Below are 242,500 nucleotides of genomic sequence, written 5' to 3'. Positions count from 1 at the left end.
TCTCTGTTACAGTGTGAGAGTGTGGGTTTCATTCTGTATCTGTCAGTCTCTGTTACAGTGTGAGAGTGTGGGTTTCATTCTGTATCTGTCAGTCTCTGTTACAGTGTGAGAGTGTGGGTTTCATTCTGTATCTGTCAGTCTCTGTTACAGTGTGAGAGTGTGGGTTTCATTCTGTATCTGTCAGTCTCTGTTACAGTGTGAGAGTGTGGGTTTCATTCTGTATCTGTCAGTCTCCGTTACAGTGTGAGAGTGTGGGTTTCATTCTGTATCTGTCAGTCTCCGTTACAGTGTGAGAGTGTGGGTTTCATTCTGTATCGGTCAGTCTCTGTTATAGTGTGAGAGTGTGGGTTTCATTCTGTATCTGTCAGTCTCTGCTACAGTGTGAGAGTGTGGGTTTCATTCTGTATCTGTCAGTCTCTGTTACAGTGTGAGAGTGTGGGTTTCATTCTGTATCTGTCAGTCTCTGTTACAGTGTGAGAGTGTGGGTTTCATTCTGTATCTGTCAGTCTCTGTTACAGTGTGAGAGTGTGGGTTTCATTCTGTATCTGTCAGTCTCTGTTACAGTGTGAGAGTGTGGGTTTCATTCTGTATCGGTCAGTCTCTGTTACAGTGTGAGAGTGTGGGTTTCATTCTGTATCTGTCAGTCTCTGTTACAGTGTGAGAGTGTGGGTTTCATTCTGTATCCGTCAGTCTCTGTTACAGTGTGAGAGTGTGGGTTTCATTCTGTATCCGTCAGTCTCTGTTACAGTGTGAGAGTGTGGGTTTCATTCTGTATCGGTCAGTCTCTGTTACAGTGTGAGAGTGTGGGTTTCATTCTGTATCTGTCAGTCTCTGCTACAGTGTGAGAGTGTGGGTTTCCTTTTGTATTTGTCTACCTCGGCTCCACTGTTAAGTGCGTCGTCTCTGTCCTGTACCTCTGAGACCTGAGTCCGTGTGAGCGAAGTACCTTTTCTCCTTCTTTCCCGCTGTTTCTCAAACCTTGTAAACAATCTTAAAATAGATTCTGTATTTTCTGCGCTATTTTTGGAATAAGAGTCTCCTGCAGTTGGTTTATGTTATGATTGTGAGACGGATAGTACACCGATGAGTGATGACGGCTGGATCGAGCAGGACATTCAGCGTCTTAGAGTCATATGGCAAACAGAGCATTCGGCCCGGCATCATTCTATATGCTATTCGTTAGTCAACCACATAGAGCAAATTGAGCAACACGTGATCTGTAACTTCTTGTGGTTTGAAAACCAGCTCTTAAATGTTGAATGAAAATAATCAAATTAAATAAATTCATTAATTAATATAAATAAGTGAGTAATTAAATGTATAATTTGATCGAAGTAAAACCAACCGAGGCAGCGCGTTTCCTGTTCCAGCATCGTTTATATGAATAGATTTCCTCTCAGCCATTCTAAGTTGCTACCTTCACCGCGTACCTGCTCTCTCATGCTTGCCGACTCTGTCATATATTTCTTAATGTGTACTACACTATGAATCTATTCGAGTTATGTCCCACTCATAAATAATATAATATTCATGTCGAGTTTCTCATGATAACTTCAGTCTTGTGTCTATATTGCTCTGTGCAGCACTGAGCGAGTTTGTGAATGGGAATGCGAGGGAAGGTCAAGGTTCACATTTGGAATAATCCAAGTTCCACATTGCAGCATCCGGGTGATTGATGACTTCCCGGGAATTTGGCGTCACTGCTTACGTCACAGCTCAGCCGGGAATGTTCCGCTCGTCAGGGACAGGGTGGACGGAAGAGTTTGCTCCTGTGTTGCAAGATACCGTGTCCTATATTGCACTCGTCAGTGCTGAAGACCGAGATGAATGGAGGAGAATGGGCAGCTGATGATTAATAGCTTGATATTACACTCTGAACACATCAGTTGGAGATGTTGGGATCCTGGGAACAGTAGCGTACAGTAACAAGCCCTTTACTCACTACTTCTGCGTTGAACAAGATACCGAATGAGATTAAACTCTGATGACTGTACATGACCTATCTCCCTTCATTCACTGCATACGCGTGTGCTTTGATTCAATATTAACCGTTAAAGGTGAAGGTTCAGTTACAGATTCTCCCGGAAGGGAGCAGGAAAGCTGGTGTGTTGGCCAAAGTAGAATCAGGCTGGGTGGTGAAAGGGAATCCAGATGTAGAGGTAGGGATGACAGAGAAACCATCAAACTGTATACCTATAGACATAGTCATGACACAGCAAAAGGTTCAGGATTTGGCAAAGGTAAAAGGAAGAGAGGAATCTGAAGAGTTTTAGAAATATCGAGGAATACAGGCACGGAATCGGATTGTACTTAATAATGGTAAATTTGTGGTGCCAGAATGGGAAATAAACCAGGTGATGTATTGGCACCATCACATTGTTGGGCATCAAATAAGATAGAGCTATGGAACAGTTGTAGAACGTGTGTTGGTGGCCGAAATTGCGAGGAGATGTACCACATAATTATAATAATTGTTTGATTTGTGCCCGGTAATAACCCAGGTAAATCGGCTGGAGAAGCATTTTTAAGGCCCGCCGAGTAGAAGGACCATGTGTTAATTTGTAGGTTTATTTTGTTGGATCTTCACCTCCATCCCCTGGAGGACTGAAATATATCCTCGAGGTAGTGGATGCGTTCACCAAGTGGATCGATGCTTTCACAACTAGACAATGAAAACCGCTGGCGTTACAGCCAGGATTTTGTCCGAGAGAGTCGTTACCCCATGGGGATTGCCAAGGACTCTAGAATCAGATCATAGTCCCCGCTACAGCGCACAGGTGACACAAAATCTAATGAAACTGTTTGGGTAAAACAGAGGCTCTTTTTCCCCAATCGACCACAACACTGCGATTGTTGAACGGATGAACTGGACTTTAAAGACAATGTTTTCTAAAATGACTAAACGGCTCATGGGTCACTGTCTTACCCTCTGTTCTTATGATAGTCCTCAGCACAGAAGCATCCTCTCCTGCATTTACACGTTTTAAGTTGACGATCAGGAGAATAAATAAAAGGGGTAGTTTTCCTGCTTGGTTAGATTTATCACAGACCGAGTACGATAGCGTTGGAAAGGACAAATTCAAGCAGCAATTAATTGACTCTATTAAGGAGGCCCATTATGATGCCGCCCATAATACGTGACGGAAGAAACGGCAGAGCGAAGCTTGTTTCCAGGTGCGAACAAAACCGGGGGCGTTTGAAATAGGACAGAAGGTTATGATATCACTACATCAGCTGAGCCCCTTTACACCTTCGCGATTTGTTGAGATAGAGCCAGTCCATCAGTATATCGAATCCAGACTTCTCCATATAAATTGGGTTGGTATCATATTAACCAACTCAAATCCCTTGGAGATAGTCAATGTCCTCTAGTAGCCGAGTCCAGAAAACATGTTGTCAATGGGATGTTGTGGACCGATATGAGATGATCCTCTTAGATTTATGTTTCAGGCAATCGACGGTGATGGGGGTGAAGGAGGAGTTGTCCTCTCAGTGAGTTGGGCAACCACTTCCAGATTGTACCCGGAGGATAAGGACAGTTCACATCTTTGCACTCGCCCAAGCCAAGGCAGAGACTGTGGGAGAGAGAAACAGACGTGAGAGCGCGTTTACTATGTGGTCTTCTGCAAATAATCTGGGGGATAATTGGTCTGTTATAAATAGATTTTAATAAGGCCTTATTGTTAGCCATGGTAGGACCATTCATAACGTCAGAAGGTTTGGTATCCAGGGAAAGCTGGTTGGTGGATTCAGAACTGACTCTCACAGAAGGCAGAGGATAGTTGTGGATGGAGCGTGTTCTCTCTGGATGTCGGTGACCAGTGGAGTCCTGCAGGGATCTGTTCTGAGACCCCCGCTTTTTGTGTATCTATGAATGATTTGGATGAGGAGGTGGGCGGGTGGTTTATTGTATTTGCAATGATGTGGAGGGAGGTTGGTGGAATTATGAAGAGTATAGAAGTTTGTCACAGATTACAACAGGACAGTGACAGGACGCAGAGCAGCGCTGAGAAGTTACAGATGGAGTTCAACCCGGAACGTTTGAAGTGATTCACTTTGGAAGGATGAATTTGAAGAGAGAGGTGATACTTTCTCGAGACGCCGAGGGCCACACAATAGTACGAGTTCCACAATGGAAACAGAGTGATGAGACTCTCTCCAATAAGGGGAGGGCCGCTCATCGGTACGCATTCGGTACAATAGGCACGGAGCGGTGCACTGCAAGAGCAGAAGGAAGGGTGATTGACAAGTGAGCTTGACCACATCCGCTGTTCTGCACTTTCTTATAGTGACGCTCGAAAGGTAATATACCTGACAGTAAATCAGGAGAAAAAAAAAGAAAACTTAATGGTAAATAGTAGAACAGCCTGGGAACCTGCGGATTGTTCAGAGATTGTACTTGCTATATTTGTTCAAACAGAGAATGGATAGAGAAACAGTGGTAGAATTCTGGCAGGTTTGAGAATATCTTTAAAGTTAAATAGACTGCATCGCACATCACGGGTGTGGCAGGTCAAGTCATTGACTGGCAGAGATCAGGTTGCTGCCGAACGGCCCATGTGTGCGCTGGAAAACATTGCTCTTCAAACTGTCCACAGCCCTCGCTAACTTCCCGAAGACACGCTCCCTTTTTGATCGCAGGTCTCTGGAATATCGCTGCGGATCTTTTAAATTGTTTGGAGGAGTATAAGTGCAGTGTATTTTATTGTAACACATATCAGCTGTCACTGTGATTTCCATCATTCAAACCACAGAAATGACTGGAACGAGCGAAAGAAAAGAATGAGGGAATGTTTCCCTGTAATAAAGGCGCGTTCTCCATTTCACCTGCCAGAACAAACACCTTCCCTCAATTTCAGAAGCGAATGTGCTTTGTCAAATGTTACAAAATAAATGACTTCATGATAAATGCTTACCTTAAAAGCAACACAGATGTAAAAATACCCCATGTAAATAACTGAACCCAGGTCTCATGGAAAGTAACTTTGTAAACCTGCATCATATTTTGTTTTGAAGTAAAGAGTTTGCAATATCCCTTAAAGAATCAAATTCATGACACGGGGACAGTGAGTAAAAATACTTTAACGTAAGTGTTTGTGCAGTTGGTTGTCACTAATGTCCCTGACGTGATAGCCACGCTAATTGCCTCAGTGGAATTGCTCTCACCTCAATAAAAGTCTGCTAAATCGATCCCCAGTCCATCTGAGCAGCTGAAACGTTCCGTACAACTGAACGCTGCTTTTGACGGAATATGGGATATCCGGCGATTTACCACATCGCGGCCATTTTCTATCCCACACTTGTAGCGGTTGGTGTCCCCGGTAAGATGCCGGAGCTGGTTACTTTATGTACGGTGCCGTCGTCTTGCTGTTACTCTGGTGCGGGATCCGCACTGTTACTGAGCACAGATGCTACCGTCGGCTGAAACGTGTTTCCAGAATGGAGGATTCAGGCATTTGATTGTTTTATTTTCATTTTCCATACTTCGATCGCAGTGTTTTCTTCCTTTGTCAATTAAGTCGGTGTAAATATTGTCACTGTTTCACAATTTCACAATTTCACCTCGCTAGGCTTTCTGAAGTGATGCTGGTCTCTGGTTTTCTAGGTCCGAGTCTCTATCAGTGCAGACACTGCGACCTTATAACAACATGGCAGCTTATTTAAATGACAGTCCAGTCGGTGTTCGACACGTAGGTCTGTTCTTCTGTAAGTCAGTAAATGAGAAGTCGTGCTTCATATCTCCTTGACTCCACTTTGACACCGCTCCAAACAACCCCTTCAGCTATTTCACCTCTAATAATGGAAATGGTGTTGTTTACAGGAGCGATCGACTGCTCACCGGTACGTGAGTCGCGGAACTCGGATGCCTCGCTCTAAACTGTCGGAAGGTCGCCAATCCACCGACACTCACATCCGTCATTGTCCTCCAGCCGGAGTGCAGCGATCGAGCCCGTACACACTGGATTCCCGCTTTCTATTTCCAAACAGACCATATCCTGCGTAGCATCGGTAGAATAGGGGCATTCAGGGAACTGACCATATTTCTATTTTGTTTCCAAATTTCTTGCAGTTAACTTAACAGCGATTGTGATCCTTTCTCGGGGAAAATGCGGACTCTCCAAATGCATCACCCGTTACCTGGTTGGAATGGCAACAGCGGATCTGATGGTGGTTATCGTTGTTGCTTTAGTGGAACAGACCAACAATATCTACATTTATTCCAGATCCCTGCTCATCACTCCTGTATGCGCTCTGACACTTGTATTTCGGCTCATAATGACGGACTGTTCTGTTTGGTTCACGGTCAGTTTTACCTTCGATCGCTTCATCGCAATATGTTGCCGAAAGCTACGGGAACGATACTGTCCTGAGAGAACAGCAACGGTGGTTATCGTGACCGTGGTTATAGTGAGCTGCGGGAGATGTGTCCCGGCTTACTTTGTCGTTGAACCTTACGTCATCATTGACAACATGCCGTGGCGGTGCACCGGCACATCTGAATACGCTACTTCACCCGTGTGGAGAGCATACGAATTACTGGACAGTATTTTAAAACCGTTGCTACCAATCGGCTTAATGCTGGTGTTTAACGGGTTAACCGTAAGACATATCGTTGTGGCAAATCGAGTCCGCAGAAGGCTTCGGCACAGCAGCGACAATCAGAAAGATGCCGAGGTGGAAAAACGCAGAAAATCGATGATTTTGTTGTTTTCTATATCAGCTAATTTCATATTATTTTGGATGCCCTATGTAGCCCATTCCCTGAAATGGCAACTGCAAAACTATTTTTACCAGGACAGATATTTGAGTTCCCCGGTATACATCCTACAGCAATTTGGGTTAATGTTGGTAATACTCAGCATGTGCACCAATACTTGTATCTACACACTGACACAGAGGAAATTCAGAGAAGAGCTGAGGAATGGAATGGTGTATGTGTTTACATTAAATGGCCATCTGTGTAGATAACGCGCGCCTCCAATGACAATTCAGCGGAGTTTTCAAATAAAGCCGTTTCACAATGAACAGGGTTGGCAAGCATGTCATACATTTAAACAATCATATGCCTAGACATCAGCAAATTGCAGAAATGGCGGAAGACCGCTAACTTCAAACAAGTATGCTGCAATGCAAGTGTTCAATACTGCTGGCGTGATTGTTACAATGGTTGAAATATGTTCCAAACTGTCACAGACACTCAACTGTCACAAAGGCAGGAATGGCTTCAGAACGTTCTCGGTTTTAGATGTTTCAAAATGGACACAGCTGGCTATTTCGTAGGTAAAATATGATGGCAGAATATAGTATTAATATTAAGACGCTTGGCAGTGTGGAGGATCAGAGGAATCTTGGAGTCCGAGTCCATAGGACGCTCAAAGCAGCTGCGCAGGTTGACTATGTGGTTAAGAAAGCATACGGTGTATTGGCCTTCATCAATCGTGGAATTGAATTTAGGAGCCGAGGGATAATGTTGCAGCTATGTAGGTCCCTGCTCAGACCCCACTTGGAGTACTGTGCTCAGTTCTGGTCGCATCACTACAGGAAGAATGAGGAAACCATAGAAAGGGTTCAGAGGAGATTTACAAGGATGTTGTCTGGATTAGGGAGCATGCCATTTGAAAAAGGGTTGATTGAACTCGTCCTTTTCTCCTTGGAGTGACGGAGGATGAGAGGTGACCTGACAGAGGTGTAGAAGATGATGAGAGGCATTGATCGTTTGGATAGTCAGGGGCTTTTTCACAGGGCAAAAATCTCTGCCGCTAGAGGGCACAGGATTAAGGTGCTTGGGAGTAGGTACAGAGGAGGTAGGGATTTTTTTACGCCGAGAGTGGTGAGTGCGTGGAATGGTCTGCCAGCAGCGGTGGTGGAGGCTGATACGATGGGTCTGTAAAAAGACTTTTGGATAGGTACAGGCAGCTTAGAAAAACAGGGAGCTATGGGTAACCCTAGTAATTTTTAAGGTAGGGACATGTTCGGCACAACTTTGTGGGCCGAGGAGACTGTATTGTGCTGTAGGTTTTCCATGTTTCTAAAAGAGCGCAAAAGGAGTGCGATGGCAAACCGGGGTAGCTATCGCAGCTGCAGAAAGGGAGCGTTAGTAGACTGTGAGATGAACACAGAAACATGAAGGGCGCGATCACCCCATTTGGAGTATCCTGTACAGCCGTCCAACAGGCTAGCAAAAGGAAACGCAACGGGAACAGTGAGGAACCGATCGGGAAGCAGAATGTGGACATGTGCCATGTTATTGGCACGGGTGACTGAAACATCCGTAATACTCTTTGGCACCTGCCCAGCGTGAAAGGTTTTAGGTATGACAGAATTCGGCAATTGTGTGCAGGAAGGATTCACGTCACTATAAAAAGAAAAACAGACTAGCGAACAGTCCAAACCGGATCTAATATTAGAAAAGGAAACGGGTCAGGTGACAGATCTTTCCGTGGGTTAGCATTTCAGAGCGATAGGGCAGAACTTCCCGACATTTACCTTGCACGGGATGTATTGAATTGGGGGTCTGCGATTATGGTGCGACCTGGCAGGAACTTGGGAACGTACACTGGGAAATGATGCACTCAGGGAAATGAGCAACAAATAAGTGGAGACTGTTTGGGGTTCCGAAGAGGCTTGTCTCATTGACGCAGGGGAAGAATAATAGCGTAAAGTAACTCTGGAAGACAAGAAATTTGGAACACCTCATCAAGAGGGAGAAAGAAAGATACTTACGTTTTGGAAAAAAGGATCAGGTCGGGTCATGGCGAGTCACAATGTAGAGAGGAAAAGAATAACAATCGACTTAGAAGAGTTAGAACGGGACTCGAGAAGTCCTTGGCGAGTTGCACTGTGAAGAACAGGAGGAGACTGGAGAGAGTGTGGGCAGATCAGACGGAAAGGAGGAAGACTTGCGTCTGGAGTCCAAGGAGGCAGTGAAGCTCCTTACTGAACACATTGATGAATGTGAACACAGCGTCAAAAGACAGATACGCCAAACATGCCGAAGCTCAGAAAGATACTGCGCTGGGAACTTGGAATACATTATGATAGTTGATTCCCCGGTGCCGGAGGGATATAGTCCAGGTAATTTGAGAAAGCGAGCAAAGATGTTGTTTAGCTTTGGGACGGAATATTTGTATCTTCTCTGGCCACGGAGGGAGAACTAGAAGACTTGGCGGGGGGGGGGGGCAGGGATGTTATTCCTTTGTTGACGAAAGATAATAGGGATACTCCTTGGAATTATAGACCAGCGAGTCTTACATCAGTAGTGGGTAAACTTTTGGAGCGGATTACTGAAGAGAGAATTTACGAGCATTTGTAGAAATAATTTTGGTCAGGCATTTGACCTGTTCCCCTAGTGGACTCGTTCAGAAACTCAGGAGGCATGGGATCCAGGGAAACCTGGCTGGTTGACTCACAGAAGGTAGATGATTAGTGTGAACTCTGGCTGGAAGACAGCGGGCAGCCGTGTGCCGCAAGGAGAGTAGAAATTTCGGTACACTTTACTGGAACTCGGTACACTCGGTACTGAAATTTCGGTACACTTTACTGGAACTCTGCAGTTACAGTGCTCCGAGAAATAGGACTGAGGGAAATAACTGATTTAATCTGACCACCCAGCAGCAGCTGGATAATTTACGGAATTAGGGCTGACGATGTAAGCAGATCGCTGAGCTATTGACTGCACTGCCACGTTATCTAAACTGACCTCCCACTTACATGTTATAGGGCCGATGCTGCAATGACTTCAAAGCATCTTTTCCATGGAGCCCTACAACTTAAAACCAGCATTTCAAAGTGTTCAGCAGCAGCTTCTGCTGCTCATTAAAATAACTAGCCTTCCAAAATGTCAATTCTAGTACACACCAATTTATCATAATGCTAATTGACCTCTGAATCGCGGTTTTATCGTATCGGGTGTAGATACGGTCATATTTCGATCCAGCTAACTCTCAATCCACATGGGCGGCGTGAAATACGTGTCTCCCTGTGAAATCAATAATAAATGAAACATACAGAACAATACAAACTAAAAACGCCGCGAGGGCAAAGCCAACATCCGGGCTCAAACTTGTCGTCCTTCCAAACCATCGCAGGCAATTGGAGAATACAGAATAAACAACTTCCAAAGCAACAGGCCTCAGCACGTCTTCTAAAGAGTTTAGGAGAGTGAGATGTGGAGAGCTGAGGCTCACATACACTTAAACTTCAGAGAATTTCGGAAAGATATGCAGCCCGCGAATTTCGCATCAGTTCCTGGAAATCACTTCTCAGAAAGTGACACAATTTTTTGTCACGTGTATGGTGAAAAGGAAAATTAATTTAATCATTCCGCCCCCAACACAAACTAAAGTAACACTCTTCTCACATAAAGCTATTCATGGCCGTAACCTCTCTCTCTCTTTCAATTGAACTCACTTATGTCCAAACCTCGCGCTATATTTTAAATACGCAATGCATCCATATTTTCAAAATATCGCAGAAAATGTCATGCTCTTATGTGTTCAATAGTTAATAAGCATCTGTAATTGCAATCATGCAACATTTAATAAAGCCTTTCGATTCCAAGACAAAGAGACGCAGAAAGTTATGCATCGTCCACTAGTTAATATTCAATACAATTAAAATATGATGTCTTCACAACGCCAATCCTCTAAAGATTGCCATGGTTTCTCACCTCCAGTCTCTGACTGAGGATAGGATTCGGATTAATTGACCCCTTTGTTGTATAGTATCGGAGTTAATGATCCCCATTACCACGGATGAAACAACAGATTTGTTCACTGAACAAGGACAACTGTCACACCCACCTCCAGCCCGGAACTACCGTCTTTACCTCCTTACTGAAGGAGTGAAGGTATATTCCTGTAGTGTGATACTCCCTTTATCATCTCACACCTCCACTTCCATCTTCTCATTCTGTAACCATCCATTTCACTCAGTCTTCAAGCTTCAGTGTGTGCAAGGACGGAGGCTTCGAACAGTATCAACGACCCTCTAGACTGGCCGGTGCTGTGAGACACTAAGGTTCTAACACAGACATACAGTCAGACAACCACAGTGAACCACTGCACAGAAACAGGGTCTCCAGTCCGCCAGTTCCGTGAGGAATTATTTAAACTGCCTACTGCTATCGACCTGCACCTGGACCGTGGGCATCCATCTCCATCTCATCCGTGTACATATCCAATCATCTCTTAAAGGTTGAAACCGAAATCTCAATTAGCGTTTGCGTTGGCAGCACTGTCTACACTCTGACGACCCTCTGGGTGAAGACGTTTCCCCTCATGTTTCCCTTAAACATTTCACATTTCGCCCTTCACCTCTAATCTCTCGCTGTATTCTCGCCCAACATCAGTGGAGAAAGCCTGCTTGCATTTACACTCTCCATTCGCCTTGTCATTTGGTATATACAAAATGCCGATGGAACACAGCAGGCCAGGAAACACCTATAGGAAGAGGTACAGTCAACGTTCCGGGCCGAGACCCTTCGTCAGGACTAATTTTTTTCATGTTTGTCATTTGGTATATCTCTGTCAAATCTCCCCTCAGACATCTACTTGTATTTCATCTGCCACTTCATCGCCTGTTCTCCAAATCCCTCCGAGTACTTCTGCAGACACCTGCTTTGCTCTAACCTACCTTCATATCAACTGCAAAGTTGGTCACCAAACTATCCATTCTTTCATCCAAATCGTTGATTTCAATGCCGACCCCAGCGGAACACCTTTATTTACTGACAGCAAACAGAATAGGCTCACATTATTCTGAATGCTGCTTTCCTCCGGGCATCCATCTCCCTGTTCCTGAACCTCCTGCACATCATGCGCACGATATTCCTGATGACCCGGACACTCATCCTGTACAAGTTGGCACAGGGATATGGCTACGGGTAAAGCGGAGACCCGTTGAGGATTAAACTGTGAACGGGCATTATATATAGAATAACAGACATCCATGTCTGCGTTTTAAAAAGAAATCTATTCTCGGGGATCAAGCAGGATGTATCCCCAGAATATCAGACTCAGAAATGTCAGATCATTGGGAATGAGTTTCACCGTGGAGTTCGGACAGGGAAGGCCATGTATCGATTAACAGCATGGAAACGAACTACCCGTGATTAGTTTCAGCGTGGCCTAGCTTACAGAAAGAATAACAGGTTCTCGGCTGGAATCTGATCGAGGCGGCCCACGGGGTGTGGTGAATGGATAATATGCAGAATATCAGATAGCGGAAGTTGAGCTGTCGTCCGGAATCCAACAGATATGTTCGAAAGGTGACAACATAAATTAACAGGAACTAGGGTTGAGTTACAGGCTGACCGCCGATCGTGCGATTTGCATGATTCATGTATACAATAACAGCTACCATGCAGTGAATTGAAGGGTGAATTTTCGACACAATATAAAGGTTTATACATGTGAAAAGTTTACATTCAAGTTCAGTTTATTGTCATTCAGCGGTAGACGTGTATGCCACCGAAAGAAACAACCTTCCTCCTGACAAAAGCGCACAGCACAGTGCACGTAATTCACACATATTACACATCAAGTTACCACTAGAGAATTAACAAATAGTAAGGTGCATTTGCAACACAAGTTATAAAAACAATATAGTATGCGCTACTGGTGCTTCATGCGTGATGATAAATCGATGGTGACAGAGTGTTCAATCTCCTTAAGGCTGGGGGAATGAAGCTGTTTCCTATTGTAACAGTCCTTGGACTGATGCTGCGGTACCTCCTGCCTGGTGGTGCGAGTTTAAAGGGCGGACGACAGGGATCATTTACAGGCCTTGCATACGCAGCTCTCCTCTCAGCTCTCTTGGCAATCCTTGGTACTGACTTGCGGTTAGATGCTTTGCAATGCCTGTACCAGATGGTGATGCAGCTGGTATAGAGACACGTTATGGTGCTCGTACGAACATTGGTAAGAATGGGGGAAGGTGAGCCTCAATAGTCTCAGACCCCCGAGGGAAATGACGTTGCTGCGCTTTCGTGACCAAAGACGTGGTGTTGAGATCGTCCGTACGTGTTCACCCAGAAACCCGATACTCCGAACTCTCTCCACGGCCGAGTCGTGTATGTGCAGTGCAACGCGGTCAGCCTGCATTTTCTTAAAGGCCAGAATCATCTCTTTGGACGTCCGCCTTGAGACTCAAGTCTTCCTGTCCATCAGCCGCTCTCCCTCCTCCCTGTACGCCGTGTCGTTGTCGTAGTTGATGTGGCCAAGTATGGCGAGCTAGGTGATTCGGATAGAACTCGATCTTGCAATGCAGTTATGCGCCAGCAACGTGAACATCAGCGAGCTGAGCGCGCAGTCCTGGGGGAGCCGGTACTCAGCGTAATGGTGCTGGAGATGTATCTGCCTACACGGACTGACTGTGGCTCTCATGTCAAGAAGTCAAGGATCCAGTTGCTCAGAGATGTGTCAAGCCTCAACATTGACAGATTACCCACGAGCATCTGAGGGAAGATCGTATTGAAGTCCGAGCTGAAGGCGATAAACAGCATCCTGGACGGAATGGAGTGCGGAGACTACGGGAATATCCGCGGACCGTGTTCAGAGACAGGAAAAGTGGGAAGGACCCGTTGTAGTAGGAATTTCTCAGCTGTGCCCGACTTCTGCTGTCAGCCATGGCTTCCGTTTCGCCCTCAAATATTTGTGCTTAATAACCGTGATGTCCTCAATGCACGGCCCTGCGTATACAGTCACAGATCTAACACATCCATTGATGTTAGTGTGATGCTCATAGATAGTTGCTTCCCAGAACACGTCGCAGTCCTTGTATTCAAGACTACAACAATGCCGAGGTTGCTCCTTCGCGCAGGGTCTTGATTTCCCTTTGAACTGGTTTAACTCGTTTAATCCGCAGTCGGTAGGCAGGAATTAGTATAACAGACAAGTAGTCAGAAAATCCGACGTAAAGCCGGTTGGCAGATTTTTCTGGCACCAGGGTTGTTGGTATAAGTCAGTGCTGATGTGTTTTCACCTCTCGTGGCAATTTCAACAAGCTGACAGAATTTAAGCAGGAAAGCCCTTAACTTGGTAAGCACAAAATAATCTGCAGATGCTGGGGTCAAAGCAGCACTCAGAACACACTGGAGGAACTCAGCAGGTCGGGCACCTGGTTAAAGTCGCTAGCAACATCGGACTGTGTGGTTTACAAATGACTGATGGCGCCTGCGGCCACACTCAGGACATCCCCAGCATTAGCATAGGGAGGATGCATATCGCCAGAATCACAATGCCTATGGCATCTGAGGATAATTGGGAGGGAATTAGAGACCTGGGTTGAATTGAAGTGTTCAGGAAATTTACTTGTGGAATAACGGATATCCAGGAGTTGATTTCCAGGGTGCAATGTACACACGAATGATTTGCGAATCAGTTGTCATCGGATGAGGTTATAAAAAATGTACCTTGTGCATTACAGCAAATTCTAGACGGGCATTGATTGGGTTTTGACTGACTTTTTTATTCGGCGCAGGTTACACTACTCTTCAGAAATAGTGTGCTTCTCAGTACACTGTCGTATCCCACAGTAAACACCCTGGAGTTAGTTCTGCCATTCCGTATGTCTTAATGCCGTGGCCTAGGGCGATTTGTGAGATATTTTAATTGTTCGAGCTCTCCCGTGAACAGCGCCCAGCCCAGCGGAAGTGCTCCACCGGGTAACAGCCGGAACCGGAAGTCGGAGCATGATGGAGACGGAAGGAGATAGAAGGAAAACTGAGGGACGAAAGACGGGAGGAGACACCGGATATAAAGTTGAAGAGGTGGACGTAGGATAGAGGATGGAGTCCCAAAAGAGGCATGGAAAGAGCGGTGGAGTTGGTATTTGGAATACCCGGTCCATGAGGACACAAGGTAAGAAGCTGCTAAAACAGATTCCATTTCACTTCCACTCCCCTCTGACCAGCTTTATGCCGTTCTTCGTTCGATCCCTCTCTTTCTATTTTATGGTCTTTCTTACTTTCTCACCTTCTCCTCTGTGTCACGCTGAATCTTCGGACTCAATTGCAGGATCACACGGAGATACGGAAGGGTTAAACAAAACTAAGCATTTTGATAACAAGAGAGACGAAACCAAACAGTAGAACATACAAGGTCCGGGATAACTGGGAATAACTCGGCTTTAACTTCACTGGACAAAGATGAGGATTCCCGAGCCCGGGCAGGTTAGCACGGCTCCCTTAAATACGCTCCAGGTCACCAAGGAATCCGGCCCAGCTAATTAAAATCCCCGACTTCTGAAAAGCTTACAAGTTATCATTCTGATAAGAAACACTCGTCCAAGGATACTAAATTGGATACCTGCAAGGTCTCGAGGAGGATTAATGGGAAGTACCCGATGACAATTCAACTTTAATATAAACTAGAGAAGAGCCAACTCTAACACATAAAACTCCGAAGTGTTACAATGCATTTTAGTGATAGTTAATAAAACGAAGGGGATACAAAAAGCAGCAAGAAAGCAGAGCCGGCTGAATACTCCATAGAAGTGCGCATCGTCTGACGATGGTATTCCGAAATAACGCCACGATCCACAATATCCCTGGAATGAACACAACATTGTTCCTCCTGGCCGTAAACCTTCCAGTCTCAACTATGTTAGATATCCCCTTAATGTCCGTGAAGCAAGCAGTCTATGGAATCTCCGTCTACGATCCTTGGTCGGGCGTGGGAATTGGGCCAAGGGGATAAATGAAAGGTGGGATGAAGTCGCATAGAACGAGGAATTTGTAACCTGCATGTTACCAGGTTAATTTTCCGAAGACTTTGATGGGACCCATAAAGAGAGTAGCTATTTTGCACCATGCTAGTTGGAGTAGAGGATGTTTAGTTTGAAGGCCAGACCCGCTGACTCATATAGAAAGAGGGACCCAGACGTCTCTTCCGGTTGCCGCTGGCTTGTTTCCGGGCGGAACAGAAAACTCTGGAACGTTTTAGGTCTTATTTGCACTTCTGAACAAATTGTTCTGCTGCCGGAACATTAACCACGACCTCCTGATCAGAGTGGGGTGAAAATCAAATTTGACATTTGAACGGAGTCATACCCAATGACGGAAGGTGAAGGAAATTATGGGAGAACGCGGCTCAGATTAAATGGTCATTACAAGAGGCAGCCAATGGTTCGCTCTGAATGGTTCATTCTCATAGTCTGTCCATTAGTCGGAGTATGGGACCCCGATGAAAGGTCGCACCAATCAACTTGGAAACAGCTTGGGAGAACGTGGAGGTGAATGGGCGACCTCTGTTCGAAACAATATCAGTGGAAAACCACATATACGGATTTTGTGCACCCTCTCGTGCTGATGGTAGATTGTTGAGAGTAATGAATCGGTCTGCCATGGAAAACCTATCGAACACAGCTAAAATATTGGCCAAGGAATGTGATGGGGCGGACCACTAACAAAATCTAGAGAAAGATTCAAGATACAAGATTCAAGTACATTTATTGTGATTGCACATTGCACATTTAGATGGCGATGTAACGTAAAGATTTTTATTCCTTATGTATGTGAAGGATCTAAGACATAAAGTTAATTCAATTGAATTCATTTCAATGAATGTATACATTGTACAGCCTTGAGATTTGCTTGCTCACAGGTCGTCACAAAGTAAGAAACTCGAAAGAACCCAATTAAAGACAAATAAAGATCAAAGATAACAATCAAAGGAAAACGCTCAATGTGCAAGAGGAAAACATAAAAATCATACAAACAATTGAAACGAGCAACAGGGTTTCGAACCATTAAGAGCAAGAGGAACGCATGGCCAGTGTAAGACCCCGTTCCAGCTTATTCCTCTTTAAAGGAAGAGGATGGCAACAGTGATAGGAGACTCTACAGTTAGGGGGTCAGACCGGCAATTATGTGGACGCAGGAAAGAAACTCGGATCGTGGTTTGCCTCCCAGGGGCCAGGGTCCGGGATGTTTCTGATTGTGTCCACAATACTCTGAAGTGGGGAGGTGAACAGCCGGAGGCCGTGGTACATATTGGTACCAATGACATAGGTAGGAAAAAGGAGGAGGTCCTGAGCACTGATTACAGGGAGTTAGGAAGGAAGTTGAGAAGTAGGACCTCAAAGGTAGAATTCTCGGGATTACCGTCCGTGCCACACGACGGTGAGTATTAGAATAGAATGAGGTGGAGGATAAATGCGTGGCTGAGGGATTGGGGCAGGGGGCAGGGATTCAGATTTCTGGATCATTGGGACCTCTTCTGGGGCAGGAGTGACCTGTACAAAGGGACGGGTTGCACTTGAATCCCAGAGGGGACCAATATCCTAGCGGCGAGGTTTGCTAAGGGTATTCCGGAGAGCTTAAACTAGAATTTCTGGGGGTGGGAACCGAAATGAAGAGACAGAGGGAGAAGCGGTTGGCTCACAAGTAGAGTAAGATTGTATACAGTGCGAGAAGGAGCGTAGGCAGGTGATAGAGAAGGGACGCGCTCAGACCGATGGTTTTAAATGTGTCTATTTTAATGCAAGGACTATTATGAACAAAGTCATAACGACATCCTCATCTTTGGATCCTGTGCGCTATTACTCCAAGTGTCGTGGAGAGAAGAGGATACAGACACCAGGAAACTTGTGTGGTAATATTCCCGGTGTCGGTGCAGAGACCCGACACCGTGCGCGGTAAAACTCTCGGTGTGGAGACAGAGATCGGGAACCGTGTCTGGCAAAATTCCCAGTTTGGGATATGGAGACCGGGAACCGTGTCCTGTATAACTTCCTGTGTGCTATGTGGACACCGGGAACCGGGAGCAATGAATCACCCGGCGTGGGGACAAGAAAACTATAAACCTCTCTCACAGCCCCCCCCCCCCCCGACCATGCCATGTTCAGGAAGGAGTGTCGAAGGTCCTTCAGTCTGATCGTATCCACTGTCTCCGACTAGAGATAAATCATCGTCAGTGTTACAAAGCCGCCAACATTCACACGACCCTGGACTTTCCGTGTAACAAATAAACCCATAGGCGTTCTCGTCAAATTTCGTAAACCTCGTGACGAGTTCAGTCAAATACAGAATTCAGGCGTTCCCGAGGATTTTCAAGACCCCATTCCGGCTGGAAATGAACTGGAAGGGTCCCATTGGGAGGCAGATGGTGGGAGTGAATGGGAAGGGCTGGGTCCCATTGGGAGTGAATGGGAAGGGGTGGCGTCTATTGCGAGTGCGAATGGTGGGAATGAATAGGAAAAGGTGGCGTTTGGTTGACAGCGAGGTCTGTGTGAGTGAACGGTAAGAGATGGGTCCCGTTAGGAGTGGCGACAGCGAGAGAGGACGGTAAGGGGTGTGGTCTCGTTTTTGCAAAATTATCCTCATCTTCAATTTCATCCTGGGCTACTGCTCCACCGCAGAGAGTGAGATTGGACAGTTCGGAGAGAGCTTCACTCCGTGCCTGACCCCGGGAGTGTGGGATGGACAGTGTGGAGGGATCTTCACTCCGTGTTTAACGTTGTTATCCATCCCTTATCCCTCTCGTACTCGCGACCTCTGTAGATTAACGTTGATATTATCGTCAATTTTAACTGTCTGCGGGGTGGCAAGAGGGGATCAGTTAGCCAGGATGGAGATTAGGTGGAGATGCGATCCTTGCCACCCAGACTCTGCCAGTCCGACCTCCCTCTGCCTGGAGCTGAGATGCTACTGTGTTAGTGTGAGGAGCTCCGACACACTGTTGCAGTGCACAGGGCAGAAACCTCAAATAAAACTCAAGTCCGACACCAAGACAGGAAGTGACAGCGGTTTATTGATTTCATCATGACAAATGTAAATTAAACAATGTGTGAGCTGCTGATGTGCGGGGATAAATAAACTGCTCCCGACTCACTCACAGTCACACACAATTAACTGACCGGCGACAACGAGTGACCGGTTGAATAACCAGTCCCGTTTCTCACTGTCACTCTGCATTGGGGAACCGATGATTATAAAATCACACTTCAGGGCTGTGTCCGGGATCGCTGCAGATCCAGGGTCACTGCCGAGGTATTTGTCAATTTAACATCATTACATCGGCCAGACTGCCGAATGCACCGTCCTCAGCAAAGGGAGCAAAAGGATTCTCTCCCGGGATAATTCCACCTCGGGACACTGGTGTCCCAGACTGCGCCCCGTCCCCCGGGCTGTTCCTATTTGTGCAATTCTCCGGCGTCTCACGTGGCTGGGGGGGAGGGAGGTGGGCTTGAACCAGCACATCCGGCGGAAGCTGTGCCGCTGTACAACAGGCAGAAATACATCACTGCGGCAGTGCTTCTGATGTCACAGAGCGTGAGACTGGAGCCAGTTCCGTTAGAACTGTTGGGAATTAAACCTGGCAGTGGACATTAAAGGTAAGGGGAGGGCGGAAGTTAAAGGGGAGGGCGGACAATCGGCTAAAATGATCCCATTCCGCGGGCGGGGATCTTCACACATTCAGATGTTCACACGGTCACTGTCAGTCCGGGTCTGGTTTCCTGCAGAGATCTCAGTTCCTTCCTCCCGGTCTCACTGAACAGATTGTTAACCAGCCTGAAATAGATGGAAGAATAAAATTGAAATAAACAGATTACACAACAGTGTCAGTCGCAGGGGACTGGGGTTAATGTTTCAACAACATTCACAGACAAATACCACCAGAAAACCCGCAGATCCGCTGATATTTTATCACATTGAACATTGACACAAACACTCACTCGATTTGCTCCAGATTCGGGACGGTCAGTATGAGGTGGCGGAGAGCGGGGACAGATCGATCTGTGAGTGAGTTTGGTCCCAGGTCCAGTACTGTCAGTGATGGGTTTGTACTGAGAGCGCAGACGAGATCCTCGACACCAGAATCTGTCAGACCGACGTTGAACAGCCTGGAGATGAGAGAGAGTGAGGGTGAAGGACACAGAGAGACTGGAGACGGTACAAATCCCCAGTGTTTATCAGTAACACAATTACTGATCACATTAATGTTCAGTGTCAGACACCCAGTGACTGTAAACACAATCTCCCACAGTCTGGTACTTACACCAGTTTCTGTATTTTACACTCCGGGTTCCTTAAAGCCGCAGACACCAATTTCACTCCTGAATCTCCCAGTTTATTACCACTCATGTTCAGCTCCGTCAGTGATGGGTTTGTACTGAGAGCGGAGGCGAGATCCTCGGCACCAGAATCTGTGAGACCGACCTTGAACAGCCTGGAGATGAGAGAGAGTGAGGGTGAAGGACACAGAGAGACAGGAGACGGCAGAAATCCCCAGTGTTTATCAGTAACACAATTACTGATCACATTAATATTCAGTGTCAGACACCCAGTGACTGTAAACACAATCTCCCACAGTCTGGTACTTACACCAGTTTCTGTATTTTACACTCCGGGTTCCTCAGAGCCGCAGACACCAGTTTCACTCCTGAATCTCCCAGTTTATTACCACTCAGGTCCAGCTCCGTCAGTGATGGGTTTGTACTGAGAGCGGAGGCGAGATCCTCGGCACCAGAATCTGTGAGACCGACCTTGAACAGCCTGGAGATGAGAGAGAGTGAGGGTGAAGGACACAGAGACAGGAGACGGTACAAATCCCCAGTGTTCATCATAACACAATTGCTGATCACATTAATGTTCAGTGTCAGATACCCGGTGACTGTAAACACAATCTCCCACAGTCTGGTACTTACCGGAGTTTCTGTATTTTACACTCCGGGTTCCTCAGAGCCGCAGACACCAGTTTCACTCCTGAATTTCCCAGTTTATTCCTCCCAAGTCTAAACACAAACAGGCAAATTGATGAACAAAGTGATTCAAACCGCGGGTCTGAGGGAATTTCTCTCTCTCGGATATTTCAGGAAAGACTAAACCCTTCAGTAAATCTCTGATCGGAGTTCCCATCACTGTCAATGTCCCTCATTGCCCAGCTCCAGTGTATTGACCGAATGTCAGTAATTTAGTCTGTCGGTGTGACCCTGTAAACTCCACATATTCTGTCTCATTCCCCGATGGTTAGAAAAGTGTTACTGATGTGAGAGGGTCGGGAGGGGCAGGGATGAAGGATGGGAGAAAGTCCCACAGTGAGGAAGATTTGTAAATGGAAGTCCCACCTGAGGGAAAGGGATAGGAAAACCGAACCTGCAGGAAGAAGTGGGATGAGAGAGGGAGATCCCACATGAGGAAGGGGGAAGGGGAAGAGAGATCGGACAGGAGAAAAGGGGATGGGGAACAGGGATCCACAAGGCGGAAGGGTGATGAAGAGAGAAACCGAAGAAAGGAAGGGTTATAGGGATGAGAGAGCCCGCAGGAGGAATGGGTATGGGGAAGAGATCCCCAAGAAAGGAAGGGGAATGTGGATGAGAGGTCCCACAGGAGGGCCCGAGGGGGAAACGATGATCCTACAAGAGGAGAGGATGCAGCAATAGATTGTACAGGAGGGATGGGTCTGAACCTAGGATCATAATTAGGAGAGGAGATGTGCCCATGCAGTCTGGGTATCTGGGAGTAAACAAAGTCATTCAGGTGGGCTGATGGTGATAGTCACACACGGGGAAGGGCAGGGTAGGACAATCTCACAATGGTATTTCTTTCATTCTCACTGGACAGTCTGCTGACGGTCTCTTATCCCTCACTGGGAAGGGGGTGTGAATCTCTGACCCACCTTTTGCTGTCAATGTTGGTCTGGGTGTCAGTAACAGTGATCAGGAACATTGTCAATGGATGTGTCAGAGGCAGGGAGAAACACAGCCATTCCTGTGATTTACTACCATTAAACCAATGGCCGTTGTTCACTGATCTGATGAAGTTTCCAACATCCCTTCACAAGGAACCGCAGAACCCTCCTGTCCTTGGGGAATTACTGACGATTCCCTGGCATTTATCACAATTCTTCACAGTCTAATTTATCGCAGTTTAACCCAAAACACTTTGCATTGAAACAACACAATGGAACAATTTCACAGTTCAGAGTTACCTCAAATCCTGGCACTTGTGCAGCCCGGGTCCCAGCCGCTGGATTCCTTCACACTGAATGTGGCAGTTCCCCAGGTTGAGGTGTTTTATTGTATCACAGGGTACGATGACATGAGACAGGACCGTGCAGTCAATCGGAGTCAGTGTCATTCCACTGAATGAAAGTGTTTCCACTGATCCCAGTGCGGCCTGAGCCAGTCCACGATTCTGAGACTCAAACAGGTAGTGCAATGTGTTCAGGAGGCTCCTTCTACCAACTCCACTCCATGTGTTTCCACTCTGGCGTGTAACCTCCTCCTTCACCCAGTCAATCACCTGGCAGGTTGTTTGATGAGGAAATGGGCCCAGAAACTCCTCCAGGCCCCTAGCTGTCATTGGGGAGGAGAGACCAGCAATAAAACGGAGAAATATATCAAATCGACCGTCTGTCGTATTGTGGGCTTCAGTGAGGAATTTCAGGATATTCCCGGGATGTAGAGTCAGGAATTGTGCGACTGCAGCTACAAACTCTTGGATGGTGAGGTGTGGGAATGTGTACACCACGCTCCGGGCAGAATTCTCTCTCTCCAAAAGCTCCATCAGGAACCCGGACAGGAACTGGGAAGGCTGCAGATTGTTCTTGATCAAATCTCCATCTGTAAACACAATCTTCCTCTGGGACACTCCTCTGAAGGCCATCTGACCAACCCTGAGTAACACATCACGGGGGTTCTCAATCTCACGGCCGTGGTTTTTCAGGATGTTGTAAATATAGTAGCAATATAGTTGGGTGATGGTCTTGGGAACTCGCTGCGGGTCCCTGACTCTTTGTGTGAAGAAGGGGCCGAGCGCCAGAGCAAGGATCCAGCAGTAAGAGGGGTTGTAGCTCATGGTGTACAGGATCTCGTTCTCCTCCACGTGTTTGAAAACAGCTGCTGCCACTGTCTGATCTTCAAAATGTCTGATGAAATATTCCTTCCGTTCCTCACCAACAAATCCCAGGATTTCAGCCCGGACATTGATATCCGCCTTTTCCAATAAATGTAACGCTGTGGGACGTGTGGTCACCAGCACTGAACACCCTGGGAGCAGCTTGCCCTGGATTAAACTGCACACAATGTCAGACACTTCACACCACCACTCAGGATCTGGGCAGTGGTGTTTGGGTTCTGTATCTCTGCGACTGTCAGCAAAATCGATTCTGTGTTTGAATTCATCCAAACCATCGAATATAAACAGCAATCCCTCTGGGTTCTTCCAGACCTCTCTCAGTAAATTCCCAAAGTATGGATACTGATCCAGAATCAGTTCTCTCAGGTTTATCTTACAGTTAATGGAGTTTAAATCCCGGAATTTGAAACTGAAGACAAACTGGAATTGTTGGTAGATTTTCCCTGTGGCCCAGTCATAAACAATCTTTTGTACCATTGTTGTTTTCCCGATTCCCGGGACTCCGGCCACTGCTGCGAACATACCTGTTTTGTTTCCAAAGACAGATTTTTTAAAGTTTTGAACAAAACTCCTCTGGAACAACTGGTCAGTCCGGATTTTTTCCAGCTCTCTGCGGAAATGTTTTTCTCTCCACTCCTCGTGGTCTCTGCCTCTTGCCAGCAGCTCATGTTCCACAAGTCTCCGATCTCGAACAGTAGAAATGACCGTGAGCTCAGCGTATCGATCAACCAGCTGGAAAACCTTCTCCTTCTCCCTCATCAGGATTGTGTTCACTCTCAGTGTTTCAGTTTGTGCCCGCAGAGTCTCCTTGTGTTTCTGTCGAACATCTTAGGAGAGATAGAAATAGGTTATCAATGCCTGGTCTGATGAACATGGAGAGTACTACATATATTCTTTAATAAAAAAAAAACTTGTTAAAGACATTGTTTGGGTGAAATCCGGAGATCAGAGACAGAGTGTCTGAAAATGAACGATGGCCCAGAAACATTTCTGATCTGATTCTGATTCGCTGTTAAGGCTCCACTCTGCACTGCAGAGGGTAACACTGGTGGGGGGTGGGGGGGCAATTTACTTGCTCTACTGACATTTACTTTTCTCACAACGGACCCCATGTTCTTGACACTCCTTTAGGATTAAACTGTCAGCACTAAGCCACAGAAAAGTAACATAATTTCTGTTTCCCTTTCCAGGCTGAACCAGTCATGATGTAACACGCCCCACACTAGTCTACAGTCTCTTCATCTCCGAGGAGCTGGTACATGAACTCAGGCAATTCCTCAGTGATGCGCGGAACAGCCGGAAGCTGAAGAGAATGGCAGCGGTAATAAGGGAGTCTATAGGTAGGCGATTCTGTGGACACAAAAAAAGGAAACACCGATGGTCTTCGCCTCTCAGGTGCCATTGTCCGAAATGTTTCTGGACACGTCCACAATATCCCGAGAAAGGATGTTGAGCAGCCAGAGGTCGGGGCAAACGTTCGTACCGACGACATAGGAAGAGAAAAGGGAGGAGGTCTGGAAAACAGAACATATGGAGCTAGAAAAAAAAAGCTGAGAAGCAGGACCTCAAAAGTAGTAATCTCAGGACAGCTGCCTGTGCCACCCGACAGTGGCAATAGCAATAGAATGAGGTGGCAGAGAAATTGTGGTTGAGGTTTTGGAGCAGGGGGCAGAGATTCAGATTTCTGGATAATTGGGACCACTTCTGGGGCAGGTAAGACCTGTACAAAAGGGACGCGTTGCACGTGAATCCGATAGGGACCAATATTCTTACGGGCAGATTTACTGGAGCTGTTGGGAGTGTTTTAAGCTAAAATGTCAGGGGGATTGGAACTCGGACGATAGAGCTGTGTGGATGAACCAGCAGGTTTACAAGTAGACGATGGGTGTAACATGAATGTAAGGAAGGACAAGCCAATGACTGGGTTCAGATACAGACAGAGCAAAGTGTTAAATTGTACCACATAGACAAAATTCAAAAGGGCGCAGATGCAGGACTGAACGCATTGTATTTAAATGCGCGCAGCGTTCGGAGTAAGGTGGACGAACGCTTGGCACAATTAGAGATTGGTTAGCGTGATGCTGTGGGCATCACTGAGTCGTGGCTGAAAGGAGACCACAGTTGGGAGCTTAACGGTACAGGATGTACGTCTTGTCGAAAGGACAGGCAGGAAGGCATAGGCGGTGGTATTGTAGCTGTGTTGGTTCGAGATAGAATCACATCTTTAGAAAAGTGATGGCATAGGGTCAGAGAATGTTGAATCTTTGTGGGTGGACATAAGAATCCGCAACGGTTAAAAAAAAAAGATTTATGGGAATCCTTTATTGCCCTGCAAATAGTAGCGAAGGTGTGGGGTTGAGATTGCAAAGGGAGCTGGAAAAGGCATGTAATAAATGTGATGACGCAATTGTAATGGGGGACTTCAATATGCACGCGGAATAAGAAAATCAAACAAACTTCAGGAGTTGGATCGCAAGAGAGGGATTTTACTGAATACCGATGAGTTAGCGTTTTAGAGCAGTTTGTGCTTAGGAATACTCAGGGAAGGGCTATCTTTGATTGGGTGTTGTGCAATAACCCTGATCCTATGAGGGAGCTTAATGTAAAAGAACCCTTAAGAGGTAGTGATCATCATTTGAATGAATTGATTCTGCAGTTTGAGAGGGAGAAGCATAACTTACAGTATCAGTATCGCAATGGAATAAAGGGAATTACAGAGGCACGAGAGAGAAACTTACCCAGGTAGATTGGAGAAGGATACCAGTGGAGATGACGGCAGAGCTGAGATGGCTGAAGCTTCCAGGAACAGGTCACAAGTTGCAGGATAGATATGGGCTACGGAGGCAGAGGTTCTCAAGTGGCACGTATAGGCCACCATAGTTGACAAAGGAATTTAAAGACTACATAAAAGCCAAGGAAAGGGCATACAAGACAACAAACATGAGGGAAAGTTGGATGAATAGAAAACTTTTAAAATCCAACAAAAGGCAACTAAAAAAGCTATAAGAAGGGGAAAGATGAAATATGAGGGCAGAAAAGCCAATAATATAAAGCAGGATAATAAACACTAAACACTTTTTTTCAGTTATATAAACAGCAAGAAGGAAGTGAGAGTTGATACTGGAACACTGGAAAATGATGTTGGTGACATAGTAATGGTGGACAAACAAATGGCAGAATAACTTAATGTGTACTTTACATATATCTTCACTGTGCAAGACGCTAGCAGCGTGAAGTGGTCTGCGAGTGACAGGCAGTAGGAGTGAGTGCCATTCTATTACAAATTAAAAAGTTCTCGCATACTGAAAGCTTTTAAGGTGCAAAGTCACCTGTGCCAGATGGACTACATCCCACAGTCATGAGAGAGGATGCTGAAGAGTTGACGGATGCATTGGTCATGAACTTTGAAGAATCACTTGATTCGGGCATGGTCCTGGAGGACTGGAAGATTGCAATTGTACCTCTACTCTTTAAGAAGGGAAGAGGGCAAAAGAAAGAAAATTATAGGCCAGTTAGCCAAACCTCAGTGATTGGGAAAGAGTTGGAGTCTCCTATTAAGGTTGAGATTTCAAGGTACTTGGAGACTAATGACAAAGTAAGTTAGCGTGGGTTTTGTTAGAATTCATCGAGGAAGTCAGAAGCAGGGTGGACAAAGGAGTCAGTGGATGGCATTTACTTGGAATTTCAGAAGGCATTTGATAGGGTGCTGCACATGAGTCTGCTTAACCAGATAAAAATCTATGGTGTCACAGGAAAGATACTGGCATGTGTCGCGGAATTACTGACAGGCAGCGAGTGGGAATAAAAGGGGCCTTTTCTGGTCGGCTGCCAGTGACTGGTGCTGTTCCGCAGGGATCAGTATTGGGACCACTGGCTTTCAGATTGTTTGTCAATGATGTAGACGATGGAATGAAAGTTTGAGGATGATACAGAGATAGGTGCAGGGGTAGGTAGTGCGATTGCAACAGGACTGAGACAAATTGGAAGAATGGGCAAAAAGTGGCAGATGGAATAGAGTGTTGTAAATGTTCGATGATGCATCTAATATAAATGCTGAGCCTTTACAAGACGGTATTCAGGCCGCAGTTGGAGTATTGTCAACAGTTTTGTGCCTCATACCTCTGAAAAGATGTGTTGTCATTAGAGAGGGTCCAGAGGAGATTCAAGAGGATGATTCTGGGAATGAAGGGGTTAACATATGAGGTGTGTTTTGGCAACTTTGGGCCTATACTCACTGGAATTTTGAGGAATACGAGAGAATGTGTTTGAAACCTACCAAATGTTGAAAGGACCAGACAGGGTGGATGTCCAGAACTAGAGGGCACAGCCTCAAAATTGAGGGGCGATGCTTTAAAACAGGTAAGGAGGATTTCGTTTTAGCTAGAGAGTACTGAATCTGTGGAATGCTCTGTCACAGACTGCAGTGGAGGCCGAGTCCATGGGTATATTTAAGGCAGAAGTTCCTGATCGGTCAGGGCATCAAAGGATATGGCGAGAGGGCAGGTGTATGGGGCTGACTGGGATCTGGGATTAGCCATGATGCAATGGCGGAGCAGACTGATGGGCTGAATGGCCTAATTCTGCTGCTATGTCTTGTGGGCTTTGGAGGAATAACAACAACTCTCGGCTCCGCTTTGGATCGGAGGTATGGGATTTCCCTTGCTGAAGTTGGATGTTCCAATGGGAATGGTTTGCCTTCAGTTTTGTCAGATCCCAGGATACTCGGCCCTACAGAAAGGGGAACGCCGTGGTTTCATCTCTGACTGACTGGAATGTCTGTTTATCAAACTCGTAGAGGCCTCTGGGTGCACAGCCTGAGACCCGGAAGGTGTCGGGTGTTGTGACAAATGAAAATCGCTTTCTGTCCTTCAGCCACAGCAACAAAAACCTGTCTTCCCGACTCTGGCAGTCTCTAAACCGGCCTCTAAATACAGGTATTCAGACTGTCAGAGTGAAATAAAGACTTTGAGATTTCCGTTCCATCTCTTACCCTTCAGATGCGCCGGCACTTCAGATACACCCCGCTCAGTGTCCATGTAGGCGAACTGGCTGTCACCTGTTCAACAGATTAACCTGCATGAAGTCTGTTCTGTGTAATACTGTAAATTCATCAGCATTTACATCTGTGACACACAGTGTATTGTTCACCGTACCACGTTCCCGTATTTCATTCAATATTCTGCTCAGCTTCGGTAAATGGTGGTGTAGTTTCACAAAGGATTCCCACATCACCCTCCGGGCCCCGGAGCCCTTCTCCATCACCAGATCCAGGAGGAGTTTGGAAGCGCCCGCTCGGTTTCCCTTCTCCGCCAGCTCAGTCACGCTCTGTAATGAACAATGGGGAATATATTGAGGAGCGGAGGGATGGGTGCAAATCTACCCTGAACATGGACTGACCCAGTGCATTCTGCTCGCCGCAAATCACTAACAGCCATTGAAGTGTTCATAGTGGGGGAAAGAATTTAAAAGAAGTGAGCGGGGTCAGTCATGTCCTTCTCAACGCCACAGATTGTCGGGAAACATCCGCTTGGCAAGTTTTAAGTGGAGTAGACACAGTGTGAGTGAGCCAGGGATAGAGTGGGGAGTTGAGGCTTTGTGTCAGAGAAGGTTCAGTGAGGCGAGGTGGAGGCTTTAGGTAGATTTTGGATAGTATTTTCCCTTCCTTTTCACGGTTAGAACAGTGAGAATACCAGGCAGGATAGTGGAATGCTCTTCATACTGCGTGTAGCAAGGCAGGGAGACCGCCAGTGTCCCAGATAACTACACCTTCAGGAATTGCATCCAGCTGCAGCTTCTTACAGACTGTGATCAGGAATTGGAACTGGAGCTGGTTGAACACAGGATCATTCAAGAGGATGAGAGGTTGACTGACAGGCTATACAGGGATGGAGCTATACCCAAAGCGCAGGACACAGGTAACTGAGAGGCAGCCACTGCAGGAAACTCCTCTGTAACAGGTATACAGATTTCTGTTTCGGGGTATGACCTAGCAGAGGAAAGCCACGGTCATTAAGCCTCTGATACCGAGTTTGGTTTTGTGACTCAGAACGAGTGAGAAGCGTGAGCTGAACTAACAGGGGGAATTCCGCGGTTAGGAAAACAGACTGGAGATTCTGTTGACGAGAACAATATTTCTGGATGGTGTATCAGGGATATCTCGGTTCGAGTCTGAAACTTTCTTAAGGGCAGTGTGAGCAGCCAGAGGTCATGGTCCACGTTGGTACCAATGACAAGAGTAGTAAGTGTGATGAGGTCCTGCAAAGTGAGTTCATGGAGTTAGATGCTAAACTGAAGTGCAGGAACTCCAGGGTTGTGTTCTTAAGATTGCTACCCGTGCCCCATGCTGGGGAGGACTGAAATAGGACGATAATACAGTTTAACGTCTGGCTGATGAGATGGTGCATGACCGAGGGCTTCAGATGTTTGGATGTTTGGGCTCTCTTCCAAGGAAGTTGTGGCCTGGACACCCGTGATCGTTTTACACCCGAACTGGAGGCGGACTGATACCCCTGTGGGAAGGGTTGTTAGCGCTGCATGGGGAGGGGGAGGTGTTAAATTTGAGTTGCAGGGGGTGAGGAACCAGCATGGATGGTGGAGTGGTTGTGTGGGAAAGATGTTGTTAAGCCAACATACAAAGTCGGGAAACTAAAGGATGAGAATCGTTTTTCCCAAAATACGTATTATTTCAATGCAAGGAGTACTGTATGAAAGACAGATCAGCCTAGCATGAGGATCAGCACATTGAATTACAGCATTGTAACCATTGTTGTGATTTGGTTGGAGGAGGCGCAGGATTAACAGCTCAGCATTCCAGTGTTCCGTTGCATTAGACACGATTCGATAGAGTGGGAGGGATTACAGAGGGACGAGTGGCATAACTAGTCAGAGAAAATGTCACTGCATTGCTCAGACAGGACAAACTGGATAGCTGGTCCAATGAGACTACATAGGTGAAACTACGGAATAAGAAAGGGATGACCATGTTAGTTGGATTATATTATAGAGCACCCAATAATCAATGGGGTTTAGAAGAACAAACGTGCAGGGAGATCACAGAAACAAGAAACATAAGATTCTGATGGTAGACAATTGACTTTCCATTTATTGACTGACTCACTGGGTTAAAGGGCTGGATGGGATAGTGCAGGTCAAACGTGTCCAGGGAAGTTTCTGTAATCAATATACTCAGGTCACAACTGGAGAGAGCGCATTCTGGAATTACTATTAGGGAACAAGACAGGGCAAGCGGCAGAGGTGTGTGCAGGAGAACACTTTGGATCTGGTGATCATAATGCCATTAGTTTAAATATCATTATGGAAAAGGATAGGTTTGGTCCTCGGGTTAAGATTCTAATTTGGAGAAAGGCCAATTTTAATGGTACCAGAAAGGATCTGATGAAAGTGGATTGGGACTGGTTGTCTTCTGGTACAGATGTGCTTGGTAAGTGTGAACCCTCCAAAACTGATATTTTGAGAGTACAGAGTTCAAATGCATAAATGACCACAAGTACAGAGTTTGAAAGTTCCTGACAGAATAAAAGGCAGGGGTACCTTCGTTTAGAGAACATTGCTTTTTTTAGAGCTATCAAGGCCCTGAGCACATCACAAGTATAGGCTCGAAGGATCAAATGAGGTACTTGATGAGTACAAGAAATGCAAGAGTTACTAAAGTAGGAAATCAAGAGGGTGAAAGTACGGCATGAGTTTGCTCTAGCAGACAAGGGAAAACAGATCCCCAAATCCTTCATTAAATATATTTGGAACAAAAATATACCAACGGACTAAATTGGTCCTCTTGAAGTTCAGAGTGGGCATTTGTGCATGAAGCCGAAGTGGGTGGGGGAGATTTAAAATTGATTTTTTGCAATTATATTTACTCAGGAGACATACCAGCGTCTTTAGAGTGAGGCAAAACAGCAGTGAGATCATGGACTCTATACAGATTACAGAGGAGGAGGTGGTTTCTGTCTTGAGTCAGATTAGGGGGGGTAAATCCCCAAGGTTTTCCTTCGTAATTGTCTGAGGTGAGTGCAGAGATTGCAGGTGCTCCAGTAAAGATATTTAGAACGTCAGATGTGGAAGTATTGGAGGGTAGATAATGTTGTTCTGGTGTTTGAAAAGGCTGTAAGAAAAAGCCAGGGAATTACAGGTTGATGAGCCTAACACTAGTGATGGTAAAGTTATTGGCAGGTATTCTGAAGGACTGGATATGAGTATTTGGATGGACAAGGATTCATTAGGGATAGTCAACACTGATTTGTACCTGGTATATCCTGTCTAACCAGTCTTATGGTTTCTCGATGACGTTACCAAACGAGTAATGAAGGCAAGTGAGTGTATGTTGTATACATGGACTTCAGCGAGGCCTTTGACAAGGTCCTTCATGGCAGCCTGGTCAATAAGATTAAATTGCTTGGCATTCATGACATGGTAGTAAGTTAGTTTAGATATTGGATTCGTGTAGAAATTTGCTTGACTTACTGGCGGTCTTAGACCAGTGGTGTGCTTCAGGGATCTGTACTGGACCTGGTGTTGTATGTCATATACTGTATATAAATGCTCTGGATGACAATGTGGTACACAGAGTCAGCAAATCTGTGGATGACATCAACGTATTAAGGGCGAGGAAGTTTATCAGAGCTTGCAGCGGGACCTGGAACAGCTGGAAAGAAGTGGAATGGAGTTCGGCAGATAGAATTTAATGAAGACAAGTGTGAAGTGTGCACTATTTGAGGCCAAGCCACGATAACATTAAGACATTGACTGGTTGGGCATTGAGCGGTGCGGTAAAAACAAGGTATCAGGGAATACCGATCCAAAATTTCTTAAAAGTTTTGTCAAAGGTAGATGTCCTGCTAAAAACTTTAGAATATGGGATTTCATAAATCAAAGTATTGAAGACAGAAGTTGGAATACTATGTCAAATTTGATCTTGCAGGGACTAATTGGGAGCAATGGGAGCACCTACCTCTCGGAACGATATCAATGTGATTGAACGAGTGCAGAAAAACAATACAAGGTTTTGTCAGGACTTGAGGGCCTGAGATATAGGGAAAGTTTGAATAGGTTAGGACTGTCATAGAGTGTAGGAGGACCAGAAGAGATGTGATAGAGGGAAAAAAGTTTATAAATTGTACAGATAAAGTAGATGCAAACAGGCATCTGTTACTGAGGTTGGGTGAGACCGGAATTAGAGGTCATGGATCAAGGAGGAAAGATGAAAGAAAATTTGAGGGAGAACTTCTTCCTCTGAAGCTGGTGAGAGTCCGGAACGAGCTGCCGTCGGAAGTGGTATATTTGCATTCGATTTGAACATTTAAAAACAAGTTGGATAAGTACATGAATGAGAGGGGTATGGATGTATCTAGTCGGTGTGCAGATCAATGCGACTTGACATATAATAGGTCAGTGTGGACTTGATGGGCCGAAGAGCCTGTTGTTGTACTGTAGAGTTCGATGACTATGGCTAAGTCAAACTATGACAAGCTGTCTCATGTGGAATGTTAGGGATAGGAATAACGTGTGGCTCTTCACTAAAATTCAGTCTGGTAAGCATATAACCATATAACAATTACAGCAAGGAAACAGGTCATCTCGTACCTTCTAGTCCGTGCCGAACTCTTACTCTCACCTAGTCCCACCGACCTGCACTCAGTCCATTATCCTCCATTCTTTTCCTCTCCGAATAGCTATCCAATTTAACTTTAAATGACAACCACTTCTGCTGGAAGCTCGTTCCACACAGCTACCACTCTCTGAGTAAAGAAGTTCCCCCTCCTGTTACTCCTAAACTTTTGCCCTTTAACTCTCAACTCATGTCCTCTTGTTTGACTCTCCTCCACTCTCAATGGAAAAAAAGCCTATCCACGTCAACTCTATCTATCGCCCTCATAATTTTAAATACCTCTATCACGTCCCCCCTCAACCTTCTACGCTCCAAAGAATAAAGACCCAACTTGTTCAACCTTTCTCTGTAACCTAGGAGATGAAACCCAGGCAACATTCTAGTACTCTTTCAATTTTGTTGAGATAATTCGGTGACCAGAACTGTACACAATACTCCAAATTTGGCCTTACCAATGCCTTGTACAATTTCAACATTACATCCCGACTCCTATACTCAATGCTCTGATTTACAAAGGCCAGCATACCAAAAGTTTTCTTCACCACCCTATCAACATGAGATTCCAACTTCAGGAAACTATGCACCATTATTCATAGATCCCTCTGTTCTACTGCATTCTTCAATGCCCTATCATTTACCATGTATGTCCTATTTTGATTAGTCCTACCAAAATGTAGCACCTCACATTTATCAGCATTAAACTCCATCTGCCAGCTTTCAGCCCAATCTTCTAACTGGCCCAAATCTCTCTGCAAACTTTGAAAACCTACTTCATTATCTACTGCTCCACCAATCTTAGTATCATCTGCATACTTACTGATCCAATTTACCACCCCATCATCCAGATCATTAATATATATGACAAACAACATTGGGCCTAGTACAGATCCCTGAGGCACACCACTGGACACCAGCCTCCAATCTGACAAATAGCTATCCACCACTGCTCTCTGGCATCTCCCATCTAGCCACTGCTGAATCTATTTTACTACTTAGATATTAATACCTGCCGATTGAACCTTCCTAACTAACCTTCCGTGTGGAACTTTGTCAAAGGCCTAACTGAAGTCCATATAGACAATATCCACCGCTTTACCCCATCAACTTTCCTAGCAACCTCTTCAAAAAATTCAGTAAGATTTGTCAAACATGACCTTCCACGCACAAATCCATGTTGACTGTCCCTAATCATACCCTGTCTATCCAGATAATTATAAATACAAAGCTATAGGTGAATGCACCCCAGTAACACGAGGACCATTAGAAAGGAGTTTCTTGGTAATTCCGTGTTAGCTGCAGTTCTTGGACTATTTTCAATCGTATTATTTTGCAGTTCCCAGTGTTAACAGTATATGCTGTAGCAATTAGAGACTCCAAATGGAACAGTGACAAGAAACAGAAGGTAACTGAACCATAAGGCATGTTGGGATATTGATCGAAAGCAAGAGCGTCAGTTGTTGAAAAGAGAGACGATATTCAGCACTGCCTGTTCAATTGACGATGGGTTGAAGGTTGACTCGAGAATGATCTGAGAAATAAATCAGTATATATTAGATTTGTGGGAAGCCCGCGGGTAATGAAAAGATTCTGGTGAATGGCCATTAAGGTCGAGCATTGGGAACATGATGTGATGTCAGACTGAATGGTGTAAAGTGGTTCTCTGTCTACTTGCAATGTCCGTCAAGTATCACAGCACTAAAATCAGCTCTCAATCATTGTCTGTATCCTAACCTGTCTAAAAGTGAATGTGTTCAGAAAATTGGACAGAGGCTTATATTGGTAAATGAAGGTTCAGTGTTTCTGAAAACCAACATTCTTTTCCTGATGCTCACCACAAGCATTGCAGGATTTTAATATCCCAGAGGTGCCGTTGCGCCGGTGCTGTCGGTCCGTGATTGATTCAGTAGAATCTACAGTTAGTCTATATCCCTCCCACTTAAGTGATAGTCTCGCCCGGTGAAGTGATCCTCGGCCATTAACATGAAGCCGACTCCCTCCACACCCTCCTCAATCGCCTGCTCCAGTCGCTCCATGTAGAATCTCGTCAACAGGAACAGTTGGTGATCCTCACAATTTGACAGGAAGGCGGAGATTGCGGAGTTCAGATCTGTAGTCAGTCACAGAGCATAAAATAGTAGAGTGTACCATGTGTATGCGGACACGATGCCAATTTAAACCAATCCCATCTTCAGGAACATGGTCAATATCCCTCCGTTCCCGGCCTACTCATGAGTTCAAACGCCTCTCAGATGCTGCTGAGTATCTGTTTCCAGTCCCTCCCTCGGCAGCTCATTCCAGACACCGATCACACTCTGTGGAAAACATGCGTCCTAAATCTCCTTTAAACTTTACCCCCTCACCTTAAACCTATTCACTCCAGTGCTTGATATTTGCACTGAGTTACAGACTATCGAAGTGTGCTGTGCCTCTCGTAAATTTATGAAATTCTCTGAGATAAGGCCTCAGACTCCGACACTCCAAAAAAGCAATCCAGGTTTGTTCGACCTCTCCTGGCAGCCAATATCCTGTAATCTGGGTAACTGATTATATTCTGTAATCGTGATGAAACTCATCTGCACCCTCGCCAGACCCTCCACATTATTCTCATGATATGGCTACCATATTTGTGCACATTACCGAGACTGTCTCTTAACCAAAGTTTATCCAGTTACAGAACAACTTTAAAAAATACATACTCACACCTCAACCCGTCCTTAGCACGCTGCCAGTTATGTTGTCACTTTCAGGAAGCTATGCACATCCATCACAAGACCGGTCCATACATCAGCCTTCCTAATCGCCCCAGCATTCACTGCACACTTCGTTCGGGAACTTGACCTCCCAAGGTTCAAATCCTCGCATTTGCCCGAACTATCTGTACTTGGTGTCTCTCCGTTCATATTTCTAATTGGATGCTGAACATTTTGACAACAGTCCCAATTTACACAACTCCGCCGAGTCTGTAAATCAACGAATCAGTCCGCCTATGTGTTTCTATATATAGAATTATTTTGAGTAATAAGTTACTTACATCACATATGACGCATAGCGAGCCAGTGATCCTTGCGGAGACTACTGGTCACAGACCTTCGCCCAGAAGAATGCTCCTCCAGTCCTTCTCTATTTTATGTGTCCAAGACAACACTGAACTCAATGTACAAAGTCTCCGCTGAAGATTCCTCAACCCAGAACGTCTATTGTTCATTTCCCTCTATAGGTGCTGCCTGACCTGTGAGCTCCTCCATCATTGCGTGCGTTGCCCTCTCTACTTACCCTCTTGATTTACTTTAACCTTATTCACCAAGGACATTCATTGCCTCGGTAGTCTCTCCCAGATTCCCTGTTTAAAATTTCTCCTGTTCATTGCCCCCCGCACCCAGCCTGTTCTCCCACAATATAACATTCTTTAACTCGACAACAGAAAACAGACACCGGGAAACTTCCCTCATCTCCTTTGAGCAACAACCTGAAAATCCGGGAAGAATTCAGCATTGCCCTTCCTAAAGAAACATCTGTTTCTCTCACCGGCTGTCTGCTGCCTGGACTGTTACATTGCCCGCTGTTGTATTCCTCTCTGAGTTTCACCCACACCGACTGTATTTTCAGGAGCTCCTTCCCCTTCACTCAGGTGAAGATTTGCACAGAGTGATTCCCCACGCTGGGCCTGGTGAATTGTTCCAGTGCTCAAGGTCGCTTTACCAGCAGGATCAATGATGACAGTTTTTCTGCGCCCATTTAGCGCCTACGTTTATTCCTCTGAACTATTGATCATTTGACTACGCGTGTACCATGATGACAGAGTTTTAATGAGAAAGAGTCCAGTGAACATACCTGTGTACATTCTGACTCTGACTGAGTTGGTTGATTGTCGGCTGCTTGTCTGCCGTCCGGGTGGAAGAAAGCACCACCTGCTGGCGATGATCTGAATTACACAAATAAAACACAGTGAGTCAGTTACTCTGCCCTTCAAATTTAAAACACTTTGTGAGGTCGCTGCTCAGTCTCCTACATTCCAGGGAGTAAAGTCATAGAGTGGCCATCCTCCCTCCAGCACTGAGGACTGGGACAGCACACTCGCAAGTCTTCTCTGTACTCTTTCCACTTTAACCAAGCCTTTTCAAACATATAGCGGCTAGAACTATACTTCATACTGCAAACACAGTCTCACCAATGAATTATACAACGGCCCCATAGTGGTAACACAAGTCGTTACAGTTCGAACGACCCAGTTGCAATTCCCGCCGCTGCCAATCAGAGTTTGCAGGTTCTCGCCGTGATCGCATGGGTTTCCTCCAGGTGATCCGGCTACCCCAACCCCCAACCGTCTTAATGGTTAGTTGGTCATTGTAAATTGCCCTGTAACAAGACTAGGATCAAATTGGGGGACTAAATGAGCAGCGTGTCTCACTGTATCTCAATAAACAAAATAAATTAAATAATGTCCTAACTCCTGCACTCAGCACCCTAACTGTTGAAGGACGGCGTGGTAAACATCTCTTCACCACCCCGTGTCACCGCCTTGAGCGAACTGTGCACTTAGACTCCTCGGTCCCTGTGTCCTACGACAATCTCAGACCATTAGCTGCAATATTGCAATATTCAGAATGAAACTGAAGAGTGCCAGGAAAACCAACGTACCAGCAAAGTTTGATGGTGATAGCATCCCTCAAAAATAAGCAGTGGAGGTGAAGAACAGATTCATGGATTAAAGCCGGTAGAGGGAAAACCAGAAGAGCTATGGAGAGAAGCAAGGAGCATTTCACAAGAGGTGCCAACAAAAAGTATTGCAAACAAAAAAAAGATCAGGAAAGCAAAATAGATTCCTGTGGAAGCTGAGCAGCGAAAAGAAAAGAAGTGAAGGACAATGGAGATTGAAACAAACACCTCCAAATAAACACAACGTTCAATAAGATAGAAAGGAGAAGTAAGGAAACATACTTAAAGGAGCAATGCAAAGAAGCTGAAGAATCCAACAGAATTGGAAAAAGAAAAACAAGAGATCTATTCAAGACGATTAGAGAAATCAAAGGAACATTTCATGCAAAAATAACTATAGTAAAAGACAAAGAAGCCCTTACAGCAGAAGACATCAAAAAGAGATGGCAGAAATATACTGAAGAATTGTACAGGAAATATCCCAACAGGAAGACACCTGCCGTGACTCCCTCGACGATATAGGGCCGGACATTCTGGAAAGTGAAGTCGAATGGGCGATAGAAAACGTTGCTAATAATAAGGCTACAGGATGTGACAGGAGTCCAGTTGAATTGTTTAAAACTTTCAAAGGTGATGATGTAAAAGTGTTGCATGCAATTTGCCAGCAGATCTGGAAAACCTAGCAGTGGCCTTTAGACTGTAAAAAAGAAAACGGTTTATGTCCCAATTCCCAAGGACCAGCAGGCTCCGGGACAGCTTCTTCTACCAGGCCATCAGACTAATTAATTCACGCTGATTTGAGTATACTCTATATTGTATGGACTGTTCAATTTACTACAAATTATTATAAATTAATTTGATTGCACGTTGCACATTTCGACCGAGACATAATGTAAAGATTTTTAATCCTCAAGTATGTGAAGGATGTAAGAAGTCAATTCTATTTAGTTCAATTCAATTCAAACTTGCTAATCGTGCCATACATACAAATCAATGGCATGAATAATGAATTTTAGAGGTCTCTACACTGACACACACATCCCACTCGTCACAGGCCTCCATTCGCTAAAACCAGCTTCAATCATCTCCCTCTGCTTCCTGTTCTCGAGCCCAGTGTGAATCCACCTCGCCAGCTCCCCGTGAATCCAACGTGACCGAACCTTCCAGATCAGCTGCCATGTGGGATCTTGCTACGGACTTTACCAAAGTTCAGAAGAACAACATCACTGGCCTAATTCACCAAACTCCCTAGTTAACTCTTAAATAATCTCCAAAAATACTTGATAGATATGTTGTCCTGTTGGGCAGTGGAGACGGTGATTTCCCCATAACCCATGTCCAACCGCCCGAGACTTCAGGTTCACTGCGGACTGAGAAAATTCCGATCCCGGCTGTCGAATTACCAACCTGGACTGAAGCCCGTATACTGCCAGTTCCATATCATCAGAGTCACCAGCCCAATATTATCACCCATACAAAGACGCTTTGATGCCGGCGATTTGCTGTGGGTGTTCCTGCCATTTCCGATTCACAAACTAAGGTGGAACTGGAACCTCATGACCCTCTGCCGGGGCCGGGGCTCCGGCTGGTTCCCCGGTCTGTATGGAGGATGCGGATACACTTCAACCTGTCCCCAGCAGCTAAACCAAACACATTTGATTACAATCTTCTTGCTGTGTGGGATCTCGCCCGGCATAGCTGGCTGCCATGTTTCCTGCAGTGTAGCAGGAATAAAATGTAAAATTATAAAGTAGAAAATGCTGGGAACTCAGTACATCAGACTACATCTCTGAAAGGACAAATGGTGGGAGACCCAGTTTCAGAAATGAGACTGTTCGAGATGCTGCCTATCTGCTGAGCGTTTCCAGTATTTTCTCCTCCTTACTTTAAATTTCCTGCAACTGTAGTATTTTTCCCCTCGTCATTTTAATGCACAGATAGTAACTGATTGTAAAATATCAACAACACCCTAAACTGTAAATGCCACCCCACCCCAACCCATTTGCTAGTTCTGAGTTCATTCTGACCCTGGTGTGACATATTTCATCCAGCCAATGCTCACAGCATCCTTTCCTCCCACTGTCACTCTGTTACATTTGCTCCTGAGGCCACTGTCTCTACGCTGAGAGCCGGTGACCACAGAGCGATAAAAAGTACAACACTTGCTGCAGCTCTGACGGGCTGTTACCCTGGAAACGGATGACGTGGCTCACTGCAAAAAAAACAGAAAAAGAAAATAATAAACCCAACATCAGATTCTATGAGTTCCATTCTGTCAAAGATTAACACGGCATCCAGTTTGTAACAGTGAATCTAAAATTGAAATGGCTGCTTTTACCCTGCCACGTGCTGTGTTGAATTAAACCTCTGGTAGTCCGAACTATCAAAAAAAAAAATCCTGGAAAAGATGCCAAAAAAAACTTCACAATGATGGCAAAGTTTGAAAGAGAGATTCCTGAAATGTATCATTGCGACAATGGGATACAGGCTGGGCAGATGTTGAACAAGATGGTAGATATTTATCATTGATGTGGTAGGGTACAGGCTGGACAGAGATTGAACAAGAAGGTTGATATTTTTTCACTCAGGTTGTAGGACACAGGCTGGACAGAGGTGGAACAAAATGGTTGATATATATCACTGAGGTGGTGGGATACAGGCTGGAGAGAGGTTGAACAAGATTGTTGATAAATGTCACTGAGGTGATGGGATGCAGGCTGGGCAGAGATTGAGCAAGACGGTCGATATATATCATTGAGGTTGTAGGATACAGGCTGGACAGCGGTTGAACAAGATGGTTGATATATGTCACTGAGGTGATGGGATGCAGGCTGGACAGAGGTTGAACCAGTTGGGCAGGGGGTGAGTAGATAGAGCCGGATGGGAGAAGGGTATCATGGCCGATCTCTGATGGTCCTCCAGCAATACGCAGATCCTGAAATAATAGTACGCACTAGTAGATAACAGATTCCAATATAACAAAGCCAGAACAAACAATAAGAACTTTGGTGTATGCCCTTTTCTACTTCACACACTTTATCAATTCACCGCAGAAAGTATCCCATCCCGGTACTTCACATCTTCACATGGCTACTGCTCTTCCTTTAACGGAATGAAGTAGCGGAGAACTGTGGACACAGCTGAGCACATCACAGAAACCAACCTCCCCTCCATGGACTCAGTCTACACTTCCCACCGCCTCAGTAAAGCAGCCAACATAATGAAAGATCACCACAACCCCGAACATTCTCACTTCTCACCCTCCCATCAGGGCGAAGATAAAGTAAAACAGAAACATACCACCAGGCTCAGGGATGGTGTCCATTCGGCTGTGATAAGCGAACTGAATGTTCCCCAGGGGGATGAGATGGACTCCTGACCTCACAGTCTAAATCGATGTGACCTTGTACTACATATCTACCTGCACTGTACTTCCTCTGTAACCAGAATGAGTTGTCACACTCTGGTATCGTTTTACCTCAATGTACTGCTGTAATGTATTGATCTGTGTAGATAATACCGAAGAAACGATTTTCACTCTATCTCTGTACATGTAAAACAAAATAAAGATTCCCCATTTTATTCATGTGGGAATATTAGACAGCTCGGGTTGCTCCTTCGGAAATTCTGGAGGGAATGTACACAATTCCGAGAAACCCGGATAAATGAACAAGACATAATTCTCTCATTACTAGGGACACTTATCGGAAAACACTGTCAGCATTTTGGCAAGATGTAGTCATGGAAAGAGATGGAAATAAACTTCCCAGTCCCCCGAGAGGACGTGAGAGATCTGGATCTCACTGTCCTGTCTGAACGGGGAAAGATGAAACTACTCATACACGTGATTCAGTGTCCCGAGGGTGCGATTTCTCTGTTTAACCCTCGTGTCTGCAAGAACACAACAGACCGAACGGCCGCTTCCGGTGGGCTGGAGTTATGTAAAACTACTATCGACACCAGGCATCGATCATGGTGAAGTTTGGATCCGATTCCGGGCCGGGTGACGGAGGTAAAATCTGAACAAAGCCTACATAATTGTTACGGTAATTACCATATTTAAACGCGAGAAAGCTTGCAAACGCTGGAAATCCAAACAATACACACAAAATGCTGGAGGAACTCAGCATAACAGGCAGTATCTATGGAAAAGAGTAAACAGTCAACATTTTGGGCCACGAGCCTTTTTTCATTCCTGAGGAGGAGGGGAAGTGATCTGAATAAAAAGGTCGGGGAGGGGAACGAGGCGAGCTGGAAGGTGATCGGTGAGGTCAAGTGATGGACAGGTCAAGGGCTGGAGAATAAAGAATAGGAGATTTGGCAATGGGAAAAAGGGAAAGAGGGGACCCAGGGGGAAGTAATAGGCTGGTGAGCAGAAATGAAAGTTCAGAGTGGGGAATAGAGAAGTGGGTGGGGGGTATTTGTTTACTGGAAGGATAATTCAGTCGGGTTGGAGGGAACCCAGACTGAATATAAGGTGCTGCTCCTCCACCCCGAGGACGGTCTCATCTCGGCACAAGAGGAGGCCACCGATCGAGACGTCGGAATGGGAATCGGAATTAAAATGTTCGGCCACTGCGAAGTCCCCCTTGTGGCAGATGATACAGAGATGCTCAACAAAACGGTCTCCCAATTTGTGGCGGGTCTCACCAATGTAAATAAGGCCGCATCGGGAGCACGGGACACAATAGGTGACCCCAGCAGATTCACAGGTGAAGTGTTGCCTCACCTGGAAGGACTGTTTTGTGTCTGAATGGAGGTGAGGGAGGAGGTGTCCGGGTAGGTGCAGGACTCAGGCCGCTTGCAGGGATCAGTGACTGGAGGGAGATTAGAGAGGAGGGATGAATGAACAAGGGAATTGTTGAGAGAGTGGTCCCTGTTGAAAGAAGAAGGCGGGGTGCGAGCGAGGAAGGTAAAGATATGTTTAGTTGTAATATCTCTGTGGAGAACAGTACCAGTTCCGTAATCCTGGAGTCCCATTCTAGGATTATAGCCCAAGCAACAACACTCCCAGGACTCTTTCCTGCTGGTAATATTCAGCAGTGTCTCGTCTAATCCCAGTTCTGAAACTCACACTCCCCTCCATCCCATAACAGAACTGGAATCTGATGATGCTTTAACCGGGCGGGGAACCCGGGCCGTGGGTCAGCAGCGCCTGGCAATATATCTTAACTTGTCTCCAGCAGGTACGTTGAGCACATATGTTTATTATCTTATTGCGGAGCGCGACCTGGATCAGTGCAATTCGCCGCCACATCTCCCATGGTGAAACAATAAGAAAATTCCTTTAATATAAAAATGAAAATAAATCACTGGAAACTCAGTACAGGTTGTTGTGTTTTTGATGCACAAACATTACTGACTGCAAGTTGTTTGTGGCATCCGGAAGAGATTTGCATAAATGCAATCCCTACATTCATTTGTTATCTCTTTATTGCAATATAAACTCCAGACAGTGAATGCTCAAGGCATCCTTGCATCCACTCGGACTCCTGAGGTCACTGTCTCTCCGCTGAGGGGCGGTGACCAGAGAGTGATAAAAATGTTCAACACCCCTTGCAGTTCTGGTGGGTGTTGCCCTGGTGATGGGGGAAGTGGTTCAGCAGAACTAACTGAAAATAGGAAATAAGGAACAACTCACATGCTCCAAGTTTCATTATGACAAAGATGAATACTGAGCTCTCAGTCATTTTGTAATGGGGAAGCTGAAATTCCAGTGGCTGTTTTAACCCTATCTCGAGGTGCATCCAGTAAATCTGTTGGTATTTCCACCTCTACAAAACTTCCAGCAGTACAGAAGCTAGTTCCAAAATCAAAACACATTGTAGGATGCGGCCTATCTGCTCCACATGGCAACTATGGGATATTTACAAAAGATATCACAGAATACATTGTGGTGATAACCATAAAGTTTACTTCTTTGTTCCATCAAGTGGTTAAAATTCCATCACATTCTTGTGTCTGCAAATAGCTTATATCTATGATCAACCCCAGACATTGATACAGGTTCAATTCAGATGCTGCTATTGGACAGAATGATGGAAAGGAAGGTACCCAGATACAATTGAATAGATTGAGATTGTGACATCAGTTACAAGACTCCCTTACTGTTGAATACATCTTGTCCCTATCCACTCTATCTAGACCTCAGGATTTCATTGAGGTTCCTGTTCCGAGAGTCACCACCCCTCCATTGAGAACAGGCCCAGAAACACCAAGTGCTCCTCATACATAAAACTTTTCATTCCAGAATCACTCTTGTGAACTTTGTAAACAACAACTGTAATGGGCACTTTTCCACGGATACAGACAATTTGGTGGCGGAATAATTTATTGAGCCAAATATTTCTCACTGCCGAATTAACTGTTAGAAAAGATCAGCGTGGTATCTAGACAAGGAACCGAAGGGGATGGAGTAGATATTCAATGACTTTTGTATGTCTGTATTTACTTGGGAGAGAGATACAGAGAATATAGAAATCCAGAAAAGTTAGTCTTTTTGTAGATTATATACGGATTACAGAACAGATTACAGAGGTGAACGCTGTGCCAGTTCCCATCCCAGGCTTATAGCCCAAGCACCAACACTCCCAAGACGTCTAATCCCAGTTCTAAACTTAACACTCCTCTCCATCCCATAATAGACCTAGAAGCTGATGATGCTTTAACTGGGCGGGGAACCCGGACCATGGGTCACCAGTGGGTGGGAACATATTTTAACTTGTCTTCAGCAGGTGAGTTGAGCACATATGTTTATTGTCCTATTGCGGAGCGGGACCTGGATCAATGCAATTCGCCGCCACATCTCCCATAGTGAAACAATAAGAAAATGCTTTTAATATAAAATTGAAAATAAATCACTGGAAACTCAGTACGGGTTTTTGTCATTGTGAATCACAAATATTGCTGACTGCAAGATGTTTGTGACATTCTGAAGATATTTGCATAAATGCAATCCCTGCATTAATTCTTTATCTCTTTATTGCAATAGAAACATCATATATTCCGTACAGTGAATGCTCAAGGCATCCAGACATCCACCCCGGTTTCTGAGGTCACTGAGGGGCGGTGACCAGAGAGTGATAAAAATGCTCAACACTCCTTGCAGCTCTGGCGGGTGTTACCCTGGTGATGGGGGAAGTGGATCAGCAGAACTAACTGAAAATAGGAAATAAGGAACAACTCACATGCTCTGAGTTTCATGATGACAAAGATGAATATTGAACCCTCAGCCATTTTGTAATGGGGAAGCTAAAATTTCAGTGGCTGTTTTAACCCTATCTCGAGGCGTATCCAGTAAATCTGTTGGTATTTCCATCCCTACAGAACTTCCTGCAGTGCAGAAGCTGTTCCAAAATCAAAACATGTTATTTGATGCGACCTATCCGGTCCAAATGGCAACTACGGGATATTTTAAAAAAAATATCACAGAATAGATTGTGGTGATAACCATAAAGTTTACTTCTTTGTTTGATTAAGTGGTTAAAGTTCCATCATATTCTTGTGTCTGCAAATAGCTTATATCTATGATCAACCCCAGGCATTGATAAAGGTTCAATTCAGATACTGCTACTGGACAGAATGATGGAAGGGAAGGTACACAGATACAATTGAATAGATTGAAATTGTGACCTTAGTTACTAGACTCCCCTACTGTTGAATACTGTTGACCCTATTCACTCTATCTAGACCTCAGGATTTCATTGAGGTTCCTGTTCCGAGAGTCACCACCCCTCCATTGAGAACAGGCCCAGAGACACCAATTGCTCCTCATACATAAAGGTTTTCATTCCAGAATCACTTTTCTCAACTTTGTAAATAACAACTGTAATGGGCACATTTCCATGGATACAGACAATTTGGTGGCGGAATAGTTTATTGAGCCAAATGTATTGTTTCTTACTGCCCAATTAACTGTCAAAAAAGATTAGCGTGCTATCTAGCCAAGGAACCGAATGGGATAGGGTAGATCTTCAATGTTTTTGTTTGCCTGTATTTACTTCGGAGACAGATACAGAGACTATAGAAATCTGGAAATGTTAGCCTTGTTATGGATTGTATACAGATTACAGAACAAGTGCTTGCTGAATTAGAATGGATAAATCCCCAGGGCCTGACAAGGTGTTCCCTCAGACCCTGTGGGAGGTCAGTGCAGAAACTGCTCGAAATCTGGCAGAGACATGTAAAATGCACAGAGCTGTGGGTGATATGCCAGAAGATGGGAGGAGAGCTGGTTTTCCACAATTGTGTTAGAAAGGCTCGAAGGGATACAATATGCACGCGATCCTGACATCAGTCTTGGGTATGTCCTTGGAAGGTATTTTACGAAATGGAATTGATAGTATTTCGAAAGACTGGGCTTATTGATCAGACTGGCAGGTCATGTCTAATCAAATTATTCTGCATGGAAGGCTGGTCCAAAAGGGAAAGGTGCGTAGGGTCAGGTAGAAGACAGAGATTGCAGATGGTTGTCTCTCTGAATATAGGCTGAGACTCGCCAGGTGCTGCAGGGAAAGTGACTGGGTGCTTGGCACTGATAGTAATGATAGAGAATACCGATGAAAATATGGCAAACGAGAGCAGCAAATAAGTGGATTATACCGAGATGGGATGTAATAGACAGTGAAGAAATTGTCTGTAAAATAATAATACATTTCCCAGTTTAGTTGTGTGGAGATAATGGACAAGCTGGGCCAAAAATAATTTTAAAAAGGTGCAAGGAGACTTGGGAGAGTTTGTGTAGTTTCCTACATATTAATATACAGGCTGAGCCGGTGGTGAAGAAAGCAAATGCGATCTCTGCATTCATTTCAAGAGGACTGTAATATAAAAGGAATGATGAACTCTTGAGAATTTATGAAGTCCTGATTATGCAACATATAGAATCATAGAAAACATACAGCACAGTACAGGCCCTTTGGCCCACCAAGCTCTGCCGAACATATACCTTGGAACTACCTCGGCTTTGCCCAAAGCCCTCTATTTTTCTAAGCTCCATGTAGCCATCCAGGAATCTCTTAAAAGACCCTATCGTTTCTGCGACCACCACCGCTGCCGGCAGCCCATTCCACGTACTCACCACTCTCTACGTAAAAACCTTACCCGTGACATCTCCTCTGTATGTGCTTCCAAGCACCTTGAAATAAGCCCTCTCGTGCGAGCCCTTTCAGCCCTGGGGAAAAGCCTCTGACTATCCACACGATCAATGCCTCTCATTATCTTATACACCTCTATCAGGTCACCGCTCAACCGCTGTCGCTCCAAGGAGAAAAGGCCGAGTTCACTCCACCTATTCTCACAAAGTGTGCTCCCAAATCCAGGCAACATCCCTGTAATTCTCTTCTGCATCCTTTCTATGATATCCACGTCCTTCCCATAGTAAGGCGACTAAAATTGAACACAGTACTTCAAGTGGGGTCTGACAAGGGTCCAGTATATCTGCAACATTACCTCTCGGCTCTTAAACTCAATCCCGTGATTGATGTAGACCAATGCATGGTATGCCTTCTTAACCACAGAGTCAACCTGCGTCGGAGTTTTGAGTGACCTATGGACTCCAGACCCCAAGATCACTCTGATCCTCCACACTGCCGGAGTCTTAACATTAATGCAATATTCTTCCATTATATTTGACCTACCAAAATGAACCACCTCACACTTATTGGGTTGAACTATATCTGCCACTTCTCAGCCCAGTTTTGCATCCTATCACTGTCCCGCTCTAACCTCTGACAGTCCTCCACACTATCCACAGCACCACCAACCTTTGTGTCATCAGCAAATTTATCATCCCTCCACTTCCTCATGCAGGTCATTCATTAAAATCGCACAGAGTAGGTGTCCCAGAACAGATCCCTGAGGCACATCACAGGTCACCGGCCTTCATGTAGAATATGACCGTCTACAATCACCCTTTGCCTTCTGTGGACAAACCAGTTCTGGATCCACAAAGCAATGTCCCCGTGGTTCTCATGTCTCGTTACTTTCTCAATAAGCCTTGCATGGGGTACCTCATCAAATGCCTTGCTAAAATCCATGTACAATACATCTGCTGCTCTACCTTAATCAATGTGTTTAGTCACACCCTCAGGAAATTCAATCAGGCTCCGAAGGCACGATCTGCCTTTGACAAAGCCATGCTGACTATTCTTAAACATATTATGCCTCTCCAAATGTTCATAAATCCTGCCTCTCAGGATCTTCTCCATCAACTTACCAACCACTGAGGTAAGACTCACTGGTGTATAATTTCCTGGTCTATCTCTACTCCCTTTCTTGAATAAAGGAACAACATCCGCAACCCTCCAACCTCCGGAACCTCTCCCGTCTTCGTTGATGATGCAAAGACCATTTCAAGAGGCTGAGCAATCCATTCCCTCGCTTCAAACAGTAGCCTGGGATACATCCCGTCCGGACCCGGTGACTTATCCAAGTTGATGCTTTCTAAAAGCTCCAGCACATCCCCTTTCTTAATATCTATATTCTCAGGCTTTTCAGTCCACTGCAAGTCATACGTATAATCTCCAAGATCTTTTTCCACAGTGAATACTGAAGCAAAGAATTCATTAATTACCTCTGCTATTTCCTCCGGTTCCATACACACATTTCTATTGTCACAATTGATTGGTCCTATTCTCTCACATCTTATCCTCTTGCTCTTCACATACTTGTAGAATGCCTTGGGGTTTTTCTTAATCCTGTCTGCCAAGGCCTTCTCATAGCCCTTCTAGCTCTTCGAATTTCATTCTTCAGCTCATACCTGCTAGCCTTATAATCTTCCATATTCATATCATGACCAAGTTTATTGAACCTTTCATAAGCTCTTCTTTTCTTCTTGACTCGATTTACAACAGCCTTTGTACACTACGCACCTTGTCCCCTACCATTCTTTCCATGTCTCATTGGAATGTACCTACTCAGAACCCCACGCAAATATCCCCTGAACATTTGCCACATTTCTTCGGTACATTTCACTGAGAACATCTGTTTCCAATTTATGCTTCCAAGTTTTGCCTGATAGCCTCGTTTTTCCCCTTACTCCAATTAAACTTTTCTCTAACATTATCTGTTCCCAACCCTCTCCAATGCTGTGGTAAAGGAGATAGAACTGTGATCACTATCTCCAAAGTGCTCTCCCACTGAGACACCCAACACCAGACCATTTCCCAATTCCAGATCAAGTACAGCCCCTCCTCGTGTAGGCTTATCTACATACTGTGTCAAGAAACCCTCCTGGACACACAGATCAAACTCTACCCCATCTAAACCCCTCACTCTAGGGAGATGCCAATCAATATTTGGGAAATTAAAATCTCCCACAACAACCCTGTTATTATTTTTGCTTTCCAGAATCTGCCTCCCTATCTGCTCCTCCATTTCCCTGTTATTATTGGGTGGTCTATAAAAACACCCAGTAGAGTTATTGTCCCCTTCCTATTCCTAAGTTCCTCCCACAGAGACTCTGTAGACAACCCTTCATGACTTCGTCCTTTTCTGCAGCCGTGACCCTCTCTCTGATCTGCAGTTCCGCGCCCCCACCTCTTTTGTCTCCCTCCCTATCCTTTCTGAAACATGTAAATTCACGCCCTTGAGGTAGCCATCCCTGCCCCTGCACCATCCACGTCTCTGTAATAGCCATAACATCATAGCTCCAAATGTTAATCCATGTACTAAGCTCATCCGCTTTATTCATGATACTCCTCGCATTAAAATAGACACAACTCAAACCATCGGACTGAGCGTGTCCCTTGTCTATCACCTGCCTATCCTCCCTTTCTCACTGTCTCCAAGCTTTTTCTATTGTGCGCCAACCTCCCTTTCCTCCGTCACTTAGAGTATTGTGCGCAGGTTTGGGCCCCTAACATGAGAAAGGATGCGTTAGAAATAGAGAGGATTAAAAGGAGGTTCAGGAAAATGTTTCAACATTTGATTCCAAAGAGCAAGATCCCGTGATGTTATGTTCTATCTCCCTTCGTCCATACGATGTCGGAGGAGAATTAGGCCATTTGGCCTTTCGAGTCTGCTCCGCACTTTCTTCATTGCTGATCCAATTTTCCTGACATTCCCAATCTCCTGCCTTCTCAGCACATAGTTTCATACCCTGACCAATAAAGAACCTAATAACCTCCGTCTTAAATATACACAAAGATTTGGCCTCCACAGCTACCTGTGGCAAAGAAAGAAACTTCCACAGATTCAATGTTCCCTCGCAAAATACATTCCTGCTCACCCCGTTCTGAAAGGACGCCCCTCTATGCTGAGGGAGTGTTATCTGCTCGTAGACTATCCCAGCAGAGGAACCATCATTTCCACATCGACTCTACCAAGTCTTTTCACCATTCGATCGGTTTCAGTCAGGTCACTCTTCATTCTTCTGAATTCCAGTGAATACTGGCCCAGAGGTATCAAACGCTGTTCATATGACAAGCCTTTCAGTCGTGGAGTCAATTCCGTGAACAACCTTTGAACCCTATACAGCTTCTGCACAATCCTTTCGAAGTTAAGAGGCCTAAACCTGTTCACAATGCTCCAAGTGCGGCCTCACCAGTGCTTTATCAAGTTTCAACAATCGATCCTTGGTTTTATATTCTATTCTTTTTCAGATGGATGCTAATATCGCATTTGCCTTTCTCACGATAGGCTCAACCTGCAAATTAATCTTTAGGGATTCTTGCACTAGGACCCCCATGTCTGTTTGCACTTCAGTTTTCTTTTGTATTTTGAAAGTAACTAACCTTTTCATTTTGTCTACCAAAGTGCATGAACATACACTTCTCAACACTGTATTCCATTTTTCTGCCCAGTTTCCTAATCTGTGGCCATTCTAATTCCTCAAAACCACATCCCCCTCCACCTATCCTCATTCCGTCTGCAAACTTTGCAACAAAGCCATCAATTCCATCGTCCAAATCATTGACAAACGACGGAAAAGAATCTGTTCCAACACAGACCCCTGTGGAATATCACTGGTACCCGGGAGCAATCTGGAAAAGGTTCCTTTTATTCCCACGCTTTGTCCCTTTACAATCAACCACGGCTTTATACAGGTCAGAATTTTTCTTGTAATACCATGAATCGTAGCTTGTTAAGCAACCTTATGTGTGGCAGCGTTACAAAGACCTTCTGAAAATCCAAATACACAGCATCAACCGGTTCTCCTTTGTCTATCACGCTTGTTATTTCCTCACGGAACTCCGTCAGATTTGTCCGGCAAGATCATGACCTATTTTATGACGGGTCTCCCAGTCCTTTGAGACCACATCCTTAATAATCGACTGCAATATCTTCCCAAATACTGAGCTCAGACAAGTTGGCATATTGGCACCCTTCTGCCCCATTCCTTTCTTGAAGAGTGAAGTGACATCTGCAATTTTCCACTCTTCCGGAACCATTTCAAAAGCTAGTGATTCTTGAAATAAATTTATTAATGTCTCACGATGTCTTCAGCCACCGCTTTTAGAATTCTGGGGTACACGCCATCTCGTCCAGGTGATATATCTAACCTCAGACCTTTCAGTTTCCCAAGAGACCTCTCTCTAGTTATGGTAATTTCACACACGTCATGCCCCCTGACACCTGGAACTTCCAGTTTACTGCTAGTGTCTTCCTCCATGAAGACTGGTGTAAAATACTTATTCAGTTCGTCCGCCATGACGTGTCCCCCTTTACTACCTCTCCAGTATCGTTTTCCAGCGTTGTGATATCAATTCGTGTCTCTGTTTCACAGTTTATGTATCTGAATAAACGTTTAGTAACCTCTTTAATATTATTAGCTTTTTTACTTTAGTATTCCTCCTTTACCTTCTTAACAACTTTTGTTGCCTTCTGTTTGTTTTTATAGCCTTACCGACCCTTTAACTTCCCACAAATTGATGCTCTGCTGTAAGTGATCAATTCCAAACAATTCGGTCCAATTCCTCTCTCAGGCCTCTGTAATTCCATTTACACCACTGTAATATGGATACTTCTGAGTTTAGCTTCTCCTTCTCGAGTTTCTATTTGACTCTCACTAGCTGACAGACAGGGGACAGTGTGAGGGACTTTCCAAACTTGGATTGAACACTAAACCCCGGACCAACGTTTACTGCTGCAAACACGGAACAGCCCATTAACTCACAGCCACTCACTGTGGTGGAGGGAATGGCAACTCATTCTCTTCTTTGCTTCTAAATGAGCCACAGACCCAAACATCTGAGCAGAGAACATAAATACTAATTCATCACCTGATACGCCCGGGCAGCTTGATCGATGTGTCCATTATATATGTGTCTACACTTGTGTGGTATCCCAGGACCCGTCCTCACGGGATCCCATCCCACCCCCAAGAGATTCGCACATCTTCCCCACGTCTCACACAGGATGGTGTAATCAGAGATTCCCCGCAACCCGTACCCATCTGTCCGAAACTTCTGCTACCTTGCGGAAGGTGAAATCTCCAGCACCATCAGTAGAAGCAATAAACTCGGGCGAAGCTTGGAAGGGACAGATAAGGTAGAAGTAGGAAAGTTGTTTCCATTGGTAGGTGAAACTAGAACTAGGGACATTGTCTCAAGATTCAGGGGAAGATTCAGAACGAAGATGAGGAGAAACTGTTTTTTTTTCCCACAGAGTGGTGAATCTGTGGAATTCTCCGCCAGGGAAGCAGTTGAGGCTTCTTCACTAAATATGTATAATATACAGTTAGATAGATTTAACATTGTAAGAATTAAGGGTTATGGGGAAAAGGCAGGTAGATGGAGTTGAGTTTACGGACAAATCAGCCACGATTTTATTGAATAGCGGGGTAGGCCGGATGGGCCGGATGGCCTACTACTGCTCCTATTTCTTATGTTTTTATGTTTTAAACTCAAACACTGCAAATTCCATATTCTTGGCATCCCCATCCCAGGATTACAACCATGGCCTAGCACTCCCAGAATTCTTTGTTACAGGCAATGTGCTGCAGTGTCTCAGCTGTTCCCGGTTGACAAACTAACACTCCTGAAAAACTCATGTCTGAACTGGACCCTGAACAACCTTTGCCCGGACGGAGATTGTGGTTGAACTCCAGGCCTTGGGTCACAACGTGGACGTGGATACGTTTCAACTTGTCTCCACAGCTGAATTGAACATACGTGTTGATTATTCTATTGGTAAGTGAGATCTAGACCAGGTTAGTTAGCCGCCACATTTCCCGTTGTGGAACAGGAAGAACATGTTTTAACAGTTAATAGTAAATATAGCCCTGGAAGCTCAGTAGAGCAGATTTGTCTTTTCTTTTGATTCACAGCTATTGACCGATTGCAGGATGTTTGTGACATCCTGAAAAGATTTGACCAAATGCAATCTCAATATTCATTAGTCATCTCTGTATTTCAACACAGACATCGTATATTCCATACAGAAAATTCTCAAAGCTTCCTCGAATCCACACTGAATCCTGAGGCCATTGTCTCTCCGTTAAACGGCTCTGACTACAGAGTGATAAAAATCTTCAACACTCCTTGTAGTTCTGGTGGGCTGTTACCCTGGTGATTGAGGAAGAGGCCCACCAGAAGTAAACGAAAAAGGAAGTAACATTCAACCTCATATGCTCTGAATTTCCTTATGACCACAACGAACACTGAACACTCTGCTATTTTGTAATGGTGAAACTAAAATGCCAGTTGTTGTTTTAACCCTGTCGAGGTGCATCCAGTAAATCTGCTGTTAACTGCAGCTCCACAGAACTTTCAGCAGTGCAGAAGCTGGTCCAAAATAAAGCACTTTGTTGAATATGACCAGTCTGCTTCAAACGTCGGTAATGTATTATTCTGAAAAGGCATTACATTGTGGTGATACTTATGAGGTTTCTGTCTTTGCTTAGTTAAGCGACTCAAAATGCTGTCAAATTTCTGTACCTTCAAATAACATAAAACTGCAGTTGACAATACAGCCAGGTTCGGACCCTGCTACTGGATAAAATGTTGGAGGAGTAGATTTACAGATAAAACTGAATGGCTTGTGGGGTTATCCTCTCAGTTCCTACACTCCACTGCTGATGAAAACTTTTTCATCCGTCCACCCCATTGAGATTTCAGTATCTGCTATGTTTCAATGAGGTTCCTACTACCAGCGCCCCATGCCTGCTTGAGAACAGCCCCAGAGACAGCAAAGGCACTACATACATAAAGCTTTTAATTCCACAAATCATTCTTGTAAACTTTGTAAACAACCAGAGTAATAAGCACATTTCCACGAATAACAAACTATTTATTGGCCGTATAATTAAATGAGAAAATCTGTTGTTTCCTTACAAGATGGGGGAATTCTTGAAGGATTTATCTGAGTCTGCACGTACTTGGGAGAAAGATATAAAGACGATAGAAGTGAGGAAACATGAGTCAAGTCATAGATTGTATCCAGTTTACAGAACAGGTGCTTGCTCTCCTGAGGTGAATTTGCATAGGTAAATGTCTAGAGCATGACAACTTGTTTGCCATGTGCATTTGGAACGCTAGTGATGAAACTGCGCGAATGCTGGCAGAGATATATAAAATGCCCACAGGCACAGGAGATGGCCTTAATAAGAGGATTTGGGATGTTAACGTTAAAGTTGTAAAAGACACTGTGTATCCGAATTTGCAGAATTCTGTGGAGTTCCGATCAGTTACTTGAAAAAAAAAACTCAATAATCGTGAAAGAGTCCAGGGGAAATTACACAGATGTTGCTGCTAGTTAAGGAAATGATGGCATGGGTTGGTTGAACAGTTTAGAACTTGATTTCCTGGAGCACAGGAAAATGAGCGGAGATTCCAGCTGTGGTACCCGCCTTTTTAATATCATACAACACTACCATTAACGAGGGGTCCATGGAAACATCTCCCAGCAGAAGTGGTCGGTGCAGATCAGTATTTAAGAATAGTTATTTACATCTATATGGATGAAAGAGCTATGGAAGAGTATGGTATGGAGGCATGTGGATGGGACCATGCTGGGAATGGCACGGACGAATGGGCTGAAAGACGTCTTTCTGCGCTGTAAGAGAATGAATCTAAATTGAACGTTCTACACAAGTCCATTTCCAAGAAGAATTTAATCATTCCAGAGTATTATCATAAGAAGCTACAAATGCAAGAAACACCCAAAAGTTAAAGAACTGAAAATAACCGAAAAGGGAAATAACAAACTCAACATCACATGCTGTGAGTTTCATTATGGCAAGAATTATCACTGCAGCCAATTTGTAACGGTGAAACTAAAAATTGCAATGACTGCTTTTACCCTGCCTTGAGCTGCGTTCAATTAACCCTCCGGTAGCTCTAGTTAAAAAAAAAAGTTCCTGGAAGATTCTGTGAGGTAAAAGTGGCAAGAAAATACATCACAATGAAAGCAAATGTTAGAAGAAATATTACAGATATATATCATTGAGGTGATGGGATACAGTATGGACAGTGATTGAACAAGATGGTTGATATATATCATTGAGGTGATGGAATACAGTATGGACAGTGATTGAACAAGATGGTTGATATATATCATGGAGGTGGTGGGATACAGACTGGACAGAGGTTGAACAAGATGGTTGATATATATCATTGAGGTGATGGGATACAGACTGGACAGAGATTGAACAAGATGGTTGATATAGATCATTGAGGTGATGGGATACAGTATGGATAGTGATTGAACAAGATGGTTGATATATATCATTGAGGTGATGGGATACAGACTGGACAGAGATTGAACAAGATGGTTGATATAGATCATTGAGGTGATGGAATACAGTATGGATAGTGATTGAACAAGATGGTTGATATATATCATTGAGGTGATGGGATACAGTATGGACAGTGATTGAACAAGATGGTTGATATATATCATTGAGGTGATGGGATACAGTATGGACAGAGATTGAACAAGATGGTTGATATATATCATTGAGGTGATGGGATACAGACTGGACAGTGATTGAACAAGATGGTTGATATATATCATTGAGGTGGTGGGATACAGACTGGACAGTGATTGAACAAGATGGTTGATATATATCATTGAGATAGTGGGATACAGACTGGACAGAGATTGAACAAGATGGTTGATATATATCATTGAGGTGATGGGATACAGTATGGACAGAGATTGAACAAGATGGTTGATATAGATCATTGAGGTGGTGGGATACAGGCTGGACAGAGATTGAACAAGATGGTTGATATATATCATTGAGATAGCGGGATACAGACTGGACAGTGATTGAACAAGATAGTTGATATATATCATTGAGGTGATGGGATACAGTATGGATAGAGATTGAACAAGATGGTTGATATATATCATGGAGGTGGTGGGATACAGACTGGACAGAGATTGAACAAGATGGTTGATATATATCATTGAGATAGCGGGATACAGACTGGACAGAGGTTGAACAAGATGGTTGATATATATCATTGAGGTGGTGGGATACAGACTGGACAGAGATTGAACAAGATGGTTGATATATTTCATTGAGATAGTGTGATACAGACTGGACAGAGATTGAACAAGATGGGTGATATATATCATGGAGGTGGTGGGATACAGACTGGACAGAGATTGAACAAGATGGTTGATATATTTCATTGAGATAGTGTGATACAGACTGGACAGAGATTGAACAAGATGGGTGATATATATCATTGAGATAGTGGGATACAGACTGGACAGAGGTTGAACAAGATGGTTGATATATATCATTGAGGTGATGGGATACAGACTGGACAGAGGTTGAACAAGATGGTTGATATATATCATTGAGGTGGTGGGATACAGACTGGACAGAGATTGAACAAGATGGTTGATATATTTCATTGAGATAGTGTGATACAGACTGGACAGAGATTGAACAAGATGGGTGATATATATCATGGAGGTGGTGGGATACAGACTGGACAGAGATTGAACAAGATGGTTGATATATTTCATTGAGATAGTGTGATACAGACTGGACAGAGATTGAACAAGATGGGTGATATATATCATTGAGATAGTGGGATACAGACTGGACAGAGGTTGAACAAGATGGTTGATATATATCATTGAGGTGATGGGATACAGACTGGACAGAGATTGAACAAGATGGTTGATATAGATCATTGAGGTGATGGGATACAGTATGGATAGTGATTGAACAAGATGGTTGATATATATCATTGAGGTGATGGGATACAGTATGGACAGAGATTGAACAAGATGGTTGATATATATCATTGAGGTGATGGGATACAGTATGGATAGAGATTGAACAAGATGGTTGATATATATCATGGAGGTGGTGGGATACAGACTGGACAGAGGTTGAACAAGATGGTTGATATATATCATTGAGGTGATGGGATACAGACTGGACAGAGATTGAACAAGATGGTTGATATAGATCATTGAGGTGATGGAATACAGTATGGATAGTGATTGAACAAGATGGTTGATATATATCATTGAGGTGATGGGATACAGTATGGACAGTGATTGAACAAGATGGTTGATATATATCATTGAGGTGATGGGATACAGTATGGACAGAGATTGAACAAGATGGTTGATATATATCATTGAGGTGATGGGATACAGACTGGACAGTGATTGAACAAGATGGTTGATATATATCATTGAGGTGGTGGGATACAGACTGGACAGTGATTGAACAAGATGGTTGATATATATCATTGAGGTGGTGGGATACAGACTGGACAGTGATTGAACAAGATGGTTGATATATATCATTGAGGTGATGGGATACAGTATGGATAGAGATTGAACAAGATGGTTGATATATATCATGGAGGTGGTGGGATACAGACTGGACAGAGATTGAACAAGATGGTTGATATATATCATTGAGATAGCGGGATACAGACTGGACAGAGGTTGAACAAGATGGTTGATATATATCATTGAGGTGGTGGGATACAGACTGGACAGAGATTGAACAAGATGGTTGATATATTTCATTGGGATAGTGTGATACAGACTGGACAGAGATTGAACAAGATGGGTGATATATATCATGGAGGTGGTGGGATACAGACTGGACAGAGATTGAACAAGATGGTTGATATATTTCATTGAGATAGTGTGATACAGACTGGACAGAGATTGAACAAGATGGGTGATATATATCATTGAGATAGTGGGATACAGACTGGACAGAGGTTGAACAAGATGGTTGATATATATCATTGAGGTGATGGGATACAGTCTGGACAGAGATTGAACAAGATGGTTGATATATATCATTGAGATAGTGGGATACAGACTGGACAGAGATTGAACAAGATGGTTGATATATATCATTGAGATAGTGGGATACAGACTGGACAGTGATTGAACAAGATGGTTGATATAGATCATTGAGGTAGTGGGATACAGGCTGGACAGAGATTGAACAAGATGGTTGATATAGTTCATTGAGGTAGTGGGATAAAGACTGGACAGTGATTGAACAAGATGGTTGATATAGATCATTGAGGTGGTGGGATACAGACTGGACAGAGATTGAACAAGATGGTTGATATAGATCATTGAGGTGGTGGGATACAGACTGGACAGCGATTGAACAAGATGGTTGATATATATCATTGAGATAGTGGGATACAGACTGGACAGTGATTGAACAAGATGGTTGATATTAAGGTGGAGGGACAGTGGCTTGACAGATGTTGAACAAGTTGGGAGTGAATGAGAAGATGGAAACAAGGGGTAAAGGGATCAAGGGCAATCACTGTTATTCCTCCAGCAATACACGGATACTGAATTAATAGTTCATAGTAATGCATGAAAGATCCTAAAATGACGAAGATAGAAGAAATAATAGGAACTTTGGTTTATGACCTTTGCCCCTCACCAACTTTCATCAAGGTACCATAAGAAGATACTTCACGTCTTCATTTGGCTACTGCTCTGCCTATGGCTGCGAAGAACTGCAGAGAACTGTGGACAGAGCTGAGCATATCACAGAAACAAACCTCCCTGCATGGACTCTGTCTGTACTTCCCGCTGATTCAGCAAAGCAGCCAGCATAACCTCACAGCCCTGGACAATCTCGCTTCTCAGGGATTGGTGCAGAAAGTTAGATAGGGGTTCCAAAACCTTTTGTTTACGCCAAGGTCCCCCTCCATTAATCGAGTGGTCCTTTGTCGTCAGGTTGGGAGCCCCTGATAGAGGTATACCGTATTATAACGGTCTATATAGAGTGAATGCATGAAGGTATTTTCCCCTTAGTTTTGGTAAGGTCATGAATTTAGGGTGACAATTGAAATATTTAAGGGGAATCAGATCAGAGCTACTTCATTCAGAAGGTGTTGCGAATGTGGAATCAGCTCCCAGCGGAACTGGTAGATGCAGGTTCATTTGCAGCATTTCAGTGCAGTTTGCGCGGGTACATCGATGAGAGAAGTATTGAGGGCTGTGATTTGGGTGCAAGTGGATGGCCCAAGCAGAAAACTTAACGGTCTAGATGGGCTGAGAGACCTGTTTCTGCGCTGTAGGGGAATAAATCACAACTGAGCATTCTACCGAAGTCCATTTCAAAACAATGTTTTCAAAAGCTACAAATGCAAGAAACATATTCAAGATAATGAACCGAAAATAACCCTAAATGGAAATAACAAATAATCTCACATGCTGCGAGGGTCGTTGGGACAAATAATAACGCTGCAGCAATTTTGTAAAAGTAAATCTCTAGAACAGTAATAGTTGCTTTTACACTGTAAGAGCATCGATATAGGAGCAGATTTAGGCCATTTGGAACATCTAGTCTGCTCCTACCATTTACTCCCAGCTGATCAATTTTTCTTCAGCCCCAATCTTCTACCTTCCTCCATTTAATCCCTGGCCAATGAAGAATCCTTCGATCACTATTTCAAATATTCATATAAACGGCCCCCGCAGCTGCCTACGGCAAAGGGTGCCACAGATTCACCACTCTCTCGCTAAAGAGATTCCGGCTCATCCCCGTTCTAACAGGGCGGCCCTCCATTCTGAAGCTGTGACGTCAGGCCTTAGTCTACTCCGGCAGAGGAAACGTCCTGTCCGCAGCCAATCTATCACTCGATATGTTTTTCCTTAGGTCACCCCTCAGTCTTCTGGGTTCCAGTGAATATTGGCCCAGAGTCATCAAACGCTCCGCATTTAACAAGCCACTGAATCCTGGATCATTTTTGTGAACCTCCTTTGAACCACCTCCTGTTTCAGCACATCCAATATAAGATAAGCCGCCCAAAACTGTTCGTAATACTCCAAGTGAGGCCCCGCCAGTGCTTTATGAAGTCTCAACGTTATATTCTTGCTTTTATATTCAAGTCCTCTTGAAATGAGTGTTAACATTGCATTTGTCTTCCTCACCACAGACCCAATCTGCAAATTAACCTTTAGGGAATGCTGTACAAGGTCTTTCAAGTTCCCCTTTGCGTCTCAGTTATTTGTATTTTCTCTCCATTTAAAAAAAAAGGAAACCATTTCATTTCTTCTACCAGAGTGCATGACCATGCCCTTCCCGACACTATATTTCACTCGTCACGTCATTGCGAATTCTGCTAATCTTCTTAAGTCCTTCTGTAACCTCTCTACATCCTCAAAAATACCTGCCCCTCCACTTCTCTCCATATCGTCTGCAAACATTGCAACAATCTTCAATCCAATCATCCAGATCATTGACATACAAGCTAAAAAGAATCGGTCCTGTCTCAGACCCTTGCAAAACACAACTTGTCACCCGCAGCCAAAGAGTAAAGGCTCGCTTTATTCCCACTCCTTGTCTCCTGCCTATCAACTACTGCTTTACCCATGCTGGAATGTTTTCTGTCATACCCTGGGCTTGTAGCTTGTAGCTCTTACCCTACCAGGTGCGGCAATCAATTAAACCTCTGGTAGTTCCAGCTAACAAAAAACGATTCCTGGGAAGCTCAACGAGATAAACGGTGCAAGGTAAGAGAAAGGATAGAGGAGTCATTGCTGATATGACATTGAGGAAGGTAGTCACGGGCTGGATAGAATTTGCACAAGATGTGTATGAATGAGGAGATGAAACAACGTGTGTGAGGGATCAAGGACAATCACTGGTGGTCATTCAGCAATACACAGATACTAAATAGTAGCTCATAATACGATATAAAAACACGAAAATGACAAAACTACGTTTGTAGATCAAATAACAATAACTTTGGCTTATCCTTTTTACCCCTCCTCAAACCTTATTAACACCCCATAAAAAGTATCCCATCGGGATACATAACGACTTCATATGGCTACTGCTCTACACTTGACTACTAGAAACTGTAGAAAGCTGTGGGCACAGCTGAGGACATGGCAGAAGCCAGACTCCCCTCCCTGAACTGTGCGTGCACTTCCTTTGGCATCGATAAAGCAGACAGCATTATCTAAGATCCTTATAACCCTGGGCATTCTCGCCTTTCACCCACATTGAAGACTTGAAAACATGGAAAACACATCGACCAGATCTCAGGGACCGCTTCCACGCTGCTGTTAGAAGCAAACTGAATTGATCCCACTACGACAAGGTAGTCTCCTGACTTCAGAATATAACTCCATTTGATCTTGCACCGTATGCCGAACTACACTGCACTTTCTCTGCAGCAAAAGTGCTTTATAATACCCTATTATTGCCTCGAAGAGCTGTTGTAATGTGTTGATCTGAATGAATGGTATTTAAGACAGGATTTTGACTGTATCTCCGTACATGATAATAATAAACGGATTCTGAAGTGATGTTTAACTGAAGTTTACAAATTATTCAGAAACCCAGAAAAATGGAAAAGGCTTATTTCCCTTATTATTTGGGTTATAGATATTGGCTGCGATTCGGCATGTCGTAACAGTGGAAAAGATTCAACAACAAAAACAAAACGATGTCATCCCACAACGAAAGGTCGCGACAGACCTCGATCTCACTGTCTTGTCTGAACGGGATAAAGGTGAAACGTATACGTGGAACAGTGTCCCGAAGGTGCAATTACTCTGCTTAAGCAACACTGACAGCAAAAACACAACAAGCCGAAGGGACGCTTCCTAAGCCCTGTAATTAAGTGAAAGAGTTATCGATCCATATGAACGTTGGATCCGATACCGAGGCGAGTAATGGAAGTAAAATTCCCGGAATATATCACAACGGATGGGTTTAATCCCGGCATCACCACCTCATTCCGCTGCTAGGACCAGAGCAATAGGGGTTGAGCGGCGGCTCACCTCATGCGGCTCGGTGTGAAAGTCCGACTTCGCGGGCCGACCCCGGTATGTTCTCACCAGCAAGCGTGGAGAGGCCGCCAGAACGGAGAAATGAATGGGAATCACTACCCGATAACAGGCGAGCACGCTGAGACCAGTTTCAATACTCACCAATGAGAACTTGATGCCTTCACGGTCGGAGAATGGATCCTTTCCCGGATTCCCGACCCTTGGGGTAATGGTCCTCTCCCAATCCCGACCCCGCAGACGATCCGCCGCCGCCGACCTGCTTCCACACAGAACTGAAGGAAAGCCGGGACTGTAGTTGATACGTCACCAGAGCTGGGGGCGGGGCCTCGGAAACAAACCCGCAGAGTCTGCAGAGCTGCGGTAAAATGGGAGCGGGAAAAGGGCTCACGGGATGTACACATACATATAGGTTTATGACATTTTACAAGTATTTGCAATTTTCGCCGTCAGCTGTGATTCTACCAATAAAAGTACATAAGCACATGCGAATATATCAACAGATGTTGTGGCTATGTTTAGATACACATACACAGACATGACAGATTGTGCAGCATTCGACTGAACACACATCGTTCTGGTGTGCTTGGGTTAAGTCTCAGCGAGGAAGAACGTTTGTACTGATCTGCATTGACTGTGTTCTCCCGCTAAGGAAACTAAGGATCTAGTTGCAGAGAGACGTGCAGAGCCCAAGTCTGAAGCTTGTTGATTCGTACTGAGAGGATGATGGTGTTAAACGCAATTTCTCTCAACAACAGCAACTTCGGATGTGCTTCTTTTTCTTTTTTTTTTGTTTTATGCGCGAGGTTATTTCGTTGCTCCCAAGTAGAATAAAAAGCCAGTGAAAGTGTACTGCTGAGATTCTAATATCTGTCCAGAAGTACTTAAATACGAATCATCGGGACTGCCGTGATTTTCACATTCCTGCAAGCATTCGCTATTTCCAGCAACTACTCTATTTGATCCTGTCTCCACTGCTCAGGGAAATTGCCAGCATGTCCTGCTTCTCTGTTCCAGCTAATTCTGTCCTTCTCAAATCTGTCTGCCCTTAAACATTCATGTTCCCATGTAACAAACCTGCAGAAAGCATGAGAGCGGATAGCGTGCAACAGGGAGGAGATGCGGAAGTGCGCACAGAAAATGCGCAGACTCCTCTGTGACACCAGGGCCACGCGGAGCACGTGACAAGGTACACACACCAGAACAGATTACCCGTGAACCCTACAGGTCAATAACTGCGTCGCCTCCATTTCTGGTAGGCTGAGTGCACGTTTCAATGCACGATTTGACCAATTGAACAATGAAAGAAAAGCCTCCTTTTGTCCAGAGGAACAGGGACTCTGTCTGGCCGCAGCCGAGGTGAGGAGGACACTACCGAGGGAAATACAAAGCAAATCCGCAGAGTCGGACAATTTACCCAGTTAGTGGCCAATGGGCCATGTGGCCCAGGAAAGAGAAGACTTAACAGACAACTTTTATATCTCTCCGAAAGAGTCCACTGTCTCTTCAAGCTTCAAGGCAGCCGCCATGATTCCGGTGCCCAGGAGAACAACGATAACTGGGCTAAATGATAACGCCCAGTGGCTCTGAATTCAACAGTAATTCTGTGCTTTGAGCGGGTGGTAATGGGTCGTATAAAATATCGCGCGGTTACATGGGATCATTTCCAGTTCGCCTTCCGCTCAAACGGTTCCATTGATGCTGTCATGATCTTGCCCTTCTACCCAATTCGTCACACCGAGAAGACGATGCCTCGTACGCTAGGATGTTGTTCACATGTCTCAGCTCGGCGTTAACACGATCATCCCTCAAAGGCTGGTGGGTGAACTACCCTCGCTGAGATTCAACACTCCTCTCTGTAACTGGAGCTTAAACTTCTTGACCGAAAGCCCCACCCAGTCCGTGTTGGCAGAAACATCACAAGCTCCATTACGCTGAGAGCTGATCACCCCTCTCCAAACCCACTCAGGGTTTTGTACTCAGACCGCTGCTCTCCAAATTGTTGAATGACGTCTGCACTGCCATATTCTACAGTGCTTGGTATCATCAGCAACAATGACGAAATATTACCAAGAAGCAACGAATGTAAGAAGCAATCAGTGCAAGAAGCAATGAGCGTGTTAAGCTGCACCGGGCTTAGTGAGTTTGTGCAGCCGAGAAACCTTTTCCAACGTGCGGGATAAATTGGGTAAATTACACAGCGTCCTGAACCTTCCACAGATTCCACAATATACAGATCAGAACACCGAAGTTCGTCCTTATCTGAACCTGGTTGGGACCAAAAGTGGAAAACTTGCCCCGTAAGGTCGGACAGGTCTTCGCACCAGAGGGGCTGCTCCTCCCTGAAACCCCGTACACCCCGGTTATGTAGCGCGTTACCTGCAGCTATGGGCAGAGAAATGGCAGATGGATTTAAATTAGGTTAGGAGGTGAGGTATTGCACTTGGGAGTTCTAATATTAATTGAAGGCCTGCAGTAAACAGTTGTATCATTTACGAACAGGGGCATCTCGTGGTGCAAATGTATCGCTCTCTGAAATGACAATCCAAGTAAATGAGGAGCCAAACAAGGCATAAGGCGTTTTTCTGGTCAGATGTCGAGTTGTTGACCTTAAACGGCGGACTGCAGTTGCAGATGGACATGGAGGCCCTGACGAGGGAGCAGAGGAGTTTCATCAATATGCTGTCCGAGCGGTTTGCTGTATTTTGTTACCTCTGTCAAGCCCTTCGAGGGCTTATTTTACAGATTGTGTCAAGGTGGTGTTTCGCTGGTCTAGTGCCCTCACTTTCGAGGTGAGGGTAGCCAGTCGGTGCTCTGCTTCTGATACCTGTTGTAACTAATTTTCAACAGCATGTCCAATAAGGCCGTATCCTTGCTCGTCTCCTGATCAGAAAACCGATTATTATTTAACACAGTGGAGACTATACCCTGATATTGATATTACTGCACTTTAACTCACGGGAAGGCAACTTACGGGCAATATGTTGGCCGGTTCTCCCAATCCATGACTGCTGTCCGTCCACTCCACTACGTTAAACTCAGTCTTCCCTTCGGTTACGTCATGCTATTTCTGGAACATTGTGGTCAACCCTGCCGACTAGACCAATGCGTGACGAAAATATTTTAAAATTCGTCCCTTGTGCATTTTTGTTTCAGCAGCAAAGGTACCGCAAAGCAGGCACGGTACACGTAGTACAGGTTAAAAGATATTGCTTCAGCGGATTCATATTATGAATAAGCTAAAAAATAACGATACATATAAAAAAGAGACAAAACAATATTCCCAACCAATCACTGTGCAAACACGAAAAATCTGCAGATGCTGGAATATCAAGCAACACACATCAAAGTTGCTGGTGAACGCAGCAGGCCAGGCAGCATCTCTAGGAAGAGGTACAGTCGAAACATATGTGTCGCAATCACTGTGCAACTCTATACAACACAGTGCTGCATAGAAACGCAGATGCCAACGGTATTTTTTCCTCTCTCTCCATGTCCTTGTCTCTATCTTCAAATCTTATGTTGTAACCCAGCATAAGAGACCTTGCCCAACTACAGAAGAAAAAAAAATGCCCGATTTATACCTTTCAAGATCTCAGTACTTTTCCAGACAAATATCATCTTCTATTCTCTAGGCTGTAGACTTCTAATTACCCGAAGTTCTTACACATTCCGATAGACCAGTTCCGTTGCAGCTCTCAAAAAATTCCCTTGACAAAACCGTTTTGTCTTACAACTTTCCATTTTCTGTTACGTATTTTCTGTGACCTGATCCAGGTGTGTAAGGTGATGAGAGACATTGATCATATTGATAACCAGAATCTTTTTCTCTGGGCTGAAATGGCTAATACGAGGGGAGGGCATAGTTTTAAGATCCCATCCCCCCCCTCATCCCATCCCCCCTCCCCCCTTATCGCATCCCCCTCTCATCCCATCCCCCCCCCTTCATCCCATCCCCCTCCCTCCCCTCTCTCATCCCTCCACCTCTCTCTCCCCCCTCTCAGGTTTTATCCCTCTCTGTCCCTCCTCCCTTCATTCACACTCTCTCATTCCTCTCCATTTTCACCTTTCTCCCCCTCTCCCTTCCAATTTCTCTCTCTCTCTCTCTCTCTCTCTCCCTTGTTCCCATCCGCTCTTCCTTTCGTTTTCCTGCCTTCCTCTCGCCGCTCTCCTCCTTTCCAGTCTCTCTCTCTCTCTCCGTCCATCCCCCCCCCGTCCGTTATCTCTCTCTGTCCCATCACTGTCCCTCCCCACCCCCTTCTCTCTGTCGTTCTCAGTCTATCTCTCTCTCTCTCTCTCTCTCTCTCTCTCTCTCTCTCTCTCTCTCTGCGACAGACCATCGCCTGCCTGGTCGCGAATGTGATCTGCGCTCTCGCCTGCACTCCCGCCGTCATCCTGTACTCGCTGACCGTCCGGGTCTTCCCCTGCATCGGGTACTGCTACACCGGGTGCCGGATGGTGAGTGTTCCGCACCCCGACACCCCCGCACACCCAACACACTGGCGAACCAGCCCTCAACACCCCCTCAACCCCCGGAGATCTCCACTCGGCCTTCCCCTCTCCCGCGACGCTTTCCTCCCTCCCGGTAGCGCTCCCTCCCTCCACGCCAAGCTCCCTCAGAACCCCCCCTCCCCTCGGTTGTAGCGTCCCCTCCCCCGGCAGCTCCTTCCACAGACGGGCCACCCTCTGGGTGAAACAGTTTCCCCTCGGAGTCCCCTATTAAATCTCTAAAACCTGCGCCCTCTGGTTCTCGATTCCCCGACCCTGGGGAAATGTCTGTGTTCGTTCACCCTGTCTGTGCCCCTGGTGGTTTTACACACCCCTGTCAGGTCACCCCGACACTCCCGGGAATAAATTCCCAACCCGCCCGACCTCTCTCCGTAACTCAGTCCCTCCAGTCCCGGCGACATCCCCGTAAATCCCCAGGATCTCCGGTCTCCTGTTCCCGGTGTCCGATCCGACGATGGCGGGGATGCCGAACGCCGCCTTCACCGCCCCGTCTCCCCGTCACCCCACTTTCAAGGAACCGTCACCCGAAACCTGGTGTGTTCCATCACCACTGTCACCCCCTCTCCGTCACCCAAAACCTGTCACCCCTGTCACCCCCTCTCCGTCTCCCCACTTTCAGGGAACCGTCACCCGAAACCTGATGTGTTCCGTGAAGAGAAAGCTACATTCCCGAGACAGGAGTTACCAGAGATTTCTCTCCACTCCCCCCAACACTTGTAAACACATCTCCCTCTCCCACACTCCCCCTCTCTCCCCACCCAACGCGCTCCTTCCCTCTCCCCCGACTTTACCCCCATACCCAAACAACTCTTCCCCTCCTCCTTCTTACCGGCCATCTCTCCCTCTTCACTCCCCCCCTCACTATCTCTTCCCCTCTCACCCCTCCCTCGGAACTACCCCTCTTCTCTCTCACACTCTCAACTCTCCCACACTCTATCTCTCCTCTCTGCTCAACTTTGTCTTTCACCCCCCTTTCCCCCTTTCCGTCTCTCACCCCCTCTCTCCCCTCTGCCTCGTTCACCCCTCTCTGTCCCTCATCCCCTCTCCGTCTCTCCCCCCTCTGTTCTCCACCTTTCTCTCCCTCCCTGTCCGACCTCTCTCATCTCCAGCCTCTCACATTTCCCTCCCACCTCTCTCTACCCTCTGACTTCCACCACTCTCTCCCCCCCGTCTGACTCTCCCTTTATCAACTATTCTCTGCCGCCTCTCCTCTTTCTCCCCATCTCTCTCCCACCCACCCCCTCTCTTCCTCACCCATCGCCCCCCAGTCTCTTCCTCCCCGTCTGGGTCTCCCACCTCCGCCTACCCCAAACTCCCGCTCCCGACCCTACCCTCTCTCCCCCCTCTTCTGTCTCTCTCTTCCCCGGCCCGAGCCCTTCTCTCTCCCTCTCTCACCCCATGTCTCCCTCTCTCCGTCTGGCAGAGGTCTGTGAGCGGGGTGACGGTGATTTTGCTGGTGAACTGCCTGGTCTCCCTGGTGATGTCCGTCCTCACGGCCATCGTCAACTGCAGGAACCTCGAGTGCTGCGCCGTGCGGCCTCCGGTGGTGAGTGGGATCTTCCTGTGCACCTGGGGGGGGTGGGCGGCGGGGGATGGGACGTGGGTGGGAGAGATGGGGGGAGATGGAAAGAGGGTGGGGAGAGATGGGAGGGAGCAAGAGAGAGAGATGGGGGCAGAAAGGGAATGAAAGGGGTGGGGAGAGGAGGATAGGGAGGGGGAGAGAGAGGTGGGAGGAAGAGATGGAGGGACAGAGGGGGTGGAGAGAGGGACGGAGGGAGAGAGAGGCTGTGGGAGTGGGTAGTGGATCCTGTCTCCTCTCCTCACCTTCTCTTTCTCCCGTCCCCTCCTCAATCTGATCCCTCCCTCTCCCCCACCCACAGAGAATGGTGGTGATCCACGCTAACCAGCTCGCACCGCCGGACCTCGCCTCCATCTTCTCCAGCGAACCGGCGCCCACCCCGGCCTCTGACGGGCCCCAGTGACGACACGTTCCCCGCTCCACGGGACAGCCCAAAGGATTCGGGCCGAGCGGCCTGAAAGGAAAATCAAGGCCGGATTTTGGAGACGGAGTTGGGGGTGGGGGTTGGTGGGTAACATTCCCGTGGTCACATTCCTCCCCGTGGGAACCCCCCAGTTCAAGCTCCCTTGTTACGAGTCGCCCTGTCCCACCCGCGGCATCCGGTCACTCCTGACACACTCCGCTCTCTGTCCCCTCTATCACCGCCCCTCTCACCCTGGCTGGTGGCCATTTTGTGATGGTTATCATTGAAACCGCTCTCCCAGCATCGTAGAAATAGTCACACCCTTTTCCTCACCTCCCACTCACTTCCCTCCCTGTTTATTCAATCTCAACTCCTCATCGCCCTCTCTTTCAGTTACCCTGTGAGTCTCTCCACTACTCACTCCATCACTCCTGACACCCTCCCCTCTCCGTCCCCTTGTCCTTTCTCCTGCCATCCAACACATTCTGGGTGGTGAACGTTGTCCGATGGGAAATTTCGCTCCCTCACCCGATCCCTTCCCTCTCTCGTTGAGTGAGTCTCTCCCCTCTCCCTCCGTTCAGACACTCAACTCTCCGTCCCATCAGCCCAGATCGCGTCTCGACCTCTCGCTCCCCATTTCCCCTGTCCGCGCTCTCCTTCTTGCTGTCCATCTTATTTGCGAAGGATCGAAATCACCCACCCTTCCCCCACACGCCCCATCCTGTTCCTGCCCACCCTCTCCTTTCAGACCCCTCTTTCCTGGTCCTGCAACTTCCCCTCCCTTCCCGTCCCATCAGATCCCCTCCCACCTCGTCCCATTACTTTCCCTCCTTCCTGGTCAGATCACTCCCGCTCCCTTCCTGTCGTTTCACTCCTCCTCACCCCGACTCTATCTTATCCACGTCACCACCAGTTTGTGACAGGAACTTTCGCCTCCCCTTTTCGTCCCCTATTGAGTCAATGACTTCGCCACGGTCACCGTCTCATCAGTCCACTCCTCGTCCCGTCACTCCTCTTCCTCCCAAACCCCTCACCCCTCCTCCCCAAAACCCACATGTATATGTGTATGTGTGAATATCTGAGATATATACATTAGTTTATTCAATGACAAAATTATTAGAATTAAAACATACATGAAATACCCAAGACTATATAAAACACAAATTAAAATACTGTTATTATAACCAATAAGACACTCGATCCCGGGATTGTATCCACGGGCACCGCATGTTCCTTCGCCATAGATTCTGTGTGCGACTGTGACCATTGTAAGTCAGTGTCTCACTCCATCCCTGGCGGCCACATTAACCAAGGAACACACACAAAAATTCTGGTGAACACAGCAGGCCAGGCAGCATCTCTAGGAAGAGGTACAGTCGACGTTTCGGGTCGAGACCCTTCGTCAGGACTAATTTAAAGAAGAGATAGTCAGAGATTGGAAAGTGGGAGGGGGAGGGGGAGATCAGAAATGACAGGAGAAGACAGGAGGGGGAGGGATGGGGCCAAGAGCTGGACAGTTAATTGGCAAACGGTATACAGAGTTGGAGAAGGGGGGGGGGGTCATGGGACAGGAGGCCTAGGGAAAAAGAAAGGGGAGGTGAACCCACTATAGTGAGAGGGACAGAGGGAGAAAAAAGGGAGAGAAAAAATGGGGAAAAATAATAATGATAAATAATAAATAAGGGATGGGGTACAAGGGGGAGGTGGGGCATTAACTGAAGTTAGAGAAGTCAATGTTCATGCCATCAGGTTGGAGGCTACCCAGACGGAATATAAGGTGTTGTTCCTCCAATCTGAGTGTGGCTTCATCTTTACAGTAGAGGAGGCCGTGGAAAGACATGTCAGAATGGGAATGGGACGTGGAATTAAAATGTGTGGCCACTGGGAGATCCTGCTTTCTCTGGTGGACAGGGCTTAGTTGTTCAGCAAAGCGGTCTCCCAGTCTGCGTCGGGTCTCGCCAATATATAGAAGGCCACATCGGGAGCACCGGACGCAGTATATCACCCCAGCCGACTCACAGGTGAAGTCTCGCCTCACCTGGAAGGACTGTCTGGGGCCCTGAATGGTGGTGAGGGAGGAAGTGTAAGGGCATGTGTAGCACTTGTTCCGCTTACAAGGATTAGTGCTGGGTGGGAGATAGGTGGGAAGGGATGTGGGGGGGACGAATGGACAAGGGAGTCACTGGGATTGTGTGATGGAACGGCGTGGAGGGAGCTTCACGCTGTGTCTGACCCCGGGAGTGTGTGATGGGATGGTGTGGTGGGAGATTCACGCTGTGTCTGACCCCGGGAGTGTGTGATGGGACGGTGTGGAGGGAGCTTCACGCTGTGTCTGACCCCGGGAGTGTGTGATGGGACGGTGTGGTGGGAGATTCACGCTGTGTCTGACCCCGGGAGTGTGTGATGGGACGGTGTGGTGGGAGATTCACGCTGTGTCTGACCCCGGGAGTGTGTGATGGGACGGTGTGGTGGGAGATTCACTCTGTGTCTGACCTCGAGAGTGTGTGATGGGACGGTGTGGTGGGAGATTCACTCTGTGTTTGACCCCGGGAGTGTGTGATGGGATGGTGTGGTGGGAGATTCACTCTGTGTCTGACCCCGGGAGTGTGTGATGGGACGGTGTGGTGGGAGATTCACGCTGTGTCTGACCCCGGGAGTGTGTGATGGGACGGTGTGGTGGGAGATTCACGCTGTGTCTGACCCCGGGAGTGTGTGATGGGACGGTGTGGTGGGAGATTCACTCTGTGTTTGACCCCGGGAGTGTGTGATGGGATGGTATAGAGGGAGTTTCATGCTGTGTTTGACCCCGGGAGTGTGTGATGGGACTTTATTTATCATTTCCCTTTTTTGTCCCCTTGCCCATCCTCTGGGTTCCCCCTCCTCACCCTTTTCCTTCTCCCTGGACCTCCTGTCCCATGATCCTCTCATGCCCCTTTGCCAATCACCTGTCCAGCTCTTGGCTCCATCCCTCCCCCTCCTGTCTTCTCCTATCATTTTGGATCTCCCCCTCCCCCTCCCACTTTCAAATCCCTTACTCACTCTTCCCTCAGTTAGTCCTGACGAAGGGTCTCGACTGCACCTCTTCCTAGAGATGCTGCCTGGCCTGCTGCGTTCACCAGCAACTTTGATGCGTGTTGTTTATTATCAAAGTTCTTATTTGTCACCATATACTACCCCGAGATTCATTTTATTGCAGTCATTTACAGGACAATAAATCAATATAGCAGAATTTATGAAAAACTATACAAAAACAAAGACTAACCAACAAGCAACGTGCAAAGGAAGGGAAATTTGTGCAAATAAAATATTAAATAATAATGACACGAGTTGTAAATTATTTGAAAGTGAGTCCGTAGGTTGTGGAATCAGTTCAGAGTTGATGTGAGTGAAGTTATCCACGCCGGTGTCTCAGAAAAAACCCGCCATCATCGGGCCCTTCCTGTCTGTGTAATTCCCCGGCATGAAACGTAAAAGTTGCCCGTGAACGCAGCTGGCCAGCCAGCATTACGTACTCCCGGGATAATCCCACCCCGGGACACCGGTGTCCCAGACTGAGCCCCGGCCCCCGGGCTCTTCCTGTCTGTGTCATTCCCCGGGGTCCCGAACGCGCACATCCGGCAGAAGCAGCGCCGCTGGACAGGAGGCGGAAATACGTCACCACGGGAGAACAGCGAGCGACGCACAGCGCGAGCCTAAAGCTAGTTCCGTTAAAAACGGTTGGGAATTAAACCTGGCGCGCGGCCATTAAAGGTAAGGGGAAGGTGGGGGGCGGGAGTTAAAGGGGAGGGCGGGGAATCGGCTAAACTGTCGGCATCCCGCGGGCGGGGATGTTCACACATTCAGATGTTCACACGGTCACTGTCAGTCCGGGTCTGGGTTCCTGCAGAGATCTCAGTTCCTTCCTCCCGGTCCCACTGAACCGATTGTCCTCCAGACTGAAACAGATGGGAGAATAAAGATGAAATAAACAGATCACACAACAGTGTCAGTAACAGGGGACAACACTCACAAACAAATATCACCAGAAAACCCGCGGATCCGCTGATATTTTATCACATTGAACATTAACACAAACACTCACCAGATCCGCTTCAGACTCGGGAGGGTCAGTATGAGGCGGCGGAGAGCGGGGACAGATCGGTCTGTCAGCGAGTTTGTTCCCAGGTCCAGCTCCGTCAGTGATGGGTTTGTACTGAGAGAGGAGACGAGATCCTCGGCACCAGAATCTGTGAGACCGACACCCCTCAGCCTGGAGATGAGAGAGAGTGAGGGTGAAGGACACAGAGAGACAGGAGACGGTACAAATCCCCAGTGTTTATCAGTAACACAATTACTGATCACATTAATGTTCAGTGTCAGACACCCAGTGACTGTAAACACAATCTCCCACAGTCTGGTACTTACCACAGTTTCTGTATTTTACACTCCGGGTTCCTCAGAGCCGCAGACACCAGTTTCACTCCTGAATCTCCCAGTTTATTAACACTCAGTCTAAACACAAACAGACAAATTGATGAACAAAGTGATTCAAACCGCGGGTCTGAGGGAATTTCTCTCACTCGGATATTTCAGGAAACATTAAACCCTTCAGTAAACCACTGATCGGAGTTCCCATCACTGTCAATGTCCCTCACTGCCCAGCTCCAGGGTATTCACCGAATGTCAGTAATTTAGTCTGTCGGTGTGACCCTGCAAACTCCACATAGTCTGTCTCATTCCCCGATGGTCAGAAACGTGTTCCTGATGTGAGAGGGTCGGGAGGGGCAGGGATGAAGGAGGAACGGGGATGGGGAAGAGAGATCCCACAGGACGAAGGGTGATGGCATTTGTCACAATTCTTCACAATCGTATTTATCACAGTTTTACCAAAATCCCTTTACACTGAAACAACACAATGGGAGAGTTTCACAGTTCAGAGTGAGAGATAAATCAAGTTACCCCAACTCCCGGCACTTGTGCAGCCCGGGTCCCAGCCGCTGGATTCCTTCACACTGAATGTTGCAGTTCACCAGGTTGAGGTGTTTTATTGTATCACAGTGTCCGATGACATGAGACAGGACCGCGCAGTCAATCGGGGTCAGTGTCATTCCACGGAATGAAAGTGTTTTCACAGATCCCAGTGCGGCCTGAGCCAGTCCACGATTCTGAGACTCAAACAGGTAGTGCAATGTGTTCAGGAGACTCCTTTTACCAGCTTCACTCCCCGTGTTTCCACTCTGGCGTTTAACCTCCTCCTTCACCCAGTCAATCACCCGGCAGGTTGTTTGATGAGGAAACGGACCCAGAAACTCCTCCAGGCCCCGAGCTGTCATTGGGTTGGAGAGACCAGCAACAAAACGGAGAAATACCTCAAATCGACCATCTGTCGTGCTGTGGGCTTCAGTGAGGAATTTCAGGATATCTCCGGGATGTGGATTCAGGAATTGTGCGACTGCAGCTGCAAACTCCTGGATGGTGAGGTGTGGGAATGTGTACACCACGCTCCGGGCAGAATCCTCTCTCTCCAAAAGCTCCATCAGGAACCCGGACAGGAACTGGGAAGGCTGCAGATTGTAGTTGATTAAATCTCCATCTGTAAACACAATCTTCTTCTCGAACACTCCTCTGAAGGCCATCTGACCAACCCTGAGTAACACATCACGGGGGTTCTCTATCTCACGGCCGTGGTTTTTCAGGATGTTGTAAATATAGTAGGAATACAGTTGGGTGATGGTCTTGGGAACTCGCTGCGGGTCCCTGACTCTTTGTGTGAAGAAGGGGCCCAGTGCCAGAGCGAGGATCCAGCAGTAGGAGGGGTTGTAGCTCATGGTGTACAGGATCTCGTTCTCCTTCACGTGTTTGAAAACAGCTGCTGCCACTGTCTGATCTTCAAAATGCCTGATGAAATACTCCTTCCGTTCCTTCCCAACAAATCCCAGGATTTCAGCCATGACACCGATCTCTGCCTTTTCCAATAAATGTAACGCAGTGGGGCGGGTGGTCACCAGCACTGAACACCCTGGGAGCAGCTTGTGCTGGATTAAACTGTACACAATGTCAGACACCTTGCACTTGAATTCAGGATCTGTGCATGTGGACCGAGGTTCTGTGTTTCTCTGACTGTCAGCAAAATCAATTTTGTCATTGAATTCATCCAAACCATCAAATATAAACAGCAATCCCTCTGGGTTCTTCCAGACCTCTCTCAGGATATTCCCAAAGTAAGGATACTGATCCAGAATCAGTTCCTTCAGGTTTATTCGACAGTCAATGGTGTTTAAATCCCGGAATTTGAAACTGAAGACAAACTGGAATTGTTGGTATATTTTCCCTGTGGCCCAGTCATAAACAATCTTTTGTACCAGTGTTGTTTTCCCGATTCCCGGGACTCCGGCCACTGTTGCCGAACTCCCAGATTTGGATTTACTCCAGGAAAAGCTGCTCTGGAACAGCTGATCAGTGCGGATTTTTTCCAGCTCTCTGCGGAGATGTTCCTCTCTCCACTCCTCGTGGTCTCTGCCTCTTGCCAGCAGCTCATGTTCCACCAGTCTCCGATCTCGGACAGTAGAAATGACTGTGAGCTCAGCGTATCGATCAACCAGCTGGAAAACCTTCACCTTCTCCCTCATCAGGATCGTGTTCACTCTCAGTGTTTCAGTTTGTGCCCGCAGAGTCTCCTTGTGTTTCTGTTGAACATCTTCCATGGGAACAGACAGTGAACAAACTGTTAGATGCCTCAACTCAGAACTCGGTATTTAAATACACAAGAGTTAGCTCAAAGCTATTGCATTAATTGGGGTCTCACAGTGTGTCAGGAACCTTTTGGGGCCTGTGGGGTCTCACAGTGTGTCAGGTCCCTCTCAGGGGTGTGTGGGGTCTCACAGTGTGTCAGGTCCCTCTCAGGGGTGTGTGGGGTCTTACAGTGTGTCAGGACACTGTTAGGGGTGTGTGGGGTTTCACAGTGTATCAAGAGCCTGTCAGGGGTGTGTGGGGTCTCAGAGTGTGTCAGGACCCTCTCAGGGTTGTTTGAGGGATCATAGTGTGTCAGGACCCACAATGTGTCAGTGTTTCACCGTGCGTCGGGACACTATCAGGGGTGTGTGCGGTCTCACAGTGTGTCAGGACCCTGTCAGGGGTGTGTGCGGTCTCACAGTGTGTCAGGACCCTGTCAGGGGTGTGTGGGGTCTCACAGTCTGTCAGGACGCTGTCACGGGTTTCTGGGGTTTTGCAGTGTGTCAGGACCCTGTTACTGGTTTGCGGGGTTTCACAGTGTGTCAGGACCCTTTTCTTGGGGTGGGGGGTCTCAGAGTGTGTCAGGACCCTGCCAGGGTTGTGTGGGGTCTCACAGTGTGTCAGGTCCCTGTCAGGGGTGTGTGGGGTCTCACAGTGTGTCAGGTCCCTGTCAGGGGTGTGTGGGGTCTCACAGTGTGTCAGGACCCTGTCAGGGGTGTGTGGGGTCTCACAGTGTGTCAGGACCCTGCCAGGGTTGTGTGGGGTCTCGCAGTGTGTCAGGCCCTTGTCAGGGGTGTGTGGTCTCACAGTGTGTCAGGACCCCTCTGGGGTGTGTGGGGTCTCACAGTGTTTCTGAACCCTGTCACGGGTGTGTGGGGTCTCACAGTGTGTCAGGTCCCTGTCAGGGGTGTGTGGGGTTTCACTGTGTGTCAGGGCACTGTGAGTGGTTTGTGCGGTTTCACAGTGTGTCAGGATCTTGTGGTGGTTGTGGGGGGTCTCACAGTGTGTCAGGATGCTGTTGTGGGGGATCTAACAGTGAGTCAGAACCCTCTCAGGTGTGTATGGGATCGCAATGTGTGTCAGGACCCTGTCAGGGCTGTGTGGCGTCTCACAGTGCGTCAGGTCACTGTCAGGGGTGTGTTGGATCTCACAGTGTGTCAGGACCATTTTGGGGTGTGTCGGGTCTCACAGTGCGTCAGGAGCCCTTTCAGGTGTGTGTGGGGTCTCACAGTGTGTCAGGTCCCTGTCAGGAGTGTGTGGGGTCTCACAGTGTAACAGGACACTGTCTGTCAGTTGTGTGTGGGGTCTCACAGCGTGTTTGAACCATACCAGGGGTGTGTGGGTTCTCACAGTCTGTCAGGACGCTGTCACGGGTTTGTGGGGTTTCACTGTGTGTCAGGACCCAGTGATTTGTTTGGGGGTCTCACAGTGTGTTGGGACCCTTTTCTGGGGGTGGGGGGAATCTCACAGTGTGTCAGGATCCTTTTGGGGTGTGTGGGGTCTCACAGTGCTTCTGAACCCTGTCAGGGGTGTGTGGGATCGCACCGTGTGTCAGGACCCTCTCAGGGGTGTATGCGGTCTTACAGTGTGTCAGGACCCTACCTAGGTTGTGTGAGGTCTCACAGTGTGTCTGGACCCTGTCTGTCAGTTGTGTGTGTGGTCTTAAAGTGTGTCAGGTCCCTGTCAGTGGTGTGTGGGGTGTGACAGTGTGTCAGGACCTTTTCAGGTGTGTGTGGGGTCTCACAGAGTGTCAGGACCGTGTGAATAGTGTGTGGGATATCAATGTGTGTCAGGACCCTGTCAGGGGTGTGTGGCGTCTCACAATGTGTCAGGTCCCTGTCAGAGTGTGTGGGGTCTCACACTGTGTCAGGACCCTGTCGGGTTGTGTGAGGTCTCACAGTGTGTCAGGGCCCTGTCGGGTTGTGTGAGGTCTCACAGTGTGTCAGGTCCCTGTCAGGGGTGTGTGGGGTCTCACAGTGTGTCAGGACCCTGTCAGGGGTGTGTGGGGTCTCACAGTGTGTCAGGACCCTGCCAGGGTTGTGTGGGGTCTCGCAGTGTGTCAGGCCCTTGTCAGGGGTGTGTGGTCTCACAGTGTGTCAGGACCCCTCTGGGGTGTGTGGGGTCTCACAGTGTTTCTGAACCCTGTCACGGGTGTGTGGGGTCTCACAGTGTGTCAGGTCCCTGTCAGGGGTGTGTGGGGTTTCACTGTGTGTCAGGGCACTGTGAGTGGTTTGTGCGGTTTCACAGTGTGTCAGGATCTTGTGGTGGTTGTGGGGGGTCTCACAGTGTGTCAGGATGCTGTTGTGGGGGATCTAACAGTGAGTCAGAACCCTCTCAGGTGTGTATGGGATCGCAATGTGTGTCAGGACCCTGTCAGGGCTGTGTGGCGTCTCACAGTGCGTCAGGTCACTGTCAGGGGTGTGTTGGATCTCACAGTGTGTCAGGACCATTTTGGGGTGTGTCGGGTCTCACAGTGCGTCAGGAGCCCTTTCAGGTGTGTGTGGGGTCTCACAGTGTGTCAGGTCCCTGTCAGGAGTGTGTGGGGTCTCACAGTGTAACAGGACACTGTCTGTCAGTTGTGTGTGGGGTCTCACAGCGTGTTTGAACCATACCAGGGGTGTGTGGGTTCTCACAGTCTGTCAGGACGCTGTCACGGGTTTGTGGGGTTTCACTGTGTGTCAGGACCCAGTGATTTGTTTGGGGGTCTCACAGTGTGTTGGGACCCTTTTCTGGGGGTGGGGGGAATCTCACAGTGTGTCAGGATCCTTTTGGGGTGTGTGGGGTCTCACAGTGCTTCTGAACCCTGTCAGGGGTGTGTGGGATCGCACCGTGTGTCAGGACCCTCTCAGGGGTGTATGCGGTCTTACAGTGTGTCAGGACCCTACCTAGGTTGTGTGAGGTCTCACAGTGTGTCTGGACCCTGTCTGTCAGTTGTGTGTGTGGTCTTAAAGTGTGTCAGGTCCCTGTCAGTGGTGTGTGGGGTGTGACAGTGTGTCAGGACCTTTTCAGGTGTGTGTGGGGTCTCACAGAGTGTCAGGACCGTGTGAATAGTGTGTGGGATATCAATGTGTGTCAGGACCCTGTCAGGGGTGTGTGGCGTCTCACAATGTGTCAGGTCCCTGTCAGAGTGTGTGGGGTCTCACACTGTGTCAGGACCCTGTCGGGTTGTGTGAGGTCTCACAGTGTGTCAGGGCCCTGTCGGGTTGTGTGAGGTCTCACAGTGTGTCAGGTCCCTGTCAGGGGTGTGTGGGGTCTCACAGTGTGTCAGGACCCTGTCAGGGGTGTGTGGGGTCTCACAGTGTGTCAGGACCCTGCCAGGGTTGTGTGGGGTCTCGCAGTGTGTCAGGCCCTTGTCAGGGGTGTGTGGTCTCACAGTGTGTCAGGACCCCTCTGGGGTGTGTGGGGTCTCACAGTGTTTCTGAACCCTGTCACGGGTGTGTGGGGTCTCACACTGTGTCAGGACCCTGTCGGGTTGTGTGAGGTCTCACAGTGTGTCAGGGCCCTGTCGGGTTGTGTGAGGTCTCACAGTGTGTCAGGGCCCTCTCAGGCGTGTGTGGCATCTCACAGCATTTCCTGAGCCTGTCAGGGGTGTGTGCAGTCTCACAGTGTGACAGGACGCTGTCATGGGGGTGTGGGGTCTTACAGTTTGACTGGACAGTGCCAGGGGTGTGTGGGGTTTCACAGTATGTCAGGACCCTGTCAGGGGTGTGTGGGGTCTCACAGTGTGTCAGGACCCTGCCAGGGGTGTGTGGGGTCTCACAGTGTGTCAGGACCTTTTCAGGTGTGTGTGAGGTCTCACAGTGTGTCAGGGCCCTGTCGGGTTGTGTGAGGTCTCACAGTGTGTCAGGGCCCTCTCAGGCGTGTGTGGCATCTCACAGCATTTCCTGAGCCTGTCAGGGGTGTGTGCAGTCTCACAGTGTGACAGGACGCTGTCATGGGGGTGTGGGGTCTTACAGTTTGACTGGACAGTGCCAGGGGTGTGTGGGGTTTCACAGTATGTCAGGACCCTGTCAGGGGTGTGTGGGGTCTCACAGTGTGTCAGGACCCTGCCAGGGGTGTGTGGGGTCTCACAGTGTGTCAGGATCCTGTCAGGGGTGTGTGGGGTCGCACAGTGTGTCAGGACCCTGCCAGGGGTGTGTGGGGTCGCACAGTGTGTCAGGATCCTGTCAGGGGTGTGTGGGGTCGCACAGTGTGTCAGGACCCTGCCAGGGGTGTGTGCAGTGTCTCACAGTGTGTCAGGTCCTTGTCAGAGGTGTGTGGGGTCTCACAGTGTGTCAGGACCCTGCCAGGGTTGTGTGGTGTTTCACAGTGTGTCAGAACACTGTGAGTGGTTTGTGGGGTCTCACAGTGTGCCAGAACCCTCTCAGATGTGTGTGGGATCGCACTGTGTGTCAGCACCCTGTCAGGTGTGTGTGGGGTCTCACAGTGTGTCTGGACTGTGTCAATAGTGTCTGGGGTCTCACAGTTTGTCAGGACCCTGTCAGGGGTGTGTGGGGTCTCACAGTGTGTCAGGACCCTGTCAGGGGTGTGTGGGGTCTCACAGTGTGTCAGATAACTGTCAGGGGTGGTCTCACAGTGTGTCAGGAGCCTCTCAGATGTGTGTGGGATCTCAATCTGTGTCAGGACCCTCTCACGTGAGTGTGGCATCTCACAATGTGTCAGGTTGCTGTCAGGGGTGTGTGGGGTCTCGTAGTGTGTCAGGACCCTGCCAGGGGTGTGCGCAGTGTCTCACAGTGTGTCAGGTCCTTGTCAGAGGTGTGTGGGGTCTCAGTGTGTCAGGACCCTGCCAGGGTTGTGTGGTGTTTCACAGTGTGTCAGAACACTCTGAGTGGTGTGTGGGGTCTCACAGTGTGCCAGAACCCTCTCAGATGTGTGTGGGATCGCACTGTGTGTCAGCACCCTGTCAGGTGTGTGTGGGGTCTCACAGTGTGTCTGGACTGTGTCAATAGTATCTGGGGTCTCACAGTGTGTCAGGACCCTGTCGGGAGTGTGTGGGGTCTCACAGTGCGTCATCACCCTCTCGGGTGTGTGTGAGGTATCACAGTGTGTCAGGACCCTCTCACGTGTGTGTGGCATCTCACAATGTGTCAGGTTGCTGTCAGGGGTGTGTGGGGTCTCACAGTGTGTCAGGACCCTGTCAGGGGTGTGTGGGGTCTCACAGTGTGTCAGGACCCTGTCAGGGGTGTGTGGGGTCTCACAGTGTGTCAGGGTCCTGTCAGGGGTGTGTGGGGTCTCACAGTGTATCAGGGTCCTGTAAGGGGTGTGTGGGGTCTCACAGAGTGTCATCAGTGTGAAAGTAAGCATGCAAGTACAGCAGGCAGCGAAGCAAGCTAATGGCATGCTGGCCTTCATAACAAGGGGAATTGAGTATTAGAGCAAAGAAGTCCTTCTGCAGTTGTACAGGGCCCTGGTGAGACCACACCTGGAGTACTGTGTGCAGTTTTGGTCTCCAAATTTGAGGAAGGACATTCTTGCTATTGAGGGAGTGCAGCGTAGGTTCACAAGGTTAATTCCCGGGATGGCGGGACTGTCATATGTCGAAAGATTGGAGCGACTGGGCCTGTATACTCTGGAATTTAGAAGCCTGAGAGGGGATCTTATTGAAACATATAAGATTATTAAGGGATTGGACATGCTGGAGGCAGGAAACATGTTCCTGCTGATGGGTGAGTCCAGAACCAGAGGCCACAGTTTAAGAATAAGGGATAGGCCATTTAGAACGGAGTTGAGGAAAAACTTTTTCACCCAGAGAGTGGCGGATATATTGAACGCTCTGCACCGGAAGGCTGTGGAGGCAAAGTCTCTGGATGCTTTCAAGAAAGAGATGGATAGAGCTCTTAAAGATAGTGGAATCAAAGGTTACGTGATAAGGCAGGAACTGGATTCTGATTGTGGATGATCAGCCATGATCACAGTGAATGGTGGTTCAGGCTCGAAGGGTCGAATGGCCTACTCCTGCATCTAATGTCTCTTGTCTATTTTCTATAGGACCCTGTCCGGGGTATGTGGGGTCTCACAGTTTGTCAGGACCATTACAGGAGTGTGTGGGGTCTCACAGTGTGTCCGGACCCTGTCAGGGGTGTGTAGGGTCTCATAGTGTGTCAGGTCCCCGTCAGGGGTGTGTGTGGTCTCACAGTGTGTCAGGAACCTGTCTGTCAGTTGTGTGTGTGGTCTCACAGTGTGTCAGGACCGTGCCAGGAATGTGTGGGGTCTCACAGTGCGTCATGTCCCTGTCAGGGATGTGTGGCGTCTCACAGTGCGTCAGGACCCTGTCAGGTGTGTGTGGCGTCCACAATGTGTCAGGACCCCTCTGGGGTGTGTGGGGTCCCACAGTGTTTCTCAACCCTGTCAGGCATGTGTGCTGTCTCACAATGTGTCAGGACCCTTTTGGGGCCTGTGGGGTCTCACAGTGTGTCAGAACCCTCTCAGGGGTGTGTCTATTCTCACAGTCTGTCAGGAACCTATCTAGGGTATGTGGGGTCTCACAGTGTGTCAGGACCCTGTCTGGTGTGTGTGGAGTCTCACAGTGCGTCAGGTCCCTGTCAGGTGTCTGCGGGGTCCACAGTGTGACAGGACACTGTCAATAGTGTGTGGGGTCTCACACTGTGTCTGGACCCTGCCAGGTGTGTGTGGGGTCTCACAGTGTGTGAGGACCCTGTCGGGGGTGGGGGGGCGGTCTCACAGTGTGTCAGGATCCTCCTAAGTGTGTGTGGGATCTCAATGTGTGTCAGGACCCTGTCAGTTGTGTGTAGCGTCTCACAGTGTGTCAGGTCGCCGTCAGGGTTGTTTGAGGTCTCACAGTGTGTCAGGACCCTGCCAGGATTGTGTGGGATCGCAATGTGTATCAGGACCCTGTCAGGTGTGTGTGGCGTCCACCGTGGGTCAGGTCGCTGTCAGGGGTGTGTGGGGTCCCACAGTGTTTCTGAACCCTGTCAGGCATGTGTGCCATCTCACAATGTGTCAGAACACATTTGGGGTCTGTGGGGTCTCACAGTGTGTCAGGACCATGTCAGCGGTGTGTAGGGTCTCGCTGTGTGTCAGCACCCTGTCAGGGGTGTGTAGGGTCTCACAGTGTGTCAGGTCCTCGTCAGAGGTGCGTGGGGTCTGACAATGCGTCAGGGCCCTGTCAGGGGTGTGTAGGGTCTCACAGTGTGTCAGGTCCTCGTCAGAGGTGGTGGTGTCTGACAATGCGTCAGGGCCCTGTCAGGGGAGTGTAGGGTCTCACAGTGTGTCAGGACCCCTCAGGGGTGAGTGGGGTCCCACAGTGTTTCTGAACCCTGTCAGGCGTGTGTGCCGTTTCACAATGTGTCAGGAGCCTTTTGGGGCCTTTGGGGTCTCACAGTGTGTCAGGACCATGTCAGGAGTGTGCGGGATCCCACAGTGTGTCCGGACCCTGTCAGGGGTGTGTGGGGTCTCACAGTGTGTCAGGGCCCTGTCAGGGGTGTGCAGGGTCTCGCTGTGTGTCAGCACCCTGTCAGGGGTGTGTAGGGTCTCACAGTGTGTCAGGTCACCGTCAGAGGTGTGTGGGGTCTGACAGTGTGTCAGAACCCTTTCATGTGTGTGTGGTGTCGTGTGGTGTGTCACGATCCTATCAGGGGTGTGTGTGGTCTCACAGTGTGTCAGGACCCTGTCGGTGGTTTGTGGGGTCTCACAGTGTGACAGGTCCCTGTTAGGGGCCTGTGGGGTCTCACAGTGTGTCAGAACCCTGCCTGGGTTGTTTGGGGTCTCACAGTGTGTCAGGAACCTATCCAGAGTGTGTGGGGTCTCACAGTGCGTCAGGACCCTGCCAGGGGTATGTGGGATTGCAATATGTGTCAGGACCCTGTCAGGTGTGTGTGCGGTCTCGTAGTGTGTCAGGACCCTATCCAGGGTGTGTGGGGTCTCAGAGTGCGTCAGGAACCTGCTAGGGTTGTGTGGGATCGCAATTTGTATCAGGACCCTGCCAGGTGTGTGTGGGATCGCAATCTGTGTCAGGACCCTGTCAGTTGTGTGGGGGGTCTCACAGTGTGTCAGAACCCTGTCAGTAGTGTGTGGGGTCTGACAATGTGACAGGGCATTGTCAGGGGTGTGTGGAGTCTCACAGTGTGCCAGGACCCTGTGAGCGGTGTGTGTGTATCACAGTTCGTCAGGACCCTGTCAGGGTGTTTGGGGTCTCACAGTGTTTCTGTACCCCGTCAGGGGTGTCTGGGGTCTCACAGTGTGTCAGTGTCCTGTCAGGTGTGTGTGAGGTCTCACAGTGTGTCAGTGTCCTGTCAGGTGTGTGTGGAGTCTCACAGTGTGTCAGTGTCCTGTCAGGTGTGTGTGGGGCGTCACAGCTTGTCCTGACCCTGTCAGGGGTGTGGGGGGTCTCACAGCGTTTCTGAACCCTGTCAGGGGTGTGTGCGGTCTCACATGTGTCAGGACCTTTTTGGGGCCTGTGGGGTCTCACAGTGTGTCAGGACCCTTTTGGGGTGTGTGGTGTCTCACAGTGTGTCAGGACCCCTCTGGGGTGAGTGGGGTCCCACAGTGTTTCTGAACCCTGTCAGGCATGTGTGCCGTCTCACAATGTGTCAGGACCCTTTTGGGGCCTGTGGGGTCTCACAGTGTGTCAGGACCATGTCAGGAGTGTGTGGGGTCCCACAGTGTGTCCGGACACTGTGAGGGGTGCGTGGAATCTCACAGTGTGTCAGGTCCCCGTCAGAGGTGTGTGGGGTCTGACAATGTGTCGGGGCCCTGTCAGGGGTACGTGGGATCTCACAGAGTGTCAGGACCCTCTCAGGAGTGTGTTGGATCTCACAGTCTGTCAGGACCATATCCAGGGTGTGTGGGTCTCACAGTGTGTCAGGAACCTGTCTGTCAGTTGTGTGTGTGGTCTCACAGTGTGTCAGGATCCTGTCAGGGGTGTGTGGGGTCTCACAGTGTGTCAGGGTCCTGTAAGGGGTGTGTGGGGTCTCACAGTGTATCAGGGTCCTGTAAGGGGTGTGTGGGGTCTCACAGTGTATCAGGGTCCTGTAAGGGGTGTGTGGGGTCTCACAGAGTGTCATCAGTGTGAAAGTAAGCATGCAAGTACAGCAGGCAGCGAAGCAAGCTAATGGCATGCTGGCCTTCATAACAAGGGGAATTGAGTATTAGAGCAAAGAAGTCCTTCTGCAGTTGTACAGGGCCCTGGTGAGACCACACCTGGAGTACTGTGTGCAGTTTTGGTCTCCAAATTTGAGGAAGGACATTCTTGCTATTGAGGGAGTGCAGCGTAGGTTCACAAGGTTAATTCCCGGGATGGCGGGACTGTCATATGTCGAAAGATTGGAGCGACTGGGCCTGTATACTCTGGAATTTAGAAGCCTGAGAGGGGATCTTATTGAAACATATAAGATTATTAAGGGATTGGACATGCTGGAGGCAGGAAACATGTTCCTGCTGATGGGTGAGTCCAGAACCAGAGGCCACAGTTTAAGAATAAGGGATAGGCCATTTAGAACGGAGTTGAGGAAAAACTTTTTCACCCAGAGAGTGGCGGATATATTGAACGCTCTGCACCGGAAGGCTGTGGAGGCAAAGTCTCTGGATGCTTTCAAGAAAGAGATGGATAGAGCTCTTAAAGATAGTGGAATCAAAGGTTACGTGATAAGGCAGGAACTGGATTCTGATTGTGGATGATCAGCCATGATCACAGTGAATGGTGGTTCAGGCTCGAAGGGTCGAATGGCCTACTCCTACACCTAATGTCTCTTGTCTATTTTCTATAGGACCCTGTCCGGGGTATGTGGGGTCTCACAGTTTGTCAGGACCATTACAGGAGTGTGTGGGGTCTCACAGTGTGTCCGGACCCTGTCAGGGGTGTGTAGGGTCTCATAGTGTGTCAGGTCCCCGTCAGGGGTGTGTGTGGTCTCACAGTGTGTCAGGAACCTGTCTGTCAGTTGTGTGTGTGGTCTCACAGTGTGTCAGGACCGTGCCAGGAATGTGTGGGGTCTCACAGTGCGTCATGTCCCTGTCAGGGATGTGTGGCGTCTCACAGTGCGTCAGGACCCTGTCAGCTGTGTGTGGCGTCCACAATGTGTCAGGACCCCTCTGGGGTGTGTGGGGTCCCACAGTGTTTCTCAACCCTGTCAGGCATGTGTGCTGTCTCACAATGTGTCAGGACCCTTTTGGGGCCTGTGGGGTCTCACAGTGTGTCAGAACCCTCTCAGGGGTGTGTCTATTCTCACAGTCTGTCAGGAACCTATCTAGGGTATGTGGGGTCTCACAGTGTGTCAGGACCCTGTCTGGTGTGTGTGGAGTCTCACAGTGCGTCAGGTCCCTGTCAGGTGTCTGCGGGGTCCACAGTGTGACAGGACACTGTCAATAGTGTGTGGGGTCTCACACTGTGTCTGGACCCTGTCTGGTGTGTGTGGGTCTCACAGTGTGTGAGGACCCTGTCGGGGGTGGGGGGGCGGTCTCACAGTGTGTCAGGAGACTCCTAAGTGTGTGTGGGATCTCAATGTGTGTCAGGACCCTGTCAGTTGTGTGTAGCGTCTCACAGTGTGTCAGGTCGCCGTCAGGGTTGTTTGAGGTCTCACAGTGTGTCAGGACCCTGCCAGGATTGTGTGGGATCGCAATGTGTATCAGGACCCTGTCAGGTGTGTGTGGCGTCCACAGTGGGTCAGGTCGCTGTCAGGGGTGTGTGGGGTCCCACAGTGTTTCTGAACCCTGTCAGGCATGTGTGCCATCTCACAATGTGTCAGAACACATTTGGGGTCTGTGGGGTCTCACAGTGTGTCAGGACCATGTCAGCGGTGTGTAGGGTCTCGCTGTGTGTCAGCACCCTGTCAGGGGTGTGTAGGGTCTCACAGTGTGTCAGGTCCTCGTCAGAGGTGTGTGGGGTCTGACAATGCGTCAGGGCCCTGTCAGGGGTGTGTAGGGTCTCACAGTGTGTCAGGTCCTCGTCAGAGGTGGTGGTGTCTGACAATGCGTCAGGGCCCTGTCAGGGGAGTGTAGGGTCTCACAGTGTGTCAGGACCCCTCAGGGGTGAGTGGGGTCCCACAGTGTTTCTGAACCCTGTCAGGCGTGTGTGCCGTTTCACAATGTGTCAGGAGCCTTTTGGGGCCTTTGGGGTCTCACAGTGTGTCAGGACCATGTCAGGAGTGTGCGGGATCCCACAGTGTGTCCGGACCCTGTCAGGGGTGTGTGGGGTCTCACAGTGTGTCAGGGCCCTGTCAGGGGTGTGTAGGGTCTCGCTGTGTGTCAGCACCCTGTCAGGGGTGTGTAGGGTCTCACAGTGTGTCAGGTCACCGTCAGAGGTGTGTGGGGTCTGACAGTGTGTCAGAACCCTTTCATGTGTGTGTGGTGTCGTGTGGTGTGTCACGATCCTATCAGGGGTGTGTGTGGTCTCACAGTGTGTCAGGACCCTGTCGGTGGTTTGTGGGGTCTCACAGTGTGACAGGTCCCTGTTAGGGGCCTGTGGGGTCTCACAGTGTGTCAGAACCCTGCCTGGGTTGTTTGGGGTCTCACAGTGTGTCAGGAACCTATCCAGAGTGTGTGGGGTCTCACAGTGCGTCAGGACCCTGCCAGGGGTATGTGGGATTGCAATATGTGTCAGGACCCTGTCAGGTGTGTGTGCGGTCTCGTAGTGTGTCAGGACCCTATCCAGGGTGTGTGGGGTCTCAGAGTGCGTCAGGAACCTGCTAGGGTTGTGTGGGATCGCAATTTGTATCAGGACCCTGCCAGGTGTGTGTGGGATCGCAATCTGTGTCAGGACCCTGTCAGTTGTGTGGGGGGTCTCACAGTGTGTCAGAACCCTGTCAGTAGTGTGTGGGGTCTGACAATGTGACAGGGCATTGTCAGGGGTGTGTGGAGTCTCACAGTGTGCCAGGACCCTGTGAGCGGTGTGTGTGTATCACAGTTCGTCAGGACCCTGTCAGGGTGTTTGGGGTCTCACAGTGTTTCTGTACCCCGTCAGGGGTGTCTGGGGTCTCACAGTGTGTCAGTGTCCTGTCAGGTGTGTGTGAGGTCTCACAGTGTGTCAGTGTCCTGTCAGGTGTGTGTGGAGTCTCACAGTGTGTCAGTGTCCTGTCAGGTGTGTGTGGGGCGTCACAGCTTGTCCTGACCCTGTCAGGGGTATGTCAGGTCTCACCGTGTGTCAAGATCCTTTCAAGGGTGTGGGGATCTCACAGAGTGCTTGGACCCTGTCAGGGGTGTGTGGGGTCTCACAGTGTGTTAGGACCCTGTCAGGGGTATGTGGGGTCTCACAGTGTGTCAGGATCCTGTCAGGGGTGTGTGGGGTCTCACAGTGTGTCAGGACCCTGTCAGGGGTGTGTGGGGTCTCACAGTGTGTCAGGACCCTGTCAGGGGTGTGTGGGGTCTCACAGTGTGTCAGGTCCCTGTCAGGGGTGTGTGGGGTCTCACAGTGTGTCAGGGTCCTGTCAGGGGTGTGTGGGGTCTCACAGTGTATCAGGGTCCTGTAAGGGGTGTGTGGGGTCTCACAGAGTGTCATCAGTGTGAAAGTAAGCATGCAAGTACAGCAGGCAGTGAAGAAAGCTAATGGCATGCTGGCCTTCATAACAAGGGGAATTGAGTATTAGAGCAAAGAAGTCCTTCTGCAGCTGTACAGGGCCCTGGTGAGACCACACCTGGAGTACTGTGTGCCGTTTTGGTCTCCAAATTTGAGGAAGGACATTCTTGCTATTGAGGGAGTGCAGCGTAGGTTCACAAGGTTAATTCCCGGGATGGCGGGACTGTCATATGTCGAAAGATTGGAGCGACTGGGCCTGTATACTCTGGAATTTAGAAGCCTGAGAGGGGATCTTATTGAAACATATAAGATTATTAAGGGATTGAACATGCTGGAGGCAGGAAGCATGTTCCCGCTGATGGGTGAGTCCGGAACCAAAGGCCAGAGTTTAAGAATAAAGGGTAGGCCATTTAGAATGGAGTTGAGGAAAAACTTTTTCACTCAGAGAGTGGCGGATATATTGAATGCTCTGCCCCAGAAGGCAGTGGAGGCCAAGTCTCTGGATGTTTTTTAGAAAGAGATGGATAGAGCTCTTAAAGATAGTGGAATCAAAGGTTACGTGATAAGGCAGGAACTGGATTCTGATTGTGGATGATCAGCCATGATCACAGTGAATGGCGGTTCAGGCTCGAAGGGTCGAATGGCCTACTCCTGCATCTAATGTCTCTTGTCTATTTTCTATAGGACCCTGTCCGGGGTATGTGGGGTCTCACAGTTTGTCAGGACCATGTCAGGAGTGTGTGGGGTCTCACAGTGTGTCCGGACCCTGTCAGGAGTGTGTAGGGTCTCGCTGTGTATCAGCACCCTGTCAGGGGTGTGTAGGGTCTCACAGTGTGTCAGGTCCCCGTCAGAGGTGTGTGGGGTCTGACAATGTGTCAGGGCCCTGTCAAGGGTGCGTGGGGTCGCACAGTGTGTCAGGACCGTGCCAGGGGTGTGTGGGGTCTCACAGTGTGTCCGGACTCTTTCATGTGTGTGTGGTGTCGCGTAGTGTGTCACGATCCTGTGAGGGGTGTGTGTGGTCTCACAGTGTGTCAGGACTGTGTCAGGGTTGTGTGGGGTCTCACAGTTTTCAGGAGCCTGTCAGGGGTGGGAGGGGTCTCACAGTGTGTCAGGAGCTGTGCCGGGGTGTGTGGGGTCTCACTGGTTGTCTGGACACTGATGTGTGTGGGATCACAATGTGTGTCAGGACCCTGTCAGGGTTATGTGGCGTCTCACAGTGCGTCATGTCCCTGTCAGGGGTGTGTGGCGTCTGACAGTGCGTCATGTCCCTTCTGGGGTGTGGGGGGTCTCACAGCGTTTCTGAACCCTGTCAGGGGTGTGTGCGGTCTCACATGTGTCAGGACCTTTTTGGGGCCTGTGGGGTCTCACAGTGTGTCAGGACCCTTTTGGGGTGTGTGGTGTCTCACAGTGTGTCAGGACCCCTCTGGGGTGAGTGGGGTCCCACAGTGTTTCTGAACCCTGTCAGGCATGTGTGCCGTCTCACAATGTGTCAGGACCCTTTTGGGGCCTGTGGGGTCTCACAGTGTGTCAGGACCATGTCAGGAGTGTGTGGGGTCCCACAGTGTGTCCGGACACTGTGAGGGGTGCGTGGAATCTCACAGTGTCTCAGGTCCCCGTCAGAGGTGTGTGGGGTCTGACAATGTGTCGGGGCCCTGTCAGGGGTACGTGGGATCTCACAGAGTGTCAGGACCCTCTCAGGAGTGTGTTGGATCTCACAGTCTGTCAGGACCATATCCAGGGTGTGTGGGTCTCACAGTGTGTCAGGAACCTGTCTGTCAGTTGTGTGTGTGGTCTCACAATGTGTCAGGACCGTGCCAGGGATGTCTGGGGTCTCACAGTGCGTCACGTCCCTGTCAGGGATGTGTGGCGTCTCACAGTGCGTCAGGACCCTGTCAGGTGTGTGTGGCGTCCACAATGTGTCAGGACCCCTCTGGGGTGTGTTGGGTCCCACAGTGTTTCTCAACCCTGTCAGGCATGTGTGCTGTCTCACAATGTGTCAGGACCCTTTTGGGGCCTGTGGGGTCTCACAGTATGTTTGGACCCCCTCAGGGGTGTGTCGGATCTCATAGTCTGTCAGGACCCTATCCTGGGTGTGTGGTGTCTCACAATGTGTCAGGAACCTTTTGGGGTGTGTGGGGTCTCACAGTGTGTCAGGACCCTGTCAGGGGTGTATGGGGTCTCATAGTGCGTCAGGACCCTGCCAGGGGTATGTGGGATCGCAGTGTGTGTCAGGACCCTGTCAGGTGTGTGTGGCGTCTACAGTGGGTCAGGACCCTGCCAGGGTTGTGTGGGGTTTCACAGTGTGTCAGGACACCGTGAGTGGTTTGTGGGGTTTCATTGTGTGTCAGAATCTGGTCGTGGGTGTGTGGGGCCTCACTGTGTGTCAGAACACTCTCAGATGTGTGTCGGATCGCATTGTGTGTCAGGACGCTGTCAGGAGTGTGTGGCGTCTCACAGTGTGTCAAGTCCCTGTCAGGTGTGTGTGGGGTCTTACAGTGTGTCAGGACTCTTTTGGGGCCTGTGGGGTCTCACAGTGTGTCAGAACCCTCTCAGGGGTGTGTCTATTCTCACAGTCTGTCAGGAACCTATCCAGGGTATGTGGGGTCTCACAGTGTGTCCGCACCCTGTCTGGTGTGTGTGGAGTCTCACAGTGTGTGAGGACCCTGTCGGGGGTGGGGGGGCGGTCTCACAGTGTGTCAGGAGACTCCTAAGTGTGTGTGGGATCTCAATGTGTGTCAGGACCCTGTCAGTTGTGTGTAGCGTCTCACAGTGTGTCAGGACGCTGTCAGGGTTGTTTGAGGTCTCACAGTGTGTCAGGACCCTGCCAGGGTTGTGTGGGATCGCAATGTGTATCAGGACCCTGTCAGGTGTGTGTGGCGTCCACCGTGGGTCAGGTCGCTGTCAGGGGTGTGTGGGGTCCCACAGTGTTTCTGAACCCTGTCAGGCATGTGTGCCATCTCACAATGTGTCAGAACACATTTGGAGTCTGTGGGGTCTCACAGTGTGTCAGGACCATGTCAGCGGTGTGTAGGGTCTCGCTGTGTGTCAGCACCCTGTCAGGGGTGTGTAGGGTCTCACAGTGTGTCAGGTCCTCGTCAGAGGTGTGTGGGGTCTGACAATGCGTCAGGGCCCTGTCAGGGGTGTGTAGGGTCTCACAGTGTGTCAGGTCCTCGTCAGAGGTGGTGGGGTCTGACAATGCGTCAGGGCCCTGTCAGGGGTGTGTGCAGTCTCACAGTGTGTCAGGACCGTGCCAGGGGTGTGTGGGGTCTCACAGCGTGTCAGGACCCTTTCATGTGTGTGTGGTGTCGTGTGGTGGGTCACGATCCTATCGGAGGTGTGTGTGGTCTCACAGTGGGTCAGGACCCTGTCAGTGGTGTGTAGGGTCTCGCTGTGTGTCAGCACCCTGTCAGGGGTGTGTAGGGTCTCACAGTGTGTCAGGTCCTCGTCAGAGGTGCGTGGGGTCTGACAATGCGTCAGGGCCCTGTCAGGGGTGTGTAGGGTCTCACAGTGTGTCAGGTCCTCGTCAGAGGTGGTGGTGTCTGACAATGCGTCAGGGCCCTGTCAGGGGAGTGTAGGGTCTCACAGTGTGTCAGGACCCCTCAGGGGTGAGTGGGGTCCCACAGTGTTTCTGAACCCTGTCAGGCGTGTGTGCCGTTTCACAATGTGTCAGGAGCCTTTTGGGGCCTTTGGGGTCTCACAGTGTGTCAGGACCATGTCAGGAGTGTGCGGGATCCCACAGTGTGTCCGGACCCTGTCAGGGGTGTGTGGGGTCTCACAGTGTGTCAGGGCCCTGTCAGGGGTGTGTAGGGTCTCGCTGTGTGTCAGCACCCTGTCAGGGGTGTGTAGGGTCTCACAGTGTGTCAGGTCACCGTCAGAGGTGTGTGGGGTCTGACAGTGTGTCAGAACCCTTTCATGTGTGTGTGGTGTCGTGTGGTGTGTCACGATCCTATCAGGGGTGTGTGTGGTCTCACAGTGTGTCAGGACCCTGTCGGTGGTTTGTGGGGTCTCACAGTGTGACAGGTCCCTGTTAGGGGCCTGTGGGGTCTCACAGTGTGTCAGAACCCTGCCTGGGTTGTTTGGGGTCTCACAGTGTGTCAGGAACCTATCCAGAGTGTGTGGGGTCTCACAGTGCGTCAGGACCCTGCCAGGGGTATGTGGGATTGCAATATGTGTCAGGACCCTGTCAGGTGTGTGTGCGGTCTCGTAGTGTGTCAGGACCCTATCCAGGGTGTGTGGGGTCTCAGAGTGCGTCAGGAACCTGCTAGGGTTGTGTGGGATCGCAATTTGTATCAGGACCCTGCCAGGTGTGTGTGGGATCGCAATCTGTGTCAGGACCCTGTCAGTTGTGTGGGGGGTCTCACAGTGTGTCAGAACCCTGTCAGTAGTGTGTGGGGTCTGACAATGTGACAGGGCATTGTCAGGGGTGTGTGGAGTCTCACAGTGTGCCAGGACCCTGTGAGCGGTGTGTGTGTATCACAGTTCGTCAGGACCCTGTCAGGGTGTTTGGGGTCTCACAGTGTTTCTGTACCCTGTCAGGGGTGTCTGGGGTCTCACAGTGTGTCAGTGTCCTGTCAGGTGTGTGTGAGGTCTCACAGTGTGTCAGTGTCCTGTCAGGTGTGTGTGGAGTCTCACAGTGTGTCAGTGTCCTGTCAGGTGTGTGTGGGGCGTCACAGCTTGTCCTGACCCTGTCAGGGGTGTGTGGGGTCTCACAGTGTGTCAGGACCCTGTCTCGGGTGTGTGGGGTCTCACAGTTTGTCAGGAACCTGTCGGGTGTGTTTGGGGTCTCACAGTGTGTCACGACACTGTCAGGGGTATGTCAGGTCTCACCGTGTGTCAAGATCCTTTCAAGGGTGTGGGGATCTCACAGAGTGCTTGGACCCTGTCAGGGGTGTGTGGGGTCTCACAGTGTGTTAGGACCCTGTCAGGGGTATGTGGGGTCTCACAGTGTGTCAGGATCCTGTCAGGGGTGTGTGGGGTCTCACAGTGTGTCAGGACCCTGTCAGGGGTGTGTGGGGTCTCACAGTGTGTCAGGACCCTGTCAGGGGTGTGTGGGGTCTCACAGTGTGTCAGGTCCCTGTCAGGGGTGTGTGGGGTCTCACAGTGTGTCAGGGTCCTGTCAGGGGTGTGTGGGGTCTCACAGTGTATCAGGGTCCTGTAAGGGGTGTGTGGGGTCTCACAGAGTGTCATCAGTGTGAAAGTAAGCATGCAAGTACAGCAGGCAGTGAAGAAAGCTAATGGCATGCTGGCCTTCATAACAAGGGGAATTGAGTATTAGAGCAAAGAAGTCCTTCTGCAGCTGTACAGGGCCCTGGTGAGACCACACCTGGAGTACTGTGTGCCGTTTTGGTCTCCAAATTTGAGGAAGGACATTCTTGCTATTGAGGGAGTGCAGCGTAGGTTCACAAGGTTAATTCCCGGGATGGCGGGACTGTCATATGTCGAAAGATTGGAGCGACTGGGCCTGTATACTCTGGAATTTAGAAGCCTGAGAGGGGATCTTATTGAAACATATAAGATTATTAAGGGATTGAACATGCTGGAGGCAGGAAGCATGTTCCCGCTGATGGGTGAGTCCGGAACCAAAGGCCAGAGTTTAAGAATAAAGGGTAGGCCATTTAGAATGGAGTTGAGGAAAAACTTTTTCACTCAGAGAGTGGCGGATATATTGAATGCTCTGCCCCAGAAGGCAGTGGAGGCCAAGTCTCTGGATGTTTTTTAGAAAGAGATGGATAGAGCTCTTAAAGATAGTGGAATCAAAGGTTACGTGATAAGGCAGGAACTGGATTCTGATTGTGGATGATCAGCCATGATCACAGTGAATGGCGGTTCAGGCTCGAAGGGTCGAATGGCCTACTCCTGCATCTAATGTCTCTTGTCTATTTTCTATAGGACCCTGTCCGGGGTATGTGGGGTCTCACAGTTTGTCAGGACCATGTCAGGAGTGTGTGGGGTCTCACAGTGTGTCCGGACCCTGTCAGGAGTGTGTAGGGTCTCGCTGTGTATCAGCACCCTGTCAGGGGTGTGTAGGGTCTCACAGTGTGTCAGGTCCCCGTCAGAGGTGTGTGGGGTCTGACAATGTGTCAGGGCCCTGTCAAGGGTGCGTGGGGTCGCACAGTGTGTCAGGACCGTGCCAGGGGTGTGTGGGGTCTCACAGTGTGTCCGGACTCTTTCATGTGTGTGTGGTGTCGCGTAGTGTGTCACGATCCTGTGAGGGGTGTGTGTGGTCTCACAGTGTGTCAGGACTGTGTCAGGGTTGTGTGGGGTCTCACAGTTTTCAGGAGCCTGTCAGGGGTGGGAGGGGTCTCACAGTGTGTCAGGAGCTGTGCCGGGGTGTGTGGGGTCTCACTGGTTGTCTGGACACTGATGTGTGTGGGATCACAATGTGTGTCAGGACCCTGTCAGGGTTATGTGGCGTCTCACAGTGCGTCATGTCCCTGTCAGGGGTGTGTGGCGTCTGACAGTGCGTCATGTCCCTTCTGGGGTGAGTGGGGTCCCACAGTGTTTCTGAACCCTGTCAGGCATGTGTGCCGTCTCACAATGTGTCAGGACCCTTTTGGGGCCTGTGGGGTCTCACAGTGTGTCAGGACCATGTCAGGAGTGTGTGGGGTCCCACAGTGTGTCCGGACACTGTGAGGGGTGCGTGGAATCTCACAGTGTCTCAGGTCCCCGTCAGAGGTGTGTGGGGTCTGACAATGTGTCGGGGCCCTGTCAGGGGTACGTGGGATCTCACAGAGTGTCAGGACCCTCTCAGGAGTGTGTTGGATCTCACAGTCTGTCAGGACCATATCCAGGGTGTGTGGGTCTCACAGTGTGTCAGGAACCTGTCTGTCAGTTGTGTGTGTGGTCTCACAATGTGTCAGGACCGTGCCAGGGATGTCTGGGGTCTCACAGTGCGTCACGTCCCTGTCAGGGATGTGTGGCGTCTCACAGTGCGTCAGGACCCTGTCAGGTGTGTGTGGCGTCCACAATGTGTCAGGACCCCTCTGGGGTGTGTTGGGTCCCACAGTGTTTCTCAACCCTGTCAGGCATGTGTGCTGTCTCACAATGTGTCAGGACCCTTTTGGGGCCTGTGGGGTCTCACAGTATGTTTGGACCCCCTCAGGGGTGTGTCGGATCTCATAGTCTGTCAGGACCCTATCCTGGGTGTGTGGTGTCTCACAATGTGTCAGGAACCTTTTGGGGTGTGTGGGGTCTCACAGTGTGTCAGGACCCTGTCAGGGGTGTATGGGGTCTCATAGTGCGTCAGGACCCTGCCAGGGGTATGTGGGATCGCAGTGTGTGTCAGGACCCTGTCAGGTGTGTGTGGCGTCTACAGTGGGTCAGGACCCTGCCAGGGTTGTGTGGGGTTTCACAGTGTGTCAGGACACCGTGAGTGGTTTGTGGGGTTTCATTGTGTGTCAGAATCTGGTCGTGGGTGTGTGGGGCCTCACTGTGTGTCAGAACACTCTCAGATGTGTGTCGGATCGCATTGTGTGTCAGGACGCTGTCAGGAGTGTGTGGCGTCTCACAGTGTGTCAAGTCCCTGTCAGGTGTGTGTGGGGTCTTACAGTGTGTCAGGACTCTTTTGGGGCCTGTGGGGTCTCACAGTGTGTCAGAACCCTCTCAGGGGTGTGTCTATTCTCACAGTCTGTCAGGAACCTATCCAGGGTATGTGGGGTCTCACAGTGTGTCCGCACCCTGTCTGGTGTGTGTGGAGTCTCACAGTGTGTGAGGACCCTGTCGGGGGTGGGGGGGCGGTCTCACAGTGTGTCAGGAGACTCCTAAGTGTGTGTGGGATCTCAATGTGTGTCAGGACCCTGTCAGTTGTGTGTAGCGTCTCACAGTGTGTCAGGACGCTGTCAGGGTTGTTTGAGGTCTCACAGTGTGTCAGGACCCTGCCAGGGTTGTGTGGGATCGCAATGTGTATCAGGACCCTGTCAGGTGTGTGTGGCGTCCACTGTGGGTCAGGTCGCTGTCAGGGGTGTGTGGGGTCCCACAGTGTTTCTGAACCCTGTCAGGCATGTGTGCCATCTCACAATGTGTCAGAACACATTTGGAGTCTGTGGGGTCTCACAGTGTGTCAGGACCATGTCAGCGGTGTGTAGGGTCTCGCTGTGTGTCAGCACCCTGTCAGGGGTGTGTAGGGTCTCACAGTGTGTCAGGTCCTCGTCAGAGGTGTGTGGGGTCTGACAATGCGTCAGGGCCCTGTCAGGGGTGTGTAGGGTCTCACAGTGTGTCAGGTCCTCGTCAGAGGTGGTGGGGTCTGACAATGCGTCAGGGCCCTGTCAGGGGTGTGTGCAGTCTCACAGTGTGTCAGGACCGTGCCAGGGGTGTGTGGGGTCTCACAGCGTGTCAGGACCCTTTCATGTGTGTGTGGTGTCGTGTGGTGGGTCACGATCCTATCGGAGGTGTGTGTGGTCTCACAGTGGGTCAGGACCCTGTCAGTGGTTTGTGGGGTCTCACAGTATGACAGGACCTTGTCAGAGGTATATGGGGTTTCACAGTGTGTCAGGACCGTGTCAATAGTGTGTGGGGTCTCACAGGGTGTCAGGACCCTGTTAGGGGTGTGTGGGGTCTCACAGTGTCTCTGGACCCTGTCAGGTGTGTGTGGCGTCTCACAGTGTGTCAGGACCCCTCATGTGTGAGTGGGGTCCCACAGTTTTTCTGAACCCTGTCAGGCATGTGTGCCATCTCACAATGTGTCAGGACCCTTTTGGGGCCTGTGGGGTCTCACAGTGTGTCAGGACCATGTCAGGAGTGTGTGGGATCCCACAGAGTGTCCGGACCCTGTCATGTGTGTGTAGGGTGTCGCTGTGTGTCAGGACCCTGTCAGGGGTGTGTGGCATCTCACAGTGTGTCAGGACCCCTCAGGTGTGAGTGGGGTCCCACAGTGTTTCTGAACCCTGTCAGGCGTGTGTGCCGTCTCACAATGTGAAGGACCCTTTTGGGGCCTGTGGGGTCTCAGAGTGTGTCAGCACCCTGTCAGGGGTGTGTAGGGTCTCACAGTGTGTCAGGTCACCGTCAGAGGTGTCTGGGGTCTGACAGTGTGTCAGGGCCCTGTCAGGCGTGTGTGCCATCTCACAATGTGTCAGGACCCTTTTGGGGGGTGTGGGGTCTCACAGTGTGTCAGGACTATGTCAGGAGTGTGCGGGATCCCACAGTGTGTCCGGACCCTGTCAGGGGTGTGTAGGGTCTCGCTGTGTGTCAGCACCCTGTCACGGGTGTGTAGGGTCTCACAGTGTGTCAGGTCCCCGTCAGAGGTGTGTGGGGTCTGACAGTGTGTCAGGGCCCTGTCAGGGGTGTGTGGGGTCTGACAGTGTGTCAGGGCCCTGTCAGGGGTGTGTGCAGTCTCACAGTGTGTCAGGACCGTTCCATGGATGTGTGGGGTCTCACAGTTTGTCAGGACCCTTTCATGTGTGTGTGGTGTCGTGTGGTGTGTCACGATCCTATCAGGGGTGTGTGTGGTGTCACAGTGTGTCAGGACCCTGTCAGTGGTTTGTGGGGTCTCACAGTGTGACAGGTCCCTGTTAGGGGCCTGTGGGGTCTCACAGTGTGTCAGAACCCTGCCTGGGTTGTTTGGGGTCTCACAGTGTGTCAGGAACCTATCCAGAGTGTGTGGGGTCTCACAGTGCGTCAGGAACCTGCCAGGGGTATGTGGGATTGCAATATGTGTCAGGACCCTGTCAGGTGTGTGTTCGGTCTCGTAGTGTGTCAGGACCCTATCCAGGGTGTGTGGGGTCTCACAGTGCGTCAGGACCCTGCTAGGGTTGTGTGGGATCGCAATTTGTGTCAGGACCCTGCCAGGCGTGTGTGGGATCGCAATGTGTGTCAGGACCCTGTCAGGTGTGTGTGGCGTCCACAGTGGGTCAGGTCGCTGTCAGGGGTGTGTTAGGTTTCACGGTGTGTCTGGACCCTCTCAGGTGTGTGTGGGATCTTAATGCATGCCAGGACACCGTGAGTGGTTTGTGGGGTTTCACAGTGTTTCAGGATCTGGTCGTGGGTGTGTGGGGTCTCACTGTGTGTCAGAACACTCTGAGATGTGTGTGGGATCGCAATGTGTGCCAGGACGCTGTCAGGAGTGTGTGGCGTCTCACAGTACGTCACGTCCCTGTCAGGGGTGTGTGGGGTCTTACAGTGTGTCAGGACCCTGTCTGGTGTGTGTGGAGTCTCACACTGTGTCATAAACCTGTCAGGGGTGTGTGGGGTCTCACAGTGTGTCAGGACCCTTTTGGGGTGTCTCGGGTCTCACAGTGTGTCAGGACCCTATCCAGGGTGTGTACGGTCTCACAGCGTGTCCCGACCCTGTCAGGGCTGTGCGGCGTCTCACACTGTGTCAGGTACCTGTCAAAGGTTTGTTTGGGTCTCACACTGTGTCAGGGTCCTGTTAGGGGTGTGTGGGGTCTCACAGTGTGTCAGGGTCCTGTTAGGGGTGTGTGGGGTATCACAGTGTGTCAGTGTCCTGTTAGGGGTGTGTGGCGTCTCATAGTGTGTCAGGGTCCTGTTAGGGGTGTGTGGGGTATCACAGTGTGTCAGTGTCCTGTTACAGGTGTGTGGGATCGCAATGTTTGTCAGGACCCTGTCAGGGGTGTGTGGGGTCTCACAGTGTGTCAGGTCCCCGTCAGAGGTGTGTGGCGTCTGACAATGTGTCAGGGCTTTGTCAGGGGTGCGTGGCGTCTCACAGCGCGTCATGACCCTGTCAGTTGTCTGTGGGGTCTCACAATGTGTCAGGACCCTGCCTGGGCTGTGTGGGGTCTCACAGTGTGCCTGGACCCTGCCAGGTGTGTGTGGGGTCTCACTGGTTGTCTGGACACAGATGGGTCTGGGATCGCAATGTGTGTCAGGACCCTGTCAGGGGTGTGTGGCGTCTCACAGTGTGTCAGGACCCCTCAGGTGTGAGTGGGGTCCCACAGTGTTTCTGAACCCTGTCAGGTGTGTGTGCCGTCTCACAATGTGTCAGGACCCTTTTGGGGCCTGTGGGGTCTCACAGTGTGTTAGGACCCTCTCAGGGGTGTGTCGGATCTCACAGTCTCTCAGGACCCTATCCTGGGTGTGTGGGGTCTCACAATGTGTCAGGATCCTTTTGGAGCCTGTGGGGTCTCACAGTGTGTCAGGACCATGTCAGGAGTGTGTGGGATCCCACAGTGTGTCCGGACCCTGTCATGGGTGTGTAGGGTCTCGCTGTGTGTCAGCACTCTGTCAGGTGTGTGTAGGGTCTCACAGTGTGTCAGGTCACCGTCAGAGGTGTGTGGGGTCTGACAGTGTGTCAGGGCCCAGTCAGGGGAGTGTGCAGTCTCACAGTGTGTCAGGACCCTTTTGGGGCCTGTGGGGTCTCACAGTGTGTCAGGACCCTTTCATGTGTGTGTGGTGTCGTGTGGTGTGTCACGATCCTGTCAGGGGTGTGTGTGGTCTCACAGTGTGTCAGGACCCTGTCAGGGGTGTGTGGGGTCTCACAGTATGTTAGGACCCTGTCAGGGGTGTGTGTGGTCTCACAGTGTGTCAGGACCCTGTCAGTGGTTTGTGGGTTCTCACAGTGTGACAGGTCCCTTTTAGTGGTGTGTGGGGTCTCACAGTGTGTCAGGACCCTGTCATGGTTGTTTGAGGTCTCACAGTGTGTCAGGATCCTGTCGGGGGTGTGTGGGGTCTCACAGTGTGTCAGAACCCTCTCAGATGTGTGTGGGATCGCAATGTGTGTCTGGACCTTGTCAGGGGTGTGTGTGGTCTCGTAGTGTGTCAGGACCCTGTCAGGGGTGTGTCGAGTCTCACAGTGTGTCATGTCCTCTCAGGTGTGTGTGGGGTCTCACAGTGTCTCTGGACCCTGTCAGGTGTGTGTGGCGTCTCACAGTGTGTCAGGACCCCTCATGTGTGAGTGGGGTCCCACAGTTTTTCTGAACCCTGTCAGGCATGTGTGCCATCTCACAATGTGTCAGGACCCTTTTGGGGCCTGTGGGGTCTCACAGTGTGTCAGGACCATGTCAGGAGTGTGTGGGATCCCACAGAGTGTCCGGACCCTGTCATGTGTGTGTAGGGTGTCGCTGTGTGTCAGGACCCTGTCAGGGGTGTGTGGCATCTCACAGTGTGTCAGGACCCCTCAGGTGTGAGTGGGGTCCCACAGTGTTTCTGAACCCTGTCAGGCGTGTGTGCCGTCTCACAATGTGAAGGACCCTTTTGGGGCCTGTGGGGTCTCAGAGTGTGTCAGCACCCTGTCAGGGGTGTGTAGGGTCTCACAGTGTGTCAGGTCACCGTCAGAGGTGTCTGGGGTCTGACAGTGTGTCAGGGCCCTGTCAGGCGTGTGTGCCATCTCACAATGTGTCAGGACCCTTTTGGGGGGTGTGGGGTCTCACAGTGTGTCAGGACTATGTCAGGAGTGTGCGGGATCCCACAGTGTGTCCGGACCCTGTCAGGGGTGTGTAGGGTCTCGCTGTGTGTCAGCACCCTGTCACGGGTGTGTAGGGTCTCACAGTGTGTCAGGTCCCCGTCAGAGGTGTGTGGGGTCTGACAGTGTGTCAGGGCCCTGTCAGGGGTGTGTGGGGTCTGACAGTGTGTCAGGGCCCTGTCAGGGGTGTGTGCAGTCTCACAGTGTGTCAGGACCGTTCCATGGATGTGTGGGGTCTCACAGTTTGTCAGGACCCTTTCATGTGTGTGTGGTGTCGTGTGGTGTGTCACGATCCTATCAGGGGTGTGTGTGGTGTCACAGTGTGTCAGGACCCTGTCAGTGGTTTGTGGGGTCTCACAGTGTGACAGGTCCCTGTTAGGGGCCTGTGGGGTCTCACAGTGTGTCAGAACCCTGCCTGGGTTGTTTGGGGTCTCACAGTGTGTCAGGAACCTATCCAGAGTGTGTGGGGTCTCACAGTGCGTCAGGAACCTGCCAGGGGTATGTGGGATTGCAATATGTGTCAGGACCCTGTCAGGTGTGTGTTCGGTCTCGTAGTGTGTCAGGACCCTATCCAGGGTGTGTGGGGTCTCACAGTGCGTCAGGACCCTGCTAGGGTTGTGTGGGATCGCAATTTGTGTCAGGACCCTGCCAGGCGTGTGTGGGATCGCAATGTGTGTCAGGACCCTGTCAGGTGTGTGTGGCGTCCACAGTGGGTCAGGTCGCTGTCAGGGGTGTGTTAGGTTTCACGGTGTGTCTGGACCCTTTCAGGTGTGTGTGGGATCTTAATGCATGCCAGGACACCGTGAGTGGTTTGTGGGGTTTCACAGTGTTTCAGGATCTGGTCGTGGGTGTGTGGGGTCTCACTGTGTGTCAGAACACTCTGAGATGTGTGTGGGATCGCAATGTGTGCCAGGACGCTGTCAGGAGTGTGTGGCGTCTCACAGTACGTCACGTCCCTGTCAGGGGTGTGTGGGGTCTTACAGTGTGTCAGGACCCTGTCTGGTGTGTGTGGAGTCTCACACTGTGTCATAAACCTGTCAGGGGTGTGTGGGGTCTCACAGTGTGTCAGGACCCTTTTGGGGTGTCTCGGGTCTCACAGTGTGTCAGGACCCTATCCAGGGTGTGTACGGTCTCACAGCGTGTCCCGACCCTGTCAGGGCTGTGCGGCGTCTCACACTGTGTCAGGTACCTGTCAAAGGTTTGTTTGGGTCTCACACTGTGTCAGGGTCCTGTTAGGGGTGTGTGGGGTCTCACAGTGTGTCAGGGTCCTGTTAGGGGTGTGTGGGGTATCACAGTGTGTCAGTGTCCTGTTAGGGGTGTGTGGCGTCTCATAGTGTGTCAGGGTCCTGTTAGGGGTGTGTGGGGTATCACAGTGTGTCAGTGTCCTGTTACAGGTGTGTGGGATCGCAATGTGTGTCAGGACCCTGTCAGGGGTATGTGGGGTCTCACAGTGTGTCAGGTCCCCGTCAGAGGTGTGTGGCGTCTGACAATGTGTCAGGGCTTTGTCAGGGGTGCGTGGCGTCTCACAGCGCGTCATGACCCTGTCAGTTGTCTGTGGGGTCTCACAATGTGTCAGGACCCTGCCTGGGCTGTGTGGGGTCTCACAGTGTGCCTGGACCCTGCCAGGTGTGTGTGGGGTCTCACTGGTTGTCTGGACACAGATGGGTCTGGGATCGCAATGTGTGTCAGGACCCTGTCAGGGGTGTGTGGCGTCTCACAGTGTGTCAGGACCCCTCAGGTGTGAGTGGGGTCCCACAGTGTTTCTGAACCCTGTCAGGTGTGTGTGCCGTCTCACAATGTGTCAGGACCCTTTTGGGGCCTGTGGGGTCTCACAGTGTGTTAGGACCCTCTCAGGGGTGTGTCGGATCTCACAGTCTCTCAGGACCCTATCCTGGGTGTGTGGGGTCTCACAATGTGTCAGGATCCTTTTGGAGCCTGTGGGGTCTCACAGTGTGTCAGGACCATGTCAGGAGTGTGTGGGATCCCACAGTGTGTCCGGACCCTGTCATGGGTGTGTAGGGTCTCGCTGTGTGTCAGCACTCTGTCAGGTGTGTGTAGGGTCTCACAGTGTGTCAGGTCACCGTCAGAGGTGTGTGGGGTCTGACAGTGTGTCAGGGCCCAGTCAGGGGAGTGTGCAGTCTCACAGTGTGTCAGGACCCTTTTGGGGCCTGTGGGGTCTCACAGTGTGTCAGGACCCTTTCATGTGTGTGTGGTGTCGTGTGGTGTGTCACGATCCTGTCAGGGGTGTGTGTGGTCTCACAGTGTGTCAGGACCCTGTCAGGGGTGTGTGGGGTCTCACAGTATGTTAGGACCCTGGCAGGGGTGTGTGGGGTCTCACAGTGTGTTAGGACCCTGTCAGGGGTGTGTGTGGTCTCACAGTGTGTCAGGACCCTGTCAGTGGTTTGTGGGTTCTCACAGTGTGACAGGTCCCTTTTAGTGGTGTGTGGGGTCTCACAGTGTGTCAGGACCCTGTCATGGTTGTTTGAGGTCTCACAGTGTGTCAGGATCCTGTCGGGGGTGTGTGGGGTCTCACAGTGTGTCAGAACCCTCTCAGATGTGTGTGGGATCGCAATGTGTGTCTGGACCTTGTCAGGGGTGTGTGTGGTCTCGTAGTGTGTCAGGACCCTGTCAGGGGTGTGTCGAGTCTCACAGTGTGTCATGTCCTCTCAGGTGTGTGTGGGGTCTCACAGTTTGTCAGGTCCCTGCTAGTGGTGTGTGGGGTCTCACAGAGTGTCGGACCCTGCCAGGCTTGTGTGGGGTCTCACAGTGTGTCAGGCCCCGGTCCGGGATGTGTGGGGTCTCACAGGGTGTCAGGGCCCTGTCAGGGGTGTGTGCGGTCTCACAGCGTTTCCAGAGCCTGCCAGGCATGTGTGCGGTCTCACAGTGTGTCAGGTCCTGTCAGGGGTGTGTGGTGTCTCACAGTGTGTCAGGTCCGTGTCAGGGCTGTGTGGCGTCTTCCAGTGTGTCAGGACCCTGTCAGGTGTGCGTGCCGTCTCACAGTGTGTCAGGACCCTGTCAGGTGTGTGGGGGGTCTCACAGTGTGTCAGAACCCTGTCAGTAGTGTGTGGGGTCTGACAATGTGACAGGACATTGTCAGGGGTGTGTGGAGTCTCACAGTGTGCCAGGACCCTGTGAGCGGTGTGTGTGTATCACAGTTTGTCATGACCCTGTCAGGGTGTTCGGGGTCTCACAGTGTTTCTGTACCCTGTCAGGGGTGTCTGGGGTCTCACAGTGTGTCAGTGTCCTGTCAGGGGTGTGTGGTGTCTCACAGTGTGTCAGGTCCGTGTCAGGGCTGTGTGGCGTCTTCCAGTGTGTCAGGACCCTGTCAGGTGTGTGGGGGGTCTCACAGTGTGTCAGGACCCTGTCAGGTGTGTGGGGGGTCTCACAGTGTGTCAGAACCCTGTCAGTAGTGTGTGGGGTCTGACAATGTGACAGGACATTGTCAGGGGTGTGTGGAGTCTCACAGTGTGCCAGGACCCTGTGAGTGGTGTGTGTGTATCACAGTTTGTCAGGACCCTGTCAGGGTGTTCGGGGTCTCACAGTGTTTCTGTACCCTGTCAGGGGTGTCTGGGGTCTCAGTGTGTCAGTGTCCTGTCAGGTGTGTGTGGGGTCTCACAGTGTGTCAGTGTCCTGTCAGGTGTGTGTGGAGTCTCACAGTGTGTCAGTGTCCTGTCAGGTGTGTGTGGGGCGTCACAGCTTGTCCTGACCCTGTCAGGGGTGTGTGGGGTCTCACAGTGTGTCAGGACCCTGTCACGGGTGTGTGGGGTCTCACAGTTTGTCAGGAACCTGTCAGGTGTGTTTGGGGTCTCACAGTGTGTCACGACACTGTCAAGGGTATGTCAGGTCTCACCGTGTGTCAAGATCCTTTCAAGGGTGTGGGGATCTCACAGAGTGCTTGGACCCTGTCAGGGGTGTGTGGGGTCTCACAGTGTGTTAGGACCCTGTCAGGGGTATGTGGGGTCTCACAGTGTGTCAGGATCCTGTCAGGGGTGTGTGGGGTCTCACAGTGTGTCAGGACTGCTCACAGTGTGTCAGGAGCCGGGCAGGGGTTTGTGGGGTCTCACAATGTGTCAGGACCCTGCCTGGGTTGTGTGGGGTCTCACAGTGTGCCTGGACCCTGCCAGGTGTGTGTGGGGTCTCAGTGGTTGTCTGGACACAGATGGGTGTGGGATCGCAATGTGTGTCAGGACCCTGTCAGGGGTTTGTGGCGTCTCACAGTGTGTCAAGTCCCTGTCAGGGGTGTGTGGGTCTTAGTGTGTCAGGACCCTTTTGGGGCCTGTGGGGTCTCACAGTGTGTCTGGACCCTGTCTGGTGTGTGTGGAGTCTCACAGTGCGTCAGGTCCCTGCCAGGTCCCTTTGGGGTCTCACAGTGTGTCAGGACCGTGTCAATAGTGTGTGGGGTCTCACAGTGTGACAGGACCCTGTTAGAGGAGTGCGGGGTCTCATAGTGTGTCAGGCCCCGGTCCGGGATGTGTGGGGTCTCACAGTGTGTCAGGTACTGTCAGGGGTGTGTGGTGTCTCACAGTGTGTCACGTCCGTGTCAGGGCTGTGTGGCGTCTTCCAGTGTGTCAGGACCCTGTCAGGTGTGTGGGGGGTCTCACAGTGTGTCAGGACCCTGTCAGGTGTGTGGGGGGTCTCACAGTGTGTCAGAACCCTGTCAGTAGTGTGTGGGGTCTGACAATGTGACAGGACATTGTCAGGGGTGTGTGGAGTCTCACAGTGTGCCAGGACCCTGTGAGCGGTGTGTGTGTATTACAGTTTGTCAGGACCCTGTCAGGGTGTTCGGAGTCTCACAGTGTTTCTGTACCCTGTCAGGGGTGTCTGGGGTCTCACAGTGTGTCAGTGTCCTGTCAGGTGTGTGTGGAGTCTCACAGTGTGTCAGTGTCCTGTCAGGTGTGTGTGGGGCGTCACAGCTTGTCCTGACCCTGTCAGGGGTGTGTGGGGTCTCACAGTGCGTCAGGACCCTGTCACGGGTGTGTGGGGTCTCACAGTTTGTCAGGAACCTGTCAGGTGTGTTTGGGGTCTCACAGTGTGTCACGACACTGTCAGGGGTATGTCAGGTCTCACCGTGTGTCAAGATCCTTTCAAGGGTGTGGGGATCTCACAGAGTGCTTGGACCCTGTCAGGGGTGTGTGGGGTCTCACAGTGTGTTAGGAGCCTGTCAGGGGTATGTGGGGTCTCACAGTGTGTCAGGTCCCTGTCAGGGGTGTGTGGGGTCTCATAGTGTGTCAGGGTCCTGTTAGGGGTGTGTGGGGTATCACAGTGTGTCAGTGTCCTGTTACAGGTGTGTGGGATCGCAATGTGTGTCAGGACCCTGTCAGGGGTGTGTGGGGTCTCACAGTGTGTTAGGACCCTGTCAGGGGTATGTGGGGTCTCACAGTGTGTCAGGTCCCCGTCAGAGGTGTGTGGCGTCTGACAATGTGTCAGGGCTTTGTCAGGGGTGCGTGGCGTCTCACAGCGCGTCATGACCCTGTCAGTTGTCTGTGGGGTCTCACAATGTGTCAGGACCCTGCCTGGGCTGTGTGGGGTCTCACAGTGTGCCTGGACCCTGCCAGGTGTGTGTGGGGTCTCACTGGTTGTCTGGACACAGATGGGTCTGGGATCGCAATGTGTGTCAGGACCCTGTCAGGGGTGTGTGGCGTCTCACAGTGTGTCAGGACCCCTCAGGTGTGAGTGGGGTCCCACAGTGTTTCTGAACCCTGTCAGGTGTGTGTGCCGTCTCACAATGTGTCAGGACCCTTTTGGGGCCTGTGGGGTCTCACAGTGTGTTAGGACCCTCTCAGGGGTGTGTCGGATCTCACAGTCTCTCAGGACCCTATCCTGGGTGTGTGGGGTCTCACAATGTGTCAGGATCCTTTTGGAGCCTGTGGGGTCTCACAGTGTGTCAGGACCATGTCAGGAGTGTGTGGGATCCCACAGTGTGTCCGGACCCTGTCATGGGTGTGTAGGGTCTCGCTGTGTGTCAGCACTCTGTCAGGTGTGTGTAGGGTCTCACAGTGTGTCAGGTCACCGTCAGAGGTGTGTGGGGTCTGACAGTGTGTCAGGGCCCAGTCAGGGGAGTGTGCAGTCTCACAGTGTGTCAGGACCCTTTTGGGGCCTGTGGGGTCTCACAGTGTGTCAGGACCCTTTCATGTGTGTGTGGTGTCGTGTGGTGTGTCACGATCCTGTCAGGGGTGTGTGTGGTCTCACAGTGTGTCAGGACCCTGTCAGGGGTGTGTGGGGTCTCACAGTATGTTAGGACCCTGGCAGGGGTGTGTGGGGTCTCACAGTGTGTTAGGACCCTGTCAGGGGTGTGTGTGGTCTCACAGTGTGTCAGGACCCTGTCAGTGGTTTGTGGGTTCTCACAGTGTGACAGGTCCCTTTTAGTGGTGTGTGGGGTCTCACAGTGTGTCAGGACCCTGTCATGGTTGTTTGAGGTCTCACAGTGTGTCAGGATCCTGTCGGGGGTGTGTGGGGTCTCACAGTGTGTCAGAACCCTCTCAGATGTGTGTGGGATCGCAATGTGTGTCTGGACCTTGTCAGGGGTGTGTGTGGTCTCGTAGTGTGTCAGGACCCTGTCAGGGGTGTGTCGAGTCTCACAGTGTGTCATGTCCTCTCAGGTGTGTGTGGGGTCTCACAGTTTGTCAGGTCCCTGCTAGTGGTGTGTGGGGTCTCACAGAGTGTCGGACCCTGCCAGGGTTGTGTGGGGTCTCACAGTGTGTCAGGCCCCGGTCCGGGATGTGTGGGGTCTCACAGGGTGTCAGGGCCCTGTCAGGGGTGTGTGCGGTCTCACAGCGTTTCCAGAGCCTGCCAGGCATGTGTGCGGTCTCACAGTGTGTCAGGTCCTGTCAGGGGTGTGTGGTGTCTCACAGTGTGTCAGGTCCGTGTCAGGGCTGTGTGGCGTCTTCCAGTGTGTCAGGACCCTGTCAGGTGTGCGTGCCGTCTCACAGTGTGTCAGGACCCTGTCAGGTGTGTGGGGGGTCTCACAGTGTGTCAGAACCCTGTCAGTAGTGTGTGGGGTCTGACAATGTGACAGGACATTGTCAGGGGTGTGTGGAGTCTCACAGTGTGCCAGGACCCTGTGAGCGGTATGTGTGTATCACAGTTTGTCATGACCCTGTCAGGGTGTTCGGGGTCTCACAGTGTTTCTGTACCCTGTCAGGGGTGTCTGGGGTCTCACAGTGTGTCAGTGTCCTGTCAGGGGTGTGTGGTGTCTCACAGTGTGTCAGGTCCGTGTCAGGGCTGTGTGGCGTCTTCCAGTGTGTCAGGACCCTGTCAGGTGTGTGGGGGGTCTCACAGTGTGTCAGGACCCTGTCAGGTGTGTGGGGGGTCTCACAGTGTGTCAGAACCCTGTCAGTAGTGTGTGGGGTCTGACAATGTGACAGGACATTGTCAGGGGTGTGTGGAGTCTCACAGTGTGCCAGGACCCTGTGAGTGGTGTGTGTGTATCACAGTTTGTCAGGACCCTGTCAGGGTGTTCGGGGTCTCACAGTGTTTCTGTACCCTGTCAGGGGTGTCTGGGGTCTCAGTGTGTCAGTGTCCTGTCAGGTGTGTGTGGGGTCTCACAGTGTGTCAGTGTCCTGTCAGGTGTGTGTGGAGTCTCACAGTGTGTCAGTGTCCTGTCAGGTGTGTGTGGGGCGTCACAGCTTGTCCTGACCCTGTCAGGGGTGTGTGGGGTCTCACAGTGTGTCAGGACCCTGTCACGGGTGTGTGGGGTCTCACAGTTTGTCAGGAACCTGTCAGGTGTGTTTGGGGTCTCACAGTGTGTCACGACACTGTCAGGGGTATGTCAGGTCTCACCGTGTGTCAAGATCCTTTCAAGGGTGTGGGGATCTCACAGAGTGCTTGGACCCTGTCAGGGGTGTGTGGGGTCTCACAGTGTGTTAGGACCCTGTCAGGGGTATGTGGGGTCTCACAGTGTGTCAGGACTCTGTCACGGGTGTGTGGGGTCTCACAGTTTGTCAGGAACCTGTCAGGTGTGTTTGGGGTCTCACAGTGTGTCACGACACTGTCAGGGGTATGTCAGGTCTCACCGTGTGTCAAGATCCTTTCAAGGGTGTGGGGATCTCACAGAGTGCTTGGACCCTGTCAGGGGTGTGTGGGGTCTCACAGTGTGTTAGGACCCTGTCAGGGGTATGTGGGGTCTCACAGTGTGTCAGGATCCTGTCAGGGGTGTGTGGGGTCTCACAGTGTGTCAGGACTGTGTCAGGGTTGTGTGGGGTCTCACAGTGTGTCAGGAGCCGGGCAGGGGTTTGTGGGGTCTCACAATGTGTCAGGACCCTGCCTGGGTTGTGTGGGGTCTCACAGTGTGCCTGGACCCTGCCAGGTGTGTGTGGGGTCTCAGTGGTTGTCTGGACACAGATGGGTGTGGGATCGCAATGTGTGTCAGGACCCTGTCAGGGGTTTGTGGCGTCTCACAGTGTGTCAAGTCCCTGTCAGGGGTGTGTGGGTCTTAGTGTGTCAGGACCCTTTTGGGGCCTGTGGGGTCTCACAGTGTGTCTGGACCCTGTCTGGTGTGTGTGGAGTCTCACAGTGCGTCAGGTCCCTGCCAGGTCCCTTTGGGGTCTCACAGTGTGTCAGGACCGTGTCAATAGTGTGTGGGGTCTCACAGTGTGACAGGACCCTGTTAGAGGAGTGCGGGGTCTCATAGTGTGTCAGGCCCCGGTCCGGGATGTGTGGGGTCTCACAGTGTGTCAGGTACTGTCAGGGGTGTGTGGTGTCTCACAGTGTGTCACGTCCGTGTCAGGGCTGTGTGGCGTCTTCCAGTGTGTCAGGACCCTGTCAGGTGTGTGGGGGGTCTCACAGTGTGTCAGGACCCTGTCAGGTGTGTGGGGGGTCTCACAGTGTGTCAGAACCCTGTCAGTAGTGTGTGGGGTCTGACAATGTGACAGGACATTGTCAGGGGTGTGTGGAGTCTCACAGTGTGCCAGGACCCTGTGAGCGGTGTGTGTGTATTACAGTTTGTCAGGACCCTGTCAGGGTGTTCGGAGTCTCACAGTGTTTCTGTACCCTGTCAGGGGTGTCTGGGGTCTCACAGTGTGTCAGTGTCCTGTCAGGTGTGTGTGGAGTCTCACAGTGTGTCAGTGTCCTGTCAGGTGTGTGTGGGGCGTCACAGCTTGTCCTGACCCTGTCAGGGGTGTGTGGGGTCTCACAGTGCGTCAGGACCCTGTCACGGGTGTGTGGGGTCTCACAGTTTGTCAGGAACCTGTCAGGTGTGTTTGGGGTCTCACAGTGTGTCACGACACTGTCAGGGGTATGTCAGGTCTCACCGTGTGTCAAGATCCTTTCAAGGGTGTGGGGATCTCACAGAGTGCTTGGACCCTGTCAGGGGTGTGTGGGGTCTCACAGTGTGTTAGGAGCCTGTCAGGGGTATGTGGGGTCTCACAGTGTGTCAGGTCCCTGTCAGGGGTGTGTGGGGTCTCATAGTGTGTCAGGATCCTGTCAGGGGTGTGTGGGGTATCACAGTGTGTCAGTGTCCTGTTACAGGTGTGTGGGATCGCAATGTGTGTCAGGACCCTGTCAGGGGTGTGTGGGGTCTCAGTGTGTCAGGTCCCTGTCAGGGGTGTGTGGCGTCTCATAGTGTGTCAGGGTCCTGTTAGGGGTGTGTGGGGTATCACAGTGTGTCATTGTCCTGTTACAGGTGTGTGGGATCGCAATGTGTGTCAGGACCCTGTCAGGGGTGTGTGGGGTCTCACAGTGTGTTAGGACCCTGTCAGGGGTATGTGGGGTCTCACAGTGTGTCAGGTCCCTGTCAGGGGTGTGTGGGGTCTCATAGTGTGTCAGGGTCCTGTTAGGGGTGTGTGGGGTATCACAGTGTGTCAGTGTCCTGTTACAGGTGTGTGGGATCGCAATGTGTGTCAGGACCCTGTCAGGGGTGTGTGGGGTCTCACAGTGTGTCAGGTACCTGTCAAGGGTTTGTTTGGGTCTCACACTGTGTCAGGTCCCTGTCAGGGGTGTGTAGGGTCTCGCTGTGTGTCAGGTCCCCGTCAGAGGTGTGTGGCGTCTGACAATGTGTCAGGGCTTTGTCAGGGGTGCGTGGCGTCTCACAGCGTGTCAGGACCCTGTCAGTTGTCTGTGGGGCCTCACAGTGTGTCAGGACCGTGCCAGGGGTGTGTGTGGTCTCACAGTGTATCAGGACCCTTTGATGTGTGTGTGGTGTCGTGTGGTGTGTCACGATACTGTCAGGGGTCTGTGTGGTCTCACAGTGTGTCAGGACCCTGTCAGTGGTTTGTGGGGTCTCACAGTGTGACAGATCCCTTTTAGTGGTGTGTGGGGTCTCACAGTGTGTCAGGACCCTGTCATGGTTGTTTGAGGTCTCACAGTGTGTCAGGATCCTGTCGGGGGTGTGTGGGGTCTCACAGTGTGTCAGAACCCTCTCAGATGTGTGTGAGATCGCAATGTGTGTCTGGACCCTGTCAGGGGTGTGTGTGGTCTCGTAGTGTGTCAGGACCCTATCCAGGGTGTGTGGGGTCTCAGAGTGCGTCAGGAACCTGCTAGGGTTGTGTGGGATCGCAATTTGTATCAGGACCCTGCCAGGTGTGTGTGGGATCGCAATGTGTGTCAGGACCCTGTCAGGTGTGCGTGGTGTCCACAGTGTGTCAGGACCCTGTCAGGGGTGTGTCGAGTCTCACAGTGTGTCGTGTCCTCTCAGGTGTGTGGGGGTCTCACAGTTTGTCAGGTCCCTGCCAGTGGTGTGTGGGGTCTCACAGAGTGTCAGGACCCTATCCAGGGTGTGTGGGGTCTCAGAGTGCGTCAGGAACCTGCTAGGGTTGTGTGGGATCGCAATTTGTATCAGGACCCTGCCAGGTGTGTGTGGGATCGCAATGTGTGTCAGGACCCTGTCAGGTGTGCGTGGCGTCCACAGTGTGTCAGGACCCTGTCAGGGGTGTGTCGAGTCTCACAGTGTGTCATGTCCTCTCAGGTGTGTGTGGGGTCTCACAGTTTGTCAGGTCCCTGCTAGTGGTGTGTGGGGTCTCACAGAGTGTCAGGACCCTGCCAGGGTTGTGTGGGGTCTCACAGTGTGTCAGGCCCCGGTCCGGGATGTGTGGGGTCTCACAGGGTGTCAGGGCCCTGTCAGGGGTTTGTGCGGTCTCACAGCGTTTCCAGAGCCTGCCAGGCATGTGTGCGGTCTCACAGTGTGTCAGGTCCTGTCAGGGGTGTGTGGTGTCTCACAGTGTGTCAGGTCCGTGTCAGGGCTGTGTGGCGTCTTCCAGTGTGTCAGGACCCTGTCAGGGGTGTGTGGTGTCTCACAGTGTGTCAGGTCCGTGTGGCGTCTTCCAGTGTGTCAGGACCCTGTCAGGTGTGCGTGCCGTCTCACAGTGTGTCAGGACCCTGTCAGGTGTGTGGGGGGTCTCACAGTGTGTCAGGTCCTGTCAGGGGTGTGTGGTGTCTCACAGTGTGTCAGGTCCGTGTGGCGTCTTCCAGTGTGTCAGGACCCTGTCAGGTGTGCGTGCCGTCTCACAGTGTGTCAGGACCCTGTCAGGTGTGTGGGGGGTCTCACAGTGTGTCAGAACCCTGTCAGTAGTGTGTGGGGTCTGACAATGTGACAGGACATTGTCAGGGGTGTGTGGAGTCTCACAGTGTGCCAGGACCCTGTGAGCGGTGTGTGTGTATCACAGTTTGTCAGGACCCTGTCAGGGTGTTCGGGGTCTCACAGTGTTTCTGTACCCTGTCAGGGGTGTCTAGGGTCTCACAGTGTGTCAGTGTCCTGTCAGGGGTGTGTGGTGTCTCACAGTGTGTCAGGTCCGTGTCAGGGCTGTGTGGCGTCTTCCAGTGTGACAGGACATTGTCAGGGGTGTGTGGAGTCTCACAGTGTGCCAGGACCCTGTGAGTGGTGTGTGTGTATCACAGTTTGTCAGGACCCTGTCAGGGTGTTCGGGGTCTCACAGTGTTTCTGTACCCTGTCAGGGGTGTCTGGGGTCTCACAGTGTGTCAGTGTCCTGTCAGGTGTGTGTGGGGTCTCACAGTGTGTCAGTGCCCTGTCAGGTGTGTGTGGAGTCTCACAGTGTGTCAGTGTCCTGTCAGGTGTGTGTGGGGCGTCACAGCTTGTCCTGACCCTGTCAGGGGTGTGTGGGGTCTCACAGTGTGTCAGGACCCTGTCACGGGTGTGTGGGGTCTCACAGTTTGTCAGGAACCTGTCAGGTGTGTTTGGGGTCTCACAGTGTGTCACGACACTGTCAGGGGTATGTCAGGTCTCAACGTGTGTCAAGATCCTTTCAAGGGTGTGGGGATCTCACAGAGTGCTTGGACCCTGTCAGGGGTGTGTGGGGTCTCACAGTGTGTTAGGACCCTGTCAGGGGTATGTGGGGTCTCACAGTGTGTCAGGACCCTGTCACGGGTGTGTGGGGTCTCACAGTTTGTCAGGAACCTGTCAGGTGTGTTTGGGGTCTCACAGTGTGTCACGACACTGTCAGGGGTATGTCAGGTCTCACCGTGTGTCAAGATCCTTTCAAGGGTGTGGGGATCTCACAGAGTGCTTGGACCCTGTCAGGGGTGTGTGGGGTCTCACAGTGTGTCAGGATCCTGTCAGGGGTGTGTGGGGTCTCACAGTGTGTCAGGACCCTGTCAGGGGTGTGTGGGGTCTCACAGTGTGACAGGACCTTGTCAGGGTTGTGTGGGGTCTCACAGTGTGTCAGGAGCCGGGCAGGGGTTTGTGGGGTCTCACAATGTGTCAGGACCCTGCCTGGGTTGTGTGGGGTCTCACAGTGTGCCTGGACCCTGCCAGGTGTGTGTGGGGTCTCACTGGTTGTCTGGACACAGATGGGTGTGGGATCGCAATGTGTGTCAGGACCCTGTCAGGGGCTTGTGGCGTCTCACAGTGTGTCAAGTCCCTGTCAGGGGTGTGTGGGTCTTACAGTGTGTCAGGACCCTTTTGGGGCCTGTGGGGTCTCACAGTGTGTCTGGACCCTGTCTGGTGTGTGTGGAGTCTCACAGTGCGTCAGGTCCCTGCCAGGTCCCTTTGGGGTCTCACAGTGTGTCAGGACCGTGTCAATAGTGTGTGGGGTCTCACAGTGTGACAGGACCCTGTTAGAGGAGTGCGGGGTCTCACAGTGTGTTAGGACCCTGTCAGGGGTTTGTGGCGTCTCACAGTGTGTCAAGTCCCTGTCAGGGGTGTGTGGGTCTTACAGTGTGTCAGGACCCTTTTGGGGCCTGTGGGGTCTCACAGTGTGTCTGGACCCTGTCTGGTGTGTGTGGAGTCTCACAGTGCGTCAGGTCCCTGCCAGATCCCTTTGGGGTCTCACAGTGTGTCAGGACCGTGTCAATAGCGTGTGGGGTCTCACAGTGTGTCAGGACCCTGTCAGGGGTGTCTGGGGTCTCACAGTGTGTCAGGACCCTGTCAGGGGTGTGTGGGGTCTCACAGTGTGTCAGTGTCCTGTCAGGTGTGTGTGGGGTCTCACAGTGTGTCAGTGTCCTGTCAGGTGTGTGTGGAGTCTCACAGTGTGTCAGTGTCCTGTCAGGTGTGTGTGGGGCGTCACAGCTTGTCCTGATCCTGTCAGGGGTGTGTGGGGTCTCACAGTGTGTCAGGACCCTGTCACGGGTGTGTGGGGTCTCACAGTTTGTCAGGAACCTGTCAGGTGTGTTTGGGGTCTCACAGTGTGTCACGACACTGTCAGCAGTATGTCAGGTCTCACCGTGTGTCAAGATCCTTTCAAGGGTGTGGGGATCTCACAGAGTGCTTGGACCCTGTTAGGGGTGTGTGGCGTCTCATAGTGTGTCAGTGTCCTGTTAGGGGTGTGTGGGGTATCACAGTGTGTCATTGTCCTGTTACAGGTGTGTGGGATCGCAATGTGTGTCAGGACCCTGTCAGGGGTGCGTGGCGTCTCACAGCGTGTCAGGACCCTGTCAGTTGTCTGTGGCGTCTCACAGTGTGTCAGGTCGCTGTCAGGGGTGTGTGTGGTCTCACAGTGTGTCAGGACCCTGTCAGTGGTTTGTGGGGCCTCACAGTGTATCAGGACCGTGCCAGGGGTGTGTGTGGTCTCACAGTGTATCAGGACCTTTTGATGTGTGTGTGGTGTTGTGTGGTGTGTCACGATACTGTCAGGGGTCTGTGTGGTCTCACAGTGTGTCAGGATCCTGTCAGGGGTCTGTGTGGTCTCACAGTGTGTCAGGACCCTGTTAGTGGTTTGTGGGGTCTCACAGTGTGTCAGGACTGTGTGAGGGTTGTGTGGGGTCTCACAGTGTGTCAGGAGCCGGGCAGGGGTTTGTGGGGTCTCACAATGTGTCAGGACCCTGCCTGGGTTGTGTGGGGTCTCACAGTGTGCCTGGACCCTGCCAGGTGTGTGTGGGGTCTCACTGGTTGTCTGGACACAGATGGGTGTGGGATCGCAATGTGTGTCAGGACCCTGTCAGGGGTTTGTGGCGTCTCACAGTGTGTCAAGTCCCTGTCAGGGGTGTGTGGGTCTTACAGTGTGTCAGGACCCTTTTGGGGCCTGTGGGGTCTCACAGTGTGTCCGGACCCTGTCTGGTGTGTGTGGAGTCTCACAGTGCGTCAGGTCCCTGCCAGGTCCCTTTGGGGTCTCACAGTGTGTCAGGACCGTGTCAATAGTGTGTGGGGTCTCACAGTGTGACAGGACCCTGTTAGAGGAGTGCGGGGTCTCACAGTGGGTCTGGACCCTGTCAGATGTGTGTCGGATCTCAAGGTCTCTCAGGACCCTATCCTGGGTGTGTGAGGTCTCACAATGTATCAGGAACCTTTTGGGGTGTGTGGTGTCTCACAATGTGTCAGGAGCCTTTTGGGGTGTGTGGCATCTCACAGTGTATCAGGACCCCTCTGGGGTGAGTGGGGTCCCACAGTGTTTCTGAACCCTGTCAGGCGTGTGTGCCATCTCACAATGTGTCAGGACCCTTTTGGGGCCTGTAGGGTGTCACAGTGTGTCAGGACCATGTCAGGAGTGTGTGGGATCCCACAGTGTGTCCAGAACCTGTCAGGGGTGTGTGGGGTCTCACAGTGTGTCAGAACCCTCTCAGATGTGTGTGGGATCACAATGTGTGTCAGAACCCTGCCAGGGGTGTGTGGGGTCTCACAGTGAGTCATGACCCTGCCAGGGTTGTGTGGGGTTTCACAGTGTGTCAGGACACCGTGAGTGGTTTGTGGGGTTTCACGGTGTGTCAGGATCTGGTCGTGGGTGTGTGGGGTCTGACTGTGTGTCAGAACACTCTCAGATGTGTGTGGGATCGCAATGTGTGTCAGGACGCTGTCAGGAGTGTGTGGCGTCTCACAGTGCGTCATGTCCCTGTCAGGGTTGTGTGGGGTCTTACAGTGTGTCAGGACCCTTTTGGGGCCTGTGGGGTCTCACAGTGTGTCCGGACCCTGTCTGTGTGTGTGGAGTCTCACAGTGCGTCAGGTCCCTGTGGGGTCTCACAGTGTGTCAGGACCGTGTCAATAGTGTGTGGGGTCTCACAGTGTGTCAGGACCCTGTTACGGGGAGTGCGGGGTCTCACAGTGTGTCTGGACCCTGTCAGGTGTGTGTGGCGTCTCACAATGTGTCAGGACCCTTTTGGGACCTGTGTGGTCTCACAGTGTGTTAGGACCCTCTCAGGGTGTGTCGGATCTCACAGTCTCTCAGGACCCTATCCTGGGTGTTTGAGGTCTCACAATGTGTCAGGAACCTTTTGGGGTGTGTGGTGTCTCACAATGTGTCAGGACCCTTTTGGGGCCTGTGGGGTCTCACAGTGTGTCCGGACCCTGTCAGTGGTGTGTAGGGTCTCGCTGTGTGTCAGGTCACCGTCAGAAGTGTATGGGGTCTGACAGTGTGTCAGGGCCCTGTCAGGGGTGTGTGCAGTCTCACAGTGTGTCAGGACCGTGCCAGGGTGTGTGAGGTCTCACAGTTTGTAAGGACCCTTTCATGTATGTGTGGTGTCGTGTGGCGTGTCACGATCTTATCGGGGGTGTGTGTGGTCTCATAGTGTGTCAGGACCCTGTCAGTGGTTTGTGGGGTCTCACAGTGTGACAGGTCCCTGTTAGTGGTGTGTGGGGTCTCACAGTGTGTCAGCACCCTGCCTGGGTTGTCTGGGGTCTCACAGTGTGTCAGGACTGTGTCAGGGTTGTGTGGTGTCTCACAGTGTGTCAGGACTCTCTCAGTGGTGTGTCGGATCTTACAGTCTGTCAGGACCCTATCCAGGGTGTGTGGGGTCTCACAGTGTGTCAGGACCCCTCAGGTGTGAGTGGGGTCCCACAGTGTTTCTGAACCCTGTCAGGCGTGTGTGCCGTTTCACAATGTGTCAGGACCCATTTGGGGCCTGTGGGGTCTCACAGTGTGTCAGGACCATGTCAGGAGTGTGTGGGATCCCACAGTGTGTGCGGACCCTGTCAGGGGTATGTAGGGTCTCGCTGTGTGTCAGCACCCTGTCAGGGGTGTGTAGGGTCTGACAGTGTGTCAGGGCCCTGTCAGGGGTGTGTGCAGTCTCAGTGTGACAGGACCGTTCCAGGGATGTGTGGGGTCTCACAGTGTGTCAGGACCCTTTCATGTGTGTGTGGTGTCGTGTGGTGCGTCACGATCCTATCAGGGGTGTGTGTGGTCTCACAGTGTGTCAGGACCCTGTCAGGGGTGTGTGGGGTCTCACAGTGTGTTAGGACCCTGGCAGGGGTGTGTGGGGTCTCACAGTGTGTTAGGACCCTGTCAGGGGCGTGTGTGGTCTCACAGTGTGTCAGGACCCTGTCAGTGGTTTGTGGGGTCTCACAGTGTGACAGATCCCTTTTAGTGGTGTGTGGGGTCTCACAGTGTGTCAGGACCCTGTCATGGTTGTTTGAGGTCTCACAGTGTGTCAGGATCCTGTCGGGGGTGTGTGGGGTCTCACAGTGTGTCAGAACCCTCTCAGATGTGTGTGAGATCGCAATGTGTGTCTGGACCCTGTCAGGGGTGTGTGTGGTCTCGTAGTGTGTCAGGACCCTATCCAGGGTGTGTGGGGTCTCAGAGTGCGTCAGGAACCTGCTAGGGTTGTGTGGGATCGCAATTTGTATCAGGACCCTGCCAGGTGTGTGTGGGATCGCAATGTGTGTCAGGACCCTGTCAGGTGTGCGTGGTGTCCACAGTGTGTCAGGACCCTGTCAGGGGTGTGTCGAGTCTCACAGTGTGTCGTGTCCTCTCAGGTGTGTGGGGGTCTCACAGTTTGTCAGGTCCCTGCCAGTGGTGTGTGGGGTCTCACAGAGTGTCAGGACCCTGCCAGGGTTGTGTGGGGTCTCATAGTGTGTCAGGCCCCGGTCCGGGATGTGTGGGGTCTCACAGAGTGTCAGGTACTGTCAGGGGTGTGTGGTGTCTCACAGTGTGTCACGTCCGTGTCAGGGCTGTGTGGCGTCTTCCAGTGTGTCAGGACCCTGTCAGGTGTGTGGGGGGTCTCACAGTGTATCAGGACCCTGTCAGGTGTGTGGGGGGTCTCACAGTGTGTCGTGTCCTCTCAGGTGTGTGGGGGTCTCACAGTTTGTCAGGTCCCTGCCAGTGATGTGTGGGGTCTCACAGAGTGTCAGGACCCTGCCAGGGTTGTGTGGGGTCTCATAGTGTGTCAGGCCCCGGTCCGGGATGTGTGGGGTCTCACAGTGTGTCAGGTACTGTCAGGGGTGTGTGGTGTCTCACAGTGTGTCACGTCCGTGTCAGGGCTGTGTGGCGTCTTCCAGTGTGTCAGGACCCTGTCAGGTGTGTGGGGGGTCTCACAGTGTATCAGGACCCTGTCAGGTGTGTGGGGGGTCTCACAGTGTATCAGGACCCTGTCAGGTGTGTGGGGGGTCTCACAGTGTGTCAGAACCCTGTCAGTAGTGTGTGGGGTCTGACAATGTGACAGGACATTGTCAGGGGTGTGTGGAGTCTCACAGTGTGCCAGGACCCTGTGAGCGGTGTGTGTGTATTACAGTTTGTCAGGACCCTGTCAGGGTGTTCGGGGTCTCACAGTGTTTCTGTACCCTGTCAGGGGTGTCTGGGGTCTCACAGTGTGTCAGTGTCCTGTCAGGTGTGTGTGGGGTCTGACAGTGTGTCAGTGTCCTGTCAGGTGTGTGTGGGGCGTCACAGCTTGTCCTGACCCTGTCAGGGGTGTGTGGGGTCTCACAGTGCGTCAGGACCCTGTCACGGGTGTGTGGGGTCTCACAGTTTGTCAGGAACCTGTCAGGTGTGTTTGGGGTCTCACAGTGTGTCACGACACTGTCAGGGGTATGTCAGGTCTCACCGTGTGTCAAGATCCTTTCAAGGGTGTGGGGATCTCACAGAGTGCTTGGACCCTGTCAGGGGTGTGTGGGGTCTCACAGTGTGTTAGGACCCTGTCAGGGGTATGTGGGGTCTCACAGTGTGTCAGGTCCCTGTCAGGGGTGTGTGGGGTCTCAGTGTGTCAGGGTCCTGTTACAGGTGTGTGGGATCGCAATGTGTGTCAGGACCCTGTCAGGGATGTGTGGGGTCTCACAGTGTGTCAGGTACCTGTCAAGGGTTTGTTTGGGTCTCACACTGTGTCAGGTCCCTGTCAGGGGTGTGTAGGGTCTCGCTGTGTGTCAGGTCCCCGTCAGAGGTGTGTGGCGTCTGACAATGTGTCAGGGCTTTGTCAGGGGTGCGTGGCGTCTCACAGCGTGTCAGGACCCTGTCAGTTGTCTGTGGCGTCTCACAGTGTGTCAGGTCGCTGTCAGGGGTGTGTGTGGTCTCACAGTGTGTCAGGACCCTGTCAGTGGTTTGTGGGGCCTCACAGTGTGTCAGGACCGTGCCAGGGGTGTGTGTGGTCTCACAGTGTATCAGGACCCTTTGATGTGTGTGTGGTGTCGTGTGGTGTGTCATGATACTGTCAGGGGTCTGTGTGGTCTCACAGTGTGTCAGGACCCTGTCAGTGGTTTGTGGGGTCTCACAGTGTGACAGGACCTTGTCAGGGGTGTGTGGGGTCTCACAGTGTGTCAGGAGCCGGGCAGGGGTTTGTGGGGTCTCACAATGTGTCAGGACCCTGCCTGGGTTGTGTGGGGTCTCACAGTGTGCCTGGACCCTGCCAGGTGTGTGTGGGGTCTCACTGGTTGTCTGGACACAGATGGGTGTGGGATCGCAATGTGTGTCAGGACCCTGTCAGGGGTTTGTGGCGTCTCACAGTGCGTCATGTCCCTGTCAGGGGTGTGTGGGGTCTCACAGTGTGTCAGGACCCTTCTGGGGTGTGTGGGGTCTCACAGCGTTTCTGAACCCTGTCAGGGGAGTGTGTGGTCTCACAGTGTGTCAGGACCCTTCTGGGGCCTGTGGGGTCTCACAGTGTGTCAGGGCCCTCTCAGGGCTGTGTCGGATCTCACAGTCTGTCAGGACCCTGCCCAGGGTGTGTGGGTCTCACAGTGTGTCAGGAACTTGGCTGTCAGGTGTGTGTGTGGTCTCACAGTGGATCAGGACCCTGTCAGGGGTGTGTCGGGTCTCACAGTGCGTCAGGTCCCCGTCAGGGATGTGTGGGGTCTGACAGTGTGTCAGGGCCCAATCAGGGGAGTGTGCAGTCTCACAGTGTGTCAGGACCGTTCCAGGGGTGTGTGGGGTCTCACAGTGTGTCAGGACCCTTTCATGTGTGTGTGGTGTCGTGTGGTGTGTCACGATCCTGTCAGGGGTGTGTGTGGTCTCACAGTGTGTCAGGACCCTGTCAGGGGTGTGTGGGGTCTCACAGTGTGTTAGGACCCTGGCAGGGGTGTGTGGGGTCTCACAGTGTGTTAGGACCCTGTCAGGGGTGTGTGGGGTCTCACAGTGTGTCAGAACCCTCTCAGGTGTGTGTGGGATCGGAATATGTGTCGGGACGCTGTCAGGAGTGTGTGGCGTCTCACAGTGCGTCATGTCCCTGTCAGGGTTGTGTGGGGTCTTACAGTGTGTCAGGACCCTTTTGGGGCCTGTGGGGTCTCACAGTGTGTCCGGACCCTGTCTGGTGTGTGTGGAGTCTCACAGTGCATCAGGACCCTGTTAGGGGAGTGCGGGGTCTCACAGTGTGTCTGGACCCTGTCAGGTGTGTGTGGCGTCTCACAATGTGTCAGGACCCTTTTGGGACCTGTGTGGTCTCACAGTGTGTTAGGACCCTCTCAGGGTGTGTCGGATCTCACAGTCTCTCAGGACCCCATCCTGGGTGTGTGAGGTCTCACAATGTGTCAGGAACCTTTTGGGGTGTGTGGTGTCTCACAATGTGTCAGGACCCTTTTGGGGCCTGTGGGGTCTCACAGTGTGTCCGGACCCTGTCAGGGATGTGTAGGGTCTCGCTGTGTGTCAGGTCACCGTCAGAAGTGTATGGGGTCTGACAGTGTGTCAGGGCCCTGTCAGGGGTGTGTGCAGTCTCACAGTGTGTCAGGACCGTGCCAGGGGTGTGTGCAGTCTCACAGTGTGTCAGGACCGTACAAGGGGTGTGTGAGGTCTCACAGTTTGTCAGGACCCTTTCATGTGTGTGGTGTCGTGTCGTGTGTTACGATCCTATCGGGGGTGTGTGTGGTCTCATAGTGTGTCAGGACCCTGTCAGTGGTTTGTGGGGTCTCACAGTGTGACAGGTCCCTGTTAGTGGTGTGTGGGGTCTCACAGTGTGTCAGCACCCTGCCTGGGTTGTTTGGGGTCTCACAGTGTGTCAGGACTGTGTCAGGGTTGTGTGGTGTCTCACAGTGTGTCAGGACTCTCTCAGTGGTGTGTCGGATCTTACAGTCTATCAGGACCCTATCCAGGGTGTGTGGGGTCTCACAGTGTGTCAGGACCCCTCAGGTGTGAGTGGGGTCCCACAGTGTTTCTGAACCCTGTCAGGCGTGTGTGCCGTTTCACAATGTGTCAGGACCCATTTGGGGCCTGTGGGGTCTCACAGTGTGTCAGGACCATGTCAGGAGTGTGTGGGATCCCACAGTGTGTGCGGACCCTGTCAGGGGTATGTAGGGTCTCGCTGTGTGTCAGCACCCTGTCAGGGGTGTGTAGGGTCTGACAGTGTGTCAGGGCCCTGTCAGGGGTGTGTGCAGTCTCAGTGTGTCAGGACCGTTCCAGGGATGTGTGGGGTCTCACAGTGTGTCAGGACCCTTTCATGTGTGTGTGGTGTCGTGTGGTGCGTCACGATCCTATCAGGGGTGTGTGTGGTCTCACAGTGTGTCAGGACCCTGTCACTGGTTTGTGGGGTCTCACAGTGTGACAGGTCCCTGTTACGGGTGTGTGGGGTCTCACAGTGTGTCAGAACCCTGCCTGGGTTGTTTGGGGTCTCACAGTGCGTCAGGACCCTGCCAGGGATGTGTGGGATCGCAGTGTGTGTCAGGACCCTGTCAGGTGTGTGTGGCATCCGCAGTGGGTCAGGTCGCTGGCAGGGGTGTGTGGGGTCCGACAGTGTTTCTGAACCCTGTCAGGCATGTGTGCCGTCTCACAATGTGTCAGGACCCTTTTGGGGCCTGTGGGGTTTCACAGTGTTTTAGGACCCTCTCAGGGGTGTGTCGGATCTCACAGTCTCTCAGGACCCTATCCTGGGTGTGTGGGGTCTCACAATGTGTCAGGAACATTCTGGGGTGTGTGGGGTCTCACAATGTGTCAGGAACATTCTGGGGTGTGTGGGGTCTCACAATGTGTCAGGACCCTTTTGGGGTGTGTGGGGTCTCGCAGTGTGTCTGGACGCTGCCAGGGGTGTATGGGGTCTCACAGTATGTCAGAACCCTTTCAATGTGTGTGGGATCGCAATGTGTGTCAGATCGCTGTCAGGGGTGTGTTAGGTCTCACGGTGTGTCTGGACCCTCTCAGGTATGTGTGGGATCTTAATGCGTGTCAGGACCCAGTCAGTGGTGTGTGGGGTCTCACAGTGTGTTAGGACCCTGCCAGGGTTGTGTGGGGTTTCACAGTGTGTCAGGACACCGTGAGTGGTTTGCCGGATTTTACAGTGTGTCAGGATCTGGTCGTGGGTGTGTGGGGTCTCACTGTGTGTCAGAACACTCTCAGATGTGTGTGGGATCGCAATGTGTGTCAGGACGCTGTCAGGAGTGTGTGGCGTCTCACAGTGCGTCAAGTCCCTGTCAGGGGTGTGTAGGGTCTTACAGTGTGTCAGGATCCTTTTGGGTCCTGTGCGGTCTCACAGTGCGTCAGGACTCTCTCAGGGGTGTGTCGGATCTCACAATCTGTCAGGACACTATCTAGGGTGTGTGGGGTCTCACAGTTGTCCGGACCCTGTCTGGTGTGTGTGGAGTCTCACAGTGCGTCAGGTCCCTGTCAGGTCCCTGTGGGGTCTCACAGTGTGTCAGGACCGTGTCAATAGTGTGTGGGGTCTCACAGAGTGTCACGACCCTGTTAGGGGAGTGCGGGGTCTCACAGTGTGTCTGGACCCTGTCAGGTATGTGTGGCATCTCACAATGTGTCAGGACCCTTTTGGGGCCTGTGGGGTCCCACAGTGTGTTAGGACCCTCTCAGGGGTGTGTCGGATCTCACAGTCTCTCAGGACCCTATCCTGGGTGTGTGGGGTCTCACAATGTGTCAGGATCCTTTTGGGGTGTGTGGCGTCTCACAGTGTGTCAGGACCCTTTTGGGGCCTGTGGGGTCTCACAGTGTGTCAGGACCATGTCAGGAGTGTGTGGGATCCCACAGTGTGTCCGGACCCTGTCAGGGGTGTGTAGGGTCTCGCTGTGTGTCAGCACCCTGTCAGGGGTGTGTGGGGTCTCACAGTTTGTCAGGTCACCGTCAGAGGTGTGAGTGGTCTGACAGTGTGTCAGGGCCCTGTCAGGGGTGTGTGGGGTCTCACAGTGTGTCAGGACCGTTCCAGGGGTGTGTGGGCTCTCACAGTGTGTTTGGACCCTGCCAGGGTTGTGTGGGGTTTCACAGTGTGTCAGGACACCGTGAGTGGTTTGTGGGGTTTCACACTGTGTCAGGATCTGGTCGTGGGTGTGTGGGGTCTCACTGTGTGTCAGAACACTCTCAGATGTGTGTGGGATCGCAATGTGTGTCAGGATGCTGTCAGGAGTGTGTGGCGTCTCACAGTGCGTCAAGTCCCTGCCCGGAGTGTGTGGGGTCTCACACTGTGTTAGGACCCTGTCAGGGGTATGTGGGGTCTCACAGTGTGTCAGTGTCCTGTCAGGTGTGTGTGGGGTCTCACAGTCTGTCAGTGTCCTGTCAGGTGTGTGTGGAGTCTCACAGTGTGTCAGTGTCCTGTCAGGTGTGTGTGGGGCGTCACAGCTTGTCCTGACCCTGTCAGGGGTGTGTGGGGTCTCACAGTGTGTCAGGACCCTGTCAGGGGTGTGTGGGGTCTCACAGTGTGTCAGGACCCTGTCACGGGTGTGTGGGGTCTCACAGTTTGTCAGGAACCTGTCAGGTGTGTTTGGGGTCTCACAGTGTGTCACGACACTGTCAGGGGTATGTCAGGTCTCACCGTGTGTCAAGATCCTTTCAAGGGTGTGCGGATCTCACAGAGTGCTTGGACCCTGTCAGGTGTGTGTGGGGTCTCACAGTGTGTCAGTGTCCTGTCAGGTGTGTGTGGAGTCTCACAGTGTGTCAGTGTCCTGTCAGGTGTGTGTGGGGCGTCACAGCTTGTCCTGACCCTGTCAGGGGTGTGTGGGGTCTCACAGTGTGTCAGGACCCTGTCAGGGGTGTGTGGGGTCTCACAGTGTGTCAGGACCCTGTCACGGGTGTGTGGGGTCTCACAGTTTGTCAGGAACCTGTCAGGTGTGTTTGGGGTCTCACAGTGTGTCACGACACTGTCAGGGGTATGTCAGGTCTCACCGTGTGTCAAAATCCTTTCAAGGGTGTGGGGATCTCACAGAGTGCTTGGACCCTGTCAGGGGTGTGTGGCGTCTCATAGTGTGTCAGGGTCCTGTTAGGGGTATGTGGGGTATCACAGTGTGTCATTGTCCTGTTACAGGTGTGTGGGATCGCAATGTGTGTCAGGACCGTGTCAGGGGTGTGTGGGGTCTCATAGTGTGTCAGGGTCCTGTTAGGGGTGTGTGGGGTATCACAGTGTGTCAGTGTCCTGTTACAGGTGTGTGGGATCGCAATGTGTGTCAGGACCGTGTCAGGGGTGTGTGGGGTCTCACAGTGTGTCAGGGTCCTGTTAGGGGTGTGTGGGGTATCACAGTGTGTCAGTGTCCTGTTACAGGTGTGTGGGATCGCAATGTGTGTCAGGACCCTGTCAGGGGTGTGTGGGGTCTCACAGTGTGTCAGGTACCTGTCAAGGGTTTGTTTGGGTCTCACACTGTGTCAGGTCCCTGTCAGGGGTGTGTGGGGTCTCACACTGTGTCAGGTCCCTGTCAGGGGTGTGTAGGGTCTCGCTGTGTGTCAGGTCCCCGTCAGAGGTGTGTGGCGTCTGACAATGTGTCAGGGCTTTGTCAGGGGTGTGTGTGGTCTCACAGTGTATCAGGACCCTTTGATGTGTGCGTGGTGTCGTGTGGTGTGTCACGATACTGTCAGAGGTCTGTGTGGTCTCACAGTGTGTCAGGACCTTGTCAGGGGTGTGTGGGGTCTCACAGTGTGTCAGGAGCCGGGCAGGGGTTTGTGGGGTCTCACGTGTCAGGACCCTGCCTGGGTTGTGTGGGGTCTCACAGTGTGCCTGGACCCTGCCAGGTGTGTGTGGGGTCTCACTGGTTGTCTGGACACAGATGGGTCTGGGTTCGCAATGTGTGTCAGGACCCTGTCAGGGGTTTGTGGCGTCTCACAGTGCGTCATGTCCCTGTCAGGGGTGTGTGGGGTCTCACAGTGTGTCAGGACCCTTCTGGGGTGTGTGGGGTCTCACAGCGTTTCTGAACCCTGTCAGGGGAGTGTGTGGTCTCACAGTGTGTCAGGACCCTTCTGGGGCCTGTGGGGTCTCACAGTGTGTCAGGGCCCTCTCAGGGCTGTGTCGGATCTCACAGTCTGTCAGGACCCTGTCCAGGGTGTGTGGGTCTCACAGTGTGTCAGGAACTTGGCTGTCAGGTGTGTGTGTGGTCTCACAGTGGGTCAGGACCCTGTCAGGGGTGTGTCGGGTCTCACAGTGCGTCAGGTCCCCGTCAGGGATGTGTGGGGTCTGACAGTGTGTCAGGGCCCAGTCAGGGGAGTGTGCAGTCTCACAGTGTGTCAGGACCGTTCCAGGGGTGTGTGGGGTCTCACAGTGTGTCAGGACCCTTTCATGTGTGTGTGGTGTCGTGTGGTGTGTCACGATCCTGTCAGGGGTGTGTGTGGTCTCACAGTGTGTCAGGACCCTGTCAGGGGTGTGTGGGGTCTCACAGTGTGTTAGGACCCTTGCAGGGGTGTGTGGGGTCTCACAGTGTGTTAGGACCCTGTCAGGGGTGTGTGGGGTCTCACAGTGTGTCAGAACCCTCTCAGATGTGTGTGGGATCGCAATGTGTGTCAGAACCCTGCCAGGGGTGTGTGGGGGGTATGTGGGATCGCAGTGTGAGTCAGGACCCTGTCAGGTGTGTGTGGCGTCCACAGTGGGTCAGGACGCTGTCAGTGGTGTGTGGGCTCTCACAGTGTGTTAGGACCCTGCCAGGGTTGTGTGGGGTTTCACAGTGTGTCAGGACACCGTGAGTGGTTTGTGGGGTTTCACGGTGTGTCAGGATCTGGTCGTGGGTGTGTGGGGTCTGACTGTGTGTCAGAACACTCTCAGATGTGTGTGGGATCGCAATGTGTGTCAGGACGCTGTCAGGAGTGTGTGGCGTCTCACAGTGCGTCATGTCCCTGTCAGGGTTGTGTGGGGTCTTACAGTGTGTCAGGACCCTTTTGGGGCCTGTGGGGTCTCACAGTGTGTCCGGACACTGTCTGGTGTGTGTGGAGTCTCACAGTGCATCAGGTCCCTGTGGGGTCTCACAGTGTGTCAGGACCGTGTCAATAGTGTGTGGGGTCTCACAGTGTGTCAGGACCCTGTTAGGGGAGTGCGGGGTCTCACAGTGTGTCTGGACCCTGTCAGGTGTGTGTGGCGTCTCACAATGTGTCAGGACCCTTTTGGGACCTGTGGGGTCTCACAGTGTGTTAGGACCCTCTCAGGGTGTGTCGGATCTCACAGTGTGTCAGGACCCTATCCTGGGTGTGTGAGGTCTCACAATGTGTCAGGAACCTTTTGGGGTGTGTGGTGTCTCACAATGTGTCAGGACCCTTTTGGGGCCTGTGGTGTCTCACAGTGTGTCCGGACCCTGTCAGGGGTATGTAGGGTCTCGCTGTGTTTCAGCACCCTGTCAGGGGTGTGTAGGGTCTGACAGTGTGTCAGGGCCCTGTCAGGGGTGTGTGCAGTCTCAGTGTGACAGGACCGTTCCAGGGTTGTGTGGGGTCTCACAGTGTGTCAGGACCCTTTCATGTGTGTGTGGTGTCGTGTGGTGCGTCACGATCCTATCAGGGGTGTGTGTGGTCTCACAGTGTGTCAGGACCCTGTCACTGGTTTGTGGGGTCTCACAGTGTGACAGGTCCCTGTTAGGGGTGTGTGGGGTCTCACAGTGTGTCAGAACCCTGCCTGGGTTGTTTGGGGTCTCACAGTGCGTCAGGACCCTGCCAGGGATGTGTGGGATCGCAGTGTGTGTCAGGACCCTGTCAGGTGTGTGTGGCGTCCACAGTGGGTCAGGTCGCTGTCAGGGGTGTGTGGGGTCCGATAGTGTTTCTGAACCCTGTCAGGCATGTGTGCCGTCTCACAATGTGTCAGGACCCTTTTGGGGCCTGTGTGGTTTCACAGTGTTTTAGGACCCTCTCAGGGGTGTGTCGGATCTCACAGTCTCTCAGGACCCTATCCTGGGTGTGTGGGGTCTCACAATGTGTCAGGAACATCCTGGGGTGTGTGGGGTCTCACAATGTGTCAGGACCCTTTTGGGGTGTGTGGGGTTTCGCAGTGTGTCTGGACGCTGCCAGGGGTGTATGGGGTCTCACAGTATGTCAGAACCCTTTCAATGTGTGTGGGATCGCAATGTGTGTCAGGTCGCTGTCAGGGGTGTGTTAGGTCTCACGGTGTGTCTGGACCCTCTCAGGTATGTGTGGGATCTTAATGCGTGTCAGGACCCAGTCAGTGGTGTGTGGGGTCTCACAGTGTCTTAGGACCCTGCCAGGGTTGTGTGGGGTTTCACAGTGTGTCAGGACACCGTGAGTGGTTTGCGGGATTTTACAGTGTGTCAGGATCTGGTCGTGGGTGTGTGGGGTCTCACTGTGTGTCAGAACACTCTCAGATGTGTGTGGGATCGCAATGTGTGTCAGGACGCTGTCAGGAGTGTGTGGCGTCTCACAGTGCGTCAAGTCCCTGTCAGGGGTGTGTGGGGTCTTACAGTGTGTCAGGATCCTTTTGGGTCCTGTGCGGTCTCACAGTGCGTCAGGACTCTCTCAGGGGTGTGTCGGATCTCACAGTGTGTCAGGACCTTGTCAATAGTGTGTGGGGTCTCACAGAGTGTCACGACCCTGTTAGGGGAGTGCGGGGTCTCACAGTGTGTCAGGACCGTGTCAATAGTGTGTGGGGTCTCACAGAGTGTCACGACCCTGTTAGGGGAGTGCGGGGTCTCACAGTGTGTCAGGACCGTTCCAGGGTTGTGTGGGGTTTCACAGTGTGTCAGGACACGGTGAGTGGTTTGTGGGGTTTCACACTGTGTCAGGATCTGGTCGTGGGTGTGTGGGTTCTCACTGTGTGTCAGAACACTCTCAGATGTGTGTGGGATCGCAATGTGTGTCAGGATGCTGTCAGGAGTGTGTGGCGTCTCACAGTGCGTCAAGTCCCTGTCAGGGGTGTGTGGGGTCTTACAGTGTGTCAGGATCCTTTTGGGTCCTGTGCGGTCTCACAGTGCGTCAGGACTCTCTCAGGGGTGTGTCGGATCTCACAGTCTGTCAGGACACTATCTAGGGTGTGTGGGGTCTCACAGTTATCCGGACCCTGTCTGGTGTGTGTGGGGTCTCACAGTGCGTCAGGTCTCTGTGGGGTCTCACAGTGTGTCAGGACCGTGTCAATACTGTGTGGGGTCTCACAGAGTGTCACGACCCTGTTAGGGGAGTGCGGGGTCTCACAGTGTGTCTGGACCCTGTCAGGTATGTGTGGCATCTCACAATGTGTCAGGACCCTTTTGGGGCCTGTGGGGTCCCACAGTGTGTTAGGACCCTCTCAGGGGTGTGTCGGATCTCACAGTCTCTCAGGACCCTATCCTGGGTGTGTGGGGTCTCACAATGTGTCAGGATCCTTTTGGGGTGTGTGGCATCTCACAGTGTGTCAGGACCCTTTTGGGGCCTGTGGGGTCTCACAGTGTGTCAGGACCATGTCAGGAGTGTGTGGGATCCCACAGTGTGTCCCGACCCTGTCAGGGTTGTGTAGGGTCTCGCTGTGTATCAGCACCCTGTCAGGGGTGTGTGGGGTCTCACAGTGTGTCAGGTCACCGTCAGAGGTGTGAGTGGTCTGACAGTGTGTCAGGGCCCAGTCAGGGGTGTGTGCAGTCTCACAGTGTGTCAGGACCGTTCCAGGGGTGTGTGGGGTCTCACAGTGTGTCAGGACCCTTTCATGTGTGTGTGGTGTCGTGTGGTGTGTCACGATCCTATCAGGGGTGTGTGTGGTCTCATAGTGTGTCAGGACCCTTCAGTGGTTTGTGGGGTCTCACAGTGTGACAGGTCCCTGTTAGTGGTGTGTGGGGTCTCACAGTGTGTCAGCACCCTGCCTGGGTTGTTTGGGGTCTCACAGTGTGTCAGGACCCTGTCATGGTTGTTTGAGGTCTCACAGTGTGTCAGGATCCTGTCGGGGGTGTGTGGGGTCTCACAGTGTGTCAGAACCCTCTCAGATGTGTGTGGGATCACAATTTGTGTCTGGACCCTGTCAGTGGTGTGTGCGGTCTCGTAGTGTGTCAGGTCCCTATCCAGGGTGTGTGGGGTCTCACAGTGCGTCAGGACCCTGCTAGGGTTGTGTGGGATCGCAATGTGTATCAGGACCCTGCCTGAGGTGTGTGGGATCTCACAATGCGTCAGGAACCTTTTGGGGTTTGTGGTGTCTCACAATGTGTCAGGACCCTTTTGGTGTGTATGAGGTCTTACAGTGTGTCTGGACGCTGCCAGGGGTGTGTTAGGTCTGACGGTGTGTCTGGACCCTCTCAGGCGTGTGTGGGATCTTAATGCGTGTCAGAACGCTGTCAGTGGTGTGTGGGGTCTCACAGTGTGTTAGGACCCTGCCAGGGTTGTGTGGGGTTTCACAGTGTGTCAGGACACGCTGAGTGGTTTGTGGGGTTTCACACTGTGTCAGGATCTGGTCGTGGGTGTGTGGGGTCTCACTGTGTGTCAGAACACTCTCAGATGTGTGTGGGATCGCAATGTGTGTCAGGACGCTGTCAGGAGTGTGTGGCGTCTCACAGTGCGTCAAGTCCCTGTCAGGGGTGTGTGGGGTCTTACAGTGTGTCAGGATCCTTTTGGGTCCTGTGCGGTCTCACAGTGCGTCAGGACTCTCTCAGGGGTGTGTCGGATCTCACAGTCTGTCAGGACACTATCTAGGGTGTGTGGGGTCTCACAGTTGTCCGGACCCTGTCTGGTGTGTGTGGAGTCTCACAGTGCGTCAGGTCCCTGTCAGGTCCCTGTGGGGTCTCACAGTGTGTCAGGACCGTGTCAATAGTGTGTGGGGTCTCACAGAGTGTCACGACCCTGTTAGGGGAGTGCGGGGTCTCACAGTGTGTCAGGACCGTGTCAATAGTGTGTGGGGTCTCACAGAGTGTCACGACCCTGTTAGGGGAGTGCGGGGTCTCACAGTGTGTCTGGACCCTGTCAGGTATGTGTGGCATCTCACAATGTGTCAGGACCCTTTTGGGGCCTGTGGGGTCCCACAGTGTGTTAGGACCCTCTCAGGGGTGTGTCGGATCTCACAGTCTCTCAGGACCCTATCCTGGGTGTGTGGGGTCTCACAATGTGTCAGGATCCTTTTGGGGTGTGTGGCGTCTCACAGTGTGTCAGGACCCTTTTGGGGCCTGTGGGGTCTCACAGTGTGTCAGGACCATGTCAGGAGTGTGTGGGATCCCACAGTGTGTCCGGACCCTGTCAGGGGTGTGTAGGGTCTCGCTGTGTGTCAGCACCCTGTCAGGGGTGTGTGGGGTCTCACAGTGTGTCAGGTCACCGTCAGAGGTGTGAGTGGTCTGACAGTGTGTCAGGGCCCAGTCAGGGGTGTGTGGGGTCTCACAGTGTGTCAGGACCGTTCCAGGGTTGTGTGGGGTTTCACAGTGTGTCAGGACACGGTGAGTGGTTTGTGGGGTTTCACACTGTGTCAGGATCTGGTCGTGGGTGTGTGGGTTCTCACTGTGTGTCAGAACACTCTCAGATGTGTGTGGGATCGCAATGTGTGTCAGGATGCTGTCAGGAGTGTGTGGCGTCTCACAGTGCGTCAAGTCCCTGTCAGGGGTGTGTGGGGTCTTACAGTGTGTCAGGATCCTTTTGGGTCCTGTGCGGTCTCACAGTGCGTCAGGACTCTCTCAGGGGTGTGTCGGATCTCACAGTCTGTCAGGACACTATCTAGGGTGTGTGGGGTCTCACAGTTATCCGGACCCTGTCTGGTGTGTGTGGAGTCTCACAGTGCGTCAGGTCTCTGTGGGGTCTCACAGTGTGTCAGGACCGTGTCAATACTGTGTGGGGTCTCACAGAGTGTCACGACCCTGTTAGGGGAGTGCGGGGTCTCACAGTGTGTCTGGACCCTGTCAGGTATGTGTGGCATCTCACAATGTGTCAGGACCCTTTTGGGGCCTGTGGGGTCCCACAGTGTGTTAGGACCCTCTCAGGGGTGTGTCGGATCTCACAGTCTCTCAGGACCCTATCCTGGGTGTGTGGGGTCTCACAATGTGTCAGGATCCTTTTGGGGTGTGTGGCATCTCACAGTGTGTCAGGACCCTTTTGGGGCCTGTGGGGTCTCACAGTGTGTCAGGACCATGTCAGGAGTGTGTGGGATCCCACAGTGTGTCCCGACCCTGTCAGGGTTGTGTAGGGTCTCGCTGTGTATCAGCACCCTGTCAGGGGTGTGTGGGGTCTCACAGTGTGTCAGGTCACCGTCAGAGGTGTGAGTGGTCTGACAGTGTGTCAGGGCCCAGTCAGGGGTGTGTGCAGTCTCACAGTGTGTCAGGACCGTTCCAGGGGTGTGTGGGGTCTCACAGTGTGTCAGGACCCTTTCATGTGTGTGTGGTGTCGTGTGGTGTGTCACGATCCTATCAGGGGTGTGTGTGGTCTCATAGTGTGTCAGGACCCTTCAGTGGTTTGTGGGGTCTCACAGTGTGACAGGTCCCTGTTAGTGGTGTGTGGGGTCTCACAGTGTGTCAGCACCCTGCCTGGGTTGTTTGGGGTCTCACAGTGTGTCAGGACCCTGTCATGGTTGTTTGAGGTCTCACAGTGTGTCAGGATCCTGTCGGGGGTGTGTGGGGTCTCACAGTGTGTCAGAACCCTCTCAGATGTGTGTGGGATCACAATTTGTGTCTGGACCCTGTCAGTGGTGTGTGCGGTCTCGTAGTGTGTCAGGTCCCTATCCAGGGTGTGTGGGGTCTCACAGTGCGTCAGGACCCTGCTAGGGTTGTGTGGGATCGCAATGTGTATCAGGACCCTGCCTGAGGTGTGTGGGATCTCACAATGCGTCAGGAACCTTTTGGGGTTTGTGGTGTCTCACAATGTGTCAGGACCCTTTTGGTGTGTATGAGGTCTTACAGTGTGTCTGGACGCTGCCAGGGGTGTGTTAGGTCTGACGGTGTGTCTGGACCCTCTCAGGCGTGTGTGGGATCTTAATGCGTGTCAGAACGCTGTCAGTGGTGTGTGGGGTCTCACAGTATGTTAGGACCCTGCCAGGGTTGTGTGGGGTTTCACAGTGTGTCAGGACACGCTGAGTGGTTTGTGGGGTTTCACACTGTGTCAGGATCTGGTCGTGGGTGTGTGGGGTCTCACTGTGTGTCAGAACACTCTCAGATGTGTGTGGGATCGCAATGTGTGTCAGGATGCTGTCAGGAGTGTGTGGTGTCTCACAGTGCATCAAGTCCCTGCCAGGAGTGTGTGGGGTCTAACAGTGTGTCAGGATCCTTTTGGGGCCTGTGGGGTCTCACAGTGTGTCCGGACCCTGTCTGGTGTGTGCGGTCTCACAGTCTGTCAGGACCCTTTTGGGGCCTGTGGGGTCTCACAGTGTGTCAGGACTCTCTCAGGGGTGTGTCGGATCTTACAGTCTGTCAGGACCCTATCCATGGTGTATGGGGTCTCACAGTGTGTCAGGACCCCTCAGGTGTGAGTGGGGTCCCACAGTGTTTCTGAACCCTGTCAGGCGTGTGTGCCGTTTCACAATTTGTCAGGACCCATTTGGGGCCTGTGGGGTCTCACAGTGCGTCAGGACCCTGCCAGGGTTGTGTGGGATCGCAAAGTGCATCAGGACCCTGCCAGGGGTGTGTGGGATCGCAATGTGTGTCAGGACCCTGTCAGGTGTGTGTGTGTGGCGTCCACCGTGGGTCAGGGCGCTGTCAGGAGTGTGTGGGGTCCCACAGTGCTTCAGAACCCTGTAAGGCGTGTATGCCGTCTCACAATCTGTCAGGACCCTTTTGGGGCCTGTGGGGTCTCACAGTGTGTTAGGACCCTCTCAGGGGTGTGTCGGATCTCACAGTCTCTCAGGACCCTATCCTGGGTGTGTGGGGTATCACAATGTGTCAGGAACCTTTTGGGGTGTGTGGTGTCTCACAATGTGTCAGGACCCTGTTGGGATGTGTGGGGTCTCGCAGTGTGTCAGGACCCTGTCAGGGGTGTATGGGGTCTCACAGCGTGTCTGGACGCTGTCAGGGGTGTGTGGGGTCTCACAGTGTGTCAGGTCCCTGTGGAGTCTCACAGTGTGTCAGGACCGTGTCAATAGTGTGTGGGGTCTCACAGTGTGTCAGGACCCTTTTGGGGCCTGTGGGGTCTCACAGTGTGTTAGGACCCTCTCAGGGGTGTGTCGGATCTCACAGTCTCCCAGGACCCTATCCTGGGTGTGTGGGGTCTCACAATGTGTCAGGATCCTTTTGGGGTGTGTGGCGTCTCACAGTGTGTCAGGACCCTTTTGGGGCCTGTGGGGTCTCACAGTGTGTCAGGACCATGTCAGGAGTGTGTGGGATCCCACAGTGTGTCAGGACCCTGTCAGGGGTGTGTAGGGTCTCGCTGTGTGTCAGCACTCTGTCAGGTGTGTGTAGGGTCTCACAGTGTGTCAGGTCCTGTCAGGGGTGTGTGGTGTCTCACAGTGTGTCAGGTCCGTGTGGCGTCTTCCAGTGTGTCAGGACCCTGTCAGGTGTGCGTGCCGTCTCACAGTGTGTCAGAACCCTGTCAGGTGTGTGGGGGGTCTCACAGTGTGTCAGAACCCTGTCAGTAGTGTGTGGGGTCTGACAATGTGACAGGACATTGTCAGGGGTGTGTGGAGTCTCACAGTGTGCCAGGACCCTGTGAGCAGTGTGTGTGTATCACAGTTTGTCAGGACCCTGTCAGGGTGTTCGGGGTCTCACAGTGTTTCTGTACCCTGTCAGGGGTGTCTGGGGTCTCACAGTGTGTCAGTCTCCTGTCAGGTGTGTGTGGGGTCTCACAGTGTGTCAGTGTCCTGTCAGGTGTGTGTGGAGTCTCACAGTGTGTCAGTGTCCTGTCAGGTGTGTGTGGGGCGTCACAGCTTGTCCTGACCCTGTCAGGGGAGTGTGGGGTCTCACAGTGTGTCAGGACCCTGTCACGGGTGTGTGGGGTCTCACAGTTTGTCAGGAACCTGTCAGGTGTGTTTGGGGTCTCACAGTGTGTCACGACACCGTCAGGGGTATGTCAGGTCTCACCGTGTGTCAAGATCCTTTCAAGGGTGTGGGGATCTCACAGAGTGCTTGGACCCTGTCAGGGGTGTGTGGGGTCTCACAGTGTGTTAGGACCCTGTCAGGGGTATGTGGGGTCTCACAGTGTGTCAGGATCCTGTCAGGGGTGTGTGGGGTCTCACAGTGTGTCAGGGTCCTGTAAGGGGTGTGTGGGGTCTCACAGTGTATCAGGGTCCTGTAAGGGGTGTGTGGGGTCTCACAGTGTATCAGGGTCCTGTAAGGGGTGTGTGGGGTCTCACAGAGTGTCATCAGTGTGAAAGTAAGCATGCAAGTACAGCAGGCAGTGAAGAAAGCTAATGGCATGCTGGCCTTCATAACAAGGGGAATTGAGTACAAGAGCAAAAAGGTCCTTCTGCAGTTGTACAGGGCCCTGGTGAGACCACACCTGGAGTACTGTGTGCAATTTTTGTCTCCAAATTTGAGTAAGGACATTCTTGCTATTGAGGGAGTGCAGCGTAGGTTCACAAGGTTAATTCCCGGGATGGCGGGACTGTCATATGTCGAAAGATTGGAGTGACTGGGCTTGTATACTCTGGAATTTAGAAGCCTGAGAGGGGATCTTATTGAAACATATAAGATTATTAAGGGATTGAACATGCTGGAGGCAGGAAGCATGTTCCCGCTGATGGGTGAGTCCGGAACCAAAGGCCACAGTTTAAGAATAAAGGGTAGGCCATTTAGAATGGAGTTGAGGAAAAACTTTTTCACTCAGAGAGTGGTGGATATATTGAATGCTCTGCCCCAGAAGGCAGTGGAGGCCAAGTCTCTGGATGTTTTTTAGAAAGAGATGGATAGAGCTCTTAAAGATAGTGGAATCAAAGGTTATGGGGATAAGGCAGGAACTGGATACTGATTGTGGATGATCAGTCATGATCACAGTGAATGGCGGTTCAGGCTCGAAGGGTCGAATGGCCTACTCCTACACCTATTGTCTCTTGTCTATTTTCTATAGGACCCTGTCCGGGGTATGTTGCGTCTCACAGTGTGTCAGGACCATGTCAGGAGTGTGTGGGATCTCGCTGTGTGTCAGCACCCTGTCAGAGGGGTGAAGGGTCTTACAGTGTGTCAGGACCCTGTCAGGGGTGTGTGGGGTCTCACAGTGTGTCAGGAGCCGGCCAGGGGTGTGTGGGGTCTCACAGTGTGCCAGGTCTCCCTCAGGGATGTGTGGTGTCTCACAGTGTGTCAGGACCCTGTCAGTGGTGTTTGAGGTATCACAATGTGTCAGGACCCTGTCAGGTGTGTGTGGGATCTCACTGTGTGTCAGCACCCTGTCAGGGGTGTGTGGGGTCTCATACAGTGTGTCAGGAGCCGGCCAGGGGTGTGTAAGGTCTCACAGTGTGCCAGTTCCCTGGCAGGGGTGTGTGGGGTCTCACAGTGTGTCAGGAGCCGGCCAGGGGTGTTTGAGGTATCACGATGTGTCTGGACCCTTTTGGGAGTGTGTGGGGTCTCACAGTGTGTGAGGACCGAGTCCAGGTTGTGTGGGGTCTTACAGTGTGTCCGGACCCTGCCAGTGGTGTGTCGGGTCTCACAGTGTGTCAGGACCCTCTCAGGTTTGTGTCCGGTCTCACAGTGTGTCAGGAGCCGGCCAGGGGTGTGTGGGGTCTGACAGCGTGACAGGATGTTGTCAGGGGTGCGTGGGTCTCAGAGTGTCTCAGGACACTATCAGGGGTCTGTGCGGTCTCACAGTGTGTCAAGATCTTGGCGATCTGGAAGGAATCTAGAGCAGCTGGATGACCTTCGATTCATAAGGGAGAATGAGGCAGTCATAGATGAGAGCTTCAGGGAGGTAGTCACACCAAGGCTGTCGGAAGCAGGTCGTTGGGTGACGGTCAGAGGGGGGAAAGTGAAGGTGAGCAGACAGGCAGTGCAGAGCACCCCTGTGGCCATTTCCCTCAATAATATGTTCACCATTCTGGATACTGTTGGTGGGGACAACCGACCGGGTGTGAGCCACGGTGGCAGGGCCTCTGGCACTGAGTCTGACCCTGTGGTGCAGAAGGGTGGGACGGAGAAGAGGAGAGCTGTCGTCATTGGAGACTCTATAGTCAGGGGAGCAGACAGGAGATTTTGTGGACGTGAGAAGGACAGCCGCATGGTTTGTAGTCTCCCGGGTGCCAGGGTCCAGGATGTCTCTGACCGGGTGCACGACATCCTGGTATGAGAGGGAAAGCAACCAGAAGTCGTGGTACAGGTTGGCACCAACAACATAGGCAGGAAGAGGGATGAGGTCCTGAAGTGTGAGTTTCGGGAACTAGGCAGAAGGCTAAAGAGCAGGACCTCAAGGGTGGCGTTCTCAGGATTGCTGCCAGTGCTACGTGACAGTGATGGTAAGAATTGGAGGAGATGGCAGTTGAATGCGTGGCTGAGGAGTTGGTGCAGGGAGCAGGGGGTTTGGATCATTGGGATCTCTTCTGGGGTATTCTTCACTTATGTGAAGAACGAAAGGATGACAGGAGTGAAGGTAGGTCCATTTAGATAAAGGTGGGAAGATGTGCCTGAAAGCTGTGGAAGTGAGTGAGGTGCTCAATGAATACTTCTCTGCAGTTTTCACCAATGAGAGAGAACTTGATGATGGTGAGGACAATATGAGTTAGGTTGATGTTCTGGAGCATGTTGATATTAAGGGAGAGGAGGAGTTGGAGTTGTTAAAATACATTAGGATGGATAAGTCCCTTGGGCTAGACAGAATATTCCGCAGGCTTCTCCATTAGGTGGGGGAAGAGATTGCTGAGCCTCTGGCTAGGATCTTTATGTCCTCGTTGTCCACAGGAATGGTACCAGAGGACTGGAGGGAGGCGAATGTTGTCCCTTTGTTCAAAAAAGGTAGTAGGGATAGTCCGGGTAATTATAGACCAATGAGCCTTACGTCTGTGGTGGGAAAGCTGTTGGAAAAGATTCTTAGAGATAGTATTTATGGGCATTTAGAGAATCATGGTCTGATCAGGGACAGTCACCATGGCTTCGTGAAGGGCAGATCGTGTCTAACAAGCCTGATAGAGTTCTTTGAGGAGGTGACCAGGCACATAGATGAGGGTAGTGCAGTGGATGTGATCTACATGGATTTTAGTAAGGCATTTGACAGGGTTCCACACAGTAGGCTTATTCAGAAAGTCTGAAGGCATGGGATCCAGGGAAGTTTGGCCAGGTGGATTCAGAATTGGATTGCCTGCAGAAGGCAGAGGGTGGTGGTGGAGGGAGTGCATTCAGATTGGAGGGTTGTGATTAGTGGTGCCCCACAAGGATCTGCTCTGGGACCTCTAATTTTCATGATTTTTATTAACGACCTGGAGGTGGGGGTAGAAGGGTGGGTTGGCAAGTTTACAGATGACACAAAGGTTGGTGGTGTTGTAGATAGTGTAGAGGACTGTCGAAGATTGCAGAGAGATATTGATAGGATGCATAAATGGGCTGAGAAGTGGCAGATGGAGTTCAACCTGGAGAAGTGTGAGGTGGTACACTTTGGAAGGACAAACTCCAAGACAGAATACAAAGTAAATGGCAGGATACTTGGTAGTGTGGAGGAGCAGAGGGATCTGGGGTACATGTCCACAGATCCCTGAAAGTTGCCTCACAGGTAGGTAGGCTTATGGGTTGTTGGCTTTCATAAGTCGAGGGATAATGTCTAAGAGTCGCAATGTAATGATACAGCTCTATAAAACTCTGGTTAGGCCACACTTGGAGTACTGTGTCCAGTTCTGGTCGCTTCACTATAGGAAGGATGTGGAAGCATTGGAAAGGGTACAGAGGAGATTTACCAGGATGCTGCCTGGTTTAGAGATTATGGATTATGATTAGAGATTAAGGGAGCTAGGGCTTTACTCTTTGGAGAGGAGGAGGATGAGAAGAGACATGATAGAGGTGTATAAGCTATTAAGAAGAATAGATACAGTGGACAGCCAGTGCCTCTAAACATCTGGAGAAGAGTGATGCTTATGTGAGAATGCTGTTCTCGGACTACAGTTCAGTATTCAACACCATCATTCCCTCCAGGCTTGACAAGAAGCTCAGAGACCTCGGCCTTGACCCTGCCTTGTGCAGCTGGATCGTGGAATTCCTGTCAGATTGCCAGCAGACGGTAAGAGTGGGCTCCCTCACCTCTGCCCCTCCGACACTCGATGTAGGTGCCCCTCAGGGCTGTGTCCTAAGCTCCCTCCTTTACTCTCTGTATACACATGACTGTGTCGCCACCCACAGCTCCAATCTGCTAATTAAATTTGCTGACGATACTGTATTGATTGGCCAAATCTCAAATAATAACGAGGTAGCCTACATAGAAGTCATCACCCTGACACAGTGGTGTCAGGAAAACAACTTCTCCCTCAATGTCGCAAAAGCAAAGGAGCTGGTCGCAATGTCGCAAGAACAAGAGGAATGGAGACAGGCTAACCTCTATTGACATCAATGGATCTGGGGCTGAGAGGGTGAACAGCTTTAATTTCCTTGGCATTCACGTCACTGAGGATCTCACATGGTCTGTGCACACCGGCTGCGTGGTGAAAAAGGCACACCAGCATCTCTTTCACCTCAGATGGTAGAGGAAGTTTGGGATGGGCCCCCAAATGCTAACGATTTTCTACAGGGGCACAGTTGAGAGCATCCTGACTGGCTGCATCATTACATGGAATGGGAACTGTACTTCTCTCAATCGCAGGGCTCTGCAGAGAGCGGTGCGGACAGCCCAGTGCATCTGTAGACGTGAACTTCCCACTATTCAGGGCTTTTCAGAGACGGGGTAAAAAGGACCCAAAGGATCATTCTGAACCCAAGTCTCACCAACCACAAACTGTTCCAGCTGCTACTATCCGGGAAACGGTACCACAGCATAAAAGCCAGGACCAACAGGCTCCGGACAGCTTCTTCCACCAGGACATCAGACTGATTAATTCACGCTGATACAAATCTATTTCTACAATTGTACACATATATACACGCTCACCGCACACACTTTACTGTAATTGTGCTGTTGGTGCAGAAAAACAGTTTACACGACATGTGTCTGATATTAACCCTGATTCTGAGAATTTTTATCCGGCTGTTGTCTCATTTTTTTAGATCTGTTATTCACCATACTCATACTGTCCTCATTCATATCAATCTAAGTGTGATCCAGTGCACATGGCGTTTTCTAGAAACTGTCATTTAAGTTCTTATTTTTCTTGGCATATTTTCCAGATCTGTTTCAGACCAGGATATTATACCAAAATTATACGTCAATATGGGCATAGTGAGTGTATACTACCTTTGTTATATTTTTACTGTTCAGCTCTGTTTGGCAGATTTTCTTGATCCTTGATGTAAATTCAGATTTTCTTCAGCCTTGAAGTAAATTTTGTTGGAAGGTTTTCCTTTATCACACGATTATCTATTTTCTTTGCTTATTGATATCCTAAGTATATGTTTCATATTCTGTTGTATTGTCCCCTGATGCTCTGTTTGATATTCTACTGGCTCTATTGCACCTTTCTTTATGTTTCATGTTCTGTACTTTTCTAGTCTAAAGTTCATGCTTATATCTTTAGAAGTTAGTTCCATTATTTGAAATATTTGTTTTAGCTTTGCTGATGCAAGAGCAAGTAATTTCAAATCATCAATGTATAGCTGTGCAAACGTATAATTCGTATTTTTACCTGATTTGATACCTGATTTTTGTCCGTTTCAGTAAATTATGAGCAGGTTTAAAGCCAAACAGAACCATACTGGCCTTAGTGAGTCGCTCTGGAAAATCCCTCAATTTTGATAATGGTGGTTGTCCCTTTGTGGTTGTTAATAGGACGATTATTTTATGCCAATGATTCATCAGATGTTGTAGAAATTTCACAAGTATTGGATGAATTTTATATCTATTTGGAACTTCTCTTAACCATGTGAGGGAGAGAATCAAATGTTTTTTGATAGACAATATTACACTGAAAGATTTCTGCTTTCCACAGGTTTTGAAATAGAATTACATAATCTGTTATCTGTTGTTCATAACCGAACGGTATTTTTTCTGCTGTCCTGTGAGTATATTGTGGTTATCTAAGTGAGTTGTTATTAGTTACCGGATGCACGATGCTGCAATTATATAATTGTCTTAATATTATTAAGAGCCAATAATAACATAGTAGGTGACCATTCAGTAGTCTTATAAATGCAGTATTGAAGCTGTCCCTGAGGCTGGTGGTACACACCTTCAGTCTTTATATCTTCTGCCCCATGGCTGTATGAAAGAGAGAATGTTTGAGGTGGTTTGGGGTTCAGCAGAGCCAAGAAGGGCCAAAAGACCTGTTTCTGTGCTGTAGTTTTTTTTATGGTTTCTATGGTTTCTAAACAACATCCATGTGTAACTTCATCCATCACCTTTGTCACATCCTGCAGGAACTCAATCAAGTTGTCAAGACGCAAATCCCATCCAAAGCTTTTAATGATTATGGACCTGTATTCCCAGATCACTTTGCTCTACCGCACTCCTCAGTGCCCTACTGGTAACTGTATAAGACCGGCCCTGCTTGGTCTTTCCAAAGTGCAACACGTCACGCTTGTCTGCAATCTGCCCAATTTATTCTTAAATGTTAAAAAAGAACCCGCATTTACCACCTCGTCTGGCAGCTCATTCCACACTCCCGCCACTCTGTGTGAAGAAGCCCCCACTAATTTTCCCTTTAAACGTTTCCCCCCTCACCCTTAACCCATCTCCTCTGGTTTTGTTCTCTCCTTGCCTTGGTGGAAAAAGCCTGCTTGCATTCACTCTATCTATACCCATCATAATTTTATATACCTCTATCAAATCTCCCCTCATTCTTCTATGCTCCAGGGAATAAAGTCCTAACCTATTCAACCTTTCTCTGTAACTGAGTTTCTCAAGGCCCAGCAACATCCTTGTAAACCTTCTCTGCACTCTTTCGACCTTATTAATATCCTTCCTGTAATTTGTTGACCAAAACTGAACACAACGCTCGAGATTCGGCCTCACCAATGCCTTATACAACCTCATCATAAAATTCAGCTCTTATATTCAATACTTTGATTAATAAAGGCCAATATACCAAAAGCTCTCTTTACGACCCTATCTACCTGTGACGCCACTTTTAGAGAATTTTGTATCTGTATTCCCAGATACCTGTTCTACTGCACTCCTCAGTGCCTTACCATTTACCCTGTATGTTCTATCTTGGTTTGTCCTTCCAAAGTGCAATACCTCACACTTGTCTGTATTAAACTCCATCTGCCATTTTTCAGCCCATTTTTCCAGCTGGTCCAAGTCCCTCTGCAAGCTTTGAAAACCTTCCTCACTGTCCACTACACCTCCAATATTTGTATCGCCAGCAAATTTGCTGATCCAATTTACGACATTATCATCCAGATCATTGATATAGATGACAAATAACAATGGACCCAGCACTGATCCCTGTGGCACACCACTAGTCACAGGTCTACTTGTATATTGGTAGAGTCTTTGACAAGGTCCCACATGGGAGGCTCATACAGAAAATTAATATGCTTGGGAACTGTGGGGAATTATCCTCGCTGGCGGGGATGCACACTGGGAGAAACATCTTAGCTGGCGGGCGGTGAATCTGTGAAATTATTGTCATGGACTGCTGAGGAAGACACGTCATTGGATATAGTTAAAATGCAGGTTGATATGTTCCTGATTAGGAAGAGCGTCAACATTTACAGAAGGCGGGATAATGGGGTTGAGAGGATTTGCGTAGCAAAATCACTGAGCCGATTGGCTTAATTCTGCTCCTAAGTCTTATGATTTTAGGGTGCATCTGGAGTATTGTATTCACTTCTGATTGTCCAGCTTTTAGAAGGATTGGAGAGGGTGCAGAACAGGTTTATCAGGGTGTTGCCTGGATTCGGTGGCATGTGCTACAAGTGGAGGTTGATAAACTTGGTTTGTTTACTCTGGAGTTAGAATAGAGATCTGACAGAGGTACACAAGTTTGAGAGATAAGATTTGGGTCGACAGCCTGTATTTTGTTTGTTATTTTTTTACATAAGACTGGTGTCTAATATCAGAGGGCATTTGGTTAAGATGAGATGTGGGAAATTTACAGCAATTGTGAGTGTTTTTTTTTTCATAGAGTTCTGGTACCTGGAATTTACTACCTGAGTCATGTTGAAGGCAACTATGTTAGATATACATGAATGTACAGCAAATGCAAGCATATGGTCAATAATATAAGAAAGGATACCAAAGTATTTTTTTAAAACTTTCCCAGATATATAAAGAGTAAAAAAACAGGAGAGGTTCGATATTGGACCGCTGAAAAATGATGTTGTAGCTGCAGTAACGGGTGAAAAGGAAATACCAGACAAACTCTGTGTGAAGTCACTAGCGGAATTACAAAAAGTAATGAACACCAGTGAACAGAATTGTGTGTTGTGCTATTACAAAGGAAAAGGGGCTTGGAAGATGAAAGGTCTGAAGATAGAAGAGTCACCTGGACTGGGTCGTACAGTGTATCAGGAGCCTGCCTGGGGTGTGTGGGCATTCCCAGAGCGTTAGGACCTGGAGTGAAGGCTTCAGCAGAACCAACAGATGGATTAATGGAAAAATAAAATGTAGAATATTCAGGCTGCAAAGAGAAATACTTTGAATTGTTACTTCAATCCAGAGATCAGCGAATGGCTAATGGTGAATTTTGATTCCCAGGTTTTGCCAAGTCACAGACTAACACTTGAGATGTGGTTTGAACTGAGCATTTCATCACTCACCTATCAGTTGAGTGGGTAATTCAGATAACCCTTGGGCGATGTTCATGTATTCCTGTGGATCAGGACCTGTTTAAATATAAAAAGAATCCATGGAAACAGAGCTAAAATAATTAAAATAACTAAAATGTTTATTTCAATGTGCCTTTGTGTTCAGTGCATGTTTTTAACGTACCGAGCTCCTGTATTTCCCTCAGTATTCTGTCCAACTTCGGTAACTCAGTCCTCCATGTCACAAAGGATTCCCACATCGCCCTCCGGGCCCGGGAGCCTTTACCCATCACCAAACTGAGGAAGAGTCTGGAACTCTCTGTCCGGTTTCCCTTCTCTGTCAGTTCAGTGACTTTCTAGAAAAGGAAAGTAATAAATTTACTGTGAAGCAGACATACAGACAGACATGGAGAATGTGCAGGAAAATATCTGTTCATGGTCCCAGTAGCTTCAGAAATGATGCAGTCACTGGGCTGTTGCCTGATCCTCCCTGGGTTCAGTCGTTAACAAAGAAACTCTAGCTGAGGGAACTTCTAAATCAATATTGTGAAAGAATAAGGATCTACTGACACCCTGCAGTATATTCAACGTGATTAATTTACTTATCCATCAATGTGTAACATTACATCAAAAAGATGTGACAACAAGAACGGAAGAGAGGGAGAGCGAGGGAGCAAAAAATGGATGGTGGGCATCACTGAATCGTGGCTGAAAGATCATATTTGGGTGCTCACATCCAAGGATAAATATTTAATCGAAAGGAGAGGCAGGTGGGTGAAAGGGTTGGGTTGACTCTGTTGTCATAAAAAATGAAATGTGCTTCTAAAGAAGTGATAGCAGATTGGACGGTGTAGTTGTTAAGATACTGTGTAGGAAAGAAAATGACCCTGATGGAACAGTAACCAGGATGTGGGATACACATTCCAGTGGGAGAGAGAAGAGGCATGTAAAGATTTCAATGTTAAAATAGTCATGGGGAATTTCAATATGCAGGTAGCTTTGGAAAATCAGGTCGGTGTTGAATCCCAAGTGAGGGAATTTATAGAATGCCTATGAGATGGCTTTTGAGAGAAGCCTATGGTTGAGTCCACTATAGGAAAGGCAAATCTGGATTCAGTGTTGTGTATTGCACCAGATTTGATTGGGAAGCTTAAGGTAAATAAACCCCTAAGAGGCAGTGATCATAAAATAGCAGAACTGACACTGAAGTTTGAGAGGGAGAAGGTAAAAGTTAGATGTATCAGTTTACACTGGAATAAATGAATTACAGAGAAATGAGAGAGGAGCTGGGCAAAAATAAATTGGAAGAGGCAACAACCAAGCAGGAATAAAGTATGACTATGACTATGACTATGACTAGGAATAGATGAAGATTCTGGGAGTGATTCAGAAGGCACAGGTAGAGGTAGATAATCCCAAATATGAAGAATTATTCCAAAGGCAGGATGATCAACCGTGGCTGACGAGGAAGTCAATGCAGCACAAAAGCAAAGGAGAGGGTATAGAGTATAGCAAAACATAATGGAAAACAGAAGGACTGGGAGGCTTTTACTAACCAGCAGAAAGCAACGAAAAGCCGTAAGTAGAGAGAATATGAAATATGAAGGTAGGCTAGCTAATAATGTAAAATAGCTTACCAAATATATGCCCTTTCAGGACAACCTATTGATTTTTGATGTCATGCGATATCAGCTTTGTGCGTGGTGGTTCCTGTCTAACCAATCTGAATGTTGGACCAGGAAGTTACCGGGAAAGTTGATGAATGGAAGGAAGTGGGTGTTGTCTGAATGGACTTTAGCCCAGCATTTGACAAGGCACTGCAGAGGAGGGTGGGGACTCTTTGAATGACAGGTGATGCTCAGCCTGGTGAAATAAATAGGAGGTCAGATGATACAGACCTCAGACACATGATCTGGACACTGAATGAGCATTGCTGTGCCCGCAGAGAAAGTGGGATTTGGAGGATTGATCAGGCGGATTGATCCAAATTGCTATTCCAGTTTGAAGGAAAAGGAGTTGACTGGTGGGGAGCTGTCTCTGTGTCCACCCTCGCCTGGGTGATAGCTCCACCACAGAAGACCGGTCCCCCTGGTTAAAGTCACAGTCGGTGACTTGTGAAGCATTTCGGACGACGACGAGAAGATCGACTGCATCAGCTCACCTGAAGACTCAACTCTGTCTCTCTCTCTCCCCATCACTACTCAACTAAATACCACGAACTGAACTGAACTGAACTTTACTCAACATCGTAAGACCGTATCTTTTTACCCCTAGACTTAAAGAAACTTGGTTTTTCATACATATATATTCCACACTTACTTTAATATATAATCATTGCTAACCTGTGTGATTTATTTACTTTGATATTACTGTATTGCGTAGTAACTAATAAATATTATTAGTGTATAGCAATACGAGACTCCAAAGTGGTTTCCATTTCTGTTGGTTTCTTTATCCCTGTCATGGGGTACGTGACAATAGGCAGTTTCAGTAGACCAGCATGGAATAGATGGGCCAAAGAGCCTGTTTCTGTGCTGTACTTTCCTATGACGATGACATGTCAGCCACTCATTGTTCAGGAACTCAGACGGAGACTGGACCAGCTGTGGTTAGCAGGTTTCCCTCCCTCAAGTACCACAGTGAAGTCAGTTGGCCCAATTTACAATCTGACAGTTTAATATTCATCCTGGATTAATGAGCTGAGGTGAATTTGACTGACGGTCCCGATAAGACGTGAAATTAGTTTTAGACTGAATGTCTGTTCAACAGCCCAGATATGCAGCCACTGCTCGTGTATCACACTGATAAATACAGCAGGTGTGAGAGGAAAAGGTGACACTGAACCTGTAGTTCCCAGTGCTCCCCACCTTAACAGCTGAAACCAGATCTGCTGGAGACCATCAGAGATCAACATCTCCATTGCCACGTAGAACTCCTAGAACGTGCAGGAGATGAATATTAATCAATATTCCCTCTGATACCAGCAGTTCGGTGACAATAGACTAAACACACTCACCTCATTTTCTTCTCTACTGAAATGTCCCTCCTTTGTCAACATCCAACCGAGTCTCTCAACCTTTTCTTCAATCGCTTGTTTAAGTCTGTCTCTGTAGAACTTTGTCAGCTGGTACAGTCGATATTCCTCCCCCTGTGCCAGGAGGTCAGAGATTGTAAACTCTGGCTCTGCAAATATAAAAAGTGAATGTAGTCACAAACTCAAATATCACCTGTCTCCACTGCTCTCACCCAACCCAACAAACCAGTCATGTCAACAACCTCAGTGTTCACCTGCCTTCATCTGGAAACATGGATTTTATCCTAATCTCTGACACTGGACTAAAACCGAACCATCAATGCGCTAGACATGACGTTACCAGAAGGACCACATTTACTAGAAACCTGTTTCTCCCACCGTCCCACCCACTCACCCATCGCAGTTTAAGATGGGCAATAAATGTTGGGACTGCCAATGATAGTCGCTTCCCAGAGATACTCTCTCCATCCTGGTGAATACGTTTCCCACAACTGTTATCCTGGAAATACTCTCTTATCCGGATAGCTGCGTTTCCTCCGATACACATCCTGGATATCATCAGAACAGGTAGTACATTTCCTGTAGTGCGGTAACGGGTGCCCCCCTACACCACATGTACCACATCCACACATTTCCCCTCTCTGACCAACCCTCCAACAAGGAATCACATTTACCCTCCTCCCTGCCACATTCTGCGAAAACATTACCCTCATATTTCACTCACCCACTCCCTGTTGGGGACTTGACAATTCCGTGTTTAATGAGCTTCTGGGCTGACAGACAGTCGCCTCACTTGTACCAGTTCCAGGGTCCTGATCAGTGTCTCTGACGTCACTGTCTCTGGGCTGACAGACAGTCACCTCACTTGTACCGGTTCCAGGGTCCTGCTCAGTGTCTCTGACGTCACTGTCTCTGGGCTGACAGACAGTTGCCTCACTTGTACCAGTTCCAGGGTTCTGCTCAGTGTCTCTGACGTCACTGTCTCTGGGCTGAATTTGCTCCACTTCCGCTGCGGCCGGACCGCATTCCATTGGGACGTCGCTCTCAATCTGACCCTGCTTTGGTACCTTGATTCCCATGTCCCGATCATCTTCCCTCAATGAGTTGCCTGGTAAAAACCTCTTGAGTACTTTCCGTACCCGGTTTAATTTCCCACCTGAAGTAAATGATGAATAGCAGGTTTAGAGTGATTTATACTCGAGCAAGGATTCACAATGGGTGCCTGCAATGGAGCCGAGACTCCGGCTGACCAGATTTGGAGTGGGACTGTGCTAGTGAATGAGAACCACACTTCCTGCTAGGTGACCGTCCCGATAAGCCGGTGTCTGGACACATCCACTCCCAGGAAAAAACTGGATAGACACAGTAATACTGATCACCGACTACGCATTAGTTGAACACACTGATAACCAGCGGTTATTAATGGAACAGCATCAGGTGATACGGGGAATTATCACTGGGATTATCTTTCATAAACATAAATCTCCCTGGGTCACAAACTGTCCAGTCACCTGTGTCACTCACAAACAATCCACTGGATTACTCATGGTCCGATCCTCTAGATCACACGTTCTCTGTTTGCTTTGTCTTACATTGTCTTGTCCCCTGGGTCACAGACTGACCATTGCCTTGATGCCTGGTCCCCTGGGTCCCATCCCGTCACCTGGAGGATGATTGTCATGTAACAACTATACAAGTCATTGGCAAAGGGAGCGTCTTGGCGTGCAGTTCTCGTAGCTAAACTTAAAGTCTCACCGAGAGAGCTTTGCATTCATTTGCGGTTGCTGATCTATAGGATGGATGTGATTCAGCTGGAAAGACTGTCGAGAAGATTGTCAAGTATGTTACTGGATGGAGCTGCTTGGTTTTTGTGTTATATGTTTCGGCTGGGACAGTTTGCCCTGGATCAGGGGAGCTTGAAGGGTGACCTTACACACGTACATAAAGTAATCAGGGGTGCAGAGAGGGTGGATAGTCATAATATGTTTCCCAGGTTAGGGGAGTCTGAGACTCGAGGGCAGAAATTTAAAAGGGACTGAAGGGGCATTTTTTCACGTGGCGGGTGATGAGTATAAATTGCACGCAGTCAGAGGAGGCTGTAAACACAAATAAAAGGATTCGTTTCCAGGCTGTAATCTCTGTTTTATTCCACCTGGAATCACAGAGTTGAGCACAATCACAATGCCCACCGGAGACAGAGACAGTTGGTCACTGGTTATACCGGGTCTCCCATCAGAGATACTGGGAATTTAAATTCAGGTAGCAGATCATCTCAAGAGGGAAATATTGAGAACTCACTTTCACCATTTGGCCACAGACCAGACATGGATTGGGATATTGAAACAAAATCAGAATCAGGTTTATTATGACCGGCATGTGACGTGAAATTTGTTAATTTAGCAGCAGCAGCTCAATGCAATACATAATCTAGCAGGGAAAAAAATAATACTGAATAAAAAAAATAAACAAGTAAACCAATTACGAATATTAAATAGATTTTTTAAAAACTTGCAAAAACAGAAAGACTGTATATTAAAAAAATCTAAGGTAGTGTCCAGAGATTTAATGTCCATTTAGGAATCGGATGGTAGAGGGGAAGAAGCTGTTCCTGAATCGCTGAGTGTGTGCCTTCAAGCTTCTGTACCTGCTTTCTGATGGTAACGGTGAGAAAATGGCATGCCCTGGGTGCTGAAGGTCCTGCATAATGGACGCTGCCTTTCTAAGACACTGCTCCCTGAAGATGTCCTGGGTACTTTGTAGATTCATACCCAAGATGGAGCTGACCAGATTTACAACTTCCTGCAGCTTCTTTCGGTCCTGTGCAGTAGCCCCTCCATACCAGACAGTGATACACCAAACCAGACCACAAGTTTATCTAAAATGAAGTGTCTCCTGATCCTCAGCCATTTCCAAGGCTGGCAATGTTCTCGGCTCGGTTACAGAAAACAGAGTTTGGAAAATTTCCCTCATCTACTTTCCCTCAGAGTTTGGAAAATTTCCCTCATCTGAATTTTATAAATAAAAGTTGGAGATGTCTTTCACCTCTAAACAGGCCGATGTGCAACAAGCCCTGAGCCTGGACTTTTACGTAACAAACAACACCGCCGTCACATTCCTGTTTGTGTTTCACTCTCAACCTACTGATTCAGGGTCTCCGGCTCCTTTCACTCAGGTGGAGCTTTGCCTGGTGAACGAAGTCATTCGACCATTACTGGTGTCAGGTCCCTGCACTGGGACTGTTGGACTGATCAATTACACAAAGCCACTTTACCAGTGGGATCAATGACACTTTTCTCTGCCCTGTTAGCACCTGTGTAAGTTTCTTCATCTGAACTAGTAACCATATAACAATTACAGCACGGAAACAGGCCATCTCGGCCCTTCTAGTCCATGCCGAACTCTTACTCTCACCTAGTCCCACCAACCTGCACTCAGCCCATAACCCTCCATTCCTTTCCTGTCCGTATATCTATCCAATTTGTTTTAAACGACAACATCGAACCTACCTCAACCACTTCTGCTGGAAGCTCGTTCCACACAGCTACCACACTCTGAGTAAAGAAGTTCCCCCTCATGTTACCCCTAAACTTTTGCCCTTTAACTCTCAACTCATGTCCTCTTGTTTGAATCTCCTCCATTCTCAATGGAAAAAGCCTATCCACATCAACTCTATAAATCCCCCTCATAATTGTAAACACCTCTATCAAGTCCTCCCTCAACCTCCTATGCTCCAAAGACTAAAGACCTAACTTGTTCAACCTTTCTCTGTAACTTAGGAGATGAAACCCAGGCAACATTTTAGTAAATCTCCTCTATACTCTCTGAACTTTATTGACATCTTTCCTATAATTTGGTGACCAGAACTGTGCACGATACTCCAAACTTGGCCTTACCAATGCCTTATACAATTTCAACGTTACATCCAAACTCCTATACTCAATACTCTGATTAATAAAGGCCAGCAAACCAAAAGCCTTCTTCACCACCCTATCCACATGAGATTCCACCTTCAGGGAACTATGCACTATTATTCCTAGATCACTCTGTTCTACTGTATTCTGCAATGTCCTACCATTTACCATGTATGTCCTATTTTGATTAGTCCTACCAAAATGTAGCACCTCACATTTTTCAGGATTAAACTCCATCTGCCATCTTTCAGCCCAGTCTTATAACTGGCCTAAGTCTCTCTGCAAGCTTTGAAAATCTACTTCATTATCCACAATGCCACCTATCTTAGTATTATTTGCATACTTACTAATCCAATTTACCACCCCATCATCTAGACCATTAATATATATGACAAACAACACTTGACCCACTACCAATCCCTGAGACACACCGCTACACACCGTCCTCCAATCTGACACACAGTTATCCACCACTACTCTCTGGCATCTCCCATCCAGCCACTGCTGAATCCATTTTACTATTTCGATATTAATGCCTAACGATTGAACCTTCGAAGTGCAGCTACAGGACAGAAGTTTAATGATAAAGATCCCAGTGAACGTACCTGTAGCCATTCTGATTCTGACTGACGATTGTCGTCGTCTTGTTTACACTTTGGTCGCGGTGCAGGACAGCTCCAGCTGTTGGTGATGCCCTGAATTACATACAACAAGCAGACAGTGAGTCAGAAAGAGTACGATTCTTTGCAAAATGTGACCGTATCGCCACCCTGTGTATCAGAGCAGCAGTTTGCTTAGGGAACAAACATTCCCTGTTAACATCAACTCCCACACCATGTCTGTACGTCAGTCCAGTGATATCTGGCGAATCCTATTGACAGAGTCAGAGAGCAACAGAGCACAGACACAGACCCTTCAGCACAATGAGACAATGCTGACCACAGTGCCCACAGAGTTGGTCCCAATTTCCTGTGTTGGGCCCATTTCACTCTTGGCCTCTTCACTCCATCTACACATCCCAACTGCTATCGTCACAATCACTGTCTATCTCATTGGTAACTCTGAAGCAAAGCATTCATTAAGCACCGCATCACCGCATCCTCCAGGCACATTTCCTCCCTTGCTCCTGTGTAGTCCTACCCTCAATCTATTCATCCTCCTCTTCTTTTCCCACATGTAGAACGCCTTGGGCTTTCCTTCATCCTGCTTCTCAAGGACACTTCAAGTTCCTTCGACCTCTAAGTCATTACTTAAGCTCCTTCCAGGCTACCTTATAATTTCCTAGAGGCTTGCTTGGATGTTGCTTCCTAAACCTAAATAATGCTTCCTTTTCCCTCTTGCTTAAATGTTCTCATCTCTTGTGACCACAGTTTGTTTATATAAACATTCTTTCACTGTGGGTGGAACCGTATATAAGTGTTCCTGAAACAACCTTCACATTTCCATTGTGTATTTCCCCTTGAAAATGTTTTCCCAATTTACACCCCAAAGTTGCTCCGAATACCATTGTAACAATCCATCCACTAATTAAATACTGTCTCGTAGGGTCTGCTACTATCCTTGTCCATGACCATGATAAAAGTTGGGGTGTTGTGGTCACTGTCTCAAAAGGGCCACCCATTGTGACATCAGTCACCTGACCAGCATCATTGCCTCATATTAGATACAGTACGGCAACTCCTCCAGTGAGCCCATCCACATACTGTGTCAAGAATCCTTCCTGGACACACAACACATTCTGCCCCATTGACACACTTTGGAGCGAGGAGGTGGAATCAACATCAGGAAAGTTGAGGTCAACAATGATAACAACCTTGTTGCTTTTGCACCTTTCCCAACGCTGCCAAGTTATCTGCTCTCATTATCCCTGTGGCTTTGGGGGAGGCCTATAGAATACTCCCAGAATGATAGCCCCCTTTCCGTTTCTGACTTTCACCCACATTGATGTCCTCTGTGTATGTCGCTGTGATACCATCCCTAATTAGTACAGAGAATTCCCCCCCATTCACCCCCCACCCCCATATGTATTATGAAACAACTAAAACCTGGAGCATCAAACACCAATCCTGCCCTTGTAACAGTCAGGTCTGTGTAATGGTGATAACATGCCATCCATTACTCGGATTTCCAGAAACTGCAGATTTTCTCTTTTTTTTTTGATAGGTCATCATTCAGTCATGGTACAAGTCATAATACATAGCAGAATTAGGTAAAATGGTCATTCTAGTCTGCTCCATAATCAATCATGAAGGATTATTTTTCCAACACTGTATTGTTGCTTCCCTGCTATAATACTCAACCCATTTAGCAATCCAGAACATGAATATACCCAACGATAGCCTCCACCACCCTCTGTGACATCAAATTCCACAGATGAACCAACATTTGGCTGAAGTAATTGCTCTCACCTCAGTTTTAAAGTGAAGCTTCTTTATTCTGAGGCAGCACTCTCAGATCCCAGACTCTCCGTCTAATCAAGACACCCTCTCCATTCCCACTGCATCCAGACTTGCTGTTATTCAGTTGGTGTAAATAATCACCCCCGCCCTAACTTCCACCCCCCCCACACCAAACCCCAACCACCATCCCTCTGAACCCCACTAAACACAGGCCCAGGTCCATCAAATGCTCCACATGCATAATGCTTATTCTTCAGATTATTCTTGTGAACCTTGTTATCAACAGCTGTACTGAATACATTTCCGGGGAAAACAGGACAATTGGTACCAGGATAATGTACTGGGAAAAGCTGTGCTTTCTTTACTCTTCTGTCAACTCTCACAAAATGTTCCAGGGTGAATGTAATACAGATAAACTGGAATCACTGAAATGCTCAGCAGGTAAGGAACAGCTGTGGGGAGAGGAAAAAAGTTAGCAATTCGGTTTCCTAACCTTTCATCAGAATGGATTCAAACATCATCCAGTTTTTAGTGGAAAATCTTGGGTTGTTCTCCATGGAGTGGTAGGGACTGAGGGAAGATCGGATGGAGGTTTATAAGATTATGAAAGACATAGATAGAGTAGACGGGGAGTATTGTTTCACTGTTTAGAAATGTCTAATACCAGAGGACATGCAATGAAGGTGTGAGGGAGTAGTTGCAAAGGAAATGTGAGGGTAAGTTTTTCTACTCAGAGAGGTGTGGATGCCTGGAATGCGCTGTCTGTTATGGTGGTGGAAGCCAACACATTGGAAGCTATTAAGAGATGTTTAGGTAGGCACATGGGTATGAGGAAGATTGAGAGGATATGGACATTGTGTACGTAGGTGTCATTATTTTTTTTGGGGGGGGGGGTTGATTTACTTTTTATCTGGTTTGGCACACCATTGTGGCCCATGTGCCTGTTCCTGTGATGTACTGTTCCATGTTCTGTTCTATCTTCAGCATCTTGAGTTTCCCTTTGACTCCCACTGGCAGATAGACAGGTGACAGTGAGGGGGAATTTCCAAAAGTGAATTGAATTCTGAAACCCCGGTCTATTTCTACTGGGGCAAACACAAAATAGCGTATTAATCACAGCCTCTCCCTGCGAGGGATGGAATGGGAACTCATTCTCTGCTTTGCTTCAGAACTTCAGAACCAAACATCTGAGCACAGAACAGAAATACTCGCTCAACATCTCAAAAACCCGGACAACCTGATCCCCTGATTCATTTTATCTGGGTGAAAACGTGTGGTATCCCAGGATCCAACCTCAGAGGGTCACAGCCCACACCCAGAGCCTCACACATCTTTTCCACATATCACATTGGGTGTTTCCACATCTCACACTGACAGACTCACGCTACCAATATCCAGCCCCTGGAGACGTCTGCTTCACTGCGGAAGGAGGAACATCCAGCCACATCTGTAAAAGCACCAACGTAGACCGAAGCCCAAACACTACCAGTTCCATATTCCTGGAGCCCCCATCCCAAGATTGTATCTCAAGCACCAACTCTCCCAGGGCTCTTTGCTGCCGGTAATATGCGGCAGTGTCTCAGCTAATCCCAGTTCAATCTTCTTGCTGCGTGGGATCTCGCCCAGTACAGCTGGCTGCCATGTTTCCTGCAGTGTAGCAGGAACAAAATGTAAAATTATAAAGTAGAAAATGCTGGGAACTCAGTTCATCAGACTACATCTCTGAAAGGACAAATGGTGGAAGACCCAGTTTCAGAACTGAGACTGTTCGAGATGCTGCCTATCTGCTGAGCGTTTCCAGTATTTTCTCCTCCTTACTTTGAATTTCCTGCAACTGTAGTATTCTCTCCCTCCTCGTTTTAATGCACAGATAGTAACTGATTGTAAAATATCAACAACACCCTAAACAGTAAATGCCACCCCACCCCAACTCATTTGTTAGTTCTCAGTTCATCCTGACCCTGGTGTAATACATCCCATACAGTCAATGCTCACAGCATCCTTTCCTCCCACTGTCACTCTGTTACATTTGCTCCTGAGGCCACTGTCTCTACGCTGAGAGGCGGTGACCACAGAGTGATAAAAAGTACAACACTTGCTGCAGATCTGACAGGCCGTTACCCTGGAAACGGAGGAAGTGGCTCACCGAAAATAACCGAGAAAGGAAACAACAAACTCAACATCAGATGCTGAGAGTTTCATTATTACAAAGATTAACACTGCAGCCATTTTGTAACGGGGAAACTAAAATTGAAATGGCTGTTTTTACCCTGCCATGTGCTGTATTCAATTAGACCTCTGGTAGTTCTTATTAACAAAGGAAAAAAAAACAACAACAAAAACACACAAAAAAATAAAAAAATAATAAAACAACAACGAATCCTGGAAAATTAAATGAAGTAAAAGGTGAAAGAGAGCACTTTACAACGATGACATAGGTCAGAAGAAAGTTTGCTGATACTGATCAGTGAGGTATCCTAAAATGACACAGCTAGAACAAACAATAAGAAATTTGGCATATACCGTTTGCCCCTGACCAAACTTTATCAATGAGTCATGGAAAGTATCCGATCTGGATACTTCCCGCCTTCGTACGGCTGCTGCTCTGCCCATGAGAAGTTGAAACATCAGAGAACTGTGGACACAGCTGAGCACAGCATAGAAACAGGCCGCCCCCACCCCCCATGAACTGTCTCTATATTCCCCGTTGCCTCAGCAAAACAGGAAACAGAATCAAAGTTCTCCACAAACCTGGACATTCTCACCTCTCCCCACCCATCCGGTGGAAGATTAAAAGAAAACAGAAACATACCACTGGGCTGAAGGATGGCCTCCATTTTGCTGTGATATCAAATTGAATGTTCCCAGTATGATAGGACACAGCTTAATAAGATGGACTGTCCACCTCACTATCTAACTCCATGTGACCTTGGACCATATGTCTACCTGCACCGCACTTTCTCTGTAACCATAATGATTTGTTACATTCAGTTATTATTTTACCTTCCATCACCTCAATGTTCTGTTGTAATGTATTGATTACTATGGATGGTTCGCAAGACAGGTTTTCACTATACCTCGGTACATGACAAGAATAAACAATTCCCCACTTTAATTGTGTGGAAACATCAGAGAGAACGAGCTTTTCCTCTGGAACATCTGTAGAGAGTTTTCACTAAAGTGTACACACTATTGAGGAACCCACATAGAAATATAGAAACATAGAAAATAAGTGCAGGAGTAGGCCATTCGGCCCTTCGAGCCTGCACCGCCATTCAGTACGATCATGGCTGATCATCCAACTCAGAAACCTTCCCTCCATACCCCCTGATCCCTTTAGCCACAAGGGCCATATCTAACTCCCTCTTAAATATAGCCAATGAACTGGCCTCAACTGTTTCCTGTGGCAGAGAATTCCACAGATTCACCACTCTCTGTTTGAAGAAGTTTTTCCTAATCTCGGTCCTAAAAGGCTTCCCCTTTATCCTCAAACTGTGTCCCCTCGTTCTAGACTTCCCCAACATCGGGAACAATCTTCCTGCATCTCGCCTGTCTAATCCCTGTAGGATTTTATACGTTTCAATAAGATACCCCCTCGATCTTCTAAATTCCAACGACTATAAGACTAGGCGAACCAGTCTTTCATCATATGAAAGTCCTGCCATACCAGGAATCAATCTGGTGAACCTTCTTTGTACTCCCTCTATGGCAAGGAAGTCTTTCCTCAGAGTAGGGGACCAAAACTGCACACAATACTCCAGGTGTGGTCTCACCAAGGCCTTGTACAACTGCAGTAGTACCTCCCTGCCCCACTATTCGAATCCTCTCGCTATAAAGGCCAGCATACCATTCGCCTTTTTCACCGCCTGCTGTACCTGCATGCCCACTTTCAATGACTGGTGTATAATGACACTCAGGTCTCGTTGCACCTCTCCTTTTGCTAATCAGCCACCATTCAGATAATATATATACACACACACAGATAAATGGAATACGCTTAATTCTCACATTAATATGGTCACATACCCGGAAATATCGGCAAGTCGTAACAGGGGAATGGAATCAAGAACAAAATGCCCAGACAGAAAGAGATGACGTCACAGATCTGGATGTCACTGCTGGTCTCAATGGGTGAAAGATAAAACTGCTCATACACGTGGGGAAATGCCTCGAATGTGGAGTTACTGCCATTAATCTTCTCTGTCTGCAAAAGCACGACAGGCCGAATGGCCGCTTCCCGTGTACTGGAACTATGTAAAACAATTGTCGACCCCAGGCATCGCCGCAGGTGAAGTTTAGATCCGCTACCGGGCCGGGTGATGGACATAAAGATTCCCGGGTACAACTCCACAGATGGGAGTAGTTCCAGCATCCCGCCTCATCCCGCTCCCAGGACTAGAGCAACAGGGGCTGAGCGGAGGCTCATCTCCGGCGGCTCGGTGTGAAGGTCCCACAACCAGGATCGACCCCGGCAAGTTTTGGCCAGCAACCCGGACCGAAACCGCCTGTCCGTGTGACTTAACGATACTCACTACCCATCGTCAGATTTCCCGCTCGGGACCGGCCTCAATACTCACCGATGGGAGCTTCCTCCGCAGACAGTAAATCTTCCCCCGGCTCCCCGCCGACGATCCGCATCAACACTGAACGGAAAGGAAACCACCGACTGTCGAGACTGAGCATGCGCAGTATGAGCTCCGCGTCTCCAGCGCTGTGGCGGGCGGAGAGCGGTGGTGGGGGTGCGGACACAAACCTGCAGATGCTGCAGCTCCGCGGTAAACGGGATTGGCGAGTCTCTCATGTCAATATTAGAATCAGGTTCAATATCACCGGCATTCGTCATAAAAATTTGTTACCTTTACGGCAGCAATACTAAGTAATACATAATAACAGAGAAAAACTGTGAACCACAATAAGGACGTGTGTGTGTGTGTGTGTGTGTGTGTGTGTGTGTGTGTGTGTGTGTGTGTGTGTGTGTGTGTGTGTGTGTGTGTACAATTTTTTGAGAAGCACAGATGAATGCAAGAGGTTCAAATCTCCCGTAAATAGGGTCATACATCGGGAAACAGTGGCTGCACTTCAGCAGGTCATAACGGTAAAATGGGCTGAAAAACAAATGCCCACCCACAGTGGGAGGAGGTGACTAATCTGGACGCCACCGCCTTGTCTGAACGGGCGAAAGATGAAAGATGGGTATAGTCCCGGGATCACCGCCTCATTCCTCCCCCGCCCGTCAGGACGAGAACAACAGGGACTGAGCAGAGGTTCATTTCGGACGGTTCGCTGTGAAGGTCTCACAACCCGGACCGACGCCGGCAGGTTCTGCTCCAGGAAGCGGGGCGAGGCCGCCAATTCGGAGAAGTTAACGGCACTGACTGCCCAACATCAGGCCTCCCCGCTTGGGACCAGCCTCGATACGCACCGATGTGAACTTGATGTCTTCACCCCGCAGTCAGCGATCCCTCCCTCGGCTCAGTAAAGCAGAGCGGAGGGCGGGACTTGGGAAACAAACCGGTGTGACGAACCAGCAGCAATAGATTACAAATAGAGTCCGGGTTAGATGTTAAAACCACTATCTTTATTAGTAACTACTTATAATATCTTAACTTAAGCAGGATAAACAAAAGTTAACAGTGTTACGTAGGCACATATGTGTGTGGCTTCCAAGGTAACAAACTTGGAAACAAAGCTAGAGTCTTACGAGGGTGAAATATGCAAGTTCGGTTGTCCACGAAGTGAATAATGGGAGAGAGAGAGATATCTGTAATCCCAGGCAAATGCAGAGAGTAGGCGATCACGTCGAATTTCACAGATAAACGGAAGAGCCGTCGTCGAAGATCTTATCCGTTGAATCGATCCAAAGTCCACTCAAATATCTCACCAAAGTGACCTGTCACAGGAATGTCGTCTTCAAGTGGTGACCACATCATATACCCAGGCAAGGGTTAACTTCGAGTGGTCCCACAGGACATTCCTGAACCCACTCCGATGGATTATACGAAGTTTGAGACACGTTCATCTGGAGCAATCCTGCCCCGGCAGTTCTTAGTTCTAACTCTTACTCAGACTGCGAAAGTACCTGTGCGCGCTCTCGCTCTCTCTCTTCTCTCTCTCTCTCTGTCTCTATTTTAATCTGCACAAACTGCGAAAACTTGTGACTGACGTCATAGTCCCGCCTCACTCAGGCGATCTTAAAGTGACAGTCCACAGTGCGAAACCGCAGGCCCGTAACAACCGCAACTGCTGCACATCTGCGGTAATGTGTGATCACGTGACCGGTGGGAGGGTCTCCCCTGACAATGTCAGAATCTGGTTTAATATCACCGGCAATGTCGTGGAACGTGTGATCTTTACGGCAGCAGTATAATGTAATTCATCATAGCCGAAAAAAGTAAATTTATAGATGTGTGTGTGTGTGTGTGTGTGTGTGTGTATTAAATTAAATAAGAGTGCAAAATTTAAATTAAAGCGTAATTAACCGATTCTCCACTGTAGTTGTGTGGAAATATAAGGCAGCCTGGATTGCTGATTTAGATCTTCCAGGGGGAGGTTTAATTGTACTGTACACATTTTTGAGAAGTGCAAATAAATGGAAAAGTTGTTAAATCTCGGAAAGGTGCGGTCATAGAAACATAGAAAACATACAGCACAATACAGGCCCTTCGGCCCATAAAGCTGTGCTGAACATGTCCCTACATTCGAACTACCTGGGTTTTACACATAGCCCTCTATTTTTCTACTGCTGCATATAGTCATCCAGGAGACTATTCAAAGACCCTGTCGTTGCCGGCTCCACCATCTCCACCGGCAGCCCATTCCACGCACTCACCACTCTCTGCGTAAAAGTCTTACCCCTGACATCTTCTCTGTATCTGCGTCCAAGCACCTTAAAACTGTGCCCTCTCGTGCTAGCAATTTCAGACCTGGGAAAAAAGCCTCTGAATATCCACACGATCAATGCCTCTCATGATTTTGTACACCTCTAATAAAGATGATTGAGGTCGAATCGTTCGGATAGAGATGGTGCTCGGTACTCGGTGTCGGAGGGCTGATCGGAGCTCGAGGTTTTCTGAAGACTCAGAGTTGACTGTGGTGGGGCATGGCAGGGAGAGTTTTCTTCCTTCTCCCGTCTGCGTGAGATGCGGACTGTTCCTCATCAAGTTATGGTATTGTTGCACTGTTGTAACTATATGTTATAATGTCTTGGTCTGTCCGGTGTTTTGTGATATCACACCAGAGGAAATATTGTATCATTTCTTAATGCATGCATTACTAAATGATAATAAAAGAGGACTGTGAGTCTTCATAATCTAATTTTACAAATTATCCAGCTGCTGCTGGGTGATCAGATTAAATCGGTTATTTCCCTCAGTCCTATTTCTCGGAGCACTGTAACTGCAGATTCCAAATATAGTTGTAAACTGTACCGAAATTTCGACCCTCCTTGTGGAACACGGCTGCCCGCTGCCTTCCGGCCAGAATTCACTCTAATCATCTGCCTCCTGTGAGTAAGCCAATTGTGAACCAATCAGCCAGGTTTCCCTGTGTCCCATGCCTCCTGACTTTCTGAATGAGTCCACAATGGGGAACTGATCAAACGCCTGACCAAAATTAATGCACCCAGATCGACAGTTCTGATTCTTCTGTTTGTTTTAATTTCACTTTTTCAAATAATTCTGTCTGGCTCAGAAAGGACAACACGTCCCTGAATTGTAGTCTGTGTTGCGTATTAATGATAATTTTGTTTTTGTTCCACAACACTCTTTGCCTTCTCATTCACTATACCAGTCCCACCCTGGTCTGACTGTCCAAATGCACCAACTCTCACTTGTTCAAGTTGAAAACTACTGACCATTTCTCAGACCATTTCCGTAACTAACCAAGATGTCTTTGAAATTCATTGTAACCTGTTGCAATATCAGCTAGACTCCCGAAATTAGTATCAAACTGGCTAACCGTGCCATGTACATTCTTATACAAATCAATGGCATGAATAACAAATTAATGAGGTCTCGACACTGACACACACATCCCACTCGTCACAGGCCTCCATTCGCTAAATCCATCTTCAATCATCACCCTCTGCTTCTTGTTCTCGATCCCGGTGTGAATCCACCTCGCTAGCTCCCCGTGAATCCCATGTGACCAAACCTTCCAGATCAGCTGCCATGCGGGATCTCCTTACAGACATTTCCAAAGTTCAGATGAACAACATCACTGCCCTATTTCATCAATCCTCATAGTTAGCTGTTCAAAAATCTCCAGAATACTTGAGAGGTATGATGTCCCACTGGGTGTGCAGACGGCAATTTCCCCATAACCAATGTCCAACCGCCTCAGACTTCAGCTTCACTGCAGACTGAGGAAATTCCAAACCAGCTGTCGAATTACCAACCTGGACTGAAGCCTGTATACTGCCAGTTCCATATTCTCAGAGTCACCTGCCCAATATTATCACCCGTACAAAGACGCTCTGGTGCCGGTGATTTGCCGTGATGTTCCTACTATTTCCAATTCACAAACTGAGATGGAACTGGAACCTAATGACCCTCTGCCGTGGCCAGTGGTCAGGCTGGTTCCCCGGTCTGTAGATTGTGAGAGGATGCAGATACGCTTCAGCTTGTTTCCAACGACTAAACTGAGCACATTTGATCACAATGCCATTGCTGTGTGGGATCTTGCCCAGCACAGCTATCTGCCATGTTTCCCCTCAGTGTAGCAGGAACAAAATGTAACATTATAAAGTAGAAAATTATGAGAACTCAGTACATCAGTTTACATCTATGAAAGGAGAAATGGTGGAAGACCCAATATCAGAACTGGAACTGTCCAAGATGCTGTCGATCTGCTGAGCTTTTCCAGTATTTTCGTCATCTTACTTCAAATTTCCTGCAACTGTAGTATTCTCTCCCTCTTCATTTTAATGCACAGATGGTAACTGATTGCAAAATATCAGCAACGCGCTAAAATCTAAATACCACCCCACTCCAATCAGTTCGTTATTTCAGAGTTCATTCTGACCTTGGTGTAATACATTCCATACAGTCAATGCTCACAGCATCCTTTCCTCCCACTGTCACTCTGTTACATTTGCTCCTGAGGCCACTGTCTCTACGCTGAGAGCCGGTGACCACAGAGCGATAAAAAGTACAACACTTGCTGCAGCTCTGACGGGCTGTTACCCTGGAAACGGAGGAAGTGGCTCACCGAAAATAACCGAAAAAGGAAACAACAAACTCAACATCAGATGCTGAGAGTTTCATTATTACAAAGATTAACACTGCAGCCATTTTGTAACGGGGAAACTAAAATTGAAATGGCTGTTTTTACCCTGCCACATGCTGTATTCAATTAAACCTCTGGTATTTCCAGCTATCAAAAAAAAACAAACAAAAAAAAACACACAATCCTGGAAAAGATGCAAAACAAAACTTCACAATGAAGGCAAAGTTTAGAAGAGAGATTGCTGAAATATATCATTGCGGCAATGGGATACAGACTGGACAGAGGTTGAACAAGATGAGCAGGGAATGAGCAGATGAATCCAGGTGGGAAAAGGAATGTCGTCCAGTAATACACAGATACTGAAATAATAGTACACACTACTAGATAACAGATTCCAATATTACAAAGCCAGAACAAACAATAAAAACTTTGGTATATGTCCTTTTCCACTCTACACATTTTATCAATGTTCCGCAGAGAGTATCCCATCCGGGTACTTCACATCTTCACACGGCTACCGCTCTTCCTTTAACTGAATGAAATAGCGGAGAACTGTGGACACAGCTGAGCACATCATAGAAACCAACTTCCCCTCCATGGACTCAGTCTACACTCCCCACTGCCTCAGTAAATCAGCCAACATAATGAAAGATCCCCACAACCTGAACATTCTCACTTCTCACCCTCCCACTGGGGCGAAGATAAAATAAAACAGAAACATACCACCCAGGCTCCGTGACGGTGTCCATTCGGCTGTGATAAGCGAACTGAATGTTCCCCAGCGGGATGAGTGGACTCCTGACCTCACAGTCTAAATCGATCTGACCTTGTACTACATATCTACCTGCACTGTACTTCCTCTGTAACCAGAATGAGTTGTCACACTCTGGTATCGTTTTACCTCAATGTACTGCTGTAATATATTCATGTGTATGGATAATACCGAAGACACGGTTTTCACTCTACTTCTGTACATGTAAATCAAACTAAAGATTCCCCATTTTAATCGAGTGGAAATATTAGACACCTGGTTTGCTCCTTTGGAACTTCCGGAGGGAGTGTACACATTTCCGACAAACCCAGATAGATGAAAATAGAAGACTTAATTCTCGCATTAATAGGGCCAGATATTGAGAAGCATTTCGGCAAGTAATAGCAAAGGAAAAAAGATGGAAATAAACTTCCCAGTCCCCGAGAGGACGTGAGAGATCTGGATCTCACTGTCCTGTCTGAAAGGGGAAAGATGAAACTACTCATACACGTGGATCAGTGTCCCGAGGGTGCGATTACTCTGTTTAACCCTGGAGTCTGCAAGAACACAACAAGCCGAACGGCCGCTTCCAGTGTAAAACAATTATCGACCCCAGGTATCGATCTCGGTGAAGTTTGGATCCGATACCTGGCCGGCTGATGGGGGTAAAGTTTTGCAGGTACAACTGAACGGATGGGTTCAGTCTCGGCATCACCACCTCATCCCGCTCCTGGGACCAGAACAACCGGGGCTGAGCGGCGGCTCATCTCAGGCGGTTCGGTGTGACGGTCCCATAACACGGACCGACCATGACAGGTTGTGTCCAGGAAGCGGGACGAGGCTGCCAGTTCGAGGAAGTTAACGGGACTCTCTGCCCAACAAAAGTTCCCTCCTCCACGGGATCGGTTTCAGAACTCATCGATGGGAAATTGTCGGTCTCGTTCTCCCCTCGGGACCAAACGGCGATCCGATTCAACAGAGAACGGAAAGTTAACCATTGCCCACCCGGAGACTGTGAGAGCGGCGGCGGGGCCGCGGAAGCAATCGGAAGCAGATCAGCGTTTGAAATGGGAGCAAGAAACTGGATCACGTGATGGGTGGAGGGTCTCCTGTCTGAGCCGGTTCCTCAGCTCCTCGGTTCCCACACTCTGCCCGACCTACCTGCCGCACTACACGTGTAATTTCATATTTCCACCAGCTTCATTTTAAATTTTTCTACGGTACCTTCGCCGTCTCCATCGCTCGCCGCAACCCACCTCGTCTGACACACAATTCAGACCTGAACAGGTATTGTACAGGATTCATTCATATAACTTCTATGTTTATAAACACTGATTTCTATTTACATTCCTCCGGCCTCACTGGACAGGAACACTGAAACATCAAGTGAGAAACAGCAGGAGGTGGCCATTCAGCCCCTCCAACCATCAACAAAATGACGGCTGCTCTCCCATCTCAGCCACATGTTTCTGCCCGATCCTCATTTCCTCGGTCTTCACACATCTGCCGGCCTCTGTTTTATGTGAAGACGATCAGAGATCGTCATCGTCCTCCAGGGATCAGTCTGCTGAATCTCTGAAACAAATACTCTCTAATCTCCTTGATAATCCTCCATGGAATTAAAATCCATCTTCTGCAGCCCCGTGTTGCCCCAACCACTCACTTCCCACCCCCGTTACTATTTCCACCTTCCCACCTCCCCCTCACCTGGATCCACCTCTCACTCCCCAGCTCTTGCCCCATCCCCACCCCTCACCTTTTTTCTCTGACTATTTCCCGTCCACTCTCAGTCCAGAGGGAGGGTCTCGGCCCGAAATGTTGACTGTCCATTTCCCTCCATAGATGCTGCCTGAACCACTGAGTTTTGCCGGCAGTTTGTTGTTTGGTCTGTGTAACCCGTGTTAGTATGGGGAGCGGGATTTTACACCATATTTCAGCACAATCTCACCAAAGCCTGAATAATTGTTACGGTAATTACCAGACTTAAACATGAGAAGCCTGCAAATGCTGGAAATCCAAAGCAACACACAAAATGCTGGAGAAACTCAGCGTATCAGGCAGTATCTATGGAAAAGAGTAAACCGTCGACATTTTGGGCAAAGAGCCTTCTTCGTTACTGAGGAAGGAGAAGGAAGATATCTGAATAAAAACAGGTAGGGGAAAAGAGGCGAGCTGGAAGGTGATAGGTGAAGTCAAGTGTCGTACAGGTCAAGGGCTGGAGATGAAAGAATCAGAGACGTGTTAAAAGGAGAAAGGTGAAGGAAGGGATCCAGGGAGAAGTGATAGGCCGGCGAGAAGAAATGAAAGTTCACAGTGTGGAATAGAGAAGTTTGCGGGGTGGGTGATTTGTTTACTGGAAGGAGAATTCAATATTCATATAATCAGGTTGTGGGATGGAACACAAAATGTTGCTCCTCCGCTCTGAGGGTGGTCTGATCTTGGCACAAAAGGAGGTCATAAATCGAGACATCGGAATGGGAATCAGAATTAAAATGTTTGGCCACTGTGAAGTCCCCCTTGTGGTAGATGATACCGAGATGCTCAACAAAACGGTCTCCCAACTTATGGCGGGTCTCACCAATGTAAAGGAGGCCGCATCGGAAGCATAGGACACAATGGATGACCCCAGCAGATTCGCAGGTGAAATGTTGCCTCACCTGGAAGGACTGCTTTGGCCTCTGAATGGAGGTGAGGGAGGAGGCGTACGGGTAGGTGTAGGACTCAGGCCGCTTGTAGTGATAAGTGGGTGGAGGGAGATTAGTGAGGAGGAATGAATGAACAAGGGAATTGTGGAGGGAGTGATCCCTGTTGAAGGAAGAAGGCAGGGTGGGAGCAAGGAAGCTAAAGATATGATTAGTTGTAAGATCTATTTGGAGATGGTGGAAGTTGCAGAGGCTGAAGGGGTGGTAATTAAGGACAACAGGAACTCTATCACTATTATAGTGGTGGGAAGATGGGGTGAGCAGGAACGGAAGGAAAATGGAGGAGAAATGAGTGAGGACAGCATCAATAGTGGAAATAGGACAGCCACATGATGGGAACAGATGTGGCGGAAGCGAAGAATAATATAATGTACTTTTGACCTTCACCCTACCCACTGCACCTGAGCCCCTCACCATTTAATCACACTCAGTGTTTCTGTTTCTCCGACAGAAGTGGTAATCTCACATTTCCCACATCGGGCTCCAGCTGGCCTGTTGTTCCCACTCTCTTCTTTTGCCTCCGTCACCCCGAAACCTCTCGACAACAGACACAGAACATAGCACAGTACAGCACAGGAACAGGCTCTTCTGCCCACAATGGTGTTCTGAACCAATTAAATTAGTAATCAAATGTCCAACTAAACTAATCATTTCTGCCTGCACCATGTTCACAATCCTTCCATTTCCCTCACATTCACGTGACAATCTAAACACCTCTTACCAATCCCCAATATATCTGCCTCCACCACCACAGCAGGCAGCACATTCCAGTCGCACCACTCTGTGGGGGGAAAACTTACCTCTCACATCCTCTTTGACACCACCTCACCTTAAATGCAAGCATTAGATATTTCAACCATGAGAGAAAGTTATTGTCTATCTACACTACCTATGCTTCTCATAATCTTATAAACCTCTACCTAGTCTCAGGCCAGCCTGCACCACACTAGAGAAACAATCCAAGTTTTACACTGGAATGATCGAAGTGTCCTGGGAAATGGACTTGTGTGGAACATTCAATTTAAATTCATTCTCCTACAGCACAGAGTTTGTCCTACCTCTCGTTACAGCTCATGCCTTACAACCAACGTCCACCCACCCGACCGGAAACTTCTGCTTCATTGCAGAAGGAAGAAAATCCAGCCCCATTTGCAGAAGCACGAAGCCAAAGACAAAGTCCAGACACTGCCAGTTCCATAATCCTGGAGCCCGATCCCAGGATTTTAGTCCAATCACCAACACTCTCAGGACTCTTCCCAGTCGGTAATACGCTGCGGTGTCTTGTCTGTTCCCAGTTCTAAAACTAACACCTCCCTCGTCCCAAACAGAACTGGAACCTGATGATGCTTTAACTGGGCAGGGAACCCAGGCTATGGGTCACCAGCAGCTGGGAATATATTTTAACTTTTCTCCAGCAGGTAAATTGAGTACATTTGTTCACCATGTTATTGCTGAGCGGGATCTGGAGCAGAGCAATTCGCCACCACAACTCCCGTAGTGTAACAAGAACAAAATCTTTTAATATAAAATTGAAAATAAATCACTGGAAGCTCACTACAGGTTTTTCTTCTTTTTGATGTACAAATATTGACTGACTGCAAGATGTTAGCGACATTCTAATCAGATTTGTATAAATGCAATCCCTAAATTCATTAGTTATCTTCTTCATTCCAACAAAGGATTCACATTCCAGGCAGTGAATGCTCAAGGCATCCGGGCATCCACACCGGCTCCAGAGGCCACTGAGGGGCGGTGACCAGAGAGCAATAGAAATGTTCCAAACTCCTTGCAGCTCTGGTGGGCTGTTACCCTGGTGATGGAGGAAGTGGTTCAGGAGAACTAAGTGAAATAAGAAATAACAGACTCAACCTGACATGCTTTGAGCTTCATTATGACAAAGATGAACAGAGAACACTCGGCCATTTTGTAATGGGGAAGCTAAAATTCCAATGTCTGTTTTAACCCTGTATCGGGGTGCATCCAGTAAATCTGTTGGTAGTTCCATCCCTACAGAACTTCCAGCAGTGCAGAAGCTGTTCCGAAATCAAAACACGCTGTTGGATGCCGCTTGTCTGTTCCAAATGTCACTATAGGATATTTACAAAGTCCATCACACAATGCATTGTGGTGATAACCATTAAGTGTCCTTCTCTGTTCAACTGAGTGTTTAAAAATTCCATCATATTCTTGTGTCTGCAAATAACTTATAACTACAATCAACCACAGGCATTGATGTAGGTTTTATTCAGATCCTGCTACTGGACAGATTGATGGCAGGGAAGCTCCCCAGATACAATTGAATGGGTTGAGATTGTGACCTCAGATACAATATTCCCTTCCTGTTAAAAACTTCTTGAACCCATCCACTCCATCCAGACCTCATGATTTCATTGAGGTTCCTGTTCCCAGAGTCACCATCCCACCATTGAGAACAGACCCAGAGACACCAAATTCCCCTCATACTTAAAACCTTTCATTCCAGAATCACTCTTGTGAACTTTGTAAACGAAAACTGGAATAAGCACATTTCCAAGAATAACAGAAAATTTGCTGGCTGGATAATTTATTCAGAAAACCTGTGTTTTCCATACTGCCCCAATAGCTGTCTCAAGCTATCTCCTGATGATCTGATATATCTGTGCGTGGAGCCGAAAGAGATGGGAAGATCTTTAATGATAACTCTGTGCCTGAATTTACTTGGGAGTTAGATATAGAAACGAGGAACGTTAGTTAAGTCATAGATTGTATAGGGATTACACATCAGGAGCTTGCTGTCTTGATATGAATTAGGATGTATAAATCCCCTGGGCCTGAGAAGGTGTACCTCGGACCTTATGGCAGGCTAGTGCAGAGACTACAGGAGCCCTGGCAGACACGGAATGTTTCAAAGGTATGGTTAATATCAGAGAAATATCTACAATATACTTCCGGAAATCATTTGTCTTTGCAACCATGTTGCTGGTATTTAAGGAACTGAGTTACTGGGGTAGGTTTGAACTGTTATAAACTGATTCCCTGATGCACAGAATGACGGCAGATGTTAGCAGGGGTTCCCAATCCTTCTTATGCCATGGACCCCTACCATTAACCATGGCATCCGTGGACCCCAGGTTGGGAATACCTGCTAGAGGTATACAAAACTACGATGGTAGAAATAGTGTGAATGCGTGCAGGCCTTTGGCCTTCAGGTTGGGTAAGGTCATGGGTTTAGGACAAAAAGTGAAATATTTAAAGGGAATTTGAGGACCAACTCCTTCACTCAGAAGGTGGTGCAAATGTGGATGCAGGTTCAATTGCAGTATTGAAGAGAAGTTTGTGTGGGTACATGGATGAGGGAGGTATAGATGTCTATGGTCTGGGTGCACGTGGATGGGTCCAGGCAGAGAATGGCACAGATTAGATGGGCCGAAAGCCCTGTTTCTGTGCGGTAAGAGAATGAATTACATTGTGCGTCCTACACAAGTCCATTTCCCAGGAGACTTCAATCATTCCAACGAAATCTTCTAAAAAACTGCAAATACAAGAAATACTCTACAGATAAAGAATATCTGTGGAGAGGAACAAAGTTAATGCTTCAGCTCCAACACCCCGTGTCAGAATAGCTACAAACAATTTCTGATTTGATTTCAGGTCTCCAGCATCTTGAGTGTTGCTTTAATTTCCAGCTGCTCACAGACAGATGACAGTGAATGGGAATTTCCAAACACGGTGACAATACTGAACCCGAGGTAGATAACCAACAATGCAAACACTGAACAGATCATTCCAGATAGTCACTACCTCTGTGTATTGAGATTACCTCGCAGGTCTATTCGATCTCTCTGATCTTTGGTACGTGTGCCCATTCAGCCGTTCTAACCATCAACAAGATGGCGGCTGCTCTCCCGTCTCAGACACATGTTTCTGCCCCATCCTTATTTCCTCCATCCCTTCAATCTCCACACATCTGCCGACCTCTGCTATACGTGAGGACGATCACTGAGTCTTCACCACCCTCTGTGGTGGGGATTTACAGACATTCACCACCCTTGGAGTGGGGACATTTCCCCTCATCTCAGTCCCGGACAGTCCACCCCCTTTTTCAGAGACTGGGATCCCTGGTTCAACCGGTAATGATGTTGTGCATTTTAATGTGTTCACCTCTCAGTCCTCGATTCTCCAAATGGAAGGGTAATCGCATTTGATCTTTCTTCATATGATGACTCACCACTCCAGGGATCAGTCTGGTGAATCTTCATTGCACTCTCCAATGTCTTTGTTAATCCTCTATGGAATTAATTTCCAACGACTGCAGCCCCATGTTTCCCCCTACCTACTCTTATCCCACCCCTGACACTACCTCCACCTTCCCACCTCGCCTCTCACGTGCATCCACTTCTCACTCCCCAGTTCTTGCCCCATCCCCACCCCTCACCTCTCTTCTCAATTTCCCATCTACTCTCAGTCTTAAATACCCCCGACCTGGCTCCACAGCTGCCTCTGCTAATTTCACAAATTCACTACACTCTGACTTTGTCTGTATCTCTGTTATAAATAGACGCCCCTCTATCCTGAGGCTGATTCACCATTTTAATTGTGTGGAATTTGACCGCCTGGATTGCTGATTGGGATCTTCTGTCGGGAGAATTAAGTGAAATGCATGCATCTTTCAGTAGCCCGGATAGCTGGATAATAATGAATAAATGGCCGACAGGTCGGGGAAGTTAACAGGACACACTGCCCAACATCAGACCACCCATGTCAACACTCGTGTCAGTACTCAGTGATGGAAATGTGGTCTCTCCCCCGGAGGACCCTGTACCTCTCCCGATCCCACAGACGATCCGCTTCAATAACGAACAGGAAATAACCACCGCCCTCCGGGGGCTGTGTGCATGCGCAGAGTGATTATTGCGCAATCAGAGCGGAGGGTCTCCCCAGGGAACAAATTCCAGTGACTCACTCCGTGGGGGAAAATCAAACTTACCCCTCACATCTCCTTTAACCTACCCACTCTCACTTTAAATGCATGGCCTCTTATCTCATATATTTCAACCCCGGGAAAAAAGATATTGTCTATCTACTCTATAGATGTCTCTCATGAACTTATAAACGTCTATCAAGTCTCACCCCAGCCTGCGTGTGTCCAGAGAAAACAACACAAGTTTGTCCAGCCTCTCGTTATAGCTCATGCGATCTAATCCAGGCAATATCCTGGTAAACCTCTTCAAAGCCCCAACATCCTTCCTAGAATGGGGGCAACCAGAACTGTATGAATTACTCCAGATGTGGTCTAACTAGTTTTATAAAGCTGCAACACAACTTCCCGACTTTTCAACTCAGTGCTTCAACTAATAAGGACAACCACGCCATTTGCCTTCTTAACCACCCGATCTAACTGTGCAGTCTCTTTCAGGGAGCGATGAACTTAGAGTCTAAAATCCCTCTGATCATCAACACTGTTCAGGGTTTTGCATTTAACAGTGTACTGTCTCTACATTCGAACTACAGGTCTGCCAAGATGATCTTCACCAATCAAATCTCACTGAGATTTCTCAGGTCCTGTTGAATTTATTGCCAAGTGCATAAGTACGGGAAGGTACAGGTACAGAGAAACATTGACTTGCAGCAGCATCACAGGCAGGTGCATTCAGATAACACACAGAACAGAAATTATACAATTCTCTGTCAGTAACAATATAGAAATATGTTTTACGTCATCCTGCTAACAGGACCAGAACAACAGGGGCTGAGCGGCGGCTCATCTCAGACGGTTCGGTGTGAAGGTCTCACATCTCGGACCGACCCCGGCAGATTCTGTCAAGGAAGCGAGGCGAGGCCGCCAGTTCGGGAAAGTTCATCCCCTCCCGCTTCAGGTTTCACCGATCACCTTGTGTTTCTCTCTCCCTTTCCCACCCCCACCTTTTATTCTCCAGTCCTGCCGAAGGGTTTCCACCTGTAACGTCCCAATTCACTCTCACTATGGAATGAGCAAAGTCACTTTAACCCTTTCTCCAGCAGGGAAACAGATAAAACCTATACCCTGATATAGGCGACACCACTTACATCTGATCCCGTAACCGGATGGTGTTCAGTGCGGTGCCGGGTAACCACAGTCTGACTTCCTGGATGAGCGATAATGGACCTGGATCAGAGTGCTTAAGCTGCACAGACAGGTCAGTCTGAGATGAGGCATAAATTGACATTTTCGGACTCCAATGGGTGCTAAATAACTCACACATCACCTGACAACAGATGACGGGCGCGCAAGGTTTCCCAAATGGTCTCATCGTGAGCCCGGGAGCGCGAGAGTAATGAGCTCCGCGAGAGCGCGCGTGTCGGGCAGTGGGCGGGGCGGTGAGCTGAGCTGGTGCGCGAGAGCCCCAGGGAGTCTGCACCGGGATTGACAGGGAACGGGGAGCGTGTCTCTCGGTCCGATACCGTGCTGTCCAGCACCCCGAGTTAGTCATAAATCCAAGCCCCTAACGCAGCTGGGGCACATAAATAACCCACAAAGCTGGACTAAAGATGCTGCCTGGCCTGCTGCGTACACCAGCAACTTTGATATGTTTGCGTAAGTAATTAATGTTTGTTTTCAGTTCAAATACATAAATAAAGTCCTATCTCCCTCCAATGCAATCATTATACCAGCTTACATTAATTAAATTGTCAGAGTTTTTTCTGGTCAGCGGACCAACATGCATAACCGGACCACACGGGCCCCTCAAAACTGCTGATGCAGATACTGACATCATTGCTGAACTGATCCAAAATTTCATCATGCATTCCCCATGTCCATCCCTGTAATACTTCAAACCCGCTGTTTATCAATAATCTCGGCCTTCGACAGAATCAAAGACTTAGCGTCCACTGGCGATAAACGAGAAGAGTTCAAATAGCTCACAATCGACACAGGAACAATAGATGTATTCGTCTGAAATAAGAAACTCTGAAAACGGAATGTGTGTCCGCTGTACAGCTCTCACACCCTTGCTTTGAAACAGGAGGCCATTGTTTTAGAACTGATCTTAATCTTTACCTAACCTGTGGAAAATGTAAATCATGCAAGCAGGAAACAGTTGGAACACAAAAGGCACCACAGCCAGAAGCGATTTCAAAAAAACAAAAATCTCCTTGATCGCTGATCCAATGCACAGACAACTCGGCGTTTGGACATAAAGATCGGAAATAAATATCAGAAGCTGAATTATTTCACCTTAATTCCCGAAGAATACTCTGATAGTGTGGATACGGTGTATCGTTTCTTACAAATAACCCCGGCCACCGCCCCACACGGATCTCTCGTAACCATGGTAACAGACACAACACTGGAGGAACTCAGCAGGTCAGGCAGCTCTATGGATGGGTGTAAACAGTCGACATTACGGACCGAGTCCCTTCATCAGGACTGGAATGGAAAGGGGAAGCGGGCAGATGATTGACTGATTTGGAAGGTGCGGTTTGTTGTTCTGTGAGACTCAGTGCTCAGGGTCTGCGAGCAAGCAGCAGCCTGTCCCGGCACATTCCTGAGAACAGGGAGCGGCCGTTAGACCCTGGCCGTTAGGCCATTTCTGTGGGTAGGTTATTAAACTGCACACAATACTCCAAATTAGGCCTCATAACCCTCTTAAATCATGCAATCTCCTGTACTGAATACTTTAATTTATGAAGGCCAATGTGCCAAAGATTTCTTCACTACCTTATTTAGTTGTGCCGCCACTTTCAATGGATTGTGGACCTGTATTCCCGGACGCCTTTATTCTACCGCACTCCTCAGTGCCCTACTGCTCACTGTGTAGTCCTATCCTGGTTGATCCTACCGAAGTGCAACAGCTGACAGGTCTGCATCCAATTCCATCTGACATTTCCCTCCTGATACAGATCCCGCTGCAAACCCTGATAGTCTTCAATCGCTGTCAAATACACCCTAAACCTTGGTGTCACCCACAAATTTGCTGATCCGGTTAATCTAATTATCATCGAGGTCATTGATATAGATGACAAACAACGGATGTCAGCACCGATCCCTGCGGAATTCCACCAGTCACAGGTCTCCAGTCAGAGCGGCAACCATCTGCTACCACTATTTGCCTTCCTCCTCCATGCCAACGTCTACTCCCATTTACTACCTCACCCTCAACACCAAGAGAATAAAATTTATTAATCAACACCCTATGCAGGACCTTGTCAAATGCCCATTTAGAAAATATCCAGTGCCTTTCCTTCATCAACTTTCCTGGTAACATTCCTCGTGCCTTCTTCAAAAAACTCAGTAAGATTGTCTAGAACACATGAAGTCATGTTGGATATCCTTAATCAGTCCTGTTTATTTAAATACTCCTATATCCCGTCCTTCCAAGGTCTTCCCACGACTGATGTCAGGCACACTGGCCTATAATTTCCTGGTTAATTTTGGAGCCTTTTTTAAACAGCAGATCAAAATTAGCTATCCTCCAATCTTCTGGTACTTCCCCTGTCTTTGAGCATAACATAAACATATCAGCTACGTCCCTGTAATTTCTGCATTCGCATCCATTGGGGTCCGATGGCTGAACTTCTTAGTCGCTGGGGATATATACACTCGAATTTGCCCAATATGCCAAACACTTACTCATTCATACTCTGTATAACATCCATGGCCTCACTTCTCCTTTGCCTCACTTCTATAGATTCTCTTCCTGAGTGAACACAGAAGCAAAAATCCACTTAAGAACTCCTCTATCTTTTTTTGCTCCATGCGTACATTACCATTCTAATAATCCAGATGATCAATTGTGCACCCTGCAATCTTTTGCTTTTAAAATATCGGTATAATCCCTCACCTTGTCTGCTAGGACAACCTTATGCCACCCGATAGCCATTCTTTCCTCAATGTTATCCTGTATTTCCTCGACTCTAAAAGTACCTCACATTTTTTCTACCTGCCTACACCTGTTATGCACCTATTTTTTTTCTATACCAGGGCCTTAATCTCTCTTGATAAACTGGTATATTTACCTTTTATTCGGACAGGCACATAAATACATTGAAGTCTACAAATTGTATCTTTCAAGGTTTCCCATTTACCAAGTATTCATTTGTCAGAATATAGCCAATTCACACTAGTCAGATTCTTTCTCATAACATCAAAATTGTTCTTTCTCCAATTCAGCATCTCAACCCATGGAGCAGAGCTATCGTTGTCCACACTTCCTTTGAATCTGATGACATTGTGATCACCGATACAAAGAATTTCCCTACACAGACTTCTGTTACATGTGTCCTGTCCCAGTCCCTAATGGGAGATCAAGAATCACACTTGAGTCTTTGGGACTTCAATGTACTGATTAACAAAACTTTTCTGAAGACATTTGTCAAATACATGAGTACATCTACTTAATTTACAGTATGAGAGTTCCAGTCCGTATGTGGAAGGTTAAAATCAAATTATAACCAATTATGTTTCTTGCAATTTTCTGTAATGTCTACTAATTTGTTCCTCTAAATCCCTCAGACTCTTGGGTGGTCTATAAGACAGACCCATTAACATGTTTAAACAATTTTAATTTCTCCGATCTACCCATAAGACCTCACTGGATGAGTTGCCCCATCTGTCCTTACTGCACACTGCTGTGACATTTTCCCTGAGTAGTGAAGCCACCCCTGCCCCTTTAATCCCTCATGCTCTGTCGTGTCTAAAACAACATAACCCCAGAAAATCGAGCTGCCAGTTCTCTGCAAGCCAGTCTCAATAATGGCAACAATATCATAATTCCATGTGTTGATCCATGACCCAAGCTCATCTGCCTTTGCTTCAATACTTGTTGCATTGAAATATAAGCAGCTCAGAACACGAGTCACAACATGGTTAACCTTCCATTCCTGACTCTGTCTGAGGTCTTAACAACATCTATTTGAGAAACTTGGATAGGTACATGGATGGGAGGGGATGGAGGGCAGGTCAATGGATCTGGACAGATTAACAGTTCGACAGGGAGATCAGGAACTGTGCACAGTAAAGCTCCCGGTGTGGGAAAGGGAGAATAGGAATCATTCGCAGTAAAGCAGCCGGTGTGGGATATGGAAACCAGGAATGGTGCACGATAATATCCAAAGACCGAGAATTGTTTGTGGAAAACCCCCGTGTGGGATTGGAGACTGGGAAACATACATAATAAACACCCCAGCTGTGGAATACCAAGACTGGGAACCACAATCTCAGGGTGGATTTGTTCAGTGACTTGTGATCAGCCATGACGAACATCCCTGACATTGTGGATGAATAAATATTTAATCCAATAATTCTGGCCTCCTCACCACCACTTCACCCTGCTCTCTTCTCCCTGCCTCTCCCTCACCCCTCCCAACTCGCCCCTTCTACTCACCACCCATCAACCTCGCCGTCCTTTCTCATCATCCCCCCTAGTGCTCACCCTCCTACCCCTCCGCACCCCACACCTTCAGCCCCAATCCCATCTCCCTCGCTGCTCTGTCGTTGACGTCATTCTCACTCGCCTGTCTTTCCTCGCCGCCCAACCCGGTCACAAATCCTCCTCAATGTACAGCCCACCGCCCCTCCCTACTCACTGATGATCTCACCCATCGCTCTCTCCTTGTCAACCTAGTCACACCCCTCCTTACTTGCTGCCCCCCTCACTCACCCATTCCTCTTCGATGCCTCCTGCACACCCCTCCTTCGACATCCCACTCACTCACCCCCTCATCGACAACATTTATTCCACCTTCCCCTCCTACTCTCCCTAACCCTATCTCCTACTATGTCACTCCCTCACTCTCCCCACCATTTACTCCTTCCACACTCTCGCTCCTCTCTCTCTCTGCCTCTTTCCTTCATCCTCTCTCCTAGTCCAATCCCCTCTCTCTACGCTTCCCATTACCCTCTCACCATCCATCCATCCCTCTCACTGCCCTTTCTTTCCCTCGCTGTACTTCTCCCCCTCTCTATCCCCTCGCGCTAGACCTCTAACCCTGCTTTCCCTCTCCCCACCTCACTCCCCCCTTTGTCCCTCTCCCCTTCTTTCCCTCCCCACATCTCACTCTCTTACTCCACCTCTCTCTTGCCCTCTCCCTTCATTCCCCATCTCTCTACTTCCCCCACACAATTTCAGCTTCCCCCTCTCCACCTTCCACACACTCACCCTGCCCTTCCCCTTACCCTCACGGTCTCCCCCTTGCACTCACCCTTACATCAACAGCAGTTAAACGTTTAGTGGGATCCGTGACTGGGAACACTGCAGGTTCCATACCCGAGGGTAATGTTCGTTAATTTAAAGAATGCCGCAGTTGGGAATGGCACAGACTGGTTTATTTGAAGGAATCTTGGAATTAAAAAAAAGCAACTGCGGATGATGAGAGCTGAGGTAAAAATAAAATTTTGTAAACTCACAGCAAACAGGGCAGTAACTGTAACTTGTAACGTTACGGGTTCGAGACCATAGGTCATGTTCTTTATATCACGTTAAGGGTTCTATCACTCTACCCTGCAGCAGAAATGGATAAATACAATATTAACAAACAACACACATCAAAGTTGCTGGTGAACGCAGCAGGCCAAGCAGCATCTGTAGGAAGAGGTGCAGTCGACGTTTCAGGCCGAGACCCTTCGTCAGGACCATACAATACAATATTAAAGTGACTTTGTTCACATCAGACTGAGAGTGATTTGTCGAACCGGTTCCATTTGATTTCAGCAGTTGTGAGGAACGTGTGTGTGGCAGTTTGCAATGTGTCAAAACGCTGTTGGACTATTCTTGGGGAATTACTGTGTGAACCATTCAACATTTGATATTTATCAAATGTTCCTGTTAAACGAAAGGACGGGGATGAAAAGACTCAAAAACATTAGAGATAGCCGGGAGGTGATAAACTTGATCAAGAAGGAAAAGGAAATGTATGTAAAGCTTCAGAGTTAGGATCAAACAGAACACATGAGCAGTATAAATACACCAGAAAATAACTAAAAAAGGGAATTACAAAAGCCAAGAGGGGTCATTAAAAATTCTTGGCAAGTTGGATTAAAGTGAATCATAAGCCATTCTATACATTCATCAAGAGCAGGGGAATAACTAGGAAGAGAACCTAATGCGTTCTCTTCAGTAATCATCTCGAATCACATCAGGCTGGCACCATCCCCAGCATTCACAAAACTGCATGTTATATTATATCAAAGAACACCTCACAAATAACTTCTTTGGAAAAGATCTCTAGTTCAGTTGATGACCTGAAGCATCATTGTGCCTATTTTAAAACACAGAAAGCAAAGCAACTTTGTCTATCAAAATGGAGGATGTAAAACAGTTCCACAAAATGGCAGTCTCCATTTCCAAGCACGAGGCAGGAGCAAAGACAACTGATCTGTCTGCTTCCATTGTCCTTGACCCATGAGACTTCGACATTTTCTTCCAGACTTTAAATCCACCATCATCAACAAATTGACAATAATGAGTTAAATTGTTCCCAATTATCACCATTCTGCATTGATATAAAATTACAGTGCCACAGTGTGTCCAAATATGTCTGTAGATCAACTGCTGAGATATTTATCAAATTAACATTATACAGACAGGCTGCAACAGGGACAGGAGTAAACGGTCCAGATGCACCGACCTCATAACACAGCCAAAACGGGTTCTCGCTAGATAGATAGATAGATAGATATACTTTATTAATCCTGGGGAAATTTGGTAATTTGGGTAACACAGCCAGACGGGTTCTCGCCCCACATAACCTCGCCCCTGAGATAATGAATTTGATTACTGGTGTCCCATTCTGTGCCCCATCCTGGGACACTGATGGCATTACTGGTGTCTGAAACCGAGCCCCATTTGGGTCTTTAAATAGCATTACAGTGCGCCATTCTGCACCCCATCATGGGACGCTGATGGCATTTATAGAGACCCTTACTGAGAATAATCCTGGGGCATCGTGGGAAAATGTTTGTGTTTCCATCGATTTTGGGAGAGAGAGGATGTGGTGGATGCAGTCGTCACAGAGAGTTACAAGGGATTTCAGCCACCCAGAACAACAGGAGTTGTATTCTATGAACGTCTCGGAGATGGGGTTGTTTTCGCTGCAGTTGGAAGTTTCCACATCCCTTAAGAGGCTAACAATTATACCAGTGCCCAGGAAAAGCAGTGTGAGTTGCATTAAAGACTATCGTCCACAGCAATCACAACTACTGTGATGAAATGCTTTGAGAGGTTTGGATGACGAGAGTTAGCTCTGCCTATCGCAATTTTCCTGTATCCGTAATAAGTCACAATGCGAACTCATCGGCTCATCACGAGGCTTGTTTCTCGACTAGAGCTCAGTGTGTAATGCAATTATTCTGACAGTTCTGATCAAAAATCTCAAACCCCTGGGACTTTCTGCCTCCCTCTGCAACTGGATCCTGGATTTCCTCACTGGAAAACTACAATCTGTGCGGATCGGAAATAACGACTGCACTTCGTTGACAATCAACACTGGTGCACCTCAAGGACTTATGCTTCGCCCACTGCACTACTCTCTCTGCACCCATGGCTGTGCGGCTCGCCTCAGCTCAAATGCCAGTGACAGATTTGCTAACGACACCGCTATTGTTGACAGATTTTCAGATGGCGAGAAGGCAAACAGGAGTGAAGTATATCACCTAGATGAGTGGTGCTGCAGCAACAACCTTGCACTCAACATCGGTAAGACCAACACTGTAACTGTGGGCTTCTGAACGGGTAAGATGAGGGCACAGACACACCAATCGTCATTGATCGGTCAGCAGTGGAAAAAGTGAGCGACTTCATGTTCCTGTGTGTCAACATCTCTGAGGATCTATCCAGTGGCCAGCGTATCGATGCAGTTACAAAGAATGCACGTCACAGACTATATTTCATTAGGACTTTGACGAGATTTGGGATGTGACCAAAGACTCGCAGATTTTACAGTTGTACCATAAAAATTGTCCTAACTGGCTGCACATCACTTGATATGGTGGGGTGGGGTAGTCAGGAATGTTGTCAATTCAGTCAGCTCCATCATGGGCAGTGGTCTCCGTAGCATCCAGGACATCGTCATGGAGCGATGCCTCAAAACAGCAGCATCAGTCATTAGGGATCTGCTTCACCAAGGACATGCCCTTTTCTCATTGGTATCACCAGGAAGGTGGTACAGGAGATTGAGGGCACACACTCAATGAGTCAGGAACCGTTTCCTTCCCTCTGCCAATTGATTTCTGAATTGACATGGAACCCATGAACCTACTTCACTGAATTCATTTTTGCAATAACTTATTTAATTTAACTTTTAGTAACAGATACTTACTGTAATACAGTTTCTTTCTATTATTATATATTGAATTGTACTGCTGTCACAAAGCCAATAATGTTGAAACATATGCCTATGATATGACACATCGTCCTGATGACTCTTCGGGGATTAATTCTGATTGGTCCATCGGGCTGAAGATCCACTTCCCATGTTCTTCTCCGTTCCCCAATAACAAACTGTGCAGATAGACAGACAAAGATCACATTCCCTATCCCTGGGACCCAATCACAGCCGCTGTGGGGCAGTAATGCCACTGCTCTGCTCGTTGGAGATGGGAAACCATCTTTTTCATTTCACTTTCCACACAGCCAGACTCTGGACATTGCCGATTTGGGGCTGTGTTCATAGGGATATCCCAGGCTTTTTGAAGCAGACTCACTCCACTGCCCTGAGAGGACACTTGCAGTGTGGACGGTGCTGCAGCAGCCCCGGGGACATCAGATCCTGGACTCAGACACTGGGCATTGGGCAACAGCACAACTGTATAATTTCATATTTCATAACTTTCATGGTTAGTTTCTCCCCGGAGCAGCGAAAGTATAACGTGCAAGAATGTTGTTGGTCAGTTATCAGACTGGGACAACGAGACAATTACTGCTCTAGGAAAAAGAGTAGTTACTTTACTGAATTAAAAATATATAGTTTAGTACAATTTAGCAAGACATTTGGCAGAGTCCCACATGGCAGATTAGTCAAGAAGGTCCAGGGGTTTGGCATTCAGGATGAGGTGGCAAACTGACTTCGACATTGGTTTCACGGGAGAGCCAGTAAGTGGTGGAAGATGGTTTGACTCTCTGACTGGAGACCAATGACTCGTGGAGTGCAGCGGGGTTCAGTGCTGGGTTCATTATTGCTCATCATCTCTGTCAACGATCTGGATGATTTAATTACTGCAATAGTTATAGAACATAGAATAGTACAGCACAGTACAGACCCTTCAGCCCACAATGTTGTGCCAACCCTCAAACCCTGCCTCCCAGATAAGCCCCTACCTTAAATTCCTCCATATACCTGTCTAGTGGTCTCTTAAACTTCACTAGTGTATCTGCCTCCACCACTGACTCAGGCAGTGCATTCCACGCACCAACCACTCTCTGAGTGAAATATCTTCCTCTAATATCCCCCTTGAACTTCCCACCCATTACCTTAAAGCCATGCCCTCTTGTATTAAGCAGTGGTGCCCTGGGGAAGAGGCACTGGCTATCCACTCTATCTATTCCTCTTATTATCTTGTACACCTCTATCATGCCTCCTGTCATCCTCCTTCTCTACAAAGAGTAAAGTCCTAGCTCCCTTAATCTCTGATCATAATCCATACTCTCTAAACCAGGCAGCATCCTGGTAAATCTCCTCTGTACCTTTTCCAATGCTTCCACATCCTTCCTATAGTGAGGCCACCAGAACTGGATACAGTACTCCAAGTGTGGCCTAACCAGAGTTTTATAGAGCTGCATCATTACATCACGACTCTTAAACTCTATCCCTCGACTTATGAAAGCTAACACCCCATAAGCTTTCTTAACTACTCTATCCACCTGTGAAGCAACTTTCAGGGATCTGTGGACATGTACCCCGAGATCCCTCTGCTCCTCCACACTACCAAGTATCCTGCCATTTACTTTGTACTCTGCCTTGGAGTTTGTCCTTCCAAAGTGTACCACCTCTCATTTCTTCGGGTTGAACTCCATCTGCCACTTCTCAGCCCACTTCTGCATCCTATCAATGTCTCTCTGCAATCTTTGACAATCCTCTACACTATCTACAACACCACCGACCTTTGTGTCATCTGCAAACTTACCAACCCACCCTTCTACCCCCACATCCAGGTCGTTAATAAAAATCAGGAAAAGAAGAGGTCCCAGAACAGATCCTTGTGGGACACCACTAGTCACAATCCCTCAATCTGAATGTACTCCCTCCACCATGACCCTCTGCCTTCTGCAGGCAAGCCAATTCTGAATCCACCTGGCCAAACTTCCCTGGATCCCATGCCTTCTGACTTTCTGAATAAGCCTACCGTGTGGAACCTTGTCAAATGCCTTACTAAAATCCATATAGATCACATCCACTGCACTACCCTCATCTACATGCTTGGTTACCTCCTCAAAGAACTATCAGGCTTGTTAGACATAATCTGCCCTTCACAAAGCCATGCTGACTGTCCCTGATCAGACCATGATTCTCTAAATGCCCATAGGTCCTATCTCTAAGAATTTTTTCCGACAGCTTTCCCACCACAGACGTAAGGCTCACTGGTCTATAATTACCTGGACTATCCCTACTACCTTTTTTGAACAAGGGGACAACATTCACCTCCCTCCAATCCTCCGGTACCATTCCTGTGGACAACAAGGATATAAAGATCCTAGCCAGAGGCTCAGCAATCTCTTCCCTTGTTTTTTGTTCAGCAACAGGTTATTTGCCTTGGTCCGTACTCATTAAATTAGTTTACAGTAACTCTGTAGTCAGAGCTTTTCTTGTGAACATACCAGGCAGAAATTGGCCACTCAGCCCATCGAACCTCCTGCCCCACGCAGTGAAATCATGGCTTTCATTCCACAATGCCCGCCTGCAGCTTTCTCTAACTGATCACAACTCCACCCACCCCCACCCCCCACTGTCTGCTGTGTCGAGACCTTGAACAGAATCAATGTCTTTGCTTCTAAAGGAAGCTGAGGACATCAGTTCGAAATACCCACAATAAACACAGTCACAATGAGAAAAACAACATGCATTCATCTGAAATGACAAGTTTTGGAAACAGAAGCCATGTTGGCTGAACGGCTTTTCGCACACTTGCTTTGAAATCGTAACCCCTGATTCAAGAAGTTTTTAACATTGACATAAATTGTGGAAAATCTCAACCGTGCAGACAGGAAAATGCAAGAACACAAATACCACAACCAACAGAAGAGACAAAATAGAGCGATTAACTTCTTGCAATACACACAAAATGCTGGAGGAACTCAGCAGGCCAGGCAGCATCTAGGAAAGGAGTCCTGGCCGAAGGGTTTCAGCCTGAAATGTCCACTGTTCACTCTTCTCCATAGACACTGCCTGGCCTGCTGAGTTTCTCCAGCATTTTGTGTGTGTTTCTCCGATTTCCAGCATCTGCAGCATTTTCTCTTGTTTGCGAATATCTTCTTGGTCACTGATCCAAAACATAGGTAACATGTTGACTGGAAATAAAGATCGGAAATAAATATCAGAAGCTGAATTATTCTCACCTTAATTCACCAAGAATGCTCAGTCTCAGTGTGGGTATGTTTTCATGTCATTTTCTTCTAACTTCATCCCAGACCATCAGGCCAGGGTCATTCAGTAGCTATGGGGGAGGGGCCGGTGTTGCTGTTCAGTGAGACTCACAACGCGATTTTCTGTGTACAAGCTGCTGCCTGTTTGCAAGGCAGATTCCAACTCGCACACATTCCTCAGAGCAGGGAGCGGCTTCTGTGCGGAAAACAAACAAATCGGTTTGATATTTTGCACTCACATTCAACTGTGAACAAAGCTAATTTAATACAGTATTTAAATACTTCTGTTACATGGGGAAAAACAATAAAAACACAATGGTATAGAAAAGAAAGTTCAGCAGTGTCTGCAGTCTGAATGTCTACTTGATAAAATTGCTATCAGTTTTTGAGAGTTTCCGTTATTTTACCTGAAACACCCATCTTCTGTACATATATCTGAATATATATATACACAAGTTAATTAAATAAGTCAATCTGGGGGAGGGGGGGAGAGAGGGGCGGGGGAGAGGGAGAAGTTGGATAGAGGGGGGATACCGAGTGTGAGAGCATTTGAACTGAGAGGGGAGTGTGGGAGAGGAATTTGACCTGTATTCACTCTATCCCATTGTTTGGTTTCTGATGCACCGATTGTACCAATGTCAGGTATACAGTTCCCTAAAATAGAGTAACATTTAGACAGTTCGATAGAGAATGCACTTGGCTTCATAGGAAAAGGCACTGAGTATCGGAGTTGAGAGGTTACGTCACAGTTACACAAGAGGTTGGTGTTGCCGCACTGTGCTTGGTTTTGGTCGCCCTGCAGTAGGAACAATGATATTGAGCTGGAAGGAAGGCAGAGAGAGATTTAAACATACTTTTTTCTCAACAACTTCAATTCCCAAGCCCTGACCATCACATTTTCACCCTGGATGTCCAGTACCTATACACGTCTATTCCCCTGTCAAGAAGATATTTGCTTCTTTCTCCACGAAAGTACCAACCAGCCTCCTCCGTCTGGCAGAACTGGTCCTCACCCTTAACAAGTTCTCCTCTGGCTGCTCTCATTATTTCCAGAATTGAGGGTTAGCCATTGGCACCTGCATGGCCCTCAGCTCTCCATGCTTTTTGTTGGCTACGTAGAACAGTCCATGTTCCAACCCCTTTCAGATAATGTTTCTTTCATTACATTGTCACAAAAACAAAGGAGCTGATTGTGGACGACAGGAGGAATGGAGACAGGCTAACCCCTATTGACATCAGTGGATCTGGGGTTGAGAGGGTGAACTGCTTTAAGTTCCTCGGTATAAACATCACCGAGGATCTGACGTGATCTGTATACACCGGCTGTGTGGTGAGAAAGGCACAACAGCACCTCTTTCACCTCAGATGGTTGAAGAAGTTTGGTATGGGCCCCCAAATCCTAGGAACTTTCTACAGGGACACAATTGAGAGCATCCTGACTGGCTGCATCACTGCCTGGTATGGGAACTGTACTTCCCTTAATCGCAGGAACCTGCAGAGAGTGGTGCGGACAGCCCAGCGCATCTGTAGATGTGAACTTCCTACTATAAAGGACATTTAAAAAGGCAGGTGTGTAAAAAGGGCCCGAAGGATCATTGGGGACCCGAATCACCCCAGCCACAAACTATTCCAGCTGCTACCATCCGGGAAACGGTACCGCAGCATAAAAGCCAGGACCAACAGGCTCCAGGACAGCTTCTTCCACCAGGCCATCAGGCTGCTTAATTCATGCGGACACAACTGTATTTCTATGTTATATTATTGTACATATTTATTATAAATTACTATAAATTGCTCATTGCACATTTAGACAGAGACGCGATGTAAACATTTTTACTCCTCATGTATATGAAGGATGTAAGTAATAAAGTCATTTCAATTCAATTGACGACTGCATTGGTGCTGCTTTATATATCCATGATCAGGTCATCAATTTCCTCAATGTTGCTTCCAACTTCATCCCATCTTTAGATTCACATTGTCCGTTTCTGAAACCTCTCTCTCATTGCTCGATCTCTGGAAGAAAACTCTTTTATAAATTTACCACGGCTATCTTGACAATAACTTTCTGCCCTGCCTCCTGTAAAAATGCTATTCCATTTTTTTTCGTTCCTTCCTCTCTGCTGGATCTGTTCCCAGGGTGAGGCTTTTCACTGATTACAGAGGAAGAGTCGTTTTCTGCCTGAGCCAGATCAGGATGGATTAATCCACAGGGCCTGACAAGGTGTTCCCTCAGATCCTGATGGAGGCAAATGCAGAAATTTACAGGGTCCTAGCAGAGATATTGGCATCATCCTAAGCGACAGGTGAGTAACCGGTGCAATGGAGAATAGTCTATGTTGTTTGGCAGTTCAATCAAGTCTCTAAAAATAACCAAGGAAATTATAGGCCGGTGAGTCTGACATCAGCAGTGGGAAAGTAATTGGATGGTATTCTGAGAGACTGGATTTATACATACTTCAACAGACATGGCCTGATTAATGAGAACCAGCATGTCCAATCAATCCTATACAGTTTTTCAAAAAGGATGTCAGGAAAGTTGAAGGCAGCAAGGCAGTGGATGTTGTTTACATGGGATTGCAAAGCATCAGCCAAGGGGACACCTTGTCAGGCCCTGGAGATTTATCTATCTTAACCTGCCTTGTGACTGCAATCACCCTCTCCTCTGTACACTAAATAGCATCTCTGGCTTCAGTTCTGCTTTGCCTCACTTTTTTAGATTTTGTGTCCCCCCTCCTATGATCTCCCATATTCCATTTGTGGCCACACATAGATTACTATCCTGATCTCCAGGAGGACCAATTTCATTCCTTACAATCCTTGTGCCCTTATCATATCTGTAGATCTCTTAGGATTCTCCTTCATTTTGCCTGCTAGGACAACCTCATTCCTTACTGTAGCTCTCATGTTCTTTCTTTATGCTCTCTTGCATTCCTTACACTCCAAAAGTACCTGATTTATTCCACCCTCCCCATATCTGAGATGCACCTTCTTTTTTAGTTTCTTAACCAGTGCCGCAATAACTCTTGAGAACCAAAGTTCTCTAAGCCTGCTATAATTACCTTTAATTCTGACAAAAAAAACACACACAAGCTTTGTACTCTCAATATTTCACTTACCGTGTGCACCCTTGCTAGAAAACAATCTGTCCAAATGCACACTTGCCAGATCGTTTGTGACACCATTAAAATTGCCCTATCTCTAGTTCAGAATCTGCACCCATGAATCCATAATTACTTTGAAATTAATTGTATTATGATCACTCAATGCAAAGCACTGCCCTACAGAAACTTACTACATCGCCCCTGTCTTATCCCCTATCGGCATCCGTTAGTCTTGCGAGACCTTGGATCTGCGCCTGGAAAGTCTTCACTCTCCAGGGCGCAGGCCTGGGCAAGGTTGTATGGAAGACCAGCAGTTGCCCATGCTGCAAGTCTCCCCTCTCCACGACACCAAGGTTGTCCAAGGGAAGGGCATTAGGACCAATACAGCTTGGCACCAGTGCTGTCGCAGAGCAATGTGTGATTAAGTGCCTTGCTCAAGGACGCAACACGTTGCTGCGGCTGGGGCTCGAACTTGCGATCTTCAGGTCGCTAGTCCAATGCCTTAACCACTTGGCCTACTGATTAAGGAAACCTTCCTGAACACATCTGACAAACTCTATCATATCCAGACATTTTACAGTTTTGGAGTCCCAATCTATATGTGAAAAGTTTAAATCACCTACCATAGCAAATTATGTTTCTTGTAGCAGTCTGTGATAAGTTCTACAAGTTTGTCCTCTAAATCTCAGGGATTATCGGATGCTTTGTACTATGGCCTGAATGAAGTGGAATACCATTTTTATTCTTCATTTCCTCCATGAAAGCCTCACTGGACGAGTTCTCCTGTGTGTCCTGACTGAGCACAGTGGTGACATTTTCCCTGAGTAGTAACACGACCCCTCCCCTTTAATCCTTTCCGCTCTGTCCTGTCTACAACTACCGAACCCCTTAATATTGAGCAAGCAATCCTGCCCCTCCTGCAACTAAGTCTAACTAAGAGCTATAACATGATTATTCCATGTGTTGATCCATGCCCTGAGCTCATCTGCCTTGCCTTCCATACTTCTTGCATTAAAATACAAGCATCTTAGAATGTTAGTCACAGCCTTTTGATTGCTGACTTTGTCTGAGGTCTTAAGAATGTCTGTTTGAGGAACTTGGATAAGTACATGGGTGGGTGGGGTACAGAGGTATGGTCAATGGGACTTGATAGATTGACTGACACAGAGACGGGAACAGTGCCCAGTACAACCCCTGGTGTGGGATAGCCTGACTGGGAATCATGTGTGGCAAAACATCCGGTGTCGGAGAAGGACACAGCAAATGGTGCACAATGGGATACAGAGAATGGGAATTGTGCTTGGTAAAAACCCTGCTGTGAGATTGCAGACTGGGAACCGTGTGCAGTACAATGCCCAGTGTGGGACACAGAGACCGGGAACCGTATTAATACCATAATTTTTTTTCAGTGACTTGTGATCAGCCATGACTAACGTCCTTGCCACTGTGGATGAATAATTCTGACCAGACACACTGCCTCGCTACTCATTCATGGCTCCCCACCGCCACTCTCCATAACCCTGCTCGCTTCATCCCTCTCTCTCCCTCTCCCTTCCCAACTCACCCCACTCCCCTTGCCACCCATCACCCTCACCCCTCCTTTCTCATAAGTGAGTGGGAAGTTTGGTGAATGGGAAGCTTTTAAATTCCAACAAAAGGGAACCAAAGCAGCTGCAGGAAAGGAGAAGATGAAACATGAAGGCAGACTAGCCAATAACATGAAGCAGGATACCAGAAGATTTTTCAGTTATATAAAGAGTAAAAGGGAGGTGAGAGTTGATATTGGACACTGGAAAATGATGGAAAATCATTTTCCTGTGGGCATACTCAGCAAATCTATAGAATAGTAACTAACAGGATCAATGAAAGATCAACCAGAGTGCAGAAGATACCAAATTGTGCAAATGGAAATATAAAATAAATAGCAATAAATAATGACAACATGAGATAATGAGATAAAGAGTCCTTAAAGTGCAATGGAGTAATGGAGGAGAAGGAAATGGCAGATGAACATAACAGGTACTTTGCATCAGTCTTCACTGTGGAAGACACTAGCAGTGTGCCACAGGTCTGTGAGTGTCAGGGAGCAGGAATGAGTGTCATTGCTATTACAAAGAAAAGAAGTACAATACAAACTCAAAGATCGAAAGGTGGATAAGTCAACTGGGCCACATCCCAGAGTCCTGAGAGAGGTTGTTGAAGAAATAACGGATGCATTGCTCATGATCTTTCAGGAATCATTTGATTCTGGCAGGACCCGGAGAAGTGGAAGATTGCAAATGTCACTCTGCTCATTAAGGAGCGAGGACGGTAAAAGAAAGGACATTATAGACCAGTTAGCCTAATGCTAGTGGTTGGGAAAGTGTTGGAGCCTATTATTAAGAATTAGGTTTCAGGATACTTCGAGACTAGTGATAAAATATGTCAAAATCATCATGGTTTCTGGAAAGGAAAATCTTGCCTGATAAATCTGCTAGAGTTCTTCAAGGAAGTAACAAGCAGGGTGGACAACGGGGAGACAGTGAATGTAACTTACCTGCATTTTCAGAAGGCGTTTGATAAGGTGCCACACATGAGGCTACTTAACAAGCTAAAATCCTGTGGCATTACTGGAATGAGACTGGTATGATCAGCTGAATAGCTGACAGGCAGAAGGCAACGAGTGGGAATAAAAGGGGCCTTTTCTGGTCGGCTGCCAGTGACTAGTGGTGTTCGTCAGGTCTGTATTTGGACCGCTACTTTTCACATTGTTTGTCAATAATGTAGATAATGGAATTGTTGGCTTTGTGGCAAAGTTTGTGGATGATAGGAAGATAGGTGGAGGGATAGGTAGTGCTGATGAAGCAATAACTCAGACAAATTGAAAGAACAGGCAAAAAAGTGGCAGGTTGAATACAGTGTTGGGAAATGTATGATAATGCATTTTGGTAAAATGAACAATAGTGCAGACTATCAGCTAAATGGGGAGAAGGTTCAAACATCAGAGTTGCAGAGGGAATCAGGAGAACTCAGGCAAGACTCAAGGTTAATTTACAGGTTGAGTCTGTGGTAAAGAAGGCAAATGCAATGTTGTCATTTATTTCAAGGGGAATAGAATATAAAAGGAAGGAGAAAATTCTGAGTCTCTGTGAGACACTGGTCAGCCCATATTTCAAGTGTCGTCAACAGTTCTGGGCCCAATATCTCAGACAGCACGTGTTGTCTTTGTTGAGTGACCACAGGAGGTTCATGAGGATGATTGATTCCAGCAATGAAGGGTTAACGTATGAACAGCATTTGGCAGCTTTGGGCCTGTACTCACTGGAATTTAGAGAAATGCGGGGGAATCTCATTGAAACTTACCAACTGCTACAAGGACTGGCTAGGGTGGATGTGGGAGAGGATGGTTCCTGTGGTGGGGGTATCCAAAATCTAGAGGGCGCAGCCTCCAACCTGAGGGGCGACCGTTCAGAAAAGATGAAAGAAGGATTTGTTTCAGCCAGAGAGTAGTGAATCTGTGGAATGTTCTGCCACAGACTCTACTGGCAGACAAGTCTGTGTGTATATTCAAGGTGGAAGTTGATTGTCTCCTGATCAGTCAGGGCATTAAAGGATATGGGGTTGAGTGGGAGCAGAGATCAGCCATGAAGGAATGGTGGAGCAGAATCGACAGGCTGAATTCTGCTCCTGTGTCTTTTGGTCTGGTGACTGTCACAAACTGATTTTTTTAAGGAATCATGAAAAAAATGTTTTAGAAACAACTATAGACAATGTGAGTCTGAAGGAAAAAACTATAAAATTCCGGAAACTCGCAGCAAGCAGGGCATCGACTGTAATTGGTAACGTTGTGGTTTCGAGACTACCAGTAGTGTTCTTTATATCAGTTTTCACATTCACTGACCTTCCCTGCAGTTAAGCAGACTAATAATGTGAATGTTTTCCCACCTGAATGAAAGTGAAACGACAAACCAGTTGGATATGGTTTTAGCAGAACGGCCGAAAGTTCTGCTTGAGGAAAAACTGCCTCCAGTTCTGTGGAATGTGCGGGGCCAGATAGCTGCTTGCACCAGACCCTAAGGTTGTTATATCACAGAAAAACAACCCACACCTTTTCCCAGTACTCTTTCAACCTTATTTATTTCTCTTCTATAGGTAGATGACCAAAACTGCAGTAAACACTCCAAATTCAAACGCACCAATGTCACCAACCTCAAAATAACACCCCATCTCCAGGATTCAGTACATTAATTTACGCAGGCAATCTGGAAAAGGCTCTTTTTTATGACCCAATCTACCTGTGGCACTACTTTAAGTGTATTATACACCAGAATACTAAAGTGAGTTTGTTTACGTGATTGAGAGTGAAATGTCAAACCAGTTGGAATTGGTTTCAGCAGAAAGGCCACTCCCTGTTCTAAAGAACATGCAGGCAGCTGGTTAAACACAGACCCTGAGCTCCGAGTCTCACAGAAAAGCAACCCACATTTTCCAAATCAATCAGTGATATTGCCTCTTCCCCCTTCCTTTCCAGTTCCACTGAAGAGTTTCGGCCTGAAACATTCCCCGTTGTATTCAGTTGCATACATATTGCCCAGACCTGCTGAGTTACTCCAGCATTTTGTCTTTCCCTGGTTACGAAAGATCCACGACTGGGAGTGTGTGGGCAGTTTGAAACCGCATCAAAACACATCCACACTGTTGAATATTCTTGGGGAATTAAGGTGTGAATCGTTCAAGTCTGATATGAATTTCGGATCTTTACTCAATCAAATCTTTGTCTGTGATCAAGGAGTCACAGAGTCATAGTTAAGAGAGTCATATTGAAACAGGACACAGTACAGACGCTTTGTCCGAGTCATTTAAACCACCTGTTCCCGCCCACCTGCACAGTAGCCATATTCCCCCATCCATATTTTCAAAGGCGAAATCGTGCTCGCATGTACCACTTCTATTGGCAGCTCGTTCCACTGTCTCTCCGCTCTCTGATTGAAGACGTCTTCACTCATGTCCCCCTAAAACTTTTCACCTTTCACCCATAATGCATGATCTCTGGTTGTCGTTCCACCCGACTTCAGTGGAAAAGGCCTGCTTGCATTTACCTATCTATACGCATCATCCTGTTGTACTGCTCTATCGAATCCCCTCTCAATTTTTAGCGTTTCAAGGATTAAAGTCTGAAACTACTCAACCCTTCCTTATCACTCAGGTCCTCCGGAAACATCCTTGAAATTTTTCCCAGTATTCTTTCAAACTTACTTGCATCTTTCCCGTAGGTAGGTGACCAAAACTACACACAATACTCTAAATTCAGCCTCATCGATGTCTTATACAAATTCAAAATAACATCCTGTCTCCTGCAGTCGATAATTTAATTTATGAAGGTCACTTTGGCAAAAGCTTTTATTTACGACCCGATCTACCTGTGGTGCTACTTTCAATGAATTATGGACCTGTATTCCCAGATCCTTTTGTTCCACCACAATTTTTAGTGCTCTACTGTTTACTGTGTAAGACCTACCATAGTGCAACACTTCACACTTGCCTGCATTAAATCCCGTCTGCCATTGTCAGCGCAGAATTTCCAGCTGTTCCAGATCCCACTGTAACCTGTGAAAACTTGCCTCTCTGTCAACTACATCCCCAATCTCGGTGTCATATGCAAATGTGCTTATCAAGTTAAAAACATTATCATCCCAATCATTGATGTAGATGGCAAACAGCAACAGACCCAACTACCATTCCTGCGGCTCTCCACTGGTCATAAGCCCCGATTAATGGAGATAATCATCTACCATCACTGTCTACCTTCTCCCAAAACACCATTGTCTACTCCAATTTACTTCCTTGCGTTGAACGTGATGCAAATGAATTTTCTTGACCAACCTCCTACACGGGATTGTTAAATGCTAGCAAAAGTGTACGTAAACAACATCAGTCCTGTCTTTTCAAATACTTATATATGCAGTGCTTCTAATAACTTCCACACTACTGATGTCAGAAGCACTGGTCTATAGTTTTCTGGGTTTTTTTTCAGCCTTTCTTCAACAGCAGAATAATGTCATTTACTTGGATTTTCAGAATGCGTTTGATGAGGTGCCATACATGAGGCTGCTTAACAAGGTAAAATCCTATGGCATTACAGGAAAGACACTGGCATGGATAGCAGAATGGCTGGCAGGCAGGAGGCATCGAGTGGGAATAAAGGAGGCCTTTTCTGGTTGGCTGCCTAGTGGTGTACCACAGGGGTCAGTATTCGGTCTGCTGCTTTTCACATTGTTTGCCAATGATTTAGATAATAGAATTGATGGCTCTGTGGCAAAGGTTGCGGATGATATGCGGGTAGGTGGAGGGGTAGGTAGTGCTGAGGAAACAATGCGACTGCAGCTGGACTTAGACAAATTGGAAGAATGGGCAAAAATGTGTCAGATTGAATACAATGTTGGGAAAAGTATGATGATGCATTTTAGTACAAAGAATGATAGTACACACTATCATCTAAATGGAGAGAAGGTTCAAATGTCAGAGCTGCAGAGGGACTTTGGAGTCCTCATGTAAGACTCCGAGGAAGTTAATTTATAGTTTGAATCTGCGGTAAAGAAGGCAAATAAAATGTCCTTTATTTGATGGGGAGTAAAATATAAAAAACAAGGAGATAATGTTGTTTGAGATAATGCCGAGCCTTTATAAGACACTAGTCAGGCCACACTTTGAATATTGTCAATGGTTTTGGGCTCAATATCTCTGAAAGGATGTGTATTCATTGTGCAGAGTACAGAGGAGATTAACGAGGATGATTCCAGGAATGAAGGGGTTAACATCTGAGGAGTGTTTGGCGGCTTTGGGCCAATATTCACCGGCATTTAGAAGGATGCGGGGTTGGGGGGGGGGGGGAGGATCTCATTGAAACCTACCAAATGTTGAAAGGACTGGCTAGGGTGGAAGTCAAGTATCTTTCCTTTGGTGGGGGTATCCAACACTAGAGGGCACAGCCTCAAAATTGAGGGGGGTACCCTTTAGAGCAGTGTTAAGAAGAATTTTTAGCCAGACTGCAGTAGATCTGTGGAATGCTTGGCTGCAGGCTGCACTGGAGGCCAAATTCATGCATATATTTAAGGCGAAATGGCAGAGTTTACTGATTTGTCAGGGCAAAGGATATGGCGAGAGGGCAGGTGTATGGGGTTGTTCTTGATGCTGGATCAGCAGCTTGATACCACCCAAAATGCACCTCCTACGGTTTGCCGACTAGAAACATAGAAAACCTACAGCACAATACAGGCCCTTCGGCCCACGAAGCTGTGCCAAACATGTCGTTACCTTAGAAATTACTAGGCTTACCCATAGCCCTCCATTTTTCTGAGCTCCATTTACCTATCCAAAAGTCTCTTAAAAGACCCTACCGTTGCCGGCAGCCCATTCCACACACTCACCACTCTGAGTAAAATACTTAACCCTGACATCTCCTCTGTACGAACTCTCCAGCACCTTAAACCTGTGTCCTCTTGTGGCAACCATTTCAGCCCTGTCAAAAAGCCTCTGACTATACACATGATCAATGCCTCTCATCATCTTGTACACCTCTATCAGGTCACCTCCGTCGCTCCAAGGAGAAAAGACCGAGTTTACTCAACCTATTCTCATAAGGCATGCTCCCCAATCCAGGCAACATCCTTGTATATCTCCTCTGCACCTTTTCATTGGTTTCCACATCCTTCTTGTAGTGAGGTGACCAGAACTGAGCACAGCACTCCAAGTGGGGCCTGACCAGGGTCCTATATAGCTGCAACATCCCACTGTAACCTCTGACAGCCCTCCACACTATCCACAACACTCCCAACCTTTGTGTCATCAGCAAATTTACTCACCCATCCCTCCACTTCCTCATCCAAGTCATTTATTGAAATCACAAAGACCACGGGTCCCAGAACAGATCCCTAAGGCACACCACTGGTCACCGGACTCTATGCAGAATATGATGCATTTACAACCACTCTTTGCCTTCTGTGGGCAAGCCAGTTCTGGATCCACAAAGCAAGGTCCCCTTGGATCCCATGCCTCCTACTTTCCCATAAGCCTGCGATGGGGTACCTTCTCAAATGCCTTACTGAAATCCATATACACTATATCTACTGCTCTTCCTTCACCAATGTGTTTAGTCAGATCCTCAAGAAATTCAATCAGGCTCGTAAGGCACAACATGCCCTTGACAAAGCCATGCTGACAATTCCTAATCATATTATACCTCTCGAAATGTTCATAAATCCTGCCTCTCAGGATCTTCTCCATCAACTCACTGGTCTATAATTTCCTGGGCTAACTCTATTCCCTTTCTTGAATAAAGGAACAACATCCACAACCCTCCAATCCTCTAGAACCTCTCTCGTCCCCATTGATGATTCAAAGATTATCACCAGAGAATCAGCAATCTCCTCCCTCGACTCCCACAGTAGCCTGTGGTACATCTCATCCGGTCCCGGTGACTCACCCAACTTAATGCTTTCCAAAAGCTACAGCGCATCCTCTCCCTTAATATCTACATGCTCAAGCTTAACAGTCTGCTGCAAGTCATCACTACTATCACCAAGATCTTTTTCCATAGTGTATACTGAAGTAAAGTATTCACTAAGTACCTCTGCTGTTTCCTCCGGTTCCATACACACTTCCCCACTGTCACACTTGATAGGTCCTATTCTTACACATCTTATCCTCTTGCTCTTCACATCCTTGTAGAATACCTTGGAGTTTTCCTTAATCCTGCCCACCAAGGCCTTCTCATGGGCCCCTCTGGCTCTCCTAATTTCCTTTTTAATCTCCTTCCTGTTAGCCTTATAATCTTCTAGATCTCTAGCATTACCTAGCTCTCTGAACCTTTTGTAATCTTTTCTTTTCTTCTTGACTAGATTTATTACAGCCTTTGTACACCACAGTTCCTGTACCTTACCATAACTTCCCTGTCTCATGGGAACATACCTATGCAGAACTCCACACAGATATCCCCTGAACATTTGCCACATTTCTTCCGTACTTTTCCCTGAGAACATCTGTTTCCAGTTTAAGCTTCCAATTTCCTGCCTGACAGCCTCATAATTCCCCTGACTTCAATTAAACACTTTTCTAACTTCTGTGTTCCTATCTCTCTTCAATGCTATTGTAAAGGAGATAGAATTATGATCACTATCTCCAAAGTGCCCTGAGAGATCGGACACCTGACCAGATTTATTTCCCAATACCAAATCAAGTACAGTCTCTCCTTTTCTAGGCTTATCTACATATGGTGTCAAGAAACCGTCTTAAACACACCTAACAAACTCCACCTCATCTAAACCACTTGCCCCAGGGAGGTGCCAATCAATATTTGGGAAATTAAAATCTCCCATCATGACAACTTTGTTATTATTACACCTTTCCAGGATCTGTTTCCCTATCTGCACCTCGGTATCCCCGTGACTATTGGGCGGCCTATAAAAACCACCAAGTTATTGACCCCTTCCTGTTCCTAACCTCCACCCACAGAGACTCAGTAGGGAAACCCTCCATGATGTCCACCTTTTCTGCAGCCCTGACACTATTTCTGATCAACAGTGCCACACCCTCACCTCTTTTGCCTCCCTCCCTGTCCTTTCTGAAACATCTAAAACCCAGCACTTGAAGTAACCTTTCCTGACCCTGAGCCATCCAAGTATCTGTAATGGCCACCACATTATATCTCCGAGTACGGATCCTGAAACAGAAAACCCACAGCGCAACACAGGCCCTTTGGCCCACAAAGCTGTGCCGTACATGTCCTTACCTTAGAACTACCGAGGCTTACCCATAGCTCTCTATTTTCCTAAACTCCATGTACCAATCCAGGAGTCTCTTTAAAGACGCTATCGTTTCGCCTCCACCACCGTCGCCGGCAGCCCATTCCACACACTCACCACTCTCTGCGTAAAAAACTTACCCCTGACATCTCCTCTATACCTATTTCCAAGCACCTTAAAACTCTGCCCTCTCATGCTAGCCATTTCAGCCCTGGGAAAAGGCCTCTCACTATCCATATGATCAATGCCTCTCATTATCTTGTACACCTCCATCAGGTCACCTCTCATCCTCCGTCGCTCCAAGGAGAAACGGCCGAATTCATTCAACCTATTCTCCTAAGGCATGCTCCCCAATCCAGGCAACAGACTTGTAAATCTCCTCTGCACCCTTTCTATGGTTTCCACGTCCTTCCTGTCGTGAGGTGACCAGAACTGAGCACAGTACTCCAAGTGGGCTCTGACTAGGGTCCTATATAGTTGCAACATTACATCGCAGCTCTTAAACAATCCCACAGTTGATGAAGGCCAATGCACCATATGCCTTCTTAACCACAGAGTCAACCCACGCAGCTACTTTGGGCATCCTATGGACTTGGACCCCAAGATCCCTCTGATCCTCCACAATGCCAAGAGTCTTACCATTAATACTATATCTGCCATCATATTTGACGTACCAAAGTGAGCCACCTCACACTTATCTGGGATGAACTCCATCTGCCACTTCTCAGCCCAGTTTTGCATCCTATCAATGTCCTGCTGTAACCTCTGACAGCCCTCCACACTGTCCACAACATGCCCAACCTTTGTGTCATCAGCAAATTTACGAACCATCTCTCGACTTCGTTATCCAGGTCATTTATAAAAATCACGAAGAGTAAGGGTCCCAGAACAGGTCCCTGAGGCACACCACTGGTCACCGGCCTCCATGCAGAATATGAGTCATCTATAACCACTCTTTGCCCTCTGTGGGCAAGTCAGTTCCAGATCCACAAAGCTACGTCCCCTTAGATCCCATGCCTCCTTACTTTCTCTGTAAGCCTTGCATGGGGTACCTTATCAAATGCTTTGCTGAAATCCATATACACTACATGGCTTTCCCTTCATCAATGTGCTTAGTCTGAAACAATCGATCGACAAATGATGCAATAGCCACAGCTCTACATACCGTCCTTACACATCTGGAGAAGAAGATATGAGAATGCTGTTCTTGGACTAGAGTTCAGGATGCAACACCATAGCTCCATCCAGGCTCAATAAGAATCTCAGAGCCCTCACCTTGACCCTGCCTTGGGCAGTTGGATCCTGGACTTCCTGTCAGATTGCCAGCAGGTTGTAAAAGTGGGCTCCCTCACCTCCAACCCTCTGATTGCCAACACAGGTGCCCCTCAGGGCTGCATATTGTGTCCTCCCTTTAACTCCCTGTATACTCATGACTGTATCACCACCCACAGCTCCAATCTGCTAAGTAAATTTGCTGACAACACTACATTGATTGGCCTAATCTCAATCAATAACAAGGTGGCCTACAGGGAAGAAGTCAAGAAAACAACCTTTCCCTCAATGTTGCCAAAACAAAGGAGCTGGTTGTGGACTACGGGAGAAATGGAGATGGGCTAACCCCTATTGATATCATTGGATCTAGGGTTGAGAAAGTGAACAGCTTTAAGTTCCTCGGCATCCACATCACTGAGGACATCACCTGTTCTGTACATACCGACTGTGTGGTGAAAAAGGCACAACGGTGCCTCTTTCACTTCAGACGCTTGAAGAAGTCTGACATGGACACAATTGAGAGCATCCTGCCTGGCTGCATCACTGCCTGGTATGGGATCTGTACCTCCCTCAATCGCAGAACTCTGCAGAGAGTGATGCAGAGAGGCCAGCGCATCTGTAGTTGTGAACTTTCCACTATTCAGGACATTTACAAGGCCAGGTGTGTAAAAAGGGCCTGAAGAATCATTGGGAAACCAAGCCATCCCAACCACAGTCTGTTCCAGCTGCTACCATCCAGGAAACGGTACCGCAGCATAAAATCCAGGACCAACAGGCTCCTGGACAGCTTCTTCCACCAGGCCATCAGACTGATTAACTCACGCTGACTCGAGTGTACTCTATATTGCATTGACTGTTCTATTTATTATAAATTACTTTAAATAACTATGATTGCACATTGCATAATTAGATAGAGATGCAACATAAAGATTTTTACTCCTCACGTATATGAAGGACATAAGAAATAAATCCGATTCAATTTCATTTAATTCATCTCAGTCCCAGACTGTACATCCCCTCTTTCAGAGACTGGGATCCCTAGTTCAACTGGTAATGATGTTGTGCATTTCAATGTGCTCACCTCTCAGCCCCCGATTCTCTAAATGAAAGGGTTATCACATTTGATCCTTCTTCATATGATGACCCCACCACTCCAGGGATCAGTCTGGTGAATCGTCATTGCACTGTCTAACCTCACCCGTGTTTTCACCACGACTCTTCTCCCACCCCTAACACTACTTCCACCTTCCCACCTGCCCCTCACCTGGATCCACTTTCACTCCCCAGCTCTTGCCCCATTCCCACCTCTCACCTATCTTAATTTCCCATCTACTGTTGGTCTTAAATACCCCCAGTCGGGCCTCCGCAGCTGACTCTGCTAATTTCACAAATTCGTCACACTCTGGCTAAAGAAATTTTGCTGCATCTCGGTTTTAAATATGCATCCCTCTGTCCTGAGGGGCATTCACAATTTTAAATGTGTGCAAATTGACCGCCTGGGTTGCTGATTGGGATCTTCCGCAGGGAGAGTTAAGTGTATACATCTTTCAGGAGTGCAGATAGCTGGAAAATAAATGAATAAGTGGCCAGCCACACACACAAAATTTGCTGATGAATGCAGCAGGCCAGGCAGCATTTATAGGAAGAGGTACAGTGAACGCTTTGGGCTGAGACCCTTCATCAGGACTAACTGAAAGAAGAGATAGTAAGAGATTTGAAAGTGGGAGGGGGAGGGGGATATCGGAAATGATAGGAGAAGACAGGAGGGAGAGGGATGGAGCTAAGAGCTGGAAAGTAAATAAATAACGGATCGGGTATGAAGGGGATGTAGGGCGTTAACGGAAGTTAGAGAAGTCAATGTTCATGCCATCAGGTTGGAGGCTACCCAGACGGAATATGAGGTGTTGTTCCTCCAACCTGAGAGTGGCTTCATCTTGACAGTAGAGGAGGCTGTGGATAGACATATCAGAGTGAGAATGGGACATGGAATTAAAATGTGTGGCCACTGGGAGATTCTGCTTTCTCTGGCGGACAGAGTGTAGGTGTTCAGCGAAAAGGTCTCCCAGTCGGCATCGGGTCTCACCAATATATAGAAGGCCACATCGGGGCACCGGATGCAGTATATTACCGCAGCCAACTCACAGGTGAAGTGTCGCCTCACCTGGACGGACTGTCTGGGGCCCTGAATGGTAGTGAGGGAGGAAGTGTAAGGGCACGTGTAGCACTTGTTCCGCTTACAAGGATAAGTGCCGGGAGGGAGATCGGTGGGGAGGGATGGGGGACGAATGGACAAGGAAGTCGCATAGGGAGCAATCCCTGTTGAAAGCTGGGGGGGGGGGTGGTTAGGGAAAGATGTGCTTAGTGGTGGGATCCCATTGGAGATGGCGGAAGTTACGGAGAATTAAATGTTAGACCCGGAGGCTGGTGGGGTGGTAGGTGAGGACAAGGGGAACCCTATTCCTAGAGGTGTGGTGGGAGGATGGGGTGAGAGCAGATGTGCGTGAAATGGGAGAGATGCATTTGAAAGCAGAGTTGATGGTGGAGGTGGGAAGCCCCTTTCTTTAAAAAAGAACAGGCAGGTTTGTGGATCTTGGGTAGGAGGTAGAAACAGGAAGTGGGGGGTGTGGAAACTATAAGGTTGATAGCAGTGGATGGGAGATCTCCTGAGCAGATAAAGTTGGTGATGGTTCCCACACCCTGCACTTCCCATTTCTACCTCCTACCCAAGATCCACAAACCTGCCTGTCCAGGTAGACCAATTGTCTCAGCTTGCTCCTGCCCCACCGAACTCATTTCTGCATACCTCGACATTATTTTATCCCCTCTTGTTCAATCCCTTCCTACCTATGTTCGTGACACTTCTCACACTCTGAAATTGTTTGATAATTTTATGTTTACTGGCCCCCACCGCTTTATTTTCACCATGGATGTCCAGTCCGTGTATACCTCCATCCCCACCAGGAAGGTCTCAAAGCTCTCCGCTTCTGTTTGTATTCCAGACCTAACCAGTTCCCCTCTACTGCCACTCTGCTTCGTCTAGCAGAATTAGTCCTTACTCTTAATAATTTCTCCTTTGGCTCCTTCCACTTCCTCCAAACTAAAGGTGTAGCCATGGGCACCCGTATGGGTCCCAGCTATGCCTGCCTTTTTGTTGGCCTTGTGGAACAATCCATGTTCCAAACCTATACTGGTATCTGTCCCCAACTTTTCCTTCGCTACATCAACGACTGCATTGGCGCTGCTTCCTGCACGCATGCTGAGCTTGTTGACTTCATTAAGTTTGCCTCCAACTTTCACCCTGCCCTCAAGTTTACCTGGTCCATTTCCGACACTACCCTCCCCTTTCTTGATCTTTCTGTTTCTATCTCTGGAGACAGCTTATCTACTGATGTCTACTATAAGCCACCAGACTCTCACAGCTACCTGGACCATTCCTCTTCTCACCCTGTCTCTTGAAAAAAATGCCATCCCCTTCTCACAATTCCTCCGTCTCCGCCGCATCTGCTCTCAGTATGAGGCTTTTCATTCCAGGACGAGGGAGATGCCCTCCTTTTTTACCCGTTTCGACGTGTCAACCCATCGCCTCCTCCTGTGCCAAGATGAGGCCACCTTCAGGGTTTTATAAAGCTACAACACAACTTCCAGACTTTTGAACTCAATGTCTCGACTAATAAAGACAACCATGCCATTTGGCTTCTTAAGCACCCGATCAATCTGTGCAGTCATTTTCAGGGAGCGATGAATTTTAAGAACCCTCTGATCATCAACACTGTTCAGCGTCTTACATTTAACAGTGTCCTGTATCTTTACATTTGGCCAACCGAGCTGCCAAGATGATCGTCACTAATCAAATCTCACTGAGATTTCTCAGGTCCTGTTGAATTTATTGACAAGTGCGCAAGTACGGGAAGTTACAGGTAGAGAAATTCACTGATTTGTAGAAGCATCATAGGCAAGTGCATTCAGATAACACACGGAAAACAAATTATACGATTCTTGGTCAGTAACATTATAGAAATATGTTTTATGTCATCCTGCTAACAGGGCCAGAACAACAGGGGCTGAGCGGCGGCTCATCTCAGACGGTTCGGTGTGAAGGTCTCACGACCCGGACCGACCCCGGCAGATTCTGTCAAGGAAGCGAGGCGAGGCTGCCAGTTCGGGAAAGTTCATCCCCTCCCCCTTCAGGTTTCACCGATCACCTTGTGTTTCTCTCTCCCTTTCCCACCCCCACCTTTCATTCTCCTGTCCTGCCGAAGGGTTTCGGCCGGTAACGCGACTGTACTCTTTTCCTGGGTGCTGCCGGGCCTGCTGAGTTCCTCCAGCACTTTGCGGAAGTTGCTCGGATTTCCAGCATCTGCCGATTTTCTCTTGTTTGAATTCGAGAAAGTTAAAGGGACTCACTGCCCAACATCAGAACTCCCCGCTCGGGGCCGACTTCAATACTCACCGAATGGAAATTGTCGGTGTTGCCCCGCAGAGAATAATCCGTTCCCGGATCCCGGATCCCGATCCCACCGCCGACTCACTTCAACAAAGGACGGAAAACAACACCGCCCTGCCCGTACTGAGCATGCGCGATGTGGTCTGCGCGTCATCAGCGCGGTGGGCGGGGCCTCGGAACCAAACCAGGGATGCTGCGCGGGCGGGCTGGGAGATCCCTCCCGGTACTTATCCTTGTAAGCGGAACAAGTGCTACACATGCCCTTGCACTTCCTCCCACAGCACCTTCTGTATACTGGCGAGACCCGACGCAGACCGGGAGATCGACTCGCTGAACACCTACGCTCTGTCCGCCAGAGAAAGCAGGATCTCCCAGTGGCCGCACATTTTAATTCCACGTCCCATTCCCATTCTGACATGTCTATCCACGGCCTCCTCTGCTGTAAAGATGAAGCCACACTCAGGTTGGAGGAACAACACCTTATATTCCGTCTGGGTAGCCTCCAACCTGATGGCATCAACATCGACTTCTCTAACTTCCGCTAATGCCCCACCTCCCCCTCGTACCCCATCCCTTATTTATTTATTTATAGACACACATTCCTTTTCTCTCTCTCTGTCCCTCTGACTATACCCCTTGCCCATCCTCTGAGTTCCCCTCCCCCTTTTCCTTCTCCCTAGGCCTCCTGTCCCACGATCCTTTCATATCCGTTTTGCCAACAACTTTCCACCTCTTGGCTCCATCCCTCCCCCTCCTGTCTTCTCCTATCATTTTGGATCTCCCCCTCCACTTCCCACTTTCAAATCTCTTACTAGCTCTTCTTTCATTTGGTCCTGACGAAGGGTCTTGGCCCGAAACGTCGACTGTACCTCTTCCTAGAGTTGCTGCCTGGCCTGCTGTGTCCAGCAGCAACTTTAATGTGTGTTGCTTGAATTTCCAGCATCTGCAGAATTCCTGGTGTTTGCAGATGCCGCATCTCTGCGGCAAAACGGGATCACGTGACGAGTGGAGGGTCTCCCACGTGAGCCGGTGACGTCTCCTCGCCCCTCACACACTGCCCGACGCGTTTCCCACTTTATTTCATTATTTCCCGTATTATTTCAGCAACATTTTTAACTTTTCCCTCCATATCGTCCTTGTCCCTTTCCCTTCACGCCCCCCCCCGGGTCACAGAGTTCTCAGAGTTTGAGTTCAATTCCCATCCCGCTCAGACACACAATCAGACCCACACAGGAATTGTGCAGGTTTCATTTACATCAGTTCTATGTTGAAAACAATTTCTATTCGCTTTACTCCGGCCTCACTGGACAGGAACACTGAAACATCAAGTGAGAAACAGCAGGAGAATTGAAACAATTGGTTACTTCGATGTACTCTTATTAATTTTGGATAGTAACAATAAAAATATTTGAATAGAAAGAGAAACAGCAGGAGGTGGCCATTCAGCCCTCTAACCATCAACAAGATGACGGCTGCTCTCCCATCTCAGCCACATGTCTCTGCCCGATCCTCATTTCCTCGATCCCTTTAGTCTCCACACATCTGCCGGCCTCTGTTTTATGTGAGGATGATCACTGAGTCTTCACTGGCCTCTGTGGTGGGGATTTACAGACATTCACCACCCTCGGAATGGAGACATTTCCCCTCATCTCAGTCCCGAACAGTCCACCCCCTTTTTCAGAGACTGGGATCCCTGGTTCAGCCGGTAATGATGTTGTGCATTTCAATGTGTTCACCCCTCAGTCCTCGATTGAAAGGGTTATCACATTTGATCTTTCTTCATATGGTGACCCCACCACTCCAGGGATCAGTCTGGTGAATCTTCATTGCACTCTCTATAACAAATACTCTCTAACCTCTTTGTTAATCCTCTATGGAATTAATTTCCATCTTCTGCAGCCCCGTGTTGCCCCAACCACTCACCTCCCACCCCGTCACCATTTCCACCTTCCCACCTCCCCCTCACCTGGATCCACCTCTCACTCCCCAGCTCTTGCCCCATCCCCACCCCTCACCTCTTTTCTCGGACTATTTCCCGTCCACTCTCAGTCCAGAGGGAGGGTCTCGGCCCGAAATGTTGACGGTCCATTTCCCTCCACAGATGCTGCCCGACCCACTGAGTTCCTCCGGCAGTTTGTTCTTTGGTCTGTGTGACCCGTGTTAGTGTGGGGAGCGGGATTTTACACCATATTCCCGGTACAGTCTCAACAAAACACAAATAATTGTCACTTTGCCCGGACCATCGGCCCCGCTTGCAGGGCAACAGTCTGCCGGTGTTCGCCCCCCAATGTGGTGAATCGCCACCACCGTGGGCTCAGACATTTCCACAGATGAGCCCCTCCTGTCCCTACCGGGACAAACATCCTGTCCGCCCCCTCTCTCACCGTCTTCATCCTCTCCCTCCCCGGGGAACCGGCATCAAACCGACGGGCCGAGCGGTCTCCTCCTACCTCTCAGCGACACATCAGACTCCGGCCGCAGGAGACGCTTCACAAACGCCCCAACTTCCCTCGGAGGGAAATGGAAATAAATCAGAAAGCGGACATTTACTTTGACGGTTGTCCCGCCGTGACGGAAAGTTCGGGAGACGGTGTCGGCGGAGGTAACGCCCTCTCGGCTGGTCCGCCTCTGCTATTGGCTGGAAGCAGTGATTGACACTGCTTCGTACCAATGGGAATAGCGCAGCGCGTGACTCCTCTGTTGACAGCGGTGGGGGAGGGGCTGGTCACGTGATCAGTAGCCCGGCCGTTAAACCGACCAAGCTCGAGCTCACCAGCGCGCGGGGCACAAAAGGCCCCGGATGATCGGTTGAGGTGAGAAGGGGTCTCCGGGTTGGGGGTCTCACCGGGCGGCGTTTTCAACACCGACTTCGGGTAGTTGCTGTGAGCTCCGGACTCCGTGACCCGCAATCCCGGGACAGTCCTGCTCTCTTCCCTCTCTCTCAGCCCCACCATCCGTACACGGGCCCCGGGGAGCTTCCGGCTGATGAGGGAATGGGAACCGATGGGTCTCTCAGACAGAGCTGAGCTCCAGCTGTCTAAATGCAAGGATCGGGAACTCGGAGAAAGGGAACAAAATCTTTTACATCAGCTGTTGTGAAAATCACCTTTGTTCTGCCTCCAGTCACAAACAAGAGAAAATCTGCAGATGCTGGAAATCCGAGCAACACACACAAATTGCTGGAGGAACTCAGCATTAGTACTCTTTTCCATAGATGCTGCCTGGCCTGCTGAGTTCCCCCAGCATTTTGTGTCTGTTGCTTGTTCCACCCCCTCTTGTTCTGGACTTTCTACCCATGAGGTCATGTTTTTTAAAATTTTTTTTAGTTTTCTACAAACAGTGTGGAAGAAAAAAGTCAATAGTGTAAATAGAGGGATCATTGCAATACAGACAAAAATAACAATAATACATGTCTTAATAAATGAGTAAGTCACCCATATTAAAAATGAAAAATTAGAAAGGAAAGCACCCAACCCACCCACGATCCAACTCCAAGCCGACTATTATAATATAAGTATTTAAAAGGACATTTGAGATAAACTTTTATCACCCCAGATCTATATATTGTGGTAAAAAGTGAAATCACTAATAAAAAAAGCAGCCTGCTACCTAATCAAAGAATCAAAGAAAGCTGGAAATGCAGGATCTGACTATCAAGGGAAGAAAAAAATACACTTGTCAATATTCAAGAAAAGGTCCCCACACCTTTTGGATCTCTATATCTGAATTAAAAAGTGAATAGTAACCGTATACGCTTATAACAATTACAGCACGGAATCAGGCCATCTCGGCCCTTCTACTCTGTGCTGAACTCTTACTCTCACCTCGTCCCACCGACCTGAACTCAGCCCATAACCCTCCATTCCTTTCCTGTCCATATAGCTGTCCAATTTTACTTTAAATGAAAACATTGAACCTGCCTCAACCACTTCTGCTGGAAGCTCGTTCCACACAGCTACCACTCTCTGAGTAAAGAAGTTCCCCCTCATGTTACCCCTAAACGTTTGCCCTTTAACTCTCAACTCGTGTCCTCTTATTTGAATCTCCCTCACTCTCAATGGAAAAAGCCTATCCACATTAAATCTATCTATCCCCCTCATAATTTCAAATACCTCTATCAAGTCCCCCCTCAACCTTCTATGCTCCAAAGAATGAAGACCTAACTTGTTCAACCTTTCTCTGTAACTTAGGAGATGAAACCCAGGCAACATTTTAGTAAATCTCCGCTGTACTCTCCCAGTTTTATTGACATCTTTCCTGTAATTCGGTGACCAGAACTGTATACAATACTCCAAATTTGGCTTTAGCAATGCCTTATAGAATTTCAACATTACATCCCAACTCCTATACTCAATGCTCTGATTTGTAAATGCCAGCATACCAAAAGCTTCCTTCACCACCCTATCCACATGGGATTCCACTTTCAGGGAACTATGCACCATTACTCCTAGATCCCTCTGTTCTACTGCATTCTTCAGTGCCCTACCATTTACCATGTATGTCCTATTTTGATTAGTCCTACCAAAATGTAGCACCTCACATTTACCAGCATTAAACTTCATCCGCCATCTTTCAGCCCACTCTTCTAACTGGTCTAAATCTCTCTGCAAGCTTTGAGAACCTGCTTCATTATCCACAACTCCACCTATCTTAATATCATCTGCATACTTACTAATCCAATTTACCACCCCATCATCCAGATCATTAATATATATGACAAACAACATTGGACCCAGTACAGATCCCTGAGGCACATCACTAGTCACCATCCTCCTATCTGAGACACAGTTATCCACCACAACTTGCTGGCATCTCCCATCAAGTCACTGCTGAATCCATTTTACTACTTTGATATTAATGCCTAACGATTGAATCTTCTTAACTAACCTTCCGTGTGCAACGTTGTCAAAGGCCTTACTGAAGTCCATATAGACAACATCCACCGCTTTACTCTCATCAACTTTCCTAGTAACCTCATCAAAAAGTTCAATAAGATTTGTCAAACATGACCTTCCATGCACAAATCCATGTTACCTGTTCCTAATCAGACCCTGTCTATCCAGATAATTATATATACCATCTCTGAGAATACTTTCCATCAATTTCCCCACCACTGACGTCAAACTCACAGGTCAATAATTGCTAGGTTTACTCTTAGAACCCTTTTTAAACAATGGAACAACATGAGCAATACGCCAATCCTCCGGCACCATCCCCGTTTCCAATGACATTTGAAATATTTCTGTCAGAGCCTCTGTTATTTCCACACTAACTTCCCTCAAGGTCCTAGGAAATATCCTGTCCGGACCCAGAGACTTACCCACTTTTATATTCCTTAAAAGCGTCAGTACTTCCTCTTCTTTAATCATTATACTTTCCATAACTAACCTTCTTGTTTCCTTTACCTTACACAATTCAATAACTTTCTCCCTGGTGAACACCGAAGAAAAGAAATTGTTCAAAATCTCCCCCATCTCTTTTGGCTCCGCACATACCCATCCACTCTGATTCTCTAAGGGATCAATTTTATCCCTCACTATCCTTTTGCTATTAATATCTTTTCAAGATCTAAAGAAGACATAATATCCCTGAGCCATTGAACATGGGTACGGGGAACTTCATCTCTCCACTTAAGGAGTACTGCACGTCTAGCTAAAAGAGAGACAAAAGACAATGTTCGTCATTTAGCCGGGATCAAATGCTTGTCAGAGTCTCGTGAAATACCAAAAAAGGATCAGGTTCCAAATGACAGGGACATGTTTTGACCCACTCTCTCTGGGTACATAATGATATCAAAGACCTTTGGCTTGGGCAACAAGTAGCTTTCACATCACAAATGTGCCAGACTCCAATGAGACAGACTACTGCCCCTCCCTTCATATTCATTGGCATTGCCATCACTGAGTTCACCACCGTCAGTCACCTGGGGGAGGGTTCAGGGGAAATATTTATGTACAATACAGAAACTGGTGTCACCTGTGTGTATTGTGGTGATGCAAAAGTTGCTGGAGAATTTACAAGTGGGAAGAAGTGGAATGATATTTGGAAATCTTGACTTTTTGAAGCATAATTTAGCAAGCAAATGACATATTGATGATGTGCAAAAGCTCTGGTGAGAAAATCCTTCATTACCCGTTACAGGCCTGCTACAGAGGTTGTGTGAGAGTGCAGATGAACTCGATCAAACCCAGAGCACATCAAAGTTCTTATCGAGAGTGATTTGCTAGCTGTTAAAATGAATATCTCTCTATATAAAATTCACTGTGCACATGTTGTCACTGGGTAAAAAAATGGACAGTACAAGATTTATGTGTATACAGGTCATTACAAATTAGAGGGTACATTGGTGGGAAGGTGGGGAGACCTCCAGTGTCCCTGATGCCCTCACCTACGAGATGTGCATCCAGCTGCAGCTTGTAACCCTGCACTTTAAGGAGTTGCAGCTTGAAATGGATGAATTCTGGATCATCCAGCAGTTGGAGGGGGTGATGGATATGAAATGAAGAGAGGTGAGTTACACCCAAGGTGCAGGACACAGGAAACTGGGTCAGAGTGAGGAAGGAGAATGAGTTTAACTAGCCATCGCAGAGTACTCTTGTGGCCATCCCACACAACAGCAGGTGGACCACTTTAGAAACTGTTGGGGGGCATTACCTGGCAGAGGAAAGTCAAGGGGGTGATAGGGGTTTAGTTACTTAAAAAGAGTGGGAATAAACGGGACCTTTTCAGAATGGCAGGCAGTGACTAGTGGGGAACCACAAGGCTCAGTGCTGGGACCCCAGTTGTTTACAATATATATGAATGACTTAGACGAGGGAATTAAATGCAGCATCTCCAAGTTTGTGGATGACACAAAGCTGGGCGACAGTGTTAGCTGTGAGGAGGATGCTAAGAGGATGCAGGGTGACTTGGATAGGTTAGGTGAGTGGGCAAATTCATGGCAGGTGTAATTTAATGTGGATAAATGTGAGGTTATCCACTTTGGTGGCAAAAACAGGAAAACAGATTATTATCTGAATGGTGGCCGATTAGGAAAAGGGGAGGTGCAACGAGACCTGGGTGTCATTATACACCAGTCATTGAAAGTGGGCATGCAGGTACAGCAGGCGGTGAAAAAGGCGAATGGTATGCTGGCATTCATAGCAAGAGAATTCGAGTACAGGAGCAGGGAGGTACTACTGCAGTTGTACAAGGCCTTGGTGAGACCACACCTGGAGTATTGTGTGCAGTTTTGGTCCCCTAATCTGAGGAAAGACATCCTTGCCATAGAGGGAGTACAAAGAAGGTTCACCAGATTGATTCCTGGGATGGCAGGACTTTCATATGATGAAAGACTAGATCAACTAGGCTTATACTCGTTGGAATTTAGAAGATTGAGGGGGCATCTTATTGAAAGGTATAACATCCTGAAGGGATTGGACAGGCTAGATGCTGGAAGATCGTTCCCGATGTTGGGAAAGTCCAGAACGAGGGGTCACAGTTTGAGGATAAAAGGGAAGCCTTTTAGGACTGAGATGAGAGAAAACTTCTTCACACAGAGAGTGGTGAATCTGTGGAATTCTCTGCCACAGGAAACAGTTGAGGCCAGTTCATTGGCTATATTTAAGAGGGAGTTAGATATGGCCCTTGTGGCTAAAGGGATCAGGGGGTATGGAGGGAAGCCTGGGGCGGGGTTCTGAGTTGGATGATCAGCCATGATCATACTGAATGGCGGTGCAGGCTCGAAGGGCCAAATGGCCTACTCCTGCACTTATTTTCCATGTTTCTAGTTAGGGCAAAAGAACAAGAGGGGACTAATATCCCAGTGGTAAGGCTTGGTAGTGCTAGTGTGGGGAGAGGGGTGTTGTGGTTAAAATAATTTGAAGGGGGAATGGGAGCCAGAATGACAGAACAAGTAGTGGAGAGGGTGAATTGAATTGACTTCATTACATACAGTACACCCTTAATATGCATGAGGAGGAGTAATCTTTACATTACGTCTCCCTCTAAATGTGCAATGTGTAATTTATAGTAATTTATAATAAATAGTTTGTACATAGAACAGGCAATGTAATGTGGAAATGCAATTGTATCAGCATGAATTAATCAGTCTGATGGTCTGGTGGAAGATGATGTCCCGGAGCCTGTTGGTCCTTTTGCTGTGTTACCATTTCCTGGATGGTAGCAGCAGGAACAGTTTGTGGTTGTGGTGAATTGGGTCTCCAATATCCTTTGGGCCCTTTTTACACACCTGTCTCTGTAAATGTCCTGAATAGTGGGAAGTTCACATCTACAGATGAGCTGGGCTGTCCACACCACACTCTGCAGGGTCCTGCGATTAAGGGAAGTACAGTTCCCATACCAGGCAGTGATGCAGCCAGTCAGGATGCTCTCAATTGTGTTCCAGTAGAAAGTTCTTAGGATTTGGGGCCCCATCCCAAACTTCTTCAACCATCTGAGGTGAAGGAAGTGCTGGTGTGCTCTTTTCATAACACAGCCGGTATGTAGAGACCATGTGAGATCCTTGGTGATGTTTATGCCGAGGAACTTAAAAGCTGTTCACCCTCTCAACCCCAGATCCACTGATGTCAATAGGGCTTAGCCTGTCTCCATTCCTCCTGTTGTCCACAATCTGCTCCTTTGTTTTTGTGACAATGAGGGAGAGTTTGTTTTCTTGACACCAGTCAGATGTTGTTCAGACCTCCGGTAGAGTCAGCAATCAAATGGTTGAGCATGGAGCGATGAATATGCTGAGCTGTGTATATCACAATGCAAGAGGCATCGTAGGAAATCCAGATGAGCTCAGGACAGAAAATTATGATATTGTAGTCATTATTGGGACTTGGTTGCACCCAATAGTCTGAAGGATTTAGAGGAACAAATTTCTACAGAGATCAAGGACAATGCCAAGAAACAAAGGTTGATTCAGTAAGTGATTTTAATTTTCCATATATTGACTGGGACTCCCATACTGTGAAAGGACTAGATGGGGTAGAGTTTGTCAAATGTGCTCTTATTCAGTATGCAGAATTCCTGATGTAGGAGTGTCCAATAATCTGTTAGTAAATGATCCAGGGCTGGTGACATAAATTAGTGATCATAATGCCATGAGATTCAAAGTAAAAATGGAAAAAAAGCGGTCTGGACCACGGGTTGAGATTCTAAATTGGAGAAGGGTCAATTCTGAAGGTCTCAGAAAGGATCTGACAAGTGTGGTTTGGGACAGGCTGTTTTCTGGCAAAGGAGTACTTGGTAAGTGGGAGGCCTTCAGAAGTGAAGTTTGAAGGTGTAGAGTTTGTATGTGCCTGCCAAAATAAAAGTTGAAGGGTAACTGGTGCAGGGAAACTTGGTTTTCAAGCGATATTGAGGCCCGGGATATTTTGTTCCTCTGTTGTGGTACAACCAAGGCTCAGGACTACAGTATCATAATTCCACGCCCTGAGCTCATTTGACATTTTTTTTTGTCGTCTTCTGTTGGTTTCTAAAAGCTTCCCAATAGTTTTTGTTCTGTTTTTGCCCTTTCTTTGGCTTTTATGTTGGCTGTGGCTTCTCATTTCAGCCACGGTTGTGTCCTTCTGCCTTTCCAATGCTTCCACTTCTTTGGGATGTATCGATCACTCAGCTCCCGAACTCCTCCCATTGCTGCTCCGTTGTCACTCCTACCTTTTCCCTTCCAAACATGTTTATCCAGCTTCTCTGTCATAGAAACATGGAGAGGTTCAGTACACAAACAGGCTATTTGGCCCATCTGGTCAATGCTGAAATAGCATTTAAGCTGTCTAATGCAACTACCTGCACCGGGACCATTGCCCTTGTTACGTAACTGGCAACAATGAATATCAATCGAGACAGGTTATATAAAAACAACCAAACATTTATTAAACAGAGATAAGCAATATAAAAACAAACAAAAACCTTAACTGAAAGTTAACCGCTATGCAGCCGTTCAACAAATCATCACTCAGCACTGGTTCTTAAAGCGTTAAATGCGAAAATAGTTCTTAAAACGGTAAAGTCAAATACGGTTCTTAAAATGGTAAATTCTAAAGTCCGACAGATTTATACATTCAATTGGGAGAGACTTCTCTGGAGAAGGATTTCTTCATTGACACGACTTTCCAGTTTGTTCTGACCAAAGGATTCACGATGCAGGAAATAAACGGCTTAAGACAACTGACCGTCAATTCTAGAGAGCACCTTGCATGAACTACCTTGCTCTTTTGGTATGAGTTATCTTTGATGCAGGTCGCTACTCCTTCAACGAAGACTCAATAAGGTCGATCCTTTATTAAACTGCCGAACATTCCCAACTTCTCTTAATCCTTCGTATCCTGTATTTCGATGAAGTTTTCACTCTCCAGTACTGCTGGAAAAAGGTACATCAGTGCATCTAGCAAAAATTGCCAATCCAGCTCTGTTGTACCTTGCAACAGAAAGTAACACTCCTTTTTAAAAATGAAACTGTGTCATAAAAACAAATATGCAACAGAGACGGAGACACAGACGCACGTTCTAGCTGGAAAACTAAAAACTAAAATCTAACTGCGTCAACTGAGGTCTTCCCTTATATACCCGTGGTGCACGTGTCCCCATGTGACCTCACATCAGCGGGAAAATTACATCAGGTGACCTCCAGAAGACCATTACATCATTCTCACAAAAAAAGAATCACAGATCTCCTTGAGGTATGTAACACCTTCCTCCAAAATAAACATATTGGTCTCTCAAAGAACAAAATTTTAACAATTAACAATTTATACAAAGGTATAAAACTTACAACATACACAATATATACAGTCTTATCTTTCAGCACTTTACAAACTAATATACAGTAGGAGTGTTACAAATTTTAAAATACCACTCCATAAAAACAATTTTTCATTGTACATTTAACATCTAGATAAACGATCAGTGATCACAATGTCTTTACCCTTAATATGAGTGATCAGAATATTGTACTCCTGTAACATTGAACTGTGTTACTAAATTGAAGTTTAATTTCCTTAACCCTTTTCCTTAACGGTCACAGTGGCCTGACCAAATTCACTGTTAGCTAAGTTAATAGTTAAGTTAGCTTTTGAAAGTCTGTCAAATAATTTCCCCACCGCAGTAATATGTGCTTTCCACGTATTATTTCCTGTAACTAAATCATCAATATAGGCATCTGTATCTTTTAATCCCTGAATCATGCTATTAATCATCCTCTGAAATGTACCTGGTGCATTCTTCATCCCAAATGGAAGAACATTATATTCATATAACCCAGATGGGGTTACCAATACTGAAATCTCTCTACCTCTATCTGTCAATGGAACACACCAATAAGCTCTTAACAAATCAATCTTTGTAAGGAATTTGGCTTGTCCAACTTTATCCACACAATCATCTACCCTAGGGATTGGATATGCATCAGTTTTTGTCACAGCATTCACCTTCCTGTAATCTGTACAAAACCTAATACTATTATCTGGCTTAGGCACCATAATGCACAGTGAACTCCAATTCAAATTAGAGTGTCTAATAATATCATTCTCTAACATATACTTAATTTCTTATTTGGCAAGTTCACATTTTTCCCTGTTCATTCGATACGGATGTTGTTTTATGGGTTTTGCATCTCAACATCTACATCAACTGTAGCTACAGTGGCTGTTCTAGGAACATCTGGAAATAAATCTCTGTATTTAAAAATTAACTGTTTCATCTGCTGTCTCTGCTCTGGCTGTAAATAAGCTAATTTTCCATAAATATTTTCTAGAATTTTTGAATTTGGTAACGTGGCTGAAATAATGTTGAGTTTAAAATGAGTTTCAGATGAATCATCCCTTAAGGTTTTATCAAGATCAGACTCATTATTGATCACAATAGTCATAGCAGCAGTCTCTCTCTTAATATGGTTTTATCATATTTATATGACACAGCTGTGTTGTCTTTCTCCGATCTGGGGTTTTTATCACGTAATCTACATCATTTACCTTAGATTTAATCTCATAAGGACCATGAAATTTAGCTTGTAATGGGTTCGTTTGCACTGGGAAAAGAACCAACACCTTATCTCCAGGCTTAAATGACCTCATCCTAGCTTCCTTATCATACCAAGTCTTCATCTTCTCTTGAGCTAATTTAAAATTTCCTTTGCCAAGCTACAAGCTTTATATAATCTTTCTTTAAATTAAAAAAAAACATAATCTAGCAAACTAGTGTGTACCTCTTTATTAATCCACTGTTCTTTCAACAAGGCCAAAGGTCCTCAAACTCTATGCCCAACCACAAGTTCAAAAGGACTAAAACCTAATGATTCCTGTACTGCCTCTCATACTGCAAAAAGTAGTAAATGTATACCTTCATTCCAGTCTTTTTCATTTTCCACACAATATGTCCTAATCATAGTTTTTAATGTAGAATGAAATCTCTCCAAGGCTCCTTGTGATTTTGGATGATAGGCTGATGAGATAATCTGTTTTGCTCCCAGTTTATAAACTATTTGCTGAAACAATCCAGACATACAATGACTACCTTGATCCGGTTGTATTTCCTTAGGCAACCCAAAATAAGTAAAAAAAACTATAAGACCCTTTGTCACAGTTTTGGCTGTTATATTCCTAAGAGGTACTGCCTCTGGAAACCTAGACGCTGTGCACATAATAGTTAACAAATATTGATGTCCAGGTTTAGTTTTTGGCAAAGGACCTACACAGTCTACAATGATTTTTGAGAACGGCTCACCAAGTACTGGAATTGGTTGCAGTGGGGCCACTGGAGTAACCTGATTAGGTTTACCCACAATTTGACATGTATGGGACGTTCTGCAAAATGTCGCTACACCTTGTCTTAAACTAGGCCAATAAAAATGTTTAGAAACTTTGTTCATAGTTTTCTTTACACCTAGATGACCACCCAAAGGAATACTATCAGCCATAGTTAAAACCTCATTTCGATAAACTTTAGGAACTACTACCCGATGATTAACCTCCCATTCCTCACTAGCAGGAATTGTAGGTGCTCTCCACTTTCTCATTAATAGTCCCTTTTCAAAATAATATCCCACTGGTACTTTTTCAATTTCACTATCTGAAAGAGCTTGTTCTTCTGCTATCATCTCCTTCCGAGATAAAGACAAATCTTCCTGGTCAGACTTACCACCAAAATCCTGATCAAATAACGTAGGTAAGAAAGTTTCTGATACATCCTCAAAATTCGAATCTTGAGTTGAACTGTCATGGGTAACAACCTCATCCTGTACATCAGTCTTTTTAGCCATAGCTCTTGTTACAACACAGGAAGAATCTGTGTTAGATTCCCTCTGTGGTTCCTCAGAATTTGAATTTATTTTCAAATGCACTTCAGGAAAAACTTGTCCACATGCTAAATCATTCCATAACAAAAGAGAAACATCATTCACAGTTAAACTGGATTGTAGCCCTACTTTAACAATCCCTGTAACTAATCCTGACCTTAAATTTACTCTATGCAAATGTCCTGGCATGAGGGCACTCCCAACTCCTCTTATATAATTTACCTCACAATGTCAGACTTTAGTCAGACTTCAGATTTTAGCACACTGTCTAATATTAGTGATTGAGAAGCTCCAGTATCTCTAAGTATTCTTATTGGTACTGAATTAGATCCTTCTTTCAAGGATACAAATCCTTCTGTTATAAAAGTTTCATATCCCCTCTTAACTTGGTCAGACTCTGACACATCTTCATTAATGTTTTCTAAACCCTGTGAATTTAAAGGTGTTTCAATATGCTGCACACAAGCATCTGGGTCGGCTTCTTTCTCTTTCTTTTTCAATCAAAAGCAATTAGCTATTACATGTCCAGGTTTCTTACAATAATTACAAATAATACCAAAAATGTCTTTCCTTCACATGTCTCCCTTCATCCTTACTTTTCTCACTCACTTCAGGTTTAATTTCTGGTTTACATTGACTCTCTGTGCTATTTTTCCTTTTAAAAATTTTACCTGCAGAAAATTTATTCTTATGAATTAAAGCATATTCATCAGCTAATTTAGCAATCTCCTGCAATGTAGCAATGTCCCTTTCATTTAAGTATGTTCTCACTTCAACAGGAATGCTTCTTTTAAATTCCTCCAGTAAAATCAACTCTTTTAATGTATTAAACTCCCCATTCACATTTTTAGAGGAAACCCATCTCTCAAAACACATAGATTTCTCATAGGCAAATTCTACATAAGTTTTTTCCACAGATTTCTTCAAATTTCTGTATCTTTCTCTATACGCTTCCGGAACCAACTCATATGCCTTTAATATATGCTGTTTAACAGTATCATAATCCAGTGCTTGATCAGCATTTAAAGCTGTATAAACTTGTTGTGCCTTGCCTTTAATTACACTCCGTAACATCACGCGGCCATTGCTCTTTCGGCCACTTTAAACTCAGTGCATCGGTTTCGAAATGCTGGAAATATTTGTCCACTTCAGCTTCATTAAATGGAGGAGCCAAAATAACCTCACGACTAGCAATAAACTGTTTCTTAGAACCAGAAGACTGATTTCCCATCCTTAATTTCTCCATCTCAAACTCAAATTTCCTCCGGTTTTCAGCTTCCCTTTCTTCAAATGCCCTTTTTTAATTAGCCTCTCTTTTGGCCATTTCCACTTTAAATCTTTCAAACGTCAACTGTTCAAGGTGCAACTGCATTTCCAGATTAGTCATTGGAAACCTATCTAACACCTCATCATCAAAAGTTTTCAAATTAATATAATGCTCAGCGATTTTCTTTGTATTAAAGCCTTTGTGGTATTCTTTGTAATTCCTTTAATATCCAACCTCCTCGCAATCTCCAATACCTCAGGTTTTTTTGCATTCACTAAAGACACCGAGTCAGGCATGTCCATAAACTCGTTAATATTCATTGTTGCCGAATACCACTCACACACCAATCCAACTCAAAAAAATCGGGTATTTTCCTTTTCCAAATCAGAATGGCAATTATCAGCACTTAACCTCAAAATCGGAACATCTCCTGGCTGAGCCCCCACAAATTATGTTATGTAACCAGCAACAATGAATATCAATCGAGACAGGTTATAGGAAAACAACCAAACATTTATTAAACACGGATAAACAATATAAAAACAAACAAAAACCTTAACCGGAAGTTATGCAGCCGTTCAACAAATCGTCACTTGGCACTGGTTCTTAAAGCGTTAAATGTGAAAACAGTACATAAAGTGGTAAAGTCAAATACGGTTCTTAAAATGGTAAATTCGAAAGTCCAACAGATTTATACATTCAATTGGGAGAGACTTCTCTGGAGAAGGACTTCTTCATTGACACGACTTTCCTGTTTGTTCTGACCAAAGGATTCATGATGCAGGAAATAAACGGCTTAAAACAACAGACCATAAATTCTAGAGAGCACCTTGCATGAACTACCTTGCTCTTTTGGTATGAGTTATCTTCGATGCAGGTCGCTACTCCTTCAACAAAGACTCAATAAGGTCGATCATTTATTAAGCTGCCAAACATTCCTGATTTCTCTTAGTCCTTCGGGTCCTGTACTTCGAAAAAGTCTTCACTCTCCAATACTGCTGGAAAAAGGTACATCAACACATCTAGCAAAAATTTCCAGTCCAGCACTATTGTACCTTCAAACAGAACGTAACATGCCGTTTTAAAAATGAAACTGCGTCATAAAAACAAATACGCAATAGAAACGGAGACACAGACGCACGTTCTAGCTGGAAAACTAAAAACTAAAAACTAACTGCGTCATCTGAGGTCTTCCCTTATATACCCATGGTGAAAATGTCCTCACGTGACCTCACATCGGCGGGAAAATTACATCAGGTGACCTCCAAAAGAGCATTACATCGTTCTCACAAAAAAAATCACATCTCCTTGAGGTATGTAACACCCTCCATACCCCTACCATCCAGGCTCCCATCCGAACTTCTTTTAAATGGTGAAACCGAGCTCACATTCACCACTTGTGCTGGCATCTCATTCCACACTCTCACAACCATTTCAATAAAGAGATTTTCCAAATGTTCCCATTAAATTTTCACCTTCCCCACTTACCCATGACCTCTGGTCATCATCCCACCCAACCTCAGTGGAAAAAGCTGTTTGCAATTACCCTATCTATACCGTCATAATTTTGTACACTTTTAACAAATCCTCAAGGCAATGTATAATTTCCTTGTTTATGTTTAGAGCCTTTTTTAGGTGTATAAAATGATGAGGGGCATTGATCGTGTGGATCGCCAGAGGTTTTTTCCTAGGGCTGAAATGGCTAACACGAGGGGGTATAGTTTTAAGGTGCTTTGAAATAGATACCGAGGGGATGACAGGGGTAAGTTTTTTACACAGAGAGTGCTGGGTGCGTGGAATGCACTGCCAGCTATTTGTGTGAGAGTGTTTCAGTTCCTACCAGTCATCCATGCAGCTCAGTGGGAACAGGGAATAATACGAATAGACAGAGTCAAACTGAGCCAGGTCACAGATTGGAGATGGCAGAAATTCCCATTGTTATCGAGACAGGAACAGTATCAGAGAATATGTTGGTCATTCTAGATACCAGCACTGTGCCCAGTTAGAAGATGATTTCTCTCTCGAACTTGGATTGAACCTCACTGTAATAGTGTGATGCCAGATCACACCTTGACAACTCAAGTGATCTCATCTGAAATACTGTCTTACACCCATTGATGGATTTTGTAAATATTTTTACAGGTTAAAAATGACAAGGAATTTGTCTATGGGAATCTCGAACACAGCAAGCCAGTTTTGCTGTCTCTAGCCGGATATTTAAGAAGTGGAGCAAGGGATTCACTTGATCATCCTTTGTGCTCGGACTGTGACGAGGGATTCACTCGATCATCTGACAGACTGGCACGCCCGTCATTTTACACAAGGACCTACACGTTCACCTGCTCAGTCAGTGGGAATGGATTCAGTCGGTCATCTCAACTGAAGGTACATCAGCAAGTTCACACTGGGACAAGGCCATTCACCTGTTCTGTGTGTGAGAAGGGATTCAGTCGGTCATCCCACCTGTGGACACACCAGTCGGTTCACCCTGGGCAGAGGCTGGTCAGCTGCTGAATTTGTGGGGAAGAATACACTCGGTCATCTGACCTAATGGCTCACCAGCAAGTTCACACTAGGGAGAGGTTGTACACCTGCTCGGACTGTGGGAAGGGATTTACTAAATCATCTCACCTACTGAGGCACCAGTCAGTACACACTGGGGAGAGGCCATTCACCTGCTCCGACTGTGGGAAGGGATTCACTTTGTCATCCCAACTGAAGGTACATCAGCGAGTTCACACTGGGGAGAGGCCGTTCACCTGCTCCGACTGTGGGAAGGGATTCACTTTGTCATCCCAATTGAAGGTACATCAGCGAGTTCACACTGGGGAGAGGCCGTTCACCTGCCCAGACTGTGGGAAGAGATTCACTCGGTCATCTCATCTACAGAGACACCAGCGAATTCACACTGGGGAGAGGCCATTCACCTGCACAGTGTGTGGGAAGCGATTCACTCGGCCATCCCACCTACAAGCACACTGGTCTGTTCACACTGGGGAGAGGCCGTTCACCTGCTCAATGTGTGGGAATAGATTCACTTGCTCATCCCACCTGAAGGTACATCAGCGAGTTCACACCGGGGAGAGGCCGTTTATCTGCTCAGACTGCGGGAAGGGATTCACTTGCTCATACCAACTGAAGGTGCATCAGCTAGTTCATACTGGAGAGAGGCCATTCACCTGCTCAGACTGTGGGAAGGGATTCACTTGCTCATCCCAACTGAAGGTACATCAGCGAGTTCACACTGGGGAGAGGCCATTCACTTGCTCAGTGTGTGGGAAGGGATTCACTCGATCATCCCACCTGCAAGTACACTCGTCTGTTCACACTGGGGAGAGGCCATTCACCTGCTCAAACTGCGGGAAGGGATTCACTCAGTCATCTGAACTGAAGGTACACCAGCGAGTTCACACCGGGGAACGGCCGTTCACCTGCTCGAACTGCGGGAAGGGATTCAGTCAGTCATCTGAACTGAAGGTACACCAGCGAGTTCATACTGGAGAGCGGCCATTCACCTGCTCAGACTGTGGGAAGGGATTCACTTGCTCATCCCAACTGAAGGCACATAGGCGAGTTCACACTGGGGAGAGGCCGTTCACCTGCTTGCACTGTGGGAAGGGATTTACTTCCTCATCCCAACTGAAGGTACATCAGCGAGTTCACACTGGGGAGAGGCCGTTCACCTGCTCAGACTGTGGGAAGGGATTCACTCAGTCACCCGCCCTAATGGCACACCAGCGAGTTCACAGTGGGGAGCGGCCGTACACCTGCTCTGTCTGTGGGAAGGGATTCACTCAGTCATGCACCCTACAGAGACACGAGCGAGTTCACAGTGGGGAGCGGCCGTTCACCTGCTCAGATTGTGGGAAAGGATTTACTCAGGCATCCGAACTACAGGCACACCGGTCAGTTCATACTGGGGAGTGGCCGTTCACCTGCTCAGTCTGTGGGAAGGGATTCACTTGGTCAACTGAACTACAGGCACACCAGTCAGTTCATACTGGGGAGAGGCCGTTCACCTGCTCAGTCTGTGGGAAGGGATTCACTAAGTCATATCAACTGAAGGTACATCAGCACGTTCACACTGGAGAGAGGCCGTTCACCTGCTCAGACTGTGGAAAAGGATTCACTTCGTCATCTCAACTACTGATGCACCAGCGAGTTCACACTGGAGAGAGGCCGTTCACCTGCCGAGACTGTGGGAAGGGATTCACTCGGTCATCTCATCTACAGAGACACCAGCGTGTTCACACAGGGGAGAGGCCATTCAGCTGCTCAGTGTGTGGGAAGGGATTCACTCGGTCATCGAATCTACAGAAACACCAGCGAGTTCACACCGAGTAGAGGTCGATCAGCTGCTCAGACTTTGGGAGGAGATTCTCTGAGCACTCTGCACCGAATGTGCATCATTGGGTTGACAGTGGGGAGAGGCCGTTCGACAGCTGTGAATGTGGGAAGCGATTCACTCAGTATTCTAACCTGATGTAACTCTCACTTTGACTGGCAGCTTAATATAGGGGGTGATAGCCCCCCCCCAGCCCGGCCAGTCTTAAGAAATCTTGTTTGGGTGGATGCTGCTTGATGTGTTCCCTGTTACAAATCAGTACCCTGAGAAAACAAACGGTACATAATCTGTGATTAAACGTTTGGGCTTTATAGTTTCTTACTTTGACTATAGAACGAGTAAAAAAAATAATGAAGAAGAAAGGCCCAATCTCTCCATTCATGTCTTCTCATCGCTCCCCGGCAAAAGACTGCAAAAATCTCTCTTCCAGACTCCCAAGAAAGAACAACATTTCTCTCATTGGATAGCCCTGCGTTCCAAAACCCTGTTGTCTCTAGTCGTAACCTAAACATTGCTGCTACAGAGAAACCGTTACCTCAGCAGTGATGCATTGCAGAGAGGCCATTCCATTAGCAGTGAAACCTCACAGCATGTTACACTTGTGACATAGTACTGGAATGTTTCAATAAGCTGCTTGCTGGATATTTGTCCATCACCGTTGCTGAATGCAATTTTGAGAGTGACTGTTGGTGCTGAACTCTGCAATTATTGCTGCTGCTCACCACACCCAGTCTGCACCCTGGTCACTGAGCATGGGAGGAGTTTCTTCTGCTGCATATTCACCTTTATTGGGACTGGAGTTTTATATGGACTGGAGTGGAGAGCGGCCAGTGAAGGAGTGGAGCTTTGAGGCTTTGGCTCGAGAGGTTCTGGCAGTTGGATTGTGCAATCATGTCAATCAAAATTTGAACAGCTCAGAATGCAGCTGATTGGGCAATCAAGGTCAGGGGACCAAGCAATTTGATTGGGCAATTGTAAATTGAGAAGCTCAACAAACAAGTAAAAAGAGGGGTAGCTGAAGCGGAGCGGCCAGTGAGTGAGTGGGCCAGTGAAGGAGTGGAGCTTTGAGGCTTTGGCTCGAGAGGTTTCGGCGAGAAGAGGCAGAGGACGAGCTTGCTCCCAGTAAGGTAAGGCTGGGTATGTTTCTTTAATTATTTTGATTAACTTAGGAGTTGGTAATGGAGGCAGTAGATAGGACAGTCCAGTGCTCTGATTGTAGGATGTGGGAAGTGAGGGACAGCACAATTGTCTCTGATGACTAAACCTCAGGGATCTGTACTAGGTCCAATGTTGTTTGTCATATATATTAATGATCTGGATGATGGGGTGGTAAATTGGATGAGTAAGTATTAGATGATACTGAGATAGGTGGAGTTGTGGATAATGAAGAATATTTTCAAAGCTTGCAGACAGGATTTAGACCACTTAGAAGAGTGGGCTGAAAGATGGCAGAAGGAGTTTAATGCTGATAAATGTGAGGTGCTGCATTTTGGTAGGAGTGATCAAAATAGGGCATACATGGTAAATGGTAGGGCATTGAAGAATGCAGTAGAACAGAGGGATCTAGGAGTAATGGTGCATAGTTCCCTGAAGGTGGAGTCTCGTTTGGATAGGGTGGTGAAGAAAGCTTTTGGTATGCTGGCCTTTATAAATCAGAGCATTGAGTATAGGAGTTGGGATGTAATGTTGAAATTGTACAAGGCATTGGTAAGGCCAAATTTGGAGTATTGTATACAGTTCTGATCACTGAATTATAGGAAAGATGTCAATAAAATTGAGAGAGTACAGAGGAGATTTACTAAAATGTTGCCTGGATTTCATCTCCTAAGTTACAGCAAAAGGTTGAACAAATTAGGTCTTTATTCTTTGGAGCGTAAGAATATTGGGAGTTAGGAAAAAAGTTAAAAAGCAGGACCTCAAGGGTGGTAATCTCAGGATTGCTGCCTGTGCCACGAGACAGAGAGGGTAGGAACAGGAAGTCATGGCAGTTGAATGCGTGGCTGAAGAGTTGGTGCAGGGGGCAGGGGTTCAGATTTCTGGAGCATTGGGATCTCTTCTGGGGAAGGTCTGACCTGTACAACAAGGACGGGCTGCACCTGAACTGGAAAGGAACCAATATCCTGGTGGGCAGGTTTGCTGGAGCTGTTGGGGAGGGTTTAAACTAGTTTGTCAGGGGGGTGGGAATCAGAATGTGAGTGCAGAGATGAGGGTAGAAGGACAAGGGCATGATGCTATGTGTTCTGAGTTGCTGAGGAAGGGCAGGCAGGGGACAAAACATACATGTAGCCAGTTCGAGGGGTTGAAGTGTGTCTATTTCAATGCCAGGAGTATTAGGAATAAAGGGGATGAACTTAGAAAATGGATCAGTACGTGGAACTACGATGTTGTGGCCGTTACTGAAACTTGGCTGGAGGAAGGGCAGGATTGGCTGATGCAGGTACCGGGGTTTAGGTGTTTTAAAAGGAATAGGATGGGAGGTAGAAAAGGGGGGGAGTAGCATTACTGATCAGGGATAGTATCACAGCTGTAGGAAGGGAGGTCGCTGCAGAGGGGGTGTCCACTGAGTCGGTGTGGGTGGAAGTCACAAATAGGAAGGGATCAATCACTGTGCCGGGAGTGGTCTATAGGCCCCCAAATAGCCCTCGGGACATCGAGGAGCAGATAAGCAGGCAGATTTTAGAATGGTGCAGGAAATACAGGGTTGTAGTTATGGGTGATTTCAACTTCCCTCATATTGACTGGCACCTCCTGACTGCAAGGGGGATAGATGGGGCTGAATTTGTCAGGTGTGTTCAAGAAGGATTCCTGACACAGTATGTGGACCGTTCAACGAGAGGAGAGGCCATACTGGATCTAGTTCTGGGTAATGAACCTGGTCAGGTGGCAGACATCTTGGTGGGGGAGCATTTTGGTGAGAGTGACCACAACTCCCTTAGCTTCAGCATAGCTATGGAAAAGGATAAAAACAGACAAAATGGGAAAGTGCTTAACTGGAGAAGGGCTAACTATGAATGGATGAGGCAGGAACTAGCGAGAGTAAATTGGAAACAGGTGTTGAAAGGTGAAAGCACAGAAGTAATGTGGAGGAAGTTTAGGGACCACTTGTGCTGGGTTCAGGATAGGTTTGTCCCACTGAGGCAAGGAAAAAATGGTCGGAAAAGGGAACCGTGGCTGACGAAACACGCGAGGCAACTCGTCAAGTGGAAGAAGGAAGCATATGTTAGATATAAGAAGCAGTCAGAGCCCTGTTGGCCGCTTTTCGATTGCTCCTACCTTGTTTACTTAATTGTCTCTACCAGTCTTTTTTTTTTGAAACCTTATTATAAAACTTCAATACTGCTTTACTGTGGCTGGGAAAAGAACCAAAGCGTTTGCAAAAGAAAGAGAAACAGAAGATGAATCCGCAGTCACTTTGGATTCAATCAGTGACTTACTTAAACGGCAAAAGTAGGAATTCTGTGAAGAGTTTCAACGGCTTAACAGCAAATTGGATACAATTCAGCGAACTTTATTTGAGCATGAGAACCAAATTCAGGAGAATACTGCGAAGCTAATGATACTTGAAGAGGACACTGAAGATACAATTAAACTCTGCAAAGAGTTATCTTTATCCAATGATAAAATGCTGAGAAGGATCATCAGTCTCGAAAATAAAAATAGGAGAAATAACTTGCGAATCCTGGGTCTTGAAGAATCAATTGAATGCGCTGACCCTTCGAAGTTTTTTGCAAACTTTCTGAAGCAGATTTTCCCTGCTTTATTCACATCTGAGCTGAAGCTCGATCGAGCTTCTCGCTCTCTGACTTTGAAGCCATTGTCCTTGGTGGCGAAACCCAGATCGATCAGACTAGTCTTTCATGAATTTCGTATGAAGGACCTTTTAATTCACCATACCCGGAGACAAGGAATGATCGATTTCCAAAATTGCAAGGTTAGATTTGTGGAAGACTATTCACCTGAAGTTTTGGCTGATCGCATGAAATATAAAGAAGTTATGTCGGAATTTTATAATAAAGGGTATAAACCATCTCTTCAGTTCCCCGCACGTCTGAGTATTGTTTTGAAGAACGGATTGCGAAAAAGAATAAATTCAGTTGAAGATGCAAAAGAGTTTCTGAAGGATGAATTCTAAAACTGTTATACTTCTTATTTGATCAAGTTTTTTTCTTCTGTTAATATGAATTTGAAATAAGGTTACGTTTTGGCTGTTCATATATTGTCTTTTGTCATATATTTTTTGATACTACTTTATTTTATCCCTTTTTGAGGCTTTCTTTTAATACAGCTTTCTTTGAATTTGTTTAAATTGATCCTTTCACATTTTCAAATACTAAGTTGTTTTACTTTTTATGTTGTGTGTTGGTAGGGACATAATGACATCGCAGGACTGGAGTTCTTTCTGTCAACAGGATTTTTTGGGGCCGGTACTTCTATTGGTCAGCTTTCTCGCTTTGGGTAGGGGAGGGGGTAGGGCCTATTTCTCTCTGGGAGCTGTGTTGGGTTGAATATATGATTGTTTGTTTCAATACCTTACTTTACGGTTTGCTTTCTAGTTTTAATAACTTATGGCCAGATCTTTTAATTACATGTTGATTGGTATTTAAAATGGTTCGAAATATTCACCTGTTTAGTTTGAATGTGAAAGGGTGAATCACCCCACCAAAAGGAACAAAGTGTTTGCTTATATTAAAAAAATGAAAGCACCCATTATTTTTTTTTACAAGAAACACACATACACAGCTGTGATACCTTACGTTTTTTTTACTGAGTGGAAGGGTAAGGAATTCTACTCTTCGTTTAACGCAAAATCCCGTGGAGTTTCGATTTTTTGTAGATACTACAGTTCCCTTTATTCAGCATAAAGTTGTTTCGGACCCTAATGGTCGTTTTGTTATTGTATCAGGGAGTTTAGACAGTAAGTTGATTGTTTTTGCTCATGTTTATGCCCCCAATGTAGATGATCCAGGATTTTTTGAGCGTCTATTTTCATATTTGCTAGATTTGTGTACTTACGCCCTTGTGATGGGAGGAGATTTTAACTGCTGGTTAGATCCAGTATTTGATCACTCATTTGTTAAACCAGCCACACTTAATAAATCAGCTTTGTTTATCCAATCTTTTCTAACTAAATGTGGTATAGTTGATGCTTGGCGATTTCTTCATCTGACGGACAGGGAGTATTCTTTTTTCTCTCATGTCTATCATTCTTATACCGGGATTGACTTTATTTTTATTGATAGTCAAATGATTCCATTAGTTCGATCAATTGAATATAAAGAGATTGCTATCTCTGACCACTCTCCTGTAATTCTATCTTTAAATCTTCCTGGTCCTATCCCCATGAGTAGATTTTGGCGATTTAATTCAACTCTGTTATCCGATGAGGATTTTTTAAAAAAATTATGGAGAATCAAATTACTCTTTATTTTTGAAGAAAATACGTTGGAAGAGGCGTCTAGCCTGATTATATGGGATACTTTTAAAGCGTACATCCGGTGTCAAATTATTTCTTATACTGCAAACATCATTAGAAAAGCTAACAAAGAAAGAAATGAATTAGCCAATCAGTTAAAGCAACTGGACCATAAATATGCTTCTGTACCTGATCCTGAAACATATAAGAGACGTATTGAAACTAAAACTAAATATGATCTTCTTTTAACATATCCAATTGAAAGCCAACTTTTAAAAGATAGAAGTCAACTTCATATTCACGGAGATAAAACTGGTAAGCTACTGGCTAATCAATTGAAGCCATTTTCAGCCAAGCGGCAAATTAAAGAAATACATAAAATTAATGGGGACGTGACAACTGACCACCTTGAAATTAATGAACTTTTAGAGAATTTTATTCTAAATTGTATAGATCTGACTCTGTTAATGATAATATTGCAATGAATAATTTTTTAGATCAATTAAATATTCCTAATCTTTCATTAGATGATCGTAGGCAATTGGATCAACCTATTTCCCAGGATGAAATTGCTCAGGCTATTTGAGAATTGCATTCTGGGAAATCCCCAGGACCCGGTGGATTCTCTGGAGAATTTTATTAGGCTTTTTCCTCCTTGCTTATACCACATTTATGTTCTACCCTTACAGGAAGGAAGACAACCAGAGTCTTTTTACGGAGCTTCCATTTTGCTCATTCTCAAAAAGAATATGAATCCTACTAAATGCTCTTCGTATAGACCTATCTCTTTACTCAATTTTGATACTAAAATTTTATCTAAAGTGTTGGCTTGAAGATATATCTTGCACATGCACCAGTCGTGCATGCAGCCTGGTACAGCCAATCCGATCTATTCCTTTTACTTTTTAATTTCCGTTATTTTTTGTATTTTTTTTCTCACGGTAACACGTCGAAGCTGCACGCTGTCTAACATGCTGGTAGAGAGAGTTTTCTTTGGGTTTTCTTTAGCACTGGAAATGGTTACATCCCAACATGCGAGACAGAAGCAAGGTCGCACTGTATATTTCACGGACCAGCAAACACCGGCCGGCTTAGCGAACAGAGCGATGGACACCCCAGCTGAAATCCGGAGGAAAACACACAGAGGGGGATCACAAAGTCGAGGAAAGAGGACCGGGTCGAGACAACAGAGACTTTTGGAGAAGAGGAGTTCGGTGGGTAATTCCATTCCGGCTGACCGGAAGTGCACTGAGAGCGGTAAGCGTGAAGGAGTTCGGTGCTTACTGATCTGGCTAACAACGGATAGTGCAATCCGGGGTATATTATGATTGAGGAATGTGTTTGCAGACTGGATATTGAACTTTTTACTGTTGGACTTCGGCCACATTCCACCGTGATACAACACTTGGCAGCACGGGAGGTCGTACCTGCCTGTGGCCATCGAACATGCAGCTCCTCCCGTGGAGGGTCAGACACCCTGAGCCGATAGACTGGTCCTGGAATTATTTTCCATCTGGCATAGTTTGCATTTTGGTGTTTGATTGTTGGGGTTTTTTGTATTGCTATATTTACGCTCTATTCTTGGTTGGTGCGGCTGTAACGAAACCAAATTTCCCTCGGGATTAATAAAGTATATCTATCTATCTATATCTATATTGATAGGATGCAAAACTGGGCTGAGAAGAGGCAAATGGAGTTCAACCCAGATAAGTGTGAGCTGGTTCATTGTATTAGGTCAAAGATGATGGCAGAATATAGCATTAATGGTAAGACTTGGCAGTGCGGAGGATCAGAGTCAAGTCAAGGCACTGTATATTGTCATTTCCACCATAACTGCTGGTACCATACACAGTAAAAACGAGACAATGTTTTTCAGGACCATGGTGCTACATGAACAATACAAAAATTACACTGAACTACGTAAAAAAACACAAAATTACACGAGACTCCAGACCTACTGAGGACTGCATAAGGTGCACAAAACAGTGCAGGCATTACAATAAATAATAAACAAGACAGTAGGTTGGTGTCAGTCCAGGCTCTGAGTATTGAGGAGTCTGAATACTTGGGGGGGAAAAAACTGTTACATAGACTGGTCGTGAGGGCCTGAAAACTTCGGTGCCTTTTGCCAGGTGGCAGGAGGGAGAAGAGTTTGTATGAGGGGTGCATGGGGTCCTTCACAATGCTGTTTGCTTTACGGATGCAGTGTGTGGTGTAAGTGTCTCCAATGGTGGGAAGAGAGACCCCGATGATCTTCTCAGCTGACCTCAGTATCCACTGCAGGGTCTTGCGATCCGAGATGGTTTCCGAACCAGACAGTGATGTAGCTGCTCAGGATGCTCTCGATACGTCCTCTGTAGAATGTGGTGAGGACGGAGGGTGGGAGATGGACCTTCCTCAGCCTTCACAGAAAGTAAGGACACTGCTGGGCTTTCTTTGCTATGGAGCTGGTGTTAGGGACCAGGTGAGATTCTCCGCCAGGAGAATCTTGGGGTCCGAGTCCATAGGACACTCAAAGCTGCTGCGTAGGTTGACTCTGTGGTTAAGAAGACATACGGTGCATTGGCCTTAATCAACCGTGGGATTGAATTTAAAAGGCGAAGGGTAATGTAGGACTCTGGTCAGACTGCACTTGAAGTACTATGCTCAATTCTGGTCGCTTCGTTACAGGAAGGATGTGGAAACCATAGAAAGGGTGCAGAGGGGATATACAAGGATGTTGCCGGGTCTGGGGAGCATGTCTTATGAGAATAGGTTGAGTGAACTCGGCTTTTTCTTCTTGGACCGACGGAGGATGAGAGGTGACCTGATAAGGTGTATAAGATGATGAGAGGCATTGATCGTGTGGATAGTCAGAGGCTTTTTCCCAGGGCTGAAATGGTGGCCACAAGAGGACACAGGATTAAGGTGCTGGAGATTAGGTACAGAGGAGATGTCAGGGGTAAGTTTTTTTACACAGAGAGTGGTGAGTGTGTGGAATGGGACAATAGGGTCTTCGAAGAGACTCCTGGACAGGTACATGGAGCTTAGAAAAACAGAGGGCTATGGGTAACCCTGGGTAATTTCTGAGGTAAGAACATGTTCGGCACAGCATTGTGGGCCGAAGGGCCTCTATACTGCTGCAGTTTTTCTATGTTTCTACTTTCTATTCACATTCCTCCGGGCTCACTGGACAGGAACACTGAAACACCAAGTGAGAATCAGCAGGAGGTGGCCATTCAGCCCCTCGAACCATCACCAAGATGGCGGCTGCTCTCCCATCTCAGCCACATGTTTCTGCCCGATCCTCATTTCCTCGATCCCTTCAGTCTCCACACATCTGCTGGCCTCTTTTTTTTATGTGAGGACGATACTGAGTCTTCACCGGCCTCTGTGGTGGGGATTTACAGACATTCACCACCCTCAGAATGGAGACATTTCCCCTCATCTCAGTCCCGTACAGTCCACCCCCATTTTCAGAGACTGGGATCCCTGGTTCAACCGGTAATGATGTTGTGCATTTCAATGTCTTCATCTCTCAGTCCTCGATTCTCTAAATGAAAGGGTTATCACATTTGATCTTTCTTCATATGATGACCCCACCACTCCAGGGATCAGTCTGGTGAATCTTCATTGCACTCTCCATAACAAATACTCTCTAACCTCTTTGTTAATCCTCTATGGAATTAATTTCCATCTTCTGCAGCCCCGTGTTGCCCCAACCACTCACCTCCCACCCCGTCACTATTTCCACCTTCCCACCTCCCCCTCACCTGGATCCACCTCTCACTCCCCAGCTCTTGCCCCATCCCCACCCCTCACCTCTTTTCTCGGACTATTTCCCGTCCACTCTCAGTCCAGAGGGAGGGTCTCGGCCCGAAATGTTGACGGTCCATTTCCCTCCACAGATGCTGCCCGACCCACTGAGTTCCTCCGGCAGTTTGTTCTTTGGTCTGTGTGACCCGTGTTAGTGTGGGGAGCGGGATTTTACACCATATTCCCGGTACAGTCTCAACAAAACACAAATAATTGTCACTTTGCCCGGACCATTGGCCCCGCTTGCAGGGCAACAGTCTGCCGGTGTTTGCCCCCCAATGTGGTGAATCGCCACCACCGTGGGCTCAGACATTTCCACAGATGAGCCCCTCCTGTCCCCACCGGGACAAACATCCTGTCCGCCCCCTCTCTCACCGTCTTCATCCTCTCCCTCCCCGGGGAACCGGCATCAAACCGACGGGCCGAGCGGTCTCCTCCTACCTCTCAGCGACACATCAGACTCCGGCCGCAGGAGACGCTTCACAAACGCCCCAACTTCCCTCGGAGGGAAATGGAAATAAATCAGAAAGCGGACATTTACTTTGACGGTTGTCCCGCCGTGACGGAAAGTTCGGGAGACGGAGTCAGCGGGGGTAACGCCCTCTCGGCTGGCCTGCCTCCTCTATTGGTTGGAAGCAGTGATTGACATTGCTTCCTACCAATGGGAATACAGCAGCGCCTGACTCCTGTGCTGACAGCGGTGGGGAAGGGGATGGTCACGTGATCAGTAGCCCAGCCGTTAAACCGACCAAGCTCGAGCTCACCAGCGCGCGGGGCACAAAAGGCCCCGGATGATCGGTTGAGGTGAGAAGGGGTCTCCGGGTTGGGGGTCTCACCGGGCGGCGTTTTCAACACCGACTTCGGGTAGTTGCTGTGACTCCGGACTCCGTGACCCGCAATCCCGGGACAGTCCTGCTCTCTTCCCTCAATCTCAGCCCCACCATCCGTACACGGGCCCCGGGGAGCTTCCGGCTGATGAGGGAATGGGAACCGATGGGTCTCTCAGACAGAGCTGAGCTCCAGCTGTCTAAATGCAAGGATCGGGAACTCGGAGAAAGGGAACAAAATCTTTTACATCAGCTGTTGTGAAAATCACCTTTGTTCTGCCTCCAGTCACAAACAAGAGAAAATCTGCAGATGCTGGAAATCCGAGCAACACACACAAATTGCTGGAGGAACTCAGCATTAGTACTCTTTTCCATAGATGCTGCCTGGCCTGCTGAGTTCCCCCAGCATTTTGTGTCTGTTGCTGGTTCTACTCCCTCTTGTTCTGGACTTTCTACCCGTGAGAACATGTTTTGTCCCACTCTCTCTGGGTACATAATGATATCAAACACCTTTGCCCTGGGCAACAAGTAGCTTTCACATCACAAATGTGCCAGACTCCAATGAGACAGACTACTGCCCTTCCCTTCATATTCATTGGCATTGCCATCACTGAGTTCACCACCGTCAGTCACCTGGGGGAGGGTTCAGGGGAAATATTTATGTACAATACAGAAACTGGTGTTACCTGTGTGTATTGTGGTGATGCAAAAGTTGCTGGAGAATTTACAAGTGGGAAGAAGTGGAGTGATATTTGGAAATCTGACTTTTTCAAGCATCATTTAGCAAGAGAAACACATATGGACAATGTGCAAAAGTTCTGGTGAAAAAATCCTTCATTACCCATTACAGGCCTGCTACATAGGTTGTGTGAGAGTGCAGATGAAATCAATCAAACCCAGAGGAGATCAAAGTTCTTACTGACTGTGATTTGCTAGCTGTTGAAAGGCATACCTCTCTATATAAAATTCACAGTGCACATGTTGTCACTGGGTAAAAGAATGTACAGTACAAGATTTATGTGCACACTGGTCATTACAAATTAGAAGGGACATTGGTGAGAAGGTGGGGAGACCTCCAGTGTCCCTGATGCCCTCACCTACAAGATGTACATCCAGCTGCAGCTTGTAACCCTGCACTTTATGGAGTTGGAATTTGAAGTGCATGAATTCTGGATCAGCTGGGAGTCGGAGGGGGTGATAGATATGACATGAAGAGAGGTGAGTTACACCCAAGGTGCAGGATACAGTAAACTGGGTGAGAGTCAGGAAGGGGAATGAGGTTAAATAGCCATCGCAGAGTACTCTTGTTGCCATCTTACACAACAGCAGGTGGACCACTTTAGAAACTGATGGGGGGGATTACCTGGCAGAGGAAAGTCAAAGGGGTGATAGGGGATTTGTTAGTTAGAGGAACAGAACAAGAGGGGACCAATATCCTATTGGTAAGGCTTGCTAGTGCTAGAGTTGGGGGAGTGGGATGATGTGGTTAAAATAAGTTGTGGGGGAATGGGAGCCAGACTGACAGAACAGATAGTGGAGAGGCTGAATTGAATTGACTTTATTACATACATCCTTCATATACATGAGGAGTGGAAATCTTTATGTTACATCTCTGTCTAAATGTGCAATGTGTAATTTATAGTTATTTATAATAAATAGTTTGTATATAGGACAGTCAATATAACATAGAAATGCAATTGTATCAGCATGAATTAATCAATCCGATGGCCTGGTAGAAGATGATGTCCTGGAGCCTGTTGGTCCTTTTGCTGTGGTACCGTTTCCTGGATGGTAGCAGCAGGAACAGTTTGTGGTTGTGGTGAATTGGGACTCCAATATCCTTTGGGCCCTTTTTACACACCTGTCTCTGTAAATGTCCTGAAATAGTGGGAAGTTCACATCTACAGATGCGCTGGGCTGTCCGCACCACTCTCTGCAGGTTCCTGCGATTAAGGGAAGTACAGTTCCCAGACCAGGCAGTGATACAGCCAGTCAGGATGTTCTCAGTTGTGTCCCTGTTGAAAGTCCTTAGGATTTGGGGCCCCATCCCGAACTTCTTCAACCATCTGAGGTGAAAGAGGTGCTGATGTGCTTTTTTCACAACACAGCCAGTATGTAGAGACCATGTGAGATCCTTGGTGATGTTTATGCCGAGGAACTTAAAGCTGTTCACCCTCTGAACCCCAGATCCACTGATGTCAATAGGGGTTAGCCTGTCTCCATTCCTCCTGTCGTCCACAATCAGCTCCTTTGTTTTTGTGGCAATGAGGGAGAGTTTGTTGAATAATTACTTTGGTTCTGTCTTCACTAAGGAGGACATAAATAATCTTCCGGAAATAGTAGAGGACAGAAGGTCCAGTGAGATGGAGGAACAGAGGGAAATACATGTTAGTAGGGAAGTGGTGTTAGGTAAATTGAAGGGATTAAAGGCAGATAAATCCCCAGGGCCAGATGGTCTGCATCCCAGAGTGCTTAAGGAAGTAGCCCAAGAAATAGTGGATGCATTAGTGATAATTTTTCAAAACTCTTTAGATTCTCGACTAGTTCCTGAGGATTGGAAAGTGACTAATGTAACCCTACTTTTTAAAAAAGAGGGAGAGAGAAACCAGGGAATTATAGACTGGTTCTCCTAACGTCGGTGGTGGGGAAACTGCTGGAGTCAGTTATCAAAGATGTGATAACAGCACATTTGGAAAGCGGTGAAATCATCGGACAAAGTCAGCATGGATTTGTGAAAGGAAAATCATGTCTGATGAATGTCATAGAATTTTTTGAGGATGTAACTAGTAGAGTGGATAGGGCAGAACCAGTGGATGTGGTATATTTGGATTTTCAAAAGGCTTTTGACAAGGTCCCACACAGGAGATTGGTGTGTAAACTTAAAGCACAGGGTATTGGGAGTAAGGTATTGATGTGGATAGAGAATTGGTTGGCAGACAGGAAGCAAAGAGTGGGAATAAATGGGACCTTTTCGGAATGGCAGGCAGTGACTAGTAGGGTACCGCAAGGCTCAGTGCTGGGACCCCAGTTGTTTACAATATATATTAATGACTTAGACAAGGGAATTAAATGCAGCATCTCCAAGTTTACGGATGACACGAAGCTGGGCAGCAGTGTTAGCTGTGAGGAGGATGCTAAGAGGATGCAGGGTGACTTGGATAGGTTAGGTGAGTGGGCAAATTCATGGCAGATGAAATTTAATGTGGATAAATGTGAAGTTATCCAATTTGGTGGCAAAAACAGGAAAACAGATTATTATCTGAATGGTGGCCGATTAGGAAAAGGGGAGGTGCAACGAGACCTGGGTGTCATTATACACCAGTCATTGAAAGTGGGCATGCAGGTACAGCAGGTGGTGAAAAAGGCGAATGGTATGCTGGCATTTATAGCAAGAGGATTCGAGTACAGGAGCAGGGAGGTACTACTGCAGTTGTACAAGGCCTTGGTGAGACTACACCTGGAGTATTGTGTGCAGTTTTGGTCCCCTAATCTGAGGAAAGACTTCCTTGCCATAGAGGGAGTACAAAGAAGGTTCACCACATTGATTCCTGGGATGGCATGACTTTCATATTATGAAAGACTGGATGAACTAGGCTTATACTCATTGGAATTTAGAAGATTGAGGGGGGATCTGATTGAAACGTATAAAATCCTAAAGGGATTGGACAGGCTGGATGCAGGAAGATTGTTCCCGATGTTGGGGAAGTCCAGAATGAGGGGTCACAGTTTGAGGATAAAGGGGAAGCCTTTTAGGACCGAGATGAGGAAAATCTTCTTCACACAGAGAGTGGTGAATCTGTGGAATTCTCTGCCACAGGAAACAGTTGAGGCCAGTTCATTGGCTATATTTAAGAGGGAGTTAGATATGGCCCTTGTGGCTAGGGGGATCAGGGGGAATGGAGGGAAGGCTGGTGCAGGGTTCTGAGTTGGATGATCAGCCATGATCATACTGAATGACAGCACAGGCTCGAAGGGCTGAATGGCCTACTCCTGCACCTATTTTCTATGTTTCTATGTTTGACACCAGTCAGATGTTGTTTAGACCTCAGATAGAGTCAGCGATGAAATGGTTGAGTATGGTGCGATGAATGTGCTGAGCTATGTACATCACAATGCAAGAAGCATCGTAGGAAAGCCAGATGAGCTCAGGACGGGGAATTATCATATTGTACCTTGGTTTTCAAGAGATATTGAGGCCCCGAATATTTTGTTCCTCTAAATACCTCAGACTGTTGGGTGCTACCAAGACTCATTAATGACTACAATATCATAATTCCACCCCCTGAGCTCATCTGACTTTTTTTAATCATCTTCTGTTGGTTTCTAAAATCTTCCCAGCAGTTTTTGCTCTTTTGTTTGCCCTCTCTTTGGGTTTTATATTGGCATTGGCTTCTCATTTCATCCACAGTTGTGTCCTCCTGCCTTTCCAATGCTTCCACTTCTTTGGGATGTATCCCGAATTGTTCCCAGAAACTCCAGCCATTGCTGCTCCATTGTCACTCCTACCTTTTCCCTTCCAACCAAGTTTGGCCAGCTTCTCTGTCATAGAAACATGGAGAAGTTCAGTATGGAAACAGGGTATTTGGCCCATCAAGTCAATTCCGAATAAATATTTAAGCTGTCCAATGCAACTACCTTGCCTCTGTTGTATTTAAGTATAAACTTTGCTAGGGTGTCCCATTTTCTTGGAGAGCAGCACAGCCTGGATGTTGGGCAGGACGCCACCCTGGGTGGTAGTAACCCCTCCCAGCAGTTTATTGAGCTCCTCGTCGTTGCAGATAGCGAGCTGTAGGTGGCGGGGAATGATCCTGGTCTTCTTATTGTCTCGAGCAGCGTTGCCTGCCACCTCCAGAATTTCAGCCGTCAGGTATTCTAGCACTGCCGCTAGGTAGACAAGCATGGCATAGTGACCCTTCCGTAGGAGCCGATGGATGCGCCCCACAGAAAACTGCAAACCAGCCCGAGAAGAGCGAGTCATGCCATGACCTGACATGATCAAAGAGCTCCTTCACGCCCGAAACGAGAATGAATGCAACTACCTGCACTGGGACCATCGCCCTCCATTCCCCTACCATCCAGGCTCCCAAACAAACTTCTTTTAAATGGTGAAACCCAGCTCATATTCACCACTTCTGCTGGTGTTTCATTCCACACTCTCACGACCATAGCAGTGAAGAGCTTTTCCAAATATTGCTGCTAAATTTTCACCTTCCCCACTTACCCATGACCTCTAGTTGTCATCCCACCCAACCTCAGTGGAAAAAGCTGCTTGCATTTACCCTATCTATACCCTCATAATTTTGTATACTTCCGACAAATCTTCAAAGCAATGTATAATTTCCTTGTTTATGTTTAGAGCCCTTTTTAGTGTATAAGATGTTGAGGGGCATTGATCATGTGGATAGTCAGAGGTTTTTCTTCACAGCGCTGAAATGACTAATATGAGGGGACATAGTTTTAAGGTGCTTGGAAATAGGGACCAAGGGGATGTCAGGGGTAAGTTTTTTTACACAGAGAGTGGTGGGTGCGTGGAATGCACTGCCGGATATTTATGTGAGAGTGTTTCAGTTCCTGTGGGGCCAGTCGCCCATGCAGCTCAGTGCGAACAGGGAATAATACCAATGGAGAGAGTCAAACTGAGCCAGGTCACAGACTGGAGATGGCAGAAATGCCCCATTCTTATAGAGACAGGAAGAGCATCAGAGAGTTTGATGGTCACTCCAGATAGCAGCACTGTGCCCAGTTAGAAGATGATTTCTCTCTCCGACTTGGGTTGAACTTCACTGGAACAGTGTGATGCCAGATCACACCTTGATAACTCAAGTGATCTCATCTGAAATGTTGTCGTACACCCATTGATGGATTTTGTAAATCTTTTTACAGGTCAAAAATGAGAAGGAATTCGTCTCCGGGAATCTCAAACACAACACGCCACTTTTGCTGTCTCTGTCCAGATATTTAAGAAGTGGAGCAAGGGATTCACTCGATCATCCTTCCTGCACAGACTATGGGGAGGAATTCACTCGATCATCTGACCGACTGTCATGCTCATCATTTTACACGGGGGGAGCCCATTCATCTGGTCAGACAGTGGGAATGGATTCACTCCGTCATCTCAACTGAAGGTACATCAGCAAGTTCACACCGGGACAAGGCCATTCAACTGTTGTGTGTGTGAGAAAGGATTCAGTCGGTCTTCCCACCTGTGGACACACCAGTCAGTTTACACTGGGCAGAGGTTGGTCATCTGCTGAATCTGCGGGGAAGGATTCACTTGGTTATCTGACCTAATGGCTCACCAGCGAGTTCACACCGGGGAGCAGCCGTCCACCTGCTCAGACTGTGGGAAGGGATTCACTATGTCATCTCAGTTACTGAGACACCAGTCAGTTCACTCTGAGGAGAGGCCATTCACCTGCTCGGACTGTGGGAAGGGATTCACTTGCTCATTTAATCTGAAGGTACATCAGCGAGTACACACTGGAGAGAGGCCGTTCAGCTGCTCAGACTGTGGGAAGGAATTCACACAGTTAGCTAACCTACAAGCACACCAGTCAGTTCACACTGGGGAGCAGCCGTTCACCTGCTCAGTTTGTGGGAGGGGATTCAGACAGTCATCCCAACTGAAGGTACATCAGCGAGTTCACACTGGAGAGAAGCCGTTCACCTGCTCAGACTGTGGAAAGAGATTCACACAGTTAGCTAATCTACAAGCACACCAGTCAGTTCACACTGGGGAGAAGCCATTCACCTGCTCAGTGTGTGGGAAGGGATTCACTCAGTCATCTCACCTGAATGTACATCAGCGAGTTCACTGTGGAGAGAGGCCGTTCATCTGCTCAGACTGTGGGAAGGGTTTCACTCAGTCATCCAACCTGCTGGTACACAAGTCTGTTCACACTGGGGAGTGGCCATTCACCTGCTCAGACTGTGGGAAGGGATTCCATTTCTCATCTCAACTGAAGGTTCATCAGAGAGTTCACACGGGGGAGAGGCCGTTCACCTGCTCAGACTGTGGGAAGAGATTCACTCAGTCATCCACCCTATTGAAACACCAGTCAATTCACAGTGAGGAGAGGCCATTCACCTGCTCAGTTTGTGGGAAAGGATTCACTCGATCATCTGATCTACAGATACATCAGTGAGTTCATACTGGGGAGAGGCCATTCACCTGTTCAGACTGTGGGAAGGGACTCACTTGCTCATCTCAACTGAAGGTATATCAGCGAGTTCACACTGGAGGGAGGCCATTCACCTGCTCGGTGTGGGAAGGGATTCATTCGGTTATCCAACCTACAGAGAGACCCGCGAGTTCATACAAAGAGCTAACTTGTTCAACCTTTCTTTGTAACTCTGGTGCTGAAACCCAGGTAACATTCCAGTAAATCTCCTCTGTACTCTCTCTATTTTGTTGACATCTGTCCTATAATTCGGTGACCAGAACTGTATGCAATACTGCAAATTTGGCCTCACCAATGCCTTGTACAATTTTCACATTACATTTCAACTCCTATACTCGATGCTCTGATTTATAAAGGCCAGCAAACCAAAAGCTTTCTTCACCACCCTATCCACATGAGATTCCACCTTCAGGGAACTATGCACCATTATTCCCAGATCCCTCTGTTCTGCAGCATTCTTCAATGCCTTACCATTTACCATGTATGTTCTTATTTTGATTAGTCCTACCAAAATGCAGCACCTCACACTTATCAGCATTAAACTCCATCTTCCATCTTTCAGCCCACTCTTCTAACTGGGTCCAGTCCTCTAAATGGGTCCAGTCTTCTAAATGGGTCCAGTCCTATCCTTCTAACTGGCCTAAATCTCTCTGCAAGCTTTGAAAACCTACTTCATTATCCACCACTCCACCTATCTTAGTATCATCTGCATACTTACTAATCTAATTTACCACCCCATCATACAGATTATGAATATATTGACAAACAACATTGGACCAGTACAGATCCCTGAGGCACACCACTAATCACCGGCCTCCAACCTGGCAAACAGTTATCCACCACCACTCTCTGGCATCTCCCATCCAGCCACTGTTGAATCCATTTTGCTACTTCAATATTAGTACCTAGACAACATCCACCGCTTTATCTTCGTCAATTTTCCGAGTAACTTCTTCAAAAAATTCAATAAGATTGGTCAAACATGACCTTCCACGCACAAATCCACGTTCACTATCCCTAATCATACCTTGTCTTTCCAGATAATTATATATACCATCTCTCAGAATACTTTAATTTACCCACCACTGACGTCAAACGCACAGGCCAATAATTTCTGGGTTTACTCTTAGAACTCTTTTTAAATGATGGAACCGCCTGAGCATTACGCCAATCCTCCGGCACTATCCCCGTTTCTAATGACATTTGAAATATTTCTGTCATAGTCCCTGCTATTTCTACACCAACTTCCCTCAAGGTCCGAGGGATATCCTGTCAGGACCTTGAGACTTATCCACTTTTATATTCTTTAAAAGCACCAGTACTTTCTCTTCTTTAAACATCATAGTTTCCATAACTACCCTTCTTGTTTCCCTTACCTTACACAATTCGATATCCTCCTTCTTAGTGAATACCGAAGAAAAGAAATTGTTCAAAATCTCCCCCATCTCTTTTGGCTCCGCACATAGCTGTCCACTCAGATTCTCTAAGGGACCAATTTTATCCCTCACTATCATTTTTCTATTAATATAACTGTAGAAATCCTTTGGATTTATTTTCACCTTACTTGCCAAAGCAACCTCACATCTTCTTTTAGCTTTTCTAATTTCTTTCTTAAGATTCTTTTTTACATTCTTTATATTGCTCAAGCACCTCATTTACTCCATGCTGCCTATATTTATTGTAGGTCTCTCTCTTTTTCCGAACCAGGTTTCCAATATCCCTTGAAAACCATGGCTCTCCCAAGCTTTTAACCTTTCCTTTCAACCTAACAGGAACATAAAGATCCTGTACACTATAATTTCACCTTTAAATTACCTCCATTTCTCTATTACATCCTTCCTATAAAACAAATTGTCCCAATCCACTCCTTCTAAATCCTTTTGCATCTCCTCAAAGTTAGCCTTTCTGTAATCAAAAATCTCAACCCTGGGTCCAATCCTATCCTTCTCCATAATCATGTTGAAACTAATGGCATTGTGATCACTGGACCCGAAGTGCTCTCCAACACATACCTCCGTCACCTGACCTATCTCATTTCCTAACAGGAGAGCCAACACTGCCCCTTCTCTAGTTGGTACCTCTATGTATTGCTGCAAAGAACTATCCTACACACATTTTCCAAACTCCAAACCATCCACCCCTTTTACAGAATGGGCTTCCCAGTCTATGTGTGGAAAATTAAAATCTCCCACTATCACAACCTTGTGCTTACTACAAATATCTGCTAACTCCTTACAAATTTGCTCCTCCAATTCTTGCTCCCCATTAGGTGGTCTATAATACATCCCTGTAAGTGTTACTACACCTTTCCCATTCTTCAATTCCACCCAAATAGCCTCTCTAGATGAGCCCTCTAATCTATCCTGCCAAAGCACTGCTGTACTATTTTCTCTGACAAGCAATGCAACACCTCCCCCTCTTGCCCCTCCGATTCTATCACACCTGAAGCAACGAAATCCAGTAATATTTAGTTGCCAATCACACCCCTCCTGCAACCATGTTTCACTAATAGCTACAGCACCATATTTCCAGGTATCAATCCATGCTCTAAGCTCATCCACCTTTCTTACAATGCTCCTAGCATTAAAATAGATGGATTTAAGAAACTCCCCACCTCTTACTCTCTGTTTATCCCCAAGTTCACACTGGGTAGTGGCCAATCTCCTGCTCAGACTTTAGGAAGAGATTTTCTCAGCCAGATCAACCATTATTGAGTTCAGACTGTTCAGAGGTCGTTCACCTGCTGTGAATGTGGGAAGCCATTCACTCAGTCACCTAACCTTATGTAACTCTCGATTTGGCTGGCAGCTTAATATGGGGGGTGATAGACCCACAACCCGGCCAAGCTTAAGAAATCTCGTTTGGGTGGATGCTGCGTGATGTGTCCCCTGTTAAAAACCAGTACCCTGAAATAACAAACAGTGCACAATAGGCGATTAAATGATTGAGCTTTATAATTCTTACTTTGACTATAGGGTTATTAAAGAAACAAAAAATAAAGAAAAAGGGCCCACTCTCTCTATTTGCGTCTTCTCATCTCTCCCCGTCAAAAGACCGCAAAAATCTCTCTTCCAGACTCAGAAGAAAGAACAACATTTCTCCCATTGGATAGCCCTGCATTCCAAAACCCTGTTATCTCCAGTCGTAACATAAACATTACTGCTACAGAGAAACCATCACCTCAGCAGTGAAACATTACAAAGAAGCCATTACATTAGCAGTGAAACCTTACAGCATGTTATTTGTGACACACTACCGGGTTCACACTGGGGAGCAAGTTTCAATAAGCTGCTTGCTGGGTATTTGTCCATCACCGTTGCTGAATGCAATTTCGAGAGTGACAGTCGGTGTTGAACTCTGCAATTATCGCTGTTGCTCACCACACCCAGTCTGCACCCTGGTCACTGGGCATGGGAGGAGTTTCTTCTGTTGCATATTCTGCTTTAATGGGACAGGAGTTTATTATTTTGGATCTGAGACAAATAAATCAGTTCTATTTTAAACTCTGTCTCCAATACTTAGTGAATTTATAACACAACTTGTGTATAGTAGAGAGTCAACTCAGGCCGGCTGGACACTGCCAGTGATTCTGTTCCACAACAGTCCCTTTAAATCCTCCCCTGTTGTTCCCTTCTTGCTCTCGCTGTGCGATGGGTTCGAAATAGTCACCACTCTGTGGGTGAAGAGGTTTTCCTTGAATTCTCTGCAGACTGAAAAAGTCGAGCTGGCTGCAGTTCTATCTGACATGTTCTTCACCCTTGAAATCTCTGGGCTGAGGAAGAATGACATTGGGAGTTAACCTCCTTATTCTGGGCTCATTTGCACATTATGGGTCATTTTTCTCTGCTTCTAAAGTGTTGTTAGAAAACACCACTGGCCTCTGAAGACTGAAAACAGAATGGGAAACCATTAGTTAGATGTTCAACGGAGCAGGGTCAGAAACCAGAGGCAGGTCTGCACAGGGCAGAGTTTGGGGCTCTGGAGGATGGTTGGGGTAAGAACATATGATGAGGAGAAAGGAATCAGCAGCGGGGCGTGGCAACGGATGACAAAGTAGCAACATTTGGAAGCTAATTGGCAGAGAAAATAATTAGTTTGTCTGACTGACACAAACAATGCCTGTGGTGAGGTGCTCCACCAGTCGAGGAACATGTGTGTGTTGGGAATGGTTTTATCTATTGAGGGAATTGTTCCTGCTTGTTTATCCAGTAATATTATACCTGGATGGTTATTACAGATTGTCCTATCTGAAATAATGTATTGATTATCATATAAATTGAGATTCTGTCCCTAACTGGATCAGGTTTGAATTTATGTTGCCTTAATGAAGTTACGGTGGTCATTCATGTGTTTCTATTTTAAAACAAGATTTTGGTGAATGATATTTGCTGCTTGATTGTACCTGCATAAGTAATTAAATTGAGTTATACTGCTGCAGGATTCTGGAATGTGTTGGATTGTGTCTGTTTTTTCTTGGCATTTTCTGCATTTATTGCCTTGTAGAAACATAAACATAGAAAATAGGTGCAGGAGTAGGCCATTCGGCCCTTCGAGCCTGCACCGCCATTCAGTATGATCATGGCTGATCATCCAACTCAGAACCCTGTACCAGCCTTCCCTCCATACCCCCTGATCCCTTTAGCCACAAGGGCCATAAGCATCGGCAGGATGTTTGTTTGTATTGTATGTATTTTTGATTTTTTTTATTGTTGACCATCTTGTCCTGTATTTCTGCAAGGAACACCCCATTTCAGGGAAGAGGTCTCCAACTCTCAGTCAGGTGCTCAATGCTTCCTTGTCAACATCTGCTCTGCTCAGATCGTTGGGATGTCTCCCATGGAGGGTCATACTCATTCCACTGGTTAATCTTTTCTTCCATAGTGATGATTCATTTTTCTGAGTTAGCCTCTCACTTAAGTTTTCTGGTCTGTATTTTTTTATAGATTATGAGAACACTCAGTCGTCTTTTATTGTCATTTAGAAATGCATGCATGCATTAAGGAATGATACAATGTTCCTCCATAGCGATATCACAGAAAACAGGACAAACCAAAGACTAATACTGACAGAACCACATAATTTTAACATATAGTTACAGCAGTGCAAAGCAATACCATAATTTGATGAACAGATTATTGGCATGGTAAAAAAAGTTTCAAGTCCCGATCGACTCCTGAATCCCTGATAGCAGGAGGCAAAAGGGAGAAACTCTCTGCCATAAACCTCCAAGGCACCGACAACTTGCCGATGCCTTGGAAGCAGCAGGACACAGCCGACCCCGAGTCCGTCCATCCGAAACCTTCGAGCCTCCGACCAGCCCCTCCGATACAGCCTCCCGAGCGCCATCCTCTGCCATGCGCCTTCGACCTCTCCCTGGCCGCTGAAACAAGCAAAGCCGAGGATTTCGGGGCCTTGAGCGCCGGAGATTCCAGTTACCACACAGTAGCAGCGGCAGCGAAGCGGGCATTTCAGAAGTTTTCCAGATGTTCCTCCGTACTCTCTCGTCCGTCTCCATCAAATCAGAATTGTGCACTGTCCCTTGCTTGACAGATTACAAATATCACTCACCGGAGAGGCCGTGCGCGCAGCGTCGCGCTGCTATCTTCTCCTCCTCCTACACTCCTTTCGTCTGAAACTCATTTTGAACCAAACATTATTTCTGCCAGATTACCAAACTCAACAGTTTTGGAAAATATTGATGAGAAATTAGCTCATTTACTGTCAGAGCAGAGACAGTGGATGAAGCAGTTAATTTTTAAATATCGGGATTTATTTCCAGACGTTCCTAAAAGAACCACAGTAGCTTCGCATGCTGTAGATGTTGGAGATACAAAACCCATAAAGCAACATCCATATCGGATGAACAGGTGAAAATCTGAACTTTTTGAACAAGAAATTAAGTATATGTTAGAAAATACTATTATTAGACCTTCTAATTCGAATTGGAGTTCACCGTATGTTATGGTACCTAAGCCAGATAGTAGTATTAGATTTTTTACAGATTACAGGAAGGTGAATGCTGTGACAGAAACTGAATCGTATCCAATCCCTAGGGTAGATGATTGTGTAGACAAAGTTGGACAAGCAAAGTTCCATACAAAGATTGATTTGTTAAAAGGTTATTGGTGTGTTCCATTGACGGACAGAGGTAGAGAGATTTCTGCATTTGTAACCTTATCAGGGTTAGATGACTTCCCTTTGGGATGAAGAATGCACCAGGTACTTTCCAGTGAATGATTAACTCTGTAATTCAGGGGTTAAAAGACACAGATACTTACATTAGATAGATAGATAAATATACTTTATTGATCCCGAGGGAAATGGGGTTTCGTTACAGCCGCACAACCAAGAATAGAGCATAAGTATAGCAGTACTAAATCCACAAACAATCAAACAACAAAATGCAAACTATGCCAGATGGAAATAAGTCCAGGACCAGCCTGTTGGCTCAGGGTGTCTGACCCTTCACGGGAGGGGCTGCAAAGTTCGATGGCCACAGGCAGGAACAACCTTCCGTGACGCCCAGTGTTGTATCTCGGTGTAATATGGCGGAGTCCAACAGCAAAAAGTTCAATATCCG

At 48.0% G+C, this 242,500-nt stretch overlaps 5 protein-coding genes across 9 annotated transcripts; 2 read left to right on the top strand and 3 right to left on the bottom strand.

Moving 5' to 3' along the window:
* Positions 1-18,732: 18,732 nt before the first annotated feature.
* Positions 18,733-61,657, bottom strand: LOC140208569 (NACHT, LRR and PYD domains-containing protein 3-like). 3 transcript variants are annotated; one of them, XM_072277325.1, is made up of 10 exons: positions 61,494-61,657; positions 36,318-36,408; positions 28,015-28,186; positions 27,852-27,917; positions 21,933-23,688; positions 20,650-20,736; positions 20,327-20,497; positions 20,001-20,171; positions 19,678-19,845; positions 18,733-19,513 (listed from the first exon to the last, which is right to left on the bottom strand). In XM_072277325.1, exons 3-10 carry the CDS (start codon positions 28,118-28,120, stop codon positions 19,426-19,428), a joined length of 2,613 nt encoding a protein of 870 aa, XP_072133426.1. In that variant the 5' UTR covers positions 28,121-28,186; positions 36,318-36,408; positions 61,494-61,657; the 3' UTR covers positions 18,733-19,425. The 3 variants fall into 3 exon arrangements, with proteins under 3 accessions (XP_072133426.1, XP_072133425.1, XP_072133427.1); XM_072277324.1 differs by lacking the exons at positions 36,318-36,408; positions 61,494-61,657 and adding an exon at positions 34,319-34,342; XM_072277326.1 differs by lacking the exons at positions 27,852-27,917; positions 28,015-28,186; positions 36,318-36,408; positions 61,494-61,657 and adding an exon at positions 26,191-27,799 and having other exon boundaries at positions 21,933-24,375.
* Positions 61,658-70,889: 9,232 nt separating this feature from the next.
* LOC140208575 (NACHT, LRR and PYD domains-containing protein 3-like) lies at positions 70,890-199,926 on the bottom strand. The gene is made up of 11 exons (XM_072277331.1): positions 199,823-199,926; positions 181,191-181,413; positions 149,212-149,301; positions 145,420-145,851; positions 144,678-144,844; positions 141,846-142,017; positions 141,674-141,739; positions 72,779-74,516; positions 72,245-72,331; positions 71,922-72,089; positions 70,890-71,775 (listed from the first exon to the last, which is right to left on the bottom strand). The coding sequence occupies exons 3-11, from the start codon at positions 149,219-149,221 to the stop codon at positions 71,688-71,690; spliced, it is 2,928 nt and encodes a 975-aa protein (XP_072133432.1). The 5' UTR covers positions 149,222-149,301; positions 181,191-181,413; positions 199,823-199,926; the 3' UTR covers positions 70,890-71,687.
* Positions 199,927-209,366: 9,440 nt separating this feature from the next.
* LOC140208529 (uncharacterized) lies at positions 209,367-225,783 on the top strand. 3 transcript variants are annotated; one of them, XM_072277268.1, is made up of 3 exons: positions 209,367-210,480; positions 216,502-224,432; positions 225,126-225,783. In XM_072277268.1, the coding sequence occupies exon 2, from the start codon at positions 216,910-216,912 to the stop codon at positions 218,701-218,703; it is 1,794 nt and encodes a 597-aa protein (XP_072133369.1). In that variant the 5' UTR covers positions 209,367-210,480; positions 216,502-216,909; the 3' UTR covers positions 218,704-224,432; positions 225,126-225,783. The 3 variants fall into 3 exon arrangements, with proteins under 3 accessions (XP_072133369.1, XP_072133371.1, XP_072133370.1); XM_072277270.1 differs by having other exon boundaries at positions 216,502-219,831; positions 225,126-225,780; XM_072277269.1 differs by having other exon boundaries at positions 216,502-219,831; positions 224,807-225,780.
* A 2,850-nt stretch (positions 225,784-228,633) lies between these two features.
* On the top strand, positions 228,634-237,160 carry LOC140208543 (uncharacterized). The gene is made up of 2 exons (XM_072277288.1): positions 228,634-228,716; positions 234,623-237,160. The coding sequence occupies exon 2, from the start codon at positions 235,030-235,032 to the stop codon at positions 235,882-235,884; it is 855 nt and encodes a 284-aa protein (XP_072133389.1). The 5' UTR covers positions 228,634-228,716; positions 234,623-235,029; the 3' UTR covers positions 235,885-237,160.
* Positions 233,391-233,717, bottom strand: LOC140207847 (histone H2AX-like). The gene has a single exon (XM_072276400.1). It carries the CDS (start codon positions 233,715-233,717, stop codon positions 233,391-233,393), a length of 327 nt encoding a protein of 108 aa, XP_072132501.1.
* Positions 237,161-242,500: the final 5,340 nt, after the last annotated feature.

The sequence above is a fragment of the Mobula birostris genome, chromosome 13 (genome assembly GCF_030028105.1).
Source record: "Mobula birostris isolate sMobBir1 chromosome 13, sMobBir1.hap1, whole genome shotgun sequence".
Classification (NCBI taxonomy): Eukaryota; Metazoa; Chordata; class Chondrichthyes; order Myliobatiformes; family Myliobatidae; genus Mobula; species Mobula birostris.
Note: the sequence above shows the minus strand (reverse complement) of the source record. Positions and strands in the feature narration are given on the sequence as shown.

Coding starts and splice junctions, on each gene's coding strand:
- LOC140208569 (XM_072277324.1), bottom strand. Junction 23,689..27,851: donor AGTGCCGGCGCATCTGAAGG/GTAAGAGATGGA, acceptor ATCTCTCCTAAG/ATGTTCGACAGAAACACAAG. Junction 20,737..21,932: donor CACAAGTGCCAGGATTTGAG/GTAACTCTGAAC, acceptor GTTTGTGTTTAG/ACTTGGGAGGAATAAACTGG.
- LOC140207847 (XM_072276400.1), bottom strand. CDS start 233,717: ATGACTCGCTCTTCTCGGGCTGGTTTGCAGTTTTCTGTGGGGCGCATC.
- LOC140208543 (XM_072277288.1), top strand. CDS start 235,030: ATGGCTCACCAGCGAGTTCACACCGGGGAGCAGCCGTCCACCTGCTCA.
- LOC140208529 (XM_072277268.1), top strand. CDS start 216,910: ATGGCTCACCAGCAAGTTCACACTAGGGAGAGGTTGTACACCTGCTCG.
- LOC140208575 (XM_072277331.1), bottom strand. Junction 141,740..141,845: donor GAGGGAAATACAGGAGCTCG/GTACGTTAAAAA, acceptor ATATTTAAACAG/GTCCTGATCCACAGGAATAC. Junction 71,776..71,921: donor CCGAGTCTGAAGCGGATCTG/GTGAGTGTTTGT, acceptor CATCTGTTTCAG/TCTGGAGGACAATCGGTTCA.